At 58.4% G+C, this 280,339-nt stretch overlaps 5 protein-coding genes across 13 annotated transcripts; 2 read left to right on the forward strand and 3 right to left on the reverse strand.

The window, feature by feature from the left end:
• Positions 1–4,710: 4,710 nt before the first annotated feature.
• On the reverse strand, positions 4,711–50,895 carry CDH26 (cadherin 26). 2 transcript variants are annotated; one of them, XM_045833477.1, is made up of 15 exons: positions 50,649–50,895; positions 42,520–42,573; positions 41,422–41,526; positions 39,599–39,760; positions 37,485–37,632; positions 35,518–35,684; positions 35,197–35,325; positions 33,440–33,625; positions 32,071–32,339; positions 31,106–31,248; positions 29,841–30,080; positions 28,413–28,637; positions 27,703–27,878; positions 25,340–25,414; positions 4,711–4,943 (listed from the first exon to the last, which is right to left on the reverse strand). In XM_045833477.1, the coding sequence occupies exons 1-15, from the start codon at positions 50,718–50,720 to the stop codon at positions 4,911–4,913; spliced, it is 2,184 nt and encodes a 727-aa protein (XP_045689433.1). In that variant the 5' UTR covers positions 50,721–50,895; the 3' UTR covers positions 4,711–4,910. The 2 variants fall into 2 exon arrangements, with proteins under 2 accessions (XP_045689433.1, XP_045689432.1); XM_045833476.1 differs by lacking the exon at positions 4,711–4,943 and adding an exon at positions 23,197–24,296.
• Positions 50,896–55,159: 4,264 nt separating this feature from the next.
• Positions 55,160–63,028, reverse strand: FAM217B (family with sequence similarity 217 member B). Of its 6 annotated transcripts, none has more exons than XM_045832695.1 (5): positions 62,897–63,028; positions 61,424–61,519; positions 60,888–60,999; positions 60,698–60,783; positions 55,160–59,275 (listed from the first exon to the last, which is right to left on the reverse strand). In XM_045832695.1, exons 2-5 carry the CDS (start codon positions 61,441–61,443, stop codon positions 58,144–58,146), a joined length of 1,350 nt encoding a protein of 449 aa, XP_045688651.1. In that variant the 5' UTR covers positions 61,444–61,519; positions 62,897–63,028; the 3' UTR covers positions 55,160–58,143. The 6 variants fall into 6 exon arrangements, with proteins under 6 accessions (XP_045688651.1, XP_045688652.1, XP_045688655.1 ...); XM_045832696.1 differs by having other exon boundaries at positions 61,424–61,538; positions 62,897–62,956; XM_045832699.1 differs by lacking the exon at positions 61,424–61,519 and having other exon boundaries at positions 62,897–63,019.
• PPP1R3D (protein phosphatase 1 regulatory subunit 3D) lies at positions 62,976–66,614 on the forward strand. Its single transcript, XM_045832702.1, has 2 exons — positions 62,976–63,112; positions 63,271–66,614. Exon 2 carries the CDS (start codon positions 63,494–63,496, stop codon positions 64,391–64,393), a length of 900 nt encoding a protein of 299 aa, XP_045688658.1. The 5' UTR covers positions 62,976–63,112; positions 63,271–63,493; the 3' UTR covers positions 64,394–66,614.
• A 5,448-nt stretch (positions 66,615–72,062) lies between these two features.
• SYCP2 (synaptonemal complex protein 2) lies at positions 72,063–125,012 on the forward strand. The gene is given in 47 exon segments (XM_045833132.1): positions 72,063–72,193; positions 73,713–73,773; positions 75,534–75,677; positions 76,526–76,654; positions 77,437–77,541; positions 77,837–77,861; positions 79,986–80,071; positions 80,611–80,696; positions 80,965–80,999; positions 82,063–82,205; positions 82,293–82,345; positions 83,085–83,130; positions 83,658–83,753; positions 87,442–87,502; positions 90,004–90,152; positions 91,314–91,388; positions 91,859–92,005; positions 93,841–93,940; positions 94,798–94,955; positions 97,263–97,332; positions 97,650–97,707; positions 98,186–98,322; positions 98,809–99,236; positions 105,126–105,253; positions 105,928–105,964; positions 108,049–108,119; positions 108,215–108,272; positions 108,837–108,892; positions 109,779–109,836; positions 110,318–110,489; positions 113,232–113,269; positions 113,996–114,166; positions 116,087–116,288; positions 117,350–117,548; positions 119,536–119,606; positions 119,609–119,667; positions 119,669–119,724; positions 120,352–120,355; positions 120,623–120,713; positions 120,967–121,110; positions 121,653–121,780; positions 122,695–122,789; positions 122,867–122,966; positions 123,321–123,379; positions 123,523–123,601; positions 123,709–123,765; positions 124,705–125,012. Coding segments are annotated over 46 exon segments (4,578 nt in total). The 5' UTR covers positions 72,063–72,193; positions 73,713–73,749; the 3' UTR covers positions 124,795–125,012.
• Positions 125,013–134,214: 9,202 nt separating this feature from the next.
• PHACTR3 (phosphatase and actin regulator 3) lies at positions 134,215–231,078 on the reverse strand. 3 transcript variants are annotated; one of them, XM_045833272.1, is made up of 13 exons: positions 230,601–231,078; positions 170,729–170,890; positions 169,145–169,222; positions 164,185–164,367; positions 160,543–160,758; positions 158,292–158,466; positions 157,355–157,602; positions 153,565–153,718; positions 142,183–142,238; positions 138,068–138,129; positions 136,802–136,942; positions 136,192–136,268; positions 134,215–134,348 (listed from the first exon to the last, which is right to left on the reverse strand). In XM_045833272.1, the coding sequence occupies exons 1-13, from the start codon at positions 230,716–230,718 to the stop codon at positions 134,333–134,335; spliced, it is 1,686 nt and encodes a 561-aa protein (XP_045689228.1). In that variant the 5' UTR covers positions 230,719–231,078; the 3' UTR covers positions 134,215–134,332. The 3 variants fall into 3 exon arrangements, with proteins under 3 accessions (XP_045689228.1, XP_045689229.1, XP_045689230.1); XM_045833273.1 differs by lacking the exon at positions 230,601–231,078 and adding an exon at positions 229,053–229,111; XM_045833274.1 differs by lacking the exon at positions 230,601–231,078 and adding an exon at positions 194,369–194,470.
• Between the last annotated feature and the right edge of the window lie 49,261 nt (positions 231,079–280,339).

Below are 280,339 nucleotides of genomic sequence, written 5' to 3' on the forward strand. Positions count from 1 at the left end.
ACCTGGTGACGTTCCAGACCAGACCCGTCCTGAAGGACTTCATTTTAGTTTATTTCCGTAGCCTGCCTCGTCGTGTGCCCTGCCTTCTCAAAGACTTGCCGGCGACTAGAGAAGGAAGACACGCAGGATGGTTCCCCCCAGGACCTCGGGACCAGCACAGCCTCAGTGAGCTTGGCCCGCACAGCCGGGCGGACCTGCACTCAGAAGCTGCCCCCTCCCTCGCGCCTGGAGGGGCCGCGGGCAGAATCATGCCCTCCGGCGTTTCGGGTCCCTCTGCAGTGGCATGGAAGGGAGCTGGTGACGGGCCAGGGACAGCCCCCTGCGTGGGGCCCCAACCATGGAGGCGGCACCTGTGATCCTCTCGGGGTGGTGGGGGCATAAATCACAGGCTCTCTCTTGGGTGCAGTGGCCCACTCACACCCCTCCCCCCGGGGGCGCCCAGCTCCAAGCCCAGGCCAGTGGCTGAGCCCGTCCCGCCACCCCGCCCCCGCCCCCCAATTCCCACTGTGCTGCAATACCTCTGAAGCGCCAAGAAAGTCGCTTCCTCATACCAATCAAAGGGGAGAGTGCTAACATCTCAAGTCTGGAGAGGTCACCCGGCCTGCCCCCTGGGCTTCAGACAAGGCCACTTTCAACGGGGCCAGACCGATGGGCGTTCTCCGCACATCTGCTTAAAAAGGCGCTCCCCTCCCTTCCCGCGGTTTAGGAAGGGGCTAATGTTAGCACATCAGAGGAAACATTGAAAGGACTGGGCACACACACATTCAAATGTGCCAATTACACCTGCGCTCGACGCACAGCAAAGGAGCCGCTTGCGCAGGTGGCCGTCTGGGACGGGATGTGCTCCGGGGCCGCAGGGTCAGCCTTTCTTGTCCCGGACTCCGCAGCTGGGGCGCCGCGGCTCCCCACGTGCAGACCAAGACCCGAAGGGTCGGTGGGACGGACGGGTAGGCCGGTCTGTGAAGGAGGATTCCAGCAGGAGCCCTGGCCGCCACAGCCGCCTAATCAAAAGCCCCCCCCCACCCGCGGGTGAGCACTCCTTCCCGGCCGGACGCCCTGAACCTCCATGCAGGTTCATCTCACGACCCGAATCCCTTTCAAAGACACCCAGGAAGGGGGAGGCAGAACGGTCGGAGCTCTTGGCCCACGGGAGAGAGAAATGTTTTCCAGGTCCTACGCCCACTTTTGTTAAGGGAGCCCTTTGACCCCCGAGCTGATGGACTCCGCCTCCCAGGACAGCGCTGGCCACTGAGGCGATCAGGCGGGGCGACAGGCGGGTGGGCTGGGTCCCCCGCCAGGACCTCCTGCCCGGGAGGGAGAACCGGGCTCAGGAAGGAGTGGGGCGGGAGACCCGATGCAGAGGCCGCGGAGCCTGTCCTGCCTGCTGGGCGCCCTGGGCAGCCGAGGGCTGCGTCCGCGGTGGGGCTTCCTCTGCCTGAGGCCCTCGGGCCTCCCTCGGACTGGCCACCGAGTCTGCCGTCACGCACTGGACAGTCCGGCCCTGGCCTGCACGGCTGTCAACCTACGGGGGCAGTTTTGACCTCAAGGGGACACTTGGCTTGGTTGGGGGGCATTTGGGGTTGTCACCAGGGACGGGGCGCTGCTGGCATCCAGTGGGTAGAAGCCAGGGAGGCTGCCCAGCAGCGCCCTACAATGCCCAGGACACCCCCCAGCAGAGCGATCCAGCCCCACAGCCACCAGCGCTGAGAGCCCTGCCCTGGGGCCTGGGGAGTCACCGCTGCCCGGGCTCCCCGCAGGGACACCCCGGCCCGCGGCTGGGACGGGGGCACCGGCTGTGCACGGACAGAGCACCCAGCAGAGGAAGGGAGGGGGCTGGCCCCCTGCCCCCACAGCCTGGCCCCGGAGTCCCAGGGTGCAGCGGCAGGGACTCGCACGTGGCTGCCAAGCCGGGACGAGATGCGCGCCGAGGCCCCAGGCCGCGGGGACCGCACCCCCTCTCCGTCGTGTTCATCTGGAATGTAACGAACTCGGATGAATGTGGCCATGGGCAGGGGCGAGACGTGTGTGACCCAGGCCGGCGGGGGCACTCCCCGACACGGAATCGTTTGATGAAACCCAGCCGCCCGCGCCGGAGCCCGCGCACCCGATGGGCCGTGTTCCGGCACAAAGGCCAGGGAGGTGGAGGCTGGAGCCCTCCGGCCTGAAGCAATCAAACGTGTTTCCTCTGAGCTTCAGCAGTCGGCGGCGGCCCGGCGGCCGGTCACCGGGGCCCGTTCGGGTTTGAAACACGGCCCCGGGGCACAGGGGTTGCGGGAGCGTTTGTGTGAGGAAAACAGAAGTGATGGAACAGCCACTCTGTTAATCCATCCACCCCCGCAGGCCCAGCCCCGGGCCTGCCAGCGGCTCCGTGGGGGGGCCGCCGCAGCCGGAAGGCCCCCCCTGGAAACCTTGGAGCATTTCCACCCCGCTGGGTAAGGCGATGGCGTCTTCCTTGCTGCGGAGGACGCCGGGGCTCCTGGTCAGCACACTCAGCTCTTTGGGGGGCCGCTGGCTCCAGCCCCGCCCCCAGCGAGGGTGGACCCAGCAGAGAGCCTTAAGGAGCCCACGTCAGCAATCGGGCATGAACCCCAGTGGGCCTCGGCCACGTGGTAAGTGCAGGGAGCAGTTCACGTGCTTTTACCACGTCCGAGGGCCCTTAGGTCAGGGGGAGGGGCCTGGGGCCCCGAGAGGTTCAATGGCTTAGCGGGGGCCACGCTGCCGAGCCACGGTCAGGGGACCGTGGACAGTCTCAAGTTCAGAGCCACGGACGCACTCGCTGCCCAGTGCTCCCGTGAGCTCCGTGGAGGAGCACGTCTGTGTGTGGACCGCATTCCTGCGCTCGCCCCCCAGCTCCCCGAGGGGCACCACCCGCAGGGGGCGTGTGCTGGGCGCCGGGGAGCGAAGACCAGGTTCACCCTGTCCTTGGCTACGAGACTCGCACTCCGTGTGGCGCTACGGAGGGAAGAGTCCAGCAGTAAATGTCACAGACGAGGAGAGAACGTGAGACCCCCGGGTCGCAGCCACCAGGAGGCTGCCGGCACCCACGAGCCTGGAGGGGGCAGCCAGGGGTGGGGCAGCGTTTCGGCAGCGGCGATGGCATCCCCGGGACCGTGTGGGAAACAGAGGCTGTGAACCCCCTGCTCAAGCCCCCCGGGTGCTCCGACGAGCCTGCAGACTCGCAGCCCCCCGGCTCCGGAACGGGGAGAAGCACCGAGAGAGGAGGACACTGGGCAGGTCCGGAGAGCGGGGCGGGGAGGAGGGGACGGCGGCCGAACGGTCTCCCACCTTCCTGGTGGTTTTTGAGCACAAAGTCCACACCCCAGATCTTCACGGGGTGCCCTTCCCACCCGTCCCTGGAGATGGCCAGAGTCCGAGGGGGCGCCCACGGGTGTGGGCTTCCCACCGAGGCTGGTTGGGGGGCATGCACAGAGCCACAGCGGCGACGGTGGCCATGGTGATGATAACTAGCAGTCACTGACCACCAGCTGAGTGCCACACCCTGTGTTACCTGACCTAAAGCACAAAAGGAAGAACTGCCGTGACCGTCCAGTCCAGCTCTCCAGGGTGGGGGGGAGGGTTGACGGGGGAGGGGACGGGGACCCACCAGGGGGACTTGGGGAGAGCTCTCTCACCCCCGAGACTGAGAAGCCGGGGGACAGTGCACAGAGGCGGCAGGGGGTGTGATAAGGCCAAACACGACAGACGTGTGGTCAGTGGAACCGATACCCACGCCCCATCACTCGGCTTTATAAGATGATGTCGCATTTTTCTGCATTTGCCGCCAACCTTGTGGTTCAGCAGAGGAAGTGCCGCCCAGGCGTTTGCAGTGGTTCTGCTCCGCCCCCAACCCCACCCCCAGGGGGCACCGGTTCTTCGAGGTGGGAACCCCCCCCTCCCTCCCTCCCTTTTCTACTTTTGACAATATATGTGCACATCCAAAAACGAGTCTCATTTCCTGCGTTATTTTTCTACAAATTGTATCAAAATGTTTTCTTTCCACTTTCTTCTTCCTCTCCCCCTCCACCCCCACCCGACCCCCCCCCCGATATTTTGGTTTTGAGAACTTTCCAGGCCAATATGCAGAGATCTAGCTCAATCACTCCGACTGCCACCGATTAGTGTGTTGCATAAATTACCTTGCCCAGCCCCTCACTGAAGCACATTTAGGTCGTTTCCAATTTGCTAAGCAAACAGCAGCTGCCGTGGAGAGTCTGGTGCGTGCCTCCGTGTGTGTGGGGGGGGGGAGAGGCTCTCCCGGGTGCAGAGAGCAGGGGGGCTGCGGGGCTGCAGGGTGGAAACGGTCCGACTTAACTAGATATTAACAAATTACTTTCCAAAGTGGCTGCAGCCGCCGGCACTCCCAGGAGCAGAGTATGGATTGCTATTTGCCCGAGTCTTATTTTCTCAAATCTTCAAGGAACTGGTTACTGCTACGCTATTTAAACGACGCTGGCGCCCGAGCAGACACAAGTCCCCGGACTGTGTTTACGGAGCCAGGGTGTCCTGGACGCCGGGGCCCGCGCCGGAAGCAACACCGCGGTGAAAGGGCTCAGACGGCTTCTGGGCAGAAAGTTTGAAGTGTCAGCGCGTCGAAGCACATGGCGCTGTGACCGGGAGTGACCGGTTCGCTCACCCCGGGAGCCGTGCAGCTTGGGGAACTCTTCAAAACACCTTTATCCTATTCATAAAACAACACACAGAAACATAGAATCGTGTTTCCTTATAAACCCGGGAGATATTTTATAAAGTTAAAATGGCCACCTCGGATACTTGAGTTGGAAATGGTGGATGGCTCCTTGAAAAGATTTTTAACAATACACATTCCAGTCCGGAAATCACCATCGCCGTTAGTTGCAAAAACACTAGGAGGATTTCATTGGAGTCGCAAAAAGCGGTGTGAGTGTCCTTTCTCACCGGCCTTCTGTAACTTTGCTCTGGAAACGCTGAACAAAGCAATTAAACAAGAATGTGAGTCATAACCGTTAAAAAGCAATCATAATTTATAGATTATAAGGTCGTACTCTGGAAAAAGAAAATAATAGGAAAATCATTAAAATAATAAAAATACAGTAGTATCATCAGTTACAATATACAGAAATATAATTTACAATCTCATCTGTAAATTACAACAAATTAGAAAATCATTTGCAATAGAACCCAAGCCTTTAAAACACCTTAGAAATAAATTTAACAATAAATGTGTAAGACATGTATAATGCAAAAATTTCTTTTTCCTAATGAAGATCACTTAAAAAAAATTTCAACATGTGGAGATTTATGTCTTTTTATCAGATAAGGAGACTCATTTCGCTGAAGATGTGATTTTCCTTCATTTGTCCTTAAGTTCAGTACGATCCCAAGGTGGGATATACTTAAACTTAAAAAGCAATTCTAAAATTTATCCGGAAGAAGTAAACATGTTTTATAAGCAATTCACCATCGAATAACCTGGAACATTCTTTCCCAGAGCGGCACCGAGGGGCCTGTCCCTGCAGATATTAAAAACGCGTTAGGTGGTGACAGGCGAGGAAAGCAATGCAGCCTGACACGGAGGCGAGAGGCGGCTCAGAGGCCGGGGATCGCCGTCGTATCGATGAAAACCCGCCCTAGCGAGGCCGGGGGTGGGGGGAGCGGGCACCCTGGGGCAGGCTGGGCGGGGTGAGCAGCACGTTTCGTCCGGAGGCATTTGCATTATCGTATAAAAATGCAAAACGCTCACCCCCCCCCCCCCGGACCCCACAATCCAATTCCCAGGAGTTTATCCAGAGGAGACGGTCTCGGAGGTGAGACAGATGCACACGTGGGGACGCTTCCCGGCTGCTGGGGACTGAATATTTGCCTGCCTCCCCCCCCAAAATTCATCTGTTGACGCCGACTGCCCCACCGTGATGGGGTCGGGAAGGGGGAGCCTTTGGGAGGAGATGGGGTCAGCAGGGCGGAGCCCCATGAGTAGTGGGGTCGATGCCCCCATGAAAGAGACCCCTCAGGGCGCCCCATTCCCTTCGGCCACGTGAGGACCCGATGAGAGGACGGCCACCTCGGAGCCCGGAAGCGGCCCTCACGTGACACTGAGGTCCCCAGGCTCCAGGACTGTCAGAAATTCACTTCCGCTCCTCAGCACCGCCCCCTCGGGCCTGGGGGGCTTCCGTTAGAGTCGCCCGGGCGGACAAGACCCGGGTTCGGCCGACGGCTGGTGGGAGAAGAGGAGTGGGCTGAACGCCTCGACCAGACGCTCTGCGGTCGCCGTACGTGACGGCGGCGAGTGCGTTTCTGGACTAGAAGTATCACCTTTGGCGCTCGCACCCAGTGGGAGAGGCAAGTCATGGGATGATCACGTGTGTGGAGCTGTGTGCGGGCGTCTTCCCCTGCAGCTGCAGGCATCAAAGGGTGTTGGCCCAAGCTCCCTCCCGAAACCGCCCTGGCTCCCACGGCCGGCTCCTGCCACCCCAAGAAGGCCCCCCCTGGAAGAGACGGCCCGTGGGCCCCCGCATTTTCTTGGGGCACCGCTGGCATCTGAGAGAACCCGAGGTTCCGTGCTTGGTTGTTCGGGGGGTGCTGCCCTGCCCGGGAGCAGGTGGGTGTCGTGGGAGCTCCCAGACCCAGCTTGCGCCTGGCCCACCGGCTCTGCAGGGGAAACACCCGCTGGACCAGTGGGGACAGAAGAAGGGCAGGGCCGGGTTTTGTAAAGAAAGGGCGGAGGCCCAGGCTCCGAACCCTCCTCCTCCACTGCGCTGCCCCCATGCCCACCTGAGATCCTCGCTGCCCTCCCCCGCCACGTGGGGACAGTGACTCGTGACTCGTGGAGTCCAGAGCCAGCCCCTCCCCGGCCCCTGACACCGCTCCCCAGTGAATCTCCCGCTGACGGGGCTCTCGGGGTGCGGGGGGCTGGAGGCAGAGACGGCCAATCGGCCACACACACACATGCCAGGTCAGCAAGTTCCAAAGCATCTGCTCAGCAGTTCCTGCTTCTTCCAAGAAGGGCCACTGTCTCCTCCCTTCTCCCAGTCCCAAGACAGACTCCGGGGCTGCAGGCGGTGCCGGCCGCCCGCCCCCCGCGGCCGATGCCCGGCCCCCTCCCGCTCTGCCTCCAGGCCCTGCACTGATTGAAATGACCCTGGGTGGGTTCCTCGGGGCTGGCAGTTTGTCCCGCCGGCCTGGCCTCCGTGAGCTCCATCCAGAGAGATTCCTATTAGAAGAAATGGCCGCGGTGCTTTCCGCCGGCTTCCCACCCCCGGGCGCCGCGGTTTAATTAACGAGACCACGGACCATCTCCCTCCCTGGCAGGCGCTGGTGGTGGAGCCCCGAGGAGGCCGGAGCAGGAAGGAGCCAAGCGCCTGCTGCTGGCACGCGCCCTGCCAGCACCTCAGAAGAAACGGGCTTTCAGGCCGCCAGCAGATTCCGGCGGAAACCAGTCCACGCCACGAAGGATGGGGGGGCGGAGGCGGTGCCCAGTCTGCTGCAGGAGAGGCTGCGGCGAATGTCTGGCCGCAGCGGCAAATGCGGAGGCCGGGCGGTGCTTTGGCACAACCCGCCAGGCCTCCGGGTGCCCGGAGTGAGAGCCAGGCGTGAGGAAATCAATCAGCTGTGGCTCGGGTTAATCACGAGCTCCGCTCGCCCGGCGACAGACAGACACCGCACGAGGCAGAGAGCTCTGCACGCCGGCTGGGCCAGGCCTCGGTCGTGCCCGGCGTCCAGCTGCAGCCGGGCCGCAGAGTGCCCTCGCTCAGCCCGGCCAGGGGGCTGCCTCCGACAGCTGTCGGGGGACCCTAGGAGGGGTCCGGTCAGCCAGTCCTCAGGCAGCGGTCTTGGGAACTTTTGTTATTTCTCTTGTTAACGACTAAAGGGGGCCGACTCAGGCCATCCTCTCCCTGGGCCTCAGTCTGCTTGGCTTCGGCCGATGGCGGGAGAGAGCCCCCCGCCAGCCGTTCACATCACACCACGTGACACCCACTTTCGTCCGCTCCGGGAGAGGCTCTGGGGGGCAAGTTCTCAGGCCTCAGAAGCCCAGGCCCCGTTAGTTATGGGGTGAAGACACGGGTTGGAGACAGGGCCCGAGTCCGATCGGGGTTGGGAGGGAGGCGGGGGGGACCCATCCGGACAGCCCGACGGTGTGGCCCGGGCGGGAGGGGAGCGGAGGTCTTCACAGGGTCCACCCAGCCTGGCGGCCCTGCCTGGGCCCACGCTCTGTGTCTTCGGGGACACCACGTGTGTGCACATATGTATGTGTGAATTCACACTTCTCTGTGTGTGCATGCACACTCATGCATGCATGCATGTCTCTGCCCCTGCACACACACATTGTATATGTGTATGCACACACACTGTATATGTGCATGCACACACACGTGTGTGCTTGTATGCACGTGTATATAAGTGCACGTGTGTGCAAATATGCACAGGTGTGTGCCCATGTGTGCATGTGCGTGCGCATGCAGGTGAGTTAGGAGTATACATGTGTGGTATATGTGTGTGTGTGTGTGTGTGTGTGTGTGTAAGTCTATGTGTGGCTGCATCTATGTGTGTGTGTGTGTGGCTGTGGTGTGTGTGCCCGTGTGTAGATGTGTATGTACATGTGTGTGCAGACACCTCTGTGCTGCAAGAGCTGCACACACGGGAAGGAGGGCTCCGTGGCTGCAGCTCCCGGGCGAATTGTCCAAGGTCCCCTCTGCAGGCGTCACTTCCAAATCCCCTGGGGTTTCTGTCTCCCCAGAGGCCACCTCCAATGACCGCAGGAGGGCAGGATGGTCCTGAAGACCAGGCCCAGGACAAAGCTGCAGCAGTGGCTGCCCGGTGGCAGGAACAGGGGCCACTGGAAAGAAACAAGCCCCCCTCAGTGACGGCCTAACACGGGTTGGAGCCGGAGTCCATGAGCAGCTGCTGGCTCGCCGCCTTCTCAGACGTGAAGAGCAGCGTGTCTGCGGTCCAGCTCCCGGGGAGGAGCGGCGACCGCAGGAGATGGGCCGTGCCAGCCCCCTGCACCGGCTCTGCCCCGCCTAGGTCTGCCCCGGAGGCCCCAGGACCCACTCCAGGCCTCTCTGGACCTGTCGGGAGAGCCGGTGTGCAGGCCACAGCCGGGCAGCGGCCACAGGAGGCGGGGCTTGCTGGTAACGTGATGTCTGCGGGAGGCGGCTGGGAGTTGGCCCGAAGATGCTTCCAGCTGCCGTGAGCGACCTCGGCCCCCGGGGCAGGGGCGGGTGGGGGAGCTGGAAGCAGAGGGCCTGAGAAACGTACAAACCACATCCTCAGGGGCTCTCGAGTCACCGGTCAGGGGGAAGCCTGAGAAATCGCTGCTTCAGCCATGTGGGCCCTTTCACAGTCTCTGCCAAGGGGGGTCCCAACCCCCGACACTGCTCACGGTGGCCGGTGCCCCGGGCCCTCCCTCCACCTGGGTTCTGCTCGGCCGCCTGCCCCCTTCCCAGCTCTCCAGTACGGGCAGCACCCCGCACCCAAATGCCCCTCCCCTCCCCATGGCAGCGCCTCGCTCCTCTGGTCATCCGGGTCCCAGCCTTCCCTGACCACCCGCCACCGGGGGCCCCTCGAGTCCTGGTGGCCGCCCTTCCCATGGCCTCTCTGGTTTCCTTTCCTGCACCTGGCACCGTGCCCCTTGACCTCAGCCCCTCCCCAGCCATTTTCCTTCTCTCCCACGGGTACGAGAGCTCCCTGGTGGCTGTAGACCTAGTGTGCGCTGCTCCTGCTGCTCCCCCGAGTCCGGAAGAGTCTGGAAGAGTCCCGTGCAGGTAGTCGAAGCCCCCGGAGTACTCCACGCCCACCAGAACTGGCTCTGTGGAGGGGGTGTCGTCAAGAACCCCCCTATTTAGTGACAGGGACACACACTGTCCCCAGTTCCGATCCCTGGGCCTTGGCGCACCGGCCACAAATGTCCTCAGCAGCCGTGGGGCCGAGAGGAGAGGCAGTCCCTCTGCGAGGGAGCGACGTGTAGGAACAAGTGGGCACCGGTGCCCGCTGGGCGCAGGCGGGAGCCCCTGGGCCCTCGGAGTCGGGCACGGAACGAGTGCTGAGTTTGTTCAGCGTCCTGCCTGGAAGGCAGGACGGCTCTCACACTGCAGGCCTCCTGGTAACAGCCACCGAACACGGGGGACTTTCAACACCGCTGCTGCTGCTGCCGCTGCTGCTGCCGCCGCTTTCGCCGCCCGTTGCGGGGGGGCCCTGCCTCCCGTTCCTGGCTTACTGCTGCCATCTGCTGGCCACTTGTGAAAATGCATCGGGGAAGAGGGGTTCATTTTCCAGTCTGGCACACGCTTTTGCTGTGATGAATCCTTCTGAGAAGGGTTCGTTGCCATCTTTATTTACCTCTTGGCAAGTGCTGTCTGGCTGACCCAATCCGTGAGCAGGGCCGACTCTAGGCCCCAAGGGGTTGGAGGAAACTCCCGGGCCCTGCCTCTCCTGACTTGTCTGCATTTTACATATAGTGACTCTATTAACACTGAATAGGCAGCATGTGAGGAAGGGACGATGATCATCACCACTGGTCACAGATGAAGATGTTAAGGCACAGAGAGGGTGAGCAAGTTGTGCAAAGCTGCACAGCACAGGCGGTGGAGCGGAAATTTGAACCGAACCAGGAAAAACCGGAGGGCACCTGGTACCGACAGCCGTGCAAAATGGCCCGGGGGCCCCTCAGGTCTGCGTGGAGTGAGTGCACGCCCCTGCTCCAAGAGGCCCCGCCGGAGCAGAGAGCCAGTGGTGCACAGTGGGCCCAGTGCAAAGCTTGTAGCGCCGCGGCAGCTCAGGGCGAGTGCTTCAAAAATGCTGTGCCACTGCACCCACAGTCAAGGCTCCGAGGAGCCCTGCATGCAGAAGAACGCCTGCTGAAGCCCGGCTGTCTCAGAGCCCTCACTCCACACGGTCCGTTCGCCCTGGTGAGTTCACCCTGCCCCCTAAGGGGGTAAGGGCCTCGGGCCCCACTGAGGGCAGAATCAGGGCGGGGACCCAGGCCTCCTGGCCCCCAACTCCCTGCTCCAGCGTCCACCACGTCTCTCCACCCGAAACTCGGCTCTCACTGCCCATAAAGAGAAGCCACAGGAGCCTTCCCCCGCCTCCCCCAGGCCCCGGCACTGAGCATTTCACATTTGAATCCTACGGTGCTAATTTGTCAGCTTTACAGACCAGAGGCAATTAAGAGTCCAAGACCGGGAAGCCTGTTTTTAATAATTCCGTCATTATTCTCAATTTTCAACACCACCACACATGCAAAGCCCGCTTCCAGTGTCTTTAAAGGTGCTAAGTGGCTCCACAGCTGTGTGGGGAACACTCGCTCCCAGCCCAGCTGCAGAGCGGGCTCACGGTCCCCAGGCCCCAGGCGGAGAGAGAGCCAGGTTCGGCCAGACCCGCTGGGCGGTGCTCCTCCCTGGAGTGCTTTGTGCCCAGCGCAGGTGACTCGGGCCACAGAGCATTTCTGGGCACAGGGCGCTGGGTGTCGCCACCCACCAGGATTGCATAAGGCCCAGGGCCTGGCCGCCGTCCCGTGGAAAGTGAGCAGCAAACCAGGCTTTCCTGCCGGGCCCACACCCCGGAAACCGGTGGGGAAACTCCGAGAGCAGCCCCGGGGACAGGAAGCGGCGCCGCGAGCAGGGAAGTGACTCGGCACCGGGCGGTGTCGGTGAGGACGGCCCCTGGGGAAGGCCAGGCCGTGGGGGCTGGCTGGGCCGCAGGGGCTGTGAGGGAGCCTGTCCTCCTCAGGGCACAGCAGCTCTGGGACCAGCCGCCAGAGCTTTTGCAAGGGGCCAGAATCCGGGACAGAGAGACACCCAGGAGATAGGAAGCCAAAGATCCAAGTGAACGAAGGAACGAATGGATTGGCTGGTTGATAAAAAGAATGAACGAACGGACAAATGAGCAGTGAATGAATGAACGAACAGTACGTAAATGAACAAATGAAAGTGAATGAATGAACCAATGAACACATGAACAGTGAATAAATGCATGAACCAATGCACAGCGAGTGGCTGAACGGACCAATGACAGTGAACAAACAGTGAGTGAATGAGCCCATGAACAGTGAAGGGATGGCTGGATGGACAACAGACAAAGACGGAGCCAGTGGGCTGGACCTGCGGGGCCCGCAGCCGCCTCCCGCAGCGGCGATCTCCGAGTCCCAGCCCGGTTTCCCGTCACTCACCCAGTTGTTGCAGGCCCAGCGCGTGCGGAAAACGGCTCGCTGTGCCGGCCACTGCGTGTGTGTGTGCACTAGGATCAGCGCGTTTACGTGTGAGGAAATGGAGTGGAAAGCGGCCGGTGCCTCTGTTTTCCAACAAAACAGTGGAGAGGGGAGGAGGGTTCCGTCTCGCCCCCCCGCGCACGCAGGCTGTGGTCAGAGGTCCTTTGGAGCCCCAGCGAGCCTCCCGGCCACGTCCCGCGTTGCCCACTCCAGCCTGCGTGGGTGTGTCTGTGGGGGCTTTGTGGGGCCTCGCTTGAGTGTATTTAACCCTCAGGACAAGCCTGGCAGGTGGGGTACTGTTACTGCCCCTCTTCCCCCCCAGAGACCCCGAGAGGAGAGGAACCTTGTTCAAGGTCAGCGGCAGAGCCTGGATTTGAACCTGGCAGCCTCAGCCCTCGGCCTGCGCCCTCCTGGATCCCCGGCTAGTCCTCAAAGCCAACGCGCTGCCCTGACCCGTGCGGTTCGGGGGGTCGGACATCGTCCTGCAGCTCGAAAGGTCACAGGTTCAACCCCAGCCGGGGCACATGCCCGGGTTGTGGGTTCGGCCCCCAGACGGGGCGCCTACAAGAGGCAGCTGATGGGTGTCTCTCTCACATCGATGTTCCTCTCCCCGTCTTTCTCCCTCCCGTCCCCTCTCTCCAAAATTAAATACATAAAGTTTAAAAAATACACAAACAAAAAAAAAACCCGTGTGATGACTTCTGAAGAAATGTCAGCCCTTTTCCGTCATCTTCAATGAGCCTGCCAGTTCCCGGAACGGAGTGCCTGTGTTTTGGCGAAGCCGACTGCTGGGAAAGGCAGGGCAGGATGCTGGGAGTGCGGCTGCACTTGGGGGTTGTGGGCGCCGGGGTTGGCCCACCAGGAAGTGGGGGTGCCAGCAAGCGCAGGCCCCCAGAAGAGAAGGGCCCGGAAGAGGGCAGTCTGGGGCTACGGTGGACCCGGGGTCGACGAGGGGTGCACAGGGGCGCAGGCTGCAGGGGGCTTCAGCTCAGGGGGCCCAGGCCTCGGGACCGGCACCGACACCGTGTTTCTCCATCATTCCCTCCCCCTCGGGTGGGCCGGGGGGCCGGGAAGGGGGCTGGAGTTGGGGGTTTCCCTTCCCGGGTCCGCACGGTGCTGGTAACCCAGCAGGTCAGGCCCCGGGCCTAGTGACCCCGGGACTCGTGACCCCAGAGAGCGCACCGCATCCAGACCCCAGTGCCCCGGGGGTGTTTCAGAAGGGTGCCTCTCTCCTCCCCCTGCCGGAAGCCTGAGGGGGGGCTTTGGGGTTTGGTTTTCTCGATAGTCACCGGGGAAACGTGGTCGAGCCCCCGCAGGTGCCGCTCGAGAACCAGGGCGGGGTGGGTTTCTCTGGGCGGCACTGGCCCCCGCCAGGGTCACCACGGCGGTCGGGGCCCGTCGTGAGTCTCCGTGTGTCCGTGGGGCGCTCCCGTGCGGGGTCTTGGCGTGCCCTGGGACCTCACTGCTCTCACAGATCCGAGACTGAGTCGCATCTGCCTGGTCCCTCCAGGCCCGACCGACATCAGACGTCTGCAGTGACATTTCCTGCGGTTTCCGCCCATTCGGAGCCAGGGGCACGAGGTCACCGTTTGGAAGGGAGCTGGGAGGTCGGCTTTTTGAACACATTTATTTTAAGGAAATAAACTGATTTTTTCAATGAAGTCGTTACGAGGCCAGGTGGGGCGGCCGGCGGCAGGGGCTACACTGAGGCGTAGGAAGGGCCTGGGGGCTCGGGGCCGTGGTCACCGTTCTCGGGAGGCCCGGGCCGCGGCCCTGCGTGAGCAAAGGGCCAGTTCGCCTGACTTCCAGCCGCCACCCACCCCCCGCCAGGAGAGGCCGGCTCCGACAGCCCTGCCGCAGCGGCACAGCTGCACCGGACCCGTGCTGCTCCGCCCGCCCGGGGACTAACTGCCCGCTCTCCAGAAGCTTCCAAACAACCCCACAGAGGGTCGTGATCCAACCCACCCCTCCACTGGGGTTTCCCGCAGCCTCAGGGAGTGCCCCATGCGGTTCAGACGACGCCCCTCCGGTCTGGGACCACGGGGAGTTTGTGGCCCAAGTCACGCTGTCCCTCCAAAGGACACAGTTTCGGTCGTGTCCACGGCCACAGACTCCCCACTGGCAGATGAGCCCACCCACTGCTCCAGGGACCCCGGGAGGCGAGGGACGTCCGTCGCCTGTGACTGTCCAGCGGGACCCTGGGGTGGCAGACGCAGGACAGCAGGTGGCGCTCACGCTCAGCCCCACCCCCGGGGGGACGTCTCACCTGGCCCGCTCAGCACCGGCCAGGTGGGCCCTGCTGGGCCTTAGCCAAGCCGGCCCAAGGAGGAGCCGGAGCCGAGGTTCACAGCACGCCTGGGCAGGGCTCCCGAGGCCGGGGCTCGGGACACGGGGAAGCAAAACGGTTCGACTGAAGCAAAACCAGGCGAGGCCGAAGCCTGCCCTGTGCAGCGCGCCTGGGACTGGGCCGAGGGGCACGCCTCCCCGGACCCAGAGGTGCTCCCTCGAGGGCTGTGCACCTGGGGGTCTCCCCAGAGAACGGTGCCCAGGAGCCCCCCCCCCCCGCCCCCGCAGAGGGCCGGAGGTGCGAGCTGCAGTGGGGGCACTCTGTCCCGGAGACAGAAGTCCATCTCACACCGGGACGGGGCCGACTCCCGCCTGCCTGACCGTGCAGAACTCTGTGGCTCTTTGCCAAAACATCCCCCTTCCAAAGTGCAACGCCCTGCACTTTGCCTCTGGTGCAAACAGGCCCAACAAGACATTTCCTTCCAACAGCCCCCCTGCCGGGCGAGGAGCTTCTGGAAGATTGTTGCCCGGGGCAGCCCGTGTATGTGCCGTGCGGTCAGTCTCCAGCCCGCTCCTGGGCACCCCCCCCGCTCTTCGCTCTGGCCTTTCGCGCTGGAGCAGCTCCGGTGACCGCAGGCTGGCCGCCTCCTGGGGCGCTGCCCACGGAGCCGCTAATCCCCTTGATCCCGGCCACGGATCCCGTCATCTCCCAGATTGTCCTCCTTGGCAGACACTCAGAACGGCCGGCGTTTAAAAGCCACTTTCCCTCCGGTGCCCGGCACGCTGTGGGCGTGCCAGGCCGCTTTGGAAACCCGGAGGTGAGACGGTTTGTTTTCCTCTCTCTCTCCTGCCTCTCAAACATGACTTCAAAATCCGTCCCCAAGGTAGAGATAAGATTCTACGCGTTATGCTTTTGACTCAGCGTGATGCAGCCGGGGGGCCTGGGTGAGCTGGGGGTCCCTGTCCTAGAACATGTCAGCGCCTGGACATGAACCAGGCCCCCTTCGCAGGAGGACAAGCCCCCAAGACACTGCCACGTTAACATGACACACAGCAGGCCTGGCCACCTTCACTGGGAGGGGCCCGAGTTCCCCAGAGCGGGGGACAGTCCCCTTCTGTGTGGCCGCAGACACGGTCCCGCAGGGGCACGGAGTCAGGCCCTGCGGGGATCCGGACTCCGCCCCTGACGGAGAGCCGGCCCGTCGAGGCCAAGAAAGGAGCTTGTGTTCACCGGTCACTCACCTGTCCCTCGGACGCCCCGGTGAAGCGTCAGCCTTGGGCCAGGTGCGGAGGCCTCAGACAAAGATAAGGGGATTAAGACACATCACCTGCCCCCAAGGGCTGGCCTGCCTATGGTGGGAGGGAAAGGCAGCCGGGACAGGGGGAAGTATACTTCCCTGGTGCCACGCAGTGGGGCGTGGGAGGAACTCTGGGGGGGGGGGCGCGGGTCACAAGAGAATCCCGGCCTGGACTCGGCTGCTGGCCGAGGCCGCCCCAGCCTGCACCCACAGCCCGAGAAGGAGGGAGCCCAGAAATCTCGGCACGGCTGGGATGTGGGGTTCCAGGCAGAGCGTGGGAGGAACGGGCCGCAGGGCCTGTCCAGAGCCCGGTCGTCCCGCCGAGAACTCGCGGGTCTGGACCTCGCCCTCGGCAGGGGGCGCACCCTGCAAATGGCCCGACACGTAGAACCTGGGTGGATGTCGTGCACCCGGAGACGGTCTGCAATAAAACAGCCTTTACGGTTATTGAGAGTCTGCCCTGACCCTGCCGAGCCCACGCTTGATTTAAACGCCTTCCATCTGGAGTTATTCGTCCGGGGAGGTTTTTCAAAGTCAAGATGGATGGGCGCGCAGATCCCGAGGCCGGCTCTCGGAGAGACACGGCGTCTCCCTGCCACGCGGCAGCGGTCCTTTAATCGAGGCTGATTGAAGATTAGCGCCCTTGAATTATTAGCTAATGGCATCTCTGCAAAGGCCTGATTTATGGAGCCAGCAGCTCTACAAACGGGTGCAGATCCGGAACCGCTGCGTGTTTCATCCCGCGCCGAAGCACACGTCGTGTCGACTATCTGTCTTCACGGGGGAAAATGAACTCCAGGCAGAGGCTAACGTTCTGCCCGGGTCTCAGACCTCCCTGCGTCTGAGATGTTGAGAGGACAGAAGCTGGAGCGTGGGACAGCGCCCCCTGCAGGTGCCCCTATGCCCTGCAGGCGCCCACGCAGCCACTCTGCGGCAGTCTGCTGGTTCTGGGTCCCCACGGGGAGAGGCGCGTGCTTTCAGCAGCTGTCAGCCACAAGTCCGTCACTCCGCACCACCCCCCTGCACGCCATGAAGGTCCTGTTCTGAATCAACAGCGGGGCCACACCACTCACTGCCCACTCACAGGTCCCGCTGCCACCCTCTGGGTTCCTTTGCTTGAGAGCAAGTTGTTTTGGTTCCGAAGGAAAAGAAGGTGCTGGTTTTGTGACAGGCCCCACCAGCGGACACACTCCCCGTCTTCCCTCTCGGGGGCCCGGGTCAACCTCCGACGCTCCGAAGGGCGAGGTCAGGGGAGGCAGGGGTGCCGCGGACACAGCCGGCCTGCTCCCTGGCCGCCCGGGGTGGTGGGAGGCCCCGTGCTCGCTCCTGCCCTGCCGGGTGCCCCTCCTGGTCCCCCCGGGGCGCCGCCTCCCTGCCGGTCACCGGCCACCCTCACGCTCCGCTCCGGCATCGCTCACCGGGCAGCGTTCTCTGGGTCCTGGGCCAAGGAAGGGAGGGGGACCTGTCGCCACTCCAGGCTGTGGTTCTCGGCCGCCCTGAGCATCGGAACCCTCAGGAGGGCTCCTGGGGGCACCACCCCCCGTTCCTGATTCTGCAGACCCGAGGTGGGGCCCAAGGATGCGGGCCTGGGCCAGATCCCAGTGGGGCGGCGGCGGCGGCTGCTGCCCAGGGCCCCCCACTTTGAGAACCCCTGCTGGCGTCGATGAGTCAGAGGCCCCTGATCTGGGACAAAGAGCACCGGGAGCCCTGGACAGCGCCCAGGGGTCACAGGTGCAGCTTCTATTTCAGCTGCAGGACCCCGGCCAAACCCTGAAAATAACCGGTCCCAGGGCCGTGACCTGGCCTTTGAACCGCAGCCCAGAGAGCCGGTGCTGCGGGATGGCTCGGTCCCCAGGAGCCCCAGCCCCGGCAGGTCTGCAGGGTGAGGCCCGAGAAGCCAGGGCCTCGGCCCCACTCTGCTGACCGGCCGGCCGCTGGAGCACCAGCAGCCGCTCTGTCCCGGAGCTTCCGGGTCCTGGGGGGCAGGGCGGGGGCAGCCACGGCCCCGCCCACTGCTCCCCCGGGACGGGCTAAACGCCACGGTGCCGGGCACACCACGTGCTCAGGGAGAGTGGCCATCACCAGTGACAACACGAAAGGGCTGCTGGACCCAGGCCTGCCCTGGGTGCTGACTGTCCCCGGGCAGAGCCGGGACTGGGGCACGAATGTCAGTTACACGCAGGCCTGCACGTCTGTGTGATTTCTCGGGGTTCAGTGCCCTCCTTGTCGCTTTGACATTAATCAGCCCCCCACGGCCAGCCTGGCCAGAAGGGGGAGTTGGGTAAAATTTCAGCTCCAGCCCCCGCCCCCAAAGGAAGGGACTCGTTGTCTGCTCACGTCTGCCCCCTCCCCGGGGAAAGTGTGTGAGTTCCACCCACCGAGGACGGGGCTGGCCCAGCGACGCGGCCACGGGAGCATGCCCGACATGCCGGGGGTCCGAGCCCGGCCCTCCCTTCCGTCTGGGGCGTGCAGCTGCTCCCCGGCCCGGACAGGCCTGCGGTCGGGCGGGGGACAGAGAAGGCCTCTCAGGCGAGGAAGCCGAGTGGCACTGCACTGGCGCCTGCGTGCCTGCCCTGGCCAGAGCGCGGATCTGGTCAGTGTCCAGGCCCGCTGACCTTTGCAGCCGGGCCGCCGACCTGGTGCCCACATGCCCACCGGCAAGGCCCAGGCTGCCTCTGGAAGGCCGTTTCCTGCATGGAAGCCCCGGGCCCACGACCCAGGTGTTTTTGGCCATTCTCCGAGGCAGCCGTGGCTCCCAGGCGACCACGGCTTCGAGGCTCCGAGCGAGGACCCACAGGTGCGGCCCACAGCTGACTGAGAATCTGCGTGGATTTCCTCATGACCTTTCCTCCGGAGCACAGCTCTCCTTCCCGCCCAGTCCAGTCTGGCTTCATGAACGGGAAGTCAGGGTCTGCCGAGGCTCCAGGAAGCTGTATTTTTAAGGCTCATTCCGTACACCAGTGGTTCGGCCAGGGCCATCCGCCCCCAGGGCCCCTGAACAATGTGGGTTGTTACAACAGGGGGCAGGGTGCCCCTGGCCAGAGTGGGTGGGGGCCAGGGGTGCCGCAGGACACCCCACGGGGCACAGGAGGGACCCCACCGTGGACAAGGAGCCCGCCCAGCATGCCGCGGTGCCGAGGGGCAGGGAGCCCGCGTGGGCCCACTCTGCAATGCCACCCAGAGGCTGAGGAGCTCACGGCCTGCGTTTTAAAAACCCACGCTCTCGGGTGGGCTGCGGGGGGTGAGCTTGAGCCAGGGCCGGAGGGCGGGGTGGGAGGCGGGGGGGTAACGCCTGTTCCTGAAACGCCAGCTCCGACCCGGCCCGGCTGTCCTGAGCGCCTGGCCTGCCGACCGCCGGCTCCGGGCTGTGCCTCTGCACGTACCCGCACTCTGGAGCCACTGCTCGGGAGGCCTGAGAGTAGAATAGGGTGGACGGGGTTCCCGCCCTTGGTCCAAGTGCAGCTGGGGCGGGGGAACCCAGCAAAGGGAGCCTGCAGTGCTCACCGCGACAGGCAGCGGGGAGTCTCCTCGGGGCCTCGTGCGCGCACAGCCCGCAGCCAGGCACGGGGCCGCGGGGGGCAGAAGTCCCACAGAGTAACCCCCTCCTCACCCCACCCCACCCATGCTGGGGTTTGTTACTTGTCTCCCCTGTGGGTGACAGAACTCTCAACGTGCCCCTGAGACCCCCGTTCACTCAGACGGACGGACCCCAGCCTGGCTGTGCCGCAGGGTGTGAGCACCTCGCACGCAGCAGAAGAAGTTCCCGTGCACACCCATGCCAGGGGAGGAGGGTGAGCACAGCTCGCCTGCTGTAAAAACCCCGCTCACGGGAACACGTCCTCTGGGGTACACGCACGCGAGCAAGCTGCCGAGAGCCGTGAAGACGCCGTCGGCAGTGTGGGTGGCCGTCCTTCATCTCCCCGCCACGCTGGACGGACAGACGGACGTGGGTCTCAGAGGCCAGGCCCTTCCTGGGCCGCGAAGTTTCACGCTGCTTGTTTTCCCCGCTGGTGCTTCCAGGGACGGCTTTGGGGGCGGACATCCCAGGCTTCCTCAGACTAGATGGTGTTTCTTCAGCAGGACAACGTTCTCCAAGACGTAAAGACTTCTGACCGAGCTGCGTTCTGTCGTTCCGTCTGTCACAACACGTTCAGGACCCTGAGGGGTCTGGCCTCGCCTGGGTGGCCTCCGGGCTCGGCCGCGGCCTCTGGGCTGAGGTGCGGCGCCCGCCCACCTCGAGCGTCTGAGCACTGGGCTCGGGCAGAAAGGTGGCCCCTTCCCCCGGCCTCAGCCACGAGGCCCCCACGTCACCAGCCAGGCCGCCGGTTTTATTTTCTGCCAAATGCTCTGCTTTGCACAAAACCACCTCAAAGACTAACACCAGAGAGACGCCACAGCTGCTTTTCTCGACCCCGCGAGGCTCCACATTACCGAGCTCTCGGCGAGCCTGGACTGCAGGCTGCAGGCAGAGGGTGTCCATTAGCACGGCTGCGTCCCCTTCCCTCGGCGCCTGTGCTGGCCCGCGGCGGCCCGCGGCCTTGTCTCTCTCCCCGGGCTTTGCCAACCGCAGCGAGAAGCAGTGATGCATGTCTACGTTATCCGCTTCTTCTACCTCCACCCCTGTGCGGAACACGAGCTGCTTCTCCACAAAAACGGCTGGGGCCCTTGTCACCCGAGGCTTTGTTTCTGCATGAAGGGGTCGCCGGACCTCCGGCCCACGATGTTTGACCACATCCACTAAGCCCCTGCCGTGGTTCAAGTTCTACTACTTGAGGCTTGTTTCTCTGGGTCCTGTATTTTAGATCAATGGAGATTAGATCTGGCCACAGTGATGGAAAATTCAAAATAGCAGTGACTTTGATGAGACATAGTTACTGTATTGTGCCATATATAATGCACACCCATGGTTTTTGTGCGCATTACACACGGGATGATTATGCCCGTGGTATGTAATCATTATACCCTACGTGTATCATGGGCATCCTTATTTTTCCCTCAAAAATTTGGGCAAAAACATGTGCATTAAACAGAGAAAAATACAGTAATTCTCTCCTTCATTTGAGGACTAGAGTAAGGTGGTCCAGGATGGTTCAGTGGGAATCCCTGGGGTCAGAGTCCTGTACCCTTTCTGTCCCATTCATGCACCAACGTCCAGAATGGCTGCAGCAGCACCTGCCATCACATCCTCATTCCAGCCAGCAGGTCTAGAAGAGGCAGAAGAGACTGACACGTCTCCACCCTTCACGACTATTTCCTGGAAGTTGCCTTCCGTTGGCGAGAACTTCACCGCACGGCCACACCTGGCTGCAAGGGAGTGTGGGAAATGACGGCTGGCCACTCAGGATTCTACTACTGAGGAAGGAAAGGTAACAGATATCGAGACAATTTGCAGTCTCTTCATACCAGACGGCAGCGCCAGAGTCTTTGTGCTGGAGAAGTCAAAGGCCTGTGTCCCTCCTGTGGTCACAGCCCCAGAATCCAGCCTCTGACACGCACATTTCAGAGGCGACGATGACCAGACAAGCTTTTCGGTCTGCTGTCCACGCGTCTCCGTCTCCGAGGGGACCGTTGCTACGCAGCCCAGTGCTCCCGCCCCAAGGATTCACGTTTCACTTGAGCGTGCGCCGTGTCCACAGCGTCCGTGTCCAGCCAGTCACCATCCATGGCAGAATGGAGGGACCCTCCGGGGAAAAGCCCCCCCAAGGAAAAGCCCTGCGAGCCAGCGCGGCTGTGGAGGCACACGGAGGACCGAAGCTGAGGGAACACACGGCAGACGTTTAACGTTCGGGGCCCCGGCTGCCTTCGGACCGCTGAGTGCCTCGGAGACGGGCGTCCTTCACACAGCCGCGTTTTCCTTGAGAAGCTTTCCTATTTTGGCGGCGTTGCCAGTCTCGGGGGTCCAGTCCACGAGGCACGGCCCTGGAGGCTCACCCTTCTGCAGACCCCCTGCTGCCCCCTCTCCCACGGCAGCCTGTGAAGCAGGTGGATGGCCCTGGCAGGTGGCCTTGTGGGGGGACCCAGCCACATCCATGACGTTCAGGGCCATTATCAGTTGGGAGGGGGGTGCAGTGAGTGCAGACTGGCGTCAGAAGGCGAGGGTGACATCTCCTAGGCCAGGTGAGCTTCTGACCTGTGCTGGCAGGGCCGTCTCACCCCCACCCCCGGACACCACTGTCCCCCGACCGAGACCAGTGAGTGACAATGGCCAGGCTCTGAAATCCAGACACACATCCGGCCTTTGGCTGCACAATGCACAAAGGCCACAACAAAATCCACGTGAATGAATGTCTGATTCAGTGTCTACAAGATGCCGAGTTCTGGTCTCCTCGTTAATTGTCACATCGGGCATTCACGACTTTTCAGGAGCGTTTTGTTGCTCTGGGAGGGAAGCAGGTAGTTGGAGAGTCTCCCAGTTGCAGGAATTCACAAACGCGCCCCTCGGCCGGGGTTTGCAGCCAGCGGTGAAGGGCGGGAACCCCCTCGCCCCGGGGCTATGCGGCAGGAGATCCGTGTGGAGCGCAGGGCTGTGGGTACATCATCCCCGGCGGGGTACAGTGTGACGCTTCCAGAAAGAAGGCCTGAAACAAGGGTGGTCCCCTTTCCCCCCCACAAAGAGCTAGAAAGGAAATACATTAGCTTTGTGGGGACATAGGGTCTCTGCTGTGACAGCAAGAGCTGCCCTGGATGAAATGGAAACATCACGTGAGCAAGGCCGGGTGCTAATAAAACTTTATTCACAACACAGGCAGGGCCAGGGGGCGGGGGGAGGGTACAGATCTGCCCCACGCCACCGTTTTCTTTCTCCTGCTCTGGACCCACGAAGGTGTAGAGACCACCTACGGACCCCTGCCGACACAGCAGACTGGAAACCCACACTTCCGGAAAGTCCCTGTTTTCGAGAATCACCCAGAAAGTGTCCTAGATGCCACTCGGGATCGCTCCGTGTTACCGGCACAGCTGCTCCCCCGGTCCAGGCCAGCTCTGGAGCCAGCGCTTCTCTCTCGGGTGCCCGGGGCGCGGGGGGATGGGTGAGGGAGCCCCACACAAACCCTCCGGGCTGTGACTGTCTTTGCCGCCTCGCTGCCAGGAAAAGGGAGGCCTCAGCCCCACGCCAGCTAGAGCCCCCTTTAATGTGACACTTCACTGATGACCAGCCCAGGGCGCCCGAGGGCCCTTACACAAGATCAGGCTCATTCACCAGGCAGAGCTTTCAGGTTCAGCCGTTGCCCTGAGAGCGGCCCCAGAGGCCCCAGAGCATCCCCGGTTGGGCCGACGGGCCGCTCATCTACGTACGGCCCAGACCAGAAAACCGGCTGTGCACAGGGCACGGGCCTCCAATTCAAACTGTCTGACATTTTTCAAAGAAGCCCTCCCTTCCCCCACACTTCCACCGGCGGCGAGTGCGCCAGTAAAAAAAACAATTAAAGCTTGTGGTTTTGTTTAAAGATACGATCTAATTGGAATTTATACACAAAAGGCTACTAAATCCTTTTACTTTCATAATACCATGCAAGATAAATGATGTCTGTTCATTTTTAAAGTGTGTATTGAGTATAAAGTTTTAAGCAAAATCATTTTTCTCATAACATATTTATGTACCCAAAAAGTAGAAAGGACCGCTATTTTTGTTGTTTTTTCCTTTATCCTCTCCCAAGGATTTTTTTTTCATGGATTTTAGAGAGAAGAAAGCGGGGGGAGAGAGAGAGAGAGAGAGAAACATCGACTGTTTGCTTCCCATACGTACCCCGGCCCGGAACTGAACCCACAACCCGGGCACACGCCCTGACCGGGAATTGAACCCTCAACCCTTCGGTTACGGGATGACGCTCCAACCACCTGGCCGCACCACCCAGGGTTCACTGTTTGTTCTTTTCGGTCACCAAAAACACTGATCACAAACCTTCTAGAAAACCTTTTCCTATTTACCTCCTTTTTAAACTGAAACAGAATCATCATTACAGAAATATAAATGACCACTGAAATATCTACCTTCACCCCCCACCCCCCACCAAAATCCCCTGCTCTTGCCGCCTCGCTGGTTAACCCATGGTTAACCTACATTTCATTTACCCTCTGAGCCGGACTGCTCGTGGGAGCGAGGAATTACAAAACTCTAGTTTCTCTGGAAAACCTGTCTGGCCAATCAAATTTGTTTAAAAAAAAATAACCTGCTGTTTTGTTTCAAGGCGTCTGGTCTGAGAACATGAAAACATCGCATCTACACTCATAGCTTATGCTGCTCCCAGGACTGGGAGGGGCGGGAGGGAGGGGCGTGGAGGGGAGGGACCCCGATGCACTGTGACACGCGTCCTTTAGGGGGAAACACGTGGTCCGTCCGTCCGTCCGTCCGTCCGACGCAGCACGGTCGGTCTTCAGGCCTCGGCGAGGAGCCAGTCCAGCCGCCCCGGCGGCAGGGTCCCCTCGGAGACGGCGAGGGAGCTCAGGGTCTCCGCCCGCTCGCACTCGCCCTCCTCCGTGTAGACATGGGGCAGGGACCCGGGCTCTTCGGCCAGCGTGCCCAGGCCGTGGAGCCGCTGCGGGAAGGCCAGGGAAAGAGGGGGTGAGGGCCGGGCTTCGCCCCGAGCGGGGCGTTTTCTTCACCTGCCGTCGTCGAGGGACGCGCCAGTGCGGTGGGACGAGGGGCCGTCCCTCTGCCCCCGCTGCCGCAGGAGGCTCTGCGGACTCAGCAAAGGCGGCCAGCTGAGGGACGGGTGGCACCGGCACACTTTCCAGCTGACTTCTGGGGGGGGCGTGTGACCAGGCTGGTCTCCGCCTTGATTCAGGTGGCACAGGCCCTGGGCCAGTGTCCCTCCCCCACTAAGGATTTATTATTGGGGGTGAGTCCCCCCACCCACCGTCTGCACCCTGACACCGGCTGTCCCCTTCCTGAGTGACGGTCCCCGCCCGCCAACCCCAGCTCGGACTTCAGGGCTTGAGGCATCTCTCTGCGGAAACTTTTCTGTTTTCTTTCTGGTCTGAGTGACTGAATACACGTTTGTTGCAAGGACGGGCGGACAGACGGATGGACAGGTGGACGAGGTTAAAGGGCTTTCGCCTATTTTCTCCCAGATATCTCTGGGAGGGAGCCGGCTCCCCCCGCCTTGGTGGGAGTGGGTTAAGCAGGATCGCCTAACCCATCATGAGCTCCCGGTGGTCCCTGAGCGGGTGAGCCCACCCAGCGCAGGAAGCGGGTCAGGATCCAGTGTCTCAGAGTGGGCGGAGGCAGGAGGGCGTGGGCGGCCGTGCCTCCCCTCCGTTCTGGCGGTCAGCTTTCCCCAGCTTCCTCTGGCCTGTAGGAGCCACACTCCTTGGCTCCCTGTTTAACTGGGAGCGCCGAGTCCTGGCCCCGTGTCCACTGGCGTAGTGCCCACAGGTGAACCCGGGCATCCTCACGGGCCCCCAGGGCCTGCCCTCCTGGCACCCTGGTCTCAGACCCCCGGCTCCAGAGCTGGGAGGAGTGAGCCTGCTTGGTGAGCAGGCCGCCCGCCCGTGGTCTCTCGTCCCTGCAGCCCTGGCCGACACGGGCAGGGACCGAGGAGGAAGCAGCCCAGCCTCAGCGGCGGGAAAACCCTCCTACCTGATGCAGCATCTCCGCCATAGCTCCCATCCTCCTTTCCGGGGTCTGCGTGGGCACCTCGGTCGCTGGGTAAACCTGCAAAGCAAGGGGGCAGAACCTCAACACCACTCAGGGGGGCCCCCCTTGAAGCTCCCGCGTCCATGGCCTTTTTCGGCCAGAAACTGGGGACCACTATCCAGGTGGAGGGTGGTCAGAGCTTCTCCCCACCCGAGGGAGGGTCAGATGAAGGGCACTTCGGTCATGCCTCCCCTGTCCGTGGCGAGAGAGAAGGGGAGACCCTGCAGACACAGAGCCAGGAACCCTCCCTGTCACCCCGTTTTCCTCGTGCTGCACTAAGGCCGTGGAGACTGTGCTGACGCCGTGTCGGCGTTCCTGGCAGAGGTCCGTGGGCAAGCCTGCCGGCTGCTTTGTGGAACTGGCGCGTGGGGGTGCGGTTTCCAAGCCCCGCTCGTGGGCCGGGGCTCAGCGTTTGTGACTGAGGCACACCCACCCCCAGGACCCAAGGCCAGCCCCGCGATTTGCGGGCCCAGGGTGTGGGGTCCGCTGCCCGAACGTCGTGTCACACGGAGAGGACTCCGAGGGTGACTGAAGTTTAAACATGTCAGAATGATCACCCAATCTCTTATCAATAAATTCCAGGGTTTGGGGGATCCCCCTCACGTGTGACAGTCGAGGTCCCATAGATGATGTCTGTGAACCAGGTTTTGTCCTTGAGACCAAGGTTCGCTGTACGCCCCGTCCCCGGAGCCCCACGGTGCTTTGGCAGCACTGGCCGAGGGCCCGGCTGGTCGGAGTCTTGTCCCGGACACCGAAATCTGTGGGTTTGATCCCAGTCGGGACGCCAACGGGGTGGGGGTGGGGGGGCAACCGGTCGATGTTTCTCAGGTCAGTATTTCTCTCTCTCCCTCCCTCTCTAAAATCAGTAACCACATCCTTGGGTGGGGATTTAAAGAAAAAGATGCCTTGACAGTAATGGGGGTGTGTCCAGAACCGTGAGTGGGAGACGAGGGGAAGACGAGTGTCTCGGTGCCAGGGGTGGACAGAGACCCCTTGCCCCGCGTGGGCTCCGGTGCCTCTGACGGCCGGTCCTCGGCTGGTCCGCGTGCCGGGTGGGCCGAGTGAGTCTTCTGCTGGGCAAAGCTCGGCTGGTTGTGCCAGCACTTCCTTCTTCAAGCGACACAGACGAACCGGTCTGTGACCGGTTCACAGAACCGGTGAAGTGCCGCTTTCGTGGTCGGGGGGCGGGGCCCGGCCAGCTGGCCAGTTCGGACGGGCCTCCTGCCTGCTGGGCCGCGCCCTGGGAAGGCCCCTGCGTGGACGTGCAGACCGTGCTCCAGGGGCACGGCCCGCGGCTCTTGCTTCCCCATTCTGCAGAGAACCGCCCTTGCCACTGGAGCACAGACACACAGCCGAGGTCCATCACGGGCCTTTTCCCAGAGGCGGCGCCCGTGGTGTGTGTGACGAGGTCTGAGACAACAGGCGGTGGGAACCTGGGTCCTCTGTGAGCAGAGAGTGCTGCCTGGCGACCTCTCCTGGGCGCTCACTGGTCAGCACAGCCACCCTGGCTTCCAGGGCACAGGGCACAGAGCATGGAGCAGAGGCCCCCGTGCTCTGTCTGCGGGGCGGAGCCAGGCCCAGCCCGGATGGAGCTGGACCTCCGAGACGCGGCAGGGCCAGCGTCGGAAGCGGCAGGTGTGAAAAACCAGCAGGCACCGGCCGTAACCGTGCGCCGGGGCCCGGGGGGTGCGTTCGTGGGCACCATCTTCCAGCCTCCCGTGAGGCCGACCGTGTCATCCCTGATTCACGGCACAGAACGGGGGTCACGTGACGTGCTCCGGGTGGCGAGGATGAGAGGATGCAAAGCCCAGGTTGTGTCCTTCAGGGCCGGTGAGCTCTGCTCAGCCTCCGCCGGTGAGGGTGGGGGAGCGGCTCTGCCCTATCCTGCCCCAGGCGGGGCCGAGAAGCCAGCGTGGACTCGTTAATTAGTGAGCTCAGCACAGGGGCCGTTGATGGAAGCTGTGCCTGGTAACACCCAGCCTCCCCTACACAAGGCTTCTCGCCCCCGGCGCTGCTGACCCGGGGCCACCTCCCTCTCTGCCGTGAGGCGTCCCGGGCTCGGGGTGATGCTCGGCGGCATCCCTGGGCTCCACCCACTGGGCACCCAAAGCCTCCCCTCCCCCTCCCACACCCCGGCCAGGCTGTGACCATCGAAGTCCTCTCCCGACATCGGCAGACGCACCCTGCTGGGCCCCAGCGGCCCCAGGGGAGAACTCCCGGGGCGGCTCTGCCCCTCTGCTGCCGCCCACGCGTGAGTACGCTCGGGGACGTGCGAGGCGGGACGGGAGCAGGGAAGATGCACCCACCTGGGTCACCGGCGGCCCCGGTGGTGGCGCACCGCACCCCACGGCTGGGGCTGTGAGGGCTCTGCTCTCGTCATTGTAGGTGATCAGGGTCTGCTGGCCTTCCCCGCAAAGGACCGAGCGCCTGTGCCTCTTGGCTCCAGACAGGGAACCGCGTCGCAGCAAGAGAAACAGAGCAACTGGGAAGAGACGGGAAGCAGGGTGAGTGGTGTGCGCTCTCCAGTGTCAGAGGCTGCAGCGGGTCGTGTCTGTCGACTCGTAAGTAACTCAGCCGGGAGTGGCAGGGCCAGCCTGGGCCTCAAGCGTCTTTGCAGCTACGGGGTGTAGCGGGGCCCATGGCACTGGGGCTGCCGGGTCACTGTGCGTGGACTCGATGGGGGGTGCCCTGTGACTGGGGCTGCCGGGTCTGTTTGTTCGCCGTCCCCGAGCCCGGGAGCCCAGACGGGCATCTGCGTATCGCCGCCCCGGCGTCATCACAGGCCTCAGGGTCGCCCTCCGGCAGAGCTTGTCGGGGCTTCCACTGCGGTAGGCGGCTGCTTACTGAACGGAAGCCGCTTCTGCCACACGGGCAGCGTGTGCGACCAGGTCTGGAACTCGGTGAGCCTCCAGGTCCTTCTCTGGGCGCCCCGCTGCTCTCTGCCACCCCCGGCCCCCCGCCCCCGAGGGCTCCATTCCTCCGGCTCACAGCCCGGGCCACCCTGCAGCACACTGACCTGCCAGAGCCAGGAAGACCACACAGAGAGGGACCAGGACCCCCAGGAGGAGCCCCGGCCCTGCGCGCGACGCCTCCGCTGCGCACATGGCCCCGTCGGGGCAGGAGCAGACCCGCACGTGGACGGTCTGCTTCTGGGCCAGCCCCTGTCGGTCTCCGATGGACAGCGGCACTAAGTGATCCCCACGGGGGAGGCTTTTCTGCATCACGAGTTCAACCGACCGGCCTGCAGGGAGAAAGGGGTCTCGAATGCATCGACTCACTTGAGGTTCGGCCGCTCAGCGGACAGTCACCACCTAGACAGGTGGACAGCGGACAGTGCCGTCCACCTGGCCAGGCTCTGTCCGGAAGTCAGCCAACTGCACAGTCAGAGGGACCCTCGCCAGGATCGCCCTCACTTCTGACAGCAGCTGCAAGTTCAAGGGCTCCCAGGCCAGCCAGCCGACAGAAGAGGCATGTGGGGCAGAGTCCAGAGACCACCAACCACAGAGCGTCTGGTCCCTCGCCCCCCATGGAGCCGGGACAGCAACACCTCCCGGCACCGATGACGCACGGTATGCAGGGGCGTTGCCAGCCACGCAAGCCCGCCCGAGCCTGGCCACCACAGTCTGTATGGGGACTCCGTCCCAGAAACCTGGCTGCCCGCCCACAGGACCCAAAGCCCCGCCCTGAACCACACCGGTCCTGTTGATCGGCACAAGACACCCCCCCCCCCCGCAAAAAAAAACACTTTTCTCAGGCAAGACATTCCAAGAGGTTGGTGATCCGCTGCCGAAAGCCAAGGCCAAGGCCAGACCTCCTTTGGGGCGAGGTCCAGTGCCTCACCACGCACTCGGGGTCTGGAGACCACACACGTGCACCCAACCACGAAAACAAGCCGTGTCCCACAGAGCCCCGAGTGAGGGCACAGAGGAGAAGGCGGCCGGCAGTGCCCGTGGCGCCTGCCGGGACCAGCGCCCCAGGTCTCCTTCGGAGAGGTCCGCATCCCTGAGCCCCCGGCCCACGCGAGTCAGGAGAGGCCAAGCCCAGACCCCAGCCCAGACCCCAGGTGTGGGCTCACGGCCCCCCAGGGAGCGGATCCCCTCCCCACTCCCACCCACAGCGACCCGCAGGGCAGCTGAGCCAGGCCGGGCGGCGATTTGGGGATTCCTGCCGGGTGCTAGGATGAGCCTCGGACCCTGGGAGCCGCCCTTCAAGCCCCCAGAGGAGAGCGTGCCTGGCAGTGAAGGAGCCCCGAGCAAGGCCGAGCCGCGGCAGGACGGGCATCGGCCTGGACGTCCTTGGAGTCCACGCGGCTCTGCCAGAACGCACGCAGGCTGGCCCGGCTGTGTCCCGCGGCTCCGCAAGCTGCCAAACGCATTGCGCCCAGGTCTGGGCCAGGGTCAGCCGTTTCTGCCCTCAGTTAGCCCCGGCCAGCACAGATACTCACCCTGCCTTTCCCCCAGTCTCCACGCGCCTCCCACGTTTCCCGAGGCCGAGTCCAGCTCAAACGTGAAGGGGTCCGCGTTGGGATGCAGGTCGCCGTCCTCCGCCTCCACGAGGAGGGGCGTGGCCTGGGAGGACTCGCAGACCTCCAGGTACTGCGAGCGCGGGAGCAGGGTCGGGGCGTTGTCGTTGACGTCGGACAGGAGCAGCGACAGGGTCCCCGTCCCGGTCTGCGGCGGGCGGCCTTCGGGGTGTCCGGGAAGAACTGTTTACTGGCTGAAGAGCCTACTGCGTGCGCGCCAGCCCCAGGAACAGGAGCCCTGAGCCCCGGGGGGAGGCAACCGTCCCGGGGGGCCACGGAAACCATTCCCCTTCCACAGGCTCTCCTGTGGGTGCCTGGGCTGCCCACCCGCTCCTCCCAACTCCGAGGGTCTCGTTTGCCCAGGTTCACAGAGCGCCCCTTCGGGTCCTCCGCAGACGATCGGCAGCCAGGCAGAAAGGAGACCCGACAGGTGCAGGAAGTGTGGACGGTGCCGGGGGTTCAGCAGGGGGCGGGATGGGAGGAAAGTGGGTGTGTGCTGTGGGCTGTGTGGATGCAAACGCCTGTCTCCTGACTCAGTGACCTGGTTGTGACCCGTGGGGTGGGCCTGCAAGGCGTCACCGCTGCGCACGCACGCAGTGGGGACTCGGGGTCCCACTGCCTTATTTCCTTAAGTCCCCGGAAAAGGGACCCTCTCTCCTCCCCCCGCACCTGGACGGATTAGAAACGCAGTTTCGCTGTCTTCCTAACCCACCCTCTGCTGGTTAGTTGTTCCAATCAGCTCCTCATCCCTAGACCCCGGGTTTGAATCCTCGGACTGCCTAAAATGCAATTAGTGAAGGCACGTGAAGGTTTCTGTGTATTCTACTCTGTGTCCCAGGAGGTCTAAAACTTCGGCCCTGGGGGTCACGGAGGCAAGTGTTGGGACACGCTCATCAAGTCGCCCACCGGGGTCATGACAGATCTGTCCCATGCGGTCACATCCTCCTGAGCTTGTGAGCCATTCCACGCACGGGGGGACCATGGTGCTGCCTGTTCCTCACGCACCACCGTCCCCCGAGCAGGTGAGACAGACACCGGCTTTGACCGCGCCTCCCGGGGGCTGGCGGTCGCCTCTGAGCGAGGGCTCTCCGCCTTCCCCGGGCCTCTCGGCCCCGGATTCACCATCAAGCACGGCTGCCGTGGGCGCACACAGTGACGGGCAGGCTGTGTCTCGGGGAAACACTCACCGTCGTCAACAGCGTGCGCGATGATGACGTAGAAGCTGTCGTTCACGTACGGGGACTCGCGGTCCATCTGCCTCCTGGTGACCACCGCTCCCGAGCGCTCGTCCACGGCCACCCAGCTGGCGGGGTCGTGGACCAGCTGGTACCTGGCCAGAGGAGACATACGCGGTCTTTAAAATCACCAAGTCACGGCGGACGCGATGTCCACCACAAGTCACGCGGGGAAGTCTGAGGACGAGCCGTGAGGAGCATTCCTGAATTCGAACCAGGCCCAGGGACGACAGCCCGAGACTGCTCTTCCAGTGACAGATCGGCGGCAGCGGCTGCGGGCTCAGAGCCCGGTCCTCGCGGGGTGGCACGTGACCTGGCCCCCTCGGGAGGACACCCACCCCGCAGGGGACCCGGTCTTCGGCTGCCTGGCCCAGCTGGTAGCTCCACGTCTTCGTGGCAGAAGCCTGGGCCTCTCTCCCCTGGAGCCCGCGGGTTCCCACGCGGGTAACCCAGTCATTCACCTGTGGGCGCCGGGCGCCACTGGCCAGGGCGGCTCGCCCGGCGCTCTGGGATCCCCGGGACCTGTCAGAATGGGGCGCAGCCGCGGACCCGAGCGCAGCTCCCGGCTGAGGGGCCCGCAGAGGAACCACCTGTCTAGTAAATCATCTCTTAAAACACTTTGGGAAACTGTTGCTTCACAGTGAATTGGAAATTAAAAGAAACAAAATCTGATCTTTCTCAAAGCGTGAGTTGAGCCGTGGTCCCCAGCCTTTTCGGCACCAGAGATCAGTTTCACGGGAGACAATTTTTCCACGGACGGGGGAGGGGGCACAGGAGGCGGAGCTCAGGCAGCGAGCAACGCCAGTGAAGCCAGTTTCCTGCAGGACACTTCTGCTTCGACAGCCACCCCTCTGCTCCCCGCCCCGCCTCACCCCACCCCGCCTCACCTCACCCCGCCTCACCTGACCTCACCTCACCTGACCCCGCTGCCAGGGCCGTCCGGGTCCGTCGCCTTAAAACTGCCCAACTGGGTGCCGGGCCTGGCGCCCTCGACCTCGCTGACCACGAAGCTCCTGGGGTGAAAGGCTGGCGGGTCGTTGGTGTCCGTCACCTGCACAGTCACCGTGGCGCTCGCGGCCACCAGCCCCGGCCTCTGAGGCTTACCGCCCTCGCAGGAGAAGAGCGGCTCCTCGTTTCCCACCACGATGATGAGGCTCCAGGAGGGGTGGGCTTCGTAATCCAGGGCCTGCGAGGCCCCCCACAGAGAGGAGTTCGTTAGCACCTGCTGGCCGGGGCACCGGCTGCCTGTGCCTGTGGCTCTGCACTTCACTAATTATTAACCTGGTCTTTGATAATGATCAAGGGGCAGTTGTCAGCTCGCTGTCAAACCCTTCCTGCGGTTCCCTCCCCCTCCCCTCTCCTGGCGGGGAAGAGCCGCCATCCGTCAGAGGGTGATGAAAAATGCAACAGAGGCCCAACCTGATGCAACATTAATGTGACGGCCCCGCTGCAAATCAGGGGACCTGCAGGAGATGACACCTGCACGCTCACAGCTCTCCGGGTGCAGGGAGGTCAGCGGCTTACAAGGCTCGCAAGGCCAGAGCTGTTCGGGCCGCTCAGCCCCGGGCACGCGGGGCCACAGCATGGTCTCACAGGGAACACGCTACTCCGACGGCAGACACTCAGGCCCACCCCAGACAGACCTGTTCGCTCAGGCCTGCCTTTGAACCTGATCCCGGGTAGACGTGCCTGCCCCGCCCTGGCCACCTGCGCTCTGGCTGCAAGCTGGTGCCGCGGAAGGCCCTGGAGGCAGACGGCCCGTCTGAACCCTGCTCTGGCTGTGTGGCTTCAGGAGAACGCCCCAGCCTCTCTGGGCGTCCTGGTCGGCAGTGACAATGACACCTCGCTGCAGGGCCAGCTGCCCGTTAGGCACAGCAGGTCGCGTGCTGGCGGCCCATGATACTCTCAGGCGCTTGCACAGATGTTCTCATTTTTGTCAGACTCAGAAGGGGGCCAAGGAACTCTTGGGGTTGGAGAAAATGTGGTAGGTAATTTTTATCGCACCAGAAAAAATAAATAAATATTTCAGGGCCTGTGCAAATCTATGAGATTTTTGTCTAAAAATATTAAGTGTCAAAGTACTTAAAGCCTATTCAGACATCATGTTTAATATCGAGATTAACCTGGTGGGAGGAGCCAGGGGGGGCGCCACAGGACCCCCACAGGCGCTGGGGCCTGGCCCTGCCCTCCCCGGGCTCGGCTCCCCTCATGCTGCCGGTCACGGGGGTCCGCTCCGGCCTCGGCGTCCTCAGCCGCCCAGCCCGTGTGCATCCTGTGTGGCTTTACCTTGACCACACTGAGGATCCCCTCGTTGGTCTCAGGGTCAGTCACGATGTCAAAATGCCCCTCTTCGTTGCCACGGGATATGTTGAACTCCGCTCTCCAGGCCGACGTGAACGGCGCGTCGTCATCTCGGACCTGGAGACGTAACGCGCCCGGGCGGACCTGGCCTTCGGGGACCCGAACCTCATACTGAGGGAGGCGGTGGTCATCGTTTCCGTGTGGTGGAGACACAGACATGCAATTGGAAAAGAAAGCAGGGAAGGAAAAGTCAGCTCGTGCACAGTAGCCTGGACGTTTCTCTTGCCGTTGAACTTGACCTACCTCAAGGGACCTGAAACTGCCTGACACAGCAGAACAGGCGCCAGCAGCAAACACCTCGTCCCCCCTCCCCGGGACTTGGGCCCTGCAGCAGGACAACTTGAACTTGAAAAGTGCTCTCCTGTCCAACACCGTGCCCCAGTTTTCCAAGCATTTTAAAATGATCACACGTCCTAGCGGGCGCTGCCTGAAGACGCCAGCTCCCTCCGGAAATAGAACTCCTGCGGGTACTTGGACCCACTTCCTAACAGGGGTCTTTCCCACCAACGGCTGTTCCACGCTGTCGGGGACAAGATCGTTTCTCCAGGCAAACACGACCACGTGCCGGGTGTTCGTCTCCCGGCCCCGCTTGGGAGAGCACCGCTCCTCACCGCGCCAGAGAGGGGTTTGGAAAGGAGGGTCACGCACCATCGATGTTGTTTTCAGTTACTCTGCGCTGTCTGGGAGGTGCTCGCGCTGAGAACATTTCAGCTTTGGTTCACAGAGCTGGCAAAATTTTTTTAAATGATCTTTTTTTTTAACATAATGATTCGTAGCATTTATTGACGTGCCAGGTTTTGTTTTAGGTGCAACAAACAAGATGAAAACCCACGTGCCGGCTGGGGACGGCCGCGTGTGTGCAGTGCGTGTGTGGTGCGGGCGGGGGTGGGGGCAGAGGCCAGAGGAACGCAGAAATGGGATGGGTGGTGCCCTTTGAAAAGTTCATACGGAAGAGGAAAAGAGGAGAAGGAAAAGGAAAACAGATCCCGGGTGGGTTTTGGGCGCTCTCCCCTGGCCGCCCTGCCTGCCCCCAGCAGTGTGGCGCCTCCACACTGGTCCGGGCCACTGTGGGCCCCTTCCTCCTGCCTGCGTGTCTGGTAGCATGTGGCGTCCTGTGTGGGGCACCGATCATAAACCAGGGGACAGGGGGGCCCGGCCAGACCCCACCTGCGTGTCTTCCCTGTTCTACAGCCCTGACTCCTCACCTGGGGCAGTTCTGTCCCCCGGGGGACACGTGACAATATCTACAGACATTCTGGGTTGTCACGGCGGGGGGAGGGGTACTGCTGGCCTTTAGCGGGTAGAGGTCAGGGTCGCTGCCAAACGTCCTGCAGTTCCCTGGGTGGCCTCCTCCCCACAAGCACAACTTCCCCACCCCCAAACGTCGGGAGGTGGAAGTTGAGAAACCCTGGAGCACAGCGAGTGTGGCGCCTCCGACCCCCCTTTGGGGGGTCCCTGTGTCCACACATCAGGGGAGGGGGGTTCCAACAATTAGGGATGAAATTACGCACGTGCGAGTTCTGAGCTCAGTGTCTGGCACAGAGCAGAAAAACGTGCAAGCCCATTTGATTACTGCGAGATGATTCCGTGGCCCTACGGCCACTTCCTGACTCTCGTCTCTGTCATTTTGGAGAACTAGAAGGATATGGGGCGGTAGGGGGGACCCCCAGTAGGCGCCTTACATCCTTCTGGGCGAACGTGGGCCTGTAGTTGTTGCCCTCCTGCACGCTGATGTGAACCGTGGCCGTGGACGACAGGGGCGGGTCCCCGCAGTCCCTCGCCCTGACGAGCAGCGTGAACCGAGGCGCGGCCTGTGCAGGGAGGGAAAGGGAAGTCACGGCCTCCACACACGGCAGAGGGAAATGCTAAGAAAGGTTCCACGTTGACAATTTCAAAAGTAAGTCTAGCCACCGAGGGTTTCCCGCCACAAACAGAAGTACTATGTCCGGGCTCAGGGGTGGAGAACACATTTCATTGTTTAGAAATAATAAAATCCACACAACCTCATAATCTAAGCATCCTGTGAGTCGTATTTCTCCGCTATTCCGGTCAATCTTGAAGCCACTTTCTTTAAGGACCGGTGTTTGAGAAACGAGGGAGTAAAGGACTTGAGAATTCGGAGTGTTTTCTTGATCTAAATCAACTGTTGACATCTGAAAAACAGGTCGACCTGGGAAGAATTTTTTAACTGTTACTATTGACCAAAGGCAGCCTGTCCTGGCCAGCAGGGGGGCGCCGCTTTGCTAAACGGTGGTGGGGCACACGCCACGGCGGCTCACACATTTAAGTTCTTTTTTTTTAGGATTTATTTATTTATTTATTTATTTTTAGAGAGGGAAGGGAGGGAGAAAGAGAGAGAAAAACATCCATGTGCGGTTGCTGGGGGCCGTGGCCTGCAACCCAGGCATGTGCTCTGACTGGGAATTGAACCTGCGATGCTTTGGTTCGCAGCCAACACTCAATCCACTGAGCTACGCCAGCCAGGGCCACACATTTAAATACAAAACCAAGCTAGACAGAGCAAACGACATGAAGAGGGGCGTTTGCAGAGTACCCATTCCACGCCATCGTTCTGCAAACTCAGAAGGACACCTCCAGCACCAGATCACAAGGTCGAGAGATTACAAATGCAGGAGACTTAAAGGACAGAATTGAGAGACAGACTTTCAAATGCATAGCAAAAAAAAAGAAAAAAACACCCAAAAAACAACTAGAGACGGGATTTAAACGGGAACGATGAACCAGGAGAACACATCTGACACGTGAAGGGCAGGCGTGGGCACTCTTCACAGAGGACGGACTGAAAGGAGAGGAAATGCCCATGGAACAAGGAGGTGGAAGTCACGAAGAAAAATGACGAGCACGCTAACACACACGGACAACGGGAGGGACAAGGGGCAGCAGGAAGGCCTAGAGGTGGCCAGGAACCCGTGCAGACGGTCAGGTGCGACCGTCCCAGGGGACCTGCCCACGCCCACACGTGGGCGGCAAGCGAGGTCACTGGACGCTGAACCCATGGCTCAGTTGGAGCGGGCAGCGGTGGCTCTGCACCCGCCCGGACTCGCTCGTGCCGGAATGGGGTGCAGAGGTGGTCCGGACACGTTCACGGAAGCACATTTTATGGAAATTGAAAAGGGGCAACGGAACATGGATGTCCAACACTTAGGGTGTCGAATGCCTTAAAGCACACCCATGAAATGAGATGTTTCACTCTCCGATGTTGTAGGATGTGGTTCGATTACAAACAGAAAACTGCGTTTTTCAAATTCGTAATTATGCACATATCAAAAAGCATGCCTATGTGTTTGTGCATACTTATACTACGATGACTTTTTAAATCATGTACACAAATATGCATTTGAAATTATATAAGAACCTGTGAAGGTACACATATAAATATACAGGGTGTACACACAGTCATAAAACGCAAAGAAAAACACTGATAGAAGAGACACTGTGACAGGAACGGTGCGTATCGCTCACTGGTAGTACTAAAGATGCTCCCTATTTCAGTCTTCGTTTCTTGGAGTTTTCCCAGTTTTCCAAAGACCGTTTCGCAAACGGAACAACGCTTTTTGTTGTTAAAACAGAAGCACGTTCCAGGAAGAGTGGTTTGGCTTTAGAGACTCACAGAGCCTGCGGGGCTCAGAAGCCAGGTGTCATCCAGGTGGGAAGTCCGCAGCGCTATTCAGGAACTCACACCGGCCCTGCCCTCTCTCCTCACCGCACTGGGCGCTGGCGTTTCCCCATCAGCCCCTCCCGCAGACGGAGGGCTGGGTGTGACATCATCGCACCGCCAACTCAGAAGGAGACCTCGAGCATGTCGCTCGAACCCGGGGCCAGAGACCTTCAGGATGCAAACAGCCCCCGTGCCCCTGAGGCCAGCTAGGTCCAGGGGCCCCCCGTAGCCGGGGCCGGAGCACCTGTGGGCAACAGAGAGGAAGGGCAGCCTGCGGCCCGCCGCACCCACCTGCCGCGTGGTTCTCCCTCACGCTGACGTTGAGCTCCTCGGCGGGGAAGCGGGGGGCGTGGTCGTTCACGTCTCGGATCCTGATGTTGAAGATGAAGGAGCTGTCCATGATCTTCCCCGTGGCGCGGCTGGCGACGTCGAAGTGAACCTGCAAGGCAGAGAGCCGGGTCGGCCTCGCGGGTCCCGGACTCGGCGGCGCCAGGCAGCAACCGTCCGCACGGCTGTGGGCTGCACCTGCCCCCGCCACCAGACTGCAGGCTCCCGGGGGCAGACACCGATGGCCAGTCCAGCAGGTGGCCGGGGACTGGGCACAGGGCTGGCCTGCTGGGTGCTCAGCACACGCGGGCAGAGCGAATCAAGGCACTGACTTGAGGAAATACATCACTGGTTAGTATGAGGTTTGAGCCTCAGTTTCTCCACTGGAGCAAACTCGGGCAAGCGGCTGGGGAGCCTCCGCCCCTGTGTCCTACCCGTTGTATGAAACGGCTACGTCCGTGAGCCCCATTCCACGCGTGCGGAGTGCGTGGGGGCACAGACACGTGTGGGATCCTTTACTTTCCGCACAGAGGCTCGGGCCGGCGGACACGACCAGGAGGCCCTCCGCGTCTGCCCGTGTGGCGCTGTGACGCTGCTGCTTTGGCAGCTCGCTGGGAGACTTCCGAGTCTCCGAAACCCACCCCGCAGTGCATGGGGCTGAGGAGTCGTCGTGGAAGGGAAGAGCGGCACGGAGCGAGCCGCCGCCCCGCAGTCGGCACTGACAAAGGGACAGGCGTGGGGGCGGGGGCGGCTCCGGGGACGGAGGCATCACGTCCCTTAGCTGGGGGGCCAGGAAGCCACAGGGCAGAAGGAGAGCGGGCCACTTTCATCCTTGTCCTTGAGCCGGAACAGGACTCGGAGAGACACAGGAGATGCATTATCACACACACACACATGCAAGAACTACTCCATGAGAAAACGAGCAAACAGAAAGGCGGCCCGAGTCACACAAGAGCCCCGATTCCGTGTTCTGCCGATCGCACTAGAGACCGCCGACTGCCTGCCAGGAAAGTAGGGACGGTCCCTTCCTCTCTGCAGCTGCTGAGGGTGTCGCCACACCCAGCATCCTGAGAGCGAGCGAGTGTGTGTCGCGGGACCCCTGCTGCAAAGTCACGCCGAGCTCGGTGCACACGTGTGGTCCCAGACAGCAGAGGTGCCCCCGGGGACCCACCATCATTCTGTCTCCCGAACACTCCGGCACTGACCCTCCGCCAGCACGTAATGCAAAGAGCTGGGGAGAAAACCCGGAGAAAGGGGACAGAGAGCCCCGGGGCTGGGGGCTCAGCTCAGAGTCCTCACCCCCCCCCATGTCTTTCCTCCTGGAACTTCACTGTCAAACAAGAACACCAGGCCCCTGCAGAAGTCCATGGGAAAGGACAGGCGTATTTTGGGGAAGGAAACACGGGTTCGATCCAGCCAGCGGCCCGAGCGCAGGGCCTCAAAGTCTGGCCAGGAGGAGCCGCAGGGACGCCGTCCACCCCATGGCCAACTTTTCCCTTTCTGACCTCCCTGGACCCTGGGACCTGTCCGAGACATGCCAGGCTTTTTTTCCCCTCTGGACCTCACGCTTCAGAAAAGACGGTGCACGCCCACCCTTAAGACATCGTTAAGGATGTTAAGAGCAAACAGACAGCAACGACCAGAACAGAAGGCACCGTGGGGGCCGACGGTTTGCTGCCCCAGCACGGGCCCGCCACGCAGTTCCTCGGTCGTCAGGTATCGGGCAACCCGGCCGGTCTGTCCGCGCTTCTCTCCACAGGTTTCGACTGTCACTCATCAAGGGACAAACGCACCCACTTTATAAACGCTCTGTAGCTCTGTCCCCAAAGCCGCCCGAGACCCTGATGTGTGGGGGTGCCGGCCCGCAGAAGGCAGGGGTGCAGCGGGGCACGCGGACGGCGGCAATCGCCCCAGGAGGAAGGTTACAAAGTGAACCCGGTCCCGTGCGCACGCCTAAGCTTGCCACGGCGCAGCACGCCGCCGCCAGCCCCCCGGGGCCCGGCGCCCAGCTCAGATCGGGCCCGCCCAGAACCCGGCTCCTGCGAGAGCTTTACAGTGGCAAACTTGAACTCAGGTACCATAAAGGACGGTGTCGTCTCTCGGTCCACAGCGCGGTGCACATATATTCTCCCGTTCTCGTGATCTTCTATAGAAAACAGACCGATCTCTGGGTACTCGTCCACGCCGGGGCCGCTGATTAAATACACCAGCGACCTGTTGTCGGACACGTTGTCGAACAGCTGGGAGGAGACAAAGTGAGCGAAAAGAGAGAGAGAGTGAGCCAAAACCACCGTGCGCGTCGCCCCGCCAGGCCAAGCCTCGGAGGCGTTTGTGAAGAGCTGGACCCAGCAACCGCACATCCAGGGTTCATCCTCAAGAACGCAGGGATCCGCCGAGAGGCAGGAACAAGGAGCAGGCGGACTTGTGATGACAGTGAGGAGCTGGGAACGACAGCAGCGCGTGTCTGAGTGGAAGGGATCCTGCGTGGTGCCCCCCGCCCCCACCGTCACACAGCATGGGACTGGGGCTCCCACGCCCCTCCCAGAAGTGGGCGGGGCCTCGGGAGCGGCAACCTGAGCAACAGCGCAGCAGCGCACCCAGAGGGACCCGCTTCCATCCGCGCAGACGCACGTGGTGAGTCCGGAGGGGCGTGCCAGGAAGAACGCACGTGTTTGTTAACATCCGTTGTCCAGCCAGAGAAAGACAAGTGATACCGCACAGCTGACGTGTGGGGAGAGCTCAGAGGGAGCCCGAGCCCTGGCCGCCTCACCCTCACGCACCCTGGCCTGTCCAGCCTGTGGCGCAGCCCTGTGGGCCGGGCACGCCCTTGACCCCACCATACCGCCTGGGAGGAGAGGGCCGCTCCTGGGGCGGGGCTGTGGCGACTCTGCAGTACCAACTCCCCAGCTCCTGGGGGTTCACACTTTTAATCACTGAGCTTGAAAACTTCCTGGAGATGTTTGTTTGTTTGTTTGTTTTTTAAACAGGCCTATACACTATTTTTATAAGCATTACAAACATAGGAGTTACTCTTAATTTTTTCTAGGGATCACAGAACATCAGAGCCGTGGGGGACGCGATCCCTCAGTGTGTCACCTTCCAGGTCAGGAAGGCAGTGGAAGAACCGCCCGGGCCGAGTGGACGGTCTCCGGCATCCCCACCGTCACCCGTGTCTCCTTCGGCGCCTCGGCTGGTCCTGCGCCGCAGAGTGAGGGAGGCGGTAGGGCATGGTGGGGACTGTGGCATTCTGGGGACCTCAGGCCCACCTCATCGCTGGCTGCCATGTGAGAATGGGCTCCAGGTGGTCAGACCTGCCAATTTCCAAAAAGCCTCTGAAAGGCAGGACTTGTAGTACAATCTCCCTATTTTTCCTTTTTTTTTTATGGTGCTAAAATAATGTCACACGAAATGTGCCATCTTAGCTAATTTTAAGTGCACGGCTCAGGGGTAGCGAGTCCACGCAGGTTGCTGTGCGGCATTGGCCACCGTCATCGCCAGAGCTCTGTCATCTTGCCAAGGAGAAACTGTCCCCATTAAACACTAACCGTCCCCTGTGACGCCCTCCCGCCGACCCCTGGCACCCACTGCTTTGTTGTCATCTCCCTTCTGCCCTCCCACCCGGCTTCTGAGAACCACTCTCTCCTTATTTTTAAATAATGATTAAAAAAAAAAGAAAGACTCTGTAGGCCAAATAAATCAGGCCTGAGGCTGGAATGGACTGACCCTGTTTTTCTCAGTGGCACTTCCCAGGGAGTCGTGCACTCGGGCCAAGCCCCGCCCACTGCCCCCCCCCTCCCCCCAAGCAGGCTGGCTTGCACCTCACCCACTGGCGGCCTTCCACGGCCCTGTCCTCCCCCCAGAAGGGGCTGTGCTTAATGAGAGTGGGTGTCGGCGGCCTTACCTCACCAACAAGCTTGGGAAAGGGTCCCGAGTCTTCCTCCTCCAGTTCCAAGGTGGTGACAACCCATCTTCTCTTGAACCGCCGTAGAGGCCGGTGGCCGTCTCCCTGGAAGCGCCCGTGACACTGGTTCTCAGGAGGGTGGTGAGGCCGGCCGGCCCTGGGCTGGCCAGGGACCTGCGTCCTCTCCGGCATTCCCACAGCCGCCGCCCATGCCCTCATCTGCGGCGTGCTTGCTCACAGCCCACTGCGGAGCCCCTCTGAACAGTGAGGCACATGACCCCTCACCCCCCATGGTCAGTGTGATTCACGAGATCGTTCCAGGGGCTCAGGGACCTGGCATCAGAGGCCGCTGCCGACTCTGTGCCCATGCTTGCCTCTTAGAGGACAGGCAGGTGGTTGCTAAGTGAGTGAGAAAGCCCCCCCCTTCTGAAATCACTGAGGAGGAAGGCCCCACGCAGTGCGGACGGGTCCCTAACGCCCCTCTGTCGGCCGACCTCCCCTGTGACAGCGAAGAGGAGAGGAGAGAGACGTAGACACAGACACTGGGGTCAGAGATTTGCCAGCGAATACAGACAGAACTCAACAACGTGGTTTTGTCTGCATTATGTGTACCGTTTACAGTTACCGTCTAGGTATTACATGAGCCTGGCTTATTGCTACATTCATTTGTGTCCAGGAAAATGCAATTAAAAAAAAAAAACTGAACTACCCAGTGAGTAGACCACAAGAACAAGAGGAAGGAAGTGGTCCCGCGGTGGCCTGAGCGCGGGGTGGGCGCGCGCTCCCGCTGCAGATTCTCCGCCCCCTCCGTTTTGCAGCCGCAGAGACACGAACACCCGGACACGCCTCCAGCTGGCCCCTGAAGGCCGCAGAGCGCTCGGGCGCCAGTTAGACACCCGGCCCCGTGTGCAGTGCAGTCTGCGGCGCCCTGGCAGCCCCCCCCCGCTCCGGGCCCTGACCCCCCAGCTGCTGACTCATCGCCCCTGCCAGCCAGGCACCGCCAGGGCCCTCCGCCCGCAGCAGCACCGCAGGCCCGCCTCTGCGCCCTGGGGGGCCTCTCGGGGCTGGTCTCTAGAGAAACCGACATCTGAACCTCACCTTTGTTTGCTCCCGAGGATCCTGTTGTTGTTGGGAGCTGCTGATGAGGTTGACCTTCAAAATTAAAATGGCATTAATTAGTAGGGAATAAACATCAAAATCAGGTAGAAATGCAAATCACGTAGAATTGGGGGAGGGGAAAATACTTCTGCATTCAGTGTAACAGATACCATTTCTTGTTCTGACATCTCCACTCCTAATTGCCGCTTCTGCGTGCAAACACAGGAGGATGAACCCAAGACTCCTGGTCTGGCGTGACCAGTGGCGGGGCCATTGAAAGCCACATGATGGACACCGCGGGAGGTCGCCCTGTCCGCCGAGGACGGGCCCACCAAAGCACTTCCGTGTGCACGTGAGAAACGGCACCAGCTCTTGGTGGGTGGTGGGACTCGAGGGGGCTTTTTCTTCTGTTTTTCTTTTCTCTTTTCCTTATTTTTAGACTTCATCTTACACTGCTCAGTAAAGTCACAGAACTCGGTGTCCGGCCAAACCTCGCTGAAGGCACCTGATCTCCTCTGGGCAGCTAAGCGGGGTCGGCCGGGTTTGTGCTGGGAAGGGAGTCCTACAGGGGGCACCTGGCCTTCCCGTAACGACTCACATGGAGGGTTGTTTATGACTTCTGTCTCAACAACCTTCCCCCCTTCACAAAAAACCACACGTGTGTAGTTAAGCTGTTTAAAATGAAAGGGACTTCTCTGCAGAGTCTGCCAAAACCCACACTAAACACGTGTGTGCATGCATGTGGATGCGGTATGCCTGTGTGTGTGTGGATGTGGGTGCATGTGTGGGTGTGGCTGTGTTCCACCTAGAGTTCTAGGCCATTCGTTTCGACTGCTGCACAGCATCTCACTGTGTGGACAGAGGACAATTTGTTTATCCGTTCTCCTGGCGGTGGGCACTTAGGTTATCTCCAGTTGTTCGTTGTTACCAAAAACAAGTGCTGTGACGGGAACTGTCTCTGGGGCAGCGGTTTCCGAAGTGTCGTTCGCCGGCTCCCCGACCTTACCGGAGAGCCCCCCAGGCCACATGCTCTCGCACGATACTGGGTGTGCTCTCGGGTGGTGCAGGGCCGCGGTGTGGGACCCCGGGAGGCTCAGCCCCAGTGAAGGCAAGGCCCCCGTGGCCCCCAGCTGCCGTGTGCCCCTCCGCCCTGGACACAGGCAGGAACGGGGCAGAAAGACAGAGCAAACGTCCAGTGTCATCTAAGAATAAAGCCACTGGGACGCCCGGTCCAGATGGAGGCGTAGGTAAACGTGGCTTGCCTCTTCGCACGACCACCGCGAAATCGCAGCTGACCTACAGAACGAAGACCACCCAGAACCGCCGGAAAATCAAGCAGCATGGGAGTCCGACAACTAAGAATAAAGAGACCACCTCATCCAGACGGGTAGGAGGGTGCAGACCCTGAGATGTGGAGCGGGCTGGTCCCAAACCTGCGTGTGGTGGACAGGAAGTGGAGGGACATCTCGGGAGCGAGGGGCCCCAGGCCCGCACCAGACCACCCAGCCCAGGGTTCCGGCGCCAGGAAGATAAGTGCCCACGCCTGACTTCTGGCTGCAGAAACCAGGGCGGGTTGGGTGGGCAGCAGAAACTGCGGGCTCTCGGGCGTCTCCTCTTGGAGGGCCCCGCACCGCGCACGACCCCAGCCCCACGCCCTCTGGGCTCCGGCACCAGGGCAGCCCCTGCAACGGCCCCTGTGGCCCGAGGGAAGGAGCTGAAGTGTGAGGCGCCAGGGCGAGAGCTGGGGACAGCTTTCTCCCAGACAGAAGCGCAGAAAGTGGCCGTCGTTCCTTTCCTGAGCCCTCCCCCTCACAGGGCCGCGGGCGCCACATCTGAATCTCCACCAGCCTGGCTCACACAGTAAGGCCCCCACCCTCCGCTGACAATTACCTAAGGACCCACCCCATCCAATTCACCAGCCCACCCAGGCTGGTCACAGTGGCTTCTCCATATGAGGGGCCGGGCTAGGTGAGGGCCTCGGACCTTCCCAAATCCGCTCAAACAAGTACCAGCTGAGCCCAGCCCATACCTTTCACTGACTAGGCCCACGCCCAGCCCCAACAGCACCCATCTGCAGGTTGCTTTACAGCGTATGACAAAGGGCACCACACAGAACACAGCTGGGGGCTGCCCTTGGCCTGCACCACCCAGGAAAGTGCACCCAGCAGATGGTTACAGACCACATAAGAGCACCACCCAACCACCTCCACAAGCCACAGAGGGCGGTAGTTGCTGGCCAGAGGTCACAGCCAGTCCGACCAGCGGCCTGGCCTGGGTAAATCCCTCCCATTGACCTACTGACAGCAATCAAGACTAAACTGCAAGAGGAAGGAGTACTCAGCCCACACGGAGGGCGCCCTGGAGTACCCAACTTGGGTGCTAGGGGAGGCTGTGCCACTGGACCCTACAGGACACCTACTACTTTAGGTCACGCTACCAAGACAGGGAGCCAAAGCAGCTCTGCCTAATACATAGAAACAAACACAGGGAGGCTGCCAAAACAAGGAGACAAAGAAACACGGTCCAAACGAGAGAACAGATCAAATCTCCAGAAAGAGAACCGAAAAACAGTGGAGAGAAGCAATCTATCAGATGCAGAGTTCAAAACACTGGTTATCGGGATGCTCAGGAACTCAGTGGATACTTCAACAGCATAAAAAAGATCCAATCAGAAATGAAGGAGACATTCATTGAAATAAAGAACAATTTACAGGGAATTGACAGCAGGGTGGATGAAGCTGAGAGTCAAATAGATGATTTGGAACATAAGGAAGCAAAAGACATCCAATCAGTACAACAAGAAAAAAAAAGAATCAAAAAAATCAATGATAGTGTAAGCAGCCTCTGGGACAAGTTCAAGAAGTCCAACATTTCCTTCATGGGGTGCCAGAAGGAGAAGAGAAAGAGCAAGAAACTGGAAACCTATTTGAAAAAATAATGAAAGAAAACTTCCCTAATTTGGTGAAGGAAACAGACATGCAAGTCCAGGAAGCACAGAGTCGCAAACAAGATGGACATAATGAGGGCCACACCAAGACACATCATAATTAAAATGCCAAAGGTTAAAGATAAAGAGAGAATCTTAAAGGCAGCACGAGAAAAACAGATAGTCACCTACAAAGGAGTTCTCATAAAACTGTCACCTGATTTCTCAGAAGAAACTCTGTCGGCTAGAAGGGACTGGCAAGAAGTATTTATAGTCATGAAAAGCAGGGATCTACAGCCAAGATTACTGTACCCAGCAATGCTATCATTTAGAATCAAAGGGCAAATAAAGTGCTTCCCAGAAGCACTTTAGACAAACTAAAGTTCATCATCACCGAGCCATTATTATATGAAATGTTAAAAGGACTTATTCAAGAAAAGGAAGATCAAAACTATGAACATTAAAATGGCAATAAATGCATAACTATCAACAATTGAATCTAAAAAACAAACTAATCAAACAAGCAGAACAGACACAGAATCACAGACATGGAGAACATTATGAGGGTGGCCAGTGGGGTCAGAGAGCCTGGGGGGATCGGGGGAAAGGTGCCGGGATTAAAAAGTACAAATCGGTGGGCACAGAATAGATAGTATATGGGGATGTTAAAAGCAAGTATAGAAAATAGAGTTGCCAAAGAACTTACATGCATGGCCCATGGACGTGAACAAGGGAGGGGGTGTTGCTGCATGGAGAGAGGGGTGCTGAGTGGAGGGGGGCAAAGGGAGAGAAATCAGGGCACCTGTAAGAGCATAATTAGTAAAGAATGAAGCCCTTGGTGAAGCCCCTTAATGGCTGAAATCACTGGAGAAACGACGGAGCGGCGAAAGGCGCTGACCCCGCCCCCCGGGAGTGGACACCTTGTCGGCGCTCCGCTCCGAGGAGCACGTGGGGAGTATGCATGAGAGAGTGGGGCGTGGCGGGGGGTGGCGGGCTGAATAGGCCGCTGTTTTTTTTGTGTGTGGTTTTGTTTGTTTTTGAAAGATTTCATTTCTTTTTTTTTTTAATTAAATGTGTGTTTCTTTTTTTTAAGATTTTATTTATTTATTTTTAGAGAGGGAAGGGAGGGAGATAGAGAGAGAGAGAGAAACATCCATGTGCGGTTGCTGGGGGCCATGGCCCACAACCCAGGAATGTACCCTGGCTGGGAATTGAACCTGGGACACTTCGGTTCCCAGCCCGCGCTCAATGCACTGAGCTACGCCGGCCAGGGCTAGATTTCACTTCTTTATTTTTAGAGCGGGGGAGGGGGAGAAAGCGTGGGAGCGAAGCGGCGATGTGAAAGAGGAGCCAGGCGTCCAAGAGATTTGCACACACACGCAGCAGTGCCACCCCTCCCGCGGAACGGGCACTGTCACAGTAGTTATTTTCTGAGAAATGTGTGAGTTCTGTTAACACGTGGCCTGTCCCTGCTGTCCTCAAGGAACTGAGAAACACGTTTAAACCCCCCAGGCTCCGGTGTGAGCCCGCAGAGGCCGACGCTCTCCGGGTTCTCGGGGGCGTTCTCGCGCGTGACGCGAACACGAGGAGGAGTCACAGCTCTGTCACTTGCTCCACGTCGGAGTGACAACGAGGGTGTGGGGGTTGCAGAGGGAAACTGAGGTAGATGTGACGGCTCTCCGCGCAGCAGGGACAGACTGTCAGACTGGAGGTCAGACTGGGGGTCGGAGGAGGGAGGAGGGGAGGTCGATAGTGACCCAGAGCTAAATCAGCTAAAGCACTCGCAACCCGACACGGCCAAGTGTGAGCCAGACGATTCTCCCCGCGCCAAGCAGCCGGTGCCAGGCAGCCGTCGCCTTCGGAAGTAAAGATCCGCCAGAGGGTGAGTGCCCCAGACGGGGGTTTCTCCCCCATTTTGTTGGCTGTGCCCCCCGCCCCGCCCCAGTGCTGACGGCAGTGCCTGGCCGGGAGCCAGCAGGCAGTGCGGGTCGCAGAGGGGCACCGAGCAAACTCAGCCAGCCCTTCCTCGGCGGCCAGCCAAGCAGGAAGGAGGAGACACACGGGCACTGGGCCATCGGGGGCCAAGCCCTGGCTTGTTTGCGCCCAGCACCTCGGGTCAGGGAAGGACGGGGGCAGCTCCCTGCTCGGGCGAAGAAGAGGAGGGTGAACGAGGTTCGGTGTGAACCTGACGCCCGGGCCACGCCCTGGCATCGGCTCAGGGCAGAGCTCTGCACGCGGCGCGGGGAGCCTTACAGCTGCCCAGGGGAGTTCCGCCTGAGCCACGGTGAGGACCCAGGTCAGCTAAGTAACCCAGTTCTGCAGCCAGAAGCGGAGGAGCCTGGGTGGCCCCGGCCGGGACCTCCCGCCTGAGAGCCCCCACACAGAGAACCGGCAGAAACGGCGGGGGGCGGGGGGGACTGCAGCGCGGCAGCGGCGGGGGGGGGGGACCTAATGTCCTGCATTGTGACCACGTCTGCATTGTGTCACGCCGAGAGCCCGATCGAAAGTGAGGGACTGTCAGAAAGGAAACGGGGACTTCCGGCCAAGATGGAGGCATAGGTCGACACGCTGTGCTTCCTCGCACAACCAAAACAAGGACAACGGCAATTTAAAAACAAAAAAACAACCAGTACTGACAGAAAACTGAACTGTACAGAAGTCCGACAACCAAAGAGTTGAAGGAGACACATTCATCCAGACTGGTAGGAAGGGCGGGGTGGGCAGCCGGGTGGAGAGGGGTCACAGCAAAAAAAAAAAAAAAAAGGCAGAGGCACTGGGTGCACAAGGCACCAGTGGGCAGACCCAGTGAGGCGGCGATTGTGAAACAGGGTGCTGCGAGCAAGGCAGCTGGCGGTCCCATGTTTGCGGGCAGATAAACCAGGCGAAACTGGGGAGTGGGACAGACCACACAGCCCAGGGTTCCAGCGCCGGAAATAAGACCTTGAAACACCGACTGAAAACACCTGTGGGGGTTGAGGTGCAGGGTGAGACTCCCAGCCTCACAGGAGAGTTCATTAGAGAGACCCACAGGGTCCCAGGACGTGCACATGCCCACCCACCCGGCAACCAGCACCAGAAGGGCCCAGTTTGCTTGGGGGAAGCGGCGGAAGGGACTGAAATCCAACAGACAGCAGAACAAGTGCCATTGTTCCCTCTCGGACCCTCCCCCACCTATAGCGTCACAAACCAGCAACTGGGTTGCCCCACCCTGGTGAACACCTCAGACTCTACCCCTCATACATAAGAGGCACGACAAGATAAAAAAATGGCCCAAATGAACGAACAGATCAAAGCACCAGAGCAAATACAACTGAGTGACCAAGAGATAGGCAACCTATCAGATGCACAGTTCAAAGCACTGGTGATCAGGATGCTCACAGAATTGGTTGAATTTGGTGGCAAGTTAGATGAAAAAATGAAGGCTACACTAAGTGAAATGAAGGAAAATGCACAGGGAACCAATAGTGATGGGAAGGAAACTGGGACTCAAATCAATGGAGTGGACCAGAAGGAAGGAGGAAACAATCAAACAAAAAAGGAATGAAGAAATAAGAATTCAGAAAAATGAGGAGAGGCTTAGGAACCTCCAGAACATCTTTAAATGTTCCAACATCCGAATTATAGGGGTACCAGAAGGGTGAGAGAAGAACAACAAGTGGAAAAGTTATTTGAACAAATAATGAAGAGAACTTCCCCAATCTGGCCAAGGAAATAGATTTCCAGGAAGTCCAGGAAGCTCAGAGAGTCCCAGAGAAGTTGGACCCAAGGAGGAACACACCAAGGCACATCCTAACTACATTACCCAAGATTAAAGAGAAGGAGAGAATCCTAGAAGCAGCAAAAGATAAGGAGACTGTTATCTAAAAAGAAGTTCCCATAAGACTGTCAGCTGATTTCTCAAAAGAGACCTTACAGGCAAGAAGGGGCTGGAAAGAAGTGTTCCAAGTCATGAAAGGCAAGGACCTACATCCAAGATTGCTCTATCCAGCAAAGCTATCATTTAGAATGGAAGGGCAGATAAAATGCTTCTCAGATAAGGTCAAGTTAAAAGAGTTCATCATCACCAAGGCCTTATTATATGAATTGTTAAAGGGACTTATCTAAGAAATAGAAGATAAAAAAACATGTATAATAAAATGACAGCAAACTCACAGTTATTAACAACCACACCTAAAACAAAAACAAAAACAAAAACTAAGCGAACAAAGAGAACAGGAACAGAACCACAGAAAGGGAGATCACATGGAGGGTTAGCAACAGGGCAGTGGAAGGAGGAGAGAGGGGGAAAGGTACAGGGAATAAGTAGCATAGACGGTAGGTAGAAAATAGACAGGGGGAGGGCGAGAATAGTACGGGAAATGTGGAAGCCAAAGAACTTATAAGTATGACCCATGGACATGAACTAAAGGGGGGGAATGTCGGTGGGAGAGGGTGTGCAGGGTGGAGGGGAGTGAAGGGCGGGGAATGGGACAACTGTAATAGCATAATCAATAAAATACATTTTAAAAAGAAAAGAAAACAGTGGGCCCCAGTGAAGTTATCTGTGCTCAGCCCCGCATCACCAAACGGAGACTGACTGACTGCTTCCCTTCCTGCAGTTCCGGCCTGTCCCGGGGGTGGGCTCTGAACCCGGTCAACCCGGAATGGCTCCCTGGTGAGGAGCTCCGCCTGGTGCGGTCAGCTGCGGGCAGCCCCCGCCGTGCCCTAAGGAAAGGCGGCCGGGCCGCAGTCCGCCTGGGCAGCATAACCCCCCCCTCCCGCCTGCTCTGCCTGTGTGTAACCCAGAGCTCCGTCTGCCAGATGGGGTGCTGCCCGGTTCAGGAACCGCTCAATAGATCAGGAAGGTCTCTAAAATGTGCCCGCTTGCATTTTCTTCTGGAACAGTCGACACACTTGAGGAGGTTTCCCCGACCTTACGTCAGGGGTGGACAGAAGAATCACCCTTGGCAGACGTGCACGTGGATACAAACCCAGGTGGAATGGTGTGCGCGCAGCTCTGCGTGGAGCCCCCTAGCCGGGCCCCCCGCTCCCCCAGGTGACTGTGGCCTACGCCGCTCTGTAGGCCCAGGTGCCCCGCTGCTGCCCACAGCACGCTGCAGCTCCGCAGCCCTGCTCCGGCCCGCCCACGCCGGGTCACACTCCGTCCTGCTCCCTGTCCCCACAGACTTCGCTGGTGTGCGGTGTGGGTCCCAGCCCCACTCACCTGTGGGGGCGGCAGCAGCAGCAGCAGCAGCAGTGTGAGGAGCGGCAGGGGGTGGGGTGCCCTGGAGCTCATGATGGAGGCAATGCCCAAGAGACGTGGGGGCCTGAGCCTGCCGGCGGTGGCAAGTGCCCCTGGGCCACGGTCTCCCCTGGAGCCGGGCACCGTCCTTCCCGGCGGGACTGTCTCCCCAGTCCCTCTGCGGTCACCCCGACCCGGTCACTCTCCTTTTAGCGCTCCCCTCCCTCTCCCTGGCTTGTCTCGGGTTTACAGGGGCGGGGCTGCCCGAGCCTTAAGCTTTGACCTCCTGAACAATAAACACGGTTCCTAGGAAGGGAGGGGAGGGGAGGAAACCGCCACCGTCACAGCACGGGCTGTGCACACAGACGCCACGGCAACCCGGCCTGACCCCGGGATCAGGGCTCGGCAGAACCGAAACCTGCGTCTCTGGGAAAGTGGGGCTTTTGTTTCTTCGTGTGAAGGCTCCAAGTCTAGTAATGCCCCACTTCCTGTGGCAGGATCGGTTAGGATTGTTTCCTATGGCCCCTCTCCTTTGTAACAAAAGAGCTGGAAAAGAACTCCAAGAAAAGTAACTTTATTACGGAAAAGAAGATGGAGAGAAGGGAGGAAAGAAGGAAAAAGAAAAAGAATTACTTTTTTTTCTGAAGGAATGGAGGGAGGGAGGGAGGGGAAGAATGAATTACTTTTTCTTTTCAGAAGGAAGGAAAGGAGGAAAGGAACGAAAGAGGAAGGAAAAGGAAAGAAAAGAATTACCTTTTCTTTTTTTTTCAAGTTTTTTTAAAAGATTTTATTTATTTATTTTTAGAGAGGGAAGGGAGGGAGGGAGAAGGAGAGAGACAGAGACATGAATGTGCGGTTGCTGGGGATCGTGGCCTGCAACCTAGGCATGTGCCTTGACTGGGAATCGAACCTGCAATGCCTGGTTCACAGCCCACACTCAATCCACTGAGCTACGCCAGCCAGGGTTACACCTTTTCTTTTCCGGAGGGAGGGAGGGAGGACGGGAGGGAGGGGAGGGAGGACTACCTTTTCCTTTCCAGAGAACCTAACCATCTTCATCTGTACCATGTCTCAGGGCTCTGGGGTTTACAGACGTTTCTTACCAAAATCTCTTTTAAGCTTAGACGAACCTCCCTTTCGGAGGTTGGGGTTGAAGAAGGAGGGAGGAGAGATGGGGAAGGGACTCCCTGTGGGAGGGTCCCTCTGCCGCCAGGGGCTTGCCTGGCTTAGACTCGTGGAAGAAAAGGACACGAGGGGAGTTCTACTCCATCAGCACTTCAGACTGCAGCGATCAGGTTTAAAGCGAAACGTGACGCCCATGCATGCCGATTACCGTGGCATAGGCTGTGCCACCGCATTTCCTTGTTTACAGTGGTGAGCAGGTCTGGCCCCGGGCCAGGGAGCACAGCTGGTTAGAACGTCATCCTGATGAGTCAAGGTCGTGTGGGTTTGATCCCTGGTCAGGGCACGTACAAGAATCAACCCAGGCATCAATAAGTGCAACAACAAATTGATGTTTCTCTCTCTCTCTCTCTCAAATCAATAAATAAAACAAATTAAAATAGTAAACAGCTCTTTAGCAGGAGAAGCAGGTGAACCTTCTTACTGGACTCCCTTAGCTCTCTGAGATGCTGCCAAGCATTGTAATTCAAATAGCTTATTATCTTAGTCCGAATTAATAGCTTATTATTGAAGAGGGTACCCAATGCAACTTTAAGGTCTGTAAATAGTTCCTGTGCCTAAAGAGTAACAATAACATTACTGCATTTACAACTTGGTGCTCGTTTTTTGAAGCGGCTATTTTTATTCCATGGCAGTCTGTTGGGGAACTTGACTGAGTGGGAATCACTCAGGATTTAGAGATCAGGTGCTGTGAGCCACGGTGAATGTCTGTGGCAGGCGGGGAGATGCAGGTCGCACGCCCCTCTTGCGAGAACGCTGACGAGACAGACTGTGTGTCGACCTCAGGGGTCGCGGGGTGGGGGAGGGGAGCTGGGGGATGCCCGTGAAGGGTTCCGCGCTTCTATTTGCTGTGAGTGCAAAGAAACCGGTGTATTTAAAACAACCACATTTCCAACACCCACGAGCGTTTAAAAGGAGCCGGGCGGGAAGCCCGTTTCCCACAGGGCAACCCTGCTCAGCGAGGCCCTGACTCCCTCCGCGGGTGACCCTGGGCTTCGGCCGTCTGGGTCTCCGGTGAGACAGGACTGGGGGACCTGAAGTTTCCCTTATTCCGGGAAGCCGGCCTGGCGTCCCCGTCCCTAGAGGCGCAGTAGCGCATTGCAGCCACAGGGGGGCAGCTCCCAGCGCGGTGTAAGCTGACAGTTCTCGGAGTTTTGTTCACCACGGTGAACGTGTCGGGCAGGGTGAGGAAGGAGGCGCTGGCGGTACTGGGTCAGACCAAAGAGCCCGAGCGTGAGGACCAGGCTTTACGTGTCGCTGGGATCAGCCTGGGGACTGAACCTTGGAACTTTGCAGCTGTGCCTGGTTGCCTGGAGATAAGTAAATTCCTCCAGATAACCCTCTGAAGGTCTAAGAAAAGACTGCTCCCGTGTCCAGATCCCCTGACCTCTGCCACCCACCCCGGGCCACCGCACACCTGCAGTTCACACTAGGACAACAGCGTGAGCGTGAGCAACCCCCGCTCAGCAGTGCCCGCGCGCAGCCCGGATTATCGGAGGCCAGAGTCCACCTGAGCGGCCAGTTCTGGAGGCGCAGAGCCAGCCCAGTGCCTCCCGGCCGGGGAGAAGATGGACGCTGGTGAGCGGAACTGGTCAGCGGCCAGAGCACCAGGAGGAGACGGGCCGCAGGTGGAATGCGGTCAGGGCGGTCAGTTCAGACTTGCAGACGCTGACGTGCCAGAAAAGCAGGTTTCCCCAAATGGAACCACCCAGCGTCTGGCCAAGATGCAGACTTCGATTCTGGCGGGGAGGTCAGCAGACTTCGATTCTGGCGGGGAGGTCAGCTTTCCTCTTTACCCTCTGGGGAGGGAAGATGCTTTTCCCTCTACCCTCTGGGTTCTTGGCTGAGAGCCCCTCCCTGCGGCTGATAAAAGATCAACAGGAGAAAAGCAAACAGCAGCTTAATGACCCGCACACCTCCAACCTCCAGAGGAGAGCCCTGGGGAAACTGCGGGACCCCAGACACTGCCCACGCTCACCTCACATCCCGCCTCCAGTCGAGACAAAAGGAGGTTGACTGGGAGAGGCGTCCTCGGGAAGAGCATCGGAGTATTTATCCTGCACCGAATTATTTATTCGGTGCCAGAAGGTACGGCTGTCAGGCAGATTTCAGCCCTTGCCTGAAGGTCGGAGTTCCTAGGAGTTCCTGTAGGTGGGCTCCCCCCTCCTGGTGCAGCGAGGACTCCCTTCCCAGCGGAGATTGCCCTTGTGGCGGGACAGGCCTCTCGCCAACGGCCAGCGCCACTCTGCTTGCAGGGCTTCTCCTGCGGTCCCGGTCCCGTGTCTCAGAGACAGCCAGCCTAAAACAACCCTTAACCCCTTAACGCCAAAGAGGCAGGCCTTCTGTGGGGCAGCGAGCTCCACTCCCCCTCACCCCTGAGGGCTCTTTCTGGGCCCGAGGTTTGGGGTCCTAGGTCAGACGGACAGGAGAAAAGCACCGCAGCTTATCCAGGGCAAGTCTTACAGGCCCCGAGAGCCTTCCTGAGGAATGGGGGCCCCGAGCACTGGTGGTGGCACCGGTGGTGGCACGGACTTGCTTCTGTGACAGGTGGGGCCGTGGTGGACGGGAAAGCATGGGTGGGGGAGGCGGGAGACAGAGAGGAATGCTTGTAACAACCGAAACCTGCATAGACTTCTCCCGGCCCCGGCCTCTCGGCCCTGAGGACCGAGGTAGGGACACCTTTCATACAGGGCGCTTGTCGGCTTTCTCTCTGCCGGGAGGGACGCTGCCCGATCCACACACCACGGAACAGGGCCGAGGCCTTTACAGTGTGCTCGGCTGGATTTTGTTTAACCCGCCCCCAAATGAGAAGCGGCCACTGAGTGCCTGCGGGGAAGGAGTGGAGGGGAGGAGCCAGGCCCTGCCCCCAGCCCCGCTCCCCCCTGCCCCCCCATGTCCAGAACAGTGGCCTCTCAGCACTGCCCTCTCCGAACCCGGGTAGGAGGGCAGGGCATGGAAAGAGAGGGCACGGGTTTCCGGCCGAGGCGCCAGTGACTCACGCACGGCTCGTCACTTCAGGCGTCTGACGCCCCACCCTGCTCCCCTAACCACCCAACACCGTCTGGGGGTAAAAGGAGGAAGAGGGGCTGGAGCCACGCACAGCCCGCCCTGGCGCGGGGGCGTCGCTCCAGGTTCAGAAAGGAGCTGGCACGGAGTGTCCTCCCCGGCCCTTCTGCGGTCGAACCGGGGAGACGGACAGACAGACCCTGGGGGGAACAGCGTGAGAAGCCACGCAGAACCAGGAACGGGCGCCTTCCCGCCGCCCGAGGTCGGTCTCGAGGAAGGGACGCCGCAGGTGCACACAGACTCGGTCGAGGCTTCGGTTTTATTGCACACGGAACCGAGCGCGCGGGAGTGGTCCCCCCAGCGCACAGCGAACAACACACTGCGTGCTTTCGGGCCGTTCGGAATGGGGCTCCGCACACGTTTGTGAATAAATAAATCATAAATAGTGCCGCTCTGCCACCTCGAAACACACCCCCGCCGAGAGTTTTGCTTTCGTGTAACTGGGCAAGGACGCGAGCATGAAGGAAAGCGGAAGGAGGGAGTACCTAGTGCATCGTGGAAGGAGGGATTCTTAGTCTCTTTGGGAACTAGCCTCCCAGGCCTGAGGGCCCCACGGACCATCTTCCCTTTGGCCGCTGGCTTCCATGGGGCTGGCGACGGCCTCTGCCTTTCCGTCTGAGGCCCCCGATGTCACCCCCCCCGCCCCGCCAAGCTGTTATAACCCTTCGGCCAGTTTAGTGCGTCAAGTCTGCAGGAACAGCCCAGGCCTAAACAGCCGCAGATAACACTGGCAGAGATCTGTAGTCCACTTTCGTGCATGTTTAAAACTTTCCCCACTCACTGATTCCAAGGCTGGTGTTCTTCTTCCACTCTCTGAATTTTCTTGGTCGTTACTTCTTCACACTTTGGGCTGTTTCCCTCAGTTTAAATGCACCTCGTAGGTAAACAGCTCCCCAGAAAAGGGAGGCACTTCTCAGAAACACAGCGGCCTCTGTCGCCAGGTTGGCAAGAGGCTCAGTGGCCTGGACGTGAGCTGGATGAGCTCACGGCTTCACTTTCCAACACCATCCACCTGGGAAGCCACAACACCGAGTCACAACACTTCTCGAGTCACCACGCCGAGACTGCGCGTGCGCCCCTGGTGGGCCTGAGCCCGTCACAGTGACATGGGTAAAAGTAAACCATCGGCCTGAGGAAGAGCCCAGGCGAGCAAAGTCACTTCTCCAGGCTTTACACACTGCCTTGCCGCGCGACCTCATGACTAATCCCCAAATGAAGCAACACCCTCCGATTTGAGAGCAAGGGACCAATGTAACATTCGCGCCGTTAGCTCTGAATCTCTTACGCATCGTGGCCATCAGCTCAGACGCACACGAGGCCAGCAAAGCCAACCACGTGGGCCTCACCCTGCAGGGGCCCCGAGAGCGCCCACACGGATGGGTGAAACTCCTGAAGAGCTGGGTGGAAGTCTGGCAGAGGAGGAATCGGGGCTCGCTGCCGGCACGCAGGAAGGGCTAACCCGCCCGCGCTCACAAGCAGCAGGTGGCCCTGGACAGGCGGGGTGCCACGGGGGTGCGCGGGGAGGTAAGTAGAGCGGCCCTGCGCTTCTAGAACACAGCTCACACAGCTCCCATACCGGGAATGAAGGGTGCCACCCTGGGGACGATGGAAGTGCCGCACACAGACGTCCAGCCTTCGTCCCCACGGGGAGGTGTGGGACTCGGGCAAGAGCATGCTGCCCCCCGCTGGGCGGGCTGGGGGGGTGCAGGGCGAAGGACAGGCCCTGCACGTTCCTGAAGGCAGAGTCTGGGGAGGGAAGGGCTGCCGGCCACGGTTTACGCGTTGTTTCATGTGGCCGGAAGCCAGGTTTCAACACAGGATCTGAATAGTTAACGCCGGCCCACGGCTCTAAGTACATGTATCTTGTCCTTACGCCGTCACTCACACAGTGCCCCGGATGACGCTGACTGCTGCTGGGTGACACGTCCGCAAGCTGTGACGAATGTTCAGGTGAGAAGTGCCACGTTTCTCCTCCGCCCCCAGCGTTGAAAACAAGAGAAACACGTTGTATAAAACAATAGAAAACAGGATAATCCTTTACAGGGGGACGGTCGGCTACGTCATTGCAACACACTGTACAGCAAGCAGCAGTCCAACGAAGGCTGTGGAGCTGTTCCGAGAATGCCGGCAGAAGGTGCCGGCACGGCCCGGGGCGGCTGCACGTTTCTTAGCTGCAGCGACAGGGGGAGACCTCAGGGGCGGCAGGAAGCCCCAGGCCGGCCAGGAGACAGGCAGGAGCTTCACGCGCTTCCGCTGCCCAGCCCGCCCCCAGCGAGGCTCTGGGGTCCTGCTCCCGCAAACTGGCAAACTGGGAAGACCGCCGTTCTGGCCCCAGGCCGCGGGATGCAGGCCCCAACGCGGTGATGTGGTGACGGCTCCATTCAGAGAGGCCCCAAGCGTCTCTACGGCTCGGGCCCTTCGTTTGCGAACTCCACCCAGCGGTGTTCCCGGGCGCCTGGGGGGGGGGGGGGGCTGGGACGCACGGACCCCATGCTGCCCCACCAGACGGTGGCAGTGCCCCCTCACCCCACAGACGCCCCCGCCCGACAGGCCGCACGCGTTTGTCCTCAGCTTAGAGGACACGGAGAGCCGCCAGCCGTAAACTGAAGATGCCCCTTTTTACTTCTTTTCAAGCCCACGTCAGAGAAAGTGTATGAAAACACTGGATGCCGCGGCCTCTGTACAGCAGGTGGCTCCGTGATAAGAGACTTGGCTCCAGATGCGCACTCCCCGACTTGAAGAGGGGCCCAGCTCCTGGGACCCAGAGTTGGGCAGAGGCTCCAAGGGCCCCTGAGGGTCGGACACCAGAGGCCGCCCACCTCGGAGGCGGAGCGCCCGCCCGCCCGTGAGAGCTGCTGGGCTGCTCCCCACGCGCGGGGACAGGGAAAGCGGGAGGGAGCCGAGCGCCCCCCACACTGTTCTCCACGCGCCTTCTGGTTCCGTGGGGGCGACGCTCCCCCGGGGAGTTGTTCCTTCACATGGCGCGGACCTCGGCTAATGTGTACCCAAAGGGCTGCCATTCGCTTGCGACGGCGAACGGGGTCTTCCCGCAAGACGCCTGTTTGGGAAAATAGCCGGGTGGGGCCGGGTGGCCTGCAGGACCAGGGACTCCTCGTCCTCGCAGGGCGGCTGTCCTAACATCTCCTAAGTTCACAGCGTCGGCGCGTCGGGAGCAGCTCGCTCTAGTGCGTAGGCCGCCGCGGGCCTCCGCAGCCCGCCGTCCCGGACGTTATTTGAGTTTATGTGTGTTTTGCTTTGCTCCGTTCGTCTTGAGTTTCTTCTCCCCGGACAGGGAGGCGTGGCCGCAGCTGTTGGCGTGTCCCTTCTTCTTCAGATGCGCGTGCGCCTGCGGCTTGGCGGCCCTGCGGGCGTCGGCGGCGTCCGGCGCCGGGGCGGACGGCCTGGGGGTGCGGAGGTTGCCGCTGCTCTCCACGGCGAGGCTGCCGTCCCCGCCCGCCGGGTGCCAGCGCGGCGGCCGGAGGCTCCTGGTGCACTTCTTCTTCTCCTCGGTCCGAGCGTCCAGGGTTTGCTTCTGAGAGCCCAGCCTGCTGCCGCTCAGCGCCTCCAGGGGCCTGGGGGGAGTCTCGAAGGGGTAGCACGCCGGCACGCCCTGTGTGCGGGGAAGGCCTTTCTTTCGCGCGGGGCCCGGCTTGGGAGCCCCGTCCTGGGGGGGCCTGGACGCAGCCCCTGCGGGGAGCTTACCTCTCCCAGGGCTCTGCAGGGCGCCCCCGGGCGCAGCAGGCAGCCGGGCTTTGACGCCCTTGGCCCTCTCGCCCTGGACGGTCTGGATCTGCAGCCATTCCAGCTGAAGCAGCCGGTCCACGAACCTGCCCAGCAGCCCGCCCGTGCGCGGCACGGCGCCGGGCCTGCGCTCCGCGTGCACAAGCATGGCCATGCCCCGCAGGTCCCAGGCGCTACATCGGGGCGGGAGGAAGTCCGGGTAGCAGTACTGGGCCCTCGCGTGGCCCTGACCCGGGTGAAGGTCCAGATCGAAGCAGGCCGGGTCAATTTCTTCCGCCCGCAGGCGGAGATCTGGAGGCGTGCGCGGCGAGGGAGCGATGGGGATCCGCTCCGAGTCGGAGAGGTCGCTGGCGCTGTCCTCGTCCGCATCTCCTTTCAGGATGCCCATCGACCGCACGGCGAGAAACAGCTTGCTCCCCGCGGCCCCCAGCGGGCTCCTCGCGGCTTTGCCTTCCGGGGAAACGCCGCCTCCGGGCTCCTCCGCAGCCGGCCGGGAGACCCCCGGGGCGCTGCTCTCGGGTCCGGGGGGCACGCGGGCGGCTCGGGGCTCACTCTGCCCTTTTCCTGAAGAGTCCTTCCCACGTGGCGCTTTAGTCCAAGATGGGCCAGCATCCATAGCGCTGCGAGAAACAAAACTGCGATTCTTAGTACCTATGCCCAAGGCGGGTCTGCCTGCCCCCGACCCAGGAACAGACCCTGCGGTGCCCTGGGGCCAGGAAGGGGAGGGCCTCGCGCCCCGCCAGAGCCAGCGGTTCCTGCACGTTCCAGAGCTGTGTCCACCCAGCGCCCCGGCTGAGAAACAGCACGTCAGCTGGCGCAGGTGCGGGAAGTACAGGCAGGGGTGCTGTTTTGCATCAAACGCCAGCGTCGGAGGAGGGCGTGGACCTTTCCTCAAGTGCGCATGGGATCACCCCAGGCCACGCCGTGTGCGCTTTGGAAACGCCGGTCTGGGAGGAAGAATCTGTGAGAGACCTCAGCCTGTTCTGGGGATGCTGAGCGGTAGTTGACAACATCCACGAGTGGAACCCACCGCTGGCTTTCACGGGCCTGGTTCCAGGGCCGTGTCCACGAGAGGTCAGAGGCGGGTTTGAGAGCACACACTAGGGGGCGCTGTGACCCGGGGCCAACTGAAACCCTAACGCGAAAAAGGGTGGCGTGTACCACCTGTACCCTCCACCGAAAGCGAGTGACTGTCTGCACACAGGAAACGCTCGGGGCCACTGTCCTTAAAGGGGCAGCTGCGCGGTGTCCTGCGACACGGCATGAGCGGGAGCTCTGGGCTGGCGCTGGCCCAGGGAGCAGCGAGTGGAGGGCGGCGCCCAGCCCTGTGAGCTTCCCTTCCCTCGCCTCGTTCTTTCCGGGTGACTCAGTCGGAGGCAGGGGCTCGTGTCTGAACTGGAAATATTTCCTTTTCCATGGACTTACCCAGGACGTGGCCTTTTACTAAGACTAATAACACCTCTCCATACCCTGGGACCGACAAGTCAGATGGAGGAAAAAAGAAAGAAAGAAAGGAAAAAAAAGGGCTGCTGAACAGCTTTTTGGAAACCCCCGCAGCCGTCTGCCCACACGAGCACGTTTGAAAGTGTGTTACCTCTTGAGTCATGAGCAGGGAGGACGTGCAATCGTTGCCCACCGCATGCCGGCTGCCCACGAGATGCCGCGGAACGGCGGGAGGAGCTGCCAGGGCTTAGCTCTCATCACCGACGTGGTGAGCGTGTGGGTTTACCTCTCGCTGCCCGGGGCGGCCGTGGGCGTTATAATCCGCTTCCTTTTTTGGGAAAAGGGAACTGACATAGCAGGATGATTCAGGGGCTCGCCTGCAACGGGTGATTCTGCTAACAGTGCCACGGGGACGGCCTCTGGAACTTTCACCCCCTAGCAATGTTTAAACCACGGGCTCGCTCCTTTCTGCCAGATAAAAATACAAGTGTGTGTGTGTGTGTGTGTGTGTGTGTCTCGCCCGCAGACACTCGCAGTCAGCCCGTGACTGAGATAACATGATTTTACGAGACAAAAGCAGCCCTACGAAAACTGTTTACCTGCTTTTCTGATGAGATTCATTCACCCCACTCCCTCTCTTGAGAAAGTCACATGGCTGGTCATCGTCTAGGGTTGGAGGGATTGTCTGAAACGCAGACAAGCAGTAATAAATACCACACGCACTCATGAAGCAAACAAACAGAAAACAGGGCAAATCTAAGGGAGGCCCTCCTGCAAAGGTTACATCACCTTCTCTGCAGCGTCTGAAATATTTTTGCTCAACCCGTTGGAAGGTGCTGACAGCTGCGGAAGTAACTTCTTTATTCCTCCTATATTTGGGAAGGGCTCCTTACCACCGGAACTGCAAGCAACAGAACGGTTAAGTATTTTCTCAACTCATTTTTGAGTACAGGCGACCAGCACTGTTATATTAGCTCCAGGGGCACAACGAAGGGATTGGACATTCATGTGACTCAGTGATTACCGCTAGTAAGCCCGTACCCCTAGACACCATACCCAGTTACTGCAGCTGTGTTGACTGTACTCCGTGTGCTGTGCTTTGTACCTTCGGGACTAACTTTATAACTGGTAGTTTGTGCTTCTTAATCCCTTTCCCCTTCTCGCCCATCCCCCCGCCCTGCTCCCCTTCCACCTGGCAACCATCCATTTGTTCTCTGTATCTAAGAGTTGGTTTCTAAAAATATGGAACACTTTGTTTCTAAAAATACACAACGCTTCACAAATTCGGAATTTGCCTGTGATCCTTGCCCAGGGCCCAGGCTAACCTTCTCTGTGTCGGCCCCATCGGGGGACAGCAGCACAGTCAGTGAGCATTGAACGCACGTGGTCCTGCATCCAGACCCAGGCTGGTGTTCACTGGCCTGTTTGTAAGCATTTGCACTGCGTGAAAAGATGGGTCGGGGGGTGGCCTTCGGTTCACAGCTGTGTTTTGCCCGCTCTGTTTGCACAGCAGACCTTGGACACGAGATCACACTACCGGACAGGCTGTGACTAGGCTCTCGCACACACGGTCCCCGTGGAGGCGACACGCGGAGGAAGCCCGCCAGGCTCAGGGCAGGCGTTGCTCCAAAGGGCCGGGATCCAGCCCTTCGCTCATTCACAACTCAGGGCAGAAGGTGCCTGGAAAGGGGCAGGACTGTGGCTCTCCGGGAGCTCAGACAGGGTTGGGGACACTCCCTGTCAACTCCCACTGTCATTGCATCAACCCATTAGCGGATTATAAACAGATAAATGGTGCACCTCCCATCTTATCTCCTTTCCAAGTCCTGTTGACTCATACCTCCTACTGTGAGTGGCCTAACAGGGCCCGGATCTGAAAGTGCATGCTGACTTTGGGGCTAGCCCCTGCCTCCCCCTGAAATGAGACAGAGGTGGGATGTGGAAGATTTTTATTTTCTTCCTGTGTTACTTTCCACAGTAGCAGTATGCCTTTTTAGTCAGTTGACATATGACGGTGTCAGAAATCCCGTCCGGGCGCTCTCAGTGGGTGCACTATGCCGTCGTCCGCAGGCCTGATTGATTTTTAGATGCACAGAACGTTCTTTGCCAGCCCTCCTCCATCCGTTTGGGTTGCTTTCTGCTCCGGACAGCAGAAGGGAACCCTCTAGAATTCCCGGCCCCACACTGCTCCCTAGGCTTCGGTTTTCTGCACGAAATTACCGGGATGCACGCCTGCAAGGCCCTGAGGATGCGGAAAACGAGCGCGAGTTTGGTTCCCCAGTGGCTCGGGCTTGCCTCGGAAGAAGGCTGCAAGTCTGTTTCCCGAGCGAGCGCCAGAGGCAGATTAAGGGTAGCTGCGTGATCCAGCACAGGGTGTTAACTCTCGTCCCCACGTCTTCCCCTCCCGCAGGCGTCTGGAGAGGCGCCCGAGCAGCACCGCCCCTCCCCGCTTCCTCACCCCCCGGACCGGGCTGGCGGTCCGGGGCGGCAAAGCATTGTGGGTGATGTGCGGACAGGACGCCTCCCTACGCAGCGGCGGGGCTCCGCGGTCCCACCGAGGGTCCTGCGGGCGGTGCACGTGCCCAAGGAGCTGGCTGGCCTAGAGGCTCAACAGGAGCCAGAGGACCAGCCCCTGGAAAGGCCGGTCTTTGCGCCCGCAACCCCCCCGCCCCGCCCCCGTAACCCAGGAATCCGGGGACCCGCAGCATGCATTTCTCCATGTCTTCCGTTTGTGCAGACACCGATCTACGATCGATAGGCGCGCGGGCCAGGCAGACGCAGACAGAAATTGATCAGACCTGTTTCTCGATCGCCGAGGACACGTGACGAGGCCGCCAGCCCTCCTTCCCGGCGCCGCCGGGGCGGGAGGCCGTTCCGCTGCGCGCCGCTGTGAGCGCGCGCCCGGCCGGGCTCCCCGCCTGCGCTCCGGCCCGCGCGAGCCCGCGCCCGGGCGGCGTCACGAGGGGCGGGGCGGAGGCTCACCGGGAAGTTGCATCCGAACAAGTTGCAGCCGCGTAAGTAACGTCGCGGACCGGGGAGGTGGGAGGGGCCGCCTCACGGGCGCAGCCTCCCCGTAAGAACCTCTGGGAGGCGAGAGGAGGTGTCACCCCGCGCTCTCCGGGCGGCCCCGAGAGGCTTGCCCTGGAGACAGCTCTCATCTCTCGGGAAACAGGCTCTGTTCCGCGGCAAGCAACGGGAGATCTGGGGGCGAGCCCGAGGGGCGCAGCGGCAGAGGAGCGGGGAGCGCAGCAGGCCCCAGGGCTTCCTCCAGGCTGCAGTTCCGGCGGGCGGCCGGGGACCTCTGAGCGCCGCCGCGGACGCCGCCAGGGTAGCGGAGGCGGGGTCGGAGGCTGACCCTCGGACCCCTACCCCTACACCCGGGGGCCGGCCGGGCCATGTCCGCAGGCTCGGGCTCCGCAGACTTGCCCCGCGCCCTGGGGTCCCGGAAGACCGCCCTGCGGAGCCTCAGCAGCCTCTCGGACCTGGACGGCAGCGCAGCCCCGCAGCGGCGGCCTTGCCGGCCCCCCGGGATCCCGGGACGCGCGCCGCCGCCGCCGTCCGCACCGTCAGGCTGCGACCCCAGCCTGCGACCCATCATCCAGCGGCGGGCGCACTCGCTCCCCAGCTCGCCCGAGCGGCGCCAGAAGGCTGCGGGCGCCCCCGGCGCTGCGTGCCGTCGGGGCTGCAGTCGGCAGCACCGTGTGCGCTTCGCCGACGCCCTGGGCCTGGAGCTGGCCCAAGTCAAGGTGTTCAACGCGGGCGACGACCCGTCGGTGCCTCTGCACGTGCTGTCGCGGCTCGCCATCAACTCGGATCTGTGCTGCAGCCGCCAGGACCTGGAGTTCACCCTGCAGTGCCTGGTGCCCGACTTCCCGCCGCCCGTCGAGGCCGCAGACTTCGGCGAGCGCCTGGGGCGGCAGCTGGTGTGCCTGGAGCGCGTCACCTGCTCCGACCTAGGCGTCAGTGGCACGGTGCGCGTGCGCAACGTGGCCTTCGAGAAGCAGGTGGCGGTCCGCTACACCTTTTCCGAGTGGCGCAGCACGCACGAGGCGGTTGCCAGGTGGCGCGGACCCGCGGGCTCCGAGGGCACGGAGGACGTCTTCGCCTTCGGCTTCCCGGTGCCGCCCTTCCTGCTGGCTCTGGGCTCCCGCGTGCACTTCGCGCTGCGCTACCGCGTGGCCGGCGCCGAGCACTGGGACAACAACGGCGGCCGCGACTACAGCCTCACCTGCCGCAACCACGAGCTGCACATGCCCCGCGGGGAGTGCGAAGAGAGCTGGATCCACTTCATCTGAGCGGCGCGGCCTGGGGCCCGGCGCCTCTGCCCCCTGCCCGCGCCCGCGGTGCCTGCCCAGCTGGGCCCTCGGGGAAGAGGCCGCGGCTCTGACCTGTATATACCCCATCCCCAAACCTAAGTCTGACCTCACGTCCTGCTGCACGGTTCCCTGACGGTGGCCATCCTGTCGTCTACTCGAGATATCTGTGTCGCCTGGTGTAAAAAGTAGCCTCAGGTGGCCAGAGGGCGGAGTGTGTAACTCGCTGGGGGAGGGGTGCTGGGCGGCAGATGCGGGGGAGCGACGGGCTCTCTGGGAGGGGCTCCGGCTGGGTTTGGGGGACAGGCCTGCGTGCTCCTGCTAGTAAGGCCTGACGCTTTTGCACGTGTCGTGCCTGGGTCTCCGGGAACGTAGCTATTATTTATTATCATTGTGACGCTGGGACTTTGACTCCTAACGGATGCCTTCTCGGGAACATCCTGGATTTAATAAGCTAAAAGAAAAAATCGGTCTTGCGTATCTGTGCCCCAGTGTGATCCCCTTCACGGTCCCTTGAGGCGTTCCTGCTCTGGGACGAGGAAAACTTGAGACCACGTGTGCTGCCAGTGTCTGGGGACCTCTCACGGTGGGAAACTATTAATAGGCAGGAAATTTATGCCTCATCAGTCATCACACAACCATTCCGAGGCCTCCAGCCTGCCCTGGTTAGGCTGTGCGCCCCCTACATCACAGCCGAGAAAGAGGGAGCAGCTTAAACCTTTCCTTCTCTGCAGGTCTCTCGCTTCATGTGTCTGTCTCTCTGGTGCGGGCTGGGTGACACGTATCTGCATGGATCCGGGCCATTCTGGTTCGGTTTGGAACTGCCTAAACGTGGTGAGAAACTCTGCCTCAAGTTATTCAAATTTCCAGGCGACTCTATGGACTTTCAGGCAACCGTGTCCTTTTCAATTACCTTTTTATGATTCAGATGGCTTCTTGCGTCTCCTTAAGTGTCAGGGGGTCCCAGCGGGCACCTTTCAGCAGTCACGGCACCAAGTAGATGTAGGTGTTTTCAGCAACAGCCAGAGAGCACTAAGGAAAGAGAAATCACAAATATTTATTCTTTTTAATGGTTTTAAATGGCATTTATACACGCCTGGTTTTCTCGGCTACCTGCCAACTTTATTTGTGACTTCAGGTCAGGGAGTGTCTAACATGGTCTGGATTGGCTTCCCAGTTTTAGAGTGCTAAATGCTTTTCCTTTGTAAAGAAAAAATCGCCAACCGAGAAGCCGAGGCCGTTGTCCTCCGCAGAGAGCTACAGCGACTTCGAACCGCCGGCAAGGGGCGGGTGCTGTCCCTGGGCGCTCAGCAGTGGTCTTCTCCGACAGCAGGTGCTGGTGCTGATGTGGGGAAACCCAGCCCCGGGGGCAAGGCCCGCAACTGGCGGGGTTCAGCGATGATACCGCCGGAGCCAGCGTACAGTTTCGTGACAGCTGTCACCAAGGAGTTAACTCTAAATTTTTCAACGCTCGTTGACATTTCTTCAGTCGGTGTGAGGAGGATGCGTTTTGCCTTTTGACCAAGTTGTTTTTTGCGGTGGCGACTTTTGTGTCTTTACAAGTCCAAGGAGGAAGCTTTCTGACCTGGAGGGAGTGCCTTCCGATGTGAGAATGCGGGATTTTGGTTTCAAGTGCTGCGATGGAGGTGAGCAGCCTTCGGCTGTCAGCTCAGGGCACCGCATTGACATGCGCGCGAGAGAGAGGCCTGCTTGCATTTCCTGTTGTGTAAGGAGCTGTCCAGTTAGGTTGGCACGCCCGTGAGAGCCCTGGACGCTATGCCCTTGGCCCGGGCCCAGGGCGCGAGACAATGACCCTGAGTATTCACACGCAGAGCTTAGAGCTGCCAAAGTACTGCTGTATAAAGGAAGGCACGTAGGGAATCTTCCAATCCGTGTGAAAGTCACTCGCCAGAAAGGTTCTGCTCGTGGGGTATAAAGTAAACATTGTATCACCAGTATTAAGAGAACCTCAGGGTGCCTTTAAAACCATCAACATTTCTTAATTTAAAAGCTTAAATGCACTTGCCTTGTATTATCAGGTTCAGTTTAACAAGAACTTTCACACCCTGAAACCCAGTTACGTGGATTAGATGTTCGCATTTTGTAGTGCAATGTGAAAATTGTTGTCTCCCCAAACACATTTTAATGTCTGCCATTTAAGATGATTTCACCCAGGCCTAAAATTAAATTATATATGCTCAAATTGGTAGCTGGAATGAGTTTTTCTTGTCTCCATATTACAGAAACAAGGTATTAGAAACCTCTTGTTTAAATCATTTCACAGTTAAGTCTTATTCATCCTACAACAGTCAAATTTAGTGCCTTGCCAAATATTTATATATACATTAGGCATACATGTATATGTACATTTATATATGTATATAAATATAGAGAGACATACATATGTATATAGTGTGCTGGTACCTCAGTTTCAGTAGCACAGGTGCCTATGTCTTTAAGAAAGTGAAATACCATCACTGGTGCCAAGTCAGGTGTGAAAAAAACTCTAGCAGGGGCGTCCGACCTGCAGCCCACAGTCCACGCGCAGCTCAGGATGCCTATGCATGCGGCCCAACACAACAGCGTACATTTCCTCAAAACATGGGGTGGGTTTTTTTGTGTGTGATGACCTGTTGCAATGTATTTCATGGGTGACCCAAGACAACTCTTCCTCCAGTGTGGCCCAGAGACGCCAAAAGGTTGGACACCCCGGCCAGAGGAAGGCAGGGGGTGGGACAGTGTTGTCGTTCCTTTACACTGCGTCTTGGGTCCCGTGTGTGGAGTGGCTGGTGTCTACCTGCCTGCCCCGACTGGGACTCGAGGATAAAGCCTTGTTGCACACAGGGAGAGGAATCAAACATTTATTGTGTCCTCTCTCGTTTGCCTGCCCACGGTGCTGGGTGCTGCATTGGATTTCATTTAATCCTGAAAATTGCACCACCTGGTAGGTAGTCTCCCCACTTTTCTTAGTTTGAAGCGAGTGGAGCTCAGAGGGGTTTAACCCATTCACCTAAAATCCCGCAGCTGGCAGACAGCAAAGTCAGCATGGAAACCTACACCCGAGACGGGCTTTGATGATGATAACGTTTTTTTTTTCCCAGCTAACACCATCACCTAAAAATCTATTTTAAAACAATTCAAATTAAAAAAAATGAGTGGCTTTTTTTTTCTTCCTTGTGATAGATAGTTCGGTGATGTTTATGTAAACAATTCCTGTGCTTTTTGAACCCGTGAAACAATAAAAGGACTAACCTCTCTACTACGAAGTGGCAGGCAAGGTGAGAAATCACTATTTTTAATTTTTGGAGTATCTGCTGCATCCATTTCTGAACCGATCGTCTATCTCACGCAACAAGCATCCTTGCTTTTATCACTTAAACGGGTGGTTTGGATGGAAACACTGTAAAAAGCCTGGAATACACCGCCGATCCCACCCGGTAAGTACCACGCCCAGGCGGTCTCGGTCTAATTTCCTCCAGGGGTCTTGGGTTCCGGCTGTTGAAGGAGGCGGCACCCGTTTCTAGGAAACCCCGGCAGCAGAGCCGCGGGGGCGACGGCCTTGCGGAGCGGCAGCCGGCGGGGATAGGGCCGGCCCGGGCGTGGCAGTTGGCTGGAGGGGGCGTGGCCGGCGGGAGCTTGACTGACGGGGGCGTGTCCGGCCGGAAGCCGGGGGCGGGGCTGCGGCGGTTAGGCGTTGCGGCCGGCCGGGACCCGCCCGGGCGCGACTCTGCTGCCCTCTGCTGGCCGGCAGCGTGGAACTCTGTAAAGGGAGCACGGTCCTCGCATCCTCGCAGGTTCGGCTGGTGCCTCCGCGTCACTCCGCCCCGTCCAGGCCTCCGAGGCGGTCGTGGGGAGAGCCCGGGGGTCTCCTCGGGCCCACCAGTCCTTCCGTCCGGCGTCCAGCCGGGGCGCTGGGGCACGTTCGCACCACGGGGGGCGGGGGGGGGAGGGAAAGAAACGCTGGCGCCCCTAGCGGCAGGGCCGTGGGGGGGGGAGCGGCCTTCACAGCGGGGCGGGCAGGAGGCAGGGGTGGGGCTGGGGTGGGGTCCCGGACCCGGAAGCCCACTTTCCTGAGGACCCGAGCCACGCCCACCGCGGCACCTCGGCTCGGGCCTCGTGCGGCCCTGCGCACGCGAGGGCACGGGGCGGGGGCGGGGCTCGGCCGGGCGGCCGCCCTGATTGGACGCGGCGCGGGCCGCACGTGGCGCTGATTGGACGAGCGCTTCCCACCTTTAGTCGGCCGGCTCAAATACCGCCGCGGCGGCTGAGGCGCTGAGGCGCGACGCCCGGCGATCGTTGGCTTCGAGGCTTACCGCGGATGCCCCCCGAGAGCCGGCAGGTGGGGCCGGGCGCGTGGGCGGGGCGCCTCTGGCGGCGGGGCGCCCGGAGGGAGGCGGGCTGGCTGTCGGGTCCCGCGGCGAAGGAGCCGTGGTGGGCACGGCCCCGCCGGCGCGGCGTCGGGCCTGAGGCAGTGGGCCACGGCCTGGTGTCCGGAGGACGGTGCGCGCTTCGCGCGAGACGCGGGGGCCTGGGGAAACGAGGGGCGGTCCGCGCAGCGCCGGCTCCGCCCGGTGTCCTGGGCGGGGGCGACGGCGGTCAGGAGCGGCGTGGTCGGGGGCGACCGAGGCCGCGAGCCCTCGCGGTGTCCGGGCGGTGTAGCCCGGAACCGCCACGCGGGTTAAACCGCGCGGGCCGGCTCGGCAGGGCTTGTGGTTGTGGCGTCAGGGTGGAGGGCCAAGGCGGGTCCAGGGCCCCTTCCCCGCTACCCACAGGGTAGCTTTGGAAACGGGGGGACGCGCATTTGAGAAAAGACTGAGTGCCCCCGCCCCAACGCCTGCCCCGCCCCCGCTCGGCCCCACCCCACACCACGCCGGCCCCGCCCGACACCGGCCCCCGCCCCAACGCCTGCCCCGCCCCCGCTCGGCCCCACCCCACGCCGGCCCCGCCCCACCCCGCCCCCCGCCTCAACTCGACCCCGCCTCAACCCCGTCCCGCCCCCGCTCCGCCCCACCCCACCCCACGCCGGCCCCGCCCCGCCTCAACCCCGCCCCTGCTCGGCCCCGCCCCACGCCGGCCCCGCCCCGCCCTCACCCCGGCCCCGCCCCCGCCCCATGCCTTGCCTCGCCCCGCCCCGCCCCTACCTCGGCCCCGCCCTTACCTCGGCCCCGCCCCTACCTCGGCCCCGCCCCCTGCCCCCGCTGTCTTCCTGTGCCTGAGCTTGTCTGCTTGGGCTCGTCTTTTCCACTGTTTGAGTCCTGCTGTATCCGAAAAATGATACAAATGAAATGGACCTCAGTGCTGAATTTCAGGGGTGGGCATTACAAGTGTCTTATTCAATAGGTGCGTTAACATTTCCGCCGATACAGAAGATGCTGTTTCTCGCCTCCCCTTCCCCCGGGTTGGCCTCTCATTTACATGCGGAAGTGTAGGGCGGCAGCGGGGGCCTCGAGTCGGTCTGCCGCCGCTTGCATTCGTTCAGCCCCCGAGGGACAGTGTGCCTCCCCCATCCGCCAGGCTGTTTAGGCCTTTTTAAACCCCGGCCTCTCTTCCGCGTGCCTGGGCACGTTCGTCTTCGCGCCGGTCCTCCGCTCTGCCTGCGAGCAGACCCGAGCCCAGACCCTGCCTGGTGACACAAAGCCCGGCCCTCTGGAAAAATGTCTCCGTGCTGCGTGTCCTGCGTCGTCCCGCGCTGTTCCTGGCGCCGTGACACGGTGCTTCGGGGCTTCGGGCGGACGCTTGTGAGCTCGTGACGGCGAGAAGATAAACGTGTCGCTTGTTTGCTCCTGGAGGTAGCCTTCCCTTGGGGTCGCGCAGGTGTGACGCCTCGAACGGACAGTACGGACGGGTGCTACGTGTTCGCCTCTGGGGAGTTCAGCCTTCGGGGTGGGGCGGGAGGGGTGACGGGACTGTTCGCTCTCCCCGCTCAGAGAGACCTGCTCGTGCAGACACGGAACTCCCCTTTCCTTCTGCTGACTTCTTGCGCACGGGTAGACGTAGAAACTAAGCCAACTCCTTAGCTCCACGTGCCTCTTGGCCACGGGTAATTCGCCTGTGCTGTATACTTCTTGCCTCGGAGCGCTTTGAGAACTACACTCGAATTCAGACTCCTTCAGCGGTGAGGGCCTGCGCCAACAGCCACTGGCTCTAGGCGAAGAGTACTATCTAGTCGACACATTTCGAAAATGCCATTAAGTTGGTTTTTTTAAGTTTTGTTTTTATTTATTGATTTCAGAGATGGAGGAAGGGAGAGACATCTATTTGTTGTTCCACTCATTTATGCAGTGTGTTTAAAATTTTAATGTTTTAAAATCGAAATAAAGTGTTCTAGTCTTCAGTCTCATAAATACACCATCATTGCTTCAGAGTAAAAAATATATGTAAAGCTATTTTTATGACCGAGTGTTGGAGAAATATCAAAGAAAAATGAATGCATTTATGTATATTTGCTGACGGACTGGTGAATTTGGATATGTAATAAAATAATGACTTACATAGTTCAGAAATTAGTATACCATAATTTTTTCATTTTAGCAAAATCAGTGAATATGTCATCAAGACTTTTACTTATTTTATGTTCTATTGACTGATTTAAGGATTAAAATGATATGTGATCATTCAAAATATACTAACTTGAATATATTTGTATCAAAACATGAAATAAGCACAAAAGTGTTTTTCTTAAAAATTCCCTAAAATATTAAAAGATTGAAAATTAAGGTAAAAAACTATTATTAAACATTAATATAAATTGTCTTAATAACACTAAAATTATTTGTTGCTGAATAAGTAAATCTTATTAAATATTTTAAAGATTTTATTTCTTTATTTTTAGAGGGAGAGGAAAGGAGGGAGAAAGAGAGGGAGAGAAACATCAACGTTTGGTTGCCTCTTGCGAGCCCCCTACTCGGGACCTGGCCTGCAACCCAGGCAAGTACACTGATTGGGAATTGAACCAGGTACCCTTTGGTTCTCAGGTGGGTGCTCAATCCACTGAGCCACACCAGCCAGGGCTTGTTAAATATTTTTATAAAAGTAAGCTTAATCACCATTCTAGTGTTTGCTTGCCATCTAGCTGCCATTTTTTTGAAGAGTCCATATCATGTTCATGCTGTTTTGTCTAGATTTACATAGATACAAATTATAGAATAATAGGAATTGCTTAGAACTACAAATATTCCTGAATCACTCTGTGCAACTGTTGCAAATACTGAACACAAAGTTGCTAGTGCTTCCTGCGCCACAAGTTGGAATAGGAAGAAAAGAAATTGGACCTTTGGCATTATTAAGAAGCAATTCTTCCTGATGCAAGAATCGATTGTGAACTCTGCCAGAGGAGGGATTTGACAGTTGATTACTGCCTTTTCTCTTTCCCGAGAGCACTTAGACTGCTCCGACTGCAGCTCCATTCCAAAGCGAAGAGTAAAACGTCAGAGTCGGCACAACCTCCAGCCTGCTCAGCATTGTTTTAGGCTCCCTCCACCCCTGAAATTCTTTAAGCTTGTTTTTATTTGGGGAGATTTCTGTCATACACGAAATACAGAAAACAGCGTAGCTAACTGCAGTTCCCTTCTTTCAGAGGCACAGGCGTGGGGAGTGTCTCCCTGGGGCCGGGTGGCCTGAGTTACGAGCGTGAAGGTCGTCTTCACGGGCCTAGGACGTGCTGGACTGTACCCAGTGCTGGGGCTGAGGGACTGGAGAGTCCTGTGTGCTGCTTAACAAGGTCGCGCATGTGCGAGTGTAAGAGAGACAGTGATGTCCAAAAACTTCCTGTTACTTTTCATGGTTTGTGCATTTTATGTCTTACATCTTCCCATATTGTAAAGTCTGAGAGATATGCCCCTGTAGTTTCTTCTAATAGTTCTTAAACATTATCGTTTTACATTAGGTAGTTAATTCATCTAGAGTTTATTTTTGTGGATGCTGGGAGTTAGAGGTTTAATTTTATTTTTTTCCATGTGGTGAGTTAATTTCCTCATACCATTTATTAACCAGTTTGCTTTTCCCCTCTGATATGCAAAAACCTTACTCATATGAGCTTTCAATATGTGCTTGGGTGGTATGCACTTGAATTCTGTTTTTTATCGATTCTTGTGCCTATTTTCTATTCTTAATACTTTTTTTAGTAATCGTGACTTTGTGGTGTTTTAGTATCAAATGAGATGATTCTTCCCTTTATTTTTTAATAGTATCTTTGCTGGCTATAAAATTCTAGTTTTCACTTTTTTCTTTCAGTGCTTTGTAACTTTTCATCTTGAACTTCGTAACTTCTTTTCTTGTAGCATCCTTGCTCTGACTCTGGTATCACGGTAGTGATGCTTCTTAAAAAATTGGAAATATTCCTTCTATTTTTTTTTGGAAGAGTTGGAGAAGGATTGGTGTAGCTCTTTAAATGTATGGCAGAATTCACCAGTGAAGCCATCTGGTCATGAGCTTTTTATTTGCTGAGAGGTTTTTGATTATTGAATTGATCTCCTTTTGTAATTGGTCTGTTCAGGTTTTCTATTACTTTATGATCGATTCAGTATTAATAGGTTGGATGTTTCTTGTAGTTTTCATTTCTTCTAGGCTGTCCAACTTGTTGGAGTATAATTATTCATTATAGTTTCTTATGCTCCTATGTGTTCCTGTGATATCAGTTGTGATGATGTCTCCTCTTTCATTTACAATTTTATTAGTGTCCCTGGTCTTCCTTTTTCTTGGTACCTCTAGCTAAAGGTTTTTATGTTTTGTTTCTCTTCTCAAAATATCAGCTATTTTGAGAATCACTTGCATGCTTCTGTTTGTTTTTGCTCTGGTGACTTAAAATTTTCCCTTTTATTCTTGTTCAGGAATGTCCTCACAATGTGTCTAGATATACTTTTTTCTTATTTATCTTCCTTGCAATGCATTGGACTCTTTTAATTTGTGAACATTTATATTTACTTTGGGAAAATTCTTGGCTATTTAACTGTTGTCAGCCCACTACTTTTTTAAAAAAGATTTTATTTATTTATTTTTAGAGAGCACAGAGGGAAGGAGAAAGAGAGGAAGAGAAACATTGATTGGTTGCCTCTCGCACACCCCCAACTGGGGACCTGGCCCACAACCCAGGCATATGCCCTGACTGGGAATCGAACCGGTGACCTTTTGGCTTGCAGGCCTGCGCTCAATCCACTGAGGCACACCAGCTAGGGCACTACTTTATATATATATTTTTAAAATAAGCAGCAGTGCTTATTTATGCATACAGTATTAAGATTTGTAAACTGTAAATATGTAGAACAGACTATAAGATGCAGAAAGTGTATGTTTTCTTTTATAGGTGTTTGTTTTGACCTGCCACTTTAAATTAAGTCAAAATGCCAATAAGACCAGATCTCCAGGTATGTAGTTCTGGACCAAAAGCAAATATTTTAGTTCCTAAGTCACTGTGTGTTTATTTACAGGCATTAAGTGCTATATTTTTAGGAAAGACAAGCTTTCTTGTTTTCATGAAGTGGACAGAGGAGAATAATTTAAATTAAAATGTTATCTTTTCATTTTTTCAATAGTTTGTTTTAAAATCTATATTAAAAGCATGTAAAATATAGATGCTAATTACACATATCTATAGCTATATATCTTTTACAATGAAAAGAATAGTGCGCTGAATCATGTGTAAAACTTATACCTGGGTATTATCGTATCAAGCTTTAAAATTGTAAGATATTTCATTTAGGTAAACAGTAGGTTTTAGCTATTTAACTTCTGTGCAGTTCACACCCAAGCCTGGTGATCTGACTGTAGTATGAAAGTTCCTTATTAATGATGTTCACATTAATACTAGGGATGCAGATTTTATAAAGGTTATACAGTCATGCACTGCTTAATGATGCTTTCCGAGAGAGGCATCGTTAGGCACTTCCGTTGTGCGAACCTCACATGCACTTACACAGACCTGGACGGTAGGGCCTGCTACACCCTAGGCTACGTGGCCCCGCGCCTGGGGCTCCCAGGCCACAACCTTACAGCACGTTGCTGTACTGAGTGCTTAAGGCAGTTATAAGACAGTGGTAAGTATTAGTGTATGCAAATACAGAGAAGTTGCTGTGAAAACATGGCACAAAAGGTGGGAAATTGTACAGCTCTAAAGACACTGAGTGGAGCTTGCAGGGTCTGAGCGAGTCAGTGGGTGAGTGGGGTGTTACAGCACCACTGGTGCAGACTTGACAGACGTGTGCACTCGGGCTCGATAAACCCACAGACAACCCGAGGTGAGGTCAGACGGAGAGAAAACGGTGCAGTCGGGAGATGCGGTGAACAGGGGCGTGTGAGGCTGCCGCAGGCCTGAGGGTGCCCTGTTTCACAGCGGACGTCTCTAAGGAGACAGAGTGTACTCGAAGGCAGTAAGTATAGTACAGGAGATACATAAACCAGTAACGTAGTCGTTTATTGCCATCATCAAGTACCGTGTCCTGTGCGTAACTGCATGTGCCGCAACTTTATGACTGGCAGTGTAGTAGGTTTGTGTATATGCGCTGCCTGTCATATGAGGTTACAGTGGTTACCATGTCACTAGGCAACAGGGACACTTCGGCTACATTATCTTACAGGACTACCATTGTATACGTGTGTGGGGTCGTTGTTGACCCAAACCTCGTTATGAGGCACATGGCTGTGCACCTGTAATATAATACATTATATATATAAATGCTGAAGTCATACTGGTTGGTATAGTTTCTAAATAGTGCTTTTATCTGTCTTTATGCAACTTTTTTCCTTTTTTACTATTTAAACCTCATTAAGAAGTTGGTAGATATGTTAAGGCTTTATCCATGGTATTATCGATTATTTACTACAAAGTTTATTTTACTTCTTTCATTAACAGATTTTTGTTGAATTCAACATAATAATGACTTTCCAATTTAAGACATGAGGTAGAAATTAGTAAAATATATTTTTTTCCTATATAGAGTCTTGTCAAAGAAACTTAATTAATTAATTACATTATTCCAAATTTAAGAGTGGGCAGTTTTTAAAAAAATATTATATAAGCCCTTCTGGGAATGTTGATGTGAAAACAATTCTCAAATTACTAGATTGCTTAAGGTGACTAATTTTGGTTTTGATTCAATATATGTGCCCATTATCTGTATTTCTGTAGCAGTTGGAAAAATGCATTGATGATGCTTTAAGAAAAAATGATTTCAGACCTTTGAAAACACTTTTACAAATAGATATTTGTGAAGATGTGAAGATTAAATGCAGCAAACAGTTTTTCCACAAGTTGGATGACCTTATATGCAGGGTAAATATTTATTTTTGTTGAATGATTGTTAAAATCTTTATATAGCAGTCTTTTTTTGAGGCAGAAGCATTCCATTGGAAGACATGAAAAAAAAGCTTTGGCAAGCTTGCTTGTAATTATATAAATAAGTGCTTGTTTTACCACTTCCTTTTCTTAATTTTTTATTTGATGAGCTCCAAATAGCATATTGGACCATTTTCTAAATACAATATACAAATAGCTGTGTTCACAGAGTTACTGTTTGGGGAAAATAGGTTAACTGTTTGGAGTTTAAATAACTGGATCTGTTCTTGAGAGAAAGAACTCATGGACGTGACAGCAGTGTGGTGACTGGGGTGGAGGAGGGTGTGGGGGAGTAAATGGTAATGGAAACACTAACATAAAAATAAATGAACAACTGGACCTATTTTTAATAAACTATCAGCATATTCTTCATGTTCTATGGACAATGCTTGGTGCTTACAAACACTTTTAAAAAATTGTCCAAAACCTTGGACTTGATTTATCATATGTAAGGCAGTTTCATAGGTGAGAAATGTGATTATTGAAAATCAGTATTTGAGATTTGCCTTATTGTATCTTAGATACATGGAACTTTCTAGAACTGGAAGGTTAACTTTGCATCATAGTCTAAAGTTTCTTGAATGTATACAGCTCTGCATTTTTGTACTGAGTTTGTCATTCACTGGCTTTAGGCATTTTTTAAACCACATTTTTGTCTGTTATTCTTGAAGATTATGATAATGGCTAACTTTTAGGGTGTGTGAGGATTATAAAGCTTCTAGCACAATGCCAGTTCCATGCTATTTTGTGTTAACAGATGTTTAAATGTATGCTTTTCATTTTAGGAACTTAATAGAAAGGATATCCAAACTGTTTCAATCATTTTCATTTCTTTTGGAAGATGTGGCAGAAATATCAGTATATTGGGGCAAGCTGGACTTCTAACTTTAATAAAACAAGGACTAGTCCAAAAGATAAGTATAGAATGTGTAACGTTCATGTGAGGGAAATATGATTACAGGTGTGCTTTCTAATAAGATAAATGGTACCAGCTGTTGAAAATAAATATGGGGGGTTCATGTAAAACTTTGAGATGAAGTAACTATCTGTATAACCTGTAACAGGTGTTACAAAGATAAAGGTCACAAGGAAGCTGTGCACAGGCTCCTCGATAATCATGTGAATTTAGGGTCATGAGATCCTTAGGGCCCTTACTTCATTTTCTCTTTAGCTTATCTTAGTCACTATTTGACTTTATTAATTTGTAATATTTATTGTCCGTCTGCCATGCTAGAATGTAGGATATTGAGTTTTATTTGTTTTCTTCATTGCAATATACCCAGTGCCAAGAACAGTGTCTGAGATGTCATTTACGCTCAAACTATCAGAATTAATAGAACATAAAAAATACCAAAAATTTTCCCATAGTAACAATGCTAAAGTAATCTAACTTGTGATAATTTATTTTCACTTATTATTTGAGTGTACTTGAACTAGGTATTTGAAGGGGGAAATAAAGGTCTTCTATACCTAGAATTAGGATTAACTTCATTCCTATTTAAACAATGGGAAAATATAGTGAGTTACCAAAACCCAGAACAATAATGATGGTTAAAAGCATAAATTTATTTTGATATAATACTGGACTTTTTTTATTTTTGCTACTTCTTTATTCCAAGGATTACTATTTATACTGATAGATAAGTACATTCTCACAATTGAATTCAAAGTGATTAGTATATACATTTTTCTTTACATGGTTTCCTGGTTTGAAAAATCCAAGGAGATACTTCTGAGTCGAGGAAATTCAAAAGATGAAGCTCTTACAAATATGATAGAAGACTTACTTGATCTTTTGATGGTAAAATCCATTGATTAACTGATGTTATGAAGCATGGGTTTATTTAAAAACAATATGTGTCCTATATGCCTTGAGCCTAAAAGTCACTGGAAGATTGGTTTGTGACTTGGTTGGATTAACCTGTTCAGATTGTATAAAACATTTATCCTGAGTAGTGTAATTAAATAATTAGTTAATATATAAAAGTTAAATAATTATGTGGTGAGTTCAAATTTAATGTTATTTTGATAATATTTATAATGGTTTATGATGTGATAGTAAACTATAAATTAAATATTATTCACTTACTTTTCAGGTCATATATGACGTCAATGATGAAGGTATAATAAACATTTTATTTCTGTGGAACAATAATTTGCAGTTAGAGTTTTAGTATAATTTTGCAATTATCATAGTGTTTTCCTAATATTAGAAATTCATTATCTAATTCAGGGATCAATACACTTTTTCTGTGAAGGGCCAGATAATAAATATTTTAAGTTTTGTGGGCCAAGAAAAATAGAGGATAACAAGAAAGAAAACAAATTTCCACAAATATTTTATCGATGCAATTCAAAACATAATGATTGAGTACAATGTTTTTGTAATGTGGGTATACTAATAAGGAAAACAGCACTCTTTTGAGGAGATGACATTTCACCTATTCAGGTGCAAAGTTAGTTTTTGCTTTTGTCAAAATTGATTACAAATGTTCATTTGTTGATGCTTATCTGTGATGAAATTTTATTTATATTGCATTAGAAAATGTCTTTTCATGCAGATAATGACAAATACTGATACCAATTTGAAAGCATGATTTTTAATTGAACATATTCATCACTTGGAAAGCATTTATAGAGTTATATTAGTTTCTCTTATTAATATTTGCCTTTTAGAATGCCATTGTATTGCAGATTAATCACTGTTGATTGAAGGTTAGGTGAAGCTCCTCAATTACACAATTAAATAGTTTGCCACAAGGGAATTTTCTCTTGCACTTACCTCAGTGTCCAAAAACGCTGCTGGACCCACAGATGGCACTTGAAGGAAATACAGCCCCTGTCAGTTGGTGTGGGAATGGAGATGTCACTAACTCGACACCCTAGGGAGGACAGAAGGCAGCTTGGCAGGACTTGCGATCTAGATAACTTTAGTTTCATTGAAGCAACTTTACTGAAGTGCACAGTTCTCATGCAGTGTGATTTTGCCTTGTAATTTTGGGATGAATTCATTGAAAAAATTATCACCTCTGCAGTGCAAGCTATTTACCAGAGTTGTTCACTGGTAACTGATGAGGACTAAGTTTATGAAAATGAATAAAATTCACCTTGACACTGCTGGTTCAATAAAACATGATAAATTCAAATAATTTCACAGAGCACTTGCTAATGAATAATACAGCCATACAGAAACAGGCAGTGAGTTGGATTTAGTTCGTGGGGCACAGTTTGCCAACCCTCGAGCCAATGGAACAAAATTTTCAATAGTACACTGAGAATGTAGGACATGTTACAACTCTTCCTTTCATTTACGGCTAGTCAGTGTCTAGTGGTTAGCAGTCCCTCCGACTTACTTTATCTCTGTGTTGCTTGAGAAAGAATCACCTAGGATTGGTAATTAAGGCTGGTGAATTATTTATAAATAAAGAAACAGCTGCTTTTTGCTGCCTTCAAAGCCAAAAAGTTTTAAAGATCAATTGCTTTCTATTTCAATAGTAATAATGCTACTTTTTCAATGATTTCTGTGCAATTAGCATAATATATTCTGAAATCGTACATTTTTAGGGGAAAAACAGTCTTAAACCACCAGTGACTATAAAGTGATCAAACAGGGTTTGTTTTTTTTTTTAAGTAAATTATCATATCTTTTCCCCTAATCAAGTGATTTTTTTAATGTGGTCACTTTGGAAGGTTCTGTTATAGTATTGCCATTATTTAAAGTTATTTTTAAATTTGTATTATGGGATAGCATGTGGAAGATTCCTTTGAATATGTTTAGTATTGATAAAGCCTAGTCTTTTGGGAATAGGGTTGACTCCTAGAAATAGCTCCAGATATTCAGACCGTCATGAGTTGGAGCGAGATCGGTGGCTGTTACGGAGTTTTTGAGCATGACTACTAATGGGGCCAGCTTTCCAAAAACCCCACTCCAGAAGTCTCCACTTTTGAAGTATATGTATTTCATGCGCAAAAGTGCGTTATGTGCCTGAAGGGAGAAGCTGGATTTGGATTCCTTTGCCAGAATTGAGATCAGTCACGTGTGTTGAGTGGTTTTTTTATTCAGAGCCGCATAGCTAGTTAGTACCGAACCAGGACGGAACTTTATGCTTCCTGATGTCCAGGTGAGTCCCGTGGGCCTTCTAAACCGAACCAGTACTTCCTTTACATTCGCTCATAGAAGTGAAGCTTGTCACTTAAAGGAATTTAAAATACACAGTTATCAATAATTTTAACACTTTTATTCAGGTAAAAAGCAAGTAATGGAAAGTTTCATACCTCGAATTTGTGCCCTGGTTATAGACTCAAGAGTGAATATTTGTATCCAGCAGGAGGTAAAGTCTTTGTTAGATTTTCTTTTGAAACCTAAAAATGAGAAAATGAAGAAAATTTGCTAGCAATTTATCAAATTGAATAATATTTGCATCTTGGCACTAAATTATTTATCGTGTAGTATATATGTACTCTTGTTCAGTGCCTGCCGTGAGAATGTGTTACCTAACATTTACTGAAAACTTGTAACTGTATGGGCTTATGTGTACGTACGGTTCGTATGGAAATGTATTATACCATTCAGACATTAGGAGTTCTTAACCATTTAAATGCTAAAATAACCTGTAATAGTGTGTACATGTGTGTACATTTGTATCATATTGTGAAGAATATAACTGTTTTAAGCATAGAAATCACAGCATATTCTTTTTTTGACATTGTTTCATGTTTTTTATATTAACTATTTTATACTTCATAGTCTTTCCCCTACCCTTCTCCATTCCATGCATAAAGTGCTATGATTAAAAAAATGGGTTTCTAAGTTTATGTACCTAGAATATTTTTCTAAATATTTAAGAATTATCTTTTTTTTCTTTTCTAGACTCTAAAAAAAATGAATGCTATGCTTGACAAAATGCCTCAAGATGCCAGGAAAATACTCTTGACCCAAGAAATGTTAATTCTCATGTAATTATTTGTACTGTATTGCTTTAATTAGTGGTTAAAGTCAAGAGTTTAAAGGATGTTTTATAAGGCAATAAGGCAACCGAGTTGCATTAATAATTAAAACTGATACAACTGTTTTAGCTTTCTAATATAATTTATGGATATATTTTTTGAAAATGTGTGATACTAGCCAACTGTAAATTTTAGTGAAGCCCCCCCCCCGGCAAAATATGGGTTTTCTCTTTAATTGATACTAGCCTAGTACATAATCTGTTATTTTGATTCATAGGAACAGTATGGGAAAAAGGATTTTAGATGCTGGAGGTAAGTTTTAAAAAAATGTTTATATTTGAAATTATTAATAGATAGCATATTTTTAGTCAAAACATAATATTAACATTGTAATGCAGTGAAATTCTGTGAGGGAATTATAAACTATATAGTCAAGCAATTTTAATTACTTGAATAAGTAAATTATAAATATTTGTGGGATTGAAATAACAGTTAAGCATGACAATAGGAGTTGTTAAATATAATTTGTACTTAAATAGAATTATGATTATTAACTTATTTTTCCAATGGATTTGAATTGTTTTTGCCAGGAAGTTCCTCAAGTGGTATTTTATGAAGTTGGGGGGTTAAATATTCTTGGGATTGATAGATTTATTTTTAAATGTGTTTAATAAAATAACTCAGAATTTCCCCCCTAAGTTTTTTATATGAGAAAATTTTGATGTGGTGATTTACATATATTGTAGAATAAACCACTGGCCTAAAGTACTTTGGAATAACTTTAAACATCACATTTCATAAAAGGAAGACAAAGATTCTGTGATTCACAGACTATTATATGAGTTATTTTACAATTCACAACTCTGATAACAATGAAATGGCAATCTTTGAATATTTAGAAATTTCTTTTTAAATATCCTTTAAAAAATCATTTACTTCTTGTTTTTAAGATTTTATGTATTTCATTTTAGAGGGAAGGGAAGGGAAGGGAGGGAGAAAGAGAGGGAGAGAACATCAGTGTGTGGTTGCTTCTCCTGCGCCCCCTGCTGGGGACCTGGCCCGCAACCCAGTCATGTGCCCTGACCGGGAATCCAAACCAGCGACCCTTTGGTTCGCAGGTCAGCATTCAACCCACTGAGCTACACCAGCCAGGGCTCAAAAATTATTTACTTCTGATGGTAAATTTGTTTTGTTAAATGGGCTGTATTCATTTCTATTATGATGAGCTAGTTCTAATTCATATAAAAAATGGCAAAAGATGAGTAAATTATACTAATATTTTATATTGCTTGTTCTAATACCTTATAAAATATATTGACTTTTATAAATTCTTAATTTTTATAATTTCAAATAACACATTACCTTTTTTTTCAAGATTATGACTTACAAGTAGGTATCGTAGAGGCTTTATGTAGAATAACAACAGAAAAACAAAGGCAAGAACTGGCATGTCAGTGGTTTTCAATGGATTTTATTGCAAATGCATTTAAAGGAATTAAGGACTCTGAATTTGAAACAGTAAGTGGTGTAAAAATAAAAAAAATTAACAATCATTTTTGAAAATTACCATGGTTTATGAAAAGTCTCTCTTTTAAAAAAAATTAGGACTGCAGGATTTTTCTCAACCTTGTAAATGGCATGCTTGGAGACAAAAGAAGGTAAATTTACTACAGATCATTTAATCTCAGGAATGAGCATGTAAGGATAGGTGACACAAATTTTTATCGCTTCAATAGTGACAGGAGAACAGAGTAGCTGGGTGCTCAGGACACACTGGGTGGCTGAGCTCACATGTACTTTACTTACTAGGGAAAGGAACGGCAGGGTGAGCGTGCGTGCAAGGGGTCATACTGCTTGGATTCAAGTCACAGTTTCTCTCTCCCCATTCCAACACTAAGCAGATTATTTAACCTTACTTGCTTGTTTCCTTAGCTGTAACATAGCTGTAATACTAGTAATACCTACTCAATGTTTGTTGTGGGGATTAAGTGAGGTAATTATATGGTAGGACTCATAACTGTACCTGACCAAGGCAGTATTCACCAAACGCAGCCATTTTCATTAGGAGTGTCATTCAGCTCTCTCCCTCTCCCATCTGAGCCCCGTGGGAACTCCCATTGTGTTAAGAGTAAAAGTAAAATAGCAATCTCTGACGAGTCACAGCGTGGAATGTAATATGGTACAACCACTTCAGTCAAAATGGCAGGTTGTGCTTTCTCTATGGAAACAAATTTTTATTAAACTTTTAAAAGTAATAAAGAAGGAGATATGATTTTATTTTCATTGTTATGACCACTTTCTGATCTTCTTTTGATCCCAGGCATGACTTGTATGACTAGTCAAGCTTATGCTGTTGTAAAGTCTTATTGAACTTTACACTCAAACTTTCTATTTCAGGGTCTTTACATTTCCTTGTTTATCAGCATTTCTTGATAAATATGAGGTAAGTTTTAAATTTAACATGTTCTAGTTATTGAATGAATTTTGAGGCAAGGATCATTTGAAGTACAGATTACAAATTGGCAAGAGCATTAAAAATAGTTGTATCACACATATAGCTGGTCTAGTATCCTATATCTGACACATTTTATGACATGACATATTTGTAGTTCAGAATAAATGAAATGCAAAGACTGTATTTCAAATTTTATTGTTTCCTTAATCAAGCCTATTATTGATTTATCATTGATGAATATGTTCAAATACTTTCAACCTTTATTTGCACTTGGAATATTTGTGATTGCCTGGAGCTAGCTAATTTCTGTCTATAATACTAAACAGAAATTTTTTTATTCTTTTCTAAATTGATTTAAATGTAATACTTGTCTCCTCTATCTTCCCTCACCTTCCAGCTATCCTCTTTTCAAAAAGAAAAAGAAAAACTCAACCATGAATATTACATGATTATAATTCTCTGTTGTCATTTTTGAGAGCATAGTGTATATTACTTTTATACCTTTATTTTATTAGCTGCAAATACCATCAGATGAAAAACTTGAGGAATTCTGGATAGATTTTAATCTTGGGAGCCAGTCTCTATCATTCTACATTGCTGGAGATGATGATGTAAGTTTTATTACCTCTGTACTATTTTTATATGTGTGTGTGTGTGTGTGTGTGCGCGTGTGTGTGTATATATATATGTCTTAATTCAGCTTAAGAATGTAGAATTCATTGTATATTTTTGTGGCTATTTTAATGTTTCAGTGTTATCCCAGCAATTTTGATTAGCATGGTAACATATCAAGCTAATTAGACATGAAAACTATTTCTGATGCTTTACTGCAACAGAAAAATTAATGTTAAATTTTAATACTAGTTGTTTAACATAAGCTTTTCAGAAATAAGTTCCATGTTACTTTCAGATAAAATTTAACATTCACATGAATAAAGTGAATTGAAATTAGAAAAAAATAAGTTACTCAAATACGGAGGCACTCAGAAATCATACTGACAGTTAACGACAAGTGGTCTTATTCATATAATCTTCCGTTCGAACACGGCGAGGAGCCGACTCCCGCGGGAGTATTTGGGAGTGAGTGTTAGGTCTTGCCCTCCTGTGCTGCACTGCAGCTCTGTTCGAACCCTCCAACTAGGTGGCATGCTTTCTACTGACCTGTTTTTAACCTGAGGAACATTCACGGACCTTTATTTCCAAATAGCTACTATTTAATAGTTGGTATTTTGGGATACTTCCAGCTCAAATTATATAATCTCTGTGCCAATATCTAAGAGCTGATCTGCATTTACTAATTCAATCATGGCATCTGACAGTATAATGAAGCTTTAGTCCTTTGAGTTGATCTCTTGTAACATTCTGCTTTTTGTTCCAGTTCAACTCTCACAGATGAACATTAATCAGATGCTTCTTAGGATTGCCACAAACCTTTATTTCTTTGCATTTTATAGTACCTCCTTAGACTGCTTAATTAAAAGCATTCCAAATACTAGCACTGCTTCTCGGGGGCACTGACAGTTTTCATTAGTGTATTTATTCCTGCAGGACTTACAGGAATACTTTTAACTAGGTTTTGTTCAGAAACTGGACCTCCCTTTTGGGAGAAGAGGATAGAATTGGACTGATGTAGTTCCTGCCTTCACTCAGCTTGGTCTAGTGGATGGTTCAGACAAGAGAACAAGCAGTTACAGTATTAAACATGATTGGGCTAGTATAAAGTGCATTTAATGCCTGCTGTGTTCCAGACACTGACGTGGGGGTGCTGGGACATTCTTCTTCCCCAAGTATTTGTGTGTTTAGAATCCTCTCCCCTGGCTTCTGTGGCAATATTACATTATCTCTGTGTTCTCTTACCAGAAGCCATTCCACATGAAGTGGCTGCTTAAAACCCTTCTTTTGTCTCTCCATCGTGCCCATCCTAGGGCTTGCTACTCGCTGGTTCTTCTGCGTAGGGGCCGCCTCCAGTTCTTTGTGTCCTAGTTCCTCTCCACGTGGCCTTTGGCCCGAAGACCGCCTCGTTAGAGTGGTGTCCAGTGTCCTCTGGGAACTCGGTCTGAAGTAGCCTCCCAGCCACGGCATTACACGCTGTCCTGTTCTATCTTCTTTATAGTATTTATATTAAAATCACTACATTTATTGTTTTTAGTCCATTTTTACCCTGTTGAATGTAAGACTCATGAAATCAGGGACCCATCTTTCTCATTTATAGCTATGCATATTTATTATAAGAGTGAATAAATAGAATATTCAAAGAACTGAAAAATACGTAGTGTGCAAAGAGTGCAAACAAGAGTGGAAAGAAATAAGGCGGCAGTGTAAATGCAAAGGAGGGTTATAAGTCAGAGGTAAGGACCACACTCATGTACAGGAGTCTCCTGGTGGGGACAGTGGATTAAAAAGGGACAAACCTGGGAGCAGTTAGGAGACTCGCTGTAAGTCAGGTGAGCAGTCGTGGTGGCAGGACTCTGGAAGGTCACAGTGGGCTGGGTGGGAACGGTGGGTTCCAGGGAGACTTGAGAGGGGGTCGGAGTGAGCAGGCTTGGTGGTTTGTTCGTAGTAAAGAGGAGGAGGGTTCATGCAACTGGGTGACTGGATGGTCCCATCAGAGGAGAGGCTCTGCAGGGGAGGAATGATGAGTTCAGCCTGGAGGGCTTTGATCTGGAGACGCCTGTGGGATATCCAGCGGGGGATGTCTGGCGGGCAGTTGGACATTCCAGCCTGAGGTCAGTAGAGACCTGAGCCACAGTGCAGATTTGGAAGCTATCTATAGACAGGTGATAGAGTCATGGGGCGTAATGAATGCCTAGATGGCAGAACTGTGGAAATCACAGATTTATACGGGGTAGGGAGAAGAGACTCTAGTCTGAATGAAGGATACTTGAAGGATCAGCCAAAAGAGACCAAGTTAAAGGGGTATCATGTCATGGAGGGCAAGGGAACGGTGTCTTCATGAGAGCGGATGGCCGACACTGTCAACAGAGCGTTGTCCAGAGAGCGGGCCCCCTGGGGAGACACGGGCCCCCTGGGGAGACACGGGCCCCTGGGGAGACACGGCGTGGGCGTTCCCGGAAAGCTGGACCGCGCGGAGAAAAGAGGACGTCCAGCTGAGGCACAGGGCACAGCAGAAGCGAGCCGTGCGGCGTGGGTTCAAGGCAGGGGCTTGTGTGAGGTTCTTGATTTCAAGGATAAGAGCTTTTCAAAATCGGTGACAGGGTGAGGGAGAGGCGGAGCGAAAACCGATGCCCAGAGGAAGTGGGCGTAACGCGGGGGAGTGGGGGTGGGGACGAAAGGAGATGAACACAGTGTGCTGGCAACTGTTGACCTGGGTAAACAGTCATTTTGGGTTTGTTATATTATGTTTTTCCTACTTTTAAAAAATCTGTTTGAAAATTTCCATGATATAAAAAAGTGTAAAGGAAGGCAGTGAACCAGGTACCTCCATGTGCAGGAAGTCATTATGAAGTTGGATGGTGACAGCCAGCAGTAGGTCCTGGCACACGCCGTATGGCCTCGGAGGAGCCAGCTTTTTACCGAGAAACAGCCGCTCAGAGCAGTGGGGAGAGCCGACTCCAGCCCTTTCCTCGCCTGGAGCTTTCGGGGTGGGAGCCGCAGCACCTCACTGAAGAGGGCTGTCAGCGCGGGACTGCCGTTGCAGCCCAGACTGGCTCCGGTCCAGGGCGATTTCTGTAGAGTGATAATGAGTTGTCCTTTAACAACTGAAAAACTGGATCTGTTTTTCTCACAAGATTATTGGGAAGTTTCAGGATTCCATCTTTTAGGAATGGTATCTCATGTTCACTATGACTTTTTTTTGTGGATTCAGCATTTTATTCAGTTATCCAAATTTTGAATGAAAATACTTGGAAGAAAAAACACATTTTAGGTTATTACTAATGTGCATTCAGTGTTTGAATCTGAAGACAATAACTGGGAATTAAAGAATATGTATTTCACAAAACATTTCAAAGAAAGAAAAGATAGGATTTGGTAACTTTTATTTTAAAAAGGTATTTAAAATACCTTATTTTTAAAAAGGTATTAATGGACAATCACTCTTTTTTGGTCAAGAATAGGCAACCGTAAAATTACTTCCATGTAATAGTGAACAAATAGATTAAATGTGACATATATAATGTATTATGCAGTCAATTGATGGAGCAAGAATTGTGTTATATCAGCTGGTTACCTAGTAGTAAATAACCATTGTTTATATAACTGAAAAAATGGTCTTTAAAGAAACTTTAAAGAAAGAGTAAATTATTTGTTTATGGTCAAGACCTGTCTTTAAATTTTAAGGATCATCAGTGGGAAGCAGTCACTGTTCCTGAGGATAAAGTACAAACATACAGCATTGAAGGTATGGATCTTTTCTGGAACTCTCTTTTTGTGCCTCCAATATGGAGTAGAAATCGCATGTTTTCTGGGAAAAGAAATAAGCTAATGAAAGCAAAGTCAACATTTTCCTTATGTTCACATCCTAAATTTGTTACATTTCCCCCTCCCACAATCTCCCGTCTTCCTCCTACACGTATTTCCTCCCCTGGCTGGGCTGAAACCCATGACCAGTCGCTTCCTTGTTACTGTGTTCAAGGCTCTTGCCCGTCCGTCCTGTTTGCGTGATCAGATCCGAACATCTCAGCTGTCCACTCGCACAGCTGGGATTGCACACCACCGCTGGCCGGAACTGTGCAGCTGGGCCGACCGGTACCTCCACAAATTCAAGTACTAGGACATGCTGGTCACTTCAGTGGGCCCGTACCGGCGTGTCACGGTAGTTCTTATTTGTGCTTCCCTGGTGACCGGGGAATGTTGGACACTTTTTCATGTGCTTAGCAGCCATTTGTGCATCTTCCTTTTTGCAAAGTATTTGTTTAAATATTTTGTCCATTTTTTACTGGACTGCTTATTGCATTAAGTGTTTGAGTTCAGACACACACTGGGTACTACTTCTTTGACAGATTCATGTTCCATGAGTATTTTTCTCCCAGCCTGTCTCTTGCTTATGTATTTCCTTAACGATCATTATGAAATGACCCTCTTTTGTCCACGGTAGTATTCTTTGCTCTGTAATCTACTTTATGTAGCATTAATAAATACATGCATATCCTTTCAGCTTTGTGTTGGTTAGCTATAGCATGGTATATATTGTCTTTTAAACTTATTTTTGTGTCTGTGTATTTAAGAACCATCTATACATATATAGTGGGTTTCTTGTGGGCAGCATATACTGGATCTTGTTTTTTTAATGTAATTATTCATATGCTTTAAATTTACCATCTAGTTCTTGTTTTTTCTACCTGCCATGTTTCTTTTCTTTATCTCTTTTTCCTTCATATTAATTGATTTTAGAATAATTTCATTGCATCTCTTTTGTTGGCTTTATACTCCTTTTTTAGCAGCTGATACAGACTTTACTTGATGCATCTTTAACCTGACAGTACATATGTTTAAGTAATATTATACCCCTTTATGTATAATATAAGAACCTTGTACTTCCAAAATAGTACAGAATGTTTCCTCACCCAATTTCTCTTTTTTTTTATTGTGGTAAAAAAATGCATAACATAAAATTGACCATCTTAACCATTTTTGAGTGTACAGTTCAATAATGTTAACCATATCCACACTGTTGTGAGACAGATCTGCAGAACTTTTGTCATTTTGCAAAACTGAAACTTTATCCATTAAACAACTCCCTTTCACCCCCCACCCAGTTCCACCTTCTGTTTGTATGAGTTTGTCTTAAGTGGAATGAATCTTCATCTCTAAAGCCTGATGGCTTAATGTGGAAACTCATGACTTTTTGCTTTCAAAAAAGCCCACTGGCACTGTTTGAGTCGGAAAGTGTTGCCACCATCTTCAAGCAATTAATAATTCTCAGTCAATCAAAGGACATTACTCTGAAAGTTTCATGACCGTGTAGTTGCAAATGCAAGCAAGACATTTCCTGCTCGGGTCAGCCTCGCAAGAATGCGAGTTCGCTAGCCTGTCGGGGTGTTTGCCCTTTAGGCTCGGTCACTGAGTGACCAGCAAAGCTTTTCCTGATGTAGAGACAAATTTTTCCATTTGGCGTGGCCTTTCTCCTTTAAGATGTTTTCCTTCTGCCCAAAATTATTTGGGGGGGCAAGTATAGGGTCCTCTCAATCAGCAAGAGGACCACCACGTGAGGTGGGGCAGGGCCACGACGGCCGTGAGCCCATCACACAGGCGCCTTCCGGAAGTGCCAGGCGATCTTTTGCTGACTTCTGGGAGCAGGGGAGAGGGATGCCTCCAACAAACTGGCATTGACGGTCTCCTTCCCTCTGGACTGCTAAATTCACTGAAGGTGGTCGCGCATTGTATTCTCACCTGTTTCCCAGTTCTCATGTTTGTATTACTTGCTGTTTATTTACTGTCAACCTATTTGCAGTAACCACGGATTTAGCAGCACTGTTTGAACAGGCGCACATGCACAGAAATATGGTTCTTTAAGGAATTAGCTATTTTTTGTTTCCTTCTTTCAAATGAAGAAAATAGTTTTCTGAGATGTGTTCAAGGAATATTTATTAAGAACCTGTTGGTGTCCAGAATATATTCAGGCTTTAGTTCATTAGTTATTGTATTACCCTGTAATCTATAGATCAGGAAACTGAGGCTCTGAAAAATAAAATTCACCTAAAACTTTTAAAAAATAAGTTTACTTTGTTTACATACATACTATTAGAATTAATTTAAATAGTGTTAAATCCTGAAAGTTAACTTTATTAAGTTATTTTTATTAATATGTTATATGTTTTTCTTATTTTTAGTATACCTATAGTGGTATCATAGAAGTGAATATAAAGTAATCTGTATTTGTGTGTGTGTGTATGTACACAGAGAGAAAATCAAAGAAGCTGCTGACTGTAATTCTGAAAAATATTTTGAAAATTAGTACAAGAGAAGGGAAAAAATTGCTCTTGTATTTTGATGCATCATTAGAAATCACTAATGTGACACAAAAAGTGTTTGGTGTGCACAAACATAGGGTAAGTGTTTAATGTTTTTAATAAAGATTCATTTTCGTATTCTGGAAACTTTTGGTTACTTGGGCTTCTAAGTTTTACTGAATCTTTTTTCTAAAATTCTTAAAATGACATGTAGATTTTTAGTTTTTTACATTTGCATTGTTCCTAGCCATGAGGTCATCAGCCATACCCTCTGATGTACCTGTCCGGGAAAATCTCAGATGACAAAATTAGCAGCAGGTACTCAAAACATTCAGTGAATTCCTGCTAGGTGTTTAAAAAGTGAAATGAGACAAAGCCCTGTTTTCAAGATGAAAACATAGTTGGGAGAATTACAGGCTGCACTCCCAAAGATGCATGTAAACAAGTGGCGTAAGGAAGATGAAGCATAGAAGTTGAGGACAGAGAATGCTCGTTAGGAATCAGATTGAAGGAGTCGTAGAGATGGGGTTCGACTGGCCTTTGAAGTCGATGGATAGAGTAGGTCAGACCCTTCCCACGACTGTGGAAGACATTGTGAGTTGGATACTGTTTAACTGGGAACCTAAGGTGACAATTCATGTTATGTTTGGGGAAGATGGTCACTTGACGAATCTGGATAGTGTGTATCTTTGTTCAGGCTGCTAACACAAAAATATCATAGAGTGGGCGGCTTAAACAACGACATTTGTGTCTCATAGTTCTGGAGGCTGGGAAGTCCAAGATCAAGGTACCAGCAGATCTGGTTTCTGGTAGGGTCCCTTTCCCTGGCTCATAGCAGACATCTTGTCACTGTGATCTCCTGTGGTGGGTGGGGGTGAGGGTGGGGAAGAAGTTCTCTTGGGTCTGTGTTATCGGGCACTCATCCCGCTCAGGAGGGCTCTGCACTGGGGACCCAGTCACCTCCCACGGGCCTGTCTCCTGCACCCTCACTGTGGGGTTATGTTTCCACGTGGATTGCGGTGAGGGTGCATGTGTTCAGTCTGTAACGGCGCCGAGGGTTTATGGCGAAGAGTAGCAGAGACGGTGGGTGTGAGGGGTCCTTACCAGGAAGTTCAAGTGTTCTGAGAAGGGTGTTTATACATACAAAATAATGACTTGAGATGATTTGGCAATTTTTAAAGGAAACAGGTAGGAAATAATTGCATTAAAGTGGAAAGAACTAGAAGAAAATTACATCACTTTGAATTAATTTAATTTTAGGAATTTATCAGAAAACGGGGTATTTCAGTTGCCAAAACATCTGTGCATGTACTGTTCGATGCAAGTGGATCACAGGTATGTGTCTGACTTCCTTGACTTTAACCATTGGTCTAGGTTTAACACAAATAATAACACAAATAAAGTTCATGCTGGAGGTTCAATATCTAAAAAATAAAGCATTTCAACATGGATGGTGCTCCAGTGTGATGGATGTGATTTTTAAACATGTTATTAATGATAATTTATTTTAGTACCAAAGGTGGATATTTAGTTCTTAATCAACACTAGTGTTTTTAAGTTTAAAAATTAGCAGTATATGTCCTACTAATGCAGAAGCTTGTGTCAGGCCTGTTAACATTTGAAAAAGTGGATGCTTTTAGCTGGGTTACCTTGTAGGACTAGAAATTTTAACAGTGTGTGGACGATGGAAAGAACTGACCGTGGGAAGTGTGAGGTGAACGGGCGCTTTGTTGAGATATGCACTGGTTTTTGAGGACATCCTATGGTTTACAGTTTTAAGTATTTTCTTCCTCATTCTCCTACAGATTCTAGTACCAGAAAGTCAAGTCTCCCCAGTTGCAGAAGAACTCATTAGTTCAAAAGAAAAACGTAACTCCCAAAAGGAATTTGCCAAACCTCAAAAACACATCCAAAACGGTTCTCAAGGGGACAGAAAAAACAGTCAGCCTAAGGTAAATGCGATGTTAAACACTCATCCATTTACAAAAGACACCCAGTTGTTGCTATATATAATTACAGAAAAAAAAGCCTCTATAACAGTTCAGAGTACTTTTCCTGCCTTTTACAAGTAAAAACAAAAGATGGTGTTTTAGCAAATTGTGTGTATGTGTAAGGGTTAGTGCAGGGTATACTCTACATCTGGGAATTCCGAGTGAGAGATGTTTAGGCAAGGAACGACCCCTTTCCCACAGAACCTTCCCGCTCTGTCCCCCTCCCCGCGCCACACTGGAGAGCCCCCGGGCGTCCCTGAGCCAAGCTCCTCGGCCTCCTTGGCCAGAACGTGACTGATGCTGGGCGCCGCTCCCAGCCCGCCGTGCCTCGGCGCCTCCGTCCTGCACCCCTGCCGGTCCCCCAGCGGAGACCCTCGCTCCGCGCCTCCCGAAGGGAGGTTTGCTCGGAAGCTTCACGCCCCACGTCTCCGTGCCTTCCCCCCCCCCCCCCGGCGAGCTTCCTTCCGGTGCGTAATTTGAGCTCTTCAGGCTCCACAGCTGCTTCTCCACTTACTGTTCCAACGTCTCCTCCGAGTCTCTCCACGCCCTTTCCTGAAGTCTGACCGCCTACTTTATCTGCCGCCTCGGGTGTGCGTCCGCCTCCACTCGTCCACAGTGCAGCACGGCGGCATCCCGGGTTGGCCCTTCGCCCCGACACCCGCCCCGTGCTGGGGCTGGTTTCCAGCGTGGCCCGCACCCCGCCCCTCGTTCCCTTTCCTCTGCTGCTCCAAGGAGCGAGCCCAGGCCAGCACAGGGACCTCCGAGTTGGTCTTCACCCCACTGTTCCCCCTGATTAGTCTTAATATTAGCTTTTTTTTCCGCTCAGAAAACTTTGTGGTCCGTGTCTGTCTTACTCAGTCTAAGCCTTGACTGTTCCGGGACTACACTTTTGCTCTTTGTCAACACATCCTTTAAGGAGGTCGGTTGCTTTCCTGTGTCTCTCTTCACCCGCTGCCACTCCTGCCCCGTCGGTCTCTTCCTCCACTTGTCGACTTCCACGGCGCATAGCGGTCGTTCCCGCGTGAGGCCGAGCGTAGGTCTTCAGTGGGGCCGCTAGCCTGCACGTCCTTGAGCTTCTGGGTTCCCGCAGCTGCTTCTACTCCAAGGGCAGTTTAGTCCTCACAGGATGTGGGTACAATTGTTTAAATGTGAGAAAGTTTTAGACAATGCTTAATGTTATGAAAGCATTCACAAACAAGTTCACATAAATATGTATCCAAATATCATCTACATGAAATAGAATAGGAAACTGTGGGCCATTGGTTAACTAGATAAACCCAGTATCAATTTAAAAAGGTTTTTTACATGCCTAGATGTTCTGTAAGTATTCTACTTCTTTTTTTTTTTTCATCTTCTCCCAGGGGAAGGGAGGGAGGAAGATGGAGGGAGAGAGACAAACATTGATTGGTTGCTTCTCAGCCATACACCCTGAAGGGGGACTGAACCCACAACCTAGGCATGTGCCCTGCCCTGGAATCAAACCCACGACCTTTTGGTTTATGCAACAATGCTCCAACCAACTGAGCCATACCAGCCAGGGCTATAAATATTGTTTAAAACAATAATCCTTACTTATTTTGGCTACTTGCTCAATATCAAACATTAGGATAAAATCCTTAGTGAAGATTCAGCCAAAAACAAAAAAATTTCTGGTTATCATGCTGTCTATGAAATGCCACATATCTTTTGTATATAGGCAAGGTAAAATGATACTTAAACATGTTATGATAAAATTGTAGGATATTTAATTTCAAAAGATCCTGTGTATTTACTGTGGTTGTTTCTCATGGTCTAAGATAACTACTCCTGGCAGGAGAAAAATGTCTGAAGCCTCAATGGTTGTTACTGGTGCAGAAAGGTACACCGTGAGAAGCCCGCTACTTTCAATCAGCACACGTGAGTTTGTGGTCTTAAAGGGTTTCTAACAACAGTTACTGTATTTTAAAGTAGGCGTTTTTAAGTTCAGGGGTATTCTGGACATAATTTACCTAGAGGAAAGTTGGGGACATAAAGATTGAAAACTACAAACCACAAATGTCTTCTATTGTCAAGAAATTTCAAATGTCTAAAAGGTTTAATGGGTATTGACATATATACATTATTCAAAATATTAATATCCAGCATTAATAATTTATTATAATTTAAGTGGGAGCAGCTTAACATAGTGATAAAACATTGAATTAGTCCGGCTACTGGGGCTTGTTTCGCCACTCCCAAGAGTGAACTTGGTACAGATGACCCTCTAGTTAAGTTTAGAACCAGTTTCCTTTCTGTGAAATGGAACTGAAGTTTGTCTACCTCGTCACGTTGTCAGAGGTTTAGGTAAAAATCATTCACATGACATTTGGACAGCACCTGGTACACAGTAAGAGCTAAGTAGAACTAATCTGCTACTGTATACTAGTTGCCACAAACACTGTCTTATTTCATCTCTGTGACAATTGAATAGCTACCTTCTGTCCCCAAATCCAGTTGCCTACCGGGCAGTTATCTGATGTCCGGCGAGCTCCCCAAACTGAGGTCTGAGATACGTCCACCTTTCCGCGCCCCACCCCGCCGACTCCCTGCTGATTCTGTTCTCTGTTTCTTGCCGTGGTGAACAGTATCTACATTCACTGACTCGTCTAAGCCGGACACTGGAGCTCATCCTGGGACCTCCCTCTTTGCCTTCCTCATCTGAAGAGGATCTCAATAATAGCAATATGTAACTTTAACACCCCACAAATGTACGAATCCTTTGTCCTCCTTTTTAGCAACGCCACGAAGAGGAAGAATTAAACCACCACTGCAAATGATGAGTTCTGCAGAAAAACCTGGTGTTTCCAGAACGTTGGAACGCGAAGTGGACAATGCTGTATCGCATCAGTCTGAGTCACTTGCCGGAAGAAGTAAAGGGGATGATACAGAGAAAGTAACTCGAGTTTGAAAACATTTTTTAAAATAAATTTTTATCACGTTATTATAGAAATACATATTAAACTGACTTCTTTTACAGGCAGTGAGCGTCTCCTTTTAAGGCATTGCTTTTTTTAAAGATACCTTTTGTTGTTCTTGAACATATGGTCATTGTCAGGTGCAACTCATTTACTGTGCTGACAAAAAAATTTAGGGATATCCATTCAGTGTAACTCTGATTTACACATTCGGTAGAAGAATGGGCTTACAATCTTTTTCTTCTTTTTTAATTCTCACCCAAAGACATTTTTTTCATTGCTTTTGAGGGCTGGTGGGAGAGAAACATGAATGGTTGCTTTCTCATATGTGCCCCAACTGGGGATTAAACCCACAACCTGGAAATGTGCCCTGACAGGGGATCAGACCTGTGAGCTTTTGGTCCATGGGATGACCCTCCAACCAACGAAGCCACACTGGCCAGGGAGTCTTTGTTTGGTTATATTAATTAATGTCTATTATGGGGATGGTTCCGGTATAGAAATATGATACACAAGTGGAGTTTGTCATTAAGTATCTCCAAGTCTAGTGTGGGAATTAGACAAATTGATAAGATCACCATAACATTGGGTGTTATCAGATATACCTATGGGGTGCAGTAGGAACCTAGTGGAGGGGCTGGTGCCTACCCCCAGAGCTGGAGGGGGAGGGGGAAGGTCAGGAGAGTCTTTTTAAGGAGACAGAGAATGAGTTGATTTTGGGGAAGGTAAATGAAGGTTATGCAAATGGACAAGGGCATTATTCCAGGTAACTGAAGGGACAGAGCAGGGAAAGGACAAGAGGAAGCTGCCCCTCGGAGAATCAGGAAGTAATCAGAGATACAGATCAGTCGTAGATAAAGAACACCTAGTAGTTTTTGTTCCTCTGAAGGGTGAGGAGGTGAATTTCTCTTGGGCACACATGGACACAGAGGGTGCAGGGACAAGCCAAGAATGAGCACAAGTGGTAGGCAGTGTGGAGGGCCCGGTTTAAATCAGAGACTGAACTTGATCACAGCCTTGGTTCAGGAACCTATAATATTCTGTCAAAGCTTAGTGGCCTTGGTGTAAAGTAACACAGAATAGACGGTGATTTGAAAAATGTACATGGTTATGTGGCAGAAAGATAAAGGGTGCAAGAGGTGAAGGTGTTAGAAAAGCAGTTAAAGTGACGGTTCCAATCGTCCAGTTGAGTGTTTCTTTCCAGGGCACTTCAGGTCCGCGGTGTGGCACTGACTGCTTGGGGCGGTAAGCGTCCCGGCTGGCACCAAACCCCCTGCCCCTCACGGCTTCCTGCTCCTCCCCGGGGTGAAGACCCCTGGCAGGTGAAGTCGGGGGGAGAGCCAGGGTGAGGCACACTCTCCCGGTCTGCAAGGTTGTGTTTCTGCCAGGGACGCCAGGCTTCTGTTTGGTCTGGGAGAGTGTCTGTGGCCATGCAGAGAGGGAAGCTTGCTATATATATGTGTGTGTGTGTGTGTGTGTGTGTGTATATATATGTATATGTATGTATATATGTATATATGTAAGAAGTTACCTGTGTAATGGGCGAAACTTTACAAGACATTTAATGTTTTATAAAGTTTTCAATGCCTTCATGTCTATTAGTGAAAAGACAAAATAAATGCGTGTTATCAGATCAAAACAATAGGAGATGTGCCTTGGAGGGTCTCAGAAATTGTCAGTTACAGAGGAAGACAGAATTACTTTAGTAGTTATGGAGACATCAGAAACTTTGTAGGATCTTCTGCCTCCTTTCTCTGCAGTGAAAGTGACTTTCTCATAATGTAGAAAAGGCGGTGTTTGACAACGGGCATCACCTTGATGAGGTGCAGTTGCCACTGGAACAGCAGGACTCTGAACTGCACAGGTTCACTTGTGCATGGGTTTTGTTTTTGTTTTCATAAATACTGTAAATGTATTTTCTCTTAAGATTTTCTTAACATTTTATTTTTCTCTAGCTTTACTGTAATAATATGTAATGCCTTTAACATACAATATATGTATTAACCGACTGCCTACGTTCTCAGTAAGGCTTCCAGTCAGCAGTGGGCTATCAGCTAAGTTTTGGGGGAGTCACAAGTTATATGCAAACTTGGCAGAGTGATAGGTTGGTCCTCCTAACCACCCCCAAGTTGTTTTAGGGTCAACTATAAATAGAAATACTATCCAGCTTTTAATAGCAAGGCACATTGATTATGAAAGTTTTACTCTAACACTCTGACTTTTACAAGTTGTTTTCATGTAACACCTACTTCACATTTACATTAACATGTCTTCTGTGTTTACAGAAGATCAAAACTGCTGACGTCCTAGAAAAGACAGAAAATAAGGACACTGAATTCCTAAACCAAAATTTTAGTAAGTACTTTTTGGTGTAATCTCAGTGACTCTTATAACAAATATATGCTTCTCTCTATACTTCCCTTTTGCCTCACTGGCTTTCATTGATTTGTAAAAGAAAGATTTCTAATAAATGTATTCAGCTTTTTGCAAGGGACTTAGAGGTTACAAGGAATACAGAACAGTCTCTGTTTCCAAGATATTTGGGCTCGAGGGGGGCAAATGCAATCCATTAATTTCTCCCTCCCAGTATGTAAACCTTGATCAAAATCTATACCAAGTTTACCTTGCAGTTGCACCAAAAAATGAAAATACCATAAATTTGTTTTATTTAGATGAACCCCAGTATGTTGTTCCTGATTCACAGGCAGTAGGAAAAATAGAAAACTCTATGTAAGTATGAGAAAACCCATCAAATCTTTCTGCATATATTGTTACTTTTAGATGAACGCAACAAATTTAAAAGAAAAGGCCTTTGTAGTCTTAAAACAGACTATTGCTTCCAACATTAATAATCTCTCAAGTATTAAGATAGCACATTGGGGAATAGTCTATGTTTTATACTGATCAACCAACATAACTCCTTTCAAATTGAAACTTGAATGAGATTTAAAAACTAATAAAGTATGACTGTAAAGAGATGTAAACTAGTTTGGGAATATATAAATATGGTAACGATAATGGAACTTTTTCATCTTTGAGCAATTCTGTGGTAAATTTTAACTTTCATAATGACTTATGAACACATTTTCATGCTTTACTGTTAAAAAGTTGCTATCAATTAACATTGATAAACTTTTAAAAATCAAGGTCTTATATCAGTCATAGCTAATGTTTTGTGCTATGTTAAGCAAATGAATTTACTTTCCAGGTTTCCTGGTGTTTCCTACAACAGCCATGGAAATAAAACACCCTCTAAGTGGGCGTGTTGGACACCTGTAACCAATATTAAGTTATGCAATAAGCAAAGAGCAAGCCTTTCTTCACAAGGAGACGCATTTACTCAAGGTGAGGCATAGCAGTCGGCCCTTAAACAACGCAGGTTTGCACGGCACGGGTCCACTTGTGTGCAGATGTTTGTCAATACGTTTTGTGAATGTATCTTCTGTGCCTCATGATTTTCTTGACATTTGACCCCCAAACGACATGGGGTTCTCTAGTAAGCTAGAGAAAAGAATACATTATATAATGTACATGGCATACAAAATAGGTGTTAATCGACTGTTTATGTTATTAGTAAGGCTTCTGGTCAGCAGCAGGCTATCAGTTGTTACATTTTGGGGAGTCAAAAGTTCTATGTGGATTTTTGACTCTGTGGGGGTTGGCATCCCTAACCCTATGTCGTTTGGGGGTCAACTGTAGTTTTCTCTGTATGTAAAATAGTTCAGGGAGATACTCATTTCTTGAAATGCTTGACAATCTCTTTGGTTTTAACAAATTTTATACACTATCAGTTTATTAACTTATTAAGGATTAGTTTCTTTTTCCCACTAGATGTTGCTATCAACAAAAAAGTTACAAAACAAAAATTATCCTCTTCATTATCTGATGATAATTCCGAAGAAACAGGAAAGGTGAAATATAAGAAAGAAAGAATGCAGCATAACAAAATAGATACAGCAGAAGATATTTGCAAAAGAAGCGATCAACGACCCAGTCAACATTCAGAGCAGAAAAATATTGAAAATACTGAGCAGAGTGATTGGCATATTGAATCTGAAACTACTTTTAAGTCAGTTCTCCTAAATAAGACAGTTGAAGAATCTCTCATCTATAGGAAGAAATACATATTGTCAGAAGATGTGAATACTGCTGTTTGTGATAAAAGCCCTTCTCCTAGTAATAATGCAAAGAGTCACAGAAAATCAAGGAAAAGATTAATGTCTGAACTTAATGCCTGGGATTTGAAACAAAAAAAAATGGTGAGTTTTCAGTATGTTTTATTTCTGCATGCCCATAATGTGCCTGCTTTGTAACATACGAGAGTGAAAGGAGCTCGACTGGTCGCCGCGGAAGAACCTTTGTAACGCCTTGTTCCTGAACACGCCCGCATGGAACGCACGGCCGCCGGTGCGCAGCAGGCGCGCGCGTGGGCGCAGCGTGAATGCGCCCTGGAGGTCGCTTTTCCGTCTCTAGTCACATTAAATTTTCTGTTACACATTTTTCAAGTTTAAAGGTGAAATTAATTTTAGGAATACATATCTTTATCTTCAGTTACACCTGGCATTTAATGTTGTATTAGTTTCTGCCTTGGCTCTCTCCCACCCTGTCCCTCGGATTCTCTTGAACACGCGCGGAGAACTGTGTGTGCCTGCGCCTCTCAGACGGCGCTCGCCTGTCTGTCTAGTGAAGGGTTGTTTCTGGGGGGTTTTCCATTTTCAGCTGCGAGTGTCACGACCATCCCCCTCAGCCTTTGCTTTCCTGCATGGCCTAGCACAGCTTCGCACGTAGTAGCTTCTGAAGTATCGCTTGCGTTATTGCAGGAAAGTTTCACGAGGGTTTTCAAGGAAGGATGTAAGAGGGATGGAGGGATACCGTCTCCTGCTATCACTGTGCCCCGGTCGGAGCCTCCCCTTCTGTCCGCTCCCCTTCTGTCTGTCCGCTCCCCTTCTGTCTGTCCTCTGCAGGGCTCCTCCCAGTGCCCCTGTGGGCCGCACTCTGAGTCGCACTCTGAGTCGGACCGCTGCCCCTCCGCAACCGCTCCCACGGTCGTTTTGTTTTGTTTGTTTTCTATGGGGCGGGGTGTCACTTCTATCAAGATGCAGATTAAGAAAATTTTTAAATGATAATACATTTCTAAGACACTGCCAGTAATGTGATTTTTTTTTTTTTTTTGCTATTCTTTAAGGACCCAGGTATACAGGCTGTCATTTTCATGTATCTTCCAAAGTATTAATACCTGGTAGCCAACTTTCTAATTTCTAAATTTCTAAATGTAAAATGTTCACATATTGTAACATCTCAGTGTACAAATGAAATAATAATTTGCAATTATTGTACTTAATTAGGTATTACTTCATTTGTCTTGACCAGACTACTCTTCATTATTTTTAATCTGCAACTCACTTTTTGAGCCTAATTTGGCTGCTGTTTTTCTTTTTCTTTTTCATCCTCCCCTGGGAACAATGTTTTTATTTGCTATTAGAGAAAGGGGGAGGGGGAGGGAACACTGATGTGCGAGAGAAACATTGATTGCCTTCTTACACACGCCCGACTGGGGACCGAACCCACACAACCTGGATATGTGCCCTGGCCAGGAATCGAACCCACCACCATTTAGGTTTGTGGGACACCATTCCACCCAGTTGACGCACACCGGCCAGGGTGGCTACTTTCTTCTTGAACCAAATCCTCTTGGATTACTTTTTTCATGGTTCTTTGTATGCTGTTCTTTCTAGTCTTAGCTATTTAGTTCCTTTAGCCCCAGGGGAAGCAAGGTTTTTTTTGGTTGGTTGGTGATTGTGGTTCTTTTTTTTGTCGGAATACTGATCGGTTTTTTTAGTTTTAACTTTAAAACTGTTTTCTTTGAAATTTAGAATCACTTCACAGAATTTCCCTGAGCTAGTCATTCTTTTTTCCTGGAAACACAAAAATTTGATCATCTAAACTGTGTTCTGCTTTTTAAAAATCAACTTCCTGCCTTGGCCAAGTGGCTCGTGGGCTGGAGCGTCACCCCGGCCACCGAAGGCGGAGGTGCCATCCCTGGCCGGCCAGCGCGCCCAGGGGAGGCGACCTACCGACGCTGCTCTCGCACTTCCCTCTCCCCTCCTCCCGCTCCCGCCCCCTTCCTTCTTCTCTCTAAAATCGATAGACAGATCTTTGGGTGAGGATTAAAAAAATTTAAAAAAATCAACTTTGTGTTTTCAGAAGGTCTCTCCAGTCTCTCATGGCATCACTTCTTTATCAGGCACGACTTCCTGCCCTTCCCACGCATGGGGTCCTCTCCTCTGAGGTCTGTGTCGATCCTGTCTTTCTGTTCATCGAATAAACCCAGAGGATAGAACCTCTGTAGTTCAATGGTACAGATTTCCCAGATTGGCTCCAATTATACCAGAAGTTCTTAAATCATACACTGTTTTAGGGGAGGCTCATTTTTGATACATTTTAATCAAGCCAAACCTTGTTTTCATTATGGTAATCTTCAGAAGGCTAATAAGTAAAACTTTATTATATAGAAAAATATATGAATTTAAAAAGGTTAAAATAGTAAATTTTATGTTGCTATATTTATGTTTATGCTGTATTTTATTATAATTTTAAAAACACATATGCCTGATTCCCAGAAAAGTGAAAATAGCATCAAAAGAATTTACATCTTTAAGAAATATTGGTAGAGCTTTCTAAAATTATGCAGATAATAATTCTTTGTAGTTCCAGTTTTTTAAATATTAATACAGATTTCTTAGAGAAGTTTTAGGTATACAGGTGATCGGTTTCTCCTATCATTAACATCTTGCACTAATGTGGTACCTTTGTTACAAAGGATGAGCCAATACTGACACATTATGGTTAACTAAAGTCCATAGTTCACATTAGAGTTCACTCAGTATTGTTTGTTCTGTGTTTTCAAGGATGTACAGCAACATGTCTCCACCCCTACCGTAGCATACACAGTAGTTTCACTATTCTGAAATTCCCTTGTTTTCCTCCTGACTCCTTTCCTCCCTTCCCCCAGACTCCCAGCACGCACTCTCTCACTAGCTCCACTGTCGAGCCTTTCCCAGAGCGCGCACCGCGGAGACCATGCAGTACGTGGCTTTTCAGACGGGCTTCTTTCACTCAGCAGCGTGCATTGCACGTCCCTCCAGGCCTTTCCGGGCCCGATGGCTGCTCTTTTCGTTGCTGGGTAATGCTCCATCGTATGGATGTGCCAAGACTTGTTTATCTGCTCACCTTTTGAAGGACATCACGGTTGCTTCCTCCACATTTTGACAATTATGAATAATTATTTGACAAGTATGAATATGCATTTGTGTGTAGGTTTTTTGTGGCATAAACTTCAACTCATTTGGGAGAGTCCAAGGGAGAGTATTCTCATTTGGAAGAATACCAAGGACCATGATTGCTGAACTATATGATAAAAGTGTTTTGTTTTATAAGAAACTGTCTTCCAAAAGTGGAAAAAGTAGCTGTGCCATTTTGTATTCCAGTAGCAATGAATGAGAGTTCCTGTTCATCTAAATCTTTGCCAGTATTACCCTGGCTGGTGTGGCTGAGTGGGTTGAGCACCAACCTGCAAACTGAAAGGTCGCTGGTTCGATTCCCAGTCAGTGCACATGCCTGGTTCATGGGTCAAGTCCCTAGTTGGGGGTGTGTGAGAGGCAACTAATTGATATTTCTCTTGCACATTGATGTTTCTCTTTTCCTTCTCCCTTTCTAAAAATAAATAATTTTTTTTAAAAAGTATAAATCCTTGCCAATGCTGTGCATTATCAGTGTTTTAGATTTTAGCTTTTGTTACAGGTGCTGAGGCATCTGGTTGTTGTTTTAATTTGCAGCTCTCTGGTGACACATGCTGTTTGGGCACCTTTTCGTGTACTCACCACCCCTGTCTTTTGTTGGATTGCTGATTCAGATCCTTTGCCAATTTTTAAGATCCAGTTCTCTTCCTTATCATTGAGTTTTCACATTTTTTGTATAATTTAGATACAAGTCATTTATTACACTGTATTTTGCAGCTATTTTTTCCCAGTTTGTGGCTTGTGCTTTCATTTTCTAAAACAGTGTCTTTCACAGAGCTGAAGTTTTTAATTTTAACGAAGTCCTACTTATCAGTTTTCTTTTTCATGGATCATGCCTTTAGTGTTGTATCTAAAAAATCACTGCTAAACCCGAGGTCACCTAGACTTTCCCCTACGTTATCTTCTAGGGGTTTTATAGTTTGCATTTTATTTAGGTCTGTGATCCATTTTTTAGTTAATTTCATGAAGGATGTAAGGTCTGTGTCTGGAATTTTTGTTTTTTAGCATGTGGACATCAGTTGTTTCAACACCGTTTGTTTAAAAAGACTGTCCTTTCTCTGCTGAATTACCTTTGCTCCTTTGTCAAACATCAGTTGACTATAATTATGTGGACCTGTATCTGGGTTCCCTGTTCTGTTCTGTTCTGTTATTCTGTTGATTATTCTTTTGCCAATAGTACTGTACGGATGCTGCCATCTTTTTAGGAAGCCTGAAAGTAGGGTGGACTGGCAAAGTGTCAGTTCTCCAACTTTGCTCTTCTCCTTCAATATGGTGCTAGCTATGCTGAGTCTCTTGCTGCTCCATGTAAACTTCAGCATCATGTTGCTGATGACCAAAAAAATAACTTTCTGGGATTTTGACTGAGATGACCTTGAATCTATAAATCAAATTGGAAAGAACTGACATCTTGACAGTATTGAGCCTTTCCATTTATTTAGATTTTTTTTTCATGAATCATGTGGTGTTCCTCATACAGATCTTGTGTGCTTTTTTTATATTTGTAGCTCATCCCATTTTGGGAATGGTAATGTAAATGGAATGTAATTTCAAATTGCAATTAACTGTTACTGATATATAGGAAAGTGATTGGCTTTTATCCTCTCACCATGCTATACTTGCTTTTTAGTTCCAGGAATGTTTTTGTTAATTCTGTAAGATTTTCTACATTGACAATGATGTCATTTGGGAACAAAACAGTCTTATTTCTTCCTTCCCAATCTGTATCCCACTTATCCTTTGCTCGTCTTACTGCATTAGCTAGAACTTCCAGTGTGATGCTGAGTAGGGGTGGTGAGAGCAGACTTCTCCTTGCTGCTGACCTTAGTGGGAAAGCATCTAGTTTCTCTCCATTAAGTATGATGTTGGCTGTGTTTTCTGTTTGTAGAGGATGTTGTCCTGTGTTCCTAGTTTTCTGAGAGTTGTTATCATGAATGGATGGAAATGGGATCTGGGCAAATTTTTTATTCTTCTGTTGACATGATCATGATTTTCTTCTTTATCCTATTAATATGATGGATTACATTCATTCATTTTCAAAAGTTGATCCTTCTTACCTCAAATAAATTCCTCTTGGTTATAGTAGGCAGTTCTTTTTATACATTGTTGGCTTTAATTTGCTAATATATTGTTGAGGATTTGCATCTATGTTCATGAGGTGATAGTGGCTTCACAGAATGATTTAGGGAGTATTCCCCATGCTTCTGTCCCCTGGAAGATTGTAGAAAATTGGCATAATTCTTCTGAAATGTTTGATGGAACCCACCCGTAAACTGACCTGGGCCTGGTGCTTTCTGTATTGGAAGGTATTAATTATTGATTCAATTTCTCTGTGAGTTTTTGTAGAATTTCAAGGAATTAGTTCATTTAATCTAGGTTATCAAATTGTGGGCATAGAGTTGTTCCTAGTATTTCTTTATTATCCTTTTAATGTCAGTGTGATCAATAGTGATCCTCTTTCATTTTCGATATTAGTCATTTCTGTCTTTAATATCTGCTTCTTTTTTCTTAGTTAACCTGACTAGCGCCTTATCAATTTTATAAATCTTTTCAAAAAACCAACTTTTAGTTTCCTTTAGTTTTTTATATGATTTTTGTTTTTCCATGGATAGAAACTTTTAAAAAGTAGTATCTACAGAACACTCTGCACAGTTCTTTCTATATGTTAAATAAGACTTATCCTGACTTAGTTTACTGCCTAACAAAGCCCAGACTTATTAAATAATTTTGGACCCCCTTTATTTCCCTTTGTGATTATACATAGAACCGGAATTAAAAAAAATTTTTTTCAGCCCTTATTTTCATTGGAAGGTTAACTTGTAGAGTGCTTAAGTACATTGTAAATTGTTTCAGAGAGAAAAGTCAAAAGGGAAAGGACTTACTGTTGCAGCAGTTTCCTTGACCAGCCAAACCAGTGAGCGATGCAAACCGAAGGGTGGTGCACAGTCTGCAAGAAAATCAAAGGGGTCTGTGATTAACAGGTATGTTCTTAAATTTCAGAAATGAATATTTTTCTGACACATACAACCAGTTTTACACTGTTTTAAGATTTTCAACATGTTAAAACAATGTAACTTTCCAGTAGAAAATATATACTTTTATAAATAGTAGCTACTTAAATTAGAACTAAATTTGATATTAGACATTTTAGTATCAAATTACATTTTATAAAGTATCAAAAACATCATATTTATACAGCATACTATTTCAAAAATAAATCTTTAGGATACAGACTTACAGGAATTTTTTATTGAGCCTACTGATTAGTAAAATGAAGAATATTTAAATATATTGCTTAATGAAATGAAATGAAATTTAAATGGGCTGAAATGAGTTACTTTCATATAGTAAATGTGTATTCCATTCACATTTAAATTTATTCCAGTCCTATTATAGGGCATGAAAAAAATTACTCTCGTGGCAGAAGCATTCCATTTAAATTGCTTGGCACCTCCTGCTACATGAATGAATGGAGTATTATTGTTGCTGTTCACTATGAGTGAAGCTGAACAAATATGAGACTAGTGCTGTCACATTTCAGCTATTTATAGCACTCTGAATGTAGACTTACTGACCTTACAGAAAATGCCTTTTATGAAAAACATTCTACTGATATTTAATTGCTTTTATAATTTTGACAAAACTTTTTTTACAGTGGTTTTTCAAACAAATCTGATCTACAGCTCAGTAAGGTAGGTTTCATTTATTGACCCCGAATATACACATAGTTAAACTCTACGGTAGCTGACTGTAAACACTAAAATAGAATAGTGGTAGGATGGAATTCGATGTGATGTTGTCAGCTATTGAAAAGCGGATTAAACTAACGACTGTTTAGTGGCAAGTACTCGAAGAAGCTCTCTAATCTGCTCTTCAAAGCAAAAGCCCCATTACACGCGCGTATGATACTTTTACTTTATGATTCAGTGTACCTCCATTTTTTTCTAGCTATTGCTGTCTCTCTCCTGACAATTAGATACTTCTTAAATCCCCATTTTTGTTAAAAATCATTATTTATCCAGGCTTAAACTATCAGTTATCTTTTATTTATTCCTCACAATTACTTTCTCCACTTAATTTCAAATTTTGAGGTTTACCTTTTGTAAGTTCCTCTTGAATCTTCCCTCTCCTGCCTGTTCCAGTGTCCTGTTTTTCTAGTTTGAGTTCTAAATTTCTAATCCCTGGATTACTACAATAGCCTTTAATGTAAGTCATGTTGCCTCTAGTATTTCTTTGTGCCAATTCATTCATGCCAGCTGTTTTCTTTCTAAATCGCACAGCTTCAAGCTTGTCACTCATTCTCCCGTTCAAAACCTTTCTCTGATCCCTGTTGCTTATTAAGTTGAGTGTGGAGAATTAGTCTGGCTCCCTAGTCCCTTCAGAAGTCGTTCTTGTTTCCTAGTGGTTTCCTGGGCATGTTTGGTGTAGCTGAAATACAACTCGAGATTCCTCGAAGTGTTCATCTTCTTTTTCTTCCACCTTTGGAAAGAATTTGGAACTGGCTCGGCAGGCCCTCGCCTTTTCTGATTGTGAAAACTTGATTCCTCCTTGCAGGGATTACTTGAGTCTACCTTCTTTACAAAAAGTTTCCGAGGTACTCTGATTCAGAATCCAAATGACCAAGGATTTTGAGTCTGCACGATTTCTTTCACCTTTTTGATATTTACCTCACTATTGCAGTTCTTTTTTATTTTGTAACACTTCAGTCTTTCCCAAGAGCGTAACTGTTCAGTCATCTTTGTGTCTTGTATAACACCACCTTTGCTCATCCTTGTATCTTCTTTAATATAGTTGCTCACCGTTGTATCTTCTGAAATACCTAGCACACACCCCCATGCAGAAGATGAACACATGTATCTGAACACTGGCAGAAATCATACTAAAAAGGTTAAGTCAGTGATCAGAGAATTAATAGAGAGAGAAACTTTTTGGAATAATGCAAATCTATATAAAATAGCCAAAAGAAATACTAAAAACTGAAGGCGAATATGGCGGTGGCTTGATTAGCTGGAGCGCAGTCCTGGGCACCAGCAGGTTGCAGGTCGGGCTCCCAGTCAGGGCACATACCGGGGGTGAGTTTCCGTCCTTGGGTGGGCACGTGCGGGAGGTGACCGATCGACATCCCTCTCTCTTCTCTCCTCTCTCTCTCTCTCCACCCCCACCTTTATTCTCCAAAATCAATAAAAACATATCTTCAGTGAGAATGCAAACCAATTACTTCATTAACATTTTATTTAACAACTTCTCTACCCTATTTTTTTTCTACCCTATTTTTTGATGAGGTCGAATATATTTTGAACAGCAGGCTACAGGAGTAATCTTACACATATTTGTCCCTAATAGGACTCGTTGATTGATGTAATTTTGAGTCTTTTATATGAGATTTTACATAAACCTCAGCCTCTCTGAAAGTCTTTCTATTTAAGAAGTTAAAGCAAATGAATACAAGAAACAAGTGCTTTGTATGTGTGGTTCTACAGTCACCAAGATTCAGCTTGTAGAATGCCAGTGAGGTCGTTTTGCCTATGTACAAGAAGTTATTTGATTTACACTTTCATTATGCTTTTAGTTAATACCGAAGTCTTCAATATTTTTAACTATGGATGTTTAATACTTTTATTTTAACTCACATTAAGGAAACTGTTACAAGTGTGAAGTTTATGTTAGTGGAAAAATAACTAGAAAATGATGTGAAAATTTAATTGCATATGTTATTTATTTGCCGAGTGTAGGAATGTACAAGTTTGAATGGTTTTATGTAAACTTTTGTATTTAGGAAAAGGTTCAGAGAAAAAGTTATAGACAACTGAAGACTACTTTTGTTAATGTTACTTCTGAATACCCATTGTAAGTAATTTTTCATGAAATTTATAATTTTCTTCATATTTAAATAAAATAAAGTTATTATAGAATGGAGTTAATGTTTCTTCTCATTTTTACAGGAATGATGTTTACAATTTTAATTTGAGTGGAACTGATGAGCCTATTATAAAACTTGGAGTAAGCTAGAAATCTGTTATTTTATATTTATTTTGTATTTATTATGCAGTTACTAGAGTGTATCTTTTATTTCCATTGTTTATTTTTATTAAATATATTGGAGAAACACTGGTTAATAACATTACAGGAATTTCAGGTGCACAACTTCGTAATGCAACATTTGTACGCTCCATTGTGTGCTTACCACCTGAAGTCTAGTCTTTTTCCATACAGTTTTAAGTATTTTTAAATTTCTGTGGTACTGACATAGGTGTATTTAATTTTCTTTGTCTGAAGTAGAGAAAATGAGTAATTGGGACATAGAGGAATTCAGACTATTTCATCAAGAAAATCACTTTTCTTAGATACAATTTAAATTTACAATTGTTTTAAAATTTTAAAACAATTACTAATTTTTAGTATATTTTACAGTACTAGCTTTCTTAAATATGAAACCATTTTAGTAAGCTTAGTTTTATTGTTACAGCTTATGGGTATATGGCATGATAGAAACTAGACTTTCTTTTAGTTTTCATTTACCTTCTTTTGACAGTAGAAAAAATGTAATGCTTATTCACAATATAGATCCAGGAATTTCAAGCTACAACTAGAGAAGCCTGTGTGGATAATTCAATAAAGTTGTAAGTGCTTTATTATAATTAGTGGGATCGGATTAAAATGTGCTTATCTCAATTGTTCTTTTTCTTAAATACTTCCTCCCAGTTTATCTAGAGAGTTTTTAATATATTGAAAGAGTGAGGTAAAGGGCCCTTGTCAAGATTACTCCCATTATGACCCTATTCTTTTTTTTTAAAGATTTTATTTATTTTTAGAGAGGGAAGGGAGGGAGAGAGAAACATCAATGTGTGGTTGCTGGGGGCCATGGCCTGCAACCCAGACATGTACCCTGGCTGGGAATCGAACCTGCAACACTTTGGTTCGCAGCCCGCGCTCAATCCACTGAGCTACGCCAGCCAGGGCTATGACCCTATTCTTTCAGCACCTATAGCTGACCCTTGAACCACATGGGCATTGGGGCACCAACTTCCCTGCAGTTAAAAATTTGTGTATAACTTTTGACTCCCCCAGAAGCCTGATGACATAACTAGCAGATAAACACATATTTGTATGTCATATGTATTATAGGCTGCATTCTTACAGTAAAGGAAGAGAAAAACACATTTGTAGTGTTTACTAATAATCACCTATGTATGAGTGAACCTGTGCAGTTCAAACCAATGTAGTTTAGCAGTCAACTGTACTTCTAGAATAATGCGGATTCTGTGCACTTTAATACTACTTGTATATCTTACATGATAAAGCCGAAAGGATTTAGTAGTATTTTTATCTAACCTTGCAACTTTATAGTTAACTGAGGTCAGAGAGTAAAAATCGCGTAGCCAGCATGATATTACTGAATTAGTAGAGTAAGGCCGAAAACCCAGGTCTGACTGTTTAGTGCATGCTACCTTAAGAAAACAAGTACTTAAAATTAATAAAAATTAATGAATGCATTTTTTGTTTAAGGGTCGGTTTAAGGAATCATGATGAACTTGAACCGTCTCTCAAAACAAAAGATAAAAGAGTAAGTTATAATATCCTGATATGTCTATTAAAACTAGTACTTCTTTCAATGATTTTCCAATACCAAAGTTTATCACAGAACTGCAAAACAGAAATAATTGGACCACTTGTTTCCTCAGAAATTACATGTTCTCATTATGACTTTTCTTCACGGCCTGTGAGCTGCTGTGATCACCCAGTGATGCCCGCGACAGCTTTGCCGTCTTTGATGGTGACAGGCTACATTTCTGCAGAAGCGAGCCGTTCTGATTTAACCTTTAATAACGACACTGACAACAAAATACAAATTTTGCTCTCTGATCTAGATTTCCAAGTGCCTTTCTTGAATAGGTCCCTAATGCCAGGTGGATTAGTATGCTAAAAACATGTGCTGTTAGTTTTTCTGGATTTTTAGTGGACTTTTTTTTTTTTTGCTGATCTTACTTTGCATGATGTGTAAGACACATTTCCTCATCTTTTACGAGGATTCTTTTTTTTAATAGATTATAACGAGTCACAAAAAGAAAAGCCTCTTTAGTGACACTGACACCGAGTACAGATGCGATGACACCAAGACTGATATCAGCTGGCTGGCGGAGCCGCAGCCCAGACCGCAGCTGGCCGTGTACGGCAGAAGCAGAGGTGCGAAGAGGAGACGGAGCAGTGGGAAACCAAGTGAGAAACCACTGCCTGGGGAGATGTTGCCGACGGGTCTACTGTCGCACCTATGTGAAATGCTCTGGTGGCTGATAAGTCTGGTTTTGCACGTGGACAGTATTTTTAGTTACATACCCTTATGAACAGAAAAAAAGAGGGAAAACCCACACACACACACACACTGTCGTGGTTGTGCTTTTTACTGTTTTAGGGGATACGGTTATCTGTACACTGCCGCTTTGCGACGGGGCCTCGGGGACACGAGATCTGCCTTGCCATGATCGTCGGTCCGCGGTGTACTCTCGTACACCGAGATTATCTGTCCCGTTTCGCTTTGCTGCGATGAATATATTAAGTACCCACGAACCCAACACCCTTAATACAGTCAAAGTTTGGATAATATCCCATTCCCTGCCTCACCGACACATACTTTTTAGGAATTCACATAGATGCAATAAAAATACATTGAAAGGAAAACAATTTTGTTGCAGAAATATTTTTGCCTAAATCTTCCACAAAATGTTTTCCTAGCAAATGGATTCTGCTTTCCCTAAGCAAATCTCTTGAAGTGGTTGGAGGAGAGTTTGAGGTACGAGTTTGGGGCTAGAAATAACAACTATTTTCATTGCTTAACATTAATTTCAATGTTTAATAAAACAGTAGAATCAAAGATTTTATATATTCCATTTTTAATAGAAGACAACATAACTCTGAGCTGTTAACTTATACTTATTTTAAGGGCATTGGCTTTTTTATTTACGGTTCTCTTTTCCAATTACAGTTGACACACAGTGTTATATTAGTGTCAGGTGCACGCTCCCGTGACGGGACATCACGTAACTTACCACGTGCTCGTCCTTGTGCGTCTAGTGCCCGTCTGACCGTGCACAGTTGTTAGAGTATCGTCGCCCATGCTCCCTCCCTGCACGTCACATCCTCGTGGCTGTGCCGTCACAGCCGGTGTGTACTTCTTAATCCCCCCCTCTTGTCAGGGTCAACATGTTCTTCTTGTCTATGAATCTATTTCTGTTCTGCCTCTTTGGATTTCTTAGATTCACCTGTTAGGTATGTATTTATTGCCATTTTATTCATATTTTTCATCTTCCTTAGAAGACCCTTTCTCATTTCATATAATACGGGTGGTGATGCAACCTTTAGCTTTCTCTTGTCTGGGAAGTTCTTTATCTGTCCTTCAATTCTAAATGATAGCTTTGCTGGGTGGAGTGATCACTTTGAATCTTTCTTGCCAATCCCTGTGGCCTACAGAGTTTCTGTTGAGAAATCAGCTGACAGTCTTAAGGGGGCTCTTTTGTAGGTAACTGCCTTTCTCTTGCTGCTTTTAAGATTATCTTTGTCTGCAACCTTTCGCATTTTACTTAGCACGTGTCTCGGGGTGGGCCTCTTTGTGTTCCTCTTGTCTGGGGACTCTGTGCTTCCTCAACTTGTCTGTTTACTTCGCCAGATCAGGGGAGTTTTCTGTCATTATTTCTTCAAGTAGGTTTTCAATTTCTTGGTCTCTTCTGCCTTCGGCGTCCCCAGGATGCGAATGTGGTGCACCTGAGGTTGTCCCAGACGGCTCCTTACACTATCTTCATTTCTGGGGATTTTTTCCTGGGAATCAGCTTTTATTTTATTTCAGGATAAAAATAACTAGTAGTGACCTGTGCGGTGGGGGAGGAGTGATGGCTTAAAAAGAAACTAAAATAGAGACATGGAAATGAGCTTTGGCATGTGTTTAGAAATGGGGCTAAATCTTGAGAACAGATGAGAGGCAAGTCGTGTATGCAGGAGGAAGAGCAGCAGCACAACTGCCACGTGCGAGAGAGACTGAAACACGGAACAGCAGGGTGTGCCCGGGGAACGCGGTCCCGCGGGAGCCAGAACGTGGGTGGACCCGTGGGGCCTGGTCACAGTGAGCGGACTCTGGAGCACTGGGGGGGCAGAAGGTGCCCATGCTCTCCGGGAACTTACAGTCTAGTGGGGGGATGTGCAAGTAAAGGCATTTTAACAAAGGAGAAGCAATCAGAGATCCTGGAGTGACGTGAGAGTTTAGAATGCTAGTCAGTAACTACCTTGGAAGGAGAGCTTCTGAGCGAATTGTCGAGACGGCCGGGGGGACAGCGGAGTCTGAGCGTCCCGCCGCCGGGGCTGGGCTCCTTTCTCCCGGGGCTTCGCTGCCACCACAAACCAGGGATTAAGGACTAAAGCTGCTCTCAGCATGTGATACATCTTAGAAACATAATGAGTGAAAAATAAAGCAAGTTACAGAGCATTACTTATGGCATGGTTCTGTTTTACAGACTTCATTATATTGCTTAGGGATACATACCTGTGAGTTAAGACTTTCTTTGAGATCGAGTGAATGAGAACCAGATTTCAGGATAATGGTTATCTTTCAGCAGAGGAGGTATGGAGGGTCACATAAAAAATACACATAAGTAGATTCAACATTATATTTGCATTCTAGTTCTTAAATGTCAATGGTATTAACTTTATAACATATTACATATTCTCTTGTATGTTTGAAAAGTTTTACAATATAAAATAAAGGAGAAGGAAAATTGGTAATTCATATCAAATATTATACTTCAAGTTATCAATGTCAATTTAGCCTCAAATCATCTTGAAATTTAAAGTTTGAATGAGTTTAAAGATGCAGTCTTATTTTTTATGATTTTAACATATGCAGAAAGATTCTAATACATTTTAATGCCAGTTTTTTCCCACTTCTAAAAACAACCTTTTTTTCTTGAATTGCAGGACCATTTTTGGAAAGAGACCAACCAAGATCTAAAATGGTAAACTCAGAAGTCTGTGTTCAGAGAGTCATTTAAATATTTTTTCTCCTTGTCATGAAAAAATTTGTCATCTCATGGTTTTATCCTTGTTATCAGTTCCTTGTCCCCTGACTGTTCCCGTCCTCGCGCCTCACTTTACCTCCCGCCTGTTCGGCCGGCAGGCAGCCTGTCTCAGGTCTGCCTTTCCTTGTGCTGACGGGTGTTTCTGATGCCTTTCTCTTACTCTTTCCTCCTTTTATAAATCAAAGCTTTAATCGCAGGGATAAAAAGGTGGTAGAGAAGATATTTGCAATGGAAATATAAAATCCAGTCCTTTTAAAAAAATGTGTAACTGGAAGTTTGTGCTTCTAAATCCCCTTGCCTTTGGCAACCATCAGTTTGTTCTCTGTATGAGTTGGTTGCTGTTCTGTTTTGTTTTTGAAATTCCACATATAATATAAATCCTATGGTGTTTGTTTTTCTCTGTCCAACTTATTTCACTTACCATAATCTCCAGGTTTTATGTTGGAAATGACAAGATTTAATTTTTTTATGGCTAAGTAATATTCTGGTGTATACCAGTTGTTTTTAAAAAACTGTCTCTGCAGTCATTTTTAAAATTAATCATGAATCTTTTTATTTCTAGAAAGAGTTCATGTAGGTGTTATCATAGTTTCAGTTTTACAGTGAATAACTTGTACTTGTAACTCAAATATTGGTATAACATTGGGAAATTTTTTTCTGAAGACACCCAAGAAAAACATCACCAAGAAGGCAGATGAGATCATTCCAGACGGGAGAGCCCGACGCCCACGCAGAGCAGCGAACACCAAGATCAATTACAAAGACCTCTCCAACTCCGAGTCAGAGCGTGAACAAGAAGTCTCACGGTCCCCGAGGGACAACGTGCTAGTAAAGGTGAATGCAAACAATTCGGAGTAATTTCTGAACGCTTCTTAAAATACTGAATACAAAATATATTCTTATAAAAATGTTATCTTTTCACTTCTTTTTAAGATTTAACCCTCTATAAGAAAACTTACATCATTCAAAAAATTGACCCTTAGGCAATATAATGTTAAAATTTGTAATAAGTTGGCATTCCTGTTAAAAAACTGATGTTTGACTCGAGTAGAACTGTAACTTAAAGAAAATATCCTTTTGCCCTGGCCGGTGAGGTTCAGTGGATTGAACGCCAGCCTGCAGACCAAAAGGTCGCTGGTTCCCAGTCAGGGCGCATGCCTGGGTTGTGGGCCAGGTCCCCGGGGGGGTGTGCAAGGGGCAACCGATCAATGTGTCTCTCACACGTCGATGTCTCCCTCCCTCTCTTCCACCCTCCCTCCCCCTCTAAAAGTAAATAAAACCTTTAATGAACAATAATAACGTCCATGAATGAGAGAAGCGCTGGGTCTTCCCGAAACTGTGCTTCAAGGAGTGCGGACGGTTAGGGACCCGTGGGCCCCTCTCTCCACTGGAAGCGCAAGTGCAGGCCTGAGTTCTCACGCCCACCGTTCCGCCTGAGCACAGAGACAGGACAGTCATTAGACCCCAGAAGGACGCACACTTCCCTGCCCACCGGTGCTTGGAAGCTTTTCTCAAAGTTTAAAAAAAATAGTGTTAATAACGTGCCAGGTACTATATCTTCCGGGCAGACAGTCCTCACCTTACAATGGTTCAACTTAAAATTTGCCTTTATGATGGTGCGGATGCAGTACACGTTCAATAGAGGCCATTCTTCAAGTCTTGAATTTTGATATTTTCCCAGGCTAGCAAAATGTGGTATGACCCCTTTCCCATGAGCAGCAGCGCCCAGGCAGGCGCGTGGTCACCAGGGCCAGCGTCCCACGCACCTTTCCTTCAGAGCGCAGCTGCGGTAGACCAGACCAGGGGAGTTCCGGAGGTTAGATGTAGTTAGTGCATTTTTGACTGAACCGCATTTTCAACATGCACGGGACTTATTGGGACCTACGTCACTGTGAATCCAGGGCCATCTGTGCCTTACAGGTTTGACTTTTAAAAGCTCATAAGCACGACAGGTGACTGGACTGTTACTGACGTCTCGTTTTACACGTGAGAAGGTGAGGCTCCGAGACGAAGGCACTCGCCCAAGGTCCACGCAGGCAGGAAACGGTGAAACCAAGGTCTGAACCCAGGGAGTCTGGCACTGAAGGGAGGTGCTGGACACCACACTGTTCCGACTTGAAATCATTGACCTCCACTTGGCCTGTTGGAACCCGGCTGTCTCCTACCTGAAACCTGGAAGACACTAAGGACGGTGTGGCTTGTCTCCGTGTTCTCTATCACTTCTCACTGCCATTCGCTGTGTGCGCAGTCAGGGCGGTCTCCCCAGACCACCCTCGTCTCTCCGGAGAACAAGCCTGAACGTCTCCTACCTTCGCAAGGCCATGCCCCCCTCCCCAGCACACCCCGGGGTGTGCTGGAGCAGCTGAGACGGCCTGTGACTTCCGCACGAGCCCAGTGCGCTCTGCCCTGGCGGCTGTCCTCCGTCCTCTCGGCGCGCGCCTCTCGCCACTTTCCTCTCCGGACCCCGAGCCAGGGGCCCCAGGCCGGCCCTCTGCTTCCCCTGAACAGAGTGTCACCTCCTTTGAACCTCAGTGTTGGTGTGTATCTCGTGTGATACTCATTACAGTGTATGCATCACATTTCCTGTGGGTCTCCAGGTACCGGCCTGTCACTGCGCATGTGGTGGTGCCTCCTGTGCTCATATGTAGTAACGGAAGGTGTTATTAAATACTTCAGTGTAATTTAAATTGTTTATGTGCCCAAGCACAGACCACTGCTGGTCCACTATAATTTGAACGTTATAACTACACGTAGGAGGAGGACACCTGTTCCAGAGGTGACACCGTGATGCTGCCAAAGAGCGAGCAGGACGCTTTCTCCGCCCAGACACAGAAGGGTGCGTCAAAGGCAAGGGCAGACGTGGCCCCGCCCGAGGACGCGGGCAGGGATAACAGCCTTGACTCGTCTCCTGTGTCTTCCTCGTCCAGGAGCTCTCCATCCATCGAAGTAATGAGATGTCAGTACCCTTTCTTCTTCGGTTGAGTATTTAATCATTTTTATTGTAACTCTATATGAAAATACAATTTGAAGACTAATTTGGAGGGGTGAATTAAGATTGTGGGTAGTCAAATTTTACTTTTAAACAAACGCTCAGAACTTGGTCTTTGCTAAGTAGACTTGGGAACAGTGCTGCTACGGCACTGACGTCTGCACTCGCTCCTTCCGTCAGCCCCTTTCGAGGGTGTTTCAGAGCACGGGCGGTGAGCACCAGGCCCACGGGCCGAACCCGGCCCCCCACCTTGTTCTTTCCGGCCCGGCACCTTGTTTCTACCCGGTGGCAGCGCCGAGCTCTCGCTGAACCGTTCAGGAGCAGTTCCATTCACACAGTCCTAAATTACATCCGGCCCTTTGAGGGCAACCCCGAGGCTGATGTGGCCCCGGAGGAAATGAGTTTGGCACCCTGTTTTAGAGCATGTCTAAGTATCCATCATTTCAGTTAACGTTCAAGACTTACATGAGTTAACACATATACTTCCTCTAAAGTGGCTATTCTTTTCTAGAATATCTTCATTGTGGTTGGCACCACGGTCATCTCAGATAAGCCCGTACATACTCAAAGACAGGTCTTGATTTGGTATGAAAACTGAGAATTCATTTACATTAAGATGTATCGCAGTCATGAATTCCCTCATCTATACATGAAGCGATTAGAGCAATGACTACCCGAGCCTTTCCCGCCGTCAGCTCTGAGACTGTGCTGTGCGACAGCGCCGGCGGCGGCAGAGGAACACTTGGGCTGCGGTCAGGGTGCGGCGCACACGGCAGATGATTTTGTTTGAAAATGTGTCGGATGTTCTTATTCAAAGGGGGTGTTACCATTACATTTTAAATGCAGTCATTTAATATTTTTAAAGTCTTATACAATATTTTAAACATAATTTGGTCTTGATTTAGTAGTGAAAGTTCATCCTTTTTACATACAGTCAGACCTGAGGCTTTGATAAATCACACCGTTTCTGAGGCAGACAGCAGTAACACCTGCCGTCTCCGTTTCCTTTGTGTTCTCTGAGAGTACAGGTGCAGAGGAAGGCACGGACCAGGACTCCACTCAGGATCGCGGCTGCGTAACCCCATCCCTATCACCCAAGGCAAAAACCTCACCACCTGAGTCCTTGAACAGTAAATATGGCGTTGGAGATCCAATCAAGTTACCGAGAAACAGTGAAAAAAATGTACTATGTGCGAGAGAAAGTTGCTCACCCATTCCACAATCCCTCTCTTCGGTAAGACTGTGTTTTTCCTTTATCAGATACATTTGAGGTGGGCAAATCCTTTTCTCTCATCAAGTGCATATTGCTTATCTACTTAGTTTGCGGTCTCGTGTCTGGTCCGGAGGGCGGGAGGGGCCTACCGACCAGTCACCCAGCCGCAGTGAGCCTCAGGGACCGGCTGCAGCTGCTGCGCACGGGTGGGGGGGGGCGGCGATCTGAGAACACGGGGTGCCGGCGGGGGCCCTCTGAGGGGACGGCAGCTTCCCGTGAGGTGCTGCGCGTGCGTTCAAACCGCATCGTTCACTTTCTAGATGTGCATCGGCTTCCGACCAGCACTGCTTTCAGATTTTAGCGTCACTCAAAGTCTGTAACCTATAGAGTCGTCAGTCACAGGCTGACAACGCAAATTGACAAGGACTGTAGCTGAAAACAGTAGGACTATAGCATTTGCTTTAGAGTTTTGTAGGAACTTTAAAACTAGTAGGTAAGTAGTTTGAATATTAAATTCAACATATTGAAAAATTTGTGTTGTTATATGTACCATTTCTTAATAAAATATGTAGGTAGGCTCAAAAGTCTTCCAAAAAGATATCAGAAATAGGAATCAGTTATGGGTTAAAGTGAGAGAGAGATGTAAAAATGGAATGCCTACAAGGAGTGTATTTGTATCGAATTTTTAGGTTTGCACACTCTGGTACCAATTTGTAGTCGCCCCGCCCCGCCCGTTTTTGCTTGGGTTGCATCGACGGCTCCATCTGGAGAGGTCTGCAGCGGTAACCAAGGTGCAGAGCTGCTTGCCCAGGGGACAGAGGTCGCCATACCTGGGCACGGCTGACGGCGATGTGCGTCAGTCAGCACTGCGCTCACACCCTGGCCCCGCCGTGCGCTGCCTGTGTGACGTCATTTCACAAGCTGGCGATTCCCTCTGCACCTCGGTTTCCCCAACTGCAAAACGGGGCCGTGAAAAATTAAATAGGTTCATTATGTAAGCATGCTCCCTGACACACTGTAAATACTCAAACATTTACACAGTAAATTCTCTTAGTGTGGACTGACCTCTGTATGCAAAGATGTCTCCCGGCTTTGTCTCTGCCTACGGAGAGTGAACTAGTGCGCTGTCTTGCTCGGCACCCCCTTCCTCCGGCGTCCTTGGTGATGCCGGTTTGGTTCCAGCCGCGGCAGCCACCGGCGCTGCGGCGAGACCGGCCAGTGCAACCGCAGCACGCCGCGCCGGAGCTTCAACACGCGCGGTCTTTCGCTCCGGCGTCTCCCGCCGCACCGCGCCTGGCCTTGCTCTCGCACTCCTGAGTTCTCTTGGCCCTTCACTTGTCCGTGTAAACTCTAGCACTGGTTTGTCTAAGGAAATAATTGCCATTTCCCAGTATGGATATCGATCTTTCTCGTCCACATATTTCATTCTTCTCTGCTTTTTGGTCTTGTTTCCAACAAAATTGTACCAAATCTTCAGAGAAAATTATACTACTTGTTAGATTAATCCCAAAGTGTTTTATGGACTGCCTTTTTACTGTATTTTTTAAAAAAAAACCCTGTTTTCTGGGTTTACTTTTTTGCTTTTCTGGAAAAACACTACCGACGTTTTTGTATCTCCCACAACCCCGGCAGCTCCACCAGAGCCGCCTGCCTGCCTAGGCCCTCCCGGGTGCGGGCGCACGGAAGGCTGCGGCCCGTATTCACAACAGTTCTGCATCCCGCGCCCCGCCTTACACGCTCCGGTCTCTTTCGTGTCGCGGGCGCTGTGACCTCCTTTGAAATGTCACACAGACACCCTACGAGCGGCAAGCTTAGCCGTGGTTTTTGGTGGATGCTTGGTATCAAATGAATGTTGTAGTTGTCTACGGGCTTTCAGTTTTCAGTTTTGAATAGGTGTTGACTTTTAGCAGCAAAGGAATTGGTCCCTCAAAATTTACATTGTTTAATTTGGCGGGGCTTTAATTTTTTTTACTTTATTTGGGTTTCTTTATGTCTTGTTTATTCATATCCCAGGTTTACTCCTATTAAGAATAGTACTGTTGTAGATGGAGAAAATGTAAATTCTATGGTACTTAAAAAAACACAAATTGCATTAGCTATTCAGCTATAAGCAGTTATAGTTCAGAAAAAACTGTTCATGGAAATTAAACCTCCAATTATCAATTAAAATTATATACAAAGTAAAAGGAAGCTACTATGATAGTATAGCATCAAACCTTGTTTGAACTAAGGTGGTCTGATAAGAATCGATTACTAGCCTGTAATAATTATCATAGTATTTCCAACTGTTATTATCTGTAAATGTGTTGTTTAAAATATGTAGGATAGTTTGAGCACAGAAAAGAGCTAAAATTTTTTCAATGGTAAGTAGCAAGGTCTTACAGAGTGAGAATATAGCTGCAAACCACCTCCTTACATATTTATAAGTAGGACTTTCTGGCTTCATGATTGAACAGGAATTTGGTTGAGCTTTTGTCACTTACGGAAGTCCATCACTATCAGCAAAAATGCTTTAATGATCTGTAAAATACGGACAGTGAAGAGTATTGTACAGCACGGGGGGGGGGGGGGGCCAGCCGGGAGTGGGGGGTGGGCGCCTGCCGACTAAGTGGACAAAGAGCCGTCATCTGAGTACAGGGAGGGGCCTGGAGCGGACACACATTTTTACAAAATAGGAAAAGAGCCAATCCGACTGGAAGAAAGAAACCAGTATGTTGAAACAGTAAAACATAAGGTTAGATGAAGACGTCTTAAAGACAGAGCTTGAAAGAAGAGTTTAGACTTTCATTTTCTGCAGTTCCCCATTTTCTGACTCAGAGAAGTCAGAACCCTAACAGGAAGAACTGAAAAGCAGGGGCAGCCACACAAAAGCCAGCGGAAAAGCATTACTGAGACTTGGGACTGAGATTCCCCTAAGAATGTAGGTTGCTACACGGCAGTGTCAGAGGTGAGAAGGGAGGGACAGAACAGTCTGGAAGAAGAACTGACGGCGTTTGCGACACACTGACTTCAGGGCTTGAGAATCACGGGCAAGGGTGAGTCCCAGAGTCCTGAGGGTGCTGTTTTCCATCCTTGGTGTGTGTTTTAGGGAACGCGCTCAGCATCTCCAGCATCCACGTCCAGTGAAGGAGGAGACAAGCCAGGGAGCGGCCTGCCCGGCGGCTCTGCTCACGGATCGGGTTCGTGCTCTCAGCTTTGCTTTTCGGTCCCTCACGGGGATGCGCTGGCCCTTCGTCTGAAGGAGTCGTGTGTCTTAGGCACACTGACTTGTTCAAGTTAGCTCATGTCAGAATGAAAATGAGGAACTAGACAGAATTTAATGCAGTTGCCTAAAATGATAGAAATAATGAACTGAAATAAATGCTTTTTAATAGAAGAACATATTAGGTACTTTAATCAAGACTACAGCATTATTATTTAACTGCTCCTAAGGCCCGACACATCACCTCTGTCGCAAACGAATGCACATAGACGACAACCTCAGCAACCCCGGAGTAAGATTTGAGGAGGACCAGGGAGGGGCAGCAGACTTGCTTCCCCCCAAACTGACTAAAACTGAAGATTCAGACCACAAAGGTAGGTACAACAAAGGCATGTGTCAAAATGCAATTATTTGGGAAGGCAGTTTCTTAGATCTCGAATGGCCCCATCCACTAAACAGATCCCTTCGTGAAGACACTTGGGTTGGACCCAAGGACGACGATGCTTCGTCACAAAGTTGATTTGGTGTGAAGGGTGCAGTGGGGCTCTTCTCCACTCATGGACACCCTCGTCTTCCTACCACCGGTCCCCTCGTGCAGGTGGCGGTACTGGATTAGGACCTTACTCAGAAATTCGTGGTACTAAATACTTGAGTTAATTCATGAAAGTAGCTAAAACCAGCTAAAATAATCTGAAAATGTTCCATTTTAATGTTACCATTACTTCTTTAATACCCAAAAGGTTTTTTTATACATCAACTTTTTAAATTAAAAAATTATGTCTGTGCCTTTGATTTCATAACCCTTAAGATTACACATAGAACAGGAAAATAAGATTTTGTTCTCAGCCTCATGACAAATAAGGATAAGTTCATAACATGAGTATTTTAATTTTGGATGATTATCTTCATTTTTTAGTGTCTAAAAGTGCATCTTCAGTATCAACAAACGACTCCTCCTTTTCTGGGAAAAACTGGGGAACGGAGACTTCGGCTGTCGGTGTGATGTGTGAGCAGTTTAATACCGAATTCAAGAAGAAATTCAATGTGAGTTGTTTAAGTTATAATAAATAATGTGATAATATACCATGCTTTCTACTAGAATATCCACTTGTTTGATCTTTTTGCAACAAAACACCTATTCATGAATTCAGCTCTCCTCGCGTACTGGTGAAAACCTTTCCTTTCACGAGTGAGTTTCTCTTCCGCAGTCTGTGCATTACCGTCCCCTCCTTTCTGCAGGTTCTTTCTCGTTGTCCTACCTCCCTGTTTAATTCATTTCATATTTTGACTCTTCTGTGGTTCTTTTCTTTTCGATCTCACGGAGGAAAGATACCGCTAGTGAGGGGACTGGGAGGCAGGTGGCCCGAGCCAGAGAAGCCCGTCTGCCCGGGTCTGACCAGCCCCGCACTCAGGCGTCCTTCGTGCCTGAGGCCCCGGGGTGGTCTCGTCAGGTTCGGCCACGGTTGGCCTCGTCTGAGCAGAGAAGCCCGGACTCCTAGAGAGGGCGGGCCAAAGTAGGGTTCGAGTCGCGCGCGAGAGAATCAGTTCGTCCTGGTGTTGTTTCCCCGTGAACACCGGTGAACCTACTGCTGCCGCATCCCGTACTGTTACGCATCTGCTAGAGGTGAACGACTCGTGTTTCTGTGAAAACCGATAGTAAATCATTCTCACTTGACCTTGAGGTTTGGTCCTGAAGGGGACTGTAATCACTAGCGCCTTTAAAAAGTACTGGCGAGTGTGGTGTCCTGACCAAACAGTTCCCAACTCCGCCCTCAGGCAAAGCCCTTGCGGCGGAACACCGCCGCTCTGAGCCTGCTCGCTGCCGCCTCGGTCTCCATCACCGGGTCCTTCGTTCTCCGCTGTTCTAAGTCCGTGGTCCTTTCCATTCCACAGGAAAGCCTTTGCCCTTAAGATAGTCTTGTTTAGATTATCACTTTGTAAAAATGAGTCTTTTTCAGATCCACCAAAAACTGATGGATTATTTCACCAAGCAGTCTTGGAAAACAGCTCAGCAGCATCTGAAAACCATGAACCACCACATTCAGGAGTACAGGTCTGTGGTCAGATCTTTTCTGAATGCTGTATTTGCCGAGTGCTGGGTTTTACAGATAAACTCATTTTGTTTCATAGGATCCAAAAACTTGATAAATTCCAGCTCAACATCATAGAAGAGTTGAAGAACTTTGAAAAAGATTCACAGACTTTAAAAGATTTGGAGAAGGAATTTGCGGTTTGTGCTTTTGAGAATTTAAAAACAATTTTAAAACCTCATTTTTAAACAGCCACACACAGGAAAGCCTCTACAGAACTCCTGCTTTTAGAGCCTCCATAAGGATGTCAGACAGTGTCCCATAAACACTTCAGGCACAGGCTCCGGTGCGGCGCGGGTGCCTGTGGCAGCACAGGGGCACTGTGAGGGGTGTTACTTCCAGTGTTTTCATCTGAACGAGTGTATGACATCTGGAATATTCTTAGCATGTAGCCAACTTGTTTATTTAAATTAGAAATAAGAGGAATATAGTGAATTACACTGTTTGCATTTTTAATCATGCCCAAGTATAACTAGTTTTGCATTAAAACTTAGGACTTTTGGGAAAAGACGGTTCAGAAGCTCATTGCCTATCAACAGAATGAACAGGAGAGGTTAGTACGATGTCTCTCAGGACCGGAACCTAAAGGTTTCAAGTTAACAACTTTATATTGGGATTTTTAAATTGCATGAACTAGAGCGATGTAATTAGAATGCCAGTAAATACGGACACAACGCCTCCCTGCCTCACCCGCAGGCTCCACCTTCTGAAGGCCTCCCTGGATGCCAACGTCTTCTACAGCACCGACCGGGAGGAGGCCGTGCGCGCGTCCGAGGTGCGCCCCTGCCGTCGCGTCCCTCCTCTCCGCGTCCGTGCGTCTGTGTTTCACCGTGAACATTTTATACTAAATCTCACGGGGCAACATATGTCTTTATTTTACAGATGTGTTTCATGAAAGAAAACATGAAAATTCTCCAAGACAGGCTTCTTAAGGAAATGGTAAACCAACTGTCCAGTTGGGGTTTTTCAAATGGAATCATCGGTCATGCTTGCTTTCAGTGGGAAATTCTTTCACAGGTTTTCTTTCTTTCTGGATTGAGGGGAGGCAGTTTTAGCTCAGTGATTTGTTATTTAAATTAGACTAATGGATCATGTTTATGGTAAAATAATAGGGGTGACTTAACGAGTCCTTCCTACAGAAGTAAAAAACTATCAATTTGCCAATTGAACAATTCTCTAGAAGAATGATTTCTTTGCACCATGGCTAAGCACTTCTCAAGGAGAAGGGGTGTCAGGACGCCCGAAGAGAATTATCGTACACTCAGACAACAAGACTTCGTTTACGTAGATTTGGGGATAAATCACTCGATTTTCTGAAGGTCGAGCAGACCAGCGGTCAGTTCTGGGAGGAGCAGTACAGCTGGGTGGGTCTGAGGCTCCGCCCGAGGGAGCGTGTCCTCGGTGGTTTCCCGGAGGGGCGGGCGTTTCCATGTGTGCGTGGGCACTGACCTTTGTACACGGGATATACTGATGCACTTAATCAATTTAAATGAAGCTCACCGTGCTGATGTAGTTGGAGATCAGGATGTTTAGCTTGAAGCAGACTAACTAGATTGATCCCTGTTGAAACTGTTTCCTAGACGACACTTAGTTTAGTATTTTCCTTTGCATATTAAGTCCAACTGTCACGGACTTGAGGTTGAGAGGATTAAAGGTCTCCTCTCGGCCGGTCATCCGGAAGGTCAGCGAGGGCCAGAGCCCGGTCCATGCCCAGGCCCGACCCTAGGGGTCAGACAGACGGGACCCTGCTCCACAACAGCTTTACGGAAGGGGCGCTTTCGAGCCAATCCCTGGCGATAGCCTGATTTTCCCCCGGTTTACTTGGTCTGACAGTGACCCTTTAAAATGGAAGGGTCCCCTCCCTTTTCTCGGCCACAGCAAGAAGAGGAGCTGCTCAACGTGCGCAGAGGCCTGCTGTCCCTGTTCATGGCTCGTGAGGCGGACGCGGACGTGGACGTGGACATCTAGCGGCCACCCGGTTCCTCCCGGTTCCTTTTCGTCCGAAGCTGGGGAACCACCAGGACAGCCCTGCAGAGAGAAAGTGCCTGTCACTCAGGCACGAGTGCCTTTGACCTCTGGGTTCAAGGACGTGTCTCATGGGCGAGAAGAAGCATTGGCTCCCAGCCCCCGAAACTCGCCCGTGCAAACCACAGAAAAGGAATTGCCTTGTTTTTTGTAGTAGTGTTTGAAGTAGACAGTTGTTACCGAGTTAACTATATTTAATTATATTTATAAAACTAGTTTAATAAACCAAAACTTATCATATAAAAAGTGTTTTAAATGAGTACAGTTTGGACTGAATTATGAAGTATTATTAAAACTTGCTTAGTACTTCAGAATATCTATAATAAAAAATTAAGCCGCACTTGGAAGTCTTTGATTTAAAACACGTAAGTGCAAACGGGGCCTTCCGGCGCACTGCGGGGGAGTCTGTCCATGTGGTTCCGGCCTCTGGGGACCAAGGAGCCCGAGACGGCTCCTGTCCCGTCTGCGTTTCAGTCCTGAGTGGGCACCTGACCCCAGAGCAGGCTGTTCTGACGAGTCCTTACTAAGCTTCTATTCACTGTAGTAACCAGAAGATTACTTTATAAAAATGAATACACCGTTTGCTTTAATTGCATAAAAAAGTTGAAATAAATGCTCTATCATTTGGACAATTATATTATTTCCTAAATTGCTGTTTTCCTATTTTATGAACATTGGGTCAAACAAAACATCCTCCCCAATCAGATACCCACAGTACAGCAGCAAGCGGCCTTGACCCTGCTTGGGTAAGCAGAGCGTTCCAACGCCACCGGAACTCGAACCCAGTGCCAGAGCGCCCGCTTCTCAGTCGCTTCCCCGAGTCGTTGCCGCCCGCTGGGGCTGACCGGCGGGTAGCAGGGCCTGCTTCAGGGGACCGGCCACTCGCTGCTGCAGCATTCGACGCTACTCAGGCCTCCGTGTTTCTCGGGGACTCCTTCAGAGCCCTACCCAGGCACCTTTACCTCGTCCCTGGCCACACCTGCTCGGCCCCTGACTCGCACGTCACACCTCCCCCTGCCGGGGCCATCCGTGTGGCCCAGCCCAGTCCCGGCCCTGCGCTGCGCTCAGAGTCTCAGCGGAGTCTCAGCGTCCCATGTCCCCCCCACGCCTCCCCGCCTGGCCTTCCCACCAGGCAGTGATCTTACTAAGTCGCCTTCCTTTTACGCAGCTTCTCGGTGCCACGCCCCCTGGGCTGGTGTGAACTCCCCCCCTCCCCGTCTGTTTCCTACTGCCGTTTCACCTCTTAATCTGGGGCTCCCTCCCAGTCCCCCACTTTCTCCTCGTAGTTTCATCGGGTCCCGTCCGAAAGTCATTTTTGCGTACTGATGATGTTCGGACGTGCGAAGTTCTGACCTTTACTTTGGGCATCGCCACGTCCAACACACTGCTCTCTGGGCTTCCTGACGGTGCTGACAGGCACGTCAGTTCTCAGGACAACTCAGACTTCTCTGCCTCCGGTCCCTTCCCATCACCAAGGAAAACAAACCTTGTTCTTCCATCCCAGTACACGTCACCTTTATTCACCCAGTGACTCATGGCGAAAACCGAGAATTCGTTCCCGATTTCTCTTCTTCCTCTGGCCAGTCAGGGTTGATCAACAAGTCCTACAGACGTTACCACCAAAATACGCCCCCACGCATTCTTCCTGCCACTGCCACTGCCACTGCCTTTGACAGCGCCAACGCCGTCCCCACACACACAGCCGCAGCGGGCCCAGCCGTCGCCGCCCCCTCTCCGGAGCCCTCACCCGCTGGCAGCCCGCCCGACCCGCGCTCGCGAGCTCGCAGGCCAGCCGCCCCGCTCCTCCCGCCCCGGGACGGCGCTCTGGTGACCCAGGGGCAGAGGAGCAGCCACAGGGGAGATGAGAAAGTGCTGCGGAACAGACGGAAACACAACGTGCTGAAACCTCCGTGACGCAGGCAAAGCACTGTTCACGGGGACATTTACAGGGCACTCGAAGTGAAGAAAGCACTCTCCAATCAGTAACCTAACTTTATACTTTAACTAGGAAAAGATGAAACTATAGTATTAGACACTACTCATGAGCTGCAACTAGGATGTCAGGGAGAAGGAAATAATAAATATTAGGCTGTTGATTAAATCAATAAAACCAAAAGGTGATTCTTAAAGAAGATCAAGAAAATTGATAAACTGTTAGACTACCCAACCAAGAAATGCTTCCAGATGAATAGAGGAAGAAACACTTTTAATTGATTTTATGAAGCCAGAATTACCTTGGTCTCACTTGGTCCCAAAGCCAGATAAAGCATCACAGAAAAGAAAATAATAGACCAGTATCCCTTATGACTATACATATGAAAATCCTCAAAAAATACCAACACACTGGATTCAGCAGCATAGTATTAGTAAAAGACATTTAACGAAGGAGGTACAAGATTTGTACGGCAGGACCTGGAGTAGCATTTTGTGAAACGGTTCATTTCACTGACGAGATGCCTTCGGAACTCCGCTCTGGTTGTATCCATTAACCTCTGGCAAAACTGGTTTTATTGCTGCACGTCATCTCACTGGCAGTCACAGAACCTTACCAATGACATCGGGGGTTTACCATACACGCAACACAATAAAACATGATGGGGAGAAATGAAGGAAAACCTAAGTAAGTGGAAAGAAATGCCACGCTCATAATTACAAGACTTACGATGGTTACAGCAGCAGCATTCCATGAAGCCAGCCACAGGCTTAACACAATCCCGATCAAAGCCCTCACTGGCCTTTTTGCAAAATGAAAAAGCCATTCCTAAAAGTCTCATGGAAGTGGAAGGGACCCTTCATAACAAAACAATCTTGAAAGAAGAACAATAAAGTTGGAGGATTTGTACTTTCCACTTTAATACTGCAAAGCTAAATGAGAACAGTGTGGTTTCTGCAGGGCAGACACCGGCCGGCTGGGCAGAACTGCGAGTCCCGAAGAGTCGACTCACCTTCGGCCACTGAGTCCCGTCAGAGGGGCCAAGGCCACTGGGTGGGGAGCCAACCAGTAGTTCCTTCAACAGACGGTTTGCAGACAGCTGGCGAGCCCCAGGCAAAACAGTAGGTTTGCACCCTGACCTCACACCGTGTGTGAAAATTAACTCCTAAGGGATCGGAACTTAGAAATAAGAGCTAAATTACAAAACTCTTAGGAGAAAAACACAGAAGTAAACCTTTATGACCTTGGACTTGGCTATGGAGCCGTAGATGTAACACCAAAACTGCCAGCAACCGGGGGAAATAGGGGAATCAGACTGAATCAAAAATTTTAAAAACCCGTAGATCAAAAAACAAATTCATAACAGTGAAAAAACAAGAATGTGAGAAAATGATTGCAGATCATGCATCTGATTAGAGTCTAGCGTCCAAAATACATAAAGAGTTCCTACAACTCAAACAACAAAATGACAGACAATCCAATGTAACAATGGGCAGAGGGCTCGGGCATCAAAGACACACGAGCGGGCAGCGAGCGCACAGCGTGCTGGACGGCGTCCGTCACCGGCAAAACGCAAACCGATGCCACCAGGAGCTGCCCCTCTGCACCCGCCGGGGCGGCCAACCCAGAAAGGAGAAGCCGAGTTTCGGCAGGACGTCCGGGAACAGAGGCCCTTGTGCACGTGGGGGGAGGGATGCACGCCGCGCGGCGGCTGCGGAAAACCGCTGCGTCCTGGAAACTAACACAGAATCGCCGAGGGACTCAGCAAAGCGCATCACAAGTGGTGAAATTTGGAATAGATTCTGATGTTAAAGTTTTTAAGCTTATTTATACACAAAGTGTAGTTGTTTTAGTTCTCCATAATTCGTTTTTAACATTTTCTGTTCTTTAAACGTTTTTGAAAACATTTTAGAGGAGTTGGCAAACTGTCTTAAGGGCCATACACTAAATGCTTAAATCTTTTGGGCCAAAAGGTAAATTTGAGGCTGTTGTGAAGTTATGTGTATAAACACGGCACATGTAACCGTTTAAAAACGTAAGAACCATTTTTACCTTGCAATCCCTCAAAAACAAAACAAAATTTAAAAAAAAAAAAGGTGGAGCAGATTTGGTTTGTGAGCTACCGTTTGCAACACCCTGAGTTTAGAAGAAAAAATTTTAAAGATCAGATCTCTGGTCTTTATTATAAAATTTGTTCCTCAATTTAACTTACTATTTAACAGAAATAGTGATTTGAATCAGCTTTGCATTAGCAGAGGCTAAACGACTGTTAATGAATGAACCTCCTCGATCTTCCCTTTTCAAACATGTAAAACCAAGCGATCACCGCAGCTACCGACCCCTCCTCTTACCCGGATCACGGCTCCCCACGAGGCCGGGGCGGTTTCCCGAGCTCCGTCGGCTGCGCCACGTCCGACGGACACGTGCAGACGGACCTGGAGGAGGGAAAACCGTGCAGCGTCAGTGTGGCCAGGCCGGACGCTCGGGCCGACTCTGCAGAGACCCAGTGCCGCCGACCCTGACCCCGCGGGTGCCCAGCAGAGAGCGCCCCAGTCGGGCCAAGAGTCCGGCCTCCGCCTCACTCTTAGCCCCGGGTGAGGCCGGCAGTCCACACCGGCGAGTCCTGCCAAGTCTCAGCTCAGGGCCCAGAGCAAAGCTCCCCGGCGGTGGGAGGTCGCTCTTCAGCCATTCTGTCACCACGGCCTCTGATGGGTGACCCAGCCACGGTCACTGTTCACGAATTCACGCTCACTTCTAAGTTCCTCAACCTACCGAAGGAATCATACATGCTACGAATAAGCAACTGAAGTAGAATTTTGAGCAAAACAACATACAGGAAATAACAGCAATAAACCAATGTACCTAGGAATGTGAAAAATGGGGCAAAATGTTATGGGGTTCCTGAGACTGGGCCTCGTGCGACAGGAGTCGTCGCCACCACCACCACCGCCGCAGCCACGAAGTTCCCTGGGGGCGGGGTGTGGACCCGTCATTTAGGGCGCACACCTGGAGTGCAGGAGCATTTAGGAGACGAATCTTCGAAAAGGCAGAATAAACTGCATTTAGAAAATAATGATGTGTACATTATAAGTGGTTTTGACTTGAAGGATTATTAGCACGGATGTCATACCCGGAATTCTCTACTGTTGCTTACCGTCAGGAAATTGGGGTTCTTCAGAACCCTCCGTCCACATTCAGGAGATGCGTGGTTGCCCTTAAAGACGACTTCCTGCCCTGGCCGGGCGGCTCATCCCCCTGGACTGCAAGGGTGCGGGTCGGACCCCTAGTCAGTGTCTCTCTCGCACCGACGTTTCTTTCTCTCCCTCCCCTTTCTCTGAAAGCTATCAAGAATGTCCTCCGGTGAGGATAAAAAATAAAAAATGACTGTTTATTACTCTAAACGCAAAATACCGCTGCTTTTACAGCACTATGGGACAGGCAAGCGGCAGCCTTTCCACCGCTCACCCCAGGAAAACACCGTCTAACTGTGCAGCAGTGACTGGCTCCTGCCATCACCGCCACGCTCACAGGAAGCACGCGGTTGAGGTCAGTCTGCCCTCTAAAACAGTTTCCCCTGTTTAGTGTGACTTCAGATACGTTCGGTTGCTTAGGAGCACCTTCTGACATGCCTCTTTCTCGTGAGAAAACCCCAAAACGGGGTAAATGGACATTGGGAACATACAGGACTGGTCGTTTTAACACTACAATTAGATCCCACGTTTCTGGACTTGACTTTGTTGAAGAGCTGGGTGTGTAGCTAGGAACTCCCCTCCCATGTGCACCAGAATAAACTTACACCTGTAGTTACCCCACATGTCCACAAGGTGGACCTCTTGCTGTTAGACGCTTCTCCTTATCCATTTCACGTGTCCAAAAATCACATAATTTCAACGTGTCTCTAAATTTTTTTAATGCACTTTATAAAAAGTCATGATCTCTTGTCCCCACCCCCATTGGCTTAAGCTTAACGGATGCTGCTAAAAGTCCTCTGTCTTTCACAAAATTGCCCGTATTTTCTTAAACTTTTAAAAATGCTTAAAGACAGAGTTTCTTTGATGACTGGATGTCGTTACATGAACAGTTCGTGTTTTGCTCTGTGAAAACGAGCGAACGAGCTGCGAAGTCGGTGCCTGAAAGCTGTCAGGACCCCTAGTCGCAGCGGAGGGCCCTCAGGCAGACGCCGCGTGCGTCCTGAGGAGGAAAGCAGACACTGTTTCTTCACAGTCTTCCCACGTGTTCAGTAGAAAAACTTCCTCTTCAAATGAGTGCAACACAGGTACACTTACATAATGGGCACGCACCTGCCCGCACGGCGGTGGGATTTAGGAACCGCTTCTTAACCGGGTTCCCCCCACGGATGAGGGCGAGGGGTTTTCGCGACGCCGCGCCGAAGACCCACTGAGCTCAGGGCCAGGCCGACCGCCGGGGCGCAGGAGACGTGCCCGGGGCACGAGTGTGAGTTTGTCTCTCGGCCTCCACAACAGCCGGGGAGAACGTGGAGCATGCAAATACAACTTACAGTGCTCACTTATGAATAAAAACGCAATGGTAGAAGCTACCCGCTGTTGCTAAGATCTTTCACTGGAGTGGTTCTGTGGTGTCTTAGAACCCTGGAGTCTGGACCAAACCAAACCCCTCCTTCGGGCAGCCTGTGCCGCATCTGCGCTTTATTTTACTCGCCTGGTAGCTGTGGGACCGGACCTGGGCGGGAAGCCTGGACGTGTCCCTCCTGCCCACTCTCTTCATTCTGCGGCCAGCGTGCGGGCAGCTCCGTGCGAGGGGGGTCGGCGGCGGCGTCTTCTACCTCATTCGGGCTCTAATTAAGATGTTAAATCGAATAAGATATAAAGTAGAGAGCTGCTGCAACGTAGCTTAAAATAGAAGAAAAACTTACGTGTCTTGGAGGTCGGCTGGCCGCAACTGGCTATGAACGAGAGAGAGCACGTACACGGATACACGTTAAATGTACAGTGTGAGCGCACAGATGCTCAGGAAGTTAAGGACCCGCTGTCCGGTTAGAAAGGGCTGAGCGTCTCATCTCACGACGAAAAACAGACTCAGTGAAGACGAGCCGCCCACGGAAGCTCACACAGAGAGCGCCGGAGGCTTCCTACCCGGACAGTGGTGCTCAGCACGGGACTGACTCCACGAGCGGTGTGCTTGCCGGCACCCCGGGGTGACCCCAGGTCCCCCTGACCGAGAGGGCCGGCACAGGGCTCAGGCCGCGTCCACGGGCGCCTGCCCCTGCTTAAAGCAGCAGAGCCGGGCAGGTCTCGGAAGAAGCTGAGGACACCGCTCAGGGATGCCAGGCTGTGCGGCCACCCGCACCCGCGGGCTCCCGTTCCTCAGATCCCGTCTGTCAGATCCGTGGGGAGTGCTGGGTGCCCGGCGACCAGCACTGCGCCTCCCTCGTCGCCTTCGGGGAAGTCGCTCCGCGCCACTGGCCACCAGAGAGATGCAGGTCGAACCCACGGCGAGCCACCACCTCGCACCCGCCGGGACGGCCATGGCCAGTAAGCCGCCCGTGCCGGCGAGGGTGCGGAGGACAGGGGACCTCGTGCACGGCGGGCGGGGATGCGGCAGACGGGGCAGCCGCGGTGCAAGGCCGTGCGGAGGGTCCTCACAGAGTTAAAAACGGACGGAACCGCCCCATGACCCAGCGGTTCCAGCGCCGGGGACGTATCTGAAGGAGCCCGAAACACGGGCTGGGAGGAACGTAAGCCCAGCGTCCACTGCACGGTCATGTACAACCGCCGGGATCTGGACACAGCCCGAGTGCCCACCGGCAAACAGGCGCTAAAACAGCCGCGGCCTGTGTGCACAGGGGACCACTGCTCGGCCGTGGAGGAGGGCGAATCCTACCTGTTGTGACGGCGGGGACAGACCTGGAGAGTAAGTATCACACAAGCGAAACCAGCCAGTCAGAGGAAGACAAGTGCCACCTGATCTCATTTCTGTGTGGGCTCTGGCGAACAAATAAGCTAAACAGAGAGAGGCAGGGGCGCGGGGAGCAGCCCGACGGCCGTCCGGGGTGGACATGTGCAGGGCCGGGCGGCCTCAGGGGGGGCGGTTCGCGGCGCGGGGAATGGTCAGCAACGTCGGGCAGCAGCGGGCTGTGGGGCCCGGCGGGTGCTTGGGGCGGGGGTGAGGGCCCCTCTGTGGAGTGTGGTTTCCGGCCGCTCTGCTGTGCAGCCGAGCCTGGTGCGGCACGACACTGCAGACGCGCCGTGGTCGAGAAAGAGCACCACCGGGGCCGTGCCGTCGGGCAGACGGGAGTGCTCCCGCAGAGCCAAGGACCACCCGGCCGGAGGGGCAGACGGGGGTGAGCCCGGCACTCCCGCCGGCCTGGGGGGGCCGTTCTGCGGGGCACAGTCAGAACCTACCTGGAAGTCTCCTCCAGGGGTCACAGGTTTCGACGTGTGTCCCCCTTTGTGCCAAGGTCACTTCTGACCTTTGTCAAGCTGCATAAACTTCCTCCCTGTGACCTCCAGAGACTCCCTAACCTGTTTTCTCTCGGAACGCTTTTTGATGCCGGTAGGTGCGAGCTCAGAAACAGCCCGCAAGAGGGAGGCATTTTCATCTGGGGGAGTTTTTCAGCACGTTAGCGCCTGTTTCTAGGTTTGTCACTCGACACATACATTTAAATTAACTTGAAAGAGATCGTTTGGTTTTCCAAGACAGAACCATGCACATTAACAATTTATAAAACAAAAGACATAGGCCCTGGCTAGGTAGCTAGGTGGTGAGAGCATTGTCCCCACATGCCGAGGTTGTGGGTTCAATCCCCAGTCGGGCACATGCAAAAATAAACCAACAAATGCATAAATAAATGCAACAAAAATTGATGTCTCTTTTTTCTTTCTCTCCCTCCCTCCAAAAATCAGTCAACAAAAAAACCCACAAAGAGTTGGAATTTTCTTTGATGTATTTGGATTCTGATTGCTCAAAAATAATAAAATTTGGCTGGTTTCACAGAATACTGTTCAAACAAAACTCTAATCCCAACCCCAAGAAAATATAAAGTCCAGGTTAATTTCCTGCAATAAGTAGTCATTTAATTAAAGAACAAAATTAACAGGAATCAAAATGTCGCAGCTGTATTTTTGTTAGACATTATATAAAAAACGAAAAGTATCATACAGTGAATCATTTTGTGTAACACCAACTTAGAGAGTTCTCAACTCAATCACGATCAGAAGAAACGTCTTTTCAACGCAATACTGCATGACGCCACGTGACTCGTCCCTCGCGGCGGAGGCCAGGGCGCGCGGAGCCGGCGGGTGCACGGCGCCCGCCTGCTGTCGCCCCGCAGAACGGAAAACGGGGCTCAGAGGCAAGCGGTTTCCGCCCCGCAGTTCCTCGGGTCTCCGCCGACCGGGCGGCCCGCCCCTCAGACACCGTAGAGGGGCGTGTGTCCCAGCGTCGCCCACGCGTGTCCGCGCCCCTCACGCGCGGCGGGGAGTCGGGCAGAGCTTCAGGAAAGTTCCCTGATGAGTGTTCAGTGTTGGTATCAAAAATTAAACACAAATTCTTCTCAGAAGAAAATCTCTATGGCCTGTGGAATCTACAAATTGTTTGGGGAAAAAAAGGAACATGAAGTGTAAATATCTAAGTCGCCAAGACCTTTCACCAAAGACACCCGTCGCCAAGCTGCTCGGCGGTCCCAGCGGGACTTGCTGCTCCGGGGACAGCGTGCGCGGCGGGCGCCTCAGCGCAGGGCCCCCAGCTCCCAGCCCCCGGGGCCCGGGGAGGGACGACCCTCCTCCTTTCCCCGGGCCCCGCGGCTGCCTCGACAGCGCAGGGCGGGCGCCCGAGTGTGCAGCGCACAGAGCGCCCGGCCCTGCGGGACCCGGGGCGGCGGCCCGAGACCAGCCACGGGGATCACGCCGCGTCACGGTGTGCAGCCGTCACAGGGCCGCGTTTGTGGCAGTGTTTCACACACGTGAGAAAATCTCCTACGACTAAAAATAGTTTCCACTTTTAAAAACTGACAGTGAAGCCTAAAATGTGGCAGTATAAAAACCTTATCGTCATTTCCTAATGGCCAAGGGTGGGCTGGCTCCCCAAGCCCGCCCCCCGAGACAGCCGGCGCCCGGGGCTCAGGAGAGCAGGATGCACGTGCGCTGGGAACACCTCTTGTAACGGTGTGCGCCGGGGAAACGCACGGGTGTTTTGTCCGTACACGGAGCACGCACACACCGTACCCGGTTTCTCTAACACCCAGTGGACGCTGAAAGTAACTTGAACGTCTCACTGGCGAGTGTTCACCTGCTAAAGCTCCGGGCGTTCTGAACGGCCGAACACACGCTGGCTGCCCCTCCCTGCCGGACGGCCGCCACGAGCAGACTTCAAACCGCCTGGTGACCTGCTGGCTGGCGTCCTTCCCTCCCGCCCCTGCAGCCTCCTCTTCCTCCCTGGACCTCTCCTCCGCCAAACGGCCCCGCAGGGTGCGACTCCGAGGCACCCGGTCTGGTCCCACAGCACGCCGACCGTACGGAGCCGATCCCTGAAGGACCGCGTCCGCGGCCACTCGGGGACCGGCGGGAAGGAAAGGCGCCCACCGTGCAGGGTTGGGGCGGGTCTCCTTCCTGTGTGCAGCCGGCCGAGCACCTTGAGACCCAGGGGGGAAGGACCAAGCGGCTGCACCCCGGCCCCCTCCGGTGGGGGGTGGGAGGCACACGGGCACTTCAGGGGACGACTACTTGGCGCAGCCACATGGGGGGCAGGGTTGGGGCGCAGCGGGTGCTGAAGGCGGGCGCCCCGAGAGTGGAGGGAGGCGGCCTCCACGCTCCACCAGCGAGAGCGCCTGCGGGCAGGGAAGCATCGCTGCCCCAGGGGAGGCTGAGCCCCCCCCCCCTCGGCACGAGCTCCAGAGAGCTGGGAGCCGCCTCTGCCTGAGCCCTAGAGCGAGCGGGCAGGGACTGGGTGCTCCTCGGGTGTCTGCAGAGCAGACAAGCGCCCCTCGGGCCCCGGGGCCGCGGGGGCCCGGGGTGGAGGCGTGAACAGAAGTTCACACAGGGTGGAGAAAGGCAAAGCGGGGGGGGGGGGAGCGAGTGTGAACGGGGCTCTGTAAACAGGGTGTGGGTGAGTACGGGGGTGGGGGACCGCCTAGAGAAGCCAACGACTTTCACCGCCTTGGGACTGGTTTTCTCAAACACACACGCACCACGTGGCTGAACCAACGACTCCCACAAGACCGCCCTACCCAACCACCCTTCGCCGGGCGGGGAGAGCTGGGGGCGGGCCCCGCGTTTAGGGGGGGCACACACCGACTGCTGGACCGGCTCTCTGCAGAAACGCGGGATCTGTTCCCGGAACGCACCCGCCGCTCTCTGCGGCCCTCCCCCTCCCTGAGCAAACACCACCGCCGAGTGCCCCGCGAGCCACACGGACGGACGGAACCTGACCTGGTCAAGTGCTTGCTGGACGCGTGCACCTCCATCTCGTTGCTCTTGTACTCGTTGAGCTCCTTCCGAATCGCCGCCTGCAACGGGAGCGGCGCACCGGTTACGGGGCAGGGAACGGTGGGCGCGGGCAGTCAGCCTCACGGCCGGCCGTGGGTGGACCACCGCCCCGGACGCTCGCCGACTTCCCGCCCCGCCCCCACCGAAGCCCCCCCTTCCTGTAAGCCCGTGTGGTCTGGCCCCTGCTTTCCGGCGGCCCGGCCCAGCTGGCACTCGCCCCGAGACCGGCGTCGCCAGCGTCCCCAGCCCCTCGGACCGGAGGATTCCCTGTGGCTGGCGGGACGTCTCGCGCACTGTGAGGCGCGGCGCTGAGTGGCACCCCCGGGCCCCACCCACTGGAGAGCAGTGGCAGCTCCCCACGAGTGACACCGACAACGCCTCTGGTCTCCGGGCACGGCCACGCGTCCCTGGGGCCGAACTGTCCCCAGCTGAAAACACGACCCTGACCGGAGTGTCCTGGGAGACCGGCACCTGGTCCGGCGGGGCCTTCGCCTCACGGTGGGCGGCGCCGCCGTCTGGGGGCGCGCTCCCCGGGGCCGAGGCGGGCGCGTACCTTGTCTGCGGCCGACAGCCTCGTCCAGGGCTTGTCCGCCCGCCTGTCGTAGTCCTGGGCTTTCGCCACCTCCACGTAGTCACTGAAGCGTATCAGGATTTTCCTGTCTCTGAGCTCGTCCACCGTGGGCCTCTGATTGAGCTGAAAAAAGGGTCCTCACCATCAGTCAGGCGCCACGTGCCAAACCGGCTTTCCGAGAGCTTTCGGCACACACGGCGCCTTTCCGTGCAGCGGCGGGGAACCCCGGACCTGCAAACACGGGGTCCGGCAGCAGCAGTGCCCGCGGGAGTGCGGTCGCTAGGGTGATGGTGTGGGTGTGGCGATGTGCAGTTGTAACCTGGACGTGTCACCTGCAGCGTCACACGGTGTGCTTGAGGGTGACACTGTGCGGTTACCGGGGTCCACGCTTCTGCTTCTGTGACAAACAGGGAGCACCATTTGGGCCGGACCCTGTACAATCCTAATGCAAACCCCCTCCAACGGGGAAGGGCTGCAGTTTCGCACCTGAAAGCCAGCCTCGCCCCTTCACACACGTCATGGGGGTTGCCCCCCCCCCGCCGCCACATGGCCGCGTGCACAGAGCACAGGCTCAGGGACAGGATGACACATTTACTGGGACAGATTTTAGGGCAGAAGCTGCCGCTTTTCAGCTCTTGTCAGGCAGGGGTTTTAGGAGAGTTCGTGACAACGTTGAAAGGCTGACTCGAGTGAGCTCCTACGTCTACTCCAGCTCAGGAAAGACACTGGTTCTCCTCGAACAGGACAAGACTTTATTAATTATCGTGGTGACGATGATGGTGACGAGGAGGATGACGCCAGCGGAGGCACCAGCAAGGGAAACACCTCGTTCGGAGACCGTCGGGCGCTACAAGGGGGCCCGAGGCGGCGGCCTGCGGCCTGCACGGCTGTGCGCTAGCGGCCGGAGTTGCAGGTACAACGCCCCCGGGGGCTGAAAAGCTGCCGCCGTCAGCGGCCTCCAGACGAGGCGAGGCTCCCAGAGAGGCCGACAGGGAGCCTCGGACACCGGATGTGCGTCCGTGGGCCGTGGGCGAAGTCCCGAGACACGCAACGACAACGCCCCGTCGACACCTGGCTTCCTAAGACAAGGGGCAAGGCCGCCCGGGGCCCTGCCGCCGCACCAGGCGGGTCCAGAGCTGGGGGAGGCCTGGCGAGCGAGGGCGCCACGCCCGGGGAGGCACGGAGTGACGTCCTGCACCCCACCACACCCGCCCCCCACCCCGGGTCCCTTAACCCCCAGGGCCGCACCTTTCTCGTCAGCCTTTGCTTGATCTCCCGCCTCTCCTCCTGCTCCGTCTGGTCGTTCCGTTCTGAGAGAGAGCGGGAGGGGGGAAGGGGGGGAGAGCAGGTCAGCAGGTCATCCTCCCTGGGGGGGCGTGCACCCAGGACCCCCGAATCTCCGGTAGCTGGAGGGACTCGAGGGGACACCTTGGGAACGACACCTTTCCGTGCCAGTTTCTTTCCCCCACTTTGCAGGCACCTGCTCAGGACACGCGGTCCCCCCGAACCCAGAAGCCCCTGCAGAAGGGAAGTGCGGCCGGCCCCCCGCCGCCCCTTGTAACGGAGCCCCTCATCCGTGTGTGTCGGTGCGCGGGGTGGGGGGCACAGACGGCGGACAGGAGCCGTCGTGGGGGCTGCGTGTACGGCGCACTCACACGTGTGTACGAGTGAGTGTCGGCAGAGCCGTGACTGCTCCTGCTCCTGCTCCTTCCCCATTCACGAGGGAGACGCGCTCCTGTTTTCAGCCGACCGGCGTAAGCCGGGGAGCACCCTCTCTAGACTGTGGGCGGCACGTGCCTGCCGGGAACGCACCACCTTCGGGTGTCTTTCCCAGGCGCACACACCCGTGCACCCAGCTGGCTCGGCGTGGCAGGAGCCAGCGCCCTCGCCCGACGCCCCGGCACGCCTTTCCCCGGGGCCCGAGTCTCTCGCCAGAGACCTGGCCGGGCCTGTGCGCGCCGTGACGATTAGCATTCAGGCGGCGCCCACGCCTCCTCGGAGGAGCTAAAAATAGAGCACAGCGCCGAGACGGGTGGAAAGCGTGTGCCGTGCCCTGGGACGCGGATGATGGATGCCCTATTTCTGGCGCCGCGCTGCTGAAGAAAGCCGCACTCCCTGACTCCCTGACCCAGGCGGCGAGCTCCTCCCGCGGAGAGGACCCCCCCTCCCCCGTCGGCAGCGGCGCCCCTGGGAACGCCCCAGTGCCCCCGATTCGGGAAGGGAAGCCCTGCTGCCGCACTCGGCTAGTCTGGCACCGTCCGCCTCCACCCACAGCGGGGGCCCCAGGCTCATTTCCAGTGAGGGGGGGGTCCCCCCCCCATCAGCCTCGCGGCGGCCTTCACGGGCCAACAGAACGTCAGGGCTGTGCACGTGCAGCTGTCGAGCGAGCGCTCCGTGGGCCACCGGGTGAAACCAGGTGCAGGGCCGGAGTCGCCCGCAGGCCTGGGGTGCACCGCCTGCGCTCCGACACGTCTCGGGCCGCGCCAGGCAGGTCGGGGGGGGGGCTGGAGCGCCGCGTGACACCCCAAGGCCGGGGTCGTTGGAGGAGCAGCCCCCCGGGACGCAGGGTGAGTGGGAGCGCGCGCCGGTGTTTCTCTCCCCGTGTGTGTGTGTGTGTGTGTGTGTGTGTGTGTGTGTCTCTCTCTCTCTCTCCCGCTCCGGCATCCCCTCGCTCTAATGATAAATAATAAAGTAAAAGTTTAAAAGGTCTGTGAGTGAATAATTCCGAACTGGGGTGCACCAGGGACCAAGGGCCCGGGGGTGTAACGCACCAGTCCTCGGGCGGTCCGTGACTCCCTTCAGAAAGGAGGGCCCGCCCCACGTTGTTTTATGGGGGGAACAAGCCCTTCCCGGAGAGCTGGTGGCGGAATTAGGACGGAAACGGGGAGTCACCGCGAACAGGCCGGCCCCAGGGGCTCCGTGACGACGCGCGACGACGCCCCGGGCTGCCGTGAGGGACGGCTCCCGGCCACAGCCTGCATGCGGGGGCACCAACACGGAGCCGGGCCTTCCTTCTCCTGCCACGACCTCGGGCGCCCGGCACGAGGGCCGGTGAGTGCGGCGGGTGCTCCGGAGAGCGGAGCTGCTCTGCGCCCGGCGCCGTGCTGCGGGCCGACTCCCAGCCGCCCCTCCCTGGAGCCCGAGCCTGGGTTCTCTCCCCAGGCTACACGGGGCGATGGGTCTGTGGGTCTCCGATCCCCGGCCCAGGGAACCTTGGCCCAGGGCCTGGACAGCCCCACACACACATCATCTGCCAACGGTCAGGGGCGCGTTCTCCCGGGCAGCGCAGCGGCCAGGGCGCGGACAGCAGAGCGGGTGACCTGGGTGTGAACTGGAGCGCCATCCCCTTGCTGGGAGCCAAGGTAAAAAGCCCTACGGCCCCGGCTGCGTCCTCGCCGCCTCCTGAGGCAAGTGGGCACAGCAGGGCAGAAGTCCCAGCGTCGCCGTGAAGCCGAGGGAGGGGCCGCAGCCGTGCCGGCTCGGGGTGTGTCCAGAGAGGGCCGAGGGCGGAAGCACAGCGTTCAGAACCGTCCCACGCAGAGGGGCGAGGCGCCGCGTGCTCGCGCACCCACGGGTCCTCCGGTGGGGCCTGCCTTGGGCCCCGCGCCCCCACCCGAAGGCGGGCGACCCCGCGGGGGCCGCTCTCAGCAGGGTGCTGCGCAGGCCGGGCCACAGAGCAGGCACGTCTGAGGCCTGCGTGGGGCCCCCGGGCCGGACAGGGGGCACAGCACACACGCACCCCAACCCGCGGGGGGTGCTCCAGCCCTGCCCCCTGGGGCGCTGGCGGGGGGGCGCAGAGCTGGGGCGTGTCCGCAGAGGGGCCTGCCGCGGCCACGGGCAGGGCCCCCTCGCCCTCCGTGCCCGCCGCACGCTGACGGGCAGCGTGGTCCGTCCCCCGCCATCCCCAGGCCCCAGGCCCTGTCCTGTCTGTGAAGCTCTGCGGTGACATTACCAAGACCAGCACACGCAGAAGCGATGGCTGGCGGGTCCCCCGGCCGCCACCACCGCAGGGACCAGGGCCACTATGGCCGGGAGGAGCGGCTCCCTGGACAGGGGTTCCGCTGCCTGTGGGCAGCAGACCCCTCGGAGGGAACTGCCTGAGCCCGGTCCTTAACTCGTGTCTTGAACTATGACCTTTGGGACACCTGTGACTCATGCTTCACAGGTGAGCGGCTTCCATTTTTTAAAACTCAAATACTTGGTAGCGTAGCTTGCCTTGTCCCCACCTGCCCACGCAGCGGGCACGTTGCCTACGCGAGGCTTTCCTCCCCCCCCCCGCCCACGTGGCCCAGGCACACCGCGGACAGCAGGGTCGTCCCCTCTCGGTCCGAGAGACGGAACGGAGGACTCTCAGTCTGCGGGCTGAGCATCTCCGAGGGCCTGCGCCGGAGGGAGCCGCGGAGGGAACGGACGGGGAGAAGCCGGGCTGGGGACGGGGACGGGGACGGGGACGGGGACGGGGCTCACGCCCCGGGCGGGCAGCGCTGCCCTCCGCTCTCGGACCCACGGGCAGCCCGGGCTCCGTGGGAACCCGTGCCCGGGCGAAGACCGAACCCGGGGGCGCCTGCAGAGCCCCCACCACGTGAAGAGGAAAGAAGTGAGAACACTTTAAGAATCCAGCCTGTGGGGTGACACTTTCTGCAGAAAACGGTTTGAAAACTAGAGCCTGTCGACCAGGAAGGGGAGAGTGAGCCGAGACACACTTCCGGCTTCACCCCTGCACACAGCCCCGGCCCGTGCCGGACGGGTGTGCGCGACAGGTGTGCTCCGTGCCGCGGAGGCTGCCGGCAGGCGCCTGCCTAACCGGACTTCGGCTGGCGGGTGTGAGGCCGGGAGGAGTCTTCAACCCATCCCCGGCCTCACTGTCCTCGGAGCTGTCATCTGCGTGTCCCCAGGGAGGGGTGTGTCCACCCCCGCGGGGCTCCTGACCCTGACCACACCCAGTCTGTGCCCTCTGCAGTCCTGGGGACGGAGCCTCCCCTCCTGGCCCCCCCAGCCGCCAGGAGAACCTGCCTGGAACCCGGCACCCGGGGACGGCGCCGACGCAGCTCCCGTGGGCGGACGTACAGAGTGGACTGATGACCCACCCACAGGGACGTCGTCAATGGTGTCACCAGAAGCGCCCCCCCTATTTTAAAAGGGGGTGTTTCTGGGTGCACCAACTTTCCTTTGGGGCTTGCTTTCCCAGTCGCTCAACTCCTGGGACTCCCTGGGGACGCGGACAGAGCTGGGCTGTGAGGGGGCGGGGCGGGGCGGGGCGGGGCAGGCCGGGCAGCGCTGGGGACGGGGACACGCGGCCAGCTGGTGGCCACAGCCCCGCACACGTGCGTGCGGGGACGCCGGGGCGGGCGCCAGCTACTCACGCTTCAGGATGTTTCTCCTCTCCAGCTCCTCCACGGCCGGTCTCTGGCTCAGCCGTCTGCGGAAAAACACGAGAATTACATTTTGCACCATGGTGGCCGCCTGCGAATTCCACTGGTGTCTGCAGGGTCGGAGGGGGCTGGAGCGCCCCTCAAGATCTCAAGATCGCTCCCCAGCAGCTGCAGGAGGAAGGGGACCTCTGCTGGCCGCCTCTCGCTGCCGGCAGGTCGAGTCAGACCCCCCGCTGTGGGAGGGAGGTCCCGCTGTCACAAGGCTCCGGGGGCGGCGGCGGCGCGGGCAACCCCTCTCCGCGGGCGGCTCTCCATGTCCGGACCCTCGGCCAGCCTGGCGGTCCGGAGGGTCCAGAGGGTCTGGGGCCCGAGTTTGCGCAGCGCGGAGACCCGCTGGGGAACGGCTGCCGGCCCGGTGAAGGGAGGGGCGCCGGCTCGGGCTTCTCCCCCGGAGCTGCGGACCGCGCCTGGAGCAGGGACTCCCGCCAGGCTCCCGGTGGCTCTGGCTGCTCCTGCTGCTGAACCAGCCGCTGGCGCCAGCGTGACTGAGCACGCCCCGCCTCCCGCCCGGAGCCCCCAGCCCTGCAGGGAGGGCGCCCGCGGCAACCGGGGTCTCCTGCTGCGCCCCGCGCCCCGCCCAGACCCCCGCGCTCCTGCGCCCGGAAGACAAACTATGATTTCCTCTCAAACGGCTCCTCGCTGGGGGTGTTGGAGGGTGCGTTTAAAAAATACATAAATAAGCACAAGGCTTGTCAGGGGAAGGAGGCATGATTAGCCAAAATTAACGCCAAGCTCCGACTGTTTCTGTAACTCCAATGAAAGTGTCCTTGGGTCTCGGCCAGACACCTCCCAGTTCCGGATCTGGTCGCCACCGCAGGGAGAGGACAGGCCGCGCAGCCGCACGCCCGGGGCCGGGGGCGTGACGCCCTACCCCAGGGGGTGCTGCCCCCAGAACCCTGTCTGCTCCTCTCAGCCCCGTCCCGGCGGGAAGCCCAGGGCGTCCCCACCGCATGGCCGCTCCTCCCTCCGCACTCAGATGGGACAGCTTGCCTCGTCCCCGGGGGGGATCTCTGTGTTCCCTGGCTCTGTGGGCGGCTGCGATGTCTGGGAGGACGTGAGCCTGCCCCCAGACTGCCGGCGGCCGGAGCCCAGGGGCCAGCCCCCGCCCAGACGACCCAAGCCCAGAGCGCAGAGCCGGCTCACAGGCTGGGGGCCCCTCAGCCCGGCCCGCCCCCTGAATGCCGCTCGCTGGTCACTCCGCGGCTGTGAGTGTGCTCGGTGTCGGCCGTCCCGCACCCCAGGGCACAGCGGGGACGCAGAGAGGCCCACCCTGCCTTTGGAAAGAGAGTCCCCAGTGTCAGGGGGGAGACAGACAGACAAACAACACATGAACAAGGTCAATCCGGAGGGAGGCCAATGCCACGGAGGAAATAAAATGGGGGACAGGGACGAGTGGAGGGGCAGAGACTCGGGGGGGGCGGCCAGGCAGGGAGCACCGGCCGGGGCACGTCACCCCCCCCACAGTGTCTCCCGACTGTACAGGGGCTGGACTCCCAGCGGGGTGGGGGGAGAATTGATCAAGGTGGGCTTCCTGGAAGAGGAGACTTCAACCCAGTTGCAGAGAACCCGTAAAGGACACCGCCTGCCACCCACTGACCACCAGGTGGCCAGCAGGGGTGCCGGCGGGGACACAGGAGGAGGAAGACCACGAGCCTCCTCGAACCTCGGAGGTGCCCGGACCTCCTGGCAGTGCCCCTGTGACTCCTGTCCCTGCTCTTCTGTGGAAGGGGCGGCGTGACGGCTCGTCCCCGAAAGCGGAGATGAAGGAGAGCACACGGGCGTGTGCGCTGCACTCCCCTCGTGACACACCGGCTCGGTGAGAACTGCCTCCAGAAGCCCTGGCCAGGTGGCGCCCACGGCCGGAGCGTCGTCCCAGGACACCACAGGCTGCGGGTTCGATGCCCGGTTGGGGAGCCTACGAGCGCAACCAACCCACGTTTCTGGTACGTCGATATTTCCCTCCGTCTCTCTAACCCCATCCTCTCCTCTCTCTCTCAAAGCAATGAAAAAAATGTTCAAGTGAGGATTAAAGAGACACAAGAAAAATAAATGTCTCAAGAAAACTCAGCCTGTAAGTCACCAGCCGGCCGCGGAGCGTGCTCCCAGGAAGGCACCTCACCCGGTTCACGAGTCTGAGGAAAGTGCGCCCGTCTCTCCGCCAGCCGGTGGTGGGTGGTGGGCAGTGGGCAGTGGGCGGTGGGCGGGGCGCGGGGGGGGGGGGTGAGGGTGGGCCTGGTCCCACCCTTCAGGCTGAGAGCTCAAAGGGGCAGGGCTCTGGCGGGGCACAGCCCTCCAGTTGCTCGCAGTGGGGAGCAGAGCCAACTGGGGTCCCGCTGGACTGCCACCAACCTGCCGGGCACCCAGAGGGTGCGCAGGAGCCCAGGGCTGGCTGGAGGAGGGGGGACCCGCAGTCCCAGGGCCCAGCACTGCCCTCCCCAGAATGTCTCCTTCCAGGAGAAAGGTCCCCGTCACCAGGGAGGGGAGAGGGGGGAGGGGGGAGAGGGAGGGGCTGGCTCTCCAGGAAGCGCCCTGGTCCCGAGCCACCTCCAGACTCCACATGTCCCCCCGGGAGCACGGCCGGACCCAGGGCCTCCCTTTGCAGAGCTGCGAACTCCCGCCCTGGGTTCCCCGGCCCTTCCTGGGAAGCTTAGCGAGCACCAATGATACCCCTCACCCTGGAGACACGGCAGGGAGGAGTCGGGGGGCGCAGGCTCCGGGGGTGCAGACACTGTTACCACACAGTTCCCGGCGCGCCGCCCTGGTGACCGGCGCAAGGAGGGAGAACCCGGCCACACGGTGAGAGCCAGGCGGGGTTGCCCCCGGCAGGAGACGCTTGAGTTTAGATCTCGGGTGGGGACCACTCAGCAGTGAAGGGGGGACAAGCCCGTGCAAAGGTCCTGGGATCCGACGGGCCCTGCAGGAGCCACCTCCACGGTGCCAGCGGAGGTGTGCACGGGCCGGAGGGCTGGGCGGGCTGGGGAGGGCTGGCAGGCCTGGGTCCCCCTGGCAGGCTCACTACCAACCCCCAGGTTGCAGCCCAAGCAAGAGCAGAGCAGAACCAGCCACCAGAGGCCAGGAGCAGCTCAGGGCCGTGACCCCACGAAGTAAGAAGGGCAGGCACCCCAGGCCCGTGAGGCGGCCGTGGTGGCCGACAGGTCCCAGACGAAGGAAGCCAGGAGTTCCAGCCTGAGAACACGGGGAACTCCAGACCCGCACGCGTGGGACTGGACACGTCACACACAGCGCGTCGTCTGTTCGCTGCCTGCAACTCAGCCTGCACGCTGGGCGGCGCCTTCCTGCAGGCCAGGCAGCCCCAGGCCCACGGGGACGCCCGGCTATTTCGGGAGCTTCCCCCTGGGAACACCATCCCGCTGCTCCACCAGCCTGGCGTCACCAGGTACTCCCCTGGGGGCGGCCCCGCCCCGGCCACTCCACAGTCACTCTCCCGCCACTCACACAGGCTGCAGGCTGGGGTCGGGGGAGACAGGGCTAGCTCACAATGGGGACCAGCAGTGTCCCCCAAACCAACCCTTAGCCCCCTTGGCTCTGCTGTTGCCCCCAAGGACAGACATCAGCATGCTGAAGGCTCACATGGGAGGCGTGCAGGGGTGCAGCCCAGTGCCCCAGCCCAGCGCTGAGCCCCGGCAGCCCCGGGGTGAGCGAGCGGGCCCTGGACGACGAGACACCGAGGCTCGGAGGGACACAGTGTCCCTCTGCCCTTGGTCTCAGAGGAGGGAACAGCGTCACCTACCCACCCGTGACTGGTGAAGGGCGCAGGTGCCGTGGGCACCACTGGGGGGCAGCTGAGCACCTGCAGCCCGGCAAGGGCCGGCTGGTGACCCCTGGAGGGAACCCAGGGCCCCGACAGCACCTGGGCACCGTGGCCTGCTGGAAGCATGTCCTGCATCCACCCCCAATGTGCCACTGTCCCCGTGTGAGTCACGTGTCTTCTGGCTTGACCTCCCCCACTGTGGCACACAGATGTGGCCCAGAAGTGCCTGTCCTTGAACTGAAACGTCGTCATGGGGGTTATCACCGAGGAGGGGACAGCCAGCAGTCCACAGTGACCTCGGGGTGCTCCGAGGTACCCTCCCCCACTCCCTAGCTTCCTGCCCCCTGCCAAGCTGCCCTGGGCCCGGCGCTGGACCGCCGGGAAGCCGGGCCCCTGGCAGCCCCCCGCGTGGCCACGTCCAAAGAAACCGCCGCTCCTGACAGGAGGGTTCCTCCGCCCCCATCCGCTCCCTCATCCCTGTCCTGTGCCTCCGGTCTGTCCATTAACGAAAGCGATCTGAATGCGACAGGACCAGAGACGGCCAGCCTGCAGCCAACCTCGTGCTCTGGGGGGACATCAGAAAGCTGCCTGTGTTCGGCGCAGCCCCGCCGCCAGCTGGGAAGGTCACCCAGGAGCTGTGGGGAGCGGTGCGCCGAGGAACTTCTGGGGAGAGCCTTTCTGAGTGCTGCCTCAGCTGAGGTGCATGCGGCTTTGGTGCTTGAGTGTGACGCCTGGTGCTCCTGCAGCCATGCTGGACCGCGGAGGATAACTGAGCAGGGGGATCGAGGAGCCCGGGTCCTCAGGGACTGCGGACCCACCGTGCCGGGCCTGTCCATGACCACCCCACGAAGCAGGGTGATCCCAGGTCCAGCCTCCGGACCCGCCGGCCTGGGTCCGACTGCCAGCCGTGTGACTCCGTACACCCGAGCTAAGCTCCCCAAACACTCACGTCTCAGGCTTGAGTGACCACAGGCAGCGTGCGGCCCCCGGCGGGGAGGGGAGTCCGGTCAACGTCCGGGAGCTATCACCGGCAGCCGGCGGCGCACGCCCAGTTCACAAGGGTCAGGTCGAGTGACTCATCTGGGTGCCCTCGGGCCACCGCGCCCGGCGGGGTGCCCTGCAAACCCTTCAGACCACCTGCTCCCCTGGGGCTGGGAGTCATGCTCACTGCCACTGGACGGGGGCAGGTGTTCTCTTGCATTTTCTCACGAAACAAGCTGTACCTTCCTGGAGAGGCTCCCAAGCAAGCGAGGAAAGCAAACAGCAGCTGAGCCCGGGTGCTGACGTGAAGGACGCAGGCTCGCCCCGAACCCACCCACAGGGACCGCGGCCGCCCCAGGCGCCCCTCCCTGCCCGCCAGAAGACCGAGGCTTGTATCTGCACCCTCGAGGCTTAGCTTCCGTCCGATTCTTCCTGAGTCGGAAGTGCTGTTCCCTGCTGCTTAGCTCCCTCCCTCTGAAAGCAGACGTGCAGGACCCACACTGTCCACCCAGGACACTGCTGGCCTCCCCTGCCTCCCGCCAGCATGGAGGCCTCCTCCCCACTACGTCCCCCAGGCCTGCGCACAGCCCTGCCCCACGGATTCCTTCTGCATTGTTGTAATGGACCCTGCACAGTGCCCTGAGGCTCCCGGTGCCCCTCCTGACCCTGGGGGCTGTATGACAGTCATGGACAGCCCCCTCACCACAGCGACAGCAGGCAGGTGGCACCAAGCTGGGCCCCGGGGTGCGGGTCTGTCTGGACAGAACACGTGACCTCAGCATGCCCTGAGGCTCCTAAGCAGAGAGCCTGAGGCCCGGGTCACGGCCGGACGCCCCCGAGGGCTGGGGAAGCAGGTCAGGTGAAAGGTACTTCCTTCACGGAAGGAGAAACCACTGAACACAAATCGTCTTTGTTCCTGGGACCTCAGCGTCCAAAGAGCTGGACACACTGCCCACGCCAGCCAAGGGGGCAGGGGCGGCCCCTGCACGTCACACCTGGTCGCTGCTGCCCGGCCCCACCCTCAGCTGCCCAGTCTCCCCCTCTGTCCGGCAGGACTCGCACGAGGCCCCTGACCCGCCTGAGAGGTGGCCACCACACCCCGAGAACAGGTCTCCGGGCGTATCCTACGCATCAGAGACTGGACGGTACCGCTCTCGATGAAGACGATGGCAGAGAAGGGAAAGAGGAGGAAGAGAGTGAGGGTCCCGAGGATGATGACAGCGATGACACCCGGGAACCTTTGGGACAGGCCTTATGCAGCGTGTCCCCTCCGTCCTGGCGACCACAACTGTGAGCACACCCACGTGACCTGGGCACCTCTTGGGGCCTGGGGAAACAACTCAGGGGGGAGGGGCTTCTCCCGGGGGTGACGACAGCCTTCCAAAACTGTGGCAATGGGCGCACAACTCCATGAATGTGCGAAGAGCACTGGGTTGTGTGGAAAAGACCTCCTAGATTCTAAAAAGGCTGCCATTAGAAATACGTATTTTTATTAACTTTTCTATAATAAAATCGAGAAACAGGTATGACACATGAAAAAACATGCTCCATATGCAGAAAACAAAGTGGAGAAAACTAAGGCAGAGGGCACACAACAAAAGGCCAGACGCAAGCACCCACCCCAAACGATGCAACAGTCACCACAGGTGGCTGCACCCTGGGCTCTGAGCTTCCTGGTGGCTGAAGCGAAAAGTGAAACCCAGTCAATTAGGAAGTGTACACTACAGAGATGCTGACGGGCCGCTGTTGTGCGGAAGCACAGATTACTTGGAGCCTCCAGCCTCAGAGAGCCGCCTCCCAGGGTCCTACACGCGGCCGCCCGGGCAGCACACGCGGGCAGCCACCCTCAGGGCAGCAAAGCTCTACTGAGGCATAGAGTCCTGGAATCTGTGCTTGCACAAGCGCCCTGGTGATGCCAGAGGGGCCAGAGACCCCCCCACCCCACCCCACCCCATGTCTCCTGCCGTGTGAGCACGGGAAAGCGACCGCCCGGCTCGGAACCGGTCTTCCTCGTCTGGAAAGCCGGACCGGGAGCAGCGCTCGGCGGGGAGCAGCGCACCGGAGACGGAGACGCTGTGTAACCGTCAGCGACCACCGCGGTTACCAGCCAGGCTTCTCCGCCCACCCTACCCCCTACCCTGCCCCCGCCAGGGCAATGCCTGGGGGACTCGACTGGAGTCACTCCGCATGAGCTGGGACCCCGCCCAGCACAGGTCGGGCGGGGGAGGGCGGTGGCCGGCTGTCAGCGCGCCCACCCACGGCCCTGGCAGTGAACCCCGACTCTTCCCCAAGGCGCGGCTGCCTTTCTGGCCGTTGAGAAAGGTCTCTGCTTTCCAGATTCCGGGTCCACGGCACTGAGACCCCGGCTCCTCGCCCCAGCTTTCCTCCGAGCTTCAGCTGGAAGAAAGCGGAGTCCCTGGCCCCCTCCACCCCACGAGGAAGCTGCGCCAGTCCCCTTCCCGCCCTGCACAGCAGCAGGTCGTCCCCTCGAGCTGCAGGCTCTGGCGACCTCAGCAGAGGAGGGGGGCGGGGCAGCAGCCCACAGCCCGTTCCCCAGGGAGTTGGTGCTGATGCTGGCGCGCCGGCCGGGAGCGCGGCAGCCTGTTCCGCACGCAGAACGGAACGTACGAGGGAGGGGCGGACTGAAGCGCCCCCCCCCCGCACCTGTGCTGACAGGCTGGACACCGGCTCCTGAGGGGGGGCACTCCTGAGCGTTAATCAGCTCCTCAAGATGCCGCTGGGCCCCGGAGGCGAAGACACCCCCAGGGAGTTAGTGGGAGGTTTGAGCATCACACAGGGCCGGTCCCTCCCTCCTGTGTCTCCAGGCAGATCACACACCAGCCACGAGTAACCGCCACGCCGCCCTCGCGGACCCTCCTATCACCACGGACCACAGGAGACCAGCGCTGCCTGGCACCCCGGCCCCCCCCGCCCCAAAGCTGTTCCCAAAGCAGCTCCCTCCGTCCTCGCTGAGGCCCCACAGGGCCTCTGCCCCGCACGGTGACAGGCACCCCAGGGGGGCCTGGCTGAGACCAGCACGGCAGCAGCCCCGTCCCTGAGCACCTCCTGCGGGGACACCCTTCCCGTGCTTTCACTGGGACTAACCCGGCACCTCCCCAAGGGCCCTGGGCAGGAAGGGGCGGCCACAGTCACCGTCTTGCCCCCAGAAGGGAGACTGGAGGACGGCGGTGTTTGCACGAACTCGTACGGCTGGGGTGGGAAGCCGTCGGTCCGGGGACGTCTGTCTGTGCACCAGCACCAGCCCCCCAGGGCTCCACACTGGGGGACACGGTCATCATTTCCAGCCACCCCCCTCACACAAGCACGGAGCACCTTGCACCCCAAGGCCCAGCATGCTGGCCAGAGGTCCGAATGCACCCCGAGGAAGCTAAGTCAACGTGAGAAATGCAGAGCTGTGACCAGGACAGATGGCTGGTGGGGGGGGCGGTGGCGTCCCTGCGGGAACGCTGCACCTGAGGGCTGCCGCGCCTCCTGCCGGCTGAGTGACCCCGGGCAAGTCCCTTAACCCCCGTTCACACCGCGTTTCCGCACAGCCCGGAGGGTGCTCCAGAAATCATGAACAGAACTCCCAAGCGCCCCGCAATCCCGCTTCTGGGGTTCATTCGCCAAGGACCAAAATGAACAACAAACCCGCAGCCTCAGAGAACATTCTGGCAGGTGCTGGTGGGGGTGGGGGGTGGGAGAGAAGGTGAAGGGGTCAGAAGTCCGGACTGCAGGTGACAACTCTACTGGGCCCCCAGGTCCGGCACAGAGAGTGTCACGGGGGCGGGCTGGGGGCGCAGGGAGCACTGTGACCAGAAGGGCCCCAGGAGTGCCCAGCGACAGAATTTTAAGGGTCTGAAAATAAAACCAAAACATTAACTACCCTTCAGGATACGAGGGAAAGGGGTATGTTGCCATGGCAACCAGAGACTGAATTATTCAGCAAGTGACGGCAGAGGAATCTCCGAACAGGAGGCAAAACAAAGACGAGGGACCCGATTAAACCATTTCCGTGGGGAACGCAGGCCGGGCAGGGAGGCCCCGCCGCCGACCCGGGGCCCGTCCCCCACGGTGCTCTGTGTCCGCCTCGGGCTGGGCCCCCACGCGTGAACGCGGTGCCAGGCGCCCAGGGGCTGCTGCTGCTGCTGCTGCCGGGTCCGAGGTGCAGAGCTGGTCCCGGTCGCTGCGGGTGACGGAGGACACCGAGGCCCTTTGTGCCGCCTCCCGGCTCCGCCCGCCGCGCCCGCGCGCTGGCCGGGGTCCCCAGGCCTCCTCCTCTGTCTAACCGCAGACACCGTCACAGAGGACTGACTCTTCGTTCCTGAACTTGCCGAACACCCCTTTCAGGGAGAGCCTGGGCTCTCTGTGGGACAGGAAACCACCCCCACTGGCCCTGTGGGAGGGCGACCGCGGCCGCGAGTGAGTGTTCTTCTCACCTCCGTGGGCGGGGGCGCGTGTTTCTCTAACGCGGCCAAGACAGCACGAGCCGCCCCCCGCCGTGACGCGGGCCCAGCACACTGTGCTCCGAGGGCCTGCGTCCGTGAACAAAGTGTCACCGGCACAGCTCCTCACACATGCCATCCACGTGTCCCGCCCCACCTGGGGCCCTGGCAGTGCTAGGCCAGTGGAGCCACGTGGTTACAGGAGACACACGTCCACAAAGCCACCACGGGCACAACCCGGCTCCTCCCAGCAGAAGTCTGCTGACGCCTAAAGCACACAACTGGTAACCCACGACCTTAAAAACGAAACTCTGCGCACGCAAAGAAAGCATGGACAACACGGAAGTTCAAGCCTCCCACAGGCGGGGCCGTGCAACCCACGAAGCCGGGAAAGGGTTGGGAGGCCCCCCTTCCAAAGTGAGCTCCATGGCTGTCACGACAAAAGAAACTGCAGGTAAAGGACATGAGAAGAAGAAGCCAAAGGCTTACAAACCCTGAAAAAGACGTCCGATCCCTCTAGAAACGAGAAATGACAGCCTGGACCTCTCACAGGCACACGCGCATCGGTGAGACCGGCCACGAGGCACGAGACAGGCGGCGCCCACGATGGGCCGGGCGGCGGGAGCCCCGACAGCGCCGGGACTCCGGACAGCTGCTCAGCCGCGCCTGTGAGTGCGGCTGCGTGCTCTGTGGCACCGTCCCCACCAGGAGGGGACCCGGGGAATGCTCCCGTAAGGACGACAACATAAGAACGTTCATTTTACTGCTGCTGTAAAAGCAGAGACTCTGGGAGAAAAAGGAACTGGGTGTCGGTGGGGCACGGGCCCCACGGTGGCCGGGGACGCTCCCGAGATGCCCAGGGAGGGTGGCCGCCCGGAGGCCCCGCCACCTCCTGCAGAGCACAGGGCGCTGTCGTGCTGCAGGCTACGTCTGCAGACGTGAGGTGAGGGCCCCACGTGTGCAAGGGCATCCAGACCTCACTGCCCACAGGGAGCTGCTGACGGACACCCCATGTGTGTCACCGCTTTGGGAAGTGCCGGTCCAGACTGCTCTCTCCAGGGGCCTCGGAAAGACACCGCCTGTAGGGGTGGGCCTTAGCCTTGGGCAGCCCTGTCACACTTCCGGAGCCGCTGGCCCCCAAGGCCACAGCGACCCGTGCCGCAGGTGGCCTGGCCATGCAGAGCCCAGGCAGGAAGGTCCCTCGAAGACCCAGCTGAGCCGGGCCACCGACTGCGTGTGTCCACTGCAGAGCGTGAGCCGGGCCACGCGCCGCCCACACGGGACCTCCCTGTGACACACACAGTGTGAAACGCACAGTGACCACAGGAGAGTCCGCGCCCCCTTTACAGAGGAGAGGGCCGCGGGCCGGGGCGCTCCAGAGCCCTCCGCCCTGGTCCTCAAACACAACCCAGAGCCTCGTCCGGCATCAGCGCTGTCCCGTCTCCACACCCCCGCCCCACCCCTCACCGCCAGGGGTCCTGTGTCGGGGGCGCAACTGGGTCCCAGCCGCCCTCGGCACCGGGGCGCACACGCTGCATGCGGTCCCATCCTACCGCACGTGGGCCTCCAGCCAGGGACCCCGGGGGCCACCTCAGGCGGCCTCGGGGACTGGAGCGGGGGGCGCTCACTGGAGGGCCGGGCCCCCTGCCCGACAGCGATGGGCTCAGCATGGCACACGGAGTGCCCCCACACATGGGAATCCAGCTCTTCCCCAGCACTCAGGAGATGGGATGACACGGGATGCGTGGTCTTGCAGGAAAATGACCAGGCCTTGGCAAACAGGGACACCCCCGCCCCCCACAACAAGGCACGCCCCCACTTCGCCACAGTCCCTCCCTCCTCAGGCACTTGCGTGGCTCCCAGAACCTCGTTCTCCACTGGGGGCCCGGGGCACCCTCTGGGGCGGTCCAGGCCATCACGGGGGGACGTAGCGAGTGGAAACCAAGGGCGCAGCCGAGCTCGAGACAGCACCCGGGAGGGACGACCCCCGTGACAAAAGCCCATGTGTGGAGAGTGGCAAGGCTGAGAAGCCGCGTGGGTGTCCCATGGGTGCCGCGTGGGGGCCCGGGGACAAGGAGACGGCGCAGGGGCCCGGGCGGCCGAGAGGCCACTCACTTGGAGAGCTTCATCTCGATCTGCTGCCGGATCTCCTGCCGTTCCTCGTCCGTCCTCCTGGGGAAAATGTTCCGGTCCTCCAGCTCCTGCTTGCTGGGCCGGTTCCTCAGCCGCACGGCCAGCAGCTCCTTCTTGCACTTCCTGGGCAGCGTTCCTGGGCGGCGGGGGGGGGGGGGGCAGCGAAGGGACAGCAGTTAGGGAGGCACCCGCTCGTCGCCCCTCTGCTGGGGGGCCGCCGCCAGCTTGTGCGGACCCCCAGGGGACGGGGATGGCGCCGTCTCCCACGATCCGCGGCTGGGGGTCGGCCACGCCGCCCGGGTGTCCAGGACAGTGCTGGCCGACACCGGCTGCCCTGGGGCGGACGACTGAGACCACCCCGTTTCCCTTCAAGAGCACCCACGTCCGGACCACAGCTTAGTCACGTCACCACGGCAGCCCTCCCCGCTGCCCGCTGCCCTCGGCCCGCTGCCCAGGTGGGTGTCTCCGCTCCTGGGACGTCCCACCTCGGTCTGTGCCCCCGGGTGTCCTCAGCCTGGACCATCCGGGGCGCGCCTCTCACTGAACCTCGGGGCTAACCTCGGACCCAACCGTCTCCTCAAAGGGGCCCCCACAGGGCCTCCCATCCCACCCCCACCCCCACCACGCCCGCTACCAGCTCCGCCCCCGTCAGCTCCGCCCCGCCCCCCCACCCCCGTCTTGTTGGTCTATTCTGTCTCCTCCTGAGACTAAGCCCAGGCGCAGCCGGCTCTGGAGGTGCCGGTCCGTGAGGGCAGAGGCTGTCGATGGCGGCTGCTGCTGCGTGAAGATGGGAGGGGGTGGTGTGTGTGTGTGTGTGTGTGTGTGTGTGTTAACTTGGGCTCCGTCAGGCGGCCTTGTCCGGAACCGGTGGGCTGCAGCCCGGGCACGGGTGAGGTCTGGGGGAGTGGCCACTGTCGCAGGTGGAAAAGCACCTTCTGTCCGTGCGCCAGGAACGGGGTTGGGGTATCGGAGCTTCTCGAGCAGCAGCGGTCCCACTGTCCCCCCGCCCCCTCCCCCCCCCCCAGGCACTGACTGTGGGGACACGTGTTTGTCCTCTCACCAGAGCTCTCTAGACGGGGCTGGGAATCCGCCCCACGGGAAAGCTGGGTGTGGAATAAGCCCTCCTCTGCTCGTCACCCGGCCTCCGTGAGCACAGCCGGGCACACAGTAGGCCCACAACAAACACAAGTCAGGTCTTTCTCCCTAGGCACCAGGAGTCACAGGCTTTTGCTACTTTAAAGTCAGGAAAGGGAATTCCCAGACAGATCACTTAAAATGAGAGCTTCTCCTGAACCTGAGCAGGGCATCCCCCCAAAGCCTGAGGGGATTCACCCCCACGAGCATGCACCCCCGGGCGGGATGTTGTGCACTGGGCAGCGGGGAACCGGCGCACACCGGAGCGTGGGCCGCCCTCCTGCCCAGACCGCAGGCAGCCAGCAAGCCCCCCTCCCGAAGGCCCCAAACAGCGTGTCGTCTGGTTTTTTTGACCTGAAATCCTGCCCCCAGGAGCCCGAGGCCCAGAGCAAAGGGGGCGGCACGCACGAAGCACCCAGCCTCGTCTACGGCAGCGGGAACTTCAACACCCCGATACCCAACAAGAGGGGCCTGCTGAATGACGGGCACCTGCACCACCTGAGTTTTGTCACCTACCTCGGAGGTAGGTGACCTGTTCTTGGGGACAAAAGGACAGTCACGATGTCGTTGAGAAAAGCAATGTGTAGAAAAGCGCATTTATACAAACAGAAACACTTGTGTGTGTGGCTGATTCCGTAAGCGTGCACGATGTTACCCTCCACCGGCGTAGTAACGCCAGACGTGAGTCACTTAACTTCCCAGTTTTAGCTTCTCGCATTTTTCTCCTAAACACGGCTTTCTAAAATGATGGTTTAAAACGTAAGGAGCCATGAGTAAAGAGACACGAACAGGCTTAAAGCGCGCGGGGAAAGAGGTGCCGCCGTGAGATGAGTCTGGAGACAGTGGGCGCGGCCCGTGGACACCAGACACGGCGGATTTCAGCGCGAAGGGCTTGTCAGGAGCAACGCGGGGGTCCCCCCTAGTGGCGAGGGGACCACCTCAGGAGGGCAGAGTGATCCACGGTGTCCGTGACCCTCCCAAGAGGCCCGAGCCTGTGGTGCAGAGACTGGGGGGGCGGGGCTGGGGGGAAGGGTGCCTCTGCCGTCACGGCCGGGGGTTCAGAACCCCCACGCAACAGGCAGACGCGCAGAGCGTGAGGCTCAGGGCGGCGTGACCGCCGTGCCCGAGCCGTTGGACCAGCCCTCGGAGGAACGCGCTGTCCCCAAGCCGAAAGACACACACCCCTTCGAGTGCACGTGCAACGTCCGCCGCGGGAAGCCACATCCCGGGCCACGCGGCAAGTTCTAGAAGTTTAAACGCACTCAAGTCGTGCTCCGTGCGGCGTCTGCCTGCAGTGGGGTTAAACTGGCAGTCAACAATACAACCAACTCTAGAAAAACACCAAACTCTTTGGAAACTACATGGGAACTCCTGAATCACCCACAGCTCCCCGGGGTCGTCGGAAGGGGGACGTGGAGGCGCCGTGGGGGCAGCATGAAGGGACTCGGGAGGGCAGGCACTCGGGCACCGAGTGTCTCCCTCGGGGGGAGGCCCCCGTCGGCGCCCTGCAGCGCCGCCTTAACTAGGGAGGGGGGGCAAAGCGAAACCGAGGAAGGAGGAAAAACAGTCAAGATCGGAGCCAAAACCAACACAATCAAAACCAGAAAGACAATAAAGACAGTATTTGAACCCCAAAGCTGGTTCTTTGAGGGGAGCAGTGAAGTTGATCACGCTCTGGCCGGACTTATCTGGAGAGGAGAGGGCGGGAGTCGGGCCGCCAACCCCAGGAGGGGGAGGGGGAGGGCTGACGTCGTCTGAGCCGGACGGAGGGTCCGGGCCCCTTCCAGAGGGAAAGTGTGGCCAGCACACGCCTGCCGCCACTGAAAATGCAACCGTTAGTTACAAACTCCCTGCAGGGCCGGATGGACGCCCTGACCAAGTCCACGACACACAGTGAGAGAGAAGTAACGCTGATTCTACGCACATTTTCCTAGAAAATGGAAACGAAGGAGCCACCTAAACTCTCAGCAGGAACTTACTGTGATGTCAAAACCAGGAAAGACGTTAAAGAAAACCAGAGTAGCAGCACCTACGGACACTGACGTACAATGCTGAACAAAACCTCAGCAAATCAATGTGACAGTTCACGGAAGTGCTGGTCCACCACGACCAACGGGGAGGCAGGTGACCTGTCATACTTAAAAAACAATCAATGTCATTTGCCAAACCAACACAAAAGGATAAAAACCGTATGACTGCCTCAAGAGACCGCCCTTTGACCTCTGGGGTCCTGGCCCCGACATTCGGAGCCCAGCGGCCCCCAGCCCTCCCCGGTGCATCGGGGAGACCAGCGTGAAGTCCACGGGGCCACGAGCTCTCCAGGGGCCCAGCTCAGACATGGCTCCGAGGAGCGGGGTCTCCCACCCACCGCAGAGCCCGGGCGCGCACAGGGGCAGGTCTGCGGGGCTTCCGACTGTCCCTCAGGCCCCACCCCACTCTCCTGTCGGTGCCGTGGCCACCCCTCCGAGCCCCGGGCTTCCGGGGACATGGGCATTCCTACTTTCTGCCGCGTCGCCCCGAGGACTGAGCTCTCCAAGTCACCCGGTGGTGGGGTGGCGTCCACCTGCTCAGACGCACATGAAGCTGACGTGCCGTCACGGAAAGAAAGCGAGGGCCCCGGCCGGCCGCGCCCGCTCACCGGAGATGACCGAGTCGTTCAGCGCCTCCTCGTCCTGGTACAGCAGCAGGTCGTCCGGGAGCTCCGCGCGCACCAGCAGGTTCTCCTTGTTCTCCTCCGACTCCGCGGCCGCCGCCCGCGTGCCCTCCGGGGCGCCGTCGCAGCTCCAGGCCTCCTCCCGCTCCCGGCCCCGCTCCACGCTGGACGCTCTCGACAGGCGGACGTCCAGCCGCTTCTTCGGGGACCCCTTGCCGTCCCTGCCCTGAAAGCTGAGTCAGAGGGGCAGACACGTCACATGTGGTCCCTGCCACCCGGAAACACCGCGGGGCTGACAGGGGCCAACCACGGACGCCGCAGGGACGGCGCCCGGTACCAGAGAGGCTGGCCGGCTGGCTTCCGCCTCACACACGCAGGACGAGCAGCGCCACCGGCGCTCACACGGCTCCTAGTCGTGGGCACGCGGCGCGGAGGACGCGCTGGTCTGAGCAGTGCCCACGCCTGCCACCGAGCCTGCCACGGCGGCGCTCAGACCAGGGCTTCGGGGCAGCGGGAAGGGCATTTTGCTCGTCCGCGCTTCCACCACGCCCTGGGCGCGTCCTGCCGCCTGCTCGGCCCAGCAGCAGCTCGCTTCTCTGTCACACGCTCCAAGCCCTGGAACCAGGCTCCCCGGCACACCGGCCTCTGCCCTCAGGGGCCTCTCTGGTGAAGCACCCCCGCCCCGCACCCCACCCCTAGGATCCTCTGGGGAAACGCGGGGGCTTCATAGCCAGGTTCCCACAGGCCCCTCACAGAACGTGGCAACCAAGGCCAGAGCCCGGCGCCGACCTCAGAGGCCCGGCTCCTCGGGAGAGGCTGACTGCGAGCTGCAGGTGCTGACGCGGCGCAGGGCGCGCAGCCAGGGGACAGGCCCCGCGGGGAACCACGGCTTACGGGCCCTGGGGGGCCAGGGCCGAGCTACCTGTCCTGGCGGTGCTTGGTGGCCAGCGCCCGGTGCAGCTCCTCGATGACGCGGCTGGGGGGCAGCGGCCGGTGCACGGTGGAGGGATGCGGAGACCCCGTGGGCGTGGACAGCTGTCCTCGGACGGGAGGGTCCGTGTTCTTCCCGCTGGCATCTTGGAAGAGCACGGCCTGGCCTGGGGCGAGAGGACCGCCAAGAACGTGAGCGGGCGGGGGCGGGGCCGGGGCAGCGGAGACACGGGTGAGGATCCGCCGGGACACCGGCCCCTAGAGGCCCCCCCCAGCTCAGATGCCCCCCGGGGGCCACTGTCCCCTGTAAACACACCGGACAAATGCCGCACAGCTGAGCCCTTCACCTGCCCAGGGGACCCCCTGTCACACCTCAGGAGGGGACATTGATGCTCAGAAGCCGTGTCCAGGTCATGCCTCCCCAGGGCAGGGACTGGACCCTGGCACCCCGGCGCTGACCCCAGGGGTACTCGGCAGGGGCCAAAGGACTCCCTGTCAGGAGCTGGCCATCACCCAGTGGGCAGGGGCAGGGCCAGGGCCAGGGCAGCTGGCCCTGAGGGTTAAGTCTTGAGTCCCCAGGGTCCAGGCAGGGGAAGCGCAGGGGCCGAGGAGCAGGCCACGCCCAAGTACAAGGGCAAACACAGGGGAGCCTGCCCACCCTCATGGGGCTGTTGCGACCCAGGTCTGCTGGATACGATGACCTCGCCCTCACGGCGCCTGGTGAGGCCCTGCCCCTCCCTCCGGGACCGGTTCCTGACCAAACACCACAGCCTCACGCTCTTTGCCAGAAAAGCCAGACATGTGGGTTAAAGGTAAAAATTTTCCTACGTTTTTGTACACGTTAATATCTAGTACCCCAATATACTTTAATCACGTTTTAATTGTTGGCAACCCTGTTTAAAAACGGAACGCCGTACGGGCCCAGCACAGCAAGGCCAGGGTGTGGGGGAGGGGGCTGTGGAGTGGCAGGCAGCAGAGAGGGGAAGCCCTGGGCCGGCCTCCCAGGCAGGAGGGCCCCCCCAGCCCCCAGTGAGCCCAGGCGAGGGGCCTTTCCCCTCCTCTGCTGCCACCTAGTGTTCACGGGGTGAAGCGAACATTTCCCCGAAGGAATGGGAAGAGGGCAGTGGGAAAAAGACAAAACTCCCCAACGGAGTCTCAGCTGCGAGAGATCTGGGCCAAAGCCCGCAGCCCGCAGCCCCCTTCTGTCCCTTCTGTCCCTTCTGCTCCCGCCCCACCCCCGCAGCAGTGGGGGCACCGCCGACCAGCGCCCCCCTCGTGCGTCCACACAGGGCAAGGACCCAGCGAACGCCGGCCGGCCAGGGGCGTGAGGGCCGTGCGGTTCTGGCCGGGAAAGGCTCCCAGGAGGAGGGACAGGGGTGCGCTGACCCTGTGACCTGAGAGAAGGGAACATTCCGGCAGGGACAGTGGGGGGAGGGGCGCTTTGGGCCCCAGACTGGTCCTGGCCTTCATGGGCTGGAGCCCCCGACCCTCAGTTTCCTCCAGCGCCAGTCGGGCACCTGCCCTGCCCCCTGAGCACTTCGAACAAACCTGCGCATCGGGGTTTTTTTGGGGTGCCTGGGCTGGTGCACGCCCGGCAGGTGGAGGCAGCAGCGTCATGGGCGGGCAGCAGGTGACGGGCGGGGACCTGGAGCAGAGCAGCAGAGCGCCCTCGCCTCCACGCCCTCTGCCCCGAGGCTGCCAGTCAGGGTTCTCCCGGACTCCCCCCGCCCCCAGCCAGGGGCCAGCTTTTCCTGGACCGGCGGCATCTGGATACCGCTGTCTCAGCCATCTGGGACCGCTCAGCTGGCCCGGCCACGTGCCCCCCTCTCTGGACCCACTCGAACCTGCCCGCCGGCACCAGGCTTGCCAGGGCAACAACTAGTCAGCAAACAGAGACGACCAGACTCGGGGAGAGACTGGGCGAGGGAGGCCAAGAGGGAGGGGGAGACGCAGGACCCCCTCACCAGGCAGACAGGGAAAGGCCTCCTTTGGGCCTGGCTGTGTCTCCTGCTCCACAGGCCTCCTGCCCCTCGTGCTGGAGGGGCCTCGCTGATGACAGCCCCCCTGCCCCCAGCTCTGCCGCCCGCCCGCCCCCGCCCACAGCCTGCCGACGCCGAGGGCGAGACAGCTGGCCCCCAGCGGGAGGCCCGGCCAGGGCGGCGGAGGCACTGACCAACGGACGGATGGATGGATGGACAGATGGAAGGGAGGGAGAGAGGGAGGGGTGATGCACGAGGACCCACCTGTGATGCTTTTTGCGGCTTTGGCGCCTGCCTTGGGCGGCGGGGTGGGCAGCAGCGGGGGGCTGGGGAGCTGGCCCACCATGGGCCTCTCCAGGGTTCCGGGAGGACTGTCCAGGGCGTTGGGCCCAGCTAAGGCTTGGGGGGCCTCGTCGGTGGGAGGCGGAAGGCCGCTGGCAGCGTCTGCTCCTCCACCTCTGGAGGCCGAGGGCGTCTTGGCTGCGTCACAAGCAAACAGAGAGCTCCCAGAGCGTGGTTCCTCTGACCGGTGGGCGAGGGCAAGGGCTGCGGGGGCGGGAGGGGCGGCCGACGACGGGGGACCAAACACCAGGAGGGCACCTCGCACACAGACTTGACTTCCCGCGCCTTCAGCTGTCGACAGAACTGCCCACCCCACGCAGAGAGGGAGAGGGGAGGAAAACTCGGGGAGCCAGAGCCAGTCCGTTTCACCAGCTAGGGGGCGCCAAGGCTCCCACCTGGCCTGGGTGGGGGTCGCCGTCACAGGTCTTGGGATCAGACACACCTGGGCTCCAGGCGGGCCCTGGGCTCCCTCTGTGACCGTGGAGAGGTCCCGAAGCCCCCCTGCACCTGCGTGCACCCTTGCCCAGCTGTGCGTGACCAGTAACGGGAGTCCCCCGCTAGGTGAGGCGGCGACGAGCTGTGTGCCCGGCACTCGGCAGAGCCTCCCGGTCCACGGGCACTGAGGCCACGCCAGTTTTCAGCAGCACCACCACCCCCCCGGCACGCCAGATAGGCAGTGGAGGGTGGGGGGCAGGGATCAGCTTGCTGGGGCCCCCACCCCACCCCACCCCACCCCACCCCACCCGCCACTTGCAGCTACCGGTCCAGGCTCCCCTGGGGCAGCTCCTCCAGACCCTTGAGCGCCGCCCACACCCTGGCCCCCGTCACGTTCTCTCAGCCCACCCTCCCGCTTCCCGCTTCTCTGTCCAGCTCAGCGTCCCCCGCCCACCTCACCCACACCCCCAAGCCCCGCCCCCTCCCTCCCCACCGAACTGGATGGGTGTCCCACCTCCGGGTGAAGCCTGCAGCGCCCCACCCCCGAGGGGGGGCGACAGGGAAGCCCCAGGCCAGGCCACGCCAGGACTTCCGCCCTGGGCCCTCTGCTCCGCCTCCAGCTTCACGAAGGAACAATGGAGGCCGTTGGGTAGGCCCTTCCCCCCCCACCCCCCGCCCGACTCCTCTAACACAGACCGACTGTCCTCGACACCTGCCTGCCCCCTCCCCGCCCACCCTGCCCCGGGAGGCAGCCTCCTGCCCCCACCTCAGGACCCTGCCGCCCAGGCCCAGGCGAGGCCCTTGCTGTCCCGTCTTCACGCCCCTGGGGAGGTGCTGACACCCAGAACCACCTCGCCCCGCCGGTCCCCAAGTTGGGGTGGGGCCCATCATCCACTGGGGACCCGGCCTGGCAGCCCCGCCCCTCACCCACAGAGCAGGGCGCTGTCCGTGGTGCTAACCGCACATGCCGCCGGAGCCGGGCGGGGTCCCTGCCCGTGGGGAGTGCCCCGAAACTCAGCGGAGTGTGTGCTGCGCATCCCGTGGGCCCCTTCCTCGTTGCCCTTCAACCATCTCAGCAGCGGCCCTGGCCCCCAGCACTGCCCAGAGGGACCTGGAGCCAATGGGGGCATTCCCTCCCTGCCCTCCACAGGGGCCACTAGCCGCCTGCGGCTGGTGAGCACCCGATGAACAGCCGGTGTGACCGAGAGCCGGACTCCGGTTTATTTAACCAACAGCCACACCCCAAGGGTGTCCTCACAGTGGGTGACGGCCGGGCGGGACGGCTCTGGGTCTCCAGGGGTCAGCGGCCACACCCACACCCGCTCAGCCCGAGAGCCCGCAGCAGGGATTCCCACCCGTCCACGGAGGTGCCCCTCCCCACGAGCCCCAAGTGGAACATGGCTTCCCCACTCTGCTCCGAAGGCCCTGGGACACCACGACCCAGCCGCTCAGCCCCCACCCTCCTCCTAAGACTCCCCCCTCACTCACCCACACTCGCCACGCGGTGACCCCCGGCGCCCCGGCCTGTCTGAGGGGCTGCACCTCACTCGCTAAGCCCACACCTCCCCTGCATTCCCCCCGAGTGCCTGTAGCCGCCGCAGTAGCTTGGAATCCTGTTGAACCTGAAACTGTAACGCCCCTTTAAGTCTCAAACGGTGTAAGGAAGAAAAAATGGATTCGGACGACAGAGTGAGCTCCGCACTTGCCCTGATCTGGGGATATCTTCCTTGGGCCTCCCTGCCTGGCCCTGGCCAGCAGAGGGCGCTGCCCACCCACTCAACACTCAGCAGAGGCTCCCACGTGGTCCCAGAAACCCCAGGAGGAGCCCGGGTCGGGGAACAGGAGTCACGGAAGCCCCCCTGCTCCCACCACTCTGGGAGACGACCCGCAGGCTCGACGGCCCGCCCCACCCTCGAAGGTCCTGCACCCGACTCTGCGCTCCAGAAACCGTGGGGGCAGCCCCGGGGGGCGGGGGGGGGGGGCAGGGCGGCAGCGCTCCGCTCAGCTGTCAGGACCCCACCCACCTCCACCCCCTGACTCCTGCTGCAGGACTCCGGTGTCCAGTTTCCCGGGAGGACCCCTGAGAGGAGGGTGGGACTGTCCCACGGCCACAATTCCTCCACCCCTAACTCATGTGGGGTCCCGTCGGGGTGGCCCCTGGTGGCTGGTGCCCGCCACGCTGGAGGGACGCTGGGGAGGGACGGGCGCGGCGGCGAGCGGCACAGGTGTGCGCCGGGCAGCAGCGGCAGCGGAGGACAGATGCCCACCCAGCTGCGAAGCAGAAGCCCCACCCGTGGGCTGTCCTCCTCCAGGCCTGGGTTTCCGACCGCCCACAAGTGCAGGACACAGTTCAAGTTCAGCGCCCACACTGTGCCTGACACGCCTACGGCTGCGGCTTTACTAGGGAACGGGCCCGCTGCTCCACGGGATGGCCGCTGGCCGGTCAGAGGTGTAGGGGGATGGTCGCCCCAGAGCACCCGCAGGCTTCTCCGCAGGGCGCATGCCTGCCTTCCTCCCACCCCCCCCTTTCATCGCCCCACCCCCCCAGCTGGCAACCATCACACCCACTCAACTGGAAACGACCCCCCACCCCCGCTCACAGCCGCACCAGTAACTGCTCAGGGAGGCAGACACTGGGCCGAGTCCTTCCCTCGACTCAGGCCCATCTCACGGAGGGGCGGGGAGAGGCCTGGGGCCGGGCACCGAGCCCACCTGGTGGAGAAGCAGCGAGGAGCGGCCACCCCCCACCTGGGCGCCATGCGGGTGGGAGGCCCCCACCCCCCTCTCAGGACAGGCTGGGCTCTGGGCAGGGGGCAGCCCCTGCTGTGCGACTTGCCACACCCGTGTCCTGCCCGGGGGTCCTGGGCCCAGTGAAGACGCTGCCACCGGACGCCAGCCCCGAGGGGGAAAGTCTGCTGCTCCAAAGCCCCCGGGATCGTGGGCAGCACCTCTCACTGGCTGTGCAGACCCGGGGAGGTGGAGGAGGGAGAGCTTCCGGCCACACCTGCACCCAACCTCGGGGTGCAGTGTGCAGGGCTCAAGCCGGGGGCCTCTGAGGATGGTCTCCCGATGGCCCTGGCCGGTGGCCACCCTGGGAGCAGGTCGGCCCACACAGTCGCCAGCTGATACCTGCGTCATCCGCGTGGCTGTCCGCGGACAGCGGCCGGTCCAGGGGAGCCTGCTCTGTCCCGGCGGCCGGGGGCCTTCCCGGCTGGGCATCCTCCGGAGCCTGGGCCTCCTGCCCGGGGGCGGGTGGCTCACTCTGCGCGGCTCGGGGGCCTCCGCCAGGGCTGCCCACCTTGCTTTCAGCATCTGCAAGGAAACTCGGCTGTCAGCCTGGCCTGCCCGCCCTTCCTGCTTCCACACGCGGCCAGGGCCTCACCGGGCCGTGTCCCTCCCCAGGACCCTGTGCGGTGTCCTACTCCTGCCCCCCACACCCAAGTCCCTGGGTACCCCTGTCGTCGCCTCGGCCCCTGCCCTCACACCTGCCTGTGCACTCCCCTCCAGTCCCGTGGAGACGGGGCACGGGCCGCCACCCGCACCTGTCCCCGTGGAGACGGGGCACGGGCCGCCACCCGCACCTGTCCCCCCGGGGGCCCCTCCGCCCCGTCCCTGCACTCTGCCCCGGGGCTGCTTCGGTTAGTGAGGCGCTAGCAGGTCTCAGTGGCTTCAAAAATGCTCGCATGCCAGCTGCTCCTGTGCGCCCCTGCCCAGAGGACACTCCTGGCTGGCCAGCTGGAGGACGAGAGGCAGGTGGGGCAGGGCTGAGCTGCCCCCAAGGTGCCAGGGTGTTTGTTAGGTGACGTCACTGTGGCCACAGAGAACAGATTCAACTCTGCCCCCACCTCCCCACAGCGGTCCCCTTACACAAACGGTTCTCAGTAACCCACCACACACACACACACACCGGGCACCTAAGACCCGGGGAGGCAGAAAGGAACGGGCCACGATCCTCACCCCCGTGGGCTTCCACTCTCAGGCTCACCCGCCCAGGAACAGGGGACCGCCAAGGGCTGAGTGTGTCACAGAGCACGGGGCCCCTGGGTGCAGACGGGCAGCCATCCCAGAAAAATGGCTCCAGGCCCCTGGCAGGGCTGAGAGGGAGACCCGGCTGCCCTTGTTTGGGGCTCAGCTGCTGGAGCCTTTGAGGGTCTGGCCTTGACCCCTTAGGGTCACATCTTACTGACGGTGAGGCCCAGCACTGAGGAGTTTAATGCCAGGGTCAGGTCGCATAGCCACCAGGGGGCAGGTCCAGGCTGGGAGACGCAGCAGCTGACAGAGCCCCCCTTCTGAGACCCAGGTCACTGTCCCTTGCAGGCCTCCCTCAGTCCCCACAGTTGGTTTGCCGGCCATCACAGAGCGGAGGGGCTGTATGACCCACAAGCATTCTCGCAGCCGGGAGGCAGCCGTGGGGACGCCCCCCGGGCCCAAAGACCTGCTTCCACGCCGCTCCCCTCCGCGGTGGGGGAGGGACGAGGAGCCAGGAGCCTCTCTGCCTGCTGTCCTCGGGTCCTGCAGCAGGGGGGCCCCCCACCCCAGAGTGCCAGCGAGTTCGAGAGGGCGCAGGCCATCCTGCTGGGACCGCTATGCGGTTAGTGACGACGGTCCCTCACCTCAGCAGCCTGCACACCGGGAACGAGCCGGCGGGGACACCGGGCCCGGAGGACCCGAGGTCTCCAGGCTTCCGGGGACTCCACAGAGCTGCCCCCGGCACAGCGCAGGCCCCGAACGCCCCCCCGCCCCCGCTTCCTCAGCTGGGCGGGCTCAGAGCTGCAGCCCTTAATCTTGCTCAATGAAAAGTTACAGTTCCCAAAATAGCCCTGGTGGCAGGGCGGTTGCTAGGAAACGCTGGTGGGGGTGGAGAGCCGTGGGCGCGGCCCCCCTTCCCGCCCCGTTTCCACACTGCCCTTTCCCTCCTGAGAACCAGGCCGCAGAGCGGAGCGTGGGGCTGAGCCCGTGCGGTCCGCAGCGTGACCAGGGAGAGGGGGTGCGCCACACACACGCCGGCACACACGGTGCACGCACACACCGCGCCCGCAAGCACGCCCATGCACGCACTGCCCCGGCTTCCCGGCCGCACGGGGACCAGACAGCCCCGCTGCCGCCACCCCATTCCCCTGAGGGAAGCTCCCTGTGTCTCTCGGGTCATCAGGACGCCAGCGGGGTGACAAGTCTCTCTCGGCCAGTGACGGATGGGACCCCCTGAGGCGTACCTAGGCCCTGACCTTGAGTTTGGCTTTGCCCCCAGCAAGAGGCCCTTTCCGGGGCGTGCACTCCTGGAACCCTTCAGGGAAACGCCGCGGGGGCACAAGCGGAGTGGCCCAGGAACACGCAGCAGCGTCTGGCAGAGACCCCCGCTGGCTCCTGCCCTCGCTCACGGCCCTGGGGGGGCCGTGCAGAGGGGCGGGGGCCGGCCCGCACCCGTCACTCGTGTCAGAGAAGGACGGCCACAGCCGTGAAGACGGAGAGAGAGAAGAAAGGGGCCCCTCCCCCTGCAGACCTGATCCCAGCGGGTCCGTCCCACAAACAGTCCTTCCCGGGGTCCCAGGAACCGAGATGGGACATAAAACGCAAGTGTGGATGCATCATAAAATCAGCCCCCCCAGAGGACGGAGGGAAAACCATGCCCTGGACAGGCCTTGGGGGTCAGCTCCCAGGGTCACGCCGGTGACCGCTGCACGGGCAAACTCCAGGGTGTCTGCTTACACGTGAGTGGGTGGGTGAGAGAGCCGTCCCTCCCTCCCGGGGTCTGTCCTGGCCAACAAATCTTAAGTTTGAGGTCTTGGAGCCGCTAAGGACATGGGTGGCTCTGGGAGGGTCTGTGGCCTGAGCCTGTGGGAACTTCTGTCGCCTGCTCAGCCTCTAAGCATCCACACTGTTGTGGCCACAGAATGGCACCCCTGGCTGCAGGGCCGTGCGGCGGGTTGGGAGCAGATGCTGCAGCTCAGGAAGACCCCATGACCCAAACCCAGGAGACCACAGCTGCCCCCCTGGGGGCAGGGGAGCTGCATTCCCACTCAGAGCTGCTGCCCACTCGGGAGACTCGGGACTCAGGGCTCCAGAGCCCTGTCACCCAGCAGGACTCGCTGTCCCAACCCAGGTCCCCCTGAGGCCTACCCACGCCCTGACCTTGAGCTTCGCTTTGCCCCCAGCAAGGGCCCTTTCCGAGCAGGCGCACGACAGGAATGCCAGGGCAAGGAGGTGTCCACCGTGAACGTGCCCCCAAGTCCCACGGCCAGAGCACGGCCAGGGAGGGGACACGCAGCAAGAACGCCGGAGGACCTGTCCCGGCTCAGTGCACCACCCTCCACTCCGCTCCCCGAAGACGCCAGGCCCCTTCCCGGAGGCAGCGCCTGGGGCCTGCCCTCTAGCACACCCTCCAGCCCAGCGAAGCCCCAGGCAGGCTGCCTGCAGACCCCTCCCTGTGGCCCCGGGGCTGCCCTGAGCCCCTGCTGAGGCCTGGAGGTGCCCGGCTGCTTCCCAGAGACTGTGACCATCGTGGCTCCGGCCACGCTGGAAAGGAGGGACAGACGCACTGTGCTGCTGGATCCCACTGCCGCGCCAGGTCCCGGCTCCCACCCCCAGGCACCCCACCCGCCTCCCCTCAGCTCACTTCACGGGGCACCCTGCTTCTTCCCACCACGGGGCCCTGCTCCTCGGGGCCGCACACCAGCGGCTGGGAGGGCCGGAAAGCGTGGGAGCCGCTCCACAGCGCTCCGGGTCAGAGCTGCCCGGGCGGCCCTCCCGTGCGGCACGTGGCCAGCCAGCCGGGCAGGCGCCCATGTCCAGTGCTCCGGGTGCCTCTGGCCTGGGCGGCACCAGACTCCTCTCCACTGGGACTCCAAAACACCAGAGTGCGTCACAAAGCTGCGCTCACGGAACCCCCTCCCCAGCCCCCGGCCCCTGGACCAAGTCACAGACACACTGCTGGCCGCCTGTCCCCCTCGCTGCGCGTCCTGAGCGGGCGGCGCGTGGCCCAGCTGTGCCCCCAGCAGCCAGCACCGCGCTGCACGTAGGCAGGTGCTCCTCCAGGACACGCCGGCGTACTAAGTAGGAAGTGCATTTGCGACACCCGAAAAACAGACATCGCATCTCAGGCCCCTCCAGGTCCTGGTATGTGATCACTCAGAGAGAGAGAGGCTGCCGCCAGCCTGCCCCCTGGAGGGGGGAGGGGGGAGGGCAAACCCTAGCCCCCATCTGCTCCCTTGCTTGAGCGAAAAGGGGCCCCGCCCCCTCACACAGTTCGAAAGGTCAAAGGGACTCTCCTAGTTCACCAGTTACTCAAAACCCAACTTCACCACCCACAAGTGTGTCCTGCGGCAGCCACGGCCACGCTGCTGTGTACGTCAGCGTCCCCTCGCCTGTGGCCGAGTCAGCAGTCGTGACGGGGACCCTGTGGCCCCCCGGGCCCGAAATACCAGCCACCCAATGCTCCGCAGGGAGGGCTGGCTGACCTGCGCGGGGCGTCGTCACACGTGCGGGGACCGGGAGCCCCAGCAGCCGCACGGCCTGGCAGTCACCCTGCCGCCCCAGTCTGTCCCCGAGTCTGTGCTCTCTGCCCGTCAGACAGAGGCTCTCACTCCGGGGACGCGAGCTGCCCTTCCAGAAGCCTCTTTCTTTAGTGCCCCGCCCCCCGTCTTTCCCAGGGGTCGGTCCCTGTCCCCATTCAGTCCCCGGTCACCGGCGACCCCGTTCTCCCCGACAGCTGACACACGGGCCTCAGCTCTCTGCTTTCGCCCCCTTCCCCGGATCCGGAGTCAGGTCTGTGGGCACCAGATGCAGCGTGGGCATCGTCCCGTCCGACGAGGCAGCCCCCCAGCCCCCCGGAAGGTGACTGCTCCGAGCTGGCGCCCAACTCCCTGACGGGCTCTCGGAGGCCCTAGGGGCTGAGCCCGAGGGCCGTGACTCGGGCGTGGCTCCCACTGTGGAGGCCCTAGCTTGGGGGGGTCCAGCGCCACACAAGGACACCGGACTTCCCCAACTTCCACGCCGCCTGACGGCTCCTGGGCCCGGGAGGGACTCCCGGGAGGGACCGCCCACTTCCCGGCCCCACGACCCCTGCCCCACCACGACCCCTGCCCCCACTTACCCTGCTCCACCATCTCCAGCAGCCCCTTCTTGATGAGCTCCTCCCGACCTTGCCGGCCGGCCGCCTTCTTCTCCAGCACTGTGCACACACACGCAGCCGGGGAGCCGGGGTGCGGCATCCAGAAGACACAGAGAGGCGGCAGGTGAGGTGAGGTGGGGTCAGGGCCCGGTCCCCAGGGGGGCTGCACTGGGGAGCCCCCAGCCTCCTCACCGACACTTTCCAAGCAGGCACCCCGCCCCCAGATGCCCTCTGCCACACGCCCCTTAACGAAGGAGCCCCACACTGGCCTCCCTCTGCCCCCAGTCCCCAGGGCGCTCTTCTGCGGTTCCTATTGTCGGCTGTTAAAACACATCCTGACCGCTCTCCGTTCATAATGCGGCGGCCTCTGTGCGGCCGTGCCCCAGAGCGCCCTCCACACCCCCAGGTTAATGCTTTCAAAGAACTCACCAGGCTCGGGGAGCGGGGAGGGCCAAGTCCCGCCCCCCAGGCCCCCAGTGCAGGCACCAAGGCTTGCGGGGGTGGGGGGGACTCCTCCCTGGGAGAACCCTTCCTGCCCCCACCCCCGGAACCAGAGGGAAGCACTCAGCAACTCACTCTCATGCTCTCTCTCTCCTCTAGCTGTCCAAACACTGTCTGCCTGCAGTTGACCCCAATTTCCAAACACGAACCCACACAGTCCTGAGACCCTCGCCTTCAAAGGCGCAGTGTGCCGGCTGCCACGCCTGCGTGCCGCCCGCGTGTACAGGCAAGTGCTCTGCCCGAGCGGCTGCAGGGGCACCTAACAGAGCGGCCCGCCTGCCACAGCTTCAAGTTCAGCAGCAGCGGACAGGGGTCAGGGCACTGAAGTTGGTCCATTTGTTCACAATCGTCTACTAAGCACCTACTATGTGCCAGGGGCTGGGCAAGGGCTGGGGGTACCCACTGGGGAGCAGAACCAACTCAGCGCCCCTTCGGGACAGTGCTGAACGTCCTCCCGGCCGGAAGCGTGCCGTCACCACCTGCCGTCGTGGCCAGTTTGCTGCAGTCACCGTGCGTGCCCTGCCGTCCAGTCCAACGGTCTGTTCCCAGCAGGGACTGCGAGGGGCGCAACCCAGCCTCCCCCAGAGCCGGGGAGGCCGGGTGTAAGCAAGCGGGCAGAGTCGAGTGGGGGTCCCTCGGGGTCCTCAGAGGGAGGGCGGGCGTGGGGGCGCGGGTTCCCCAGTGGGAGGCCCTCGGGAAGAGCTCAGGGCTGAGGCCCACCCCTGCACCACCAGCTGCTCTTCGGGCCCCGGGGCCCAGCGCCAGGAAAGTGGGTGGGGCAGGGGGCTTGTGAGAAGCCGGGGTCTTGGGGCAGGCGGCCCTGCCTCTTTGACAAGGTCCCGGGGGACACGTGGGCCCCTAGGGTCTGGGTGCTGACGTGTCCTGGCTGGGTGGGTGGGACCCGGCAGGACCCGAGGAGGGGGGTGACCCTAAACTGAGGTGGCGCAGCTGCCCCTGGCTGCCACAAGCCGCCAAGCGTGGCCTGCCCTCCGGTGCGGGCCGGGAAGACCGCGCTGGCCACTGGCACGCGGTGGCCGTGACGCCGGGCCCCAGCCCCGTGCTCACCGGATGTCGTCTGCTTCAGCTTCTCGTTTTTCTTTTTCCTCCATTTCCAGGGTTTGAAGATCCTGCCCAGGGTGGCCAGCTTGCTGCTCCTCCTCGCGGGGGGCGTCCGCGGGCCTGGGACCAGGCACCCCGAGCGCGCCGGGGGGGCGGGGTCCATCTCATCTGCAGGATGAAAGCAGGGCCGACGCAAGTGACCACCCATCCTGCAGGGTCCCCCGAGGAGCCGCCCTGCTTCTCTGGGGCCTGGGGCTCAAGAGGCCTTTGGAGGCTCGTACCAGCCAGGGGCACCCACGGGGGCCACATGGCAGCTTATGAGCGGGTGGGTGGCCGCAGTTCCCTCCTGTGAGCCCCTCCCCAGCCCCCTGGAGGTCCTCGCCCAACCCCGCCTTCAGCCAGGGCCATCTGGAGAAACTGCATTCCGGGAAGAAGTCCCTCCGACCCCAGGACCTTTGCACGTGCCACGCCCCCCACTTGTGCCCTGCAAGCTTCGGCTGCTCCGCAGAGCCTGCCTCCCTCCAGGAGCCTGTCCTTTCCTGTCCAGACAAGGTCCAGCCCCCGGCCCTCCACTCCTGCGGGGACTCGGCGCGGGCACCCTGCCCCAGGGGCCGCTCGACACCGGCTCTGCTGCGGTGCGGCACACCCCGGCCGTGCCCCTCGGTGAGCAGCGGCGGAGTACGTCCCTGAGTGGACAGCCCGATGCCACGTTGCTCAGAAAACGAGGCCGTTCTGTCCTCCCTGTGGGGTGCAGAGAGACGGGGTCCAAGGAAGCACACGGCACGGGTGCGCCCCCAGGAGACGGGCGGCAACCCTCTCACCCACGGGCAGGGCACCGCAGGGTCACTGTCCCCCCCCCCCCACACACACACACGACCCGCACACAGTGACGGGACACAAGGCAGATGCGGGCGAGCAGACGGGAAGCCCAGCTGGGGTGGGTCGGCGCACAGAACAAACAGCACGGGCCGAGTGCGGGCAGGCGGGACTTGTGTGAGGTGCACTAATTTTTTTTCCCAGCGAGCGGGACCAGAGAAAATGTGACTAAGGAGACAGGGAGGGGCAGAGCCGTGTGAAACAGGGCAGGGCGGCTCCCCCAGCTCCCCGACCCCCACCTGACGGCCAGAGCTGAGGCTGCAGTTCAGGCACAAACGCCCGAGGGGCCCCAACCCCTCCTGGGGAGGGTCAGTGAGGGGACCCGAGTCCCCGACAGGCGCTCGGACCGACGCCCCAGGGTCCTGCAGACGAAGGCGGCCACCCACCCGCCGTCGGCGAGGGGAGGCCGGAGGCCTGTGACCCCCACCTCCAGGAGGCGCTGTTTCCCCCCACAGTGGGCCTCCAGGGCAGATGTGGCCATCGCGTCCACGGGACAGCTGGCCACGCTGGGCAGTGCCGTTTTGTCAGCTGTCACCGAGCAAGAGACGCCGAGGTGCGAGGCCTAACCCCAGAGACGGCTCTGCACCTCTAAGCTGCTAGGGCGACCACATACATCTGTCACCCAGACCAAGACGCAGTGAGGGGACCAAGACAAGAGTCACCGGCCAGGATGTGTTCCTGCCCGCTCGCTCTCAGTGAGGCACGAGCAGCGTGCCCGGGGACTGTGGCCCCAGGAGGTCCGCGGGGCAAGCCCAGGAGGAGGTCTTCTCATCCCGGACGAGCCAGGGGCGTCTCAGCTCAGAACTTGTCCCTGCGGACTCAGTGACCAGGAGGACACCAAGGCAATGACATTCCCCACTTGCTCCCCCCCCGTAACCCTGACGCCTGGCACCCAGTGGGGGCGGTGTGCGGACAGGTGAGCCAGTGACCGGGCCAGGGAAACCCGCGGGGGCCGCTCAGGATCCCTCCTGCCCTGGTCACCCAGCTCCACGCCCAGCGTGTGGGACGCGGCCGGTCCTCCCCGCCCTGGGCCGTTTCCTCCCCGATAGCCTCCTCGCCTTTCCTTTCCGTGCCCGTGAACGCCAGATGGAGAGGCATGGCCAATGCCACCTGCTCCCGGGGAAGCTGGCCGTCCTGGAGGCATTCTGGGCACCATTTGCCAAGAACTGGCCCAGTGTCCCCCAGCCTCGGGGCTCATCCCACTAGACGAAGACCCGCACAGGTGAGCCGGGGGACGACGGGGCGCCCCTGCTCCACACCCTGCAGGGCTCCGAGAAGGGTGGGGGCCGCCACAAGAAACATGCACACTCGACAAGACAACACGAACATACGGGGAAATGCGGGGGAGGGGTTCTGAACGGGGCTGCAGCATCCCGGGGCAGAGACCTCATGTGGGCGGCACCGGAGAGCCCACATGTGGCTCTGAGCTTCCCAGAAGCCAAAACAAAAAGGAAGAGCACACAGAACAAATGACAGGTCAGACCGCAAATCCCACCCTGTGTCTGCACCTGCATTGCCGAGACGGTGGCCCAGGTCACCGGAGAAAGGAAGGGGGAGGTCAAGGGCTCAGAGGAGGAACGCAGCGGATGCGCACCGTGGGTGTCGCGGAGAGGCAGGCAGGAGCCTGACCTTGACTGGAAGTGCAGCAAGGAGCTCTGGGGTCCGTCGGCGCAGAGAGGCTGGCTGCTCACGCCCTGACCGCGCAGCACGCACAGTCCGAGTGGCCCCTCGGGGCTGCTCCCACGGGGAGCAAAGACCCGCGAGCCCAGGGGCAGCGACCTTCAGAGGCCGGAGGAGGACGCAGCCCCGCCCCCTATGTTCCCGGGAGGCTCAGCCCAGAGCCAGGCCAGTGACCGCCTCTGGACACCGTGACCTGCGACCCAAGGACACAGACTTCAGGAGAGAGGCTGTGCCCTTCGGTGAAGGGGTTAGGCATAACCACCTCGAGGACACAAATGTGTCACCGTGGGGGGGGGGTCCGAGTGTGCAAGAGGGGGGCATGGGTCGAGTGGGCATGGAGTGGCCCCCACGCCCTCGGGGTGGGCGAGTGTGAACGTGCACATGTGTGCACCTGCACTGTGGGCTTGCACATACGTGGCTGAGCACGTGCCTGTGTGTGTGGGCGGACATGCACATACATGGGTGGGCATGCAGGCACCCCAACGTAGGCGTCCACAGAGAAGGGCTGGCAGACGCCCCCGCCGGCCTCCCTCCAGCTCCAGCTCCGGCCTGTGGGCCCCTGAGGCCCCCCGGAGCGGCCGAGGACCCTCGTTCCGCCGGGGAGGACCCGAGGTGCAAGGTGCTGGCACATTAGCAGGCCGCTCTGCCCGCAGGGTGACACAGCTGCGGAGCTGCCTGTGAGACATTAGCACTTAATTAACGAAAATGTTTCCCCACGAGTGTGAGGAGGCCCGGCTCACGGTGGCAGGGCAGGCGGGGCTCCCAGGCGCCCGAGTGGGGGGTGGGGCAGGTGGCGCCCTGCTGACAGGACAGCCCCGGGGCCGCAGGCACCACCCCCTCCGGCCCCTGCCAGCCCCCCGGGCTCAGGGCAGGCGGTGCAGTTGCCCCCAGAACCCAACCCCACCCCCGGCCCTCCATCGAGGAGCCTGCAAACCTGAAGGCAGGCACGTTCCACAACAAGGCAGGGAGGACACCGACTCCATCGCCGAGCTCACGGCCGGTCCCCAAGCCTGGCGAGGGGCCAACCCCCCGCCCCAGCACAGGCCCCCCCGCTCCAGGCATCGTCCCGGGGTGTATGGTTCACTGTCACCATCCGTCTCCCCCGCCGGAGGGGATGTTAGCCCCGTGAGCACAGAAACTACGGCTGCCTCATCCAGGACCGGGTCCCCGGCATCTTTACTGACACCCGCACCCGGCAGGAGCTCCAGCAGACACCCGCCGGGCCGTGAACCTGGGAGGCGGGGCTGCCGGGGCTGCAGCCGGGACGTGGCCCTGCACATCTGGCTCCAAAGTCCACCCCTCGGTGACGCCAGGCGTTGCTCCCTTCCCGTCTCCTCTCTCCCTGTCACCAGGACGCCCTGCCCTCACACACAGCGGAAGGGGAGCCCCGCCTCCCTGGGGCGTGCAGTCAGGCGCCAGGCGCCGCGTGCTGACCGCCGGCCTCTGAGGGAGCCGGGCGCCGTGCGACTCCGGCAAGGCTGGACCACGACTTCTGCTTGTGCCGTTCACTCACTCACAAGCTCCTTCGTGCAGCGCTGGTCCGGGTCTCGCCTGCACGGAGCTCACCTGCCTCAGAGCAGGCAGAAGACGGCGCGGTAACCGCCGAGTGTGGCACCAGCCACGGAAGGGGCAACCCAGAGGCCGGGACGTGGGGCCCCAGAGCATGGCCTCCACATCTTCCGAGAGCCCACCCTGGCCCCCAAGGAGCCCGCCTGGCACGGGTGGCCATCCTGAGGACAAAGCTCTGGGCCAGGCCCGAGGCGGAACGAAGCGGTCCCGGGCGTGCCCAGCTGGCCACGGAGAAGACCGAGGTGCAAGGAATCGCCGGGAAGAAGCCAGGCAGAGGGTTACGACCGCAGAGGCAGCAGTTCCGAAAACTCCAGACGCGGCCCCTGTGGGCAGGCGGTTGGAGCCGGGCCCCGGGGACCCAGCAGGAGCAGAACCAGAGGTGCAGACCGTGCAGTGGGGAGGGAGACCACAGGCCCGCTGCTCATGGTGGAGGAAGAGACTGGTGGCTGGGGCGTCAGGCAGGGAGGGAGGCAGGAAAAGGGCCGACCTGTCTGAAGGGCGAGGGCTCCTCGGGGGTGGCGGCAGCCTTCCCAGGACCTCCGAGGGCTCTTTCCGGCAGTTCCGGGAGTGGCTCCATCTGAACCCGGGACCGCTGATGGCCTCGATGGAAACGCGGCCACCATCCTGGGGCTGGGGACCAGGACACCACCACCCCCTCCTCCTCTGGCTCCCAGGAGCACGCCTGGCACGCGGAGCGAAGGACCGAGGGGCAGAGGGAATGCGTGGACGAGACTGACCCTGAGATACAAAAAGTGAGACAAATCCCAGGTGCAGGTCGACGGTTACCAAGGACAGCCTGGGTCACCGGCGTGCCCCTCACAAGCAGAACTGTACTTCCTGCACTGGCCCACCCGTCACCTCTCCCAGCTGCCGCCTGAGCAGCTCTTACCGCGGACAGCACCTCCCTCCCTTCCCTGCGCGTGTCGCGGTGCTGGGAAACACAGGGGAGGAGACGCAGAGACACAGAGCCTAGCCAAGCGTCACGGGCACCAGCCTCGGACTGCAGTGTGTCCGGTCCTGCCCACACACGGGGGCGCGGGCGGCAGAGAGCCCCGGCGGGGCCTCTGAGCGCTTCGGAGTACACAAACAGCTCCGGGAGGTGGCGAGACTGTTCCTGCTCCGTGTCACAGCCGGGAAGTGCCGGCGAAGGGCGGGGAGCCCACGGGCGAAGTGCGCAGCCGGGCACTGGCGTGCAGGCTCCCCAGCCAATGTGCACCGTCTGGGAATGGCACCGGCCGTTCCCTAGCACAGGGAGAGGCCTCGTGGGTGGGAGACACTGTCTACACGAAAAGCCTTCCCTGAAGGGCCCCAGCACCCACCACCACCACCAAGGCTCCGACAGGGCCTGCAACGGGCGCCCCTGTGCAGCCGCTGAGCCGGCACCTCCCAACAGACTGACCAGGCTGCCCTCCTCACGCCCTGGGGCCGCACGGCACCCGCCGCACGGAAGCCATGGGGTGGAGCAGGAGCACACCCCCGAGATGAGACAGGGCGAGCGTGTTCGTGCCGAGTGCCGGCAACAGCGTGCGGTCTGGGATGGGGAAGTCTCCCCCCCAGTGTCTGTGTTCCAAAGACAACAGGACTCTGAGATCCAGGCAGAGGTTGGGACTCCAACTCCCCCAGTCTCTGGGCTCCTTCCAGCCATCTGAGGCCCCCCGCAGCAAGAACGCGGACGCTGGGCCTGGGCAGCGGGGTGTCGCACACGCTCCGGGCGCCAGCGGAGAAATCAAGACGTTGTTAAAGTGGCTCTCTGCTCACACATACGGTGGAAAAAACAGCACAGTTCCCTAGAAGGCCCATCTGTTTTGCATCAACCCCACAGTGCTGCCAACGGTCCCCAGTGCCTGCCAGACATATGGCCCGTCCTCCCGGGGAGCGGTAGCTCGGCTCGGCGAGTCGGTGGTCCGGGGGGCGGCGCGGGGGTGCAGTGCAGGGGTGCAGCATGGCGGGGTCGGGGAAGGTGCAGGCGGAACCTGGAGAGGCGGCTGCACCACAGCCCCGTCCTGGCCCTTCCCTGTTACAGGCCTTAGTAGGACACGAGGTGTCTGTACGTGTGGAAACTCTTGTAAAAATGCTGTGCAAGATGCCCGGACTTTGCAAAGATGGAAAGCTGTTTTCACAGACATCCTTCTGCAGGTCCTGTTTGACAGGGGAGAGAACTGGGTGTTTCCGAGCGCGGATGGATAAGCCGTGAGGCAGCAGCCGGGAGACTTCGGTGAGCAGCGCCCATCCGGACAGGCCGCGCCAGGGCCGGGGCCCAGCCTGCCTCTCCGCAGCTGACGTGCGCATCGAAGCTTAAGGACAAATGTTAGTTTTTAAAATATGCGTAGAGTTTTTCAGAGGAATCAAACACATCTGAACTGCTGGGAGGACTCTGAGCCGACAACAGATCTGGATCTTCAAAAGGAGCCTCACACTTGGTTTGCGCCCGCGAGAGGGAGGCAGGTGTTCTCTGGAAAGGGCCCGGGAGCAAACACCTGAGACTCTGCCGGCCGCACAGGCTCCGCCACAATCCCCCCGCCCGGCGGCCGCACGGGGCTGCACGTGGACACTATTTCACAGAAGCCAGTGGTGGGGGGTGTGGCCCGTGGGCCCTCGCTGGCCAGCTCCTGCCTCACGTGGTCCCTCCAGAAACGTCTTCAGGAAGAAGAGGCCGGCGGACGCACGAACCCAGCGAGGGAGGGAAGGGGCGGTGCCGCACCCTGAGTCACCTTCGCACCCGTGCCTGCGTTAACCCGGGCCTCAGCCAGCCTCTCCCCCCCCAACGGGGCAGCTGCTAACCCCACCCCACTGGGCAGGCAGGGCCTGGCAGCACTGCCACGCCTGAGCCAGTGACCGACGTCGCACAAGCAGCCCCGGCCCCGGCCTCCGTGTCGGGCACAGTCTGAGGGGCCGCTCACACCCCGAGCCCCATGAGGCCAGACCGCAGCCGCCCCGGCCCCCCACCCCGGCCCCCTTCCCTGCCCTTCCCTGGTCTGCCACCAGTTCCTCCCGGGAGCACTTTCTTATGAGTTATTTGCCCTCTAACCCTCAGCCCGGGGTCACCTGTCAAAAAACCCAAACTAAGACGACCCACTGCCCTGTGCAGGGTGCTGGGGGGACGCAGGGGAGCGAAACCAGCCGTGGCGCCCCAGCCCGCCACCCGCCTGGGCTCAGACGTCCGTGAGTCACGTGCACAGGCGCAGGGTGCCGGCCAGGCAAGCACCGTGGGGACGGGGGCGGGGACGGGGACAGAGCCGCGTGAGAGCACGTAACGGGGGCTGGGCCCAGGTCCTGCAGAGCTGCCCTGAGCTCCGGGGACGAGGAGGAGCCGGGCTGAGCGCTTGTCGTTGCCAAAAACACGGTGTGCAACCCCACTTCGAGGGGCTCCGCACCCCTTTCCCCAAACACCTCCGCTGCCCACTCACCCCCCTGCGTCCCTGTCAGGAGCTGCGCGGTGGGGGCCAGTGCAGTCTGGGGGGCCGAGTGACCGGCCCAGGCTGACGGCCTCTGGACACCAGCTTCCAACCTCGGCAGGTGAAGACTTCTCCAGGTCCCTGCGGCTTGCCTGCCTACTCGCTCGCTCGCTCGCCCGCCCGCCCGCCCGCCAGCCGGCCCGCCCACCCACCCGGGGGCCCAGGCCAGCGCGTCAGAGGCGTGCCTTGTCCGGCTGCCCCGAAGTGACCCCAGTCCTCCCCGAAGCGCCTACTGAGAAGGTGTCCACCTCCGCCTCCCGACACACAGGGGACGCTGCGAGTCCGCAGTCACTAGTCCCCTGCGGCGGTTCAGACGCTCTGTGGAAAGTGAGTCCACGGAACACTCAGTCTCAGCGTCAGGAGTTCCCCCTTCTCGTCGGTCAGGTAAAGGAAGTTACGCCAAGAGCACCGGCCACGAACATGGCAGAGCGCAGTGTGGGGGGGCACATCCGACCTTCACGGCGCCCTTTCCCGTGGGGCAGGAAGGAGCAGGGCACTCTTGCAGGGCACCTATGTGGTGAATCAACGTGCAAGTGTAGGTGAGGGCACAGGGACGTGGGGACGTGGGGACCTGCACCCGCTGTCTTGTGGCCGAGCTGGAGGCAGTTTCGCGTGGGGACTCAGCCTGGCCGGCCTCCCTGCATCTCTTGTTTCAGTGACCCCCCCGAGGTGGAGAGACGGCACGTCTTGCCCACCCCCACGGATCCGGGCAGAGTCACGGGGCAGGCTCCCCTGCAGGCTGGCCGTGTGACCACAGGCAGCTCCCAGGCCTCCCCCCAGCTTCCTCACAGTCCCCAGCCATGACGTGTGTCAGGGCTCATGCTCACACCGGACACACCCACGAGGGCACCGGGAGGGAAACCAGCTACCAAATGCACACACACGGCGCAAACCACACCCATGTCCCCGCAGAACCAAGGCGGAGTCGGGGGCCCCACGTGTGACTGGTGCCGCAGCGCCTCTGGGAGGCGGGACTGCCGCGTCCTGCAGACTGAGGTTCCCAGACTCCGTTCAAGTTCCACGGAAGGACGCAGACGCGCCCTCACCTCAGGGAGAGAAGTAAAGGGAGAAAAGGCCCCTTGAAGATGAGGGGAAGGCCAAGTTCACCCCAGTGTGCCGCCCATCTGCCCAACAGCGCCCGGGGGAGGCCCATCTGCAGCTTTTCCGCCTGGCATTACCGAGGGCTAAAAACCAACGTATTGAAAAGAGGCCCTCCTGCACCGCACACTTCGACACGCTGCTTCCACGAGACACGACGACGGGGTCCCATCTGCAGGAGGAGCGGCCCTCGTGAGCAACGAGACCCCTGTCCCTTTCGGGGTGGTGGGGGCTCTCTGGTGGCAACAGGAGGCAGGACAGGCCAGACACGGGGACTTCACCACGAACAGCGGCTCACCGCACGTGACGGAGGAAACACGGCCGGAGGACGCCGACGCCCTTTGCAAAGCAGGAGCTCTGCAGAGCGGGAAGGCCGTGCTCTTCCGGCACAAGCCGACTGGCCGGAGCCACTTGGAGCTGCCCCACCGCCACCGCCACCGCCGCCGCTGCCACCGCCGCACAGACACGCCACTCCCGTGCGGACCCCCCGACGGAGGTGGAACCGAGCGCGCCGGGTGTGGTGAGGCAAACGAAGGCAGGAAAGTGGCTGGGGTCGTTTGGGGGACACTCCCTGCGGCCTCACACCCAGACCAGAGGAACGCGGGTCTCGTCGGGCCGCACCAGGCCTTCCTTTCCGCCACCTCCAGGCACGCGCCCCTGGCAGAGGGTCCAGCAGGTGGGCCCAGGACCCCAGGGCCCGGTTCCCGCTGGCACTCCGCCGCCCACACAGCACTCACACCCCCTCCCCGATGGGACCAGATGGAGAAGCCGGGCGGGAGGAGGCGCTGGGCTCCGGCCTCCAAGGCGACGGCAACACACCACGCTCTGCCCGCCCTTAGCAACGGAGCTGACGGTGTGGGGAGCGCCGTGCAGACCCCCGTCCCTCCGGAGCGAGCTCGGGAAGCCAAGGGTCCGCAAGGCTGCCCCCAGTCCCTGAACCTCAGGAGCCACGTGGGCGCACACACATACACAGAGACGAGTCCCCACGCAGGCCCCGGGCCGTGTGCCGCCCGCTGTCACCGGCTGGCGTTCAGGGCTGCCTCCCCGGGAAGGGGAGGAACTGAGTACCTGGGGCCGGCGGGCCGGCTCATCTCAGACACGGGCACTGGTCACGGATGCCCAGCGGCCCTGCCGGGGACAGGAGTCGCACCCCCGCCCCGCTGAGGCCGGCTTGCACAGGTGACTCGAGTGAGCGGAAGGGACCGAGTGGGAGGGACAGGTGCGGCTCCGGGAGGGCACTTCCCGAGCCACGGCGCAGTTCCCCGTGTTCCTGTTCCCCGCCCCCGGGGCCTGGAGGCACGTGATGGGCGCGGCCCTGCCGCGCTGCCTGTGACACACACAGGGTCCTTCTGCTGCCCTTTCACCAGCGCACGGACTCAGAGAGGAGTGAGGGTCATGGCCGTGGGCCCCTCAATGTGTAGGCTGCTCCGGCAGCATGAACCCCACTGATCCTGACTAGCACCCCGCCCACCCGCCCACACCTCCGTGACCCTGAATGCGGACATGTGACCCCAAGCCTCGCCGACTCAGAGTGTCCCTCTCACTGGCCGGCGTGACTGGCTCCGGGTGGGTGTGTGACTGAACTGGGCCGTGAGACTCAGGCGGGACGGGACCGACGTGTTTTCCCACCTGAGGGCAGGACGGCCGGGCTCCGGAGTGTGAGCCTCGAGCCACGGGCCGGACGCAGCGTCTGCGCGACACCCCACACATGGTTCCGCAAACCCACCAGGGCCTCTGCTTCCACAGCCGGCACTCTGGCTCCTCCCCGCGCCTGCGACCGAGCGTGAAACGACCCTGCGTGCTTCGCAGAAGAGAAGGGGGGCGGCCGTGGGGGGAGTGCCCGGGGACAGGCTCTCCAGATCCACACCGGCACGGCCAAGAGCGGGGCCCGGGAGCCGGGTGGGGAAGGCCCCTGTCCGTCCAGCCTGGGTCCCCACACAGAAGGGCCTCTGGTGGATCTGGCTGCCCGTGCGTGTGCGTGCCCGTGCGTGCCGCATTCTACCCCAAAACAAGCCTGGGACAGGCAACGCAGAACAAGCACTTCTCCCCCCAGTTAATAGCTCTGGGGAAACGGCTCCATCACCTCTGCAGCCCGGGCAGGACCACCGGTAACGCTGACGATGGCACCCAGGCCGGAGCCCGAGGGGCACCGGCTTCCGGGAAGCGGGCGCGGGTCTGGGCTGAGGGAGGGCGGGCCGGCCGGGTCCCAGGGCCCTCCCACTGCACCGGCGTTCCCCGAAGCCCTGGGAAAGGCGGGCCGCATGCCCAGAGGGGCCCAGGAGAAGTAGACATTCCAACCACGCTGCAGTCCTGGGACCTCGCCGCATCATTTCCTCTCAGTGACACAAAGTCACAACTAACACAACATACGTAAATGTGTACTGAGAAAGGCTAAGTATTTAAATATATCATAAACCTGTAGTTACTGAAAGGACACCCCAGGTAAACAACAGTCCAGGAGAAGAACTAAGTGCAAACAAAAGGAGCAAGCACACTATGAAACACCCATTTCAAGCCAGTGGCAGAAAGGACTCCCCACGGGAGGGGGCGGAGTCTCCAGCCCAGGCCAGGAGGTCGGGGCGTCGGCGCTGGAGGACACCTGCAGGGAGAAGCAGCCGAGAAACGACCCAGAAGGCACCAGCGAGCAGCTGCGCGTCTGACCTGCTGACGGGGACGCCCCTAAATCTAAAAGCAACTAACACAGCCCCAAAGAAAAAAATACTAGCACATCCGACCTGACCATTTTTAAAACTTTTAAACATGAAGAGACAGCGTTTAAAAAAAAACGCAGGGTGCTACTCAGTGGAGAAAACACTTGCAACATAAACAAGGCTTCATCAGATTTTCTACGTCATGCTCCAGGAATTTGACGTTTTCGTAACTCAGACGTGGCCTTGGGACTCACCTTGGCCTTGGGAAACTTTGGATCAGCAGGAACACAGGTGTGCCTGGGACAGTCACGTTTCTGCACGGATGTCCCAGGCGCTGTGGCTCTGCTTGCAAACTCCTGCAGCTTAGGCGGGCCGGAGTATGACAACTTAATTCTTATCCAACACACGGGGGGAAACAAAAAACCTTGTCCAAAACTAACACTCCATTAGAGGACCCACTTGCACACCGGTAGTGTGCGAACTAGCACCATGGACAGCTCCGCGGGCCCCGCACACACCAGGCAATGAATGAAACCTTCTCCAGGAGGTCCGTCAGAGCAGACCTTGAACTTAAAACGTGAGTCAGCAGCTGTCTAGCCTTTTCTGCCCCCCCCCCGCTCCTCCCCAAATACAACAACACTTTTTAAAGTATTTCTCAAATTTCAGAAGTCTTTGAAAATTAAAAGCAGCAGAGGGAAGGTGTATCACACCAAGCCGGCAGTGGGTGAGGCCGCCGCGCACCTGGGCGGGGTGGGGGGTGATGACACATGTGCTCCGTGTAGGATGAAGCATTGGCGATAGGGGTGAACCCCAACGCCCCGTGGGGCGGCACCTGTCTGTCCCCCACCCCCCGGTCTCCCTCGGGTGCTCGCTCACACTCCCCCCCGTCCTTCCTCACGCCACACCCACAGGACCTGTGTGAAGGTGTAACTGGGGGTTCTGGTGTACACACAATCACACTGTCCACACCGTCTTACAATTTGCTCGTCACACAAATTCAGCTCACTGCTTTAAACCACGGTCTAGTGTCCCAAGGCAGGGACGTACCACCTGGGCCCTCACTGACGGCCAGTCACGCCGACTGTGGTCGGTCTGTGAACACATGACACCCTACTTGTAACCATCACCCGGCGTGTGCCTCTGCCCACTCCCACCGGCCTGGAAATGGGTGTGGGCAGCCGGCACCCTTCCAGTGTTCCTGGCACTGCAAACGGCCAACTCACAGCAGCAGGGTGTGAAGCTGTTGTCCCACCTTCTTGTCAACACCTGATATTATCAAATTAAAAAAACCAAATCCTTGTCCAAGGATATGTTTATTGATTTTAGAGAAAGAAGGGAGAGAGGGGGAGGAGAGAGAGACACTGTATCAATTGCCTCCCAACTAGGGATTGAACTGGAAACCTGGGTGAGTGCCCTGGCCAGGAACCGAACCCATGACCCTTTGGTGCACAGGACCACACTCCAACCCACTGAGCACCTGGCCAGGGCATCGAATTTAAATTTTTCTGGGAAACCTCTTGGGTGAAAAGTGTCCTGCCCTTTGTGTTCTCCCCCCTTCCTTCTAACCTTCGCCCCTCCTTGGCCTCAACGCTGGATGACGATGTCCCGGTCCTGGTGGGTCCCTGACAGCGACGGCCACCACCTGAGGCGGGTGGGGGACCTGGCAGTCGTGCCCTGAGAGAGGGGGGAGCGGGGGTAGAGCTGCATCTCTGGCCCCCAAGGTCCTCTCCCCCACCACCATCTGCAGGCGCCTTTGTAAAACTGGGGGGGGGGGGGGAAGGCGGCCCGGGCCACCGTGAAAGGAGCGCCTGCTGCTCCTCTCGCAGCGACACTGCAGCAGGTCCGCGAGGGTCCTGGACTCCGGCTCCTGGCGCCATCAGTGACACGTGACGCCGCACACTGAGGAGGGACTGCCAGGAAGCTACCCACGGGGACCCCGTGCAGCACCCCAGTCGCCGCATCGAGAGAGGGCTGCCGGGCCCTGGACCCCAACCCTCGGAGCCCCCACCTCGTGCCCTGGTGACTGAGCCGCACCAACCTCCTGGGCCCCAGCGAGAGTTGTCGCTCACTCTGCTGTCACTCGCCCCATTACCCAGCCCCCTCCCGCCCCCCGCCCGAACACCTGGGATGGGCCCCAGCACCCTCCACTCCATTCGGGGTCGATTTCCTGCGTCTGCTGCCAACAGATTCAGCATCCCTCCACCTGGTGAGCCGGAGACCACGCAGCGGGACGGTCTGACCTGCTCCCGCATCCCAGTGTTGACTCGGGGAAAGAACGCGGCTGGGAGAGAACTCACTGGCCTTGGAGGTCGCCCACGGGCGCGGCCAGGCATCCTCAAGGACAGCTGAGTGTCCGGTCAACCCCTGGTGACCGAACGCTGGCCAGCCCTATTCAAAGGCCGTTGGCTTGCAGTCTCCGCGGGCAGCCGTCCAGGCAGCCGGGCCCCGCCGAGGCAGCGCGGCGGCAGGTCCTTGGCAGTCTCCACGTCGCTGCCGGGCCCTCTGTGCGGGGCGGGCTGGCACGCACACGCCCCGCCCATAAACGCACAACTCACTGCGGTAGGAGAAGCCCCCCAGCGAGACGCGGGAGCACAACCCACCCGCACGAGCGGGCTCCCGCCACACGCGGCCACAGGGGAAGAGCGGCAGCCCCCCACCCCGGGGACGGGCCGGTCCCCAGGAAGATGGTGTCCGGGGCGGGTCTCCACGGACGCCGGTGCTGCCCTCCGGGGCCCTGGGAGCTGGTGGCGAGTTCGGTCAGGCGGCCCGTCAGCTGGTCTCCGTCACCGACGGCCAGCCCCGGTCACGCGGAACACTTCAGGCACCCGAAAGAGGCCCCTGCTTGACCCCTACGTGATTTCACCTTCTGCTGACACCAAAGCGTCGAAGCACTTCTGTCTGCGAATGGCCCTCCCCGTCCCCCAGCACGCCGCTCTCCCGACAGACACGCACCTGTGTGGGCACGCAGAGCTGGTGGGCACGGGGCAGGGCCAAGGGCATCCAACAACCACGCCCAGGTCGGGACAAAACACACCTCCCCCCCGGATGCGGATGTCAGGATATTACCCCCTCTTCCACACAGAGACTGAGTTCAGAGGGAAAACGGAGCGCACCGGCCCCGTGACGTTTGCTCAGTGAGGCGGCCGTCCGTGCAAAGACGCTCACGGAGGGGCAGCAGCGGGGTGCACACACACAGGCTGCGGCGTGAACAGCACGGTTCCGGCTGTGCCCGGGGTGCCGGCGCATGCACGCTGCCAACAGGGAGGGGGCGTGGCGAGCCGAGCGGGACTTCTGCGGGGCTGGACCCCGGGCGGTGGGCTGTGTCTGACGTTGCTCCCGTTGTCACCTGCCTCTGTCCTGGAGGGAGGCTGTGGGCGATGGGTGACTGTTGCCCCTCTACAGAGCTGTTGTCTCGTCTGTAAAATGGGGTTAAAGACAGCGCCTCCCGCAAAGGACGGCTGGGGCACTAACGGGTTCATCTGCGGCGGGCGCGGGGAATGGCGCCGGGCACCGTCGTCCCAGAATGTGAGTCCGCGCATCGGCAGCACCCACTCCGGCCTGCCGTCCCCTCCCGGAGGTCACAGGGACCAGGGCAGGCTCCCGACCAGGCCGCCCGGCCCAGCCTCCAGCAGGGGACAGTCAGAATCACCACCAGGCAGTCGGCCAGAAGCTATCACGAGCCAACGCTAACTCAGGGCCAGCACACGCGGGGTGACCTTCCGACTCTCACCCCCTTCCCTCCGCTGTGGTTCCATGCCCGCGGCCCCATGGGGCAAACGCTCCCAGGCCTTTGTTCCTCAGCCTGGGTCTCACGCCCACCGCTTCCTTGCTCGGCACCGGGCCCCGGGCCCCTGGAAGATCTCCTCCCCCCAAGTTCAGGGGAGCCACCCCCTCTCGTGGAGCTTCCTTCCCACACTGGAACAAAGACGCGCTACTGGCTACATTGTAGCTCTCCTAGAACATAATAGCAAAATGGAAATCCAGGCTGCATTTCCCAGCTCCGACCTTTCCTCTAAAAGCAACACTGCGGAAGGAGGTGCTTTGACTCAAAAGATCAAACCTGAATCCCAGGGAGCACGCTGGGCCGCGTGCTGGTTAAACGCCTCCTTGGCGGTGGGAAGAACAGCTTCAGAGCCGGCAGCTCCGGCTGGGGGTGGGGACCCGGGGAGCAGGGAAGGAATGTGGGGTTTCCTGGCTTGTCACCGCCACCAGCTCACAGCACCACTCTGGTAAAATCACTGTGCTCTGCAGAAGACGAAACAGAGGGAAGGCTCTCCGAGCAGCCCTCCGGACTGAAATCCAGGAATTCCTCCGACTAAAATCCTGCCAAAGTCACCAGACGCTAGGAAGACACACAGCGAATAAGCTAGCATTCAAGCGGGGAAAAAAAAAAAAAGAACCAGAAAAAGATGGAAGAAGGAATAAGGTACGAGGAGAACAAACTTATTTGTTATTAAAACACAAAACAGTGATAACTGAGAAACATGGCCTGGCTGCAACAGATTTCAAAGAGGAGGGTCCCAATGCGAACATGCAATCACACAGAATGCAACGGGTTTACAGAAAGGCTACGGAAACCCAGAGAAGAGGGCCCGCCCCCCAACAGGGGCGGACAGTCGGCGGGAAACCGGAGTAAGAACAGGTTGGGTCTGACCACCGCAGTTCACATCCACGTAAATTCCAGATTCATCAGGACCTTCGACACTTAGAAGAAAGTATGAAGAGTAAAAAACCCGAGAAAGTAATCTTGAAGCAGAGAAGGCCTTTCTAACCACGACATGAAACTCAGGAGCCATCGAGGGAAGAAAATCTGGATAAATTCACGTATGTAAAAGTGACAATTTCACTACACGTCAAAAAATGACAAAATGTTGTAAAAATAACAAAACTCACTACAGCCGAAGCTGAAACACTACAGCAACTCCTGCCTCCGGAAAGGGTGCAGCTCCCCACGTGCGAGCACGCAGAGTTGGGGGGCAGGGAGTGACAGAGGGAGCGAGGCGAGCGCCACCCCTGCTCACACCCAGGCGGGCGTCCGACAGGGAGGGACCAGCTCCCGCCAGGACGTGAGACAAGGCCAGATGGACGCTGCAGAGGACCCCACATGGGGGCGGGTCTGGGTGTCTTACCCACAACGTCCTGACCCCAATGTGTCCGTCCCCCCAGCAGAGACCACTGAGATACCCTGTCGTGGAAGGGCCCCCTTTCTGGCGACACCCAATCCAGTTCCAGCTCTCACTCCTTTTGCTCCTTCTGGAATCACCCAGCTCACGCCCTGACCCCAGAAGCAGCCCCCAGCCTTGTGCCTGGGACACTGACACGGCCCCGGGGGGGGGCATCCCCCCACCGCACAGCCAGCTCCGAGAGACCGAACCATAACTACGGGGGCCTCGCTGGGGGCCTCTGGCACCCGACGGACAGCAAGTCACGAGGTGCGCATCCATCACTAGTGGCACCGGCGCAGAGCCCCGCTGGGGACCAGAGACGGAGCTCTGGGGCAAGGGGCGATGGACCAGGGAAGGGGCCCCAGACCCGAATCGCCCCCACAACACGAGGCTCAGTGACCCAAGGAGGAGAACAAAGCCATTTCCTGCTGGGGTCTCAGAACAGGAAGCCATGGTCCTCACACAGCCTTGAGGGCCCCCCACCCCAGCTGTACCCTGGGAGGCGCCGTGCCCAGGGCCGGGCGCAGGGCCCTGGGGTGGGTGCGCTAGGCTCTCGCGGAGCCACAGCCCCGCAGGTGAGAGCCAGAGCCACCCGGGGTCACAGAGCAGACAGCGGCAGGCAGTGCGGGGTGTCCCCAAGAACCAGGAGGACAGGACGTGACAGGACCTGGTAGGAAGGGACGCTTGGACCTGGAAGGGCCGGCAGGACCCCCCTGGGGAAGACCCGACCCGTACCTGCGGCAGGGGGCAAAGGCCACGAGTTCGAGGTCCAGCGCCGGTTCTGACGCGTGGGAAGGGCCCCAGGCGGGGAAGGGCCGAGGAGCGGGGGTGGGGGAGTGCCAGCACAGGCCAGCCCGAGGAAGAGCTGGGGAGTTTCTCATCTCAAAGTCACCAGTGGCCCCTGAGGAACCTGAGGCGCGAGGAGGACACAGGAGGGAGTGGACAAACTCGGCCGCCCCAACGAGATCTGAGGTTGGGGACACCCGCTCCGACCACGCCGCAGAAGCCCAGGCAGGTGGGGCTGCGGGAGGCAGCGGGGGGGGGGTCAGGATGTGGCCACGCCCTCCCAGCGCAGAGCCCGGGGACCTGGACCCGCTGGCGGTGGGGGCGAGGAGAAGCGGGCGCCCAGGGGTGGGGTCTGCAGGACACAGGACACTGCAGGGGCGTGGGGCGAGAAGGGGGGGGTGGAGGCAGCGCACTCCCAGGCTCCTGGCTTTGGCAGCCAGGCAGAAGGTGCCGGCAGCCCCTGGGGACACTGCAAGGGATGGGGGCGGGGGGGGGGGTGCTCTCAGTGCCCTTCGGAGCCCCAGGTTCCCCCAGCGTCGAGGGAGTGGCCAGGCGGCTGCAGGGCTCTCCGGCTACTTCCACCAGCCAAGTGCGGGCTCCGAACCCACGCACCCAGCGCCCCGGCGCCCAGACACGGCCGATGAGAGGCGGTGGGGTGAGGCGCTCCGGCTGGGCGCGTGGCACAGCCCCTCAGTCCTGAGTGGGCCGTGGGGCACCCCCACGGAACTCTGAAAGAGCCCAGACAAGCGTGGGGTGGGGGCACCAACCAACCAGGACTCGACAGTTCGCCGGCCCCGGCTGCCTGTCTGTCCTGCTCTCCCATTTGACAGAGCCGCGTCCTCCCGGCCCGGTCGTCCCCGCACCTGGCCTCAGACCCGCCTGCCCTCCAGTCAGTCTGGCCTTCTGGCCGGGCAGCAGCCCTGAGGACCGCCACCAGGGCCCACGGTCTGCCCGCCGGGGACGGGCCCACGGGCAGCGATCGGAGCAGCCACCCAGGGACTCACGTCTCTGCCATCAGCCCTTCAGGCTCTCCTGGCGCCGTGGTGAGCCGGGGCCCCGCGAAAAGTTGGCTCCTAAGGCGTGCGTTTAAAAATACCCTGCATGGTGTGGGTATATATAGAGAGAGTGAAGCCAGGGATCTCGGCCCACACGGAATGCAAATATGTGCCTTGGAGGAACCCGTGTTGTATCTTAAACACAGGCCTGAGATGGGAGCACCACCAAGTAAGCGCAGAAATCAGCGCTCAGAACGCCCGCGGCGAACCGAGACTCGAGCCCCACGTGGGGAATTCTGATCGCTCCCCAGGGTCTGCGGTCAGGGAGCGGCCCCACGTCAGTTCGCAGACAGGGTCTCATCGTTCCTCGCTCAGCGTTCATTCGTGACCCCCACCCTGCTCCAAAAAGGGGGTAAGGCAGCTCACAAAAACGTTCCCGGCATTAAATTAAAAAAAAAAAAGTCAAGGAAAGGCCAGAGAATAAACGAGTGGAGGGAGGAAAACGCATGACCCACAGCTTAAACGCACACACGACACACACGTGTCAGGGTGTGCGCGGAAATCGGAGGGCTGACTGAGAGTTGGACACGGAGCTTCCCGGCAGCCCTGGTGAAAGGGCAAACACGATCCAGCTAGAACAGTCTCAGGATCCAAAAGACAGAGCAGAGCAGGCCTCCGCAGCGCCGAGAAGAGCGTGTTCCAGTGGCTTCGTCATGCCGTCCCACCAGCGAGCACGGGGAAGAGGTCCCACGGCCCCCGTGGACCCCGGAGTCCCACCCCCTGCCCTGCCACCCCCCTGCCCTGCCTCCCAGAGAGCCTCGGCACACCCGCCAGGGATCGGGCACCACGCTCGTGACTTTGTAACATGTACACGAGCAGCTGCAAGAAAAGTTACATCTTCAGTCAACTGACTCTGTGCACCGAAGTACATTTATCTGTGAGAAACGGTACACCTGCTTTCACGAACGTCGGAATCAATTTCCAGAAACGCTAAGTGACCACAAAACACACGCGGTGGTAGCAGTCAATGCAATTCCACTCCGGCGGACACCACTCCCCCCCCTTCGAGGGCTCCCTGCCTGAGGCTGCTCGCTCGTCACAAAAGGGACACCGGCCCGCGCCTGGCGTCAAAGACACAGCAGCGGCCACGAACCCACGCCTCCCCCTGCTGCACCCGGACAGACCCCCCGGAGAGACTCCAGGGGGGACTTCGTCTGACCGCAGGGCGCCGTGACGCTCGAAGCCCCTCTGAGCTCCACGGAAAACGGTGGTGCTCACAGGTGACCCGGCCCACCGTCCACCGGGAAGTGTGTGCAGCGGGTGGCAACCAGGTGAGAACTGTCCCAGGTGCCCACCCACTGCCACCTCTCCCCTCGTGGGAGAAGGGCCACAGCGCTTCTCCCCACGTGAACGCTCCCGCTGCGACAGGCTGGAAGTGGAGGGGCAGGCCCTGTTCACGGACGGCGTGACGCGCATCGACGGGAGACCCTCTCCGACCTGCCAGGGCCGCGCCCACGCGCCGGGAGGGAGGCGCCCCAGGGCACCTGGGCGTGTCTCCGCTTCAGCGCAGCCCCCCAGGCTGAACCAACACCCTCCTTTCACCGGCAGGCTTTCCCCGTGCACTCCCTCCCCCCACGCTGACTCAGCGTTTGAAGCCGACGACACAACATCATCACGGTCACCATCACTGTCACCTTCACCAGTGCCATCACTGTCACCGTCATCACGGCAGCTCCCGCTTACAGCGCCAACGCCAGGTGCCAGGCACCGCCGCTGCTCCAGGACCGGTACGTAGGGCCGCCTGGTCGAACCCACCCCGCCGCGTCCAGACGGCTGCTAACTCCTGCCAGCCCCACTCTACAGGCGAGGGGACCGAGGGATGAGGGCCATGACAGCCGAGGTCATCCGGCCAGCAGAACTCAGGACCACCCCCCTCGCCCCCGCCCCGTGCATCGCATCCCCAACACCACACCGTGCTCCGTGAACGGCCCCTTGGCAGGGGGTCTGCCCCACAGGATGGAGGTCGGACCGTGCAGACCCAGAAGGAAAACACTGAGGCAGGAAAAGCAGGGTCAGGGTGCAGCCCACGCCCCAGGCGGTGTGGGCGATACAGCCCCTCACGCCACGGCTCCCCACCTGAGTGTACACACGTGCGCCTTCCGTCCTGTCCTCGCCTGTCCCCTGGGCGTTGCCGGCGGCCTCGGGTCCAGGCCCCGGCAGCAGAGGAAGCGAGCAGCAGAGCCGCCACCCTCCGGACGGGCCGATTCTGGCACAGCCAACGACACGCCAGCAGACAAAACCGCTGTGGGTTGTGGCTGAGAATGTGGGAGTGGGGCACCCACTTTAAACGAGGTGTCGGGGGGCAGCTTAGAGGAGGTGGCGTTTGATCTGAGACCAAAACGATAATGGGCTGACCGAGTGACAAGCCAGGAACCGGTCCTAGCCAAGGGGCAAGGGCAGCCACCGTGGGAAACAGCCCAACAAGTTCCAGGGTGTGACCGAAGGACAGCGTGGCTGGGAGGCTCGGGGCAGCTGGGAGAGAACCCGGGGCAGCAGGGGACCCCTGGGGACACCAGCCCTGTGCCCGGCGGGGCCCTCGGCACGTTCCCGTCTAGACTCGTCCACCCCCGGGGCCACCTGCGAGGCAGGCCCTCCCACCACCCGCAGTGACGAGGGAGGAAGAGGAGACCATCACAAAGCCGGCCCATGGGAGAGTGGGTACACACGGGCGGCCTGGGGTGCTGCGTCCACAGGCCCAACCGCCACCCAGGGGGACGAGGAGCCGCCCAGGGAGGGTGGAGCCCAGAGGCCTGGCAGGGAGGTCGGTTTTTCACCAAGGGCCCCGGGGGCAGGGGCGGGACGAGGTCCGATGTGCACTGGGAGCCCCCCACAGCCGGCAGCAGGAAGCGCCCCCCCCAGAGGGCACGAGTGGGACCAGAGCCGGCAGGGGGCCAGTGGGGCTGCCTGGGAGGCACGTGACAGCAGAGCAGGACCAAGGTGGGGGAGCCGAGAAGGTCGCCGGGACCCGGGGGTGGAGATGGAGAGGGAGTCAGGGTTCCACAGAACGGGGTCCTGGGTGCACAGGCAGGACCCGGAGAGCAGGAGAGGGGGAGGGGCCGCTCCGCAAAGACAGGGGGGCCGGGCCCCAAGTCGAGCAGCCCGCCTGCGACGGCGGGTCCTCCCGTCCACCCAGGCACGCCTCCAGCGTTCTCAGAGCACCCCCGAGCACCGGGACGGGGCTGGGTGGGCTGTGACAACAGGTCACAGGTCCCACTCTGCAGGGGCTCCCCGCCCGGTGACGGTGCAGGAAGCCCCGGGACTCCCACGGGAGACAGCGCGGGAACAGCACCACGCACGTGTACCACGGGAAGGGCCTCGGGGAGCCCCAGGCCCTCCCGGCGCCCAAAGGCCCCGGTTCCGTTCTGCGAGCGCCCTCCCCCCCGACACTGTGGGTGGACGGTGGACAACACGGGCAGTTCCCGTCTCTGGGCACGAAATGCGGGCCACCTGTGCCTGCCCCTAGGCCACCTACAAGGGGAAGACGCTAAAAGGGCCCCTCAGCACCAAGGCCGCTCCAGGGCAGGCCACCCTGCTGCTCTCCAGAGCGGGTGCTGAAGCCCAGAGTCAGCCCGGGCTCCGCGGGCATCTGAGGGGCCTGCACGCGAGGGGGCCCTCGATGTGCAGACAGGAAGGAACGGCCCAGGAGAGAGACGTGGGTCAGGAAGCAGATCGTCCAGCTCACACACGCACACCCCGGGGAGCGCTCTCGGGCGAGTGTGCGCACAGACAGAGCCAAACACTCCCCGCCTGCGCCCCCACAGAACCCCCGGGGCGCGCTCCACCCTGTCTCGCCGAGGTCGCCACCCCCCAGTCTGCTCCAGAATAGCGGCAGTCCCTCTCCGTGTCCCTGCAAACCCCAGCGTGACAAAGTCTTCCAGGAAACGCAAGGCCCTAAAGGGACGCCGCCCGCGGGCAGAGGGCCCCGCTGGACCCTGAGCTCCGCCACGCCGCACGCCCCGTCTGTCGGCTGCGTGCCCCGGCCTCCGCCCCGGGGCCGGGCACGAGCCGAGCGAGGTCAGGGGGTGGTGGGGGTCGTGGACCCGGCACACAGGAGCAAGTGCCAGGCCCTCTCTGGTCCCCTCGAGTCTTCGGAGAACACGAAGGGAGCGTCGTAGTTTGACGCTATGACGACAATGACCCCCTCCCGGAGTACGTGTGAACCTTGGGGTCCTAGCAAGCAGAGAGGGCCCTCTGGGTCCGAACCTCCAGCAAAAGACCCTGTCTGGTTCGAACTAAACTTTCTGTATTCACTGTCCTTACTTTCACGATTACCTCACACAAAAGGCAAGCGGTCCTCGTGTCCCACGGAAGGCCTCCCCAGAATTCCTCTTGCAATGACTCAGGTGCAAATCAGTGGACTGGGGCTACAGTGCTCCTCCCCAAACGATCCTCAAGGGGCAGACGAGCGACGGAGTCAGGGAGGACGCACTCGCCACTGCTCAGCTGGCGTTCAGCCCGGCCCCTCGCCTGACGCCCGCCTCCTGCAGCCAGCGGCCGGCTGGCCACGAGGACGTCTGACAGACAGGTCGGGCTGGACGTGGCCAAAACCGACCTTCTATCCCCTGAACTACTCTACCCAGGCCCGCCAGGACAGACCGCTCCAGACAAGACCTGGGAGCCCCCTGGGCCCCGCTGTCCCTCCCTCTCCCGCCCTCACCTGACACCACCGTGGTCACCTTTCACTGTCGACACCAGTTCTGAACGTGCAGAAACATGCTGACAGCGCAGCACCCAGGCTCTCAAGGGTCACTCCTCTACCCGCTGGGCGGCATGGCGCACACATCCCAAGTGCAGGGACTTCGGCTCTGACGGGTGGGGCCTCCGTCCCACCGAGGTGACACGGTCATGCCTCACACCATTAAGAGTGACGACTTTGATGACCTAAGGAATATCCAGCCTCTATCGTTGAGTAAAGGTTTCCTCCAAACTTCAAATTTCTCTTCCAATGAAATACACCTCCAACCCCGTAGACAGAACACACGACCCACTAGAAACCGCCCCTCCGCCCCCTGAAGCCGTCTGAGCTGCCTCCCGGCACTCACACCGGCTTCCACCCCACCCCGAGTCCGACCGACCATGCGCGGGGGCCGCAGGAGCGGGGTGGGCCGGCGGCAGCCCCCGGGGACGCCCCGGAGATGCGAGTTCTCCCTCGGACCCCGAGCCTGCAGAATCAGGAACCCCGAGGGCGGGGCCTGCGGTCTCAGGGGACCGCTGAGGCAGGTTGTCCAACCCCGAGGGCCAGCAGCCCAGGGCCCACTGGGGGCATCAGCATGGGCAGGAGAGAAGACGAGAGATCTTATTTTGTTTGCACCTTTAGGAGTTCATCGGTGATCTCCCAACTTCCCGCCTGAGTAACGACAATGAGACGTGCTCCCACGGGGACTATTTCTGCCCCGCAAAACGCAGATGGCGGAACCTCTGCAAGCAGACGGGCTTCAGCTGTGGCATGTCCAATTATGTCAAGATGCAAGGAAGACAGGGGGCTGAAAATAGCAGCACACGGCTCCGCACCCGGGGCCGGGCCCGGCCGGCCCAGGACCAGGAGGTGGCTGCCCGCGGCCACGCCTGGGCTCCCAGACGCGGCCCCCGGGTCACGTGTGCCCGTGCACGCCACCACCTTGGGCGGGCAGAGCCGAGGGCTCCCGGGGAGGCAGGAGCGAGCAAGCAGGCTCCTCCTGAGGAAGACATTGCGCAGTTTGAAAACAGAACATTCCGCGTGCACGCCGCACGAACAGTCACCCCGCAAGCAGAGCTCCTGCCTCGTGCGACGGTGACGTGATGACAAGCCCCACGAAGTCACAGGCGGCTGGCCAACGCTGTGGGCTCGGGGCTCAACTGGTTCGCAGCCAAAAACACGGGGGTCGGGGGGGCTCCGTTCTCTGGAGACACAGCACGGCCAGCAGCCGAGCTCCCGCTGGGTGTGGCTGGAGGGCGGGGGACAGAGGTCACCTGTGGGGCAGAGCTCAGCTGGCCTGGCGAGAACCGCGAAGTTGAACGGCAGCCAGTTTGCGGGCTGTCCTCCTGGAAACGTTTGCTCCTCTGTCACGGCGGCGCGTAGGGGACAGCTATGATGATGGCTGCAGGACAACTGTCCCTGTGCCGCTCCTCAGAGAGACAATACACCCTGATTATTTCTGAATGGGCGACAAGCATGGGTTTTTTTTTAATGGGGCATATGCGTAATCCTGTCACTCATCCTTGAAAACTAACAGGCCAAGGACACTCCACAGAAGGGCTGTTTGCTGAGTGACCCCCTGTCCTTTCCCCTCGAGACTCGAGCGAGCATTTCAGGAGGGGCCTGGGGTCCAGACGACGGTCCCCGCCCCCATTCCTTGGGATCCAGAATCACCATTTCCCTCCCCCCGGTCCGGTGCTTGTGGCTCCGAAACACAGGGAGGCGCCGTCCCAGCCAAAACCAGCTTTGCTTCGCAGGAATTCACGGGACCCACATTCACCCCCAGGAGTAGCTTCTCCATCCCCCTCCTCGGCCCCAACCGCAGACACCTGCCCCCACCTGCAAACCATTTCTCAGAACCCAAAACCCACGGGTGATCCCAAAGGCAAAAATCACAGACATGCCCGAAGGCACGCCCCTCCCCACCCCCAGGCCAGGCGTCTGTGGCGCAGACCCCCGAGGGGTAACGACCTGAGACTCGAACTCCTTCCAGACACTAAATGAAGGCTTCGACCTCCACGGCCGGAGCCCGCCCCAACTTGGACTTCTCTCAGACCTGGCTTCAGACTAGGGCCCCATGCCGTCTAAGGCACAGCGATGACAACCTACTGTCTCTGGGGATTATTTCACAAACCGACGATAAAGAGGCACCCAGGTGAAATTTTTACTTTTAACCTGGAGTAACGGGTTAAAACAACACTCACCGGGAAACGGAAGACTTTCTCTGGGCTCCTGGCTCCCCCACCTGGCTGCCCGCCCCCCGCCGCCCCCACTCCGGAGACCAGAGGCAGAGGGAGCTCCCGCTCCTCATGCCGGGCCCCACCGTGGCCTTTCGATTCGGGATGGGAAAAGGCCATTCTCACGCCTCCCGCACTGCTGCTGGGGACCTCTGCAAGGCCTTTGCCGTTAACGGGCCCCCCAGAGACCCTCAAAGGATTTCTTTCCACTCCCCTCCCCCACCCCGAGAAGTGCCTGGAGGAATTCCACTTACCCACGCTCGAGGAAGGGTTCTGCACCAAGGTCCTCGTCGTCCCAGGAAAGCCTGTGCCCTGGAGGACCCCACCCCGTCTCCCCAAACCTTCCCCAGAGGTCACGTCTGGCACAGAGCCCCCCCTCCAGCGCTCAGGGCTTGAGGAGCTCCCGGAACAGCCCCAGCCCTGCCCAGAACTGCAATTGTCAGGACGCTCCTGTCTGCTCTTCGGGGCTGAACACTGTTATTATCTGTAAACATTTTTAAGTATAGACGTTGCAGGACTTCGGGGTGGGGTGGAGGTGAGGGGGGCCACCTGGGGCCTGAGGAGTGAGGCCAGGGGACAGAGTGCCCCACAGGACCCCCAGCTCTGCTCTGAGACCCGGGCCAGCAGCTGGACGGAGCCTGGCAGAAATTGCTAGAAACAAAGCCCTAAATCCCCTGGCCTTAGAGAAGGTCCACTAAGTATAGGGGTGCTCCCCTCCCCTGTACCCCTCCCCCCATGCTGGCCTTGGGCAGAGGGCACCTTGGCCATGCACAGTCCCGAGGCGGGGGCGCAGTCACGCATCAGGGCAGGAGCTAAGGCCCAGGGGCCACAGCGGGAGAGCCGGCCCGGACCCCAACCTCAGACCCGAGTGTGTGGGTGGCCCCTCACTGCACCTGCTATTTAAGGCCCAGGACGGGCAGACACAGACGCGAGGTCAGACCCACAGGTCCGCACGAAGCTCTAATCCACTCCGGGTGCCTCTGCGGCTGGCTCAGGGGCAGGAGCCCAGGCCGCCCAGGGACCACCCCCCAGGAGGGGCCCAGGGCAGCGTTCTCCCTGCGCCACCTACTCCCCCGCCCGTGGGCCCGCCCGAGAACCGTAGGCTCCGGCAGCACGCGACATCGCTGGCGTCCCGGGAGCAGGGACCTGCCTCTGCTCGCGAGGCCCGCTGCAGTGCGCGGCAGCCTCGGTCTGAGTCGCGCCCCGCCCCCCGGCCGTGCAAACCAGGGGCCGGCCCGTCCCCGGGCCTCGGAGGGCTCCCCGCACAGCGGGCAGTGCGCCGGCGTGGCCCGGGCCCGGGCCGATCCCCGGGGCCCTCACTGTTAACGCCAGTGTCGCCGAGCAGCCAGCGGGCCGGGGCCCTCCTGCCGGCGGAGACGAGTCCCGGGGACGCGGCTGCGCTCAGAGCGAGGCGGCCCGGGCCTGAGTTCCGCTCCCGCGTCGTCGCCGGAGCTGGGACGCCCTCCCGTCCCGGACGGGCCGCCTAGCAAGCGCCCGGCGCCCCGGCCCACCGCCAGACCGCGGCCCCAGGAACCCCGGGGGGGAGCTGTGGCTCCGCCGGGAACGTCCACTTCCGCGCGGGACCGGGATCTCCCCAGAGGCCACGGAGGAAGTCCGCCCGCCCGCCCCACTCTGCAGAGGGGATCTGAGGCCCAGGAGGCTCCGCCCGGGCAGCAGGTGAGGGGAGGCCTGGCCTCCTTGGGGACACCCCGCCACACTGACACGCGGACCGTGAGGAGACGCGCCGCCAGCAGCGCCCCAGGAAACCCCGCGTCCGCCTAGACCCGGAAACCACAGCGGCCCGGATGCCGGGCAGACGTCAGCCACGCGGGTGCCCCCCAGCTCACGTGCGCGCCGCGGCAGACGGCCCGCCCCGGGACCTCGGCGCCGCCCCCTGGTCGCCCAGCTCACGGCGACAGCCTAGTGACCCACGCTCACCTCGAGCCCGGAGGCCGCGCGGCCGCCGCCCGGCTCCCCACGTCCGTGCCAGCCGCCTGGGTCCACGCACACAGTGCGGGTCGCGGGTGGGGGGAACAGCGACAACGCGGGGTTGAGGGGCAGGGACGGTGGGGCCGGAGAGGAGAAGCCCGGCTGGACCGCAGGCCGAGCTGGGCGCGACGCCGGCCGGAGGACGCCACTCCTGACAACCCCGCCTCACATGGGCCCGCCCCCAAGTGTCTGCGCGTCTTCACGTGCCCGCTCCATGTACCCGCCCCCACGTGTCTGCGCATTTTCACGTGCCCGCCCGCACGTGTCTGCGCATCTTCACGTGCCCGCCCCCTCATATCTGCGCGTCTTCATGTGCCCGCCCCCTCATATCTGCGCATTTTCATGTGCCCGCCCCCACGTGTCTGCGCATCTTCACGTGCCCGCTCCATGTGCCCGCCCCCTCATGTCTGCGCGTCTTCACGTGCCCGCTCCATGTACCCGCCCCCACGTGTCTGCGCATCTTCATGTGCCCGCCCCCTCATATCTGCGCATTTTCACGTGCCCGCCCGCACGTGTCTGCGCATCTTCACGTGCCCGCCCCCCCTCATATCTGCTCGCTTCACGCGCCCCTCTTCATCGTGCTCCCGCCCCCCCTCATATCTGCGCATTTTCATGTGCCCGCCCCCACGTGTCTGCGCATCTTCACGTGCCCGCTCCATGTGCCCGCCCCCTCATGTCTGCGCGTCTTCACGGGCCCGCCCGCACGTGTCTGCGCATCTTCATGTGCCCGCCCCCTCATATCTGCGCGTCTTCACGGGCCCGCCCGCACGTGTCTGCGCATCTTCATGTGCCCGCCCCCCCTCATATCTGCGGCGTCTTCACGGGCCCGCCCGCACGTGTCTGCGCATCTTCACGTGCCCGCCCCCCCTCATATCTGCGGCGTCTTCACGGGCCCGCCCGCACGTGTCTGCGCATCTTCATGTGCCCGCCCCCTCATGTCTGCGCGTCTTCACGGGCCCGCCCGCACGTGTCTGCGCATCTTCATGTGCCCGCCCCCTCATATCTGCGTGTCTTCACGGGCCCGCCCCCATGCACCGTACGTTGTCTTCACGTGCCTGTTCCCATAGAGCTGCACGTTTTCACGTGCCCACCCCCACGTGCCTTCACGTCTTCCCGGACTCGCCCCCACGTGTCCACCCGCATGCATCGTCCAGTCTTCACGTGCCACGGACTCCCGCGGTCCCCGAAGCGAGCGCCGCCAGGCTCCCTGACGTCCAGCTGGGGAGACGGAAGCCCGGCGAGGCCAAGCCCCCCGCCGAGGTGGCGGTGAGCACGCGGCGGACAGCCGGCGGCCGGAGCCCAGGTCTTAACCGCGCCCCCCCACCCCCCGCCCGGAGAGCGAGGGCCACGCCCCCGGCGCTTCTCTCGTGCCCGCGCCCAGGCTGTCTCATCAAGGGCCCCACCCGCCCGTGGGAGGCGGGCATTCTCACCGTCCCCCGTGTTAGAGGTGGGAACTGAGGCTCCCACGGGCGACCGGACAGTGGCGCCCCGGGTCTCCCTCCGCCCACGCGTTATTTTCCAGCACTTCAGCCCGCCCCACCGCCGCCCCACCCCCTGCGCGGTCCGCGTGGCCACCTGGCCCGAGCCACTCCATCCCTCCCCGGACCCTGCCACGCCGGCGCCCCACCGCCCACCTTGCTCGTTCCCGCGCCCGAGCAGACTGGCCGCCGGTGGGGAACACACGACTCCGCGCCCCGCGGGGAATTCACGTCCGCGGGCGTCCGCCGGGCACTCAGCGCCTCCGGGGCCCGCGGCCTTGCCCGTCCCGTCTTCCCGTCCCCGAGGGGCGCGGTGAAGCCGCGCGCCCTTGTGCGGCGTGGAAATGGGCACGCCCTTCGGCGTGGCACTTCTGCGGTACGTTCCAGCAGGCTTAGGACATTCCCGCGTCTCCCATTCCCGCGTCCGACCTGTGCGGAGAAGGAACCCGAACAGAGAGGGGCCCCGCGCCCGGAGCCTTTCCTGCTTCCCTGGGGGTCGCGCTGCGCCCACGGAAGCCGTGTGAGCCCCGACGGGAGGAGGCCCGGAGAGTGGGTTTTACCGAAGCGCGTGTCCTGTGGAAACACCGCTGATGCCCGCAGCTTCGGGAGCGAGACGAATCCTTTCGTTTGGTTACAAAATAAAGCAGAGTGAGCCGGGGGCAGGGCAAGCGTGTTCCAATCCCGGGTGGGAGGCGGGGCGCGCGCACACAGCGCAGGTGTGAGGGCCGAGGAGCGCGCGGCCCAGGGGCGCCCGCGTCGGACGGGGTGGTGAGCGGGGCGCTCTGTCCGCCCTGACGAGCGGGGGCAGAGGCTCCGCGAAGAAGGGCGGCTCGGGGAGCCGACGTGTGGAAGGCGGCGTGGGGGGGCGGGGGCGGGGGCACGTGAGCCACGGTCTCACGGGCTTCGCGACATCGGGGTGCGTGAGAGGGTGGGCAGGCAGCCCTTCGGCCCTGGCCGAGGCTGGGGAAGCGGAGGAAAGCTGACGAGGTGGTTTGTGCCATCAAGGAGGGGCAGCTCCCTGGCGCCAGGAGGGGGGTCCTCGGGGCTGCAGATGCAGCAGCTGCAGGTCCAGGCTGGGTCAGCGAGGACACTGTGCCAGGGCACGGCCACCAGCCAAGGAAGCGGGGGGGCAGGACTGGACCCGAGAGTGGACTGCTTGGGTCTGACAGTGAAGGGAGCACCGCCTCACTGGTGCAAGGACGCAGGGCCTGGAGCTGCGCTGCGGGAGGGAGGCAGGTGACGCACTTCTGATGCTTCTCAGCATCAGATGTCCCGTCCTTGTCCCCTTTGTGGGCTTCTCCCTTGTTCTCGTGGGTGGGGGGTGAGGGGGATGCATCTTGTTCATGTGTTATCATCATTCATGCACCGACTCCCACTGGCCCAGACCACCACCCAGTGTTTCCTCCATAAACAGGGACGTGCGGTTTGGCGGGGCCGTTCTCTCCTGGGAGCAGCCGCAGCGGAACACAAGCACCTGTTACTAATTTGTGCTAAAGAGTCACACTGCTACAAGCACCGTGTAATCGTGGTAGAAGGTAAAATGTGATCCTTACACCTAGTTTCTGCATACAAAGCAAAAACAAAACAAAAGCCAGACGGGTTCTTCGTGGGACACTTCCACAATCACGCAGTTCTTTCCACAGCCCAGTTCCTAGCCATGCACATCAACCACGTCTGACTTGTGCCCACAGACACTCAGAGGCGTCCCCGAGGCCGCACAGCTGGAGGGTGGAGCTGGTCGGCGCTCTGAGCCCAGGTCAGCCAGGCCCCCGCCGCACGGCCTTGGGCCTGGGGCACGTGAATGCTCGGTGGTCATCACACCGTTGAAAGGGCACAACCGTTGCTGTGCTGAGCTGAGCCGACGGCCTACACGTCAGTTTCACAGGACAGCTGTCACTAGAAAAGGGTCACCTGAAAAAGGGTCATTTGTGTGAGAGAGAGAGGTAGCCTGAGGAGACCTGAGGCTGTTACCACGTTCAGTCACATCACCTGTGCACGCGCCAACGTGTGTTCCTGGTTCAGGGGCCCGAGTGGCTCTGTGCCAGTGTCCGTCTGTCCTACCTGCCCACCCAGTGCTTGAGCAGGAACCCGGAACCACCCTTAGCTGCTCCTGTCTCCAGGCGGAGGGTGCAAGCACGGCCCCCAAAGGCATGTCTGCCCGAAGCGCAAGGTGAGACCTTATTTTGAAATAGAGTCTTTGCAGATGCAATTATTTAAGGTACAGTGAGGTCACCGTGGATTCCAGTGGGCCCTAAATTCAGGGACGTGTCCGTCTCAGGAGAGGAGAGGGCACAGCCACTCACAGGGAGCAGCCCGTGCAGACGGCGGCAGAGATCACGGCAACACAGCAGTGGGCCAGGGAGGCCGGCGGCCGCCGGAAGCTGAGGCGGCAGAGGGGCCCTCTCCTGCACCCTGCAGGGGGGCACGGCCCTGGCTGCCCCTGGAGGTCACACTCCCAGGCCCCGGAACCGCGAGGCGGTGCGTTTCTGCTACCTCACGGCCGCCCCGGACTCTCAGACGCTCTCCTTCCCCTCCCCGTCAGTCCCACCGCCAAGCCGCACACAGTTTGTCTCTGAAATAACTGATTTCTCCAAATCCTCTCACCCCACTCAGCGCCCCCAGCATCTCCTGCTGGGGGGTCCAAACAGGCCCCCCTTCCCACCAGCCCCTTCTGCACCAGAGAGCTTCCTTCAGGATGTAAACCGAATTAAACACTGGCCTCCCCGACTTCACACCCTCCGACTTCTTCCCCTGGTGTTCGGGAGCAAGCCCAGACCCCTGCACACACGGATCTCCCTCTTCTCTCATCTCCCGCCTCTCGCTCCTCCCCTGGGTGGGGGGCGGGGTCTCAGGGGGAAGGCTGCTCCCCGGGGAAACCAGCTCTGCCCCGCCCCTGCCCCAGGCAAGGCCGAGTCTCCCGGCTGTGCCCAACTGTCCCCGGAGCTTCTTCACACACTGTCATTTCTCGTCGCCTCTCCCTCTACACTGCGAGCCCCTGTGGGGAGAGACTGTCCCCCGTTACCCCGCCCCCCCCCGTAACCCCGGCACCACGCGTGAGGCCTGCAAGCCGGTCGAAGCACCGCACGGCGCGGTGGCGGGGTGAGAGAAGGACCGCACGAGTGAAGGAGTGAACGGTGAATGTCCTCGGATGCACACACAAACCCCTGGGGTGCACGTTTATGTCTCCAGAGAGTCCCCCGGGCAGCGCGGAGCGTAGCAGCCACCACAGCTCCCTTCCCCAGGGGTCACAAGAAGCCGGTCCAGCCAGGAGACGGCAGGCCCCGAGCACGCAGGACGGCGGCCTCCGGTCGCCGCGTGGGCAGGGAAGCCAGGGCCGAACGGGGTTGCCGCGTCACCTGGTTGCCGAAGGCAGGCGTGCGTGCGGGTCGGGTTTCCGTCTGATTAGACAGCCTGACGGCTCCCAGGGAGCGGCCGGTCTGTCACTCGGCGGACACCGCGGAGTCCCAGGGAGCCAGGGCCGCGAGCGTGTCGGAAATGACACGGGCTGGCTTCTCTGGCCACAGAAAGAGTGCCCCGTGGAAGGTCAAGCTGGACACGCTTCCAACGTGGTCCAGAAGATTCGGCCAAACATATTGGCCGACACCTGCCGCAGCCGCGGGAGCCAGCGCACCGAGTCCTGGCGTGGGGACCCTGGCAGCTGCCCAGGGCGCGTGGTGACAGAAACGGCCACTTGGACTTGTCCAGACACGGGGGTGACTCTGGCACCTCACACCCGACCACACGGCAATAAAACAGTAGCCCCGCCGAAGGGACCGCTCCCTCCGGCTCAAAGCCCTCGGGTCAGAGCGCGGCCGTGGTGCCTCCTGCCCCAGAGGCCCCGGCCCCGAGCCCGGGGGTCTCACACAGGCGGTGGGGGGGGGCCTGAACGCCGGGACAAGCCGCTGCCCGCCTTACAGGTCCGGAGTTTGACATCAGGAGAACGAGGACCGAGGTAGGAAGAGGTTCCATCACACAGACATTCCAGCTGCCGCCACCTCTTCCTCGTCCATCACGATGTCGAAGAGTCACCCTGGCAGGCGCTCAGCTGGTCGGGCAGCGCCCCGAACACCGGCAGGTTGCAGGCTGCCTCCCGGTCGTGCGTCAGGAACTGACCGACCGACGTCTGTGTGTCTCTCTCCACTCCTCCCTCTCCCCCCCCACGCCCTCCCCCTCCCTAAAACCAATGGGCATGCCCTCCAGGGAGGACTAAAAAAGAAAATCAAGTTTTTTCCAGAACAGGAGCGATGATCTGATTCCCCTTCTGTAACTGTCACAGCAAAGGCAAAGACTTCTGTAGTTTCCCCATTTTACAAAAAAAGAAAAAGACTGAAACATAGACGCTTCATAAAACAACTTACTCTCCAACAGGACGCTGCCCTTACTGTGGATACGCAGCGCTCACACACGACGGACGCCGACATGAAAGCCGGAGAGTGGAAATAGCGGCGGAAGACATTGTTCAAGGAGCGCGGCAGCTCACTGCTCTCCCCCTGATGCAGCGGAGAGGGCAGGCGGCACAGGAAGGAGGAGCGTGCTGCTATGGTAATGACTTGCCGATGGCCAGGTGACAGCGTACAACGTGGGCCGCCCCAGCCACAGAGAGCGCTTTCCCCCACCGGCAGCTCCTCCCCGCAGGTACAGCAGCAAAACCAGATGAGCCCTAAGACACGAAGTGCCCACATGAAAGGCAGCAGGCCTCAGGAAGTGGGGGGCCAAGGATGCAACTCCAGAGACAGCCATCCCGGGCACTCCAGGTTTCCAGCTGCTGACGTCTGGGGAGCAGGGGAGAGCTGGAGGAAGCCTCTTGGAGGCATTGCCAGCTTTCACCGGGTGTGAGGAAGTTGCAAAGTCTGGAAGCAGAGAAGCAGGGACAGGGGCTCTCCCGTGGAACATTGTCTCTGACCACTACACCTGCTGGCCAGGCCACAACGTGGAGGAAGGACTCTCAGGTCGGAAGGCTGGTACCAAAGATGTAAAGCACAGAGGGACCCCTCGGGGCTCAGAGCCCACGCCATGCTGAGGGAGGACCCCGACCCTGCCTTGACAACACTGGAAGCTGGTAGTGAGCTGGATCAAAGTAAAGCCAAATATATATATATATTATTTTTTTTAAAGCTCAGATTCAGCTCAGTGACAGGCAGGATTCTGCTCTGATAGCCTGAATGAAGAGGAACATACTATTATATGATACAAAATATTGGACGTGTAAAAAATTATGCACGGTGCATGAAAAAGCAATAAAATGTGATCCATGGTCAAGAGAGGAAACAGGCAACAAGAGAAGACCCAAAATAGTCTCGCTGTTAAAATGATCAGATTGGAGCCCTGGCTGGCGTAGCTCAGTGGATTGAGAACTCGGGCTGTGAACCAAAGTGTCACAGGTTCGATTCTCAGTAAGGGTACATGCCTGGGTTGCAGGCCACAGCCCTCAGCAACCACACATTGATGTTTCTCTCTCTCTTTCTCTCTCCCTTCTCTCTCTAAAAATAATAAATAAATAAAATCTTTAAAAAAACGACCAGATCAGGACTTTAAAATAACCGTGGTGAAAGTGCTCAAGAGGAGTGTGTGGAAGGTGAGTGGCATGTCTGAAGGGATGGCGAGCTGAAATACACAGACAATACAAAAAAAAACAAGCCACGTGGAAATGCTACGTGAAAGGCAGTGTCGGGAATGAGGAGCCCGTTTTGTGGGCTGAGTGACAGACTGGGAAGGGCATCGGAAACGATCGGTGAACCCGAAGACCGGTGTAGGAGGCTGGTCGGTCCGTGGTGGCCATGAGCTGAACAGTAGGTCAGCTATCTTGTCACCAAAAGAAACAGCTAAGCATAGCCCTCATGGCCTGAGATTGGCCTCAAAAAATAACTTGTCAAAAGAATCCAAACTTCATCGAATAGGGCTGTGGAGGAATTTAAGCCCCTAGAGATTACGGACAACCACAGAGCCATCCGCTGGCGGGTCACGGAGCCTAGCAGCCTGGCAGAAGAGCAACAGGGGCAAACGGATTGAGTGACAGAAGTTAGGGAGAGAGACCTGCGAAAACCACCGCCACCTCAGGGTGACTCTGTGCACCCCCGGGGCCGTAACTCCTGAGACGTCACACCAAGGGTGCCACACTGTCGGGGGAGAAAACCCCAGAATAGCCGATCTACGTCACAAAACGTGAGCAAGGAAACAGTGAGGGCAAGGGAAGGGAAAGTCAGTATCCGGTGTCGCTATAATGCATTATCGTAGTATCTGGAAGTTTTGATTAAGAAATAAAATGTGTAAACAAAAAGGAAAATGCGACCAATTCATAAGGGAAAAAAGCAGACAACAGAAACAGTCTATGAAACAACTGAGATGTCAGGCTTATCAAAGATCTCAAAGCAGCCATTATAAATATGTTCAAAGAACTGAAAGAAACCACTTTTTAAAAACTTTGTTTATTTTTAGAGAGAAGGGAAGGAAAGGAGAAAGAGAGGGAGAGAAACACCAATGTGTGCTTGCCTCTCGCGCACCCCCTACTGGGGACCTGGCCTGCAGCCCAGGATTGTGCCCGGACTGGGAATCGAACCGGTGACCCTTTGGATCATAGGCCAGCACTCAGTCCACTGAACCACGCCAGCCAGGGCTAAAACAAACCATTCCTAAAGGGGAATTTGGAGGCATAACAACAATGGCTTATCAAAAAGAGACTACTAATAAAGAGATAGAAATTATTTTTAAAAACCTAATGGAAATTTTGGAGTTGAAAACTACAGTAACTAAAATGAAAAAGTCAGCAGAAGGGATCAACAGGACCTTTGAACTTGCAGAATAATCACCAAACTCGATGAGAGAGATCATTGAATCTGAAGAACAGAGAGAAAAAGAATTTTAAAAATCAAGAAGAAGAGACGGAGGCTCAGCAGGTTGGGGTCGCCCTTAGGTGCACCAGCGTGCGCAGAGAGGGGGCGCCAGAGGGAGGGAGAGAAAACAGCAGGAAGAAGAGTGGAAGAAACGATGGCTGAAACTCCCCAAGTTTGATTTCAATAATCAATCTGTCCATCCGAGAAGCTTCAAAAGCTCCACACAGGATAAACCCAGTGAGATCCAAATCCAGACACAAGTGTTGAAAGAGAAAATCTTGACGAGATTTTCGTAACGAGAGACGGTGACCAGTCAAGCACAAGGGACACTCGGGAAGGTAAACAGCTCCTCCTCCGAAACAGCTGAGCCCCCAGGTGGCAGTGGGTGACACGTTCAAACTGATCAAAGAAAAAGCCATCAACCACGAATCTAACACCCAGCAAAACTATCTTCCCAAAGTGAAGTTGAATTAAAGACATCCCCGGATGAATAAAACAGAATTCGTTGCCGGCAGACCTGTCCTATAAAAAATGCGAGGAAAGATTTTCAGGCTGAAAGCAAGTGGCGTTAGACAGTAATTCAATCTACACACACAGAGAGAACCCCCCCACACGAGCGATTATGTAATTATAAAAGTGCAAATGTGTATTTCTTCTGCTTTCTTCTGTTAACTGATTTAAAAACCAATTGCCTACGACACAGGTGGCAAACACGAGGCCCGAGGGCCGAGTCCGGCCCCCCACCTTGTTGTATTCGGCCCAGCACCTTGTTTCTACCCAGGGGCAGTGCCGAGCTCCTTGCCGCTGGTTAAGGAGCAGTCCCATTTACACAGTCCTAAGATTGTATTTGGCCTCGGAAGGCAACTGCAAGGCTGATGTGGCCCCTGGTGAAAACGAGCCTGACACCCCTGGCCTAAGAGGACACACACACACACGTACACATGTGTGCTGCTGGGCCCATACAACGCAGAAATGCACGACGTGTGACAATAACGGGACAAAGCGTGTGGGAACAAAGCTGCATTTGGGTCGCGGAATCACACCAGATGGCAACTCGCATTCACAGGAACAAACGAACAGAACCAGAAATGGTGAATTAAAAAAAGGCAGTTAATAGAACAAGCTCTAAATGTACGGTTAGTAACCTTTTATTCTCTTAGCTTTTGTAAAAGACCGATTCACATAAAGTAGTCATTGTAACAGTGTAAGTTTGTGGCATACACACATGTAATATGAGCTGGTAGCCTAGCAGCATATAACGGTGGCCGATTATTTGGAAAATACTCGGAAGGCACACCTTGTTATAACTCTGACATATTTCAATCAGCCCTAGTCGTCATCCTGTTTCGCATGCAAGCAGCTCACCTCAGCCACCAGAAAACCATTCAGTGGAATTCCTCTGCTCTTTTGACATGGCCCCATTAATTTTTGAGGCCGCCCTTGCTTTCTAGCCTAGTGAAGTTTTCCCAACTAGGCGTCAGTCACTTCTCCGAGGAACTCGGCTCCCCGGCAACAGGAGCGGGTATCTGATGCGTGAGGCCCGGGCAGGCGCGTGTCCATCGCCGCATCGCTGTTTCTGGGCCTTCTCCGTGGACAGAGTCTGCAGCAGACATTGTTAAGAGCAAAGAATACCACGAATTTAGATCGCCATTTCCAACCCAAATTTAAGATGAAGGAATCGTGACTCCTAACATGAATATGTTCCGTATGTGCTTTGTCCAAAATCATTCACAGAATAATGCCAAAGAAACAACATCAATATTACAGCTCGGGCTACTGATGAGTGTGGTTCTGAGTCTCCTTGTGTTGTGCACGCGAGTGTGTCCTCAAACTGCACCCCGCTAGGGACGGGCGGGGACGACACTGGGTGTGAAAGTCGCCGGAAGAAATCGCTCTCCGAGGCTAAGCTACCAACTGAGGTTCAATTTCCCCATCTGTTTCAATGCGTCCCTTTTCCCACTTAACTCTCGGAATATGTAAAAGAGTTACACGCATCAAAAACGCAAGGTCACGTAATGAAGTGTGGCCACGGCGATCTCCACTTGGGGTCTGGGCTCCACCCCACGGGCCCCCTCTCCTGTCCACACGCATTTCTCTTCGTTTCTGCTTCACGTTTCCAACATGGCTTTGGGGCGGTAAGCACACACCACACACACACATGCATGCACGCACACCTTCTCCCTCCTCCTCACGTAAGAGGCGGGGCACCACCAACACACCTACGAGTTGCTGCCGTCCCCACTCCACGGTGCCTGCTGGGGTGCCTGCGTGTGGCGGCGTGGCGTGTACTCGCTCCCCCACGTGTGGGCACACCACTGTTTATCCCATCAATCCACTCCTCGTGACCGTGGGTTGTCACCGACATGACGACAAATTGAACAGCCTCGCATATATGCTGTTCTATATTTTGCCAAGATATTCTGGGGTAGATTTCCAGAAGTGGCATTGCCGGTTCTGAGGATAACTGAGTCCGTAATTTTTGCCAAACATGACCAAACTTCCTTCCCTGAGTTTACATGACTCATTTGTAATGACAGTATCACATGGTGTTTTCATTTTTAAAAATTTTTTTCTAATACATTTTGGCAGCCAATTATGGAGGCAATACAGTAGTTCATAACTCACTACATACTCTCGTGGCTTGGTGTATTCTCACCTCTGACCTTAAAAAAGCTACTGCACTGCTTTAAAAAATGTGATCGGAATGGGTCGATTTTTTAAAGCAATGCACATGCACAGAAAATAAACATGCATGTAACCAGCAGCCAGAGTGAGGCTTAACCCCTGGACACAGCTGCACAGAGGGGTATTTGTCTTGTTGGAAGCAGCAAACACCACAGACGGAGTCCAGCCCTGGGGCAACCCCAGGGGCCCCGTCCCATAGCCCGCTCAGCCCCTGTGCAGAGGCAAGGCCTGCAGCTGCAGCTGCCCGCCGGTGACACCCCTCCAATGCGGTGGCCTCACCCCAGTTTCGCTGTTGAACCCCTGCTGTGAGAAACACCCTTGGGTTTCCCCCGGGTGTGATTTCCTCCAGGGCGACGGCCCGGACGGGGGTCTCGGGACTGCGGTGAGTTGGATCCCGTAGAGACACCACACTGCTCTCCACAGCGGCCGCGCCCTCTGATGCTAACACCAGCGGCGCATAAGCTCCCATTTCTGCAAACGTCGCCAACCCTCGCCAGCATTATGTGCTTTTACTTCTGCCAGTCTGGTGCGTGGAAATGGTGTCTCGTTTTAATTTGCACTGAGTGAGATCCCGTTGTAAAACAACAAGGGTATCTCTCTTTAATGGTAGAAGGTGCTTTCAGTTGGCTTTTAAAATTAATTTTTACTCCCACAGGAGCCATCAACACAGCGCAGGAGACAGAGAGTGGCTTTCTACATTCGTTTTCTTCCCCGAGAACTTAGCATCTTCCTGTCTGCTACTTTTTATGTGAATGTTAGGCACGTGCCAATATGTCATGCACACTCTTTATTAATTTTAGACAAAAGCGCAGGCAGAACCAGGCACCCCCTGGGGACCCTCCCCCCCGAGGTGGTGGTTGCATTGACGACTCTCCTGACGTTTCATGTTTCTTTGTCTTCCGTGTTCCAAAGCTGAGCCGAGGGTTCCCGAGACCCCGTCTCAGAAGACGCGACCCGAACCCTCCCCACGCTCTGCATCGTGGATGTCACTCTGTCCCCAGGGCTCCGTCTTCATAGTCTGATTTTTGTATGCTCGTTTCCCGAAGGGAAATTCTTCCCCTGCCCCATGTGTCTATTTCTATACCCATACAAAAATAGGGGTATATCTATAAATTATTCAACCATATTTTGGCACATGCGCCAGATTTACCTCTGACCCCCAGGGAACATACTCAGTGTGCAGGAAAACACCACTCGGCCTCCCACCCGAGCAAACTGGGGATGTGCCGGTCAGCAGGTGCGCGGTAAAACCTCTGACCGCTCCAGTCGGTCAGATGAAAGCGGACTGGTAAAAGCGCGCTCTCGCCGCGAACAGAGGTGACGTGGGAAACCACCCCGTGGGGGCTTTGTTCCCTGTCTCGGACGTGCGCAGGGGAACAGCCACCGGCGCTCGGGGGCAGCTCGCGCCGCGCACGGGAAGCACCGCGGTTCACGGCGGCGCTTTGGCCCCACGGGAAGTGCTGCACTACCGCATATCACCGAGTCGCCAACTGGTAGAAACTCCCAAAACGACGGATTGGTACTGGCACCGGAGCCCGTAATAGGAACACGCATTCCTAACTCTGCTTCTAACAGAGCGATGCTTTCTAACAGGCTGAAGTACAGAGAAGTTCTTTACGCCCAAATAAAAATAAGGAAATAAAGCTCCAAATACCCGTCCCATGACCACAAACCCATCTTGTCTAGTCGAGCCCCTGATGCACGTGAAGTCAGTGCTCGCTTCACGTCGCCACCAGCGTCTCGGAGACCGTGACCTGAAGCAAACCGACGTGGAAACCGCTTTGACCACGGGCTGACGGGCAAAAACGAGAGTTAAGCTCCTACAGCTCATTCACGGTCGCAGAAACGCTCCCGAACTTCTAAACGAACCCCCAAAACATGCCTGATAGCAAACATTGAAATCAATGTGAGTTACACATCCATTCAAAAGAGATTCATAAAAACAAGTAAAATCATTCCTTTCCAACCCGCTTCTTCCAGTCCAGGGTTGTGGGTGACCGGGCCCTCTCCGGGCAGCCCAGGGGGACCAAATGGACCCCCCCGGGTGGGACACCCTTCCGGCCATCACTGGGTCATGCACACCCACCCGCACTCACACTGGGACAACTCGGACACACAGGTGCCCCCAGCGTGCACATCTGGGGGTGTGGGAGGACACCCGTAGGGGCGCGCACAGGAACACGACCGCTCGCAGACGGATCACACGGAGTGAAACGGCGTTATTTCGGGACCTGCCGTGCTAAGTTTGGAGAGAGCAGGCCCGAGGCTGCCACCCGTGGTTGACCCTTTGTTGAGTTCGTGTCACTCAGACACATGACTTTCAGACACATGACTGTGCGGGAGAGAGACCCTGCTGAACTGTGCGCCTTGGAACGTCTCTTAGGGAAAATACGTTCCTCTGTCCTAGCTGGGTCTCTGTAACCATCGAGCGTTAAATAGGGTCGTTTGGCTCTAATCGTGGCCATAATAACTTTTCTTATAACAATTTCATAGATGGGTTATTTGCTATTTGCTTTTCCATATGCTCACCATAAAATTTCAGTCTCATTAGTCTTTTTTTTTAAATGTGAGGCCAACTCATAGAAATAAAACTCAGAAATTAACTCAACCAAGTGAGCAGTTACCCAGCACATAATAAACTCGGGGAGGGGGGGATCATTTGATTCTTTATCATGCTCCTACGTCAATGATGCTTGACTTGGTGGGACTGGAGACACGAGCGTCAACGTGCACCCTTCATGGCTTGTCCTGTCAGCACGGGGCTGGTGGTCAGGGGGACGAGCGGTCTCCCGGAGACCGGCTGGTCTTCAGGACGGGGAGGGGCCGGGTCCTCCCCGGGCCCTCCCGCGGGCGGAGCAGCAGGTCTGCCCACACTCGGAGAGGGAGCGGCTCTCCCCCTCCCCCCGCCCCAGGAGGCACAGAACCCGATCCATCGCTTTACTGATCCGGCGTGTCCCCTCTAACTGGCGCCAGAAGGACGTGACAGTGACGGATGCTCACGAGCCCAGGAGAGGACGGGGCCACACTCAGCACCAAGGTCAGCGCACGCCTGCTCCGGGGCAGGGACACCAGGGTGTGTGCTGTGCGCTCAACCCCGGAAGGTCGAGTCTTCCAGCTCCCTCCGCCCGCCCCCCAGCCCACGCCCGCCCCCTGGCTCGTTAGGGAGTCACAGGGGAGAGAGAACGTCTACGAAGACTCAGAGACGGACGTGTCGTCACTGCCCGGCAGCCACAGCTCCCTTGCTGGCCGCAGCCCCCGGGGTCCCCGCCCTGGCCCACTCCGTTCTTCTGATTCGAAGGAGGCTGACCACCTCCAGGCCGACAAAACATGGTTCCCTGGAGTTACGGCTGGTTTTGTTTCTGAACGAGTAGGAAACAGACACTCTCCTCTTTCCCGGGTGGGCCGGCGGGAGCCTGCGGCCGATGAGGGTGCCCCGAAGAAGGACGGGTTGAACCGAGAGGCCGTGAGGTGGCGACGGAGCCTGCAGTCGGCTCCCGGACCAATGACATCCGCCCGCCGGGGACGCCTTCCACGGCGGAGCCAGAGTGGCCGGGCTCCCGGCGGCCACGGAGCCACGTGAGGCTGCAGGTGCCCTGGCGGGGAGGCACCCAGCCCACCTCCCCTGTAACCCGGGCAGGAGGGTGTTTCCGGTGTCTGCAGCCCCCCCCCCACCCCGAGACAGACTCGGAACACTGCAGCCCGGGAAGCAGGGGCAGAAATGAAGACAATGCAAACCCCAGATTTCCGAGGGGGGGACCGGCGCGGAGGAAGCGTGCCGACAGCCACACGCCCACACGCCCACCGGGGGCGGGGGGGGGCTGGGACCTGCATTTGAGACCCTTGGCCCTGCTGCTTTCAGGAAGCCCAGAGGAGGCGGGACGACGCGGGACACGACTCCGTACAGGCGTGTGGTGCACACGGGTGTGTGCGCTGCTGACACGTCCTTTCCTTCCGGGAACACGGGGCCCCTGTGTCCTGGGGAGCTAGGGGGAGCAGGAGCGGAAGGGGCGGGGAGGGAAGAAGGGACCGGGGCCCAGCGTGCTCTCCCCGTCGGACTTTCACCAGGTGAATACGGTTACTCTTCTCCTTGTCCCAGGGAGGAAACCGAGTCTCAGAGGTGAAGCAACCAGCCCAAGTGGCAGGGCTGGGACCCGCCTGCCCTGAACTGTGGGCGCCTGGTCCTGGGGCTCCACGGCCCCCCACAGCCAGAGTGCCCCCGCAGAATGAGAGGAAACCTCACTGTGCAGTTCTGGCCCCGCAGACCTCAGAACACCCCCTTGGGCTGCAAACCCTCCCACGGGCCTCACGGAGTCCGCTGTGTGTATTTCGCAGGCGATAACATGAAGACTCAAAGCTTTGAACTGAATAGCTACAGAATGGTAAGAACGTGAGTGGGTCAACCGAGCAAAGAAATAATGTAAAAATTAGACGTTTCCAATAACTTTACACAGTTGAGTAGTTTCGCAGAAAACATTCTCTGGAAAATTCAAAATGATAATTAAGGTAGGGACCTCTTTGTTCATCTGTTACAGAGTCTTTGGTAGGAATCTCCTGTCTTCATGTTCTAAATAATTAATCGTGTTACCCACTAACCTGCAACTGCTACACCACCACGGAACCACAGTGCAAGCCACCGGGACAATAAATTACGAGCCCGGGTGTCTCGTTGTTACAACCACCCACGTTCGAGCAGCTCCCCAGAATGCCTTTCTCCGTGACTTCCAGAGCCCCCCCGTGATACACAAATGCAGGCAAATGCAGAAAATGCTCAAGCAAAACCCAACTTTCATGAAGAAAGCCTGAGCACTGCCTCTGTTACAGGGAGTCACACAGATCCTTCCAGAAACGGGGGTCACCCACAGACGTGCCTCTCACCCCCCCCCCGCCCCCGTCCAGTGCCACGGTCCTGCAAGGACCCTCTGCTTTCAAACACCTTCAGGAGGTGTCCTCAGGCAGCACCTGCGGATGGGTGTGGGGCGGGTTATCTGCCGTACCCCCAGGCCGGGATCTGGGCTCGGAAGGCCAGCGCGCCCTGTGGGGGGAGGGAGGCGGGTGCTCAGGTGCCATCAGGCCTGCGACCGGGGCAAAGCCCCCGGCTTCCTCCCCAGGCCTGCGAGTGGCAGAGCCCCCAAGGGAACCCGCTGCTGTGTCTGAGCAGTCCCGCCCGGGCCCACCCGCGTCCCACCCACCACGGCACCCGGCTGGCCCACCTGGGCAGGCGGGGCAACCGCCACGCCAGACTCCCCTCCTACCAGCTCAGTGCCTTGTGGTGGACGGAAGACACCTCTTCCCCAAACCCCAGCTGGACCCTGGAATGGACTCGGTGGTTGACCTGAGTCCTGTGTCATCCAAGACCCATCGCCACGAGCAGGGACGTGGGGGGATGCGGGACGGGTGTTCTTCACGACCGGACAGCAGGGGCTTGTGGGGACAGGAGTGTGCCCCTAGGTCTCCGGCTCTGCCGCTCGACCCCACAGGTCCCGGGGTGTGGGCTCGGCAACAGGGGAAACCGAGTTGGCTGTGCCCGAGGCTGCCCACAGCCTGCGAGGGGCACGCAGATGAGAGGCCAGAGTGGACGCAGCCCCCCCAGGATGAAGGCGGGAGCGGGAGGGGCAGCCAGGAGGGCACCCTGGCCCACCGTCCCTGCTCAGCCCAGGCTGCTCCCCTCGGGGACAGACTGCCTGTGGCTGCTGGGAGCGTGAGGCAGGGGAGTCCCCCTTTGTACAGACACGGCCACCGCCCTCAGCCTGTCAGCCCAGCCCGTGCCAGCCTGTGGTGGCATCCCCCAGTCCCCACGAACGTTCTTGGCTCCGCCCTTCCTAGAAGACACACCTCCATGAGGCGGGGAGCCTTCCCGATTCGCTGCTGAAGTTCCCCAAGTTCCTTTAGGAAGTGCTCATTGGCTGTTTTCTCGGTTCTTCACTGTTGGCCTTTTGGTTCTGAACATCTTGATTTGACCACAGCGTAAAAGCTGGCAACCCGTGCTCACCCTCCCCCGCTGTGGGGCCGCCTTTGACACGGGACGGGAGGAGCTGAGCGCTCCGGTCCCCGCTCCGCCCTGCCCTGTCCCGCAGGGACTCTGGGCTCCTGTCCCTGCAGAGGGGCTGGCGGCAAGCCTGCGTGGGGGCGCGGGGGCGGGGGCGCGGGGACGGACGAGGAGACCGCTCTGGCCGGCAGCCCCGTACCCTGGAGGCTCACTGGAAATGCAGAGTCTCGGGCCCCCACCCCGGCCCGAGGAGTCAGAACCCACGTGCCGGCAGCGTGCCCAGCGGTCCCGTGCGCAGACGAGTTTGAGAGGCGCTGGGCCAGTCGTTGGCTGCAGCTCTTCTCGCGCGTTAGGCTGCAGAACGGCCCCCGAGAGTGGGCCCCTGTCCCCAGCTTCTTCCCTGGAGACCACACTCCCCCGAGAACGCCTCCCCGCAGCCCCAGCACGGGGGCCCCTCCCACTCCGTCCGCTCTGCTCTGCTAACCCACACGCCGGCGTCCATTCTGCCGGGATGGCCGACGGCAGCCCCAGAGCCCGCCCCGCTCGCCAACTCCTGCGCCTGAGGCCACCCCAAAACCCCCCACAGACTGACCCCCTGTCTTTCATGACCCCGTCAACTCCCTCCGCCCACCCCTGTCTCCACTGTGGACATAACCTTCCTCCTCGGACCCCTGCGCGCAAGGGGAGCCTCCTGAGTCTTGCCACCCCCTCGCCACGTCCTCGACTGAGGGGCGTCCCAGTAGGGGAAGGAGACGGACGGTCTCTTCCCTCCTCCAGGGGGCAGAGGGGACCCCCTGGTGGCGAACTGAACTGTGTGTCCCTGAGATTCACGTTGGGGCCCTCACCCCCAGCACCTCAGAGCGTGTGCTCCCCGGGCGTCACGCCCCCAGAGGCGCACCCGTCGGAATGGGGTCCTCCAGACCGGGGGCCAACTTCTGCTCCTGCAGTCACCCTCCTGTGCTGTTCTGTCACGATGGCCCCAGGAGGGGAGGGGACAGACCAGGACGAGCCACCTCTTTGGCCCTGGTCTTTCTGTGCAGTAGGGACCCCAGAAGCAGGGGTCTGGGGGTCAAGAGGAGGTTGCCATCGGGCCTGGGACCATGGAGGTGACACAGCGGAGAGTGTGGAAGCGCCAGCTCTGGTCACCCGGGGCCAGGGCCATCGCGGGAGCCAAAGACGCCTTCCTCTGAAGGACGGCAGTCTCCCCTGGCTGTGGCCGAGCTCTCAGTGCAGTGACACAGCACACACCTGCCACCAAACCGAGCTGCACGGGAAGCTGGGGACACCCGCCGTGGCCCGGGCGCGGCTGCAGGACCCCCCAGCCCGTCTGCTGGGGTCTGCAGGCACGCGCAGAGGGGTGAGGCTCCCGTGGGCAGAAGCTGGGTGGCTGCAGGGCGGGGAGGGGCTCTGGGCTATTTCCACATGAGTTTAAAACTATTGCAAAAGGGAAAGTTTAGAAAATAGACAGTAATTTAAAAAGCCACGCCTCGCCTCCTGCGCTCACCTCCTCCCCGGCCCAGGGCTCCGCTCGGCTTTGTCTTACTGACACGCCCTCCAGTTTTCGGCAAAGCCAGCCTCCCTGGGGACCCTCTGAACGCAGCGGTGGGGGGCCTCCAGAATGTGCACCCACCCACAGGCAAGTGTGGGGCCCCGCAGCAGCTGCGAGACAGTGGAGCAATCTCCCGGCCACTCTGTCTCTCGGTGCTCTTGTTCCCGTGTCAGACAAAGCCCAGGAGACGGCAGGGCTGCGGCCTCCGCAGGGGAGTGAGCCCAGCCCAGCACCCAGAGCAGAGGTTCATTCATGGCAGACACCGGCTCCTGCAGAGGCCAGGGAGGAGGGCTCCCTGTCTGTGAAATGCCCGATTCTAGTTTCCAGCCGTCCTTCCCTCTTCCAGAGCTGCCCCGGGCCTGCCTCAATGGCGGGCCTTGTCCCCGGGGAGCACAAAGCTGCCTTTGCCTGGGGAGCCAGGAGGAGGGACGCCACAGCTGGGGGGTGGCTCCCCGGGGTGACTGGCCCCATTCTTCCCCAGCACACGGGCCCGCCTGCCAAGGAGCAGGGCTCGCGGCCCCCCAGCGCCTCTGCCCAGACAGGCGGGAGGGCAGACAGTGAGAGCAAGTCCTGGGGAGGTGACGGGAGAGCAGCGCAGTCCCGGGACCTCGCTGGGCTGACGTGTCCCAGCAGTCAGAAACTTCCAGGCAGAATCGTGAAAGGGAGGGGCTTGCCTGGGGCACTGAAGCAGGGACGAGACTCTCGCGGGGCGGGAATGCTGCAGGAGGGTGCAGGGGGGCACATGGTGGGGGGGTGGGTGAACGACAGAATGAATGGGTAGAGACAGCAGGTCAACATATAGAACCTGTAGCTAGGTACAGGCAGATGATAGATGGAGAGATGAAGAAAAACTAAACAGGAAAGAAGGAGGGAGGGAGGGAGGGAGAGTTGGAAGGGAGGAAGGGAGGGAGGGAGGAAGGAGACAGCCGATGCTCCTTAAACAGGAAGGCACAGCTGAAGCCGATGCCAGGTGGGCAGCCTGACAAACCGATGCTGTCTGGTCCCAGGTACCTGCACGCACCCCGCCCCAAGCCCACGCACCATTTCCACTCAGCACCTGCTCGGCCTCCGGTTCAGACCCTGCCAGCCTCCCAGCCTGCCCACTCCCCATGCCCCATCGCTGTCCCGGAGAGCCCCCTTCCCCAGGTGCGCAGGCCAAACCCTTCGGGCGCCCTTGCTTGCTCTCTCTCTCTCTCTCTCACACACACACACACACACACACACCACTTCCGCTCCACAGATCTGATCCTTCCACAAACCCCTCCCTTCCCAATCTTGGTTTTGGTTTGATTTCCCCTGAAAACAGAGCTCGAGGGGCCTTAAGAGAGGCCGCTTAAACAGAAGGTGATGCGGGAAAGCAGGAGGTGGGGTGCCGTGGGAGGGAGGGAGGGAGGGAGGGAGGGAGGGCAGAAAACCTCCCTTGGGCACATTCTCAAGATCTCCACTGCGGGGAGGGGCTTGCTTGTGTGAGAGCTCCAAGAACCGCCTGCGGGAAGGGGGGGAGGCCGGGACATGAGCCCCCTCCCTCGGGTGAGGATGACCCCTCGGCGTTAGCTCCCTGGGCTCTGGCCGCACGCACTGTGCGGGAGGAGGTCCGGGCACCAGCCACCCTGAGCGCGGCCCCGGCGGCATGAGCCGGCCCGTCTCTCACCTCCCCCGGGGAGGCGGGGGGGGGGCGGGGGGGCGGGGACGCAGCACCTGCCAAGTCCATGGGGCCAGTCCCAGCTCCCAGCGTGAGATCCAGCAACAAGAGACGCTCCTGTGCACACAGGCCCAGCCCCCGCGTGCCAGCGCAGCGCCCCCCGTGGTCCTCGGGCTGGGGCCACCACGGGGGACAGGCCGAGGTGGCCCCAGGGAAGGGGCCACAGGCACCAGAGCCGTCCGCTGCGGGCGGCGGGCTGCAGGCTGCCGCACTGGGGCAACGGGACCTCCTACTCCTGCGTCGCCCGGTGCAGCCTGATGTCCACCCCGCAGCCAGACCAACCCCCTTCCCAGTGCGAGCCCCAGGCCTCGGCCTGCCCCAGACCCCGACCCCCAGCCGCCGTCGCACATTCCAAGGACCAGGTGCGGGTGGATTTCATCGCTGAGCTCCCCGTGAAGGGGCTGTAGGAACCAGGGGCTCGGAAGCCCTGGGTTGAGCCCCTTGAAAATCCGGTCCAGCCCTGGGGCCCTCGGGGGGCCGCCCCGCCCCCCCGCCACCACCAGTGTGATGGAAGCCAAACGTCTCCCAGCACCGGCTCTCCAGAGGTGCCTGAACACTCGTCCCGCACCATCGCCCGCCCCTCCACTTCCTGCCTCCTGGCCTTCACACCGGCCGCCCCTCCGCCCAGCACACCAGTCCCTTCCCGCCTGGGCTGGCCCACTCCAGCCGCCTTGCAGCTCTCAATGCAAGCACTGTTCTCCTCGGACATCTTGTCTGAGCTCCCCACCCACCCGCCCACTGCCAGCCCCTTCACAGCCCCTGGGCAGCCTCACCAGCAGGACTGGGCATCTGCCCGCGGGATGGGAGGTCCGAGCCCACCCCCGCCAGCCCACGCCACGGAGGTGGGGAAGGGTCTCCGCTCTCTGCCGTGTCCCTGCACCTGGCCTCGCACCTGGCTCAGCAGGGGGCACTCGGTTTGATGAATGGGGGGGGGGAGAGGAGGGGAGAGAGAACCTCACTTCCAGGGAGTTGCCCATTTTGTTTTTTGAGTGAGACTTCTTTTTCCCACCCAAGCTCTCAGCCCCTTTGGGGGCAGCGATCGTCTGACACCCCCCGCTCCAAGGAGCGCTGGCTCCTGGGATGCTGTCCCCGAGAAACGTGAGCTGGGCCCCCAGGTGCTAACGGGAGAAATGACCTCCCGGCGTCGCAGCCAAGGAGTTCGCCACGCGGGAGCCAGCCCCGCCCGGGTCAGAGAGCGGAGGCAGGAAAAGGCAAGGCGAGGGCCGGGCTGGATGTTTCCCCGAGAGCGAACAGCTGCTCTATGCTAATGTCCTCCCGGAATAAACTGCTACTAGTTGATTTAAAAACCACACAGAGACCAATTATTAGCGCATTTGGAGGCTTATTTTTAGCAGACGCTGTCACTAACGAGTCGAGTCGCCGCTCATTCGCCCCCGGCACCTCCCACAGGGCGCAGCCGGCTCACCTGAAGTGAGCACGCCCCATCGTCGTCGGGTGGGGGGGTCCCCTCCATTACACCTTTCTCAGGGGTGAAAGCGCACACGCATGAGAAGGGTGGCATCGCCACGGACACGAGAGAGAGCCAGCGTTCATGGAGCAAGCCCGTCCTGGAGCGGAGGGCGGACCAGTGGACGGAGAAGGTGCTTAAAGGGAAAAGCTGCCAAGGTGCTTCCCAGACAGTGGGAAAGAATTAGAGAACTGTTAAAAGAAAACCATCCACTTCAAAGGTCAATGCTGTTTGCAATGGTTATCTTAAGGAAAAGACAAGTTCCGTCAGGTTCCAGGGGAGACAGAGGGTTGGACCGCCCCCCAAACCCTCACCCTGAGAGGCTGCCCGGCCAGCGGAAGCCAAAACAACACAGTTTGCTTCTTCCACCTTGTTCGTTATTAAATGTCCCCTGTCACTCACAATTTCTCTTTAAAAAAAAATGAGATACAGTTTTTTGTTACTCTGTAACCAGCCTCTTGCAAGGTTTAGGGAAAGCAGGAACCACAGTGGCAGCTGGGGGTGCCGGGTTCCCTTCCGCACCCGCACTCTCTCCTGAGCCCCAACCCCCCCTGGAGGGGCCTGGGAGCCCGTGGTCCCTGCCGCGTGGTCACAGCGTGCCCCAGCTGGGGCCGACCCCGCCTTCCACACTGGCCTTTGGCTCGGCCCCACCCCCTGAAGCTCAGCACTGCCCCCCCCCCACCAACTAGAGGTCACCTAGAGGTCAACACGGTGCCCGGAGAGCATGCCCGTGGAGCACAGCCACCCGTGCACCAGCTCCGGCCCTGCAGGGGGAAGGGCGGGTCAGTCCCGTGGGGATGCCGCATTGCACCGGGCGGTGCTGACCTCGGGCCAGAAGGGACCCTGCTTTCGGCACCGAGAGGGCGCCAGCGGAAGATGCAGGCCTCTGGGAGCCTCAACACTGCCCGGGGCCAGAGCTCCCCACTGCCGCGGCCCACAGGGCAGGGGCCTGCACGGGGCTTAGCCGGCGGCTTCTCCGTAATGACAGGACCTGGCTCATGCCCGCGCGCAGCCGCTTGGCTCTCCCTGCGTTCCGGGCCCGGTGCTCAGCACTTCCCGGCCACCAGCCCATCGGATCCTCACTGCCCCCCCCTCCCGGTGGGCGGGCCCAGCTGGGAGTAACCCCCGTTTCACAGCTGGGGACCTGAGGCTCCGAGGTGTCAGGAGGATCTGTCAGAGTCACACAGCTCCGAGAAGTCCGATACTCAAGCGTCCACGCACCTGCCGGCAGCCCCCAAGTCCTCATCTGTTGGCCCCCCAAGGTCACGTCCCCGCCATGCCAGAGGCAGCAGGAGATTCTGATGTGAAGCTGCTGAGCCCCAGGAGCTCCCAGTCTACGGGGGCAATAAGCCCGCTGTGTGGGCCGGACCGCATGCACCCTGGCCCCTGGCCCCAGCTCCCCACCCCTCCTCCCAGAAGAAGAGGGGTGTATTTCCCCCTCCCCCTTGACCTTAACCTGGCCCGTGCGTCACTCCAACAGAACTGGGCAGAACTGAAAGCCCTCCACCCCAAGAGGCTCCGTGTGTCTCTACCACAGACGCGAGACGGCATCGCCGGGTCCCAGGAGGGTGGGGTGCGGCAGACGAGCCACCCAGCTGAGCCCAGCCTGGATCTCAACCAGATCGTAGCACTGTCTGCCCACAGACACGGGGGGCGGGGTCGCCCCCTGCTGCAGGCCCCTGAGGTCTGGAGGGAGCCTCGGCAGCAGCCAGAGATGCTGGGCAGGGAACAGACTGGGCACAACACAAGGGGGACGCGTTAGCGGCCTGTCACTTGTCATCGTCTGGTCCCTAACCAGACGGTGAGCTTCCAGGACGGGCAGGATGGCTTCCATCCCCGCCGGCCCCTGCACCAGGCTCACCGCGCACAGTGGTGCTGACCGTGTGGGCGGATAAAGGAACAGCAAGGCTCACGAGGGTCATGACCACGTGCAACCCCACGCTCACTTCACCGAGACCTGCACCCCCGTAGGGAGGTCTGCCACGCCCTTGTCCTCTCGTGCTTCGGTGTGTCACCACCGCCCCTTCACTGACACTCTCTGCCTGTCCTCGTTGGGACGTGTCCCCAGTCACGCATGAGGGTGAACCGGGAGGGGAGGAGGCTGCCGGGCAGACCCCCCGCCCAGCGGCACCCCGGGGCTGAGACGGGCCCGATGCCAGCGAGCGCTCGGAGCTCTGCCCAGAAGCCCCTGCTGACGAAGGCACCGCAGTCAGCAACAGCATGGCGCGTGTGACTGCAGGAACACGGCCGTCCCAGGACGCACGTTGCCGAGACGACGTTTTCCTGCCAAAGGGAAGTGGAAAGATCCGCGCTGGCACGTCTTCCCGACGTCACCTAAATCCCCGGAGCCGCGGACGAGGACGGCGGGACTTCTGTCTGCACCGGGTGCACACTTCCGAGGGGTGGGAGCCCACGTGCAGCGAACGTGGTGACAGCGCCAGTGAGCCCTGAGACCAGGGCGACTGGAACAAGGCGTCCCACGGAGAACAGCTGCGCCAGGAGGACGCGAACCCCGGCCTCGCCCTCTGCTCCGTTCCTGGCCTGTTCGTCACACGGCGGCCGACTCCTCCACGTCAGGCCGACTCAGGCCGTCACGCCCTAAGATGAGGGGCGTTGCCAGGCCACCCGCCCACCCCAGTGACCCGCCGTAGCGAACAAGGACACCGGCTTCAGACCGTTCCAGACGGGCCGTCCACAACTCCGCCGCCGCCGCCTCTCCTGACTTCCGACACACACGCCTGGTTCCGGGGCCGTTTGAGGGGAACGAAGCAAGAACTGGAAGAGCACGTCTGTCTCTGGGTGTCCACGCGACTACAGGTGTGTGCACGCCTGTGGGATGCACGCCGTGGGCCAGGAATGGGACGCCACGCATCTCTCTGGTCCAGCGCAAGGGCAAGGGCACGTGGCCTCCCAGCAAGGGCGCGGTGAGGCCCGCAGAGGTGGGTGAGGTAGCCAGTGGGCGGGTCACAGAGTGGCACACCCGCGGGCACACCCGCAGCAGGGACAGGGTGGGGAGTGGGAGGGGCAGACGGGGGTGGGCAGGTGTCCAACTCGCTGGGCTGCAAGGCCACCTCGCCGTCCACACCTGCCCGCGGCAGGGCCGGCCTCCCCGACCTTCCGGCCCTCGGACCCAACTTAGGAGTCGAGAGAAAGTTCGGGTGAATGGAGGGACGACAGCCCAGGGTGAACAGCGACCGCAGGGCCACTCCAGCCCGCGACCCCCTCCGCCTGTGCCCCGATAAACGCGGCGACGCGGAGTTTGGACGGACTCGGGTCCAGGCTGGGATCTCAGGTCTGTCCGCCCTTTTGTCTCCCAGCAAAGAAACGCCGGGAAGCACAGAACCGGCCTCGGCTCTCCCGAGGTTCTCTCCGCGTGAGAGTCCCCAGGGCAGCCGAGGCCGCACACAGCCCCGCACGGGCCGGGCTGGGCGGCTGCTGCGTCTGCCTTTACGTACGCTGCTGTGCAGCTAAGGAGGCGGCCGCCCCCTTCCGTTGTCCCCTCCCCCGTCCCTGCTTCTGCCGGGGGAGCCGGGCAGCGTCTAAAACAAGGAACAAAGAGACAAACGAACCGACCCTGCCTATCCCCCTCCTCGGGGCCGGCGGAGGAGGCTCTGGGACGCCTTTCTGGCCACGGAGGTGTGCACGCCGGGCGCTGGGTGGGGCTGGCCAGAGAGCAGAGTCCTGACCCAGCAGGCAGACGCCCCGTCACCTGTCTGTCCCCTTCCTTCTCTTCCTGCCCAGAGGGCGCATTTCCTGCTGGAGACGCCGCCACCGTCCTGTCACCAGGGGCCAGCAAGGACGAGCAGAGCCCTGACCCCGGCACACGGAGGCGGGGGCTGTCTGCACCTCCGGCCACAGCTACACCCCATCTCATTCCAGCCGGTGCTACTGGGGTTCTTTACCCCATGAAGCCACACCAGTCCCCAGCTGCTACACCGGCCGGTATTTAAAAGTCACATTTCGCATCAGACTACGGGACTCCGCACGTCTCTCACACCGGGATGCTCTGGCCTCCCTGCGCCCCACTCCCGAGTGGCGAGGGCCTGCTCCGCGCAGCCAGTCCCGCCACCTGACCCGCCCGCCCGAGGGAACGCCGGCCCCCGTGGGCTCTGCGGTGCGGTGGGTGGGACGGTGTTAGCCCATCTCGCCGCATGTGGAGTAGACTCCAGCTCTCGAGTCCAGGAGCCGTGAGCCCCACACCCTCTGGCACACCGGTTCCCTCCCAGCGGTTCCCTTCGCCTTTCTCCCCACCGCTGCGGCATTCACCATCCCCCCACCGTGGAGATCTGGTTGGAGACGGGCCGGGCCCAGGGCATCCCCGCCCTCCACACCCACGCCCGCTGCCACTGCTGGGCTGCTCCCCGGGCCTGCGTGGACACGGCCTGCCTGTGTCCGTCGGGAGGGGGCCCTTCCCGAAGAGCACTCACCAAGCCAACGCACAGGAGGGAAACGGGGAAGAAACCTGCATGTTCTCGTCCTCAGACCTGCAGCGGGCCAGCCCATGGTCACGGGACCAGAGCCGGCCACTGGGAGCAGGTTGGGGGGCTCCCGGAGTGGAGTCGGGGGGAGGCAGGCAGGCAGGGGCTGGGAGCAGCGTCCCAGGGGGAGGGGCCTGGGACGACAGGGAGGGGGGCAGGGCGGGCAGCCATGGCCCCCGAAAGGCGGCGGGCGTGGGGAAGTGCGGGTGAGGGCAGCCCGTGCCAGCCTGCGGGCAGCACGGCCGGGAAACGACGCCCAGAGAGGCCGACCGCGCGGCCCGGACTCGGGACCACCGCCCCCTTATGCCGCCTGCTCCCGCGGGGTCCGCCGCCTCCCAACTTCAGTCACAGAAGACGGCGCTGAGGAGACCGCTCAGTCCCACACACGACCACCGCTCCCTGGGGAGCGCCCCCGCACAGCCCGGCCAGGGGGCCGCGGGCAACGCCCTGGCCCCGGGACCCCCAGTCCACAGCGGCGTGGCAGAGCCGTCCGTGAGGATGGAACGTTCTAGCTCCGCGCCGTCCAGCATGGCAGCCGCCAGCCCCACGTGGCTACGGGGCCCTGGACGTGTGGCCCGTCAGAGAGAACTTTCGATTTTAGTTTATTTAATTCAGATTTAAACGGCCACAGGTCGCTCGCGGCCACCGTACTGGATGGCGGCACCTTGAGGGGAACCAATAACAAGCTGGTTTGTCGGATAAACAGTGACATCGTTTCAGAGAGAGACACGCGGGAAGGGGAGTTCTCTGACGTGACCCAGAGCAGCGCAGCTGACCGTTTCACGCTAGACAGCCACGCCCGGCACCTGGCAGGGACACTGCTGTCTCTCGTCACTGCCTTCCGTGTGCAGCTGGGGGGAGGGGCGTGGGTGGGAACGGAAATTTCAAAAGCACCCAACCATTTTCTATGATGAACATGCTGTGTTTTCTTAATCAGAAGTAATTCAAAGTTTTCGAGCTCCATATTCATTCACAGCAACCAGTTTCACTTTTGATGACCCCCAGGAAGCTGGCGAGGCCATGAGTGTGCAGCCACACGGCACTCCGCAGGGGCCGGGGGGAGGTCCCCGGGACGCAGGACTCCTCCGAGCCAGAGGGGGTGTGAGGAGGAGGCCCGGGAGACCCCCGCTGTAGAGGGAGGGGGCCCCGGGGGGGTCTCCTCCCCTCTTCGCCCACTGGGGCCGGGGCACCGTCAAGGGCTGGGGCAGAGGAGGCCAGAGCAGGTGTGCGTTCGGGAAAACGTCCTGTGCTGGGAAGAGAAGACCCCCACGGCCGGCACCGAGCGTCTGGGAGACGGCGTCGGTGGGCCCGGGACTCGGGGGGGCTGCAGGCGGCCAGTGATTTCGGAGGGGGCGGTGGGAAGGGAGGAGGCACAGCCGCGGGGCGGATGACTCGGGTCCCCAGGGAGAGCGCTGTGACGAGGAAGGGGCTGGCGTGGGATGATGGAGCCTGCACGGGGGGGCGGCCCCGTGTCCGTGTGTCTGTGTGTCCGTGTGAAGCTCCAGGAGGGTGGGTGCTCCAAACGGCGTCTCCCTCTCTGAGGGGGACCTGTGTCTGCAGGAAGGTGGGGCTGCAGCCTGTCCACACTCACCCGCCCCCCAGCCGCCCACCGGCCGTCACTCAGCTGCGTGTCTGCAGAGGCCTTGCCCAGCTGGCAGGGGCGCTGGCCACCGGGGCGGCCCCACACCTGGCCAGCTGGACACCGGCGTCTGGTGCGCGTGCCCGCTCACTCTCCGAACGCCCCCGGAAGCCTCTCGTGTGTGCAGTGGGTGCTGGGCTCCCGGCCGAGGGGGGCCAGCCCACAGGGAGGGGAAGGGCCCACCGCCAGGTAGCGGGGCACGCCCTAGGCCTGTCGGAATAGAGGGATGGGGTCGGGCCGGCCAGGGGCGGGGGCGGGGCAGCTACCTGAACCCTATCAGGTGGCCTGACCGGCCTTCTGCGGTGACACAGGCCAAGACCCGAAGGAGGAGGCGGGGTGAGGACCCCCAGGGACGCACAGACACAGACGCTGTCGGGACAGAGGCCAGGCCCGTGGCTGAGGGCCTGCTCGGGGCTGCCCCAGGTGAGGCCACCTGGCCGGCAGCACCAGCAGCACCGGGTTGGAAGTGCACGTGATCAGACCCCACAGACGCGCTGCGTCAGGAACGTGGGGGGCCAACGAGCCTGCGGCGGAATCCGGCGTGCCCCCAGGCTTGAGAACAGATAACCTGAACCAGCAGCTCTCCCGGGAGGGTTCTCCCCCAAGGGACACTGGGCAAGGTCTGATGACATTTTGGACTGTCACATCCAGGGGCAGGGCGCTTCTGTCACCCACTGAACAGATGCCAGGGACGCTGCCCACACCCTACAAGGTAGGGGGCGCCCCAGGTGTCGGCAGTGGTGAGGGGCAGGCCCTGCCCTGGATGAAGGGTCCCCGCCTCCCGCCCCCACTCCTCCCTCAGACCCTGCTGCACAGACTCTGTAAACAGGCACACCACAGGCCACACAGACGTGTCTGAAAAGCAGTCTCAGGCGACCCGTGACCCCGTCTCTGGTCCTGGCATCTGGAGCCAGGGCGACACCCCAGGGAGAGAGCTGGGAGTGGGGGAGAAGGCAGGAGGAGGGCCCCTCGGGACCCCTGGCCTGAGGGACCAGGGACAGGAAAAGGAGCAGGGTGGGCGGGGAGCAGGACAGCGCAGTGGCCCGAGACCAGTGGCCAGGGCAGCGAGGGGACGAGGAGGCGGAGGCTGAGGCGGTGTGGGGGACTGGACAGGAAGGAGGTCACAGACCGTCTGCTCCGTGCTGGACCACAGCCAGGACAGGCCACCCAGTGGGGAGGCTCAGACGCGCTTCCCAGGGCCCCGGAGCAGATGGGGAGAGGGGATGAAACGACACTCGGTGCGGGGTGCAAACCCCGAAGGGAGGGGGGCCGTGGGGGGCTGCCCTGCCGGCTGACAAGGTTCATTTGGGGGGATACCTGGGCAGGGTCTCAGGCTGCAGGCGTAGAGCAAGGATCTACAGAGAAGGGCCTGGGCGAGGGGCAGGTGGGATGGTTAATGGGACAGTGATGAAGGGAGTGGGAGAGGTGGCCCCCGGGGATACCTTCCGCGCCTGCTACGCCGTCCCTCGCCTCGGACGCGGCCACTGAGAGATTTAATGCCCCAATAATGAGGAGGCCACGGAAGGTGCCCCCGCTCACCAGCAATCAAGGAGCCACACCTGAGCGCTGGGAGATGGCATTTGTCACTCCCCGTGCGAGACAGACCCAGACCGATGGTCTCAGGGGTGGGCAAGCCCGGGAGGAGGGACGCCCTCGGGGGTTCTGGGGGGAGTGTCCACGGGTGCGTTTCCCAGGAGACCGCGCTGTCAGGGACACACAGCCCGCGGGTCCCCGGGAGCCCAGGCCTCCCAGTAGCCGGCACGCGCCCCGGGGGAAGTTTACAGGTGACACACGAAGCTCTGCCTGGGTCCTCACCGCCCTGCGGCCCGGCATGGGCAAAACCAGACATGACACACATATGTAGCAGCTACACTGTGAAAACACGTTCCTCCGACCACCATGTGGCTATTAGGGGGGATGGGGAATGTGGGGGAGACAGAGACGCAGCATGCAGGGGACAGGGCGGCTGAGTGGAACCTGGAACCTGCATGCCCTGCACGCCCCGGGGTGCTGTGAAACGCCTTTTCCCAGCACCTGCAGATCCCGCATGGGAAGGGGGGAGGGCTGGGGGGTGGTGGGGGGCAGAGGCTGTCATCCACTCCGGGCCTCCCCGAGAAAACCTCTAAACAGAGAAGGGGGTGTCACCGCTCACCCGGGATCGTGGTCTGAGTTTTCACTGAGAGGGTGCTGAGGCGCCGACACGCCTTTGGGGGCGAGGGTAAAGGCCCCCCGGGCCGTTTCATAAAGCAGAAAGCGTGGGCGGCAGAGGGTGACTCCTCCACTTGTCTCTGTGCCGGGAGGGCCCCCGGCGGGTGTCCCGGCTTCGGTTCCGGGGGGCAGCTCTCTAGAGTGGCAGGTGGACAGGCAGAGCGGTCCCAGCGGGAGAGCAGGATGAAGGACTCGGGCGCCGCACCCCAGAGAAAAAACCACTCCGGTCGGTGTGACAGTGACCGACAAGAGCAGACCCTCCGAAAGCCCAGGAGACACGTCCCAAGACGGCCCGGGGAAGGACTGGCGGACGGCAGACCCTCCTGAGCCCGTTGGAAAGGCAACTTGAAAGAGATACATCCAACAAGCAGCATGCACGGCATCAGAAAGAAGTGATCTCCCCGTCCACAGTGGTATGCAAGCACAGGCCAAGTCACGCAGGCAAAGAGGTCGCAGAAAGTGCCCCCCTCGTCCACCCTCCTTGCTTCAAGTCCCCAGGTTACTTCCAACTTGAAATTCTGACTCTCTCTCTCCCTCCCTCATCCTCACCTGAGGATATGTTTATTGATTCTAGAGAGAGGAACAAGGAGGGGGATCGGGGAGAGAGAGCGAGAAACTTCAATGCGACAGAGAAACAGCGACAGTCGCTCCTCGTGCACGCCCCAACCTGGGATCAAGCCCACAACCTAGGCACATGCCCTGACTGGGAATCGAACCCGCAACCTTCTGGTTCTCAGCCACTCTGCCAGCACCACACTCTCTTCCTGCCCGAACTCCTTTACTTAACACAATCCATAAAACTTCACTGCTTGCTGGGTTTTAGTACGGTCCGACCACTCCCGAATCACACATGCTGCAGACGGCTCACCTCCGACACCTGCCCTGAGGGTCCCGTGCCGACCATGTGACCCAGAGATAATGACAAGCTCCGGCGTCCCTCGTCCTGTGGCTTTCCTGAATCGCTGGCACCCAGGCCCTTTCGGGGGGGGGGCCCCTCTCACCCCCCCGCCCTGGTGGGCAGGCACCAGCCCGAGTCCCCACCCACCGAGGCAGGCAGCCCAGAAGCCATACCCTCCATCATTTCCGTTTCAAGTTCGCTTCCTCTGACGGCCAGGGAGACAAAAGGAGCGGGGAAGGAAGGACCCTCGAGTGAGGAGCCGCTCCAGCCCCATAATCGGACCCGCCCCGGCCATGCCTCTCCAGCACAGAGAGAAGCCACCCCAACATGGAGTGCCGCGGGTTCATCCCCGATTTCTCATAAAAGGATTAATTAAAGCCTGAAGGGTCGGCTTATGGTAGCCTCTGCTTGAAGCTCCGAGGAAATGAACTTGACCTTCCAGATAGAGAAAAGCCAGGGATGTCCCCTGGCTGGTACCTTCGTTTGACTGAATGATACAGTGTCAATAGTCCTAACAAAGAAATCTCACAAGCCTTGAATGGGCTTATTGTCTACAATTTCCAACTGGGCTCGGGTGCCCACAGAGCTGCCTTTGACGGGTCCCTCTCTGCAGCGCCACAGGAAAGCCCCCCGTGTTCTTGAGGGAGGGGGTCGCCCCCCACAGAGCCCTGTTCGCGCAGCCCCAGGGGCTGCCTTGACTCGGGTGCCCACCTCCCGCCCTGACGGAGCCCCCGTGCGGGCTCCATGCCTGCGGAGAGACACTCCTTCAAAGGCACGGGCAACTTATTGTCACAGCAGATTCTGGGGACAGATAGACGGTGCCTCTCCAAGATCGAATACCGGGTCCTGCGTCTTGATACCAAAGCACCAGCTTTGGTTCTTTTTTTGAACCCCACATCCAGAAGCTCAGACTTCTCCCTGCGAAGTGAAAATTGCCTTCTGGTGGAGAAAGGTTTTAATGATCGCTTTGCTTCCCGCGTCTCCATGGTGACAGGGCACCACAGCCCACCCCTCTCCTGCTTTATTAGGCCTTTCTTCCTCTCTGGAAAGTAATCAATCAAGACACATAGACGCCTTTGTGACCAGATTCATCACCTGAACCATCGACGCTGCCGCGGGGGTGGGGAGAGGACCCGGTCCCCGTGATTGACAGAAACCGGGCTCCGTCCGGGCGCCCGCCCTTCCCCTCCCCGCTGGCAGCCCCGGCGCTCACCTGCCGGGGAGGCGGGCGGCGCGCCCAGGTGCGCCCAGCCCCGCCGGAGTCGCGCGCCCGGAGCAAGCCCCTCCGCTCGGCGGCCGCAGGGGCTCTGCCCCGCCAGGGCGGGGACGCCGGGCCACCTGCGCTGGGGCCCGCGGGAGGCAGAGCTCCGAGCCAGCCCTGGCGGAGGTGGCCACGGGTCTGGCTCTGCTCACGGAGCCGGTCAGCACCCGGGGAAGGGAAGTCCCTCGGAGGGCCAGCCCTGCCCACAGCCGGCAAGGAGGGCCCCTGACGCCGAGCACCTGGCTGTACCCGGAAACCGGCTTCTCCCCGGACAAAGGGCTCCGCGGCGCGCCCCTGCCGCGTCACGGGGAACGCGAACGGCGGGGTCCGAGCTCCCGGTCCGACCGGGGCTCCCCAAACGCAGGCGGGGGCGCGGAGCAGCAGCGCCTGGGACGCACGCCCAGCGCCGCCGGCCCCGGCCTCCCCCACCCGCCCCGCCGCCCCCGCCCGGCCCTGTTACCTGGGTTCTCCCCGGCATCCGCGGAGGAGGTGGCCGAGGAGTCGGTGAGGACGCTGGGGTCACTCTGCGACCGGCCCCGCGACACAAGGCAGCCGCTCCCGTCCTCCGACGCGGCCATGGGCCCGGCAGGCGCGGGGGCAAGTTGGAGGGAGCCTTGCGGAATCAGAGAGCATCCAAGGCGGCCAAGGTCACCGGCGAGGGGGCTGGAGGGGGCGCCGTTTCAAAAAGCAAAGCCGAAAAGGCCGGGGAGAGGAAAGGAACCGGAGGAGGACGCCGGGGCCGCTTCGGGGCGGCGAGACAATAGCCCGGCGGCCGCAGCCAGGCGCATCCCGGAGCGCGCGGCCTGGCTCTGCTATTTATTCGAGTTTATTCCCATTCTTCAGTCCGTATTCCAGGAAAAAAAAAAGTTGAACCAGGAAATAAAAACTTTTTCTTGTCAGTGTTTATTGCGTGCTTGGGGCAGGGGTTGATGTCCAGGAATTTCTAAGGGCGCTCCCTCCCCCCACCCCACCCCCCACCCCCCCGGAAAAAAAAAAGGAAAAATGAAGAATCTTTGCTCTTGCAATTGCTTTAATCTGAAAGCGCTTCTTGGAGCATCTGTTGGAAAACATTAGGATTCTCCCATCATGCCGCGCGAGAGGAGCATGACGTCACGAGAGAGGGGAGTGAGAAAGAGCGTGGAGTCGGGGAGGGGTCTCAGACGCCGGGACTGCACGCCGCCGCCTGGGGGAAGCGGGGGCTGGACCCGGAGTCATGAGCCGCGCTCGCACCCCGGCGGCGCTCGGGACCCCGGAATGCCCCCGTGTCCCCCTTCCCGCTGGTGGGGACGGGGATCCTGAGGGCGCCTCCCTCGGAGGCGGGGCCAAGCCCCCCAGCCGCTCAGGCAGCTGGCTTCCTGGTCTCTTCCCCTCTCGGGGACGTGGAGGCCCGTGGACCCCCAGCCCAGGCTCCACCACTGCGGCCGGGGGTGAGGGTGTTGGGGGGGGCGCTTTATCCCCGCCCACCTCAGCCCCGCCCCACTGCCTACCCCTCCCTCCTCCAGGCCCTGGGCCCCTAACCTGGGAGGGGAGAGGCGGGGCCCCTGGTGCCTCCCAGGGGGCTTCCCCACACCACTCTTGATGAAGGTGCCGGGGCCGAGCCAGGGCGGTGTCACCCCCCAGGGCTGCCACCCGCGGAGGTGACAGCCAGGGTGCTAAGGAGCAGGGTTCTCGGTTCTGGATGGCGGTGCGGCTGGGGAGGCAGGCCGGCCACGGCGGCGTGCGGCGCGCCGGTCCTGTCCAGTTTCCACCCCTCCAACCACCCCAGCGGCGGGCCGGGTCCTTCCTGGGGCGGCTCCCCCACATCCTGCCCGCGCCTGACGCAGGTCGGGGGCCCCGGGGCGGCAGCCGCCAGGCTGAGCGGGATGAACCCCGGATGAAGGGCCACGGACGGAACCACGGGTGGGGGCTACAGGGATGCGGGTCCACGCGAGACCTGGGCCCTGGGTGCGGCTGCCTTCAGGGGAAGCACGAGTCCGCTCACTCAGGCATTCACTCGCCAAGTGCGCAGCCCGCCCCCTGGGAGCCGGGCACCTGGAGGGACCGGGCAGCGAACCAGCGGAGAGGCGCTGGCCCCCGGGTCTTCCGGGAGGGAGGGCGGAGCCAGCAACACACTAACAGATCCACACCCCCCCACCCCCGCAACATTAAATTGCAGTTGACAATACAGTGAAACAAAGAGGAAACGAGGAGGACATCTTATTGGATACTTTTTATACACATCAAAGTCTGTGTGGTGAGGTGCCCGGCTCCAGGCTGAGGGCTCTAGTCCCAGTAAAATTCTCCCCCACGCAGCCTAGGAGGCGGGGGTGGCTGCGGCCCTGTCTCAGAGCTCAGAGCTGGGGGCACCTGCCCAGGCCACAGGCCAGGTCCCGGCAGGGCTGGGACACAGCCAATGCCCCTAGACCCGGGTCTGTCCCTGTGGGTCCTGGGGCGGCCCCTGCCCGGAGCTCCACGGCCACGCTGAGGTCCGGGCCCACGGGCGGGTCCAGAGCCAGCAGCTCACACCTCTGGCCCCTCCACGGCTGGAAGAGCAGGCCTTGGTCTGGCCGGCCAGCGGCAGGTGAGGAGATGGGCCAGCGGATGCAAGGGCAGCCCAAGGGCATTTGGAGGGCAGGCCGGGGGCACTTGTGGGAGGAGAGGGGGGAGCTGTCTGTGACGTGCCCACCACCCTCAGCGTCTTGGCCTCCCTGCTCACCTCCCGCCCTGCTACCAATGTGAGGCTTCTCTTTGGACAAATCCTTTGCTCTTAAACGCGGTTTAACAGAAACCATCACTGGCAACAGAAGTGCAGCGTCCCTGTGGTCGCCGGCTGCAGCGGCTCAGTGGGCTGGGCATCGCCCGAGAACTGAAAGGTCGCCAGTTCAATTCCTGGTCAGGGCACCTGCCCGGGTGGTGGGTTTGGTCCCCAGCCGGGGCGCTTATGCGAGACAACCAACCAATGTCTCTCTCTCTCACACTGATGTTTCTCTCCCTCTCTCCCCGGCTCATATATTATAAATAAACATACAGAGGCCAGCAGGAGCAAGGCCTGCGTGAGCGTGGTTGGCAGGGTGAGAATACGGGTGCAATAATGTATAGTTTGAATTTAAACATTTCCCCTACAATGTCATAAGGTGTGCTTGAATGGTATTATTCTGTTACAGAATTACATGCTTATGATTCTGTAATAAAAGGTTTTAGAATAAAAAAGGGGCATTATGTGTGCCAGGCGCTGTACACACACACACACACACACACACACACACACACACACAAGTGTTGTGACTGGTCACAGCTGGGTTGGTACGGGGCTGGCCATTTTTTTTTCTTGGGCTTTGAAATGCTATGTAATAAAAACAGTTTTAAGTTTTAAAAAATCAGCAACCCCAGGCCTCTTGGTCAACAGAAGAGAAAGTCCCCTGGGGAACTTGGCCTTCGAAGTCGCTCACCCCTAACCGGGACCGCCGAGGCCTGGGAAGAGCCGGCCGAAGACGGCTGTCGGCTGGAGGGTCCCAGCCTGGGGGTCCTCAAAGGCTCTTTTTTTTTTAAAATATCATTTAATTTTTCCCATTTGGGTTATAGAATTTCATTTTATTTTTTGGCTGTATAGTATTTTATAATTTGAATGGGTCATGTTTTTTTTTTAAGAGTTATTTATTTTCAGAGAGGGAAGGGAGGGAGAAAGAGAGAGAGAAACATCAATGTGCGGTTGCTGGGGCTGTGGCCTGCAACCCAGGCATGTGTCCTGACTGGGAATCGAACCTGCGACACTTTGGTTCGCAGCCCGAGCTCAATCCACCAAGCTACGCCAGCCAGGGCCTCAAGGGCTCTTTATGAATGTCACCAACGGTCCCTCTGCAGCAAGACCCCTGGCGAAGCTGGGACTGACTGGGAGGCGCACCCTGCACCCCTGCGGGAGCCACTCAGGCTTCCCAACGGGCCCTGATAGAAGCCCCCCTAATGCCCATCAGCCGACAGACGGACACAGGAAGCGTGCCCCCTCCGTCCCGCCGGCGTCACCTTATTCAGCCACAAACCCCTGACGCCTGCTAGGACGTGGACGGGCCTTGAAACGTTACTCCGAGGGAAAGGGGCTCGTCACGAAGACCACACCTCGTGTTCCATGGACATGAATTAGTTCAACAAAGCTGTGTAAAAGCGGACCACACGAAGCAAGGTGCGGGGAGGCACCTGGGAGGAGCTTCGGGTGTGAGGGAGGGTGGGTGTCCACCTCTCACCTCCGTGGAGAGTAATCCGCATAAAGCCCCTCCTGTCCCTCCCCGGGGCACTCCGTGTCGGAAAAACCCTCCCCAGGGCCGCCCTTCTGTCCCCGACCAGAAACCCCAAGGCCACGCAGTGCGTCCAGCAGGCCCTGGGAACCCCCGCGCGGTTGCCTCAGAGCACTGCAAAGAGCCAGACAAGGCCCGGGAAGCTTCTCCCTTCCAACGACACAAAGGGGTGACACAAAGGGAGGGTCTGCCTCTGCCCAGGGCAATCCAGGGGGACTTCACGGTGGAGGGGGCCCTGAGGCTGGCAGGGTGGCCCACTATGTGGGATGTGCCTGTGGTCATCGGGGAGTGGGGGAGGGGGAGAGGGCTGCTCGGGGCCCAGCCCCACCCGCCCGCCTCTCCAGCGTTGCCTTTATGCTCACACCGAGTTCAGGTGACATCTTTCCTGAGCCTCTATTTGGTCCCCAAACAGGTGACCCGCAGGGACTACCACAGGGAACGGGATGGGCTTGGCGGTGCTAGTGATCTCATGGAGAAGACAGGACCAACTGGCTGGGCTCGGGCGGAGAGGGGCACCCACCTGGAGCTCAAAAGTGCCCGAAAAGGGGCGGAGGGAGGGGCCGGGACTGACGAGGAGGGGCGGAGCCAGGCCCTGCAGTGCCTTGTGGTCCTCGTGACCGTGACCAACCGTCACCGACCGACAGGACTTCGTCCCGCTGGAGGCAGACATGAGACTCCGGGGGGCCCCTCTGGCCCACGGTGGAGAGGGGACCCAGGTGGGGGAAGAAGCAGGGGGCGGGTACGGAGGCTGGCACCATGCAGGGGGGATGGGTGGTTAGAGGGATGAGAGACAGGAATCAAAGGTGACTCCCACGATTTTGCTTTTTGATGCTTGTCTGAGTGTGGGGGCAGGGTTCCAGGGAGCCCTCCGGTCTGATAGTTACAATGGGATGGGGGTCAGAGAGGCGGGGCCGGGCAGAGGAGGAGGACCCCACTGGGGCACGTGGCATGGGACGTGCTGCTGACCAGCCCGCTGCCTTGGCCGCACACCACTGTCCGCTCCGCCGGGGGTGGGTGACGACAGGGCGCCGGCTGTGGGGCCCCTCCGCCCCTCTGGTGCCGGCGGCAGGCCGGCCGACCCCGCTCTGGGCCTCCTTATCTTGCAGTGAGCCCGGCCGCCCTGCGCAGCCCTTCCAGCACGGCCTCCCCAGGAGGCGAGGGGCACATGCGTGCTGAACCAGCCGGGGCGGCGGCTCTCACACGTCACCTGCTGTCGGGCTTCAGGTCCCGCCACTCCGGCTTCTGAAGGCCCGTCCCGCTGCGAGCACACACGCTTGAACGGCCCCGCCCCCCGGAGCCCCGCTGCGGGGATCGAACCTCAGCTGAACACCGACATGAGGCTTCGAGGACGTGGAGGCGAGGGGGGAGGGTGGTTGTAACAATGTTGCACCTCTGCTCTGCTAGAGACCGCTGACTTCTTCCCCAGGACCCCTGGAGAGCTGGCGCTGGGGGCCTGGGCCACGGCCGCACCCTCCCCGCGAGCTCAGGGACCTTGGTCTGCTCTCTGCACCCAAGAACGGGGCTGGCACCCTGTGGGCACCCGGAAACAAATGTTTGCTGACTGACTGAATGACCGCACACGGTGGGTGGCCCGTCACACGACATCCCTGCTCCAGCCCCGAGGGCTCGGCCTCCCCAGGGCCCAAGCCACCTCCAACAGTTCAGACGCTCAGAGGGGGCTGCCCCCGCCCCCCCCCGCCGGGCCACGTGGCTGCTTCTCCTCACCCGCCGACAGAAACAGAATTAAAGCAGCAAACTCAGAACAGAACTGCTCAGGCCGGCGTCTCTGCCCAAGCTTTTGGGCAGGCAAGTCAGCGGGACGAGAGGGCCAGCCCGCAGGGCGGCAGGCAATTAACTCCAGGCCCAAGCAGAGACCTGCCAGGAAGAAGACAAAGCCGCTCCCGCGGGGGCAGGGCGGTCAGGAAGGGAGCCGCGCCCTCTGCTGGTCACGGGAGAAACTGCGCCCAACGCCGTCGCCTGCCTGCCTGCCTGCCTGTGCGTCCTGCCTTTGAGGGTCCTGTGAGGTCCGGGGCTACGGTGGCCACCCTGTGACGTTGCAGCGACACCCGTGAGGATGGGAGGCCAAGGAGGAGGCCTCCGACCAGCCCCCCCCCCCAGATCTCCTGTGACGGCAGCCGACACCCTACAGCCTGAGCCTCCGCTGGCTGGGTTTTCATTTACTTAACATGTAGCTCTTGTAGGTGTCAAACGTCAGTCTAAGGACTTCATCGTCCTGAACGCTGCTAGAGCTAAAAAGGGCCAAACGGGGTGGGGACGCTCAGAGTCCCACTTTGCAAGTCAGATGCCGAGCACTCACCTGCCCCAGGTGGAAGTCCTGCATGCAGGGCCCCGGGCTGCTAATGTATCAAACCTTTCCTAAGGGGCGAGGCCTGGGACCGCATGCCTTCTGGGGTTCCCTAAAAGCCAGTGACCCCAGGAGGACGATGGGGGAGGCGCAGGAGACGGCAGCGGTGGCCCTGGAGGTCGACCGCGTTTTTGCAGCTCCCCACGGCCGCACCTGCGTTCGCCATGCCGTGACGTTGGAATCGCCGTTCTCTTTCCACGAGGAGAGCAGTGGAGGCTCGGAGAACGTATGTGACTCACCAAGGTCCCACATCCAACAAGGGACAGGGACGGGACAGGACTGTGACATTCTTTCCTCTGTGCCTTCCCGGTGCCTCCCCACCCGGCCAAAACCTCCACCAGCCAGCCCAGACACGAGGAAACCGTGTGCTTGAACAAACCCCTGCCGAACCCCGGACCTTCCCGGGCCGCGTCCATCCCAGGGACCGGTGCAGCCCCCCACCCTCCTGGTCTGCAGATGCCCGCACGCAGGGTGGGGCCTGATGCAGGCAGACCCAGCGGGAACAGCTAACTCCACTGGCTGCCCGGCACCCTCCACACTCGGGCCTATTACAAGAAGCTGGAAGGCGGAAGAAGGCTGGAAACCGAGGACAGGACCCCCAAGCACGCTTCCATTGTTTCAGGAGATGGAGATTCTGAAACAATTCACGGACCTGAATATCCACCCTGAATACAAGGGTGAACCCGTCAATCTCTTCTCAGAGGTGCTCGTGGCCCAAACCTTCAGGTCACTTTAGTTTTGTTTTTGTTTTTTTTTTTAATTTTTAAGATTTTATTTTTAGAGAGAGGGGAAGGGAAGGAGAAAGAGAGGGAGAGAAACATTGGCATGTGGTTGCCTCTTGTGCGCCCCCTACTGGGGACCTGGCCCACAACCCAGGCCTATGCCCTGACTGGGAATCGAACCAGAGATCCTTTGGTTCGTAGGCCGGTGCTCAATCCACAGAGCCACACCAGCCAGGGCCGCTTTAGGTTTTTTTGTTTTTGTTTTTTATCCTCACCTGAGGACATGCCCACTGATCCTACAGGGAGAGAGATGGGGAGAGAAACATGGATCGGGTGCCTCTCACACACGCCCGACCAGGCGCTGAACCAACCACCAAAGCATGTGCGCTGACGGAGAATCGAACCGGCAGCCTCTTTGGTCTACGGGATTCACCCACCGGCGGAGCCGCACGCCGGCCAGGCACTCTTACTTTGGGAAGAAGAGCATTCACGGTTAGAAAGGGCCCGTGTCACCCCAACGCTCTCTCCCACTCGACGTGCACGCTGGAATATGTTCACTGGACTCACATTCTAAAGAGACGTCCTCTCGCCCACAGGAGACAGCAGGGACGGACGTGCGGACGTACCGGGGCCTGGGTTTCTGTCACCCACCGGCAGGCTGGCGCAGAAGCGGCGTGCTGCTGTGCCGTCCACAGCGCGACCCTTCGAGCAGCGTCACGCCCGCTCCGTAAATCACAGAAAACCCGCAGCTCGGGGTTCACAGGGGGTACTTTAAACACACGTCACCCCTCCTGCGGCCGGAGCAATAACTCTGAGGGTCCGTGTGTGCAAACCTATAAACAATGACGGCGGTGTCTGTGTTTTCACGGGGGCCGTGAGCTCTCTCCGGGCCCACAGTTCACAGAAGCTACCGCGCACGCTGAAGCCAGAGCATCTACTGGGGTTTCGTGTTTGGGGGCGGTAAGGATTTTGGCACTTAGATTCCGGAACCTTCCCTGGTCTCCACTCAGGGCATTATAATAATAGTGCCAGGGACCCGGTCGCCTGCAGGGGGCAGCACTCCTGTCTGTGTGTGGCAGAGCCCACTGCTCTCGGGAGGTCCGGGGCCACTGGGACTGGGGGAAAGAGGAGGGTGGGAGACGGGGCCAGGAGACACGGCGGGGCAGGGCCGGGTGAGGGTGCACAGGGAGGGAGAGGGAGGCGGCCTGGCCCGGGGCAGGGACCGCGACACGCGGAGCCGTGGATGGAACCGACACGCGTCACGCCTGTACCCACACCTCCTTCCTCCAAGGCGCCCCACGGCAGCTCAGCTGCCGTCACCACATCCCCCAGGTCCGGGGCCCCCTAGGGGACTCCCGGGATCTGGTGCAGCCACCCTCACAGCTGGAATGGTGACAGTGAGGACGGAGGGCACGTGGCCTTAAAAACGGTGCACGGGGTGAAGTCCGGGGGAGGCCGGGCGGGAGCCCCGAGTCTTCTTCCGGGAGTCACCCGGCACCCACTGTGACGGCCCCTGGGAGACACGGCCTCCCGGGCAGGCTTGCTAGAGACTCGGCACCCAGGGTTTGCCGCGGGGGCTGGTCCCGTGGGCACCCTCTGCGGGGCCCAGAAGGCAAGCCTGGGTCGGCCTAAATCGTGCCCGTCGTATGCCGGACTCCCCGTTAGAGCTGGGTCCCACCCCACACTGCCCACCCCAGACTGCCCACCCCACACTGCCCACCCCAGTAGACGGCAGCGGGCTGGGAAACGTGCATGCAAAGGGCAGAGCTGTGCATGCACTGAAATGAAACGGGGATGGACGCTCATGACCTAACACCCAGGTTTGCCCAGGACCCAGGTGTGGATGCCAAAGGGCTGCTGTGCCCTAAACCCAAGCACTCAGGGGAGCGGGCCCTACAACTCAGAACGGAAGGCGAGCACGCAGGTTGGCTGAACACACAGATTCCTGACGCGCGGAGCGGAGCGGCTGTGGCTGCAGTCCGTCCCAGGCCTGAAGCGTCTGGGACAAAGGTCAGTCTGGACCTCAGGGGACCCTGTCTGTTGTCTTCTTGCAACTCAGATAACGTGCCTTTCAAATGTCACGACGGTCTGCCGCCCAGACCCCGCAGCACCCTCCCATGCTCCCGAGCGGAGGCCGCTGGCCCCACCGCTGTCTGTTCCCGGACGCCATCCCTTGGGCTGTGAGTGTTCACCACCCCGCACCCCTCGGGCTGAGAGCAACCTGCGTCTGTCTTATCCTGTACCGATCCCAGGAGCTTCCCGGCTTTGCCTCCTCCCGCCCCCTGAACCTACCACGCACCGGCTTCACGCGACCCCCGTGAATCTCCTCCCTTCCACGCCGGTGTACAGAGTCCGCTGCGCAACCGCCCTCCTCCCGAGCCTGCTCCCGGCCCACGGAGAGTTTGCCTCCCGGCCATGTGGGCCGGCCGGGCTCCAGGAAACTCCTCAACCCTCTGTCCAGTTCGGACGTTTCTTACAGCAACACGGGGGTTCTCGGGAAACGGGGCTGCCAGGGTTAAAGCCAGATGGTTCGGGGCACACTGGGAGAAGGTGCTGGCTTTGAACTTGAAGCCGGAAAAGATTTCTTTCGGAAGACACAGAAAGCAAACCCAGGAAGAGAAAGCTCGGTGGACTCACTGCATCGGAAGGGGAGACTGGGGCAGGTGGCGGGGGGCGGGGTGGCTGCGGTTGGAAGTGCTACATCGTATCTTTGGAAGTGTCACCGAGGCCCTCCTCACAGGAAGAGCGACCGGTAACTGTTAGTGGTGGCCGTTTTGCGGTGCATACACATCTCACAGGATTACACGGCACACCTGAAAGTCACATAACGTTACGCGTCAATTATATTAAGAACAAAAACTTCCACTCAGCCCGAGACACGATAAACCAAGAGAAAAGACGAGCCACCGAGAGACCCAGAGTACCAGCAGCCAACGGAGGGTGGGCGAGAGTCCAGGCTGCACAATAGCCCTTGCAAACCAATTAGAGGAGGACTCACAGCCCCACGGCAAGACGGGCAAAGTGAAAGCGAGGCCGGCTCGCCGGAAGTGGAATCCGAACGGCCAATTACCATCAGAAAAACCCTCCGGAGCGACCACGGGAATGCCAATGCACCCAGGGAAGTCCCACTTCTCCGGAGGCTGCGGCCACACTCCAGCTTTCTCCACCGGAGAAAGGGGGACGCGGGGACTGCTGCTGGGGCTGCTGCTGCTGGGGCTGCTGCTGCTGCTGCTGGAAACAAGGTAGCAACCTCCAGTGACATTCACGCCGCTCCTTCCTTCCTTCCCTTCCCTCTGGGGGGAGCCCCGGCCGAGCTGGTGCCCCTGCCCCGCTGCTGGCTGGCACAGACACACCAGGAGGTGCCCGTGGGGTCCTCACCCCGCCTGCCCCGAGTGCAGCAGGTCTGAGGATGACCTCCCACGGCCATCGGCCCCAGAAATACTACGATGACACACGGTGGAAGATTCTACAGCAATGGGAAAGAACCTATTGACCCAGATACATCTCCAAGACACTCTGTTGAATAAAAACACGACGTTTCAGAACAAAGCGTGCTGTTCTCAGATGCCATCTCTTCAAGGACTTACAGGAAAGAGTGCTGGACGCTCCCCCCTGCGCCCCACGTGCCCGTGGGAGGACTGTCGGGGCGGGGGGAGACCCTTGAATGGGGGCGGTCGCCTCCGGGAGAGGGCGGGGGAGGCGGGAGGAGTGGGGATCCCCGAGTCGGCCTGGCTGGCACTGTCCGAGCTGCACACCTGGGGACGGTGTTCGGGAACCACTTGGCGTAAAATGTGTCTCCCCTCAAAGGACCCCACTGCCGGAGCAGGACACGCTGTGCATGCCCCAGACACTCGTGACGGAGTGCCAGCACGTGACCAGGCCTGGTCTCTCCGCCCGAGGACCCCCCCTTTCCCTTAGAACAGAAATGGGGCGATCTGTTACCTCAGCCAAAGCCCCCAGCGGATAGCAGTCCTTACGGTCATGGGACGGCAGACACAGGTGGGGAGGGACAAGCGGCGAGAAAAAGGCCCCGGGGAACCTGGGCAGGTGACTCACAGCCTTCTGCCCTGCCTGCACTTGTCAGGGGAGGCAGCTGAGGCCAGCAGGGTGACCCCAGGCCCTCGGTGGAATGTGCAGGTGAGGTGGGCACAGGTAGGGGTCCCCACCCTGTCTGGCGATGCCCGACACCCCCTGGGTTTCTCCAGGGGCCTCAGGGCCCCCGGCCTGTGGGGCCTGTGGGCTGGCCCCTGAGCTGGGCCCCCACTGCCAGCTCCCCCCATGCCCAGGCCCCAGGGGTGGGTCTAAGGACAGGCAGAGGGACCCAGCCGAGAGCAGGACAGACCGGGGGACGCTAGCCGGAGCTCCCAAGGCAGCCTGGCTTCGGACCCCCAGTTTCCCGAGCGGACAAACGCTCCTTTTGCTCCCAGAGGTCTGGTCGCTTGCCGCCGGGAAGGCCCGCTGAGTCCAGATGGCGGTCATTAGGGTTTCAGGACCGGGCAGCACGGACCTGAGGGGTCTCCAGCGGCGCTGCCCCGAGGGTGGGGGGGGCCCGGCCCAGCCCCGAGCCGAGCCTGGGGCATGGGCACCGCTTCTGCAGCTGCCCCTCGCGGCCCCCAACGCCACAGCTTCTCGTGAGCCTCAGCTGACACATGTCGTGATGTCATCGATCATGCCTTTCCCTTCAAAAAAAATTTTTTTTCTTTTTTTAAAAAACCTCATTCGGTGCAGAAATATCCCAGCACCAGTCAGAGCCTCCGGTGAGAAGCCAGAGTCGGGGAGAAGGGCCGGCTAATTTGGTCCTAAATTAAAGCGGCTCCGGCCACAGAAATAGCGCGCTGCCCCTGCACGGCGGGGAGCCAGGGCCCGCGCGAGGTGGCCGGGGCAGCGGCACAAAACCCAGGGCGCCGAGCCTCTGGGGTGCTGCACGCACCTTCGGGCGCAGGCGGGCGGGGCAGGGGACCTTGCTGAGGCCTGGCCGTCAGAACGCCCCGAGTGGCGGGCACCTGGCTGGGCTCCACCCCAGGCCCCGGGCCCCCGCTCCAGCCCAGACCTGGCGTTCGGGTGCGGTCTTGTCTGAGGCCGCACGGGTAAACCGGAGCCCCAGACTCAGACCCGGCACCGACCTCTCCGCACCGGCAAGGCCTCCCCCCACCCACCCCGCCCCCACAGCCAGCCCCCTCCACCCGAGCCTCTGCCAAGCCTTTGCACCAGGGGCTTGGACGAGAAACACCTGCGGCCTCCTGGGCGCCCCAGGCCACCCACTGGGTCCTCAGAGCAGCCGGCCCCTCCCTCCCTCCCCAGGAGAGCCCGCTGCCCCGGGACAGCCGGGGTCTCTCCCACCCAGCAGGTCGGGGAGCTGCAGCCGAAAGCCTGCCCACGGCCTCGCACACGAAACGCCCACGGCTTACCCCGGAATCCTGGGCCTCCCTGTGCCCCCTCTGCCCGTGCTCACGGGCCGGCAGCCTCACGACCGCTCTGCCCCCCTGGCCAACGTCCACTTCAGGGCCTCCGCCCGCCCCTCCCCCTGCCCGAAGGCTCACCCCCCACCCCACGCTCCCGGGGCTCCCCGAGTCCCCGACTCCAGCCTGCGGCCGGACACGTCCTGGCAGAGCTTTCCTTCCTCCCCCCTGTGCTCATCCCGCCTCCCTCCCCAAACGCCCCGTGTCCTCTCGCTGGCCCCCAGGCAGGGCCTTCCCGCCCCCCTCCACGAGGAGGAAAGCCCCCTGAGGCCAGGACGCGGACCTGCAGGGCCCCCCCGCCCGAGGCGCCCCCAGCACATAGGTCCGCGCCTGCCCCGATTTCAGGGGTTAACGAACATCGGCCGGCCTTCTCCCGGGCCGAAGTGGGTCGGCTGCGGCTCCTCCCGCCCCTTCCCAGCTTGACGGCGGCCACAGAACTATTTTAAAGACGCCGGACACATGCAGGGAGCGTGGGCAGCAGGAGCCGGGCGATGCCCGCAGGCAGGTCACAGTCACACACTCGCAGGGGCCCCGGACGCACCTGTGAGCTGGTGACGGTCGCGAGTGGAATGTCCTGTCTCAAACCCCAACCCCAGGACGCCCGGCTGCAAACTCAGCACCCAAGCACCTGGGGAGTCCCGTGCACCCACTGTGTGCTGCCACCGGCGAGGGAGCCCGGTGCCCCGAAGACGGTGCGTGCCCTGGGTTCACTGCTGTGCCCCGGAGCCCAGCACAAGGTCCTGCACTTCTTGGGGGTGACAGCACGGCCACCCATCTCCGTGCCGGGTCCCCAGGGCTCCACTTGTAAGAGGGTCCCACCCACAGGGCACTGCCGAGGGTCCGGCGCACAGCAGGCTCCGAGGGCACACCTGCTGCCCCCCACAACCCCAGGCCCTCCCTTCTCCACCCCGTGGCGCCCTGTGCCTCAGTTTCCCACTCCCCTCACCCTGACCTTGAGGCTACGTCACTCCGTTCCTTTTTCTTTTCTCCCTGGGGGTGGGAGGGGGCTGTCTCGGGCGTCTCGGGCTGTCCAGCAGCATCGCTGCAGATGCCGGCAGTAACTGGAGGGCGTTGTAAAAGAGGAGGAGCAGGCAGCGTCGCCCCTGCCGGGAGCCACTGATGAGAACCTCTGACCACCTAAACCAGAGTTTCCAGACTGGCCCGATCCCAGCGTCACCTGAGGCGCTGCGCTGGCCGGAGAAACAGACTCCAGGAAGCTGAGGGGCAGGTGGGGCCGAGGCCTTGGAGCTGTTCGCACTGAGCGCCCCCAGGGGGTTTCTGGTGGGGGGCAGGGGCAGCTGGGAAACCGCCTAATTCTGGCGTGCCTCCAGGGTTTTCAGCCTCGCTGTTCAACACACCACTGCTCTGGCCTCCTCCCCAGGCGACCTCAGCCCCCTCCCGCTCCCAGGGTCCGGTCCCTGGGCCAGGGGGGCCGTGGCCCCCGTCCAGCTCCCTCAGCCCCTCTCCTGAGATCCTGTCCCTTTAACTGTGGCTGGACGGGCTCCAGGGCCAGCTGTCTGCCTGCAGGAGCCCTGGCCACTCCTGCCCCGCACAGGTGGAGGCCCACTTGACCCAGCACGCGAGGAACTCCCTGTGGGTGGCAAAGAGGGCTGACGGCTGACCCACGATTCAAGGGTAAGGTTGCCCCCATCTCACAGATGCGGAAACTGAGGCCCAGGGAAGCCCGGTGCCGTGCGCACGGGTCACGCAGCGAGCACAGGAGGGTTCCACTCCCCGGACCGCCGACCCGAGACCCGAGACCCGAGACCCGAGACCCGGACCGCCGAGCGCACTGCTCTTGTCTGGGGCCGGGGGGACGGCGGAGCCAGCAGGCGCCACCTCTGTGCTGGGGGAGCCAGCGACATCCCGGCCGCCCCGCAGCGGCCAAGGGCAGGGCGCGGGATCCCCACCGCGTCGCTTACCTTGCTCCGGGCCTCGGGCGGAGGAGGTGGCGGTGTCCCGGACCCCGAAGGCGCGCAGCAGCGAGCGCACCGGCGCCGGCCAGCGGGCGCGCCCCCCGCCCCGGCCGCGCATCCCGCCGGTGGGCCGCTCGGGGCTGCGTCCGCGCGGCCGCCCTGCGCCGCACAGAGCCGGGGGCTGCGGGAGGCGCCGGCGGGGCGGGGCGGGGGCGCCGGGCCCGGGGCTGCGGGAAGCGCGGGGCGGGCGGACCGGCGGGCGCGAGGGCGGGGCGGGGACGGGGGCGGGGCCGCACGCGAGGCCGGCCCCTCGGCCGGGCGGGGGCGCGGAGGGGCGCCGCCTTGACCTTGATCTCCCGGGACCCGGCGGGCGCCGCAGCCCGAGTGCGGGGGACACTCCGGAACGTTAAAGGGACACCGGGGGGCAGGAGGGGACGCCGCCTGCTCATCCCGCGGTGAAGAGGCTGCGAGTTAGAGCCGCTGCGGGCCCCGGGCCGGTCCCCTGCGCTCCGGGCGAAAAAGGGACTTGGGAGGGGGGACGGGGTGACCGGGAGCCCCGCCGGCTGTGACTGTCCTCGTGCGGGCACGGCCCGGGCCGCCTCCGCTAACCGCCACACGTACATTCTCAGAAACCGGTGATGTGTGTTTTCACCTTTTTCAAAAATAAGATACAACAGGACTATTTGCCGTATTTTCCAGTTTCATAACGCGCACTTATTCCCCCAAATCTTTTAGGGAAACATAGGGTGTGCACTGATACATGGGTAGTGTTAATTCCCTATCTATACCAATGGCTTAACTCTCTTTTACGTATGCTTTTGCGTTAAAAGCGTAACTCTAGAAAGCAATAGCGATATCCGTATGCAAAATAATGCCCTGGGATACAATTATAGTTTGTTTCTAAATAGAAATGAATTTAAAAATTAAAACAAAAGACTTCTTTCCTGACAGTTTGGGCCGGAAACGTGGGTGTGCGCATTACAGACGGCAGACTATGGCAGCGGAAGGAGCGCTGTGCGTGGGGGGCCCACCGTGTCAGCTGCGTGGCCGCCGCGCGCTTCAAGAACCCCCCCAAGCCCATCCGTCCTCACCCTCCTGCACCCAGGAGCGCCCCGGGACTCTGGGGCCCGGAGCGGGCGCACAGGCCCTGCTGACCTTGACTCCGGGCCTCCGGCCTGCGAGGGGCTCCGCGGGCACCACGGTCACCTGGAGATGCACAGGTGGCCATCAGACTGGTTGAGCGTGGCAAGTGCGGGTGCTCAGAGGCCCAAAGGGACAGCACCCTCCCCGGCCTCGCCGGGAGCTCTGGGCGCGGGGCGAAGCTCTGCTCGGCCCGGACCCCAGCAACCCCTCCTCCAGCAGGAGGGTCCTCTGGTCCGCACGCCGCTGTGCAGGAGGCCAGGAGGAAGGAGCTGTTCACGGCCACGGGGCGAGGTGGCAGCTGGGGGCAGCGGGGCGCCTCCCCCCGCCCGCTCTCTGGGGTACACGCCCCCTGTCGGCCGCACCTCGGCCCGCGCGTCTGCGGACCTGCGAACCCGCAGTGCCGGCCATTGCCAACAGCGGGCGCCAGGGGGCGCCGTGCAGAGCAGGCGCCCCGGAAACTTCCCGACCGCTGGGAGAGGGTGCAGTAGTGACCCCCAAGTCGCAGGTGAGGAAATGCAAACTCCGAGGCAGCAGGGACTGTTGTCACGTCCATTGCCGTGTCCTGTGTCTTCCTCCTTCAACTCTCGTGGGAGACACTGCGATCGCCTCCCGCCCCCACACTTTTTAGAGGAGGAAACCGGGGCTCCGAGAGATGGAGGGCCTTGCCCTAGGGAAGCTCGAGGTTCAAACCCCGGCCAAGGTCTCCGGGCCGTCGCGCTGTGCCCGGTCCATCCAGCGTGCCCCGGCGAACTCCTACTCGTCCTTCGAGAGCCCGCGTGAGCGTCCGCTCTGCTCCCGCGGCTTTCCTTCGGCCTCGCCGCTTCTGCCCCCCGAGCGTGTGGCGCCCCGCTGTCCGCGCCCGCGGCATTGTGTGCGCCCCCTGTCGGTCATGCGTCGCATTACAGCCCGCCCCACGCTCTCTGCCCCGAGCGTCGCCACGCGGGGACTGCAGGGGCAGGCCCGGGCCCTGGTCACTTCCCTCCCGGGCCTGCAACGGCGGGAAACGCAACCCACCCCACACAGACGGTCTTTGGACACTGTTTCTGTGAGGGCTGGCTCTGACCCATGCGCGGCTGGTGGAGGAGCAGCGTGTGTGCATGAGAGCCCTAGGAGCCAACTTCAGGAGGCACAGGCTCCCGCCTGCAGGCACCCCGGCTCCGGGGACCCGCTGACCTTCGACCCTGGGGCCAGGATGACTAACCGGGATGACACGCACAGGCCTGTCGCTTGCCTTATCGCAGTGGACTGGGCTCGGCCGCACGTAGAGCGCCTTTCAACCCGCGCCTTGGTCTCCTTGCTCCGCTCCCCTCTCCCTCCTCACAGAGCCCTGCCTGCCCTGGGGGGGGAGAGAGGGGGGCTTGGAGACGTGCGTCCCCGTCTTCCAGGGGGGCCGGCACCTGAAAATAGGCCCCTTCCTTCACGTCAGCACCTGCCTCTCGAGTACTGGCTTCTGCAGCGAGTGTGAGTGAGTGTGAGTGTGTGTGTGTGTGTGTGAGAGACTGTATGAGTGTGTGTGTCTATATGAGTGTGTGTTGAGTGTGTGTGTGTTGAGTGTGTGTCTGTGTGTGTGGCTGTATGAGCATATATTCATGAGTGAGTGTGTCTGTGTATGTGTGACTGAGTGTGTGAGTGTGTGTGTCTATGCGAGTGTGTGACTGTATGAGTGCGTGTGTGAGTGTATATGAGTGTGCACGCGTGCGTGTATGAGTGTGTACGAGTGAGTGTGTGTGACTATGAGTGTGTGAGTGTGTGTGTCTATGCGAGTGTGTGACTGAGTGAGTGTGAGTGTATGAGTGTGTGTGTGGCTGTATGAGTGTGTACGAGTGAGTGTGTGTGACTATGAGTGTGTGTGAGTGTGTGGGGGGGTCTCTCCTGGCACTCACACAGGAAATCCGTTTTCCCGTTACAAAGCCAACGACAGGGATCTCAATGCCCAAACCCGGGTCAGACGCAATCCCGGGGTGCCCCCACCTCTCCCCCTGAGGCCACTGCTCCAGGAACTGCAGCCCCCGCCCCCGCCAGGCCCCCGCCGCCCCCGGGCCAGGAGCCCAGCACTGGGACCGGCTGGAGGGGACCCCTCCCAGCGCGGAGCAGTCCGTGCCCCCCATTCCCGCTGGGTTCGCGGCCCCGCTGCCGTTTTCCTCTCTCCGGGCACCCGCCTATCTCTCTGGGGCATCACCAGCCCAAAGCCCACCTGCGCTCACGTCTCCTGCTGCTGAATTTTGTGACTCGCTCCCACTGGCCCCCAACACCGAGTCCAACGGCAGCTATGCACACGGACGGGGGTGGCGGCGGTCTCGGGGGCACCCGCTGTGGCCATGTGCTGGGCCTGTGCCGCCCCGCCCCGCCCCCGCCCCGCCCCGCCCCGTGCCCTGGGTCTCAGCATCTCAGAGTGCTGGACACAGCTTCAAGGTCGAGTGGCCACAGAGAACAGACGCCAAGGCCAGGCCGCGCTGCGGTGAGCTTCGCCTCCGGCTGAGCGATCCGTCACCGCCCTCTCTTTCGGCCACGAGCTCGCTCGCGTTAGGGGTCTAAGCCCACCGCCGCCGCCCCCTCGGGAAGTTGCGGGTGAGCACGGTGATCAGCTCCGCTCCCGGCGTTGGCCAGAAACTCGGAAACCCCGTCATTTCCAGGAACTTGAGGCTCCGGGAGTGGTCCTGGCGCCCTCTGGCGGCCACTAGGGAGCGTGCAGCCAAGCTGTGCTGGGTGCCGCGATTCCTGCAGGCACCCCTTCAGAGGCTTCTCACTTCGGGGGTGAGGGTGGCAAGGGCCTACAGGGGCCACCTGCAGGCGCTGGGTCCCTTTGCGACCTCTAAAACTCGCCCAATGTGGCGTTCCAGCCAACGCGTGCCCACAGGTTCCGGTGCAATCACCGTTTCCTTCTCTCTTCCGTGTCCCGCTGCGTCTTAGTGGGCGTCCACGCCTCCTCAAAACCTCCGCAGGTTTCAGGTGTGCACCACTCACGGGCAGGTACCCAGGGGAGGTGGGCACGTGCCCCCAGGAAGGGTTCCAATGCAAACAAATGGGGGAAACAACCCACGTGTCCGTCACCGGGTGAACGGATGAGAGGGGCGAGGTCAGTCCGTGCGGTGGTCGGTGTGGCAATAACACGACCGCGGTGCCCGCGCACGCTGCAGCGTGACGTGCCCCCACCGCGCTGCGTGAGTGGCAGACGCCGGCCCCACGGAGCCGAGCGGGGCATTCACCCAGAAGGTCCAGAATCAGACAGGGGGTCGGTCTCTGCCTCTCCCCTCTTGTCTGACCCTCTCGCCCACCTCTCTTCCAGACGCCCCCACCTCCCACCCAGGGCCTGCACCCCCTTCCCTGCAGCCGAGGGAGCCGTTAAGGGGCTCCCTCTCCACGCCCAGACCCCAAGGGGTCTCCCAGCAGCTGGGGGTGGACGAAATAGTCCAGTCCCCTCCAGGGGTCTCTGCCGCCACCTGCATGGGGGGGGGCCCTCCTCAGGCTTGCTTCCCCTCCCCTTTCGCTGGAACAGGAAGATGCCCCAGGCTGGGATTTGGCAGGGGGCAGCATAGGTGGGGGCACTCCTTTCAGGCTTTTCCGAAACTTGGAATTCAGCCCTTCCCACCACCTCCCCTGCTGCCTGGAGTGCCACCAACAATCCCCACGGCTTGTCCCTCCTTGTCCCCGAATGTCCCCTCCCCAGAAAGCCCCACCCCTTGCTTCTGAGCCACAGCCCTGTGGGTGCCTCCTTGGAACTGAGCCTGCGGTGTCCCTGGCTCCTTGGCTGTGCCCGTCACTGCCCTTCCTGACACCTCGAACGGCTCCTCTGGCCCCCAGGAGCCATCGGAGGGGGAGACCCAGGAGCAGGGGGAGGGAGGCAGGGGCAGGAAGGGAGGGAAGCCCCTCCCCGACCAGTAGCCACAGCCCACGCCACGGCCCAGAGGCTGAGCAAAGACAGTGAGTGGGTGGGCGGCTTGTCCTGCACACCGGACCCTCGCCGGAGCAGGGCACGCTGCCTTAATGACGCCCAGGAGCGGCATTCCTGGGGCTGCCCCAGGCCCACGGGGACCAGCGGACGCCCTGGGGACAAAGGGCTGGAGAGGAGAAGGACTACCACTGCCTCCCGAGTCCCGCTGGCCAAGGACTCACCCCGGTGGCCTTGGCCCCCTGCATGTGGCCGCTTCAGGGAGACCTGGGCAGCAGCCAGCAGCTGGGGGGTGGGGGGGGGGACTTGAACCCTCGGAGCTGCTGGGGGAGGGGAAGATGGGGAGGAGTAGAGAGACAAAGCATCCGTGGGAACCAGAGAAACAACAGCAGCAACAGCAACAGACAAGAGTATCTGGGCTGCCTCACTGGCCCCAGATGTCTCCGGTTGCAGTCGGCAAGCTGCGAACCCCATCAGGTCGCCCTCTCGTGGCCACTGGAAGGATTGCAGCCCCGTGGCTCCATGCTTCCCCAAAGAAGGGATTTTGTGACCTGCAGACCTGGGACATAAAACTCAGGGGGGACAAGAAGTTTACTTTTAAAAATCACTTTATCGTATAAATGTTATCGTAATTCCGTGTGTTCGTCCAACACAGAGCCATGTTGTCGTTGTTGTTGTTGTTGTTGTGTTAAATAAAACACTCTGTCCTGTTGGGTGGTTCTGTGTGAACGACACGGCCCACCCCAAGGGCACTCGGGGTGCGCCCCCCCACCGCCTGACCAGGCGGGTCTCCGAGCCGGCTCCGGACCCTTCTCCGCTGCCGCCGTGCAAGGCTGCCGGAGGGAACACTCGTCCCAGCGAAGCCGGAACTTCAGACGGACGGGAGGGGTTTTTCCAGTCCAGCCCAAAGACCCCCTGGGACGGGCGTGGAGACCAGGCCTGCGCTCCACACCCCGCCGGGCGGCCACCTGCCCCCAGCGGGCGGGTGAGGCTGCCCCGAAGGGCCCCGACTCCTCGCGGGGGCGGTCTGCTGGCCGGGACTCGCGTGCTGGGGGACAGCTCTCCGCTGGGGTGCTTGGCCCCCCGCACTCAGGAGCACCGCCCAGGCTCCCTGGAGGGCAGGCCCCAGCCAGGACCCCCAGACGGGCCCCTCTGTCCTTAGGCGGCCGAGCGGGGGCCAAGTGACTGCACGCTGTTTGCCTTAGAGTCCAGAACCCCCCCTCCCCCAGGTGTAAACCCCAAAAACTGAGAGCAGGGTCTCGGCCAGGCGCGTGCCCCCCATGATCACGGCAGGGTCGCTCACAACCGGCAAAACGTGGACGCGGCCTAAATGCCCGTGGGTGGGCGACTGCACCCCAAACCGGTGTGTGGGGGGGTGGTCCGCCGACACCATGGGATGTCGTCAGCCTGGAAACGAGGAAGACACGGGCGTGCTGCCTACCGCGAGCCGGAGCCCGAGGACGCTGTGGCCAGGACAGCCGGCCGGCCCAGGCGAGGGATTCTGCCCTCTACCCTCGGGGTGGGCGGGGCCTGGGGGGGTGTTCCCGGGGCCCCAGCTGGGGGTTGTTAGTGTATCCATGCGCGCGGAGCTTTCGTCCCGAGCCGCCCACCTCACCGACGTCGGGGTGGTGAGCTTTGGGGTCCGGGTTTTCAATCACAACAGAAAAGGAGTCCCCTGGGTTTTCGTCCTGAAACTTCTGCTTTCTGACCTCGGGGCACGGGGACTCGTGCATTTGACGCACCGTGCGCAGTAGAATGGTGGCCTCCCGGAGACGTTCTGGTCCAGTCCCCCGGGCCCGCGACCACATTAGGCCACATGGCAAAGGGGACGAAGGCCAAGACGGCGCCAAGATCGGCATCAGACCCGCCGAGGTGACCCTGCAGGGCCTGGGTCTGCCCGGCGTGGTGACAAGGGTCCTGGGCGTGAGCAGAGGGGGGCTCAGTGTGGGGGGGGGGGTGTCATGCCAGAAGAAATTACCCTGTGTGAACCCCCAAAGTCCACAAACCGAAGCCCTGACTCTCGACGTGAGCGTGAGTGACTACAGGAACTTGAGGAGGTGACAAAGGTCAAATGACACCACCAGGCTGGGGACCCAACCTGACGGTACGGTGGCTCTAGGAGGAGAGGAAGGGAGGCAGATGCCACCCTGTCCGCCACGTGAGGAGAAGCAGAAAGACAACCACTCAGGGGCGGGAAGAGAGGTCTCCCCAGAGACCCACCCTGGGGACCCCTGACCTTGGACTTCGGCCTCCAGCACTGCGAGAGGACACCTGTGTGCTACTCAAGCCGCCCAGGCCACGGCTCCCATGACCGCCCCTGCCCCACAGCCGGCCGGGACAGCCCGCTGCTGCTGCTGCTGCGGGCCTGCGTGAGGCAGGGAGGGCCCGGAGCCGGGGACCGGACAGAACAGGGTGCAGACAGACCCCCGGAACCTCCAGAGGGACGGAGCCCGCCGGCACCTCGCCGTGGGCCTGGGGAGGCCTGGGCCAGGCTGGTGGCTGTAGAACCGGGAGGCGACATGTCTGTGTGGCTTTAAGCCGCCGATTTGTGGCGACGGCGACGGGAAATGAACGTGAGTGCTGAGCCCGAGCAGAGAGGTTGGGGGGCGCCCCCCCAATCCTGACGCCCACAGTGTGACGGCTTCCGCCATGTCCCCCCAGCCTTCCCAGACCCTGGCGGGGGGTTATGCCACCGGGGGGGGGGCTAAGAGTGTCCCTCGCCCCAGAGAGGGGGCTGGTTGGCTGCTCGATGGCACAGCCGCCCACGGAGCCACCTCCTCCGGGAAGCGGGTGAGGCGAGTTTCACAGGCCGCAGGGGGCCGCCCCGGGGAGAGGCAAGGGGAGAAAGTGGGGCGGGGCTAGCATGTCCCGGGGAAGGGGGGCAGAACATGTGTGTGTGTGTGCATCTACTTGTCTATATTTTTAAAAGGAAGGACAACCGAAAATGTTAAAAACGCCCGTCTCCCCACGGAAAGACCAGGGACGCGGCGAGGCAGGAGCGACACCCACGACCGACCCTGTTTGCGCAGTTGACCCCGAGTCCGGCGACTGCAGTGACAGGACTGCCCAGTGCCCGCTCCCCCCGAGCAGCCGGAGGTCACGCCCGCACCGCGTGACTACGCACGGGCAATCGTTTGCAAGTGAGTCCCTCACGATCACAGCGATCACAGCGAAGAGGGAACAGTGGCCCGTGCTGCGCACCGAGTGGGCGGGACGGCCCCCCAGAGGGACCCCCTGTGCCCACCGGACTTGGACTCGGAAACGCAGATCTGCCACGGCCGTCCCCACCAGCCTGCGCCAGCGAGGACAGGAGTCTCGGGGAAAACCTGAAACTGCTTCCAGGACCCCCAGTGTGGCTGACCGGGTGGGGGGGGTGGGGGGCGGGGGGCCGTGTTTTCATCCTGAGGTTGTGGTGTTGTCCGGGAGCAGCAGGTGGGCGGCTCTGGACGAGGACCTGGGATTCTGGGGGGGGAGGGGGAGGCGGGGAGGGAGGGCACGCATGTGAGGTCCGTGAGGCCGGCGACATCCCCAGCCGCGTCAGAGTAGAGGGGTCGGTGGGCTTCCAGGGGCCATTCCATCTGTAGGACACGCACGTGTGCACGTCCCGCCCCTGACAGGGCCTGGGAACGCGGCCCGGACGGCGGCCCCGGCACTGCCCTGCAGAAGGAGCCCGAAGTCCGTGGAGCAACAACCGGGCCGGGGTCTGGGGCGAGACACGCTCCCCCTGCTCATGGGGGAACGATGACATCATCATCAAGGCCGCGGAGGTCGTGGGAGAAAGACGCTGACGCCAACGAACAGGCTCATTTAGGCGTCGGTGATGAGAAGGGCACTGAACGGAAATACGCGGACAACGTTTGTTTAACTCAACAAAGTCGTAATGACACTAAACACCGCTCGATGGGTGGTGACATTGTACAGAGCCAACGAGGCCCACTCAGTACTTTGAAAGTTGGTATGAGAAACAAGAGAGAGAGAGAAACCAGCTCTTTCCCTGCCGGTCCTACCGAGACCGTGCCGCAGATGTAACTGGGGAGGGAGGCCTCCCTTTGCACAGCGTCTCCGCTCCGGGCAATGTTGCCAACGGAGGAGGAGGGACGGTGGAATGAGAGAGTGTCACTGTGCTGCGGCGGAGGGCCGGCTGCGGGCAGCAGCCACAGGGCCAGCTGTGGGCAGCAGCCACAGGCGGGGCAGATGGTACTCTCACCAGACAGCTTCTCCCGTGAGACGCTCCTGTCCCCCCCGCCGCCCCCCAGCCACGTCAGACTGGAACCCGACCCACACCCCAGGTCCGGGCTCGGGTTGCAGGAAATGCGGAAACACGGAGGGCAGAGGCGCGCATGAAACAACCCCCCCAGGGATGCCGCCGGCCGGCAGAAACCTAGGTTTTGGAGAACTTTCTGGACGAGGGACCCGACGCTGTTCATGGATAGTTGCTGAGAGGTGAGGGACGACGATGAGGGGACTGCAGAGACAGCCGGCCGCAGAGACGGCATCTTGTCGGGGTTCTGGTGCGGAGAGACGGCCAGTCAGGACACAGCTGGGGCCGTGGGCGGCACGGGACCGCCGACCAGCAGCATCGGGGCCCCGCCGCCACCGAAGGGGGCCACGTCCTCATCCATCCGGACCCAAGGCGCACGCCCGGGGGCAGTGCAGGAGACTGACACCGGAACGGGGAGGCTGTCCTGGGTCACCGGGTGGCCCCGTGGCCTCACGGTGGCTCTTTAACGTGGAGCCAGGAGACAGGCGAGGGGGTGGAGCCCAAGCGATGAGACCTGAGAAAGACTGCGCTGCCCAGCACCGGCCTTGGGGGATGGGGGGGCCGTGAGCCAGGGAACGTGGGCGCCTCTGGAAGCTGCAAAGGACCGCAGAGTGCATTCTCCCGCCGGCCCCAGCCGCCGCCGGCGGGGGTGCGGCCCGGCTGGCTCTCTGGTTCCGCCCAGGAAGGGCCTGTTTCAGAGTTTCCGACCTCCAGACTCGGAAGGTGATACAAGACGGGGCACCCTCAAAACAGAATTTACTGATTAAAAATTGTGTGTTGATTCGTACACGTTTGCACTTCAGTCACCTTCCAAGTACGCCCCCTCCGATGCAATGCACTGTTGAGACGCTGGCCCCACAGCTCGGAGCAGCGTTGGAACTCGGAGACGGTCACGCCTCTCAGTGCTTCTGACACTTGTCTGTCTGTCTGTTTGTCTGTTCCACCTCCTCCACGTGGGCAAAACGTTTCTTTCCCTTGGAGGACCCTTTTCACCTGGGGAAACAACACAGTTCTCTCCAGGGAAGAGCCGGTGAGTGGGGCATGGGGGTCCTGTCCTTTTTCATCGGAAACTGCTGGGCAGCTGCGCTCCTGAATCACCCATCCCGAAATGGGCAAAAGCACTGAGTCTTCAGAAGAATTCACTGAAGCCAAACCCAGCCTCTCCCAACAACACCAGCTGGTGCGCGGATACAGCTGGGTTCCTAGAACACCCGCTGAGCTCGGGAAGCCTGTCCTACGAGGGGCCCACCCTCCAGAAGATAATTCTGGATGTGGGGGGCCGCCCCTCATACAGCCTCAGCAGATCTGGATCTCCTCGGCGTTGGGTGTCTTCGGAGCCTGCCCGGCTCACTGGGAAGGGGTCCCAAGGCAGGAGTTACCCAAATGGCTGAACAGAACAGGAACTAACTGAGATCATGGAGTTTTGTTCCGACTCAGAGAGAGGATTGTCGGTCCTGGGAGGCGGCCGCACTGCCCTCTGGTGGAAGCTGCCGAGATTGCAGCCCCCCTTCCGGCGTCCGGGTGGTTCTCCCCTGAGGTTCCAGGGGCCCCTGCAGACGGAGGGCCTCTGGGACCCGGGGCTTGGGTGCGCGGCCCACCTGCCCTTGAACGTGTTGCTTCATCTTTCAAGATCCATGGGCAGTTCACGTTTGAGCTTCCACAGCCTTGACGTGCTTGTGATGACGCCACTGGTCACAGGTTACATGTTCCAATTGTCAGACAGCAGGGGCCTCAGGGGTGTCCTCTGACCTCACCCTGGTGGTCCCAGCTCATGCACTAGGACCCTCGAGGGTGCACACCCCAGCCTGAGAGGCCCGGGCTCCAAGCCGCCTGCGGCCCCCCCACCAAGTCCTGTGCCAGGCCTGGGGCCTGGGGGTGCCCTGCGGGGTCCCCCTACTTCCTGTCCTGCCACGGGGACCCTCTGAGCCGCTCCCCAGACGGCAGAGGGCACCTGCGCGACTAGGTTACGGCTACAGGGACTTGACTGAGCATGGCTCCCACGCAGCGGGTGGCTATGGTGCGCGGGGGCTGTGTGAGACCCTCGTCACCCTGTCCCACCGTCCTGCGGAGGTGGTGCTCATGGCCACGGGACAGAGGAGGACAGGGTGGCCGGTCCCTCCAGGTGGAGCCCCACGGGACACGGCTCCACCGGGGCCCACTTCCTGCCCAGCCCCGGGCCCATGTGTCCGGGCAGCCCCTCTCTCTCCTGCTCTGGCCCGCGGCCGGCCTGCTGCTCTGCCCCACTGGGTGCCCAGGGGGCCGTCTCCCACGAGGATGGAGCCTGCGACACCCGTCCCAATGGGGCTTGCTGGGGAGGGCCCCCGGGCACCCTCGCCCTGCGCCAGTGCGGAAGGCAAAGGGTTCGTCCCCTCACTGGCGGGGGGCCGCTTTGGCCCCGAAAGGTTAATGAACTTTCCCGTGGCCACACCGCTGGGCTGAGATGAATCACTCGGCCTTATCTGCGTGTCACCCAGGTGCCACTCGTCCACTGGAACCCACGCTCCCGGCTGCCTGTGTTCAAGGAGGAGAGCTGCACCCAGCGTCCAGGCCCCCGGGGATGGACGGGGGGCCGTGGTGGGATAACGGAGTGTGCAGTAATGGTCTGGCCAAGGGCGAGGGAAAGAGGTGGGACCCTGATAGACCACCAGCCACGCTGGTGTGTTCAAGACCGGGGGCTTCCTGGGTGTGGTTGGCGGAATAAGGGCTCCCCGGGGGCTCACATGCTGACCCCTGGACCTTGTGCATCGGTCACCTCACGTGGCAAAAGGGACCTCGAGTCACCGGTCTTGAGATGCAGGGCTCCCCAGCTTACCCAGGTTGGTCCGGGGAACCACTGACGTCACTGGGAGACGGAGGCAGGAGGGTGGGAAGCAGAGAGAGAGACGGAAGGCACCCCTACGCCGCTGGCTTGGAGGATGGAGGAAGGGCCGGAGCTACTGCAGGAAGGCCCCCATTCCCCCCCTCAGATGAGAGCAATAATTGCTGTTGGGACGATCAGGATGGTGAGAGCATCCGTTAGAGCTTTATCCCCCAGGCGGCCTGAGTGTGGCGCTTCCCAGGAGCTCCTGCGGGGATTTGAACCTCGGATCCCCAGGCTGCCGGGGGTGGGGGCTGCTTCCCGGCTGTTCCCGACAGCCCGAGAGTGCCTGGTGTGGCCCGGGCGGGGAGCTGGGGCCCGGTGGACCGCAGGGTGACCGCCCGCCGGGGCCGCCTTCCCTTCTTTGGGGAACGGCACCGCTGTCTCCTTGGGCCCCCCCCCCCTTCGGGCACACGCGCCTCGGCTGACTCGCCGCTTCGGGACCCTGGGCCCCGGGCCTGGGCTCGGTGGGCGGCTGAGGCCGACACACAGCAACTTGGACTCGCTGGGTTTCCGGGGTCAAAGCCCCCGCAGAGCGGGCGGGGCTGTTGACTGGAAGCAGACGGGCGGCCCTTCCTCGAGGGTCCTCCCGGCACGTCCATCCCTCCCCCCGGCCTGCCCCCCGCCCCCCGCTGCCTGGACGGGGCTAGGCCCCCGCCCCCCTGGCCGGAGGTGCTGCCGTGGCTCCTGGGCCCCCGGTGGCCTCGGGGTCCCTGTCCCTCAGGGGGCATCTGCTGTGCAGAGCACTCCCACGTCCTCGGGGCCTGGCGAGGCCACGCGTCGCCCCCACATCTGGCGATGTCACAGATGCTCCCTGTAGCCCCGCTCCAGCTGGCCTGTGGGGGGGTGGGGGCTGGCTCCAAGGCCCCTCCCTGTCTGTGTGCCCCCCCCCCACCAGAGGCCTGGGCCCTGAAAGCTGGGGCCCTGGGTGACGGCTATTGGCATAGCTGGGGACCACAGCTGTGGCTCTTCAGCGGTGGAGGAGGGAGGGGTTTCTGAGGCTGCGTTTGTGGATTTGGGGGTGGGGAGCTCTCTGCGGGTCTCTGCGGGTGGACTTTGTCCTTTCCCACGGGGCCCTGTGAGACGGCCCGGCGGCTGCCCCTCAGCCCGGATGACCCAGGGGTTGGGGGGACCCAGCAGGGCCTGGGAACAGGCCCTTCCCGGCCCTTCCATGCGGGGTCGCCAGCCCCGCCACCTGAGGCAAACGGGCTGGGACAGCGCAGCTCCTCCGGCTCGTGGCCTGGGGGTCACCAGAGGCTCCCGCCTCCGCTGCAGGCGCTGCTGCTGCCTTCTCGACATCTGACTACTTCTGAACAAGGGGCCCCACGTTGCCATGCTGCCCTGGGCCCCCCGCCCCCACCAAATTCTGTGGCTGCCCTGACCCAGAGCGGGAAGGTCAGGTGTGCAGCCGCCTGCCAGAGCCACGTAAGGTCATCCAGAGCCTTGCCTCGGCCGCCCGAGTGGAGGCCTGCCCCCCCCCCACCGACACCCACTCACCCACCTGGGAGGCCTGGTCACGCAGGAGCTCCGGGCTTTCTCGCTGCAGCGCCCTCTCTTCGGTCACCACTAGGGGGCGCCCTCCACCCGTGGTGAGCTGTCCCGTCGTTCAGCACTTCCCCAAGCCGGGAGCTGGTTCCCTGGCTTCCTGTCCTGGTGACCAAGGGCGTCACGAGGAAGTCGTGACTCTGAACACCTCTGATGAGTTTCCACCCACACTGCACGAGCTGTGTGGCTCCTCTTTCAAATACGAAACATGTGTGCACACGGCATGTACACATCACCTGCACAGGTGAGCACTGACTGGCTGTTGAATGGTGGCCGAGGGTCACTGTTGGTAACTCAAGTGGGCTGATAGTGCTGCGTGTGACCTCCTTTACTGCTGAGATTTCTCCTTGGTCCTCGGTGCTCTGTGCTGGGATGTTTATGGGAGAAAGGGAAACAAAAGTAAAAACCACAGCACAGCCCTGGGCACTCCTGGCCTGGGCACAGGGTGGCCTCAAGGCTTCCCCTGGGACCTCAGGGGACTAGGGAACTTGTGACTTCTGGGCACCCAAGGCTCACCTCCCAGGAGACCACAGGCCTAGCGGGCTGTTCAGTACCTGAGCCCACCTCTGGTTACAGGACGCCGGCGGGGGGGGGGCGCGGCAGGGCTCCGGGCTGCCGGCCGCTGGGCAGGGACCCCGACAGAAGGAGGGGGACAGAGGAGGGGCAGCAGTTCCAGGACCTGCAAGTCCCGTCAGGCAGGTGTGCAGTGCCTTGTCCCTGCCTTTGGGGGGTCCCTGGCCATAGCTGGGTGGCCCTCGGGTGAGAACCAGGGCCCTGAGCTCAAGCCCTTGAAAGCTGCGAGGCCCTGAGAAGTCACTTCCTCTCCAAGGGCGGGGAAGGGACCTTATCTTCCTCGCTCGCTGTGGCATCCCCAGGGCCAGGCACATAGTAGGTGCTCCGTTTTCATGAAGGTGTCCCCAAACCTTGCTTCTCCACCTGCAGTCTCTATGTCCCGGCAGCAGACATGCGCATGGGAAGGTCATCACCGGGCCGGCCACCAGGGGGCGCCAGGAAGCACGCGCTGTCCTTAGGGCCAGGCCCCCCTGAGCGGGGGCAGAGGTGAGACGCTTCCTCCGCTCCACAGGAAGGGTGCTGGGGGCGAGGCTCTTTTTGGCCTCAGTTTCCATAAGAAAACATTGCACGTGAAGATGGTTTATTTGGCTACCGTCACCATGATCACTAACCTTTCCCACTGTTACCAGCTGGGCCCGTGAAACAATGTAACTGGGCATTTCAGTGTAGCTCTTTGTGTCTCTGCGTGTGTACCCGGATCCCTGTTTCTGCATCCACAGGCACACCCGTCCCCGTGTGGGATGGGCGGCACGGACGGGGAGCTAGTCACCCGGCACCCGGCACACCCCCTCGGGTCTGGTCTGCAGGGGGCGCTCTGAAGGGACCGGCTATGCGCCGTGTTTCTGACGGAGGTCGGGCGCACCCAGGACGCTGCGGGCAGGAGATCCGGACGGCGTCTGCCCAAGGGGCCTGCTTGCACTGGCTCCGCCAAAGCCAGCGAGGCCAGGATGCGGGCTGGGACGCGGGACCCGGCAGGGTGCCCGGGGGGTGGAGGGGGCCCAGCCTGGTGTTTGCTGAGGCAGTGGAGGGGAGGCCGGCCCCTGGGGCCAGGACGTGGCGGGAGAAGGACGGAGCTGAGCCCCGCCCTGCAGGTGGCGGCGTGCAGACCCAGGCTTCTCTGTGCACGAGCCCCGCGGCCCTCGGGGCAATGCAGCCACTCCACCACGTGATGGCTAACACCCCCATTCAGGTATTTGCCTCTTCCCCACTCTGGGCTGGGCTCCTGGGCGGCCCCGGCCCTGGCCAGAGTCAGCGGGCCCCGCTCGTCTCTCTGTGTCCAGCAGGCTCACCCAGGCCCCCCAGGGCAAAGGCAGGACACGGTGGATGGCCCCAGTGACCCCTGAGACCAAGGTTCAGGGATGACTCCATCTCTCCTGCCTCCTTCTGCCTATCGAAGCAAATTCTAGGCCAGCCCAGGGGCAGAGGGGCGCGGGGCCACCTGCTGACTCGGCCTCTCCACGGAAGAGGCGGTGAGGTCACTCTGTTGCAGGGAGGGCGGAGGGTCAAGGATGGGGGCAGGTCTGCGATCACCGGAGCAGCCTTGAATCTTGACTCCTCCACGCAACCCTGTGTAAGCAAGCAGCTGAGCCTCCAGCCCTCCTGGGGGCGGGAGGAGGCGACCTGCAAACAGCCGGGCCTCCTCCCCAGGTCACCTCTCTGCCCCTCGCCCCTCCTGTCACTGCCCGCCTCACATTCCAAAGCGCCCAGGCCCCAGGGGAGGGCCTGGGATCAGGGACAGACTGTGACTGGGGACCCTGCCCCGCAGTGACTAAGCAAACGCCTGAGCTTGGGAGACCAGCGCCCCGTCTCCCCCTCTGACGACGCCCTAACATGATCAGAACGAAACCCGAAGTCCCCACCGAGGTCCTGAGAGCCTGTCCCCGCCGCCCCTTCCTCCCGTCCTGGTGGGTCCCAGCTTGTCCCCCCTCCAGGCCTCAGCAGGACCACTCACTCGCCTCGGGGGTCTCCCGCCTCCTCGGCCACACACCCCGGCAGCCCTGCTCTGTTCGGGGAACCTGACTGTCACAGGGCGTGAAACAGGCTCCCTGATGAGACATTGATTTGCGGCCCCCGGTGACACCCCTGACTGATTCAGGCACAGGGGGCACGGTGACATAGCTGGAACCTGGAAGCTCCTTCAGGGCGTCCTGGGGGACGTCTGCTGACTCACTTGGGGGCCGATGCCAAGCCGGGTTCAGACCCGAGTGGGCGTGGAGGGCAGGCTGGCTCCGGGCTTCCGAGAGGAGCCAGAGCCCGGGCGGAACGGGGCTCAGGGTGCTGCCGGCTGTGGGGCAGGGTGGGGGCGGCGTCCGGGAGGGTGCCCACCGTCCCGGGCTCTGCACTGCTCCCCGGGATGGTGCCCCCCACAGCCTGGTGCACCAGAAAGTGTCAGTGGAGCCTCACGTTGGAAACCACCTCCGCCACTTCTGGCTGGGTAGACCTCTCTGTGCCTCAGTTTCTGCATCTCTAAAGTGGACACAAAGCACCCTCCTCGTGGGGACGGCTTGGAAAGATAATACACGCAAACATCACTAGAAACCCCAGGGGCCACGCGATGAACCGAGCAAGGAGACCACGAGGTACAGAGGGGAAGAGCCGGGACTCACAGCTGCCCGAGTGGCAGTCCCCGCGGCTGTGTGAGCTTGGCAAGTGGCCCACCCCCTCTGAACCTCCCTTTTCCAGACTGTGAACCAGGCTGGTGGGAGGCTTCGGCGTGTTTCCGGACAGATGGGTCCTGCGTGGAGGTGCAGAGACTGCATCACCCTCATCTGGATTCACGAAATTTAGGTAGCCGCCTGCAGAAGACCCCCCTTGGGAGCCAGCCTGGGTGCAGGCGAGGTGCTCATGACTGCAGTCCGAGAAGAACTGACCGGGGCACGCAGTTCTCTGCCGGCCGTCGCGGGAGGGGGCGGGAGCACGGCTGGCGCCGGACGCCCGGAGGTGCCTGCACGCGGCCCAGAGGCCAGGCCTGGCGGCGTGCCTTCTCCCTGCCCCACGGAGGCAGAGAAGAAGGGTCCCAGCGAGGTGACGCGGCCTCCCCGAGATCACAGAGCTGGATTCGAAGGGAGCGGAGTCTCCCTACCTTTTAGGGACCGTCCAGGGACCCTGGGGGGCTGGGGGGGGACTCTGAGAGGGAAGGCTCACGCTTCTCTTTCTTCAGGCATTGCCCGGGGAGTCTGACAGATAAAACAGACCCCCCGGCCCCCCCAGGAGAGCCTGGCTCTCGGAGTTTTCTAGAACAAACGGCAGCGGTTTCCCGGGGTGCGGGGGCGGGGGGGTTGGTGCTAGGTGCAGTCAGCGCCTGGGCCTGAGGAGGCCAGAACGAGCGAAAACACCAGACTGTCACGTGCACGCTGGGCCAGAAGGAGCGGGGTGGGCGGGGGGGCGCTCCTCCTGCAGACGCTCAGAAGGGGTCGCTGGCGGGCGTCAGAGGCGGAACGAGGGAGGGCAGGGCCCGCCGGCATGGCAGGGGGAAGCCGAGGCTGCCCTCACTCCCCCGGGGGTGAACGCTGCCCTCACCAGCCTCACACTGATTCACCACGTGGTCCCCCTCTCTGGGTACAGACACTCAGAAACCCCAGAGAACGTTCTAGAGGAAATACTGCTTTCCGAACAGAGGGGGCGCTGTTGCCTCACGAATGAGCCGCTGGAGGAGGCTGGCGGGGGAAACGTCTGTGGATGTGCAGCTGCGGCTCTCTCGCTCGGCCTGGGGCCAGGGGCCTCACTGTCCTTGGCCTCTCTCCTCCCCGCGGGTGCCCACGAGGCCCCTGCGCGCTCCCACAGGCAAGGGTGGGGGACCGAGCCGTCAGAGCGAGGGAATGCCGATCCTCCGAGGGGCTACAGCGTATCTCAATGTGCCAAAGCCCTGGCCTTGAGAGCCGCCCCCGAGTCACAAACGGCTACAATGTGTCGCAATGTAGCAAAGCCCGACCCTGTGCTAAATGCCGTGCAAACATTCCCTCCAACCCTCACCATCGCCCCAGTGGGGAGATGTGCTTGTTTCCTCGTAGCAGGTCACCAGCCCAAGGTCACAGGCATCTCCTCAGAGACAGAGCGGGCGTTCGGACCTGGGCCCCCGGGGCTCCAGAACCAGGGGCACGCCTTGTCCTGCTGAGGGGACTTTGTGTGCGACCTGCTGGCCCGGGGAGGTGGCACAGGCTGGGTCTGGAATTTGGGGCCTCGTGCACCCCGCCTTGCAGGCTGGGCCGCAAGGGCCTCTCAGCATCCGAGCTGCTCCAGGGTGGGGTGCGGTGGGGTGGGGTGGGGGGGGGAGTGGATCTGGCAGGCAGAGAACACTTGGAGAAGTTTCCATGAAACCATCAGCTCCGGCCAGATGTTCTGGTTTCCAGCCACGTTTTTTACGACCCGAGTGGGACCCCTTCCTCATCTGGGGGGGAAGAGGAGAACAGAAGTGGGGGACTCGGCTCGGGCCGCCAGCTCCCAGTGCAGAGCAAGACAGCCAGCCCCGGCCTGGGCCCCAGCTCCAGCTGAGCCAGCAAGAAGCGCTGAGTCCGAGAGTCCATGAGTCAGGCGGGAAGATAGCAGAGGAAATATGTGTTTTCTTTTCGCATTTGCGCATTGGGGCGGGGGTGGGGGGCGGAAAACGACAAGGCAGCCATTAGCCCGGCAGCTGCTCCCACGCCTGGGCTCACGGACCAGCCGACGTCAGCTCAGCGTGCACGAACGCCGGTTTTTTCCGACACGGATGGCTCTGTCAGCTAATCTAGCCCATTTCTCGGGGCCACTCTGAGCTTTTGTAAACAAAGCAGTGAGGGTTATTTGCAAAAAATGAAGGCTGTTAGGCACAATGTGCTCATCTGATGCCAACTGGAGTTAATTGGGCATGCCGAAGTCCTGCAGGGGGCGGGGGGCTGCAGATGCCTCTCCGGACGGGTGTTTCTAAGGGACCTGATACTCGTCCGGGGCTGCCCACTCTGCCCCAGACAGCACTGGTCATCGGGGGGCCTTGGCCCACGTCTCTGGTCACGAGAAGGTGGAGGAGATGGCAGTTGAGATGTTGGCAGGTCCCGGAGGGCCTCCGCAGGTCCTGCTGGGCCATGTGGAGTGTCCATGGGCCCCTCTCTCCTCCCCTTGTCGGCTCTTCTCCACACCCCTCCCACTGCAGCCGGAGAGCCCCCCGGCACAGGGACCTGGCCGCTGTGCGGACCACCTCCGCCGCTGCCGTCCGCCGGCGGTTCCCAGGTCTGCGCCTCGTGGGCAGGGCTCGTGCTGGGCCTGCTTGGTCTCTAAGTCAGTGGATGCCCCCATTCCCCTCCAGGGCTGTAGAATATGCTGTGACACCTGTGCCCCCTAAACCATGGGGTCTCCCATGGAGGGGGCGGTTCTGCCCTCCAGGAGACGTCCGGCAACCTCTGGAGCCATTTTTGGCCAGCGCAGCTGGGCCGCTGGGGGGCTGGGCTCGTGCGGGTGGAGGCCAGGGATGCAGTGCACAGGACAGCCCCCCACGGCCGAGAACTGTTCAGTCCCAAAAGTCAACGGGGTCAGGGCTGATGAGTCTCGCCCTAATTCGCTCCACCCGTGCCCTTCCGACATGGTCAGGCACGCCGTCCCAAGTACTCCGCTACTACGGACACTGCCGCAGGAGCTGCTTTTGTACCCGGGGCCTCCGCCGCCTGTGAACGCGGCCGGCGGTGCGTGTCCTGTGGTGCCCCCCTCGGGCAGAGAGAAAGACGGCGGGACCAAGTGTCTGTTCACGAGACACCTCTGGGGGGGGAACATGAGACAGGAGCGCTTCCGGGGCAGAGGACCTCAGTCTCTTGCTTGCCCCCCCCCCCGCTGCCGGGTCCAGCCGGGCGTCACCCGACCGAGTCGCAGCAGTGGGGAGGAGCTGGCCCCCGGCCCTGGCCTCAGCAGGACACCCAGCGTCCTTCTCCTGGTCCCCCAGGGTCCTCGTGAGTTTGCCTCGACTCGCCCTCTCCCATCTCCCTGCTCAGGGGGGTCGGCGCCTCTACCCCGGGGCTCTGCCTGGGGTGGGCGGCCCCTGCTCCCCCTGCCGGAGCCTCCATGCCCTGCTCTGAGCCTGTCCCTGACCTCTCCCCTGCACCCGAGGGGCCTGCAACCCCTCCTCTGGGCTCCCGGCTCTCCCCAGCACCCCCTGACACAGGCAGTGCCACCTGCCCCCTCAGCGGCGAGCTCCCCAAAGATCAAGGACGTCCCTCACTCCCCCGGCAGGAACGGGTGTTGGCGTCTACGTGAACACACGAGAGCTTTCTGTGTGTGACTTCGTCACGGGACCAGCACAGGCAGACACAGGCAGCAGCTACCCAGTGCCTGGGGGCGGGGTGGGGGGCAGCGCACTTGTTGCCATCTTGGTGGGAATTACGTGCTGTGTGGAGTGGCAGCATCGACACGGTCTCTGACAGCCTTGTTGGCCTTCGGCACTTAAATCGGGGGTGTCCCCGGGGCTCCAGGGGGGCCCCATGACACTGGGGACAGATGCTGAGCCCCTCTCTGTGCGGAATAAACCACCTGGTTTTCACTTTCCTTCTTTTTTAAAGGTTTTATTTATTTACTTTTGAGAGAGAGAGAGAGAGACATCAATGTGCAGTTGCTGGGGGCCATGGCCTGCAACCCAGGCATGTGCCCTGACTGGGAATCGAACCTGCGATGCTTTGGTTCACAGCCCGTGCTCAATCCCCTGAGCTACACCAGCCAGGGCTTCACTTTCCTTTTCCACGAAACATTAATATAATAATAAAGACCCCTTCATCTTAGTTCACGTGATACAATCCTATGACGCTGATACTGCGGTTACCACCCTCTCATAAATATGGAGCTTGAGGCACAGAGAGGTGGAGTGCCTTGTCGGAGGTCACACAGCAGTCCCAGGAGGAGCTGGGACGCCGTTTGCAGTGTGCCTCCCCTCGTGCCCTTTGCTTTCCCGCCCCCCGCGCCCTCGGAGTCCCCCACTGCCTCGAACGCAGGGAGAGCAGGCCCGTCGCCCCCTCCTACAGCGGAAGACGTGGAAGTCCGGAGAGAGGCAGTGACCCTGGCGGAGGCCGCACGGCTGGCTGGTGGCAGAGCTGGACCTCAGCCAGGTCGCAGGGGTCGCGACCCGTCGCCATGCATGCTCAGCGCCCGGAGCCCGGCGGTGGGTCCCGGTCACGTGCTGCTGTGACGGTCCGTGCCTGTCGGCCGAACCTACCTCCCAAACACGACGCCCTGTCTGTCTGTCATCTGTCTGTCTGTCTGTGGGGTGCTGCAGCCGCTCCACCTGGGAAAGGGTGCCGGCCTTGGGCCGTTCTAAGCCATTTTCAAAGGCCTCTCGTGCACTGGTCAACAGGCATCAGACGCCCATTTGGTCAAACGCTGTGGCCCAGCTGGCCAGAAGCCGTGCAAGGAAAAAGCGCAGAAAACCACAGACAGAACACCCTCCAGGGCGAGTGGAGAGGCCTGGTTTTGGCCACAGCATGGCAAGGTGCGCGGGCCTCACCTGAGCCCCCTTCTCCGGCCGCCTCGCACGCAGGCGGCCCCTTACCTGGACTCTGAAACCCCGAGGCTGTCCCCCTGCTGGCCTGCCGGCCACAGCTCTGAGGACAGACTTCACCTGCGCCTCTGACTTTTACTGTAAGTAGTGCTGTTTTCATGGCCACGTGTCCCGAAAGTGATAGCTCTGCCTGGTCTGGGCATTTTCGCGCCCACCTCATTTCCTCCGGGGTCGGAGTTCAGGGTTCAGGGGGTGGGTCTTCGGGGAGCGTTTGAGCCGGAGCAGAGCAGCATTTTTTGAGGAGCAGGCAAAAGGAGCTATCACGGCCGGAGGGCAACTGGGGAGGGGGATGTTCAAGTCTGTGTGAATCGTGCACATTCTCAGGCCACGGCGTCTGCAATTACAGGGCCCAGGGAGGAGGCCGGCAGGGGCCGCCGGGGCGCGTCTGGAATCTGCCCTCATCCATCTTGCCCGCTCTGGAGGTGCGGGCCCGCGGGGCCTTTCCAGCAGAGCGTGGGTTACGGGCAGGGTGAGCGGGGCCAGCACCACCTCCAGATGTCAGGGGCCTCGGCTGTCGTATCTCAGACACACATCTTCCTGGGCCCCCGGTTTCCCAGGGCCGGTCCCAGCTGGTCTGGCTCACGCGGGCGGGGCCGTAAGCCCCGCGGGCTGCATTATCTCATCTTTCTTGGAAGTTCGGAGAGGAAGGACTTTGGGTAAAGCTCTTTGCTGTGTTTTTGCCTCTGTGATCTTTGTTGATGGCATTCGCCTCCTGTGACTCAGAATTCTGTCATTTCCAACATTTGGCAGAGACGCAGAGAGCAAATAAATCAATATCGCCATGGAGACTATCGCTGCTGGGCCAGGCTTAATTATGAATTATTAAGAACGGTTGGGTCGGATTAGAAGAATTAGGAGGGCCCTCTGTTTAATGCGGCCTCGGGCGAAGCGTGTGAGGTAGCAGCTAGGTTCACGACCAGAAGTTGGATTCATTAGGGTTATATAATTTGCAAGTTTCTATTCTTAATTTCTTGGAGCCAATTCCAATTATTTTCTTGAAACGGCATAATTAGTGGCGGGCGGGGGGAGCCACATTCACACGACATGAAAATAACACATGTTTCTTTCCACTCGGTGACAAAAGTCCTTTGAACCCACGTCGGGCCCGTGTGTAGGGGGTGATAGAGCGCCGGCGCGCCCAGGCCTGCGCTGGAGGTGTCCCTCCGCCGTCCCGGCCTCGGCCGGCCCGCGCACCGCGGTCCTGCGCGTCAGCCACGGGGGGCCCGGTGAGCAGTGTCCTCTGAGCTTTTGGAAGAACCTGGGGTCTGCATTGGCCTTTGGTACCTGATTAAAACCTCCACAGGGTGTCGTGGTGCCTTTTTATCCCCGCCCTGTTCTCCTTGGACGAGAAGGTGATCGGGCCGCCAAACCACCTCCCAGCCCGGCCTTGGCAAGCCTCCGCGTGCGGGAACTTGAAGGTGCCCTGGGAACTTGAAGGAGGGGGGCAGCTGGTGGGATGAGAGAGGAGGCAGGACCTCCCGGAAGTGATTTTACTTTACTGCATTTATTTTACTTTTTATTCTTTTAATTTTAAAGTGTTTTATTGATTTTTCTCTTGCAGTTGTCCCAATGTTTCCCCCTTTGCTGCCCTCCACCCAGTGCCCCCTCCCTCCAGCAACCCCCCCCCACTTAGTTCGTGTCCAGGGGTCGTGCATATAAGTTCTTTGGCTTCTCCACTTCCTATGCTGTTCTTAACCTCCCCCCGTCTATTTTGTACCTGCCATTTATGTTTCTTAATCCCTGTACCTTTTCCCATATTCTCTCCCTGCCCCTCCCCGCTGATAACCCTCCATGTGATCTCCATTTCTGTGATTCTGTTCCTGTTCTACTTGCTTGTTTAGTTTGTTTTTTTAGATTCAAAGTTGTGCATTTGTTGCCATTTCAATGTTCACAGTTTTGATTTTCTTTTTCTCATATAGCTCCCTTTAACATTTCATATAATAAGGGCTTGGTGATGATGAACTCCTTTAAGTTGACCTTATCTGGGAAGCACTTTATCTGCCCTTCCATTCTAAATGAAAGCTTTGCTGGATAGAGCAATCTTGGATGTTGGTCCTTGCTTTTCATGACTTGGAATACTTCTTGCCAGCCCCTTCTGGCCTTTAAGGTCTCTTTTGAGAAATCAGCTGACAGTCTTATGTGAACTCCTTTGTAGGTAACTGTCCCCTTTTCTCTTGTTGCCTTTAAGATTCTTTCCTTATCTCTAACTCTTGGCATTTTAATTATGATGTGCCTTGGTGTGGTCCTCGTTGGGTCCAACTTGTTTGGGGACTCTCTGTGCTTCCTGGACTTGCATGTCTATTTCCTTCACCAAATTAGGGAAGTTTTCTTTCATTGTTTTTTCAAATAAGTTTTCAATTTCTTGCTCTTCCTCTTCTCCTTCCGGCACCCCTATGATGTGGATGTTGGTGTGTTTACTAATGTACCAGAGGTTCCTTATTCTATTCTTGCTTTTTTTTTTTAAATTCTTTTTTCTTCTTGCTGTCCTGATTGGATGCTTTTTTCTCCCTTATATTCCAAATCGTTGATTTGAATCTCAGCTTCACCCCCTCCATCGTTGGTTCCCTGTGGATTTGTCTTTATTCCTTCACTTCCGCCCGGGTCTTTCTTATGCTGTTGCAGCGCACAGCGCTGAGCAGTTCTCTGAGCATCCTGACCCCCAGTGTTTTGAACTCGGCATCTGATAGATTGCTCATCCCCATTGCATTTCATTCTTTTCCTGGAGTTTTGTTTTGTTCTTTCATTTGGGCTACATTTCTTTGTCTCCTTGTTTTGGCAGCCTCCCTGTGTTTGTTTCTGTGTATTAGGTAGAGCTGCTTTGATGCCCTGTCTTAGCAGCGTGGGCTAGTGTAGAAAAGACACCCATCTGGACAAATGTGACTTCTTTAAATCCTCGGTTGTCAGACTTCCACACAGCTCGAGTGTCTGATGAATCTGGGTGATGCGTGTTCTGTAGTTTTGTTGTAATTTTTTACTGTCGTCGTGTGTGGAGGCGAAGCGTGTTTACCTATGCCTCCGTCTTGGCCAGAAGTCTCCTAATCTGGCCTCAGTGGTTTCAGGGAGACACAGGTGGCTGTCCCAGAAAGCGGGAAGAGCGCAGTAATGGACGATCTGAGCAGATGTTTCTAGAAGCCCAAAGGCGGCCTCTAGGAAGCCTGCATAGGAGGGCTACGCGAGGTGTTGTCTGCCCAGTGCCCATGGGCTCTCAAGCTATCTTCTAAGTGACGATTCCCACTGATTTCTAAGTGGAATGTAGCATTTTCCTGCCAGCGGCCAGCTGGGTGGCTAGGACAGAGGCCCCTCGCCCACACTGTACCACAGCACCCCAGCAGTGACTTTGACCCTGAGTTCCTGATAGGCAAGTTTATACCTCGTGTGTCTCCTCGGTGCTTCCGTGGCCTGTACACTTCATAATCCGTCGTGAACAAGCTTTCGGCTCGGGGGAGACACCGCGGATTACGAAGCAGAGTGAAAGGCTGATAATTAGACAGTGGGTTTCGGCTCTGTAAACAGCTGAGCCCAAACGTTGCAGCCAAGAAGTGAGGGAAGGGGAAAAAAGTGAGGGGAGGAAGAAGGAGGGAGGGAGGGAGGGAGGGAAGGGGGAGCGAAAGGAGAAGAGCAGACCCCCTCCACGGACCTAGCTGTCCGCCTGTCTGCTGTCAACGGGACGGAGGCAACCTTCTCTCTGCCACGCTGCCTCTTCTCTTGGGTGAGACGGAACTAAAATGCCACCTCGCCTGGACAGCCGCGCCCGTTCCCCGGCGCCGTGGGCTCCAGATCGTGGTGGTCGAGGGGGATCTCGGGGCCTGGGCGGCGTCTGTCTGGGAACGTTCTCGTGTTGGAGGAGGCATCAGGCTTCTAAACAGCTCTGAATCAGCACCTAAGGAGTTTCTTTGCCACGAGCCCTTTTCCCTGGGATGGGGGCCACCCCCCCCCGCCCCCCCCCGCAAACAGACTCCTGGAGTTCCAAGGCCAGCTCCAGCCCCGGCTTCACCCGGACGCGCACGCAGAGTCATTTATGCGCGGGGGTGGGACTCGGGGAGGCCCGGTCCGAAGAAGGTGGAATGGGAACTGCACACCAGGGCGGTCTGTCTCCTGAACTCGAAGAGCAGAGGGGCTGCCCTTTTCCTGGGAACCCCCCCACCCGAACAGGATGCCTTTATCAGTTTCAGAACCTCCCAGAGACCACCTAACCCCCAGGGGAGACCAGGACCTGGCGGGGAGAGAGGGGCGCCAAAACCCCCACCGCCCCGGCATTGTCCGACAGCTAGACATGCTCACGGCACCTCCTCGCTCTGCAGCCAGACTCTGGGCCCGCGGTCTGCAGCTCTGCAACCTCCTGGACACCCCCACCCCCCCGCCCACCACCCGGCCAGGTCGCAAAATGGGTCATCCGTTGTGTTTTCCAAATCGGAGCAACCTTGGAAATATTTCTTTTACCCTAAGAGACAAATGCTCGCTCATTACGCCCCGTTTCAACCTGACATCTGGGCTACAGAGACACACGGTCGAATTGAACCGGTTGGTCCATTAGCTGGGTGTCTGAACGTGTTTCTAATGGTCTTTTCCTGCTGGCAGAAGAACTGCATGGGTCAGCAGGACGGGCGTGCGGGCTGTGACTTCTGTCGTGAGAGCGGAAGGCCGTATTTTCTTTTCCAGCCCTCCGGAGGCACCGCTGATGAGCAAACACAGGGCGCGTCCGAGGGGCCCACGTCTTGTTTGGATACCCCCATCCGCTGCGAAGTGACTCTGCAGTTGAGCTAACAAACCCCTCCGTCACCTCGCCCACCGCCCTTTTCCACGGTTTTGTGGCAGGAACCCCGCAGCTCTCCCCGCTCTCGGGGAGTCTCGCGGGTGCCACGAACTGTGGTTCGCCGTGGTCAGCACGCTGACGGTCCTGCGCCAGGGGACCCGCGTTCAGGGTGAGCACCCACCTTCCGGGGGCCGTCTCCCCCTCGTGCTCTTGCAGGCCAGCTCCCACGCAGCCTCGACGCCGGGGGGCCTCGGGGGAAACCGACCTGCCAGGCTCCCAGGTGCTGCTGGCCGGCCTGCCTGCGAGCGCGGCTTCCCGCCGCCCCCGGTGGCTGCACGCAGCTGCCCGGCTCGCCAAAGCGCGCGGGGAATCATGGGCGCTGCGCCCTAATGAAGTCCAGGCGGACACATGTGCGCGGGGAAGCAAGGTGGAAACGGGTCCAAAGATGGAAGAAACCTCACCCAGCGAGGAGCAGAGTCGAGGTTACTTTCCCTGTGGAGACTCACAGGCTCCAGCAGTTGGGAGGGCCCGAGCTTGGCGTGGGAACGCTGCAGCTCCAATCTCTAGGAACTTTTCCACGTCCCTTACGTCTTATCAGCAGGGTTAGCGGCCAAGAGCTCTGAGCTGTGCAGCCGCCAGCTGACCTCCTAGTCTCTTTGCCTCGAGAAAGGGCCACGTAAGCTGCTTTGGAGCCTGTGCTGCCTCAGCGGCCCAGCTCCAGCTGGTGCGTGTGTGTGGGGATGCGTGTGTGTGTGGGGGGGGGATGCGTGTGTGTGGGGGGGGTGCTGCGTGTCCGTGGAGAGAGCCAGGTTGGCCCTACATCACCGCCAAACATCCCCAGGTAGGAGACATGACCGGCCCAGCTCCCGGGGGGGCTCACCCCCGCCCCCCAGCTTTGCAGAGGGCTCTGCTCCAAGCTTAACCAGACACTGAAACGTCAACACCCTCAGAGGAGAACGTTCCAGAAAACACCTGTAAAACAGGTACACTGCTCTCCAGGAGGAAGGACCCTCTTTTCAGGGTTTTGCCTTTGGGCCCTGCGGGGGCCGCGGTGACAGCCGTGATGGACGGCCTTCATTACACACTCAGGCGGCACGGCGGACCGGCCTCGCGACCCTGCGGGGAGATCGATGCTGGCATTCCCGCTGACCGGCGAGGAGATGCAGACACCGAGGTGGTTCCATCGGTCTCCCAAAGCCCCGCGGCCCGTAACCGGTGAGCGGGGGTTCTGAATCCAGATCCGCCGGGACTCCCTGCTCCACCTCCAGAGACCCCCCACCCCCACACCCCGTGCCGGAGACCGCAGCCGGCTCCCCCGCCCCGGCCCCCCCCCTCCAGACTACGGCACAGAAGAGGTGCCCGCTGCCCGCCTCTTCTCCCTAATCGTCGTCACCTTTAATTCGGCTGCTGCAGAGACGCCGGTGCCCTCCGAGGCCTCCAGGACAGAACGCAGAGGCTGGAGGCGCCCCTCTCCCCGCCCCCCACAGGGGGCAGGACACAGACACAGGCCCACTCGGACCATGGAAAGCAAGCATAGGCCTTTCAAAGGCTCTCCTTCCCTCCTAGGCTGGCGGGTGAAGAATTCTTTCTAACCTCCCCGTAGGCCTTGCCTTCGAGGAGGGAGCACTCAGACTTGGACTCGTGAGAAAAGTTTTGCAAGCCTGGGGCGTGAGTCTCACGTGGGAAACGTGGTGGGGAGCCTGCCTCTGGCCAAGGCCAAGTGCAGAGCATTCACTGGCGGCTGCCTTTCGGGGAGCCTCCGGCCCCAAGGCCGTGTAAAGCACGGCGCTGGGCAGGGCGGCGGAGCACCCCTCCCAGGCATGCGGGGCCAGCAGCTCTGCCGCAGCCGCGAGTGAGGAATGGGACATGCCCACCGAGCACAGCCCCTCTGGGACGGGCTGTTCGGGCGGGGACACTCGTGGCGAGAGGCGATTGTTCGCTGCGGATCGTCACAGGTCAGCCCGGCAGAGGGACAGGGCCGGATGGCCTCGCTTCTCCCCGGGAAGGAAGCGGCGGCTCTCTAAGGGGCCCCCCCGGGAGGCACGAGAGGGGTCAGCAGACACCTGTGCTCGAGAAAAGTCCCGAAAATGTACGCGAGCGACCTTTTCTTCCGTCTCAGTGACGGGGTAATCCCAGGAACGGCGAGGCCGGCGCCCCACCCGCACTCCTCGTGGCCCCTCAGGAGAGAGCCCCTCCCGACGCTGGACACGGTTCCCCAGGTTGCCCCGGCCGCCCCGCCTCCCCCGGCCCCGCACGGCCCCCCGTCACCCAGTCAGTGGCCTGTGGATACACGTCTCGATCCCCGCCGGACGGAGACTGCTCGGGCGGCTCACGGGGGGGCGGGGCGGGGCGTCCACAGTTCATTGTCCACGGGCGAGCCATCTGGCCTGTTTCGCGCAGGGAAGCACTCACGCCGTCCCACGGCACTTCCCGCGTCGTCTACCTCTCCGGCAGCCACTGGCCACGCATGGCCGCGGGGCACTTGAGTGGTGTTGGGCGTGACTGATGGGATTTTAAAATGTTAGGGGTCGCCTGGGGCTGGAGGACCTTCGAGGGGCGAGGGTTCAGACAGTGGCTGCAGGGCCTCAGGAGCCAGACTGCCCGGGTTCGGATCCCCCCCCTTTGTGACTCAGTTTCCCCACCCTGGACGAGGGCCCCGCCCCGGGAGGGTTTAGGGAGGTGACCCCTGCGAGGTGCTCAGCAGCGGCTCCCGGGACGGGCCTGGGCAGGACCGGAGCACACACAGGGGACGAGCGGCTCCCAGGGCCTGGGGGCGACGGGCCGCTCGGACCAACACGGCGACCGCTAAGAACACCGGTTTCCGGACTGACTCCACCCCCTTCTTGGGACCCTGCGCACAAGCCGGAAAGGGGCTGTTTCCCTCACCTAGTGAGGGCCACGAAACCAAGACACGAATAAAGGCGCTTGAGCGAGAAAAGGAGAGCGGTCCTCTGTAGCCGGACCCCGGACCACCAGGCCTTACCCCCACCCCCTCCACCGCTCACGCCTGCCCAGGTAGGTCGCTCCGGCCTGGATGCCCCCCGGGCCGGGGGGTCTGTCCCCCACTGATCTGTGTCCGGCCAGATTCTGAAAACCCTCTCTGCCCTGCCGTGGCCACAGGCCAGCTCCTCGGGTCTGGTCTTTGCAGGGTGACACATCAGAGCACACATCAGAGAGGACGGTCCTGAGACGGCGTTATCGAGGTTGGATAAACAGAGCAATCTACAAAGCAACGTTGCAACACTGCAGATTAAGGAAAAAAACCCTGCCCTCTCCCACCCTGCTGACCGGAATACTCCAGATTCTTGAGACTTAGGCCTCGCCGGCCCCCGCCCTGCCCGCCCCCGAAGCACGAGCCCCCTTCCCCAATGGGGCCCCCGCCTAGAGCCGCCCCAGGTCTCCGGGGCCTGGTGTTTTCCAAGCGGCATCTCACTGTCTCCGCCGTGGATCGGGTTGCCACGTCAGACGTTCTGAAGCGCACACGCTTCTGCACATGGCGTTGGGGATGACATTTTTGTGGTTCGCGAAATCTGGAGTCAATACATGAGATACACTGTAGCTCCAGGAACTTTTTTGGGGGGGAGGAGGGGTGTTAGGGCTTGAAACTTTCATTCGAAGGGGGCATCGCCTGCAGGGTTGGGCTACCATTGCCCCGGGCCCTGACCTGGCTTTCCCAGCATGCACCTGTCCATCAGAAGCACAGTTTGACGTGGAAAAGATCCGGGACCGATTCCTCCGTGTGGGAGTCTTTGCAGTGATTTTTTCCCACCGCGTACCTGTCGAGCCAGAGCCTTGAACAGAGAGCGGAGTGAGGGATTTCTTCCTTTTTTCTTGTTTTTATTTCCCCTTCATCCCCACAGTCCTGCCCTGAAATCAAGGTGCCTCGAGCCAGAGCCAGGCCAGCTCCCAAGGAGACCAAGTTTGAAAAGCCAGTTTGTCCTTTTTTAAAGTTCCCCCCGAGAAGTGTGCAGAGGCGGTTCCGAGGGGCCGGCGAAAGCCCGGGGGCTCGCACACGCTCGCGGCCTCCGACACCGGAACGGAGGGGGAAGGGCCACGTGGACACCCAGAAGGCCCTCGGAGCGCAGACACGAGGCCTTTCCCAGCTGTCTGTCCCCCGCGGGTGACAGGGCTGTCCCAGAGGGGACCTGTGTGCGGCTGCAGGAGAAGAGGCCGGCCAGCAGAGGGCGCATCTAGAAGACGAGCAGCCGAGTTGGTGCGTGGGGCTTTCAGAGACAGAAGGGAAAGCCGTTGGGGGGCCATTTCCCCATCACCTCTTCTGTCTGGGGGAGGGAGGGGGGACAAGACCGCCTCCCCTCCCTTTCCTGGGCTCTTGAGTCCGGCTTGGATTTGGTGAGCTGGTTCCTTCACCCCAGCATTTGCTGACTTGTAGGTCCGGTTGGAAGGGCCCTGCCGGAGGAAGCACGGGGCTTTGACCCCTGTCACTGCAGTGGCAGGAAGGACAGTGGGCCAGGCGTGCCTGCAGCGGGCGGAGAGGCCCTGGAAGAGCAAGACCACCCCTCCTCCGGCCGCCCCTCGACACACAGGGGTCCCGGGGCTGCAGAGTGTCGGCACAGACGTGCACGCACGGGCAAGTGGCTTCCACGTGTGTGAGTGTGCTTTTATGGATGAACTACAAAACCCCCCCTGCAATCTTTGCTGGTGTTTTCTTCAGAAATAAAATGCGTGTTTGAAAAAGTCAGAGGAAGGTCATCTCACGCTTTTGGGTCCACAACAGTCACCGTTCACGCCGGTCTGACCACTGCTGTGCCGTCTGGCACCAGAGGGACGGGGGCCGCAGCGGGACCGCAGGCCGGGAAGGAAGGAGGGGGAGGAAGGGGCACCCGCTTCTTTCCAATGGCAATCTGTCCCCTTGTTTTAAGTGAGCGCAGTGTCGAAGAGCACCCCTGAGGAAATGTTATTCGGTAAACGCCCTCTGACCCCGATAGGGTTGCCGTGGAGCTGCGTGGTGCCCCGCACCCCCACCCCCACGCTCACCTCCGCACCCCAGGCCTCCTACCCAAACACCCTCAGCTCTGTCCCCACAGCTCACGGCCCTGGAGGGGCATTCCAGCCACCGCAGGCCGCGGTGTGGAGGGCAGAGCGCCTGCGTCGTCCCCCTCGGGAGGGACGAGCCGCCTCACTGTGTCTCCCAGTCGCTCGGGGACAGCTCCACTCACACCCCGGGGGTCCCTGCCTGACCTTCCCTGTCTCGCTCTCCACCTGTCCTTCGTGCCCTCCTGGGACCACCTTCCAAACCCACTGCTCACAGCTGGTCCCCGGGGTCCAGCTCGGCTTCTGGTGGGGTGGGACTCGAGGCCTGACGTGAGGGGATGGGGCCCGAGTGGCACCCAGTCTGCTCGCTCGGCCTGTGGGCGCCCCCTGGTCACCCCTTCTCCATCCTGTGACGGCAGCTGTCGGGCCGGCTCTGCCCCGTGGCTTGGCGGGGACGGCGCACAGCCCGGGATGGGCAGTCATGACTCCTGGCCACGTGGGGTCCCACGGTCAGGCATGCCGCGTCCATCAGAGCACACCAGGGGTGGTCTCACATCTGGTGCAGACTTCCCCAGCGAGGGGGCTTGCACTGAGTGTCCTGTTGGGCCGGCCTCGAACCCCACCCGGTCCCTCTCCCCTCCTCAGACACCTCTGACCCCATCGTGTCCGAGGGTCACAGGGTCCATGCAGCGGGGTGGATTCCGTCACAGCGGGGACCAACCGCAGAGCCTGTCCCCGCCCCACACGCCTGACCACTGCCGCACGCAGGGAAAACGGCCCAGACCAGGAGCTTGTCGGGAATCCCGGGCCTGGGCCGAGAGAGGAAACGGACTCAGCAGGCCCCGCACGCCAGGACCCCACTCCAACGCCCCTCTCCGAGCCCTGCCCCCCGCCCTGGGCGCACGCCATGCCGGCAGGCTAGGATTCATCGCTTACTGTCTCAGGGCTTGGAAAACTGGAGACCACGCTCTTTTCCGGCCTGGGGGAGAAAAGGGAGCTGGCCAGCCAGTTGGGATCCAGACAGAGGCACGGGACCAAGTGACCACAGACCGGGCAGGTGGGCGGGCATGGGGTGCACGTGGAGAGGACAGGGCCACCGGGGCGAGGCAGAAGGCGGGGACATCCAGGGCACAGAAGTCCCCTTCCTCAGAGGGAGTGCACAGAGGCAGCCACGCCTACCTGTTCAGGGCCCGTTAAACCTGTCACCCCTCTCCCAGCGTGAAAGACAGATGCAATTGCTCCTCTGATGACCTCTGAAGGCGCAGGGAAAGTGAGCAGAGCTACACAGCCCGAAGAAGGTCCCTCAACTCCGGCTCCAACTATGGATGCCCGACACCTGCCAGGGCTCTCTTCACAGGGGTCCCACATCTCCAGGCCGGCTGTATGGTTCTGGGGTGCTCCCGACAGCCACCACCGCTGGAAAAGCTGCTCTTCCGGGGACAGCTGGAGCCCTCCTGGTGTCTCTGACCAGGCCCACCATTTAGAGGAACCTCCAACCCTTCCAGTCCTGGCTCTTAATCTGAGCCCCCAACTCCCCGGGGCCAAGAGGCGGCGATTAGCAGGAGCCAGCCCCGGGGCGGCGGAGGTCTCTGTCTTCTCTCTGCTCCGCTCCCCTGCGGAATCCCGTCCTCCCCTGAGTTCCCGTCCTCCCCCCAGCCCCCGCATCCAGCACCAACTGTGCACAGGGAATTTTCCCGGAGCTCCCCAACGCCCTCCTCTCGGGACGCTGAGACCAGTTTCTCTTTCCAGGCAGGCTTCGCGGGAAGCCTCCCATTTGCCATTATTAACAGAAGTGGAAACACACAGCCATTTCATTTTCGTTGAGTCGTCTTACAATCTGGTTAAACCAAACGGCCCGGGCCGCCTGGCCACAGCTCCAGCAGGGCCCCGGCCAACAAGAGCCATCGGACCTGGGCCCGGGCCCTTCCTCCCCGGCGGGAAAGAGACGAGCCGGGGGCCGCTGGCTAGTGTCCCCTCTACCGGGCCCCCCCTCCCACGCCCCTCCCTCCATTCCGTGTCGTCAGATGTCAGAACATATTACTGTGCACACGCTCGGGCTGAGCTGTTCGCTTCCAATCTAATTACCGAGCTCCGTTTTGTTAAGACGGCGGTGTTGCGGGTTGTGAATCACCGGAGAGGGCGGAGAAGCCCCGGTGTCCCGTTCGGCTGCCTTGAACCGGGGTCCTCCCCCACCTGGAGACCCAACTGGTGGGTACGCCGAACCTGCCCCACGTGCTGGCCTCACTGCGCCCCCGAGCCCGCCCCCTGCTTCGCGGGCGAAGACAGAGCCCTGGACGTGCACTTATTATTTCTGGAAAACGCGAAGGAACCGACTGGAACCAAGTCCCCGCCGTAAGGATCGAAAGCCATCACGAGCTCCCTGGAAAGTGGGTCGTCCCAGCCGCAGGGGCTTGGCCGGGAGAGCCTCTGGGTCTGCCCTGGCTGGGTGGCCCGGTGGGTTGGAGGGTCGTCCGCATGGGACGCAACTGATGGATGGTTCCTCTCATGCGGATGTTTCTCTCCCTCCCTCTCCCTCTCCATTCTTCTTTCTTTAAAACCAATAAATACATTTAAAAAAATTAGAGTCAAGTCTCCGGTTCTGCCCAGTTTTCGAAAGAAGAGCCATCTGTCCCCTGCGGGCACCGCACGTCTGCTGGCCCGGAGGGCCGCGCTGTCGCCCCGCCCACCTCCCTCCCAGCCCCTCCCCCACCGAAGGAAGGCGCCCTGGGCCTAGTCAACATTACCAACATTATCATCCCTCCCTCCCTCCCTCCCCGGGCACTGGGGCGGCACTGTCTCACTGATAAAGTTGGCGCGTGAAAACTCGATTACGAGGGGGAGCAAGTGGGACGTGCTTCACGAGGTGCGTCTGGGGCGGCCCGGTTCAGCCGGGAGTAACCGCGTCTTCCGGCGCGCCTCCCGACGGTTTACCGGAATGACTTCGCTGTGCCGGAGGCCGGAGGCAGGAGGCCGGCACGGGCGCCCTTATTTCTCCTGTGAAGACATGGGGAGCCTCATGTGGGGCCCCGGGGGGCTCGTGCCGACCGGGTGTGCCGGCGTTTCGGGGGGCAGGCGCAGGCAACGGAGGATTCTCACCCCGCTGGGCGCCAAGGCAGTGCACACCTGTGTGTGGGGGGTGCCTCGGTCATGAACTGCACGTTGGGGAGAAACGTAGCACCCTCGGGTGGGTGGGGGGGTGGCTGGTTCTGCAGGGAACTCCCCAAACCTGCGCTGTCCCCCCTTTCTCCCTCGTCAGCTCCGTCTCTGAGTGCAGCCCCCCTTCGCTCCTCACCGTCCTTCTGTGAACTTGGCCCCGGCCTCTCCTCCACCTGCCGCCGGCCCTGGGGCGCTTCCCAGCCGGACGCTCGATGCAAATCCCTCCAAAGGAACGGAACGGTTGCGGCGAGACAGGTTGGCTGCTTTCGGCCAGCGGCCGGCCCGCCCCCCAGATCCATATTTCAATACAGGGCACCTCGGGTGCGGGTTCCCACTTCCAATCAAAAAATTAATTGGCCGCCTGGCTGCCCCAGATAAAGCCGAAAGACGCTGGCTAATGAACCCTCGGGGGGAATGAGCTCCCTTCGGCCGAAGTCCGGACGCCACTTTGATGGTCGACACACCCGTCATCCCACCGCTGCTCGGGATTCGCACCTCGCGCCTCCTCTCGTCTGCCGTTACCTGGCTCTGCTCTGCAAGGCCGGGCCAAGGTGAACAGGGTGAGCAGGCTGCTGGCTGAAAGCCACCGCACAGCTCAGCCCCGGGCCGGCGGAGCCTGTGTCACAGGGCCGGTCCCGGTCCCAGGGTAGCCAGACCGACAGCTCCCACCCACACGACACCAGTGGCTCGCACTGCCCCTGGTTGTGACAGACCAGGGTATCTCCGGACACGGGGGAACGCCCCCAGGCTGAGGGCGGGGGCCAAGTCGCCCCAGGTGAGACCCCCGCTAGTG

This window comes from Phyllostomus hastatus, unplaced genomic scaffold (assembly GCF_019186645.2).
Source record: "Phyllostomus hastatus isolate PE091 unplaced genomic scaffold, TTU_PhHast_1.1 phas_contig_17, whole genome shotgun sequence".
Taxonomy (NCBI): domain Eukaryota; kingdom Metazoa; phylum Chordata; class Mammalia; order Chiroptera; family Phyllostomidae; genus Phyllostomus; species Phyllostomus hastatus.

Excerpts from the sequence above, each read along its gene's own strand:
- CDH26 (XM_045833476.1), bottom strand. The coding sequence starts at position 50,720 with ATGAGCTCCAGGGCACCCCACCCCCTGCCGCTCCTCACACTGCTGCTG. Across the intron at positions 35,685-37,484 it reads GAGGGAGAACCACGCGGCAG|GTCGACCTGTTTTTCAGATG; the intron begins GTGGGTGCGGCG and ends AATTCTTCCCAG. Across the intron at positions 30,081-31,105 it reads CGCGCACGCTGTTGACGACG|GCCGCCCGCCGCAGACCGGG; the intron begins GTGAGTGTTTCC and ends GACACCCCGAAG.
- PPP1R3D (XM_045832702.1), top strand. The coding sequence starts at position 63,494 with ATGTCCGCAGGCTCGGGCTCCGCAGACTTGCCCCGCGCCCTGGGGTCC.
- FAM217B (XM_045832695.1), bottom strand. The coding sequence starts at position 61,443 with ATGGGGCCGACACAGAGAAG. Across the intron at positions 61,000-61,423 it reads ATGGGGCCGACACAGAGAAG|TTCCGGTGGTAAGGAGCCCT; the intron begins GTTAGCCTGGGC and ends TGTTGCTTGCAG. Across the intron at positions 59,276-60,697 it reads GAATCTCATCAGAAAAGCAG|CGCTATGGATGCTGGCCCAT; the intron begins GTAAACAGTTTT and ends TGTTTCTCGCAG.
- PHACTR3 (XM_045833272.1), bottom strand. The coding sequence starts at position 230,718 with ATGGCCGCGTCGGAGGACGGGAGCGGCTGCCTTGTGTCGCGGGGCCGG. Across the intron at positions 153,719-157,354 it reads GAACGACTCGGTCATCTCCG|GAACGCTGCCCAGGAAGTGC; the intron begins GTGAGCGGGCGC and ends CCCGCCGCCCAG. Across the intron at positions 142,239-153,564 it reads ATCGAGATGAAGCTCTCCAA|ACGGCTGAGCCAGAGACCGG; the intron begins GTGAGTGGCCTC and ends GTTTTTCCGCAG.